Below are 253,856 nucleotides of genomic sequence, written 5' to 3'. Positions count from 1 at the left end.
TGTTTACACAGAATATTAGACCGTTTTAACGTCTTTAAGGACTCACCTTCAGACAAAGCATTGCCGTGCAATAATTACTGTAAGAGGTGATTTATTTTATTACAAATTCAATATCCTCAACAGCGGCGTCACCATAAACATGGGATGAAGACTCAAATGAATGCGGATCCTCTGGGAATCCCTCAAGAATCCCACAAGACTCCAGTGACACACAAAAGAAGAATAAAAAAACATGTCAGCCTTTACGGTGGATCTCTGGAGAGCCCAGATTATCACACGTGGAGCCTCCCTCCCACGCTCTATTTTAACATCCACCCTCAGGTGTTGGATACGGTGGGGGAAACAAAAAATGCTCTCCCAGTAGCCCCGACGCACCACGTGGCTTCCAACAAGTCTCCGCTACAGTGGGTGGTTAAGATCTTTGAACCTGGTTTCCCTAGAAACCCTCCCAGAACAAAGAGGCACATTTAAATGTTGTTTTAAAGGCAGTATTATGCACACATTACTTTCCATTGTCTGTCTTGGTCCTTTAGAAACAAACACTCTGCAATCTCACATGGTTTCAGAACAAATTCTTTTTTTTCTGCCTGAGATTATTGGCATCTACTATTGATCTGCTAGCTGCCTGCCCCTCAATACCCAGCGGAAAAGCCCTGGAGACAAAACGGGGGTCGAGCATGCAAAACAAATCCACTAGGGGGACAGGCGGAGCGCCACAATGTACCCAACCGTGTTCCAGCCAGTCACTGAGCAGATGGTTGGGGGAGGGGTGGGGTTGATGTGAGGGCAGATATGGTGAGTATCTGAGGGTAAATAGCAGGATGGCATCGTGAACTAAAACTAACGCTGCGATGAATATATGACGAGGAACAAAGGAAGACGCACATTTTCTGTGGGATCGATAAAGACGGCGAGAACTCCTCCGGCAGAAAGGCTTCCAGCCGGACAGGTTGGTAAAGTCAAGCAGCTTAGCAATGTTAGCGTAGCACAGACCCACTTTAGATTCCGATGGAAACGTCGGGGTGAAGGACGAGCTTGTAGTGTTTTGTTTGGTATTTACTTCAAACGCCAGCGGACTCAACGTCATGCAACATCGCGGAGCACGCCATTAGCATTCCTCCCACACAAACCAGACACGCGTCACCACTCTCATATCCAGAGGAGGAAGCTGCTGTGACTTGACCTCAAACATTATAATATCGTACAAAAACGATTTTTCTGGCAGCGCTTCAGCACATGAGAATATTTGGTCTTTAAAGACCGATGTCCCCCCCCCCCCCCCCCCCCCCCTGTTAACCCACAGCAGTAAATAATAATATATCATTTTGTTCCAAAAATAAAACACATACTGTACTTTCCTGGACGTGACCTTAAAGCAGCACAGCATCCTCGTCTCTTCTGCCAATAATCACTCATCACTAAATTATCGCCCTTAAGGGTCCAGCCCTGGTCTGTATGTCCAGCTAGCGCAGCGGTAAATAGAGCTCAGTTTCATTAGTTTCTGGTGTGCTAATTGCCATCAGTGAGTATAAAACCAGACTGCAGCTCCATTTAATGTAACGCAGGAGTTCATGTCTCATGTGGGTTTCTCTTCTCTCTCCAGCTTCTGAGCGAAAACTGCTGGAGGACAGAACTTGTCTCATGGGTGAGGAGAAAGTTGACATTCTCTTCTCCTTGTTTGACTAATGAGCACAGCCAGCTAACTGATTCCACCCCGGATGTCAACATGCCTTCTGCTAAGCAACTGCTTCCCCTTTATCCCCCTTTCTTCTGTCTATCGGTCACCATGGCAACTAAAAGTCTTTCTTTTCTCCTTAATGTGGGAGTGAGACACATCTTAAAGAGTTAAGATGGCGGGAGCATAAACATGTTCGGCAAATGGATGTAGACAAACATCCAGAAATAAGGGAGACAGCAAAGCTGAAGACGCCCAACAGGGGGCGCTCACACGTGAATGTTGCTCAGCTAATTGTGGTGAAAGCAATTTAGCATCATAACCCTCAATGCCAGTGGGAGTTATCAGCAGGTCAGAGGTCCAATTCCTTGTACAGTTCAAAAGAAAAACAATCATTTGGCAGCATTGAGACCACGATAATGTAGCTAGCAGCTACGGGAGGGAAAGCAACATCACCGCAAATGAAAATCACACCTTTAGACATGGAGTGTTCTGTAGTGCTCTGTAGTACCCTGAAAGCACTTGCAGCTGCCGCATTGAAAAGTATTTCCAGCACAGACCTGCACTGCTGGAAATATATCTGAACATGAGGTCTGAGATTCCAAAATTAGCAAGCCGCAAACAAAACTCGCAGTGATATTAGCTAGTGGGGTTGGTCTGTCAGTCCCAGGTTGCTGTGGAAACATGGAGGAGTAACCATGTAGCCCCCACAGAGAGGGACCATGCTAATGTTTTACGATTAATTCTACTTAATTGACCTGTAGTGAGTCTATCGCAGCTAGCCGACACAGCTGAACTTCTGGTGCTGATCCTTGGGCCTCAGTAACAGTATTGTGCCTGCCCGATCGTCCAAAGTTGCATTATTAATGCAGCTTCTGCCCGTAGCCGCGGCTCTGCAGCGCCACTCGATATTCCCCTCAGCTGATGGGTTTCTCATCATGTGCTGGCTAACGCTGTGCTTGACAGAGAACAAGGGAGCGAGAGATGTGATTTTCTTCACTTTCTTCTCTTTTTCCCAGTCAGAGCTGACTTGATGGACTGGAAAACGCGTTTTTCTCCAAATTTCTGCCAGGCGGTAGCGCTAACCGAGCTTCCCTGAAGCTCATCCTGTTAAAACCTCCTTTAAACTCTTCATTTATAATTAATAAACCGGTTCATGAGCCAAATAAAACACAAGGCTCTGGTACGTGATTGAAGCTGGAGACGGACCAGATGAGCGTCTCTGTTCCTCCAGATGTGTTATTCTTTGTTCGCCTCCGAGGAGGAAGATGGATGGAGCCCGACTAGCTGCAGGTAATCTGATTACAGCGACATTAATGAAACATCGCTCATTAAGAAGCCGCAGCAGGGACATCAAGTGCTTCGATTATTAAAGAACGGCAGCGAGAGACGGCAGAAATGAGAGCGAGCCAGATCAGCCAGAGTTTTAAAATGACTTATCTCACGTGTGTCCGTGGACCCAGGAAGCTGCTTCTGGCTCATCTTTTAAACTGTATTTTAATTGACCCACTTTCAGGACTTGCTTCTATGATTTGCGCTGTCCTTTCTCTGTGTTTGACCCCTTCCCTCCTTCCCCCCCACCCCCCACCTCTTTACTCCAGCCCTCTCATGGGGGTTGCATGGTGACTGCAGCCGCTTGGCCCCTGGATTCCACAGAGCCTCCATTATGACTGACTGTATGATGTAAAGCACTTAAAATGCCTAATTATGCCGTCTGACCGGCTCTATTCTAGTTTCTAAGTGTTGCTGCCATCTGACTGACGGTCCTCTGGGACTTTTCCGCGTTTGACATATTTTTCTTAGACTTTTTTTCCCCTCCACTTAACACAACACGGCCCTCCGACAGACTCTTGAAATGAAACAACCTCGACCGGAATCCGCGACGTCAGGTGTGGGCGACATTATGGAAGGCTGGAGGTGGATGGTGACGCAACCAAGCGAAGCAAGTAAAAATCACTTGAGATCCTTGCAGAAATTGGAAAATGTACATATGTTTTTATTGAATCTAAAAATGAAAGGATTCCTCGGTGGGCAGATGATTCAAAGCCAGTTGGTACATAATTAAAACATAGCCAGGGGTTAGAAAAATCATTTTCCATTTACATTTTTGGGAAATTGAAGCTGTTGTGAGGCTGTTTTCATTGTGATTCATGGTCGGTGACAACATAATGGAATCCGAACAGAGACGATTATATTGTCTGTATGGCATTTCCTCTGTAGAGGGAAATTTAATTGATCTCCCCCTGAGTTTCTGCTGATTGCACAGAAGCCCATTTTCAACCTGAATTATTTCTATTCCACCCAACTTTCACACTGCACTGGGTCTCCAGCAGGCTTGTGTGTGTGTGTGTGTGTGTGTGTGTGTGTGTGTGTGTGTGTGTGTGTGTGTGTGTGGGTGATAGAAAGCTGTGAAGGGTCCATCTGCTTTTGTCTGTTGGCGCGTAGGTGGAATTTCAGGCACGTGTGATGGATTTGTGTCCGATTATCTCAGGAAATTGCCATAAACTGAACAGAACAAACCCTTAATTGTCTTGGCTGCGTACACCCCCGAAGCTCCAGCGACTCGCCGCGGTCTCCCGCCGCCGAGGACGCGTCACCCCCCCCCCCACCACCACCACCAACACCCCCCTCCCCTCCCGGTCAGATGATCTGTTTCTGTGAAAAAGATGACCATCTTGTCTCCGCTCATCCAAATATGGCCTCCTCTGGGTGGTATTCTCAGCCGGGCCCTCGTCTGCTATCCGGAGCAGATGGCTCGTCGCCGACATGCGGGCGCTGTTCTGCAGCGTTACCGGCGTCGGGGGAGGGGGGGGGCTGACGCAGTTTAAAGTGAATTAGCTTCATGTTTCATGAACATTTATTGCTGCCCTGTGAGTAAACCCATCCAGACGTTCTGGTGGAGAAAAGGCCAGAGGAGTCACACATTTTATAACTTTTCCTCCATCAAACCTCACTTTACACCAGTTAAAGTCATCAACAGGTCGAAGGGTCCCGCTGCGCTTACAGAAATAAGGTTCCTGCCGTAAATCTCCGCTCGTCCGGAGCCCGCGCTGACAGGAGTCACGGTAATTGAGGTAATGTCATGCTTAAATGGAGGTTTTAATTGTCATGGGTCTGAGTAAGGTGGCGTGAAGATGGAAGAGAGCGAAGTTCCTGTGGAAATATCACCAGACTGATGGAGAACTGAGGGTCGCTGCTTGGGAACACAGCAAATGGATTTTTCCATGATGCATTCCAGTGTTTTAAACCCAGGGGGTTGATAAATCTCAACAAAGCCTCCATCTGTGTCATTTAGTTACCCAGAACCAAACCCAGAACCTTCCTGTTAAGTGCTAACCAGTTTTTTACATCTTAGCAGCTCATACTGGGTCTAACTAATCTAAAAATAGTCAGAATTTTTGGATTTTGGTCCCTACAGCTATGAAGCAAAGGCAGATTTGACCATTTGTTCTGACTGACAGCAGCTAATCCAATACGACGCGATCAGAGGGACCACGAGTGTGCGTCTCATCTTAGGTCAAACTCAAATGGAATTTCCTGCCTCTGTGCCTCTGCTCTCCATGAACAGAACAAAGTTTTCCTCCGTTATCTCTGTTAAACATTTGATGGATGATCACTTGAGCAGAGTCCTTAATTGGCTGCTTGAAGAAGAGCAGCAGCCTCTCATCCTGCCCCAACCCTTGAAGGAAAAAATAGCCGGTTGCAGACGTAGTTTGTCTCTAAAGACATTTCTAGATATTTTTAATGAAGTGAACCGTTGACACCTTGTTTACTTTTCGAACAAACCTGTGCACATTTCCTGCCCTTGTAGCTTTGTTTGGAGGGGTCAGGATGCTAACAGATGCTAAAAAGCAAAACAGCTAAATTCAAGACTCAAACTTTAAGATTTAATTTTCCCAGGTGACAACGTGGGCGTCTTCAGTCACTGGTTGCGACCAGTCGGGGGAGGAAACAGGCCTCACAGCTCCCAAACAGGCCTCACAGCTCCCAACTCACTATTTCACATACACCCCTGACGAACTCTCCCGGCGTGTCCGACACGGGCCGACGGTACAATCATACCAGGGAACAATGGCGCAGACACTGCCGGAGAGTATCGGCTGCTTCTCTCTGCTGAAAGCCCTGTCCATCTTACCTCAGCAGGCCTTATCAGGTAATTAACGCCATGAATGGAGGTTTAATGACGCTCACATCAACCTGGCTTAAAAGGAAGTCGAATTAAAGATGCTATCTGGACATGTAATAATGCGGGAGGAGCCGGGGCGGCTGGCCCGAGCATCAATGTCATCGTTGTGCTGATCAGGCAGCGAGAGCCCTGCTCCTGCATGATGAGAGCCCCTTAAGGCCCCCGGAAGCTCCCCGACTCCTCCTGACTTGCCTGTCTCGGTCTCTGTGGCTGATGAAGAGCGGTTCACTCTCAGTAATTGGGTTGTGACCCGCGCCAACGAGCCCGTGTTACAATTTGTACTCGCACCGGAGGATTGGAGTAGAAAAAGGTTGAAATAATGGGTTGGAGACGTGCCGATAACTTTTCACCTGGAAATTAAACTGCGGTGCCTCCGAAAACCCCCGGACGATTAAAACGGCCACGTCGTCGGAAAGCAATTAAGTCAAAAATGGGAGTCGGGGAAGAGTTGAAGTCAGCAGTTGAGCTGTCAGCGTCGGAGGCGAGCGGTGTCATATTTATCAGGAGACGACACCGAACCAGTAATCTTAATCTGGGACTGTCTGTCAGAGGGCCGTGTTGTGGATTTCTGAGCCGCAGAAGCACAAAGCGAAGGCTGACAAGCCTCCGACTGTTGGGGAGAAACCCGGATCAGCAACAGCAAAGGCGACGACTCGTGCTGCGTGTGGCAAACCCGCCCGGCAAACACGGAATATCTTAACCCAGCGGCTCCAGGACCAGATCTGAAGGACGCCGACATGTCAGACACGATCTCTGTAGTTTCACTTTGTTCGTGTGGAGTCTGGTGTGAGAGAAACTACAAACACATTCCAGGCCAGCAAATGCGGCGGGAAAATCTTCCTTCTAACAAGGAGAAACCCTGAGGAGGACCAGGCCAGACCGGTTTTAAACCAGTAAAACCTGCCCTCCAGTGCGCGTGGAAAACAAGCTGCAGCATCGATGAAAACATCGGCACACTTGATGCCTGCTGGAGGAAAACAGATTCCCGGTAATACGAGCGCTGTGGGCAGGGAAGGGTTGGGGGGAGGTTTAATAATGGGAAAACTCTGTGCTGGATTTCTTTCATTTTTTTGTCTTTGGTATTTATTGTCTTGAACGTGCCCTCTCCTTTCTTTTCCAATGAAAAGCCATTACTAATAGGTGGAGCGTGAAGGCCACAGGGGCCGATGGGCACAAGCGTATCTGAAGGACAGGACAGAGAAGCCAGACAGCCGCGAGCTTTTAATACTTAATTCATTGATGGCCAGATAATTCCTAAACCTAATGCTCACTAATGGACAGACGGCATTTTGCATGTATTATTCCGATCCAATCCTCCGTTTTGCTGATTTATCACAACCGTCCACTATTGACGGGGAAGCGGCCTTCAGTTATTATGGTCCCCGACTGTGGAACAGCCTGCCGGAGAACCTCAGGGCCGGAGAACCTCAGGGCCGGAGATCCTCAGGGCCGGAGAACCTCAGGGCCGGAGATCCTCAGGGCCGCAGAGACTACTGAGATTTTTAAAAAAAGGCTCAAGACACACCTTTTTAATCAGGCCTTTAATTGATTTTTTGATTTCTTTTAAACTCTAAAGCTATTAAGCTATTTTACTTGATATTTTTACTGTTTTACTCCCTCAGTTTTTTAGTTTTGTGGCGGTACCCCTGTGGTCATGGACCTTGGCCTCGCCCGGCCTGGTTGGCCCCCCCCAAAGGTGGCGTCTCCCTCGCCTCAGGTCTCGGTGCCCGGCCATGTCTCAGCTTGTTTGTATGTGTGGATGTGTGTGTTTGAGTGTGTGTATGCATGTGTGTGTGTATCTGTGTGTGAGTGTGAGTGTGTATATGAGTGTGTGTGCTTATATATCTCATGTATGCATATATGTGGGGGTGGGAGGGTCAGGTTTTTTTCTTGTCCTTCTTCTTGATTCTCTTGTTTCTTGATTTTCCTGTTTCTCTTTGTTGTTTTTATCCTTTGTGAGGCACTTTGTTCTACCCAGGGTATGAAAAGTGCCATATAAATAAAGATTGAATTGAATTGAATTGAATATTGAGGCGGGAGGTTTCGTCCCTGGACCTGGACCCTCGCCGTCCATACCTTGACATTTGCAGTTTTGCAAAGGTACATTCACCTTAGCGAAGTTTACTTCTAGCAACTCTACAGCCATGGCCTCTGATCGCTGCTTTACTGCCTCCTAAAGACACCATCTTTACATTGAAGAGGAGAACAGGCGAAGTTGTATATATAGAATGGGAAAGAGGGAGCAATCAAAAGGAGCGCAGGAAGAGAGTTATCCTTCCATTGAACACCACTTCTTTTTCTTCGGCGGCAGAGGGGAGATTTCATTGAAAGGCTGTTGCGGACTATTGATCGGCCCTCAGGGATGGATTCTGTGAAGCCAAGGATGAACAGTGAGTGAGAAAAAAGCGAGGTGGAGGGATCCATGCAGAGAGAGAAACACAAAGGCTTTCAGCGTTGTTACAGGAAGGGAAGAGCCAGAGAGAACGCCGAGCAACAAAAGGAGAGAAAGACGACTAAACGGATGGTCTGTGGATCAAGTTTCCTTCTCCGCTGGTCAACCATCTCTGAAACAGCTCGCCGGGCTCACCGCTCCTCGCTCGGGGAGGTGGAAAACGAAGGATTCCACCTAAAATTGAGCTAAAAAAGGGAATTGTTGTAGCAACTGAGGGCTGAACAGTATTGTGATCACGATACAAAAACTCCTGCTACATCTGGGCTGGGTGGGCATATGGGGGGGGGGGGGGGGGGTAGGGCCCTATGCTCTGGGGGAGGGGGTGTGGGTTTTGTAGCCTCTGGCCCTATACGCTGGTGCCTGGGGTGCCTGGATTCTGGGGGGGAGTTGGGAGTGTGACGTCCCTGATCATCTGGTGCTGACACCTTTTGCTGCAGGGGCCCTTTCAGTGGTCCTTTGCTGTTCTGGCTCGGGGTCGGGATCGTGGGCGTCGGGACGTCTTTCGGTTTCTTCTACCCCGGGGTGGGGTCACTGGGCGGGCTGTGTCCTGGTGTAATGTGGCTATGTTTATACGAATGTCTGTAAAAGTCTGTCGTACTGGCCTTTTTTCTTTTTCAATTCTTCCTCTTTTCTATTCTTTCTTCCTAGTTTTTCTTTGTTTGTGTTATTTATTTGCACACAAAACAATACAAAAACACTGGCCTTGAACTGTGTGTGTGTGTGTGTGTGTGTGTGTGTGTGTGTGTACATATATAGAAAGTAATGCGCGATTTTTTGTTTTACGAAAGCACAGCTGAAAACACAACATTAACATGACATAAACATTAGTCAGGACATACTGTATGTTTGTGTGTGTGTGTGTGTGTGTGTGTGTGTGTGTGCGTGTGTTGTGCGTGTGCGTGTGTGTGTGTGTGTGTGTGTGTGTGTGTAGCCCAGACGTGTCCATTTTGCTCACGTGCTCCGAACATTGTCATCATCAACCTTGGAAAATGACAGCAGCGTCCTAAGGTGTCAACATGGTCTCACAGCTATGACAAAGTTAGCGGTCGACATCAGTGACACGAAGGTGTCTCGTAGGACCGGACTTGGACCGAGCTGAAGGGTGGGGTCCCCAGAGTCCCCCACCCTTCAGCGTCTAATGAGTCCTGTAACTCTACCGGCTCCCCGAGGACAGCAGCAGAACCTTGGACCCGTCCTGGGTGAGCGTGTACACCGCCGGACCGCAGCCGTCCTCCAGGGTCACACCCAGCTCTGATGGATCACGTCTCAGATAGGGGACGGCCGGGCCCTTCCCCTGTCTTCGGGTGGATCTTCAGCGGAAAAAAACACACATGCACCTAAAAAAAAATCCTGGCACACATGAAGTTGGACAGTGACCTTGTCCATGACCACACGAGCTGTCTCCCACTGGGAGCCTGTAAAAAGAGAAAGGGGCTGATGATGAAATGCACCGATTGTCCCCTGATAGATTGGGGACAAGGCCCCTAATCGTTCTTGATGTCATGTGGATGACCTCCCAGGATGGAGAATACAGATTCATCACCAGCAGCTATACTATCATTCACCATCCACTAAATCATGCTCGTGATGTAGTGCACAGCTTTGCCATAAATACCTGATGAAATTCCCCATCAAGCGCTATTCTCTGTAACCCGGATCTCCGCTGACGCCGCCACCCCGTTATTTATCATTCCTGACAGAACGTCTTCCGGGGCGCGGCGCCTTTTTAAAGAACACGGATGCTTAGTCAGATTTGCCGAGGAACTGCGGGGGAGGAGGGGGATAAAGGAGTAAACAAAAAGATTAGATTAGATTAGGTGTGTGTTTGTGCGATGAAAAGGGAAGCAAGTCGTCGCTGGGCGCTATCACGTCCCGTGGGCTCATTCTTCAGAGATAAATCGGCCCCCCGAGGACTGATGCCATCCCGCGGTGCAAACGCAGGCGGGAAAAAGATCTGACTTTCCAACCAGATTAATCGTTATCTCGGAAATTACCCATCCGGCCCGCGCTCGGGTCGGGTTACACGTGAGGAACGTCTCCCCTCAAATTCACAGATTTCCGACTTTAATTTTCACTGGCGGAGGACGACCCAATCGGGTCACACTGACACTTGCACGTTGTGACAGAACACCGTGTCTCAAAAGGAAAACCGGAGTCGGACGTGTTTTTTTTTTAATGCTAATAGGCAGCAACCCTTGGTGTTCGGTAGCCAGGTAATCGGGATCGCGCGCTGCACTCTCCGGCTGTTAGCATATCTGAGGGCCAACGCTGTGTGCTCGACCTTGTGTTCCCTCTGATTCCACACCTGCAGAGTTCATCTGCATGCATCCGGTGCGGTCGTGCACGGCCGTGCCGATGCTCCGTGTAACGTGACGGCGCCCTCTGCGTGGGCTGTTACGCTGCTGCATAACCTCACTTTAAAAATCACATTCCGGTAAATCCAAATTCAATTTCTGGAATCCTGAGAGGAAATATCCCGATGACACGCCGCCCCGGGATTCCACCGGCCGCCCCGGTGCCCGACGCGTCGCCTCCTGCGCTCATTTCTCCTTCTCATTTCCATCGTTGGCAGGAAGGTCACGCAGCAGAACCCAAATGGTTCCTGCAACCGTCCGTCAGGTTTAGAAAATCCTCGATGTGCTTTAACGCTGAGGCTAACGCGGAATCATCGTCTCCTCTCCTGCACGTGGCCCCAGATTCCATCAGGAGACTCGGTGACTTTCACAATGTTCTCCTCTGCACTGTGATAGAGCTTCTTTTATTCTGGAGTTCATCCATTGCCGGGCAGCGAGAAAAGAGAGCGTTTGTGCACATTTGAGTCGGGTTTTGCTGCTCAGTGTAGGAGGAACGCTCCCTAATGATCTGCTTCTAACTTTGACTGCTCCGTCCTTGTGCTTTTAGATTCGAGTGTCGTGTTTGACACCGTCGATCAGCCCGTCCTCCTGCAACTTTGAAGCGCTTTCCAAGGTGCCATCCTTTGTCAGAAAGAAAAACATCTTTTTTTATTTCAGGGTTTTGATGAAAATATTCTGATAGCTGGAGATTTTCTCTGGCAGCAGATGGGTAAACGATGCAAATGTTGCACCTGCTAACGGAGGCCTGCAGTGGTTAGCATGCGCTAAACTGGGAGGGGCTTATGGACCACCACCTTCCGCCGGTCCAGGGAGAATCAGAGGATCCCTAATTAGTAACTGTGCTGAGCAGGAACACGAGCACGACATTGATCATGAGGGTCCCGCTCGGTCTTCCCTGACCTCTGCATCGTGTCACGGCGCCGCCCACCAAAGCACGGCGCCTAATTTCTGCTCCACGTATCGCTGACCTCTGAAATATGAAGTCTCTGGTGTCGGCCGGTTCGTTAACAGCAACGCTCGCTTTTCCTCTTATTGGAAAACTGTTGCTTTTTCCGCGCTCCCTCACTCGGATCGATAAGGTCTAATGCATTGACTTGCAAAGAACTGTTGCCTGTTGCAGATCCGGAGAGGTCTGGTGCCCTGTTTATTGATCCGCGGGGTGATTTACAACTCCACAGTCCTACAATGGACTTTTTTCATTAAGATTAAGCATTTCCATCATGTGGCAATGACGTCTGGATGAATATGGTGAACTACACCTCCTCTTTCGGAGATGGAAGCCATATATCCTGGTTCCTGAAACTGGAGCAGTGGAGCCACAGCTCACTGGCTCGGAGCTTTAACACCTGACCTGGTGTTTCTGTGCAGACGTTCCAGCAGGATCAGGCGCTGTTGTGAGCTCCGTTTCCAGGCGCACGGGTCCGCTCTGCCGCATAAACAACCCGGCTGGTGCATAAAGAAGGAAGGTGGCAGGAGGTGCAGCGGTGTGGATCGCTCTGTGTTGTAGGAGTTATTGACTGATCTGAGTTCCAGAGGATTTTCCTGCAGTTCTTTTCTTGTTTAAAATATTTCTTCTTGTTCTTACGGATCCAGTGGCAGAACGCTGCTTTGAAGCCACGTGGCCCCCCACCCCACGGTCATGTGCTGTGGGGGGGTGCTAATGCAAAGCAGCTATAGTACCAACTGCTAATGCATGATTCCAATAATCAGTTCATTAGAAACATTTGACATGGCTTTCCTTTAGAACTGTTGTTCTCCTCTGGGTCCCAGAAGCGTCCCAGTTCTGGCCTCCAGGCGTTGTGTGAGTTCTCCTCCTGCCTGCGTGGGTTTCACCTGCAGCCAGGTCGGGCAGATTGGAGACTCTAAATTAGCCCTGCTGGAAATGAATGAAATGAATGGAAAAGGGTTTGAATCCAACCAAGATCCTCAACATTCGCTGTGATGTGAGACTCGTGTAACTCATTCTGACCCTGTTTGTCCTGATAAGTCCTGCTGAACCCTCCACAGTCCTGCAGCGCCCACAAGTCATCACAGGAGCGGTAAATCAGAGAGCGGCCTTGCAGGAGGGTTGGTTGGGTGAAACCTGCCCGGTTGCCTCTTGTTTGCAATTCAGATCCCAGTTTTTGCTTCACTGGATGAAAATGACATTCTGTACACATGCACCGCATCGGCTTCTCTCTGTTTCTGTAATAAATACAGACAGGAACCACTTTCCTTGTATATGACACCAGAAAACACAAGTAAAAGACTCCAGCGCTGCATATTTAAGGAATTTATGGTAGCCAGCGGCTTTAGATATGCACACAGCATTAAATACTGAGACAAGGGACCATTAAAGTATAGGTTTTTGGTATTCAAACCATCACTCTGACATGGAGGGTCTGTGTGTGTGTGTGTGTGTGTGTGTGTGTGTGGGGGGGGGGGGGGGTCTTACCTGCACGGCTGCTTCAGTCCGAGGGAATGCAGGAGGAAGACTGTCTGCTGGCCGTGTTAATTTGATTTGGTATGCTCAAAATCAATACCGGCACGAACAAATACGCTGTCATTCGCTGCCTCTGAGTGGTGCCGCCATTAGAGCGATTATCTTTACAACCGAGCAGCCTGTCAAACAGACATAAAGAGCAATCAGCTGCAGACATTACTTTTAATTATCCCTCTCCATCCTTTAAAAAAAAAAAAACAGAGCCAGGATTTGGCTGCACTCACAAGAATCTATCTGGCGAGGTGCTTTAGCAGGATCCCCGCTCAAACCCCGAGGACAGGACGCGTTCGCTGGACAATGTGTAGGTACAGAGTGAAGGTAAATAAATAATAAAGGGATGAAGGGAAGCCTAAGCAGACGGCTGATGAAGCTGATCAGAGGGAGGGAGCCAGGCTGGTCCTCTCTGATGCTGTCAGCAGGGTGCAGGGGTTAGCGGTGATTAAAACTGCTTTCCTTTTAGCTGTCAGCAAACAGGAACACACACATGCACGTGCGCACGCACGCACGCACGCACGCATGCACGCAGCTATCTCTGAACTGCCTTGCAAATAAACAGCTTAAGCTCTTGTGATGTGCAAAAAAAAAGATGATTTCTTTTCCCTCACTCAGCTGAGATCGACCTTTTTTGACTGGCTCTGCGTTTCTGTGTGTTGGAGTTGGAGTTGACCGCTTCCTGAGGAGGTGGAGAGGGAGTTTTAAAGTGGGGGGGGGGCGGGGGGTGCTCCCCTCAGATGGCCGCTGCTGCCTCCGTTTCACCGGTGGGAGAGGAAACGCCACAGTGGAAGGCTTCCACCCTTCCTGCCATATTTCCCCCCATGTCGCCACCTTATTGCTTCCCATCCACATCCCACATCCCAAGGTCTGACTGCCATGGGTGGGCTATCGTTTTGCCTCTGGAGCAGAATCACAGTGCAGTTCTATTAGGATTCCGTTACACCTGAGAATGAGGAGAACCCAACTTTAAATTCATAAAACTGCATCCTGAGACCGGCTGCAAACAGACTTCAGCTCTGCAGGTTTTTAAAATCCGTATTTTATGCAGAAAAGCAGCCTTTAGTCCAGGAGTCAGATAACTAATCGTGTTCACTCTGCTGCGGCTGCCAGCGTGCTCCCGGGCAGAGGGGTAGAATGACGAGGGGTGGAATGATGATGTCGACGCGAGGGTCTCTGGGGAGGAGACGAGATGACTGAGAAGAGCTGCTGAGTGATATGATCAGGCTCTGGCTGCCGAAGCTTCTCCAGCTCCCCCTCCTCCGTCTGCACGCTCAGCATCTCCTCCTGTTGGTTGTGATCTCGGTGTGTCTACGAGGGCCCTCGTTACGCGTCATCTGCATGTACGTCCTCATGGGGGGGGGGGGGGGGGGGGGGGTGGGGGGTCTGCTACACACAGGAACAAAGTAGGAATATATTGATCTGGAAAAACAACAGCATTCGCTGTATTCCCACGTGCACGGTGCAAATTCAGGGTCATAATGCTGAAAACAGCTGCAGCTAAGTTAAAGATTCCCTCTGCACAAATTACCCGTCCGAATATTTAAAATTAACCGTCCGAATATTTAAAATTACCCGTCCGAATATTTAAAACATATAACACGGGGTGTTTGAATGGGCTTGACTGGAGCGGAAAAAAGATGTTAATATATTCAATGAGATATTACCGGAGAAGTTAATAGAACTAAACTGTGCGAATTGTCACCCCTGGAAAGAAAGAAAGCCAGCACACTTAATTAAAGGAAAACTAAGGGAACGCGTTCAGATGGCAGCGTGAGATGTGCTACTGACGACCGCTGAGACGAATCCTCCGACGTTTGCAGCTACGATGGCTGGAAGTCGGCCTCCTGTTTTGCTAACGAGCGGTTGAGGAAAGACAAAAATGCTGATAAACTGCAGAATTGGGAAGGAAATGAAAGGTTGTGGAAGTGAGAAACGGGCGTGAACGAGCCCTCGGAGAGCAGGTGGAGAGAAGAGGAGGAGGAAAACAAAGATAAAGATTTTGATAAGGGTTTATTGCCCTGCCGCCCCCTCCGCTCCGTCTTCCATCACTCCTCGTCTGGAGATAAAAACCAAAATGAATTAGCTTTCAGTCGTCGGCAGAGAAAGGTGCCGTTTCTGTAATAAAGCCGCGACGTCGGTGCCGTCGGGGCAGCAGCGGGTCGTATTTCAGGAGATCGCCAGTGAAATATCAGGCCACAGAGGAGCACTGCGATCCAAAAGAGCCTCACCGGCACCGCTAACCTGCAGCATCAACAGGTTGTCAGATCAGAAAACACGCTAGCACCACAGAGAAGAGCAGCAAAGGAACACACACGCACATATGCTCCCACATCCCTTCAGGGACATATGTATGCCCCCCCCCTCCCGTGGCTGCACCAAGCTCAGCTCCACATATGGTCATTGTTCATACCCCCCCCCCCCCCCCCCCCCCACTACACCCCTCCACTCAGCGTGGAGCGTTCGCTTCAGCTTTAAATCCAGGAGGAGACTCGGGGGATGGCTGTGGATCCAGGGGGCCGTCGGACCACAGCCAAAAGTTGGAGTGGGCCCCCGTTGTGACCCCCCTGCCTGGAGGAAATGACACAGGTTTTGGGCTTAGGCAGCTTGCACCTTGGAGTAATTACCTTTTATGTCCAGATTTGACTGAAATGGTCTTCCTGACTCATGCCCCCCCCCCCCCCCCCCCATCATCTCCAGGTAATTGAGCTGCCGATAACGCTCAGCGGACTCCGTTCAAACACTCATTCCACCAGTTAAAGTCAAATAATCAATTAAAGCCATGATCAGAACCTGAAATATTAATCTCCGTGTTTCCAGGGGCCGTATTCGGCTAACTACAGGATAATGATATATTGCAGGCAATATTACAGCCCCCACGGGAGCTCTTCAACCCCCCCCCCCCCCTCCCCGCCTTTGACTCCAGCGCTGTGGTGTTTATGGCACAATCTGCTAAACAGTATTACAACGCTCACATTTGAAATGATCTCCACTACAAACATTAGAACCTATAAACAGGTTTTACGACGCCGTTAGCTACTCTGCTGATATCCTGATGCCGGGCAAGCGAGAGAGATAAAAGCAGGCCTGTAAAAGAAGGAGGAGGGGGGGGGGCTGGAAGAATCCCCCAGCCTGTGCTACAGTGGTGATTAGATGGCCGTGTTCCTCTGTATCAGGATCGACAGGACACATCTGTAGAGGGGAGCTGGGAGTGAGAGAGGACCGCGTGTGAATATTTAAGCAGGTACACGGAACATCTGGTCACCTGGACGGACGTCCTGGTGAATAAACAGTCGGCTGAGGTTGTTGTAACTTAGGAGAGGACGATAATCAAACCAGGCCTCTTAGATAAAATAACAGTCTTGAAGGAGTCGGTGAGGATCTGACTGATTGATGTTAGCTCATCGCTGCATTGCTTTGCTAGCGCCTATGCTAATTTTACCGCATTCCTCGCGTCCCTGACGGCTGAGCGACCTGATGCTCGGAGCGCACGTGGCGCTCCGCAGCGGGCGACCGTGTTTATCTGGCCGGGGTTTTTCTCGCGAGCGCTGATGCGTTCAATCACCGCATGAAATCAGCCGCAGCGTTCCTCGTCATTAACCTCCAGCTGCTCCTTCACACACGTGCCGAGAAGAAAAAAAAAAACAAGTTGTGTGGCCCCCTCCCGTCCACACACCACCTTCCCTGCCTCCCTTTTCAGACCAACACACCTCTGTCCTTGAGCGGCCTTAATTATCTGGTGTTTGATGTCTCTCTCATCCGCCCGAGCCTTCCCAGGTTCTTTAGCCGCCCCGCGCTGTCTTGACCACGATGCTGCGCCGCTGCTCCGGCTGTGATGAGGCAGTAATGCTCATTAAAAGGAGACTCTGGAGGAACTGGCCCCCGGTGCCTGTCTCATGCCCTATATTTCCCCCCAGTGCTGAAAGAGTTGAAAATTCCCTTTATCGGCACTGTGTGTGGGGGGCAATGTGCCGCTACCTCCCTTTGATTTTCACTCTCCATGTTTTTGTTCTGCGCTTCTCCTCATTCAGAGTAACAAAGCTACTGTTAGCGCGGTGATCAGCCAGTCAGCACTTTGGCCAAACTTTTAGCACTCTGGATTGGACTGGCTGGATTGGCGCTTTTAGCCGAGCACAACAAAAGTAGACAAGTGCCCACGAGGCAGAAATCCACACCCCCCATCTTAGATATTCAACGTTAGCGGTCGGGTTTCCGGAGCTTTTGGACGAGATCATTTACCACCATCCTTTGTGTTTTAGCAACTCTAGATCCGCCCTGACCTGTCTCATCCAATTAGCTTAATTGGAGGAATAATCCAGTTATCCGTCGAGCACGGCGCTCTCCCACCTGCAGGGGTCACGCCGGTGTTAACCTTCACCTTGACGGGAAGACGCCAAGAAGGAGGAAGAATCCAAATGCGAAATAAAGTTTTGATTAAAGTGTATTTCTGCGTAATGGCACGACAGAGGAGTCGGCTCACGTGGTCGTCTCATCCCCGGGGGGGAGTAGAAACGTTCCCATTCGCCTCCTGAACTGTTTGGATGACACCGCACTGAATCCTGTTTCCTGTAATACTTGGGCAGCCGATGGCGTGGGTGTGCCTGGCCATGAATTATAGATCTGTTGTTGGCCCAGAGTGTGTGGATATGAACCCAGCATGCCGGGGCCAGATAAGGCCAGATTTATACCTTTAGCTGCCAGGCACACGCTCAGGGAGCCAGCTCGCAAATTAAATGGAAATCAAGTACGAGGGAGCTAATAAAACAGCAGAAGCCGCCTCGCAGCTCACTGAGACCTCTCAGCGTTGGGTGCACGTGAGACGGGAAGCAGGCTAGAGGAACGCTGTTGCTCCCCATCCACAATATCATCTTTGCGTGACTCCACCGCAGAGAGACAAAATTAGAGAAACTCTCATTAATCTCCATCGTGTTCTGACCGACCCGTCATGGTTCCTTCTGGGATATTTAAAAAGTTCACCTGTGACGGCTGATAAATGTTCTACATCTCCCCATTAGCGTCTGCGTTAAAATGTGGTTCTGACCCTGGAAATAATGACTTCTGCTGAGGTCTGGCCGCAGAAACAGGCCGGAACAAGTATGTCTGGATTTATGGGTTTGACCTATGACCTCTGCTTCCTTGAGTGGTTTGGGGTGATGAGGACAAAAAAAAAAAAGAATTCATTTATAAGTAATCTGCTAAACTGGCAGAGATTTAACATTTCCTTTTAAAAATACTGGGGAAAAAACTTGGAAACCAGAGAAAAAGGTCAGGAAACCACAGGTGGAGAGGCTGGAGCGCAGGTCGCCAGGGTCGTCCACTGCACGCCTGATGAAAAAGCCCCTGCTAATATTCATCTTACAGTAATATTAGCACAACATCCCTCTCGTGTGAATCGTCTGAACGGACCAACGGTTCTTTTAACGAGACGCTGATTATGTAAGAACCTCGCAGAATTTATCTTCGGGCCTGGAAGAATTTTTTAAGAAGCTTCAGTCTGGATGGATCCTCGCCCCACATAAGCCTGGCTCAGCCTTCCAGTTCCTGGACGGAGATCTGAGGGAAGCGTGGTGTGCCCCCGGAGGTCCTGGCACGGGCATATTTGTTGCTGTTGTTGTTAATTAATTACCTCCCTGAAGTCTGACTGGGCAGCCCGCTCTGAAATAGCACCCAACGCCGCGTGTTCCCGTTTTCTGCTACACTCTGCTCCCCACGTCCGGCCCCGAGGAGCAGCATCGGTTTCACCGCGTCATGAATCATGTGTGCTTCTGGAGCCCGTTTCTTCTGGAGTTAATAATAAAACGACGGTCGAACGCCTCATCGAGATGCGTTAAAATATTGAAGGGAGGTAACCGCCGTCTCGGGAGCGGAAGAAGTGGGGAAGACAGCATGAATTATTCATAAATCCGAGCCTGTGTATAAAATTAACTGACTCCAGAGGGTTCAGAGGACTTTTTTTAAAGAGGTTTTGACCAAAATCTGAAAAGTTCACATTTGAGTCTCTCTCACCGTGAAAATAAGTCGCCGCTTTGATTAGGCAACAGTTTGTTTATAGGAAAAATGACAGGATGAAGCTAACAAAGCAGGGTTTTATTTGTTCTTTAATCCTGTGAGCAACAGATGATGCCACATACGGAGGCCAGCGGGTTCAGCGCGTCCAGCTGGCTGCTAATTAACGCAGGTTAATCAGAAGGTTCGTTTGAAACCGCAGAAACGGAGAGTGGATGACGAATGGTGTGAAGTTGGACATTTAATGACGTCTCCACACGAGGAACTTGAAAAGTTCTATAACGCGCAAGCTGTGGAGTTCTGAGCTACAATAGAAGGACGGCGGGAACAACAGCTGCAGGAAGGAAAGAGGCAACAGCTGGAGGACGTCAAAAGTTCTTTAACAAGGAGCAGAGCTGGGGGAGTGCGAGAGGGGGCAATAAAGCGAGAGAAATACGAGGCGAAGGGTAAAGAGCTGAAACAGAGGAATGACTGATGGTTTGGACATGAAAGGAGATGTTTAAGGCAAAGAGCTTCAGAAGAACCCATCAATTCATCAGGGGCTGCCCTGCGTCCTTGGAAGTCTCTACTTCAGGACAGGAAAGGGAGGCCTCACGTCTCTGCTCCCTTTCCTGATTGTCCTGATGTTCCTCACCTGTTCCTCCTCACCTGAGGCTCGTTATGAAAGCTCTTCCTTCCTGGTGGAGCTGCAGATGCTGGGTGGTTCCTGGGGGCGCTCGTGCTTGCAGCCTTGTTTGTTGGTATTGACTTCCCAGTATCTTGAACCCCCGATGGTGACCCTTCAGCTGGTCACTTTTGAATTCGGCACCTTGATTTGTGAATCAAATCGCTGATCTCAACCTGCTTCTGGGGCCATTTGGGCTGAGATCTCATGTCCATTACGGATCTTAACAGTCTCATGAGCATTTGGAGGACTGGTGGCAGCTGTTGCTTCTCTTGGATTCTAGTTTAAGACGGATTTCGTCAAAAAGTTGTAGAAAAGTAAATAAATGGAGGGGATCTGACCAAACGACTCCAGGTCAGACGTCACCATGGGGAGATTTAACGGTTCCGTATCTGGACCAAGCAGTGGTTGTGACACCACTGTGGTGTTTTATTCACCAGTCTGACAGGTGGAAGAGCTCCTGCATGAGCGGCCAGGATGGGACGGACTCTTACACACATGAGGCCAACGAGCCGCTCGTACCATCTCATTAGTCTTTCAATGGCGCCGCTGAAAGCTCATCTGCGTTATCGTCCTTGGCGGAGGAGAGATTCCCTACCTCCACTTCACACTTATAAACCAAGATGTGGACGTGGAGTGTTCTTAAAAGATATTTTCACAGTTGTGCTTTTATTTCTTTCTGTTGAGTACCATAGAAATACCTCCTGTTCACACCTCCGTCAGCGTTTATCCAGGTCCATTTGGCAGCAGGACAGATGTTCTTTGGGACAGAAAACATTGTTGTGGGGGAATAAATCAATGAATGAGTCAACACGCTTTGTCAAAATAGGCTGTAGGAGCTAGGAACTGTCCTTAAAACCGTCGCTCCGACCGGCTCAAACGGGCGTCACAGCCTGGAGATGGTGGCTCGCCTTCGCTCCCGCCTCGTCTCAACCTTGCTTTGTTTTTCCCAGGTTAACCACGATCATCAGCAAACACTCTGGCTTTGACATCAAATGAAAAAAGACAGATCAGAGTTTGCATCTTCAGCTTTTCTGTCTGATTCGGCCGTCTCGGCGTGTGACTTTCCCGCCAAAAATACCTCCGCAACGCCCTGTCAATAACCGTGAGTTCACCCGAGTTGAGGGCCTTTAAATGTGTTCATTATTTAAAAAGATATTGCGTACAAAATGACCTCATTCCAGGTTCAAAGGCAGAGCAGGGTGATTTAAATGCTGGATTGTGATTGCTGAAGTGGGTAATAACGCACCTGGTCAAGTGATTGACATGGGGTCGTCCGTAGATACAAGGTGAGTGGGCGGGTCAGGGTAACGACTGAACCTTGACATCAACACTCCGGCACGAATCCCCGCTTTTCTCCCATCGCAGCCGCGGGTGTGTTGGCTAATGTGCTGCAGCATCATGTCAGCGCGAGGGTGTGGGAGTGAACAATGGCTGCGGGTCATTTCAGCTTTCACGAGACAAAATAACGAAGCGAGCCTTTTTGTTTTTTGACCCTCAGATGACGATTTTGATAAGAGCCGTTCTGTGGAGGTACGATAACGGCGGCGAGCAATTAATTGAACCTAAAGCGTTCTGCTCTGCCCTCGTCGGTGGTGGAAATAACTTCACCGATATTGATGTGAACAGTTCTCACCTTTCGTTGCATTTTCTGTTCCTTTTCCTTCGTTATTCCACTTGACGAGATGACGCGCTGAACTCCAGCCTGTTTCTGTGATCCGCAAAGGTCCGAGAGAGAAGAAAGAAGCAGGAAGACACCCCTGTGTGTGTGTGTGTGCGTGTGTGTCTGTGCGTGTGTGTGTGTGTGTGTGTGTGTGTGTGTGTGGTTCTGAGTAAACTCGCTCATTAATGAAATATTCTCTTTGCTGATGGGACTTCAGAGGCCTTTTCAATTAGCATTTTCCTCTAAAATGGGAAAATGACAACTTCCACCAAGGTTGCTGCGCGGTAGAGTGCGAGAAGCAAGCTTCGTGGGAAAAAAGCCAAACTTTTTTTCTTTTTTTTTACAGTCTGTGGGCGGTAAAGCGGATCCGTTCATCAGAAGGATCACAATTGCAAACCTAAAACTGCCTGTATGCAGCCCACGACGCCACTGACTCATCCCATGTGGGATGAACCGAACATCAAATGGCGGCGTAGATCAGAAGAGGTAAGCAACGGCTCCAGGTCCTGCGCGGGGAGTTTTTAATGCGCCGCATTTAACACAATGCGACAAACGAAGTGCAAGTCGAAGATTTTAATTTAAAGAGTGCGCAGAATGGCGGCAACAGCGCGGCGCTCGTTATTTATGTGTCCGAGGCGGCTTCGGCGGCGCTGACGGCGGGGATTCAGGATAGGGCCCGCGGTTCCACGTGAGATGGGGAGAGACTGATGAGGGAGGGACCAAGCCGGGCAATTAATGGGTCCTGATTCAGAGGCATTGGGAGGAATCTACCAGAGAGCCAGCTGGAGGGCCTGCAGCGCTTAGGAAAATAACGACTTCAGTGATTACCGTCGCACTGATGTTGCTCTCTCAGCGACCAGGACGGACTGGTCAGGCTAGCTCTGCAGCTAACGGGAACACCGAAGCTCCTTTCGTGTTCCGCCTTCTCTGTTAATGGGCTGCGTCAAGCTGATGGGTTTTAAAGAAAGGACGGAAATGAGCTAAATGGCTCGACTTTCCACTTATCGAAGATGGACGTTGAAGAGGAGCTGATCCACAGTCGCTGTTTCTGTGAGGGTTCCTTTGCGTCCCGGTAACCGCCAATCATTCCTGATCCAGGGGGTCAGACACCACACACACTCACAAGGGGCAATTTAGGGTCTCAAGTCAACCTCAAGTGGGTGTTTGATGTTTCAACATCCGAGGATGAGAGTTGATGTCTGAACCTGAAAGGTTTACATGAGAACCGGACGCCTTAGCGAGCGCGTCAATCTTAGCATTAGCATAAACGCAGGCATCTGAACATTGTAATTATTGATGGCACGGAGGGAAGACAAAAACAACCTTTGTTACATTTACCGAGAAAAATCGATCCTTCAGTCTCTTCAAAAATGTCCTCTGAAGATCAGACAAAGTTCAAAAAGCCCGGATTTCTTTTGGACGTGTGCTGGGTGGGACCACGGGGCGTCGCGGAATCAAAAGGCCAGATGAAAAAAACACCTTACAGCAAACATGAAATCCACTTCTGGGACTCTTATATTTCTTCTGCTGCACTTTCGGAATGTGTTTGGAAAGCAATTCGCCCAAATAAATAATTCACGGGCACTCCAATATGATGTATGTTATCAATAGTTTAGTTGAGGAGATACGCACTCGGCTCACAAAGAAATGGTCGATTTTTAAAAGGGGAAAAAAAACATTTTCAGCAGCAGATTAAAAAGAAGTGTTTGTCCTTGCAAATTTCTATAAGCTTTAATTGCGTTAGCAATATAGGCGTCTGCCTAGCTAGATATTATTGCAGTGTTTCTACAATTCTTTACTACACCTGGGAGACTCCAGTTGATCACGGAGGAGCAGAGCTGGGGGGTAAGTATGGTTAATTATGGATGGTGACGCCGGCGTTTTTAAGGACTCATGATGGCCCAGGGGCTCCCAATGACATCATCAGCCCCGCCCACTGTCATACGTGCTAGGATACACATAAAGAAGAAGGCAAGTGGCATTCACTCACGGTCATGGTCATCCATTTAAGTGCAACTCCCTTTTTCCTGTTATTTTAAAAGAAAACAAGGACGAGCCACTTTAGACGGCTATGTTCAACTTCAAAACGGTTTCCTTGACAACCATTAGTCGCGCTGCTTTGGGCTTTGCTTGAGTTTTTCTCTTTTGTCAGTTTTGTTTGGGGGAAAGCGGGGTTTTTTGGAGCGTTGCGCGGAGAGCATGGCCGTGGTTGTGGGGTAGGTGCCACCATAACCGGCACCTTTGTCATGCCAGTGGCCGTTAAGCGCAATAAATACCCACCGCGATTAGCGGTTAGGGATGTGTTGGGAGGATGAGCAAAAAGTTTCCCTTCCTGATTAAGCAGCTGTGAGTCCGTCAGTGTGTGAACAATGGATTGACCCTTTGAGCAACAAAAGGAAATATTAATCACACAGTTAAAAGACGATGAACGTAATTAAGTAGCCGAGATCGACGAACGATTAATGGCTGAGAGGTTTGAGAAGGAGCAGCGGATGAAAAGTGAAAAGCTCGCATCGGACTCTTCTGTGGGGCTCGAAGGATTTTTGGTCCTTTCGGTTCTTCCTGGTCGTGTGGAAGAAGAGTTTGATGTTGGGTCCATTTGCCGGCTGCTGCCTAAATTTAATGAGCGCCATCCGGAACATTTTTTCCTCTTTGTTTTGAGCTGAGAAGAGGACAACGGCCGGAGACGGCGAGCGTGTTAATTTTGCGTGTGCATTAGCGGGCAGAGCGGCAGGAAGCCCGACCGGCGCTCTTTTACCAACAGCCAAAGCTGGAGAGTTCGTTAGTTAGTTTAGGGAGAAAGCTGTTCAGAAGGTTTAGGAGTTTGTCCCGAAGGCTTTCATTTCTGGACCTGGAGAAAGCTGAGCAGCCAGATGGAATTTGCTCAGGTCCTGACCCAGCACTTTATACGCTGGTGTTCCTCGTTGATGTAAATAGCTGTCAGGGCTCGTGATGGACTCTACAGCGGACAGTAATAGCTACCCACATCGCCGAGCAGAAGGCACGAGGGTGCGTCCGGTGGAAGATGTTGCATGTTTCTCCCATGCAACGAGGAGGAGGAGGAGGCGATGCCATTTGTCTTGGGCTAGTGGTTCAGTCCGGAGGTTTTGTAGAAATTTCTCCGGTGAACCAATTTAAGGTCAAAAGAAAAACAAGGACATGTCACGCATGTTTCAACTCAAATGGTTTCCTTGACGACCATTAGTTGTTCTTTTTAGCTGTTTGTTTACTGGCACCGCCAGGAAGAGAAGTCGAACAACATACTCCGCGCTGGGCGACACTGGCTAGAAGGCGAAATTCGCTCTGAATTGGCCCTGATCTCTGCACCATTGGGTTAAATCTCTGAAGCTGCCGTCATGTGAGGTCCTCTCCCGACGGGTGGATCCGCCAGACAAGTGGCCTCTCGGTGCACCAAATGCTCAGCAAACATGCACTTCTGCTGCCAAATTTCTCTTCTTTGACACCTCATTTCACAGGATAAAGACACCTGATGGAGCTCAATGTCTTCATACGCGAGGTGGCGCCCCTCTGACTACATCGCTGTCTTTCTTTTATGCCACTCTTGAAGGACAGTTTAGGAAATCTAATATCTAATGGTAAAAAGAAGAACTGGTCCAGATATTATTGCCCCTGTGAGCGCAGCGGAACCAGCTGAGAGCGATTTTCAGCTCAGGATTTTAGAAATCCAACACAGATGCACCCACCAGCGTGTTTCCATTAACTTGTCCACCCTCCGCTTTTGACATGAGGAATGATGGGCAATAGGTTACGGAGAGAAACAGACAGCAGGAGAAAGGAACAAGATCAGGATCCAGCTCGGGTTCCTTTCGCTTCACAAACTACAGGAATTAAGGTCAGGCGCTGTTCCGTGGCTGCCGTGATTAATGTCAACGCGCCTCATAATTCACTGCTGTCAGGTGGCTGTTTTGAAAGAAGACGATAAAGCGAGCGGTTTCCACTGATCTCACCGTGTTCCGAATGTTCTGCATTTGAAAAGGCCTCCATTACCACTCAGGGACTGGTTTCTTCCTGCAATAAGCTGCGTTTTTTTTAAAGAAAAGTGAAGAAAATTGCTCCGCATATATTTGCAAACCAGTGAACTGAGGCAAGTTTGTGGAAACTGGCAGTTTCCAGCATCAATATAATCCAAACAACAAAAAATAGCAACTATGTCGAAAGCATCAACCCAACAAAACCACCTGGCCTGTAGTACCCCGCAGTGCCTCAAGAGGCAGCATCTACCATCACCAAATTTGAAGACCCGCTGGGCTTTGCACGTGAGTTGAAGGTGAAACAAGATGTAGACATTTTTATTTTTTTTAATTTAAACGTATTCTGAAGACAAAATTAAAGGTTTCGGAAGCCAATGCAGCAGGTCGCTACTGGAAAACCTCAGGTGTATCTCCGGAAAGTTCTGGGAGTTTCATGTTGGTTCACAAAGGTTTTTTTTTTTTTAGTATATCTGGTCGGATGAACAATGTGGGGAAATTTTGATCGAGGAAAACTGAATATATTATAAACTGAGGAGATGAGTAACGGCAACATGTGAGAGTGGATCTTGTTAAACTCTTGCTTGACTGGAAAGTCAGTTACCTCGTTACTGAGGTAGACGCTGCCGTGTGTTGCCTACAGCTCTTCATTAGAGAGTTACTTCCACTTGCTTTTGTTCGCCTTTGCAAAAAACTTAACAGTCAGAAATTACGGAAGTCTTCGCTGCGAGGTATAAAGGTGTTCGCTGGATTATGCATCATTTACTGCGAATCCCCGGTGCCTCGTTAGCCAACCTGGCTCTGTGGTGGAGCAGGACAGCTGGCTGGCTAACCGAGGAGCAACCGCAGCACAAAACTATTGAGTTTCTATTGAATTTTTAAAGCTAGCTGAGCTGTTATTACGTTGTTGCTTCCAGGTATGGTCGTACGTGTCGCTCTAGCTCCAGATCAATGACCTTTTTCAGCGGCGCCCACGCTTCCCTGGATCTTGCTAATGCTAACTGTCCGGCGTGTCCGGACATCGTACATCACACGTAACATCAGACTGTTTATTTGCACGCACCTTAAGGTCATCACTCTCCGAGCGCTAAGGTGACAAACATCTGGGCCGAGCGGAGGCAAAAGGTTAATGTGACAGACGTTCAAAGGTTTTAGGGAGAAAGTTAAATGTCAGATGAAGTGTTACATCTCCCGTGACGGGCCGCGTCAGGCCCAGGCTGAGCTATTAAAAATATGCAGATGTGACAGGGCCCCTCATGGGGGTGGGGCGGGGGTGGGGGTGGGGGTGGGTGGTCACTCAGTCCAACCCATAAATAAATGAACACATCAATGAACGAATGAAGGGAAATCAGAGGAGACGTGCTTCGTGATTTCGGAACGAAAAGCAACCTCAGACGGGATTATTTATTTAAACCGCCCACGTTTCCCCTTTGCTTTGCAGGGGGTGGGAAGGGGGGGGGGTCCCTGACTGCACGGCATCAACCCGGACAAAATCAGCCTGACAGCAGTCTCGTCCATGAGAACGTCTCGATGTCACTGTGATAAGTAGCCGCTGAGACAGGCCGTCCTCCGTGTGCACGCGCACCCTCACAGACGTGGAGTTTTCCACCCGGGGGGGGGTCGACGTATCAAAGGCTCCTCAAGGATGTCGGCGCGAAAGCCTTGAATTATTCAACGTAAACTGGCTGGAGAGTGTAGACGAGTGATCGACACATTGGAAACTCTTTTAAAAGATCTGCATTCTCAAACATTTCCACACAAATAACATGACAGCAAGTCCAGGCTAGCAACCACTCCCAGACCAACAGGCGGGGGAACAGACGACAAGAATCCACGCTGACTTCCAGGAAATTAGAAATGGATGTGTTAGATTGTCCAGAGGCTCCAAACTGCTTCCTGATATAGATAAGGAGAACCTGTGAATGTGCTGTCAGACTGACCATCAGCAGGAACGGAACGAGCACCAATATGTGCTGATGCGTTATAAAGCCGGAAAATCAGCGTTTACTTCCTGTAATAGCTTTTGACAAGACCACACCTCGGGTTTCCTGTGCATGTGCGTGTGTGTGACACGGCGCCTGTGTGAAACTCACTTCACGCAAGCCTGCTTCAGTTTAAGAAACGATGGCAGCTTTTCACTCCGTTCAAAGGGAAGCCGAACCAGTTCTAATGAACAATAAGCTAAAGCTATTAGCGGCTGGAGCTGACAGGACAAAAGTGGGTCTAATTGGAGCCGGACTGTGTTGCCGTGTGCTCCAGTATGCACAATTAAGCTATCCTCAGAATCTGAGCGTGACTGCCAGAGTGTGTGTGCGCGAGCAGCTGGAGATATTTGCTGCGTTACGCCGGAAATATATAAATAAATCATAATATTGACAAACCCACACACTTGCAAATTAGATGCGAAAAATCACACCGACGGGGGAAAAATCAATTTGATGGCAGCCGGTTTGATTATTTACTTTGCTCCGCAGTGTCATTAGGAGGCTAATTCACTCATACAAATGCAGTCATTTGATGACAATGTTTGCTGTTGGTCCATCTTTGGAGCCGGAATACCGATATTCTGCCACTCCAGTTACAAGATCTCGACTTTACTCTATGTGTCACAGCCCCATTCCCCCAGTTCCCTCCTGTCCCGGTAATTTTCCACTCCACCTGCCAGCCACGCCCACCCCGTCAGCTCAACGCCACTCACCTGCCAGCACAGCTGCAGCCGATTCCCAATCAGCCCGGTTTATCAGCCTCCCCTGCACTGTCCGTCTTTGCCAGATAGTTCTTCTGCGTCGATGCGAGACTTTCCAGCGTTGTATCCCTGCCTGTTACCGACCCTGCCTGTCTTCTTTCTGCCTGCCTTGCCTGTTCCCTGGACAACCTACCTGCTTTCTGCCCCTGACCACGACTTGTGCCCCAGCGTTTCTGGTTCCTGCCCGCTCGCCTGGTCCTGAGTTCTCCGCCTGGCCCTGACTTTGCTGCTGCTCGTCCCCAGTCTGCTCCGCTACATCACCGGCCTCAACTCTGTAAGCCCCATTCTGTCACTCCTGCCCGCTGTAAACAGAACTGCACGGTTCCGAGGGTTCACGTCCTTCCCCCTCGGTTCCACACTCTGCTTGACCCACTCCCCGAGCCTGAAACCCATAGACTTTGTCTGGGCCCTGGGCCTGAGGAACAGACTGTTTCCTGTGCTTCCTTGTCTGCCTGGTTGCTGTTTGCCCGTGTGCTAATAAAGGTCATTACCACGGTCCAGTTTTCCAGAGTGCTGCTTTTGGGTCCTAATTGCACCTGTCACATTATGAATATATTTGCACATCAGCAGCCGCTTTGGCGAACGTCCACATACTTGGTGGAAAATTGGTGTCCTAAACAGCCATTTCACAGTGTGTGTTGTCTCGGTACCAGTGATCCAGACTGGGAGACTCGTGTCGCCCAGCAGAAATCAGGTTAAACAAGCCTCTGGACAGGAGTTGCCCAAATTTCCCCGCTCGGTAATCTCATCCACTCCTCCCAGACAGCGCCAGTGGCTTCTGCTAATCTCAAATAACATCCAGTTTCTCTGAGAGGGCAGACCTTCCTCCACCCCCCCACATCTGTTCTGCTGAGAGGAATCCTGTCCTGGGGAGGGCATCCAAAGCGGACCTCTTCCTGCCTCACGTGACAGGAAGAGCGCAGGAGCTTACCTTTGTCTTTAATATTCATTATAGTCTGATGTATGCTAACCAAAAGTGGTGGCAGTCAAATTCAGGTTAATTTACTTCCTCGACTTCACCAATTTAAGGTGACCGATATGAGAACATCTCTCCGTGGTTACGGTGGTTATGGTCTGGACGGCTGTATCCTCACCTGGCCCCGAGAGCATCTGATCCAGGCTGGACTTTAGAGTCAAGTGTTGAATATAAATATCGTAAACCCTCAACGAAAGCAAGATGGAAACCTGCACTAAAGGACCGGCGACACGTTGAGACGGCAGAGAAAAGATAAATTAGCTCAGGTGTTTTGAAGCGGGTCGCCTCCACCGAACGAGGCCCGGTCTTACCTGTGTATTCATGGGAGATGCTGCAAAATATCTCCTTTCTTCTCCACAGAGGGGGAGAAAAAAGAATGAAACTAGTATAACTGTTGCACTTTGATCCAGGCTCATTATGGGAACCATCCTCTCGGTCCTCATCTGAGCTCCAGGACGGTAATACGCTACAGCGCTACTAATCTAGCTAGCAGGCTAATGATTAGGCCGGTCCTTTGAGCTGTCTGCTCGGATCAGAGATTCAGCACATTCCTTCTGACCACACTGATGTGGAGATCAAGGATGATAGATTTGCATTCGAGCTCGGATGAGAATTAGCTGGAAGGAAAAACCCGAATCTGTCAGAGTAAAAGTGTAACTGAAGGTTTAATGCGGTAATACGAGCGTGCGGGACATGTCTACCCGAGCGTGGTGACGAAGACGAGTTTATTCTGACACATGGACACAAATAAAACTGCTGATTAAAGGCTGTTGCAGCCTCCCACGAGTATCTGAGTCTCCTCTCTCCTTCATTGATCCAGAGACGGCTTCACTTCACTTTTTTTGCAGAATCAGAATCAGAATCAGAAGAAGGTTTATTGCCATTGTTCATGTGATACACAGTATTACACAAACTAGGAATTTGTCATGGTGTGCCGCTGCGACATTCAACATAACACTAGACATCAACACCACACTAGAATAAGATAAATAAAATAAAATAAGACTTATATACAGTATATACATAATATGCATAATATGCACTTTTATTCCCTAAACAAAAAACATCTCCTCCGGCTCTGTAAAAGATGTTCTTTAGTAAACAGGCTCCAAGGTCCGGGACAAAAACACCGCGATTCATGATCAGACCTTCCGGAACAGTTCAGGTTGATGCATCAACCAACCTTTTTGATGTTCAAACATTCAGCCAGAATCGCCTCCTGTAGGGAAGCGTGTCCCAGTAACAGCCGTTCATGCTCAGCCAATCCGCCCCCCCCACACACACGCACGTGGTCAATCACTGGTGCACTTCCAGCACTGTCACATCCGACTCTGGCTCTGCATCCAGGTGTGTCAATCAGGCGGATTGGGGGTTGATGTGGCTTCATCTGCTCGGTATTCATGCAGCCGCCTCTCCAGACAGCAGAGGATCTGATTGCCAGACATCCCTCACAGCTGAAAGCCGGCAGCGGATTCGGCATCGCGGCCCGACTGTCTGCCAGCTCTCAACATTCCATCTATCGCTACTTCAACGCCTGATTTTCCCCGAGCTCGGTTCCAGCTTACACGTGTAGCGCCTTCGCCGCTATCCTGGCTGAAGACAGCGAGCTAATCTTTCGTTCAATCATCATGGAGACAAAAAACGGAGACAGACGGTGCAGGTGACCGGGGGGGGGGATTCTGTAAACCCCCCCCCCCCCCCCCCCCCCCATCGCCACCACCAAAAAAGGACCTGGCAGAACATCAGTCGCCATTATTGTTATTACACACAAATCCATCTGTTGTTCCACGTCTCTACCTGCTCAGTTAAGCCGCAGGAGATGCTCGGGAGCGTTGGGCGTTATTCCGCTGCTTTGTTTGGGGTTTTCCTAGCGCCACATCGGCATTCATGCGGATATTTGTTGGAGCACCATCCAGCACCTATGCGGGGAGGTCTGAGTAGCGGGACGTTCAAGACACCAGTCCGGGACAGTAGCCGCTGTGTGTCCCGGTTGCCTCCGTGTAGTTGAGCTCTGTCATCAAGACGTCTGCTGTCAGGAGAGTCGGAATGCCTTCGCGGGAATCAGTGCGCTCCTCTCCCACCTCTCCGGGCCGCTCCGATAAGGAGGAGAAACGCCCTGTCATATTTATTCATGACCAGCTTTTCAATTCTTCTCCCATCAGTCGGCCACAGATGCTCAGCATGTACCGTCCACGTCCCCGTCCCCGTCCCCGTCCCCGTCCACGTCCATGTCCACCCTTAACATGTCTTCCTCTTATTCTTCCCTGTCTGTGTGTGTGTGTTGTTGCATTTGCTTCGTATTTAGCACCAAGATACTCACTGCAGCAGCGAAGTGAGGACACGTTGGCCCCACGTGGCGTGTGTGTGTGTGTGCGTGTGTGTGTGTGTGTGTGTGTGTGTGTGATAGAGGTTGATAGTCCCCTCAGTCCAATCATTTTATCTTTTTTGTAGGACAAAATGAGGGAAGATGAGGCAAACTGAAAAAGTGCACGAAACAGGGAGGAATTAGGAAACAGAAAAATGTTGGGAAATTGAAAACAAAGTGATTGAAAGTAGAGGGTGACCAGACGAGAGGCCGCGGAGCAGCCCTGGAGAGGTCATGTTCTAAAACACAGCTGGACCTTCTGGGCCGGCGGAGGAAGCACAAACACGTGGACGGTTCTGGTGTTACGTCACTCACGGGTAACCACCAAACAGTTAGCTTAACTAGCTCGTACATGGAAACAGCAAAGATTTGTTTTTACTGGCAGTTTATTATTGCAAAATTAGAATTATTTAAGGCATTAATGAGCTTCAGCATTAGCGGTTCTTGAGGAACCACGTAAAACTGGATGGATCCTCATTATAATACGATAAATTCCCGTCATTCAGGCTAATTCCCTGCAAAATTTGCACCCTCTTCCACCCCTGCAGTCACATTATTTTCAAAGTTCGTCCTTGGCCGATGGTCACTTACCTTCGGGGGTGGGGGGGGGGGTCTATTTATTTCATGGCAGAACTCTGCAGCCAGATTGGAGTGTGTGTCAGGAGCACTTGAATAATGTAATCCCAAACTGCTGCGCTAAAGTGCTGCACTCACAATGATTAGCGGAACGTGCTGAAACGGCTCCGTGTGATTATACACAGCAAACAGCCTTTTTTCAGCCGCCGTGCTTGTAAATCTTGGCGCCGTGGCGAGCGCGGGCCTCGCGACCTGCCGCCACGACAGCTGGACAGAGCTGACGTCACATTCCGACTCCTCCAACGTGGCGTTTTGCTCCTCTCGGCCGCAGTGGGGGCTGATTCTCCCGCTCTTTAACCCCCCCCCCCTCCCCTGGAGTTTGAATTGGATGCGCTCTCTTTCTGGGGCCACTGTTTAATTTCCTGTAACGTAATAAACAGCCAATTTATTACAGCCGGCAGAGCGCGGCCTTCCTCGGAGAGCCCTCCTCGCGCTAAGCTGCTCCAGCCTCCTGCCTTCTGCTCATTTCCCAGCAGCCATTGCAGGATGGCTGTTATCAGCACGCTCGGAGAATATTTTAAATACGTGTTTATTTAGTTGTATAACAGTCCCGTTTTATTTACTTTATTCCCCCCTTCCGCTGATATCCCAGAAACTCCTGTGTGATGAGGAATAAGTCGTCCGGTTGCTCGAGGAAAGAAGAGTCATTTTTCATCCGTTGCGTCTCCGTCGGGCTTATCAAGCGGAGCAGGGAACAGGTAATATTCACGTCCTAAAAGTGACCACGGAACCATACATCAAACAGGCTGCGAGGATTTACAGCCTCCTGTTTATCCGGAGAGGACGGATGATGACGGGAGCTGACGCAGGTTTTAAAACTGAGCATGCTGATTAGAAGTGAATCAATAAAACGGGAATTTCCAGCAGCTGCTTTCATATAGGAACCAGACTGGAGCCCTGACGAGAACATTTTGCATGTTTATTTACTGTGGGGTTTTTTTTTGGAATTCAGCCGTATCTCCGTCTCCTCTCCGGCCGTCTGGCAGCTAATCCCTGATGCCAGAAACACACCAGATTTCACCCAGCCTGCCAGAACGCTCCGTCTTCAGCTGCTTCCTCAGTTTCCCTGACGAAGAGGCTCCAGTCCCTTGTCCACCGACATTTCCAGGAATTCATTTTCTTGGTTAAAAAAACGGAGAATTCAGGTAATCTTTAGTTTGTGTGTCCACACACCTCAAACTTCTGGAACATGTAACTAACTCGGGCCGGTCAGCGGTGGGGGAGGGGCCAAGGATCCTAAACTTGCTTAAATGGGATAGCCTGTTCCACCAATCAGGGATCTCCAGTATGTAGCCCCACCCCTCGGGAATTCCAAGGAATCCAAAAAATTCCACGCTAGGTCAATTTGGGGTGAAGGAGAGAGACTTGCAGTGGGAACGTGCTCATCAAATCCCAGAGAAGTGATGAAACGTCCTGGAACACCTGACGTAGGTCTGATCTACTGATCCTCAGCACCACATAATCTGGGAATAATCTCAGTCGGAGGCAGCGCTCATCAGTCCTGATCGCATCAGCAAATTAGCGACTCGCACGCTTCGGAGCCGCGGTGTCACTGCGAGCTAACGAGGCTGAACGCGGCGCCTGCACGCCGGGTTATAGCGCACGTATTTACCCTCCGAGGACATTCATTAAAGCTTTGTCACCATTATTGCATTTTCTTCAGCAGACACCTCCTGGAAACTCGATTAGCATCATCCCGTTACGGCGGCGGCTGCGGAATCAACTGCTCCATTTTATCTGCTTTAATCCGGACTGTAAAGAAACGCTGTAATTATCCATTTAATACAGTTTAAACAAACACGGCTGATCTCGTTTGTAGACGTTCCTGTCAGACAGGCACATATTTAGTCAGCGACAGCGTTCCCTCTCGGGAAAACGAGAGATGAAACACACAGAACCTCGTCTCTGCGTCAGGTTTGACGCCGCCCGTCGTTACAGGTGCCATCGTTAAGCCCGTCTCTCCATTCATTTCCCAAAATATCCTAAAACCTGGAGGAGGGTTTAGGCAGTGTTCCGATGATCCTCGTGTTCGGTTTGACCGTCTGATCTTTCCGTCTGCACGTTAGCCGGGAGGAGACAAGCGGGCTGAAAAGGTCGAGGTCGTGAATTCCGGAACTACTCAACGCACACGAACGCACCGATCCGAAACTCGTGCATCGGTATTCCTTCAGTCCTCTGCAGCTCCTCTTCGGCTGTTCGTCGTGTGAAAAGTTTAACTTCAACGTGAACTGACTGTTTTTTCCTGTATGAGGAACGCTAACTCTAACGCTAAGTTCTGGTTAGCACAGGGGCTACGTAGCAGGTAACAGGTTCGGTTTTCACCCACCGCCCAAATGCACATTAGGTCGCTTGTGCCCTAAAAAGCCCCTTTATTGTCTGCGTGTGAGTTATTAGCGATGCGCTAGCGAGGTTCAGCTACCTCCCGCCACCCCAATTAAGGCTAACGTATCATTGTTTTGTTAGCATGACTACATGCTGCTTGATTCCTCGGGCAGAATATGAATATACAGGTGTACATTTTTGGAAATTGTTCTTTCAGAGTTTTTCCCATGGAGATTTTCAATGTCCTGCCAAGCAGCCGAGAAAAGCGGGTTGGCCGCCAGCTGGCCCCGACCGCGACGGGCGATATTCAGCGAGGAGTCAACATTGATGCGGTGTCACATCAGGCTGGAAGCTTGATCCTAATACGTGCGTGCTACCGCATAAGGATTTTCCTGCTCCGCAGCTTCCATTTCTCTTTTTTTTCCTCTCGCAGACAAGCAGAAAATGTCCCATTTTCCTTCGGATGTATTCCCGTTGTGCTCATCCGTCATTTTTTATCGCTCTTTGCTTCCTGTTTCTTCTGCTCACACGTCCTCCGCTCGGATGCTTTATTGTCCTAATTACATGACAATTGGGACATTTCCTGCTGTATTTACTCAACGCTTGGAGGCGTCGTGCGTTTAGCCTCGTAGTTTACGTGCGTTTCTGAGAGGGATCGAGACGCCGCCGCCCGGAAAAGGCACCAAATGATCCTGTTGGAGCGTCATCAAATCTTCCTCTTTTCCTCACTGTTCACGCTGATCCGGGGCAGATTTAGCAATTCAATAAAATGCCCCTCTGACCTCACACTTCCTGCCCCCCCAGCTGACACAGAAGGTGAAAGACACCAAGAAGCACCCCCCCCCACACACACACACACACACACCACAGAGTGTATTAAACTGAGCCATCTCTCATATTAAATGTTGGAGCCTCGCAGATTTATCCGTAATGGCGCCGTTCCTGTAATAACGCTCTTTAATCCTGCGGATTGCGCCGGTTTTTCACCCCCCCCCCCCCCCCAACACACACACACACACACACACACACACACTCATTTAAGTCCATGCTAACGCCTCTCCGGTTTGTCCCTGGAGATATCTCATTGCTGGGGAAGTTTGGAGGTAAAAAGTGTGAGCGAGTGAGCAGCAGGATTGTTCCCCCCTGATCCGTGTGGAGACGCTGCTACTTTAGCGCTGCTAAATTAATAATTAATGATCCCGGCTAATTACAAAGGAAGCGCTGTCATATTGGGCGGAACACGCCGGCAGCCGGCTGCTCCTCGCGGCCCTCCGTGTTCCAGGGTGATGCCGACCTGAAAGGGAGAATTCCAACCTGCGGAATCGGGAGAGACGTGACCGGGAGAAGTTAGCAGCCGGCTGGTAAATCGACTTCCCCGTGACTTCGGCGTGACGCTGCGATTCCGATCGTCGGGTCTTAACGGGATTCTTGGCTGACATTTCCAGGGTGAGTCGAGGGTAGCAGGAAGAGCGTGTGAGGTAAAAAAAATTCAGCTCAGACATGGGAGCGTTTAAAGCGCGTTACAAAGCTAACAGGCTTCAAAAACATATCCCAGACATCAAAGCGCCTTTGCCCACCACCCACCTGTCTCCCACACGCAGCAACTTCGCTCCGGCTGTTTTTTTTTCCCCCCTCTTGAATAAAATCAGGATAACATCCCAGCAGCCTGTTAGCAAAAGTTCCACAAACCATAAATTTAATCAAAAGCAACAGCGGGAACTGATGGAGGATGGTGAGGCGGTCGGATCGTCTGACCCCTGCAGCTAAATTAGCTTACATGCTAAGGAAATGTGTCGCTTCACTGATTAGCGAGTGCTTCCTTTTGGGATTATAAAATCCCAGATTAGAGGCTGTTGCACTTCCTTCAAACTCCAGCTAGTTTTAGCCGAGTCTTCAGGCAAACAAAGGCATCTTTACCGGCCTCACGTGAAGTGAAGCCCGGTCAAGGTGTTGCACTTCCTGTCACCGGAATCCTGTTAAAATGCAAATTTTCCCCGTCATTCTTTTGCCGCAGCTGCTGCCGCACGGAATGAGTCCATTTGCTGTTCCGAGGCCACGGTGGTTTATCCGCTGAAGTTGGATGAACTACTCCAAACTCTGAAGTGGCGTCGAGTGCGGCCGCCTGTCGGAATCACTGAGATTCCAGTCAGCCGGAATCGTGCACATTAGGTACAAAAACACTCATTTTACTAGCAAAGTGAGGACATGTTGGGGACGCGAGGGAACTCTGACCCGGTCTCATGGTTGGAGGGGGCAGAGCTGGACCCCTCGGTGACCCCCAGGGGTAGAACTCCGACTCTGAGTCTCTGATCTTCCCTCACTCTTTTTTCCTCTCCGGGACCTCAAACGCCACATGGTGATGTCACAAACCCTCCTCCTGGATTCAACGATCCCGCGTTTCTCCTTGTTGTCGGTCTTTATTGTTTTCAGCTGATTTCTCTCCATCAGGAAAGATTCTTCCCTTGGAATCTTTAACCGGATTATCCAACAACAGGCCCCTCTCTAAGCCCCTCTCGTCGGGATGTTTTCAGCTGATGTAAAGATGCTGTAAAATAATCCCGGTTTACCGACTGGCAGCCAAACAGCAAAGGCTTCATAATCATTCCAAAACTCGGAATCACTCAATAAAACTGTCGCTTTTTCCACATTAATGTTCACCAGTCCGACATTGTGGGATCACGACTTGCCATCTAATAAGGGAAACCTGTTTTTCCGAGAGGTTTAATCTACTTTCCTTGTGAAACAACCCTCGTTTTTTCCCCCCCAGTAGTTCATATTCAGGAACGTTGCAGCAGAAGGTGAAGATTCTCATTCCTGAACAATTCCTTCAATTCCGGAGTTCTCAACAGCTAAAGTTGTCTGCAATGATGGAAGAAAGATGAGGAAGATCCTTTTCTTAATCTCAGTCTACCCTCGGAATAATTATCCGGTTCTGTTTTTCCTTCTTCCCGTCCAGAAAACAAAGCGTTTAACCTTTGTGGCGCTCCGGCAGATAATCCCGGTGTAGAGCTGCGGCTCCGGAGCGCCAGGAAGGCCGTTCCTCATTCCTGCTCCACATATCAGTTAGCAAGAAAACCTTGAATAGACACTTAAGGATAAATGCTTTTTTTCATTATTCCGACTCCGCGAGGTCGGCTTTGATTTGTTGGCAGAGCGACGTGTCAAACTGTGAATTACCTCCTTTTTTCAATTTCTTCAAACGCTGCCGTGTATGTTTATTTATTTATTTATTTATTTATTTTCCTCCCACCCGGAGTCATCAAATAACGCTGCTGGAGGAGTCACATGGTCGGATGTTACACTGGAAAAGATCAGCTGCTGGTTCAGAGCATCAAGACTAGAGGATGCTGATGTCATCCATCCATCCATCCATCCATCCATCCATCCATCCATCCATCCATCCATCCATCCATCCATCCATCCATCCATCCATCCATCCATCCATCCATCATCCATCATCCATCCATCCATCCATCCTTCATCCATCCATCATCCATCCATCCATCATCCATCCATCCACCCACCCATCCATCCATCCATCCATCATCCATCCATCCATCCATCCATCCATCCATCCATCCACCCACCCATCCATCCATCAATCATCCATCATCCATCATCCATCCATCCATCCATCCATCCATCCATCCATCCATCCATCCATCCATCATCCATCATCCATCCATCCATCATCCATCCATCCATCATCCATCCATCCATCCATCCTTCATCCATCCATTTTCTTATCTTCTGGCGCCACCATTAAAGGAAGCAGATCTGAATCAGCAACAGGCCACAACACTGAACAAGCTTCACACAATTAAAGATGAAACAATCAGAGTGAAGATGGTTCTCAAGAGGAGGACAGATAACATCCACCGCCAGACATCAAATATCTTCCCTGTAACTGCAGATCAGAGATATTTCTTTCTTTCCTCGGTCGGGAGGAGATCCGAGGCTTCACTTTCAAAGCAAGTCAACACTCACTTCTGGACCTCTAACCCGTTCTTTAACCTGTATTTGTACCTGTACTGCTTTAAGTGCTCAGACATATGGAACATTCTGATTTTGGGTCACTGCAGAGTGCCTGGTTCTGTCGGCCCACTGATGCCACCTTCTCCGATCCGCACATCGGCGGAAGGAAACAGGTTCGATCTGCTGACCCGAGCTCGGCTTCCCAGGTGGGCTGACGTGCACTCGACCGGAGCTGAGGTCAAGCAGAAAGTAGCCGGAGTCGCAGACCCCAGCTGGGTTAACACTCCCCGCCGATGGTGTCGTTGACCCGCGTTCAGCCGGAGTTACAGGTGCCAGACGGGTTAATCACTGCACGAGAGCAACAAAGAGACATAATGCTGCCCTGGTGCACCTGCCCTCTCTGGATTCCACCTCACAGAGCGGCGCTGGCCGTTAGGAGCATGAGAGAATCTCTTCTGGTGCCGTAAATCCGCTTTATGTGTCCCCATTAGCGGCGCCACCTTAGTTGTGTCTCCATCTTTGGGGGGGTCATGAACAGCTCCTTTGCTGATTGTTGCCATTTGTTTTGAAATTTCTGATTTGAACTACAGCGCCCCCCTCCGCTGTGAGTTTGTTCTGAAAATGCGGCATTCACGCCCCCCCATTAGCATAATCAGTTGCTAACAATTAGCAGATGATGTTCATTGCGGCCTGTAAGAGGTAGCACCCAGTTCCTGAATATAATTGCGTCAAATCCACGTTAATATCAGTCCAAGGTCACGCGGGTCGATCCCGCGCGCTGCAGCACATCCTGCTATTTATGGAAATGCGAGTTTTTGCCCATTCAAGCGGACGGAGCTGATGAGGAAACCAGGCAGGCTTAGACGCTTCACTTTCAGCTGTCTGCTGATGACGCCCGCGTATGTATAATTCGCATGAACGGATCTGCCGGAGGTATAAATACACTCCTGCGCCCTGAGAGGAGCGGCGGGAGCTTATGGGAAGGTTCATCCATACGTCCGGCCGATGCGTTCACAGCCGAAGGTCGTAGAGGAAAGGGCACGCTTTTATGTAAAGGTGGTGAAATGGAGGAGGGGAATGAAATCCAAGTCTCCCTGAATCTTAGCCTTGAAAAGCTACCATGGTTGTAATTGTCTTCTGACCTGGAATTGATGTTTGCTCTGTTTCAGCCGCAGAAGTTCTGATGTTTTTGGGCCGAAAGCGCGTTAAACCAGAGCTGGACGAGTGTCGTTGGATTTACAGGAAACTGGCTTCGATGATGACGTGCTAAATCTCTATAGATTCACCTTTCTGGGTATTAAAAACAAGCTAAAGTCCTGCAGGTGCTAAACTGTAACCACAAACACCAGATCCTTTTATCAGACTTTATCACAGGACTTTTTGAGCATCAAATGGATTCAGACTTTAATTTAGACTCTTCTTTTAAACAGATACAATACTGATGGAGATAAAAATCAATTTCTGCTCCGTTCTTCTCCAAACTGTCCACCTCCAGAAGACAAACGAGCTGGCTGTCTCCTTCCTGAGCCGTGGGTTCGGCTGGTGGTGCTAACTTCACCTCCCCGACAGCTCGCAGGACTCTGCTGCTGCTTTGTTTTACAATCCGCCATCACAAAGACAACTCCTCTGTCTACGGCCTGACGCTACTCGAGGATGAAATTGCCTCCTTTTTTATTTTTTTATTTTTTGGGGAGGGGGTAATTTCCATTACATTTGGTCTTTGAAAAACAGCTTTTGATCTGTTGGGAGATAAAGTCTCTTATATTTCTCTCTGTGTTCCCACAATCTCTTGGATGGGCTGTCTGAGCTACCTTTTCCTAAAAATCCCTTCTTTTGTGCTCCACTTCTTCTTTGTGTGGTAAATGAAGGGTATTACGGTGAAGAAGCCTCACTCTGTGGACACCTGAGCCCCACACGGACCTAAAGAAGAGGGGCAACAACGGATGATCACCCAGGCTGCACGTCAGCATCACCAGCTAACCTGTAGCAACACTTCCTGTGACCACAGGAAGAACCCGTCTCTGATTGGACGAGTTAGTAGCATCCTGAAGAACCAAGACTGCTGTACAAACGGACGTCTGCGGAATAAATTTAGCAGCTACGCAAAATCGCTTTGAAAAGATTAAGCGCCTCCTTCCGAGATATTGCTGCTCCCGCAGTATACAAACTTTGATAATGGCTTAATCTGGGCCGGTATTTCAAACCACACGAGGGGAAACATTTGTCTAGCGCTTTTTACCAGACGTGAAGTAAATAAAGAGCAGCTTTTATCAGAGCTGTGAGGCGGGGTTGAGAGGAAGTCGCAAGCGGAGTTCTGCAGAAACAGAATTAGCACACAGACAGCGAGAATCTCATGGGAGAAAAGACGCTGCTAGCTAAGATGTTCCGGCTCTATACGACCACATCCGGGTTGGTTGAGGTCTGCCTTCATGGGGCTGGTCGGCAGGTGCACATAGGGAGGTTTGAAACCTCCCTGGGGCCAACATGGGGGCTGCCCTCCACATTTCCTCTACAGTTAAATTAGCTTTCCACCTGCTCTGTGTTGTTTCTTTTCATGGCCGCACCGTGCAAATAAATCTCTAATGTGCCAAATGTCCCAAATGTTAGACCCACTAAATCCACAAAAACACTTACAATGAACTGCACTTTTGAGGTATAAATTTTGATACTTTCAAGACCCGGAAGAGTTGGTGCTGCAGCTTATGGTCACATTCAGACCTCTGTCAGGATGCTGCCCACTAAAAACAATTCACAGTAAAGCGATTCTCCATATGTGTACTTATCCATACTTGTCAAACACAAGTGCTGTTCCAGTTGTAAGTAGGCATCTGCCAAGTACGCTCTCAGGACCTGGATGCGTACTTGTTACGCCCATTTTATCGTTAGCTAGGAATCCCACAATGCTTTTCAACAGATGCAGAAATGATGTCCAAGTACATCATCGGGTTCACAAGTCTGCATTTGTGCTCTTAGTATTGAGAGATGATACCTCAGTCTGTTGGGGGACTCCTACCTTCAGAGCACTGCCGAGGTACCCTTGAGCAAGGTACCGAACCCAGAAATTCACACATAGTGTGATGGGCGGTTCATCGCCCATATGTGCACCCTCCCCAAGACAAGATAGAGCGGTCAAGAAGACGACAACGAGTATTGAAATGACTCTAACGACTCGTGTGAGATCGTCAGAGTCATACGTTAAAAGTAGGAGGGTTGGGCTATCGGTGGGCCCTGTGCGGAGTGCTTCCTGCCACCGTGGGGCTCCGTGTAAACCCTGTAAGTCTTCCTCCTTTAAGGGAACGGGGCCTCTTTCCATGGGAATACTTTAATAATTTAGCATGGCCTTAAACTAATCTATTTCAAGCGCCCAGATGGTATTTATATTGAGCAAATGCCGGAATAATTGAATGGAATAATTTACTCAGTGCGAGTGCTCGGTGTCAGAGAATCCCCACGCTGCACCAGACCCGGAATCACATGAAGAAGACGGATCAAAATCTGGAAAGAGTCTGTAGGATTACATGTGCCTGGAAATTGAATATGGCCCCGACCAGCGTAGCGATCGGGGGCCGACCCCTCTCCACATGTGCTTGTGAGGACTTGTGTGCCCTCAGTGTGGTGGGCGGCGAGGAGCGCCACGGGCCTTCTGTCCAACGCCTCCTGCAGGCATGAGGGGAAAGTTGGAATAAACCGGAGCCTCCTGGAAACAAGAGGTCCATGGTGACCCTCGTGTGTTCCAGGGCGGAGGAGCGGAGCGGAGCCGGAGCCGGAGCGGGGCAAATGAGATTTTAAAAGAGGAAACAGACAGAGTGGTGGAGGGGGAGAACTGGGGATGGAGGAAGAGAGGGATACAAAGAGATGGAGCAGGAGCAGGCAGCTGCTGGTTTTAACAGGCGTGTCCCTCCATCTACGATCAAAGCTTCCCATCAGCCTTTGGGGCGTCTCTGCTGAGTGCTTCCTATAGCTGCTAAAAATTCCCCCCCGCCGAGGAATCATTTTCCCACCTCTCCTCTCAGAGTCCCTCCGGTTTGTGCCTGTTCGTGAGCATGTGGAAGAAGCGGACGGGTGTCCATGGAGATGTTTCCTGTGTGCCGAGACCGACGCCGGCGCCTTAAATGAAAGAGAATATCAAGCCAGTTTGGTTTTGGGTTCTCCGGCTGTATTAAAGGTAGAGCTGTGATTGACAGCTGCACTTGAAAGCCGGCGGAGGCTAAAATAACACGTCCACAGGTCCTGGTGGTGCTCAAATGTGAGTTTCCAGTCCTGCAGCAACTGAAACGTCGTATGAAATTGGATCTTTCTGGACTTTGAACACATCACTGCATCGGCTTGGTTCTAATAAAAGACCCCTCTAAACAGTCGCCCGCTCTCCTGATGCTCCCCGGAGCCGTCGCCCCACCCGCAGGGCCGACGCCCAGCTGCCTTTCTGATGTCGGGATATCAGAAGGCTCGGTGCCACCGGGGCATTCCAGCTGGAGTCTCCTCCCACCGCGTCGCCATCAAAGATCGGAAATCAAACAATAATGTTCTGTGTCACTCCGAGCCCAAAAGTTCAGCTGCTTCTGCCTGGTTCAGCGTTGCCGTGGGAGCCCTGCTGGGATGTTTATGGCGTCGACTGCTGTGTTGAAAATGTTCAAAGTCGCAGGACGCTGAGGACATCTCACTCATAAAACCAACCGTAAAATCCGGTTCGGAATCTTCATTCGTTTGAGCTTTTATTTCATTTTGACCGTTTTTGCTCTAAACTAGTTTTAATTAGTCTCCAGAGATTTGCTCATTAGGTTTTAAAAAGGTGAGTTTTTGTCTGTTTTAGTTTATTTGAAGATTTTGTTGGGTGCAATATTTCTCTAAAATGACCCAAAATGATAAAATTTAGAATAATACGTCTGAATTTTTGGAGGACATGGACCAGCCTGGCTCATGTGTTGGATCAGACCATCCGGACCAGCCGTCGTCTGTAACCGGAGTCTCAACCCGGAACAGGAACGTTCTTGAGAAGACAATGGAGAGAAGACAAAGTCCGGCATCTACGTGAACCTTTTGGCGTGTTTCCATGACAATTGTCAAGTTGACCTGAGGTCCACAAGCAGAAATGGGATGCGAACCCTGTTATCATGCTTCACCTTTGTCCATCCTCTCTGGAGATGCTTGGGGAAGTTGTTGTCCCAGACGTCTTGTTGTCCCTCCTCATCTTCGTCCATCTTCCTCCGTGTCCACTTCATTTTTGCCACTCCTGATATTTGTCATGCTCTATGCATCTATTGAATAAACTAGTCTACCAGCATCATTTTATTTGGTTGTTTAGCAACAGCGCAGTCTCCAAGCTGCTTTTCTGCTCTTCTTGATGTTGTTCTTGTTTTTTTGGAACAGCCCATTGAATTACAATCTCATCATAATTTCCTAACCACAGAGAGCGAGAGAGAGAGAGCTGGAGAGAGAGAGAGCTACAGATAGAGATGGAGAGAGAGAGCTACAGATAGAGCTGGAGAGAGAGAGAGCGAAAGAGAATTTAATTATTGAATTTATTTGATGGTCTGCCATCCAAATGCGTAATGAAAGCATGAAAATCAGGAGAGCACATTGGGCATCTAGAAGATGCTCCTTCTCTCCTCTGCTCTCCTTTACGGATGTTTTCTTGCTCTTTTCACACTTTGAGCTTAACTTTCAGTACTTTGGCGGCCGTAATGGCAGATGACATGGTGAAGTACCCTCTACGTGTCTCTGCGGGGGGGGGTTTCAAAGAGCTGCCTCTGCTCGCAGCTCCTAAACGGCTGAAAGCTTCTCAGAACTGCAGCTCGTGCGTTCTCATCGGACGGCTAAGGACTGGGGAGATGAGTCTGATCGTGATGCTCTATTACTGACCGGCTCTAAACTGCAGGGCTGAAATTAATTTAGTCATAGATGAGTGAGTCAGACAGCTGACAAATGCAGCGTTTATGGAGCCTCCGTATCTGCTGATGAGAAACTTCTCTTTTTGATACCCTAACAGCGCCAAGCACTCGTTGACCTGGTTTAGCCTCTGTTTAACTCATCCAACATCCGTTAACCTTTGCTTAGTGCTCATCCCAGTTCTAACTGGGTCTCCCCTCACAAGTTTGTGTTCGTGATCCAGAACCGTTCTCATCATGGAACAATCGCTGCCCCGCCTCACTGCCCCACTTAAAGTTGGACAAAAAAATGGGGAACAAACCCAAGCACGCAGAGCTAGCTGAGGCTAACAGGTTTGTTAGCCGCCGTGCCAGTAACATCATGCATTATTGATGCGTGTTGGTTTACAGAATCGCTTTATTCCTGCCGCACGACATCTGGAGCGCCAAACCAGAACTCTTTTATTTTCAGCAGATCAAAAATGTCATTGTGAGCGCCAACAAACGTGAGTTTCTTTAGGCAGAAGGACAAACCGCTGCTACATTAGCATCCACGAAGGAGCGCTCGGTTATATTTGGGTGTTTGAAATCTCCTGTTGGCTCACTTTGCTTCAGGGAAACTTTGGTTTTCAATTCGAAATTTCCAAAATAATGCTGAGATCATTGGCAGTCCTCCTTTGTTCACATGGTTATTTTGTACTTCTGATGAATTCGAAGTCGTATGAACGGGTCAGAGTTTCCAAAAGCAGCTGACGACTAAGCAAGTGAGCCAGAAGTGTTTCATATTTATCCAACAATGTAATTACAATGCCTTCTGCGCTGCTTTTATGGATGATAGCGATAGAGCAATTAATCCATCGGCCAATTAATTGGGACCGTGTCTGGCATTTGGAGATAATCGCATCAACCGGCGGCTGCGCTGTCGAGGCAGATAAACAGAAGACGTCTGCAGCCCGAGAAGACTTGGACGAGACGGTCCGTTTAGGAGTTGTTTCATGCTTCTGTGTCAAGTGGGCCCGTGTCGGGAGTAACAGGTTCTCTGGATATTTGTGTGTTTTCTCTGCCTCAGCGGTAATTTTGGGTGACCAGGCAATCAAATGGGCATCGGAATAGCTTTTATTTTTCAACGGGCTCCCATTATCTGCAGTAACTGTTGTCTCTAATTGTTTTTACACTGACCAAGGAGATCAATCTAAAGTGATATCGGAATAGAAGCCTATTACAGGCTCCCATTAAGGAATAATACAACAGAGCCAAATTCAGGTTCATACAATTTTTACGTTTCATTTGTTGCCAATGAGAAATAATGAGGAAAAAAAATGAACCTATCGTATTACACAGTATGTCGTGTGGCAGACAATTATAAAACTAATTTCCCAAAAGAGAAAACAAAGGTGAAGAGATATTTATCAGAATTTGGGGTTTATTTAAAGGGGAATATCGCGGGGTGAAATGCTATTTTAAATGGTTAAATGGTGAACAAGTAAAAGACACAAAGGTCTCATCCAAACCGCTGTGACGTTTCCTCGTTCACTCATCTGACCTGCGGGGGGCGCCGCTGGAGGACGCGTGGCTTCGGACCGACACCCGGGTGCATCCAGCCGAGCACATCCGAAAAACTCCTGCTCAGTGGTGGCGCACAAAGAGGCCCAGGAGTCTGTTCTTCCTGTTGTCTTCCGTTATTATTTCAAAATAAAAGCCAAGGTTAACGTGGGGGTGGAAGTCTGAGCATGTTAATAAGTAGAATCTCCTCACACACACACACACACACACACACACATACACACACACACACACACACACACGCACCTGGATCAGCGTGTTTCCTGCTTGTGGAGCTGCTGATTTCAGGACGGTGGAATGATGCAGACACTTCCAGCATCTTCTGAAACTGTAAAATCTGAGTCAACCGTAACGCCACATATAAACAAATGTGCTGGGATCATATCAGCGGTGGCCTCTGAGCAGACGCAACCCGTCTTCCTGCAAAACCTTCAGAGGATTTCTCGGTCAGGAGTCCAGCTTCCATCACCTCCAAGAGAGCCAGGTCCGGCTACTACCACCAAACCTGGCTGAGTATCAGCTCTGATAAAGGGCTGTCCTTCATGAAAATGGAGAATCGGCTTCTTTTTAAAACTGCTTTGTGTGCTCTGACATTGACTTTGGTGGATTTGCATCGTCTGATTACCTTCCTGTTGAAAGCCCAGTTTTCAAGGCTCCTGGTGACATTGCTTCTTCCGTAATCATGGCTCTTAGCGCAGGAATTCCAAGAGCTGATCACTCGTTGGGCTTAATCCTGAATGAAGATCTGCATATTTACATCAACAGAAATAATGAATCTCATGCAAATGAAGCCGCTCGTCAGCGTATCACGGTGTAAACTTCTTATTAATGAAGCACATTAGTCATGTTTGAGCAGATCAACATCACTAACTCCTCATTATCTGCCTTCCAAGAAACATTTCATCGCACACGTGCACGTGCACAAGTGAGACATTTGGACCTTCACCACAACGAGCTCAGGAAACCACAGGAATAAACTTTGCAACGTGAGCGACTACAGGCTGAGCAAAGCATTGAGAGCTGCATCTAACATGTTTCCTGTTGGATCCCGAGGTGAGCCGCGCCGACGGCGGCCGGGATTCTCTCCGTATTGACTCCAAACGGAGGTCGAGACTCTTGCGGGATCACGGGCCGGTGATTATAAACCTCTTAAATGGGCGGAAACACAAAAACACTTTTGATTCAGCAGCAGTGTGGAATCCAAATCAAAGGTGTCCTTTAAACCACCATGTTGAGGCCACAAAGGAAAAGTCAACCATTCAAGCTGTCTTCCGGTTCACACCGGTTCAAACCGGTTCACAGCGATCTAATAAAACGGCCACCTCGCCTCAGAGTTAATGAATAATCACCTAACGATGCAGTGCGCCGGATATTTTCCTCCCGAACGTCCAGGACTTTGGCTTCGTGGCCTCAGTGCTGCTACGCTGCTGCACGTCTGAACCCCTGATGTACAGACGGGGGTCCCGGGGGGGTCCGCCAGGCTGCATCTCAGACAGGAAACTGTCCAAGCAACCGCCCACTAATTCAGAGTCCCGGACTTTTCCTCAAGATTACAGCCGCTGGATCAATAAGAACACATGGAAATGAGTCTGTCAGTCAGAGGAGACAGACATTGGCCTATGGGGGGGGGTCTTCACACGGTGTTGTACCCCCAGATCACAAATGCCAGAAGAAGTTTAAACCAAAGTTGTCTTATTTCTAAATGAGACCTGCTGCTGAATATTTCAGGACTTGGTCAATAAACATCTTAACGACGGCCAGGACCTGCGAACTTGGCAAAAACCCCGAACTTGACGTTGAGAAGCAGCGAATGATTGGCTACTTAGCAACCACTAAAGACAAGAAAACAGTTCTGCACATAATGGTGCCATCGGGGTCAGAACCTCATCAATGCTGCTGCACTTTTACTGACTTGAGTCCAGTAAGGAGGTCCAGAAGAACTTCACTTTGGCTTGTTAAGCTACTCTGCACATCCGATGTTTATATAAGAGTGAAGGGACTCATTCAGCTATTGATTAGTAATTAGTAAAGGTAGATGGAATAAAGTCTTTTAATGGTGGTTTTGAATGAGTAAATCATGCCTGGCTCGATGCTGAGGGTTATCACATCGGACAAAACTGTATTTCTTTCGCTCTAAATGCCTTTTTAAGAGGGTTGTGTTATTAATCTGCGTAAGAGATTTGTGTCTCGTACACAGTGAGGACCAGAAGAAATAATTTAAATAGCAAATCAAGGATATTTTGGCTGATCCTCATAAACCTCAAAGGGGTCCAGACTTGGTTCAAGTTAGAATTAGGGTTAGGGTCAGGAGTGAGGGTCTCTGTAAGGGGCTCGTTAAGGCATAAAGTCAATTAAAGTCCTCACAAAGATGCAAAAGCTGTGTTTAGGAGATTGGGTTGGGAGCAATTCTTTGGTCCCAGTTTTGGACCGAAAAAGCAGAAAATTGGCTGGTAGCAGTACAGATGGCAGAACATTGCCGCAGGGCATTGGTGAGGCGCCCTTGAGCAAGGCACCAAACCCTCAAATGCACAGAGCTCCTGTCCTGGCAGCTTCCACACTCACTTCCTGCATGTGTTTTTTGTTGATGTGTGGTGCAGGGACAGTGTAACTGTAAAAACAGTAATTTACCCTCCGGAGACTAATAAAGTATGCTTCTCTTGTGCGTATGAGTGTGTGTGACTGTAACACAGTCTGTCAGGAGTAGCGTTCCCCGGGTGTGAGAAGTTCCAGATTCTAAATTTAGAAAGACCAAACTGAGTCCCAAACCCAACTGTGACAGCAAATGCTGGTCAAGAAATTCGGGAGAGGGAATAAAATCTCTAAACTGTCCAATCCTGCAAAGGCAACTGTTGGAAAAGCTTTACGTCCACCACCGCTGAAAATATATGATCTTTTCCCTACAACTCCCAGCCATAAATCCTGGCGACCATATTTTAGTCGGTTCAGGTTCCTCTTGAGTACTTTGTCCTCGCTGCGACCTCTCAGGTTCAGCGATTTTAGGAGGCTTTGCACACATAAACGAACACACACACACACACACACACACACACACACATTTGTTGCTGTTTCCTACAGCATCTTCAGGAGACCTTAGTGCTGCACCTTTCGTACTAAAATACATCCCAAAGATGCATTTGTCTTCATGCTTCTGGAGCCAGAACAGCCTTCAATGGAGCCACAGGTGCACCTGCCACCAATGAACCAATCAGAAGCTTAAATAGCTTTGACACTTACGGGTGGGGGGGCTGCAGGCTGCTGGGAGCCACAACATCTGCCTTTCAGTAAAAATAAAAAGAATGATAAACAATAAAACACAAGAAAATAATGTTGTGTTGGAAAAAAAATGCGATTAACAAACGCGAATGTTTAAGCTCGATGAACGACACGGGTCCGCTGACGAGTCAGTGACGAGTGTGGCTTTAAGTGTGTGTGTGTGCGTGTGCGCGCCCGGGAGGAGGGGTCGGAGACTGCGCCTTGATGCTGAGCGCAGCGCTCACCTGCAGTTGGGAGAGCCGCGGAAAGTCGGAGCAAAGCTGCAGCGCACTCACGGAGAGCGAGGAGGGAGCTACCCAGCAGCCAGACCGAGAAGACGGGAATTACAGTCCAACCCGGGGGAAGAATCCCGAGCCTGCCCTGCTCCTGCCTCTGCCCTCGGCCCCCCTGGCTCGCCCGCCACCATGAGAGCTGACTTCGCGCTGGTCCTGACCGCGGTCCTCCTGCTGGACGCGTTCTGGGTACGTTTTCGCCTTTTTCTCCGCGCAGAGTTGCGAGTGCGAGGCGCATCCTCCTGAATCTGCAGGCGTCGGAGGAAAAAGCTGAAAGCTGAATAAAGTGGCTGTCGGACGCGCTCCGCCGTCGACTGCGGACAGCTTTGGTATTCTACGTCCAAGTGCGTTAATTGGTCCCGTAACGTCTTTAACAGAACCGGTGAAGGAGCCATCCTTGCCCGTTCTGATCCCGTTTTTGTGGATCGGGTTCATCAGAGGGCTGAAATGTTCTCCATAAGTTCAAAATGTCTGCACATTCACCTCGAAGGTGGATGTCTTTGTGTTTTTTACTTTAGTTTACGGATAATGATGCCGAGATTAACCATAACTTTAGTGTTTTTTTTTATCTAAACCACTTGTGAGACAGCGCGTTTCCTCTCTTTACTTTGGCTTTTGCTGATTTATGTAACAGACTGCGACGTTATTCGCTGTTTTGCTGCGTTATTTCGGTTTGAGGAGAGGACTTGGGGCGTTAAAAAACGGGCAGCTCTGGCAACCACTCGGCTCTGCGTGCGCGTACACCCGCAAGTGCCGGACTGGCGTTATTCAGATCTTCCCCTAAACGTCGTGACAGGAGATGATTCTCCTGTCTTCGTGCGGACATTTGCGGCAATAATGTGATCAGCGCTTCAGAACTCACTTCAGCGGCGCCTCGGAGCCGCAGATTCAGACATTCTCAGATGTCATGTTTCCACGTCAGTGGAGAAAGTTCTGCTCCTGCTGATTCCTCTCTTCTCTCCAAGGCTCGGTGCCAAAGAGAAGCGAGGAATCGATGGGATCTATGTTTATTGATGTCCTCCACTGTCTTCTCTTTCTTCCAGAAGAGTAATGGGGCACATGCCTCCCAAGGTCCCTGCCAAGCTGGCTTCTCACAAAGCTTCTACTCTCTGCTCGTTTCCAGGGATGTACTGAAAGGCGGGGGCGTGCGTAAAGGTGAGTGGCGCCGCCATCGGCCCGGTTTGTGTTCCCAGGCTGAGCTTATCGACGGTTCACCCACCATCGGGGGTGTGGTGTCCACGTAGGGGTTGCTGAAGTGACTTCAGGTATCCTGGACGTGACCCTGATGTCTGCTGCTGCTGTCCTGGAATCTGAGCTCGCACATCCTGGAATGTTTTGAAATGTTTTGGAATTTGCCAAAACCTGCATCTACAGCTCCGTCACCGTCACGCCATCAGGTCGCCCCGGGTTATGCGGCGCTCCTGGTTTGAGGGCCCCGATAGTGCAGGAAATGGGATCGACATCCTGCGTCTAATCTGACACCGCTCCTGCCAATGTGGGCTAATTGCGCTCCGCTATTGATCCCGATGGTTTTCCCCCCTCGTGGCTCGGCTGAGCAGCATTGTTTTGCTGCGGGCGCACAATAGCCCTTTTGTGGGGCAGCTGCGCAGCGTATATTTCTCACTCTCCTTAGCCAGAAGAGACCTGGCGGGGATGCAGCTGTCTAGACTCGCACCTAGGAACACGTGTGCGGGCTTTTTGGTAGGCAGGGCAACGCAGCATTCTGTGGTTCTGAGCTTGTTTTATCTCCTGTGGCGTTTTATTTTGCTTGTTCTGTGTTGTAAAACTAGGTGAAAATGACCGCTGAGTGTTAGTTGTTATTTCTTATTTTTTTTAGCATCAGTGTTTTAACCTGTTTGGAGGTTGGAGCTGGAGGCGAGGCGGCCTCCTGCGTGGTAGTGGCGTCCTCTGCCCAGCAGGGGGTGTTGACACAATCAGAAACCTGGGGAGCGACGGCGGACGGCGCAGGAGCCGCTTATTTCAGAGAGCATTATTTATCCGCTCCGGTCTCGGAGACGGAATCGTCCGCGTCTCCGTGCAGGCAGGAACTAATCTTTAGTGGAATAAGATGCATGTTTTTGTCTCATCAACACGTCTCTCAGGTTTCCACCCAGTGCCTCATTTGCTCGTTTCCTCCTGATTTTCTCCGTTTGCATCATTGAACCCTCATTTGTGGTGTTGATGATGAAGGTGCCTGGTGTCCAGATACCAGTGTGTCACAGGGAGGATCATTTGGGGGGGGGGGGTGGACGGATGCTGGATGTTACCATGCAACAGAACCTCGGTTCTGCCGGGGAACCGCCTCTCGTTGGAACCGACAGCAGTTTTGGTGCGTTTAGCAGCGGATGATGGGACAGTGTTTAGTGTGTTCTGTACCGCACAGATGACGGTGCGCGAGCTGGGCCACAGCCAGGCGAGCGCCGACACACAGAGCCAGCTAACATAACCTCCTCCCACGTGCCCCCCCCCCCCCCCCGTCCCTCCGTTCAGACTCTTCCTGCTAATGAAAGTCAGGGTTGGTGGTTTCAGCCCAGTGAGCCCACTCTGCTGACCTTGGGGTGTGTTTGTGTTACTGGTGGATTTGGAGAGACATCACTTCACTTAAAAAATATCTATCTGTCTCACTGTCTTTCTATCTGTCTGTCTGTCTGTCTATCTGTCTTCATCTCTATTTTTTGGTCTTTTATGCTGCTGCTGTTGGTTTAAGACAAAACCCTCCCGTCCTTGTGCCATTTTGTTTTCATCCTTTTTGGTTCTGGTTGCTAAGTAGAAAAGGAAATTAGGGCTAAAAAGGCCTTCTTGCATGAGGAGAAGAGCAGAGAGCTGCAGTTTTTCTGGGGGTTTAATATTTCCCAGCCTCTCCTCCAGCAGGCCACCAGAAGGTTCTGGGTGATGGGTTTCGCTCGCCTCCGTTTGTGGAGTTCTTCAGAAGCCAGCAGCCGGGCTGGTTCTTTGCTCCAGGCTCCATATTCTGATTCTCATTCTGGGCCTTAAACAGCTGCAGTTGGTACTGTGAGTCTACGTTCTGACCCAACTGGGAAAAAAAAACAAACCCAAAAGTCTCGACACTGTATAAAAAGTCCAAACATTCTTTTCTTCTTCACCCCCCCCCCCCCCCCCTCCCTCCCTCCCTCTCCGTCTCTCGCTACCATCTGTTCAAAACATTAAATAGTTTATGGCAGATTTTTTTGTGAGGAGACACTGACGCGTCCGTTTTTCCAGGGTTATTAATTACAGCACAGCAGGGGGGGTGAAATCCACCTCCAGTCTTGCGGAGCGGCGGAGACGGCGCAGACGCCGCGGTGCTGGTTTACGCTCCTCGTGCTAAAGGCTAATCTGGCCGCGGGGAGCTGTTAGCAAAGGCCAGTTGACACATTTACTGAACGCTGAGATCCTCGTCTGCGCCGCGGAAAATTAAACCACATGTTTCTCTTTTTCTTTGGTGTTTGTGGCCTGATGACGCACCTGCAGCCGCCCGCCTGCGGACACACGTGCTCGAAGTTTCACGGTCCGAATCCCGGGCCAGATCTGAATCCAAATCGGAAAAACACTTCATTTAATTCTCCGTCCACATGCGTGAGGACCAAATGAGTATTTAAAATAAGTCATTATATACGAATGGAAAATCTGGCTGAAACGTGACCATATACATCAGCGTTGCCGGTTTTCCGTCCAGGCCGGCATCAAACGGGAAGCTGCAGCCTTTGATGCCTCGTGTATCCGCAACTCTGGTCCAGGTTTTTCCAAAGCCGGTCATTAAAAAGACAAGCAGGAGCAAAAGAGAAGAGAGAGGAAGCAGGTGGAGGCCATTCTTTTTTTTTTAATGAGTTTCCTGACACATCCTTTTGTTTAGAGAGCCAGGGACAAGAGAGGGAGGGAGGAGGAACCTAGGCGGGGGGGGGGGGGGGGGGGGGGGGGAAGAGTGCTGCGATCCTGTCGTCTGCTCTGTGCACGAGCAGGAGTCCTGCGTCGGCGTTGACGGGCCTTCTGGGGTCGTTCAGGACCAAGGTCGCGGCCCTCCTGGAGACACTAAACCTGTTTAAGTACTTCGCTCTTTTTGATTCACAGATGGTCTGAGAAGAGGGGGGGGCAGTGGTTCCTGACTGCACGATACTCTTACACACACACACGCACACACACACACACACACACACACACACACACACACACACACACACACACACACATACACACACACACTGGTGCTCACAGTGTTGCCCTTATGCTTGGATGTAGTAGCAGCAGGTATTTTGGCGTCAGCGTTTTGTCTTTGCAGAGTGAAAGCAGCCGTGCCCTCAGCTCCAGGCTGCCGATGGGGGGGCCGAGGCTGCAGCCAAACAGAGGAGCTGTGAGGTTAAAGTAGCTGCAGTCCCCCCCCCCCCACCTCAGGCAGCGCAGATATGGGTATAAACACACCACCGACTGGAATAAACTCCCTCCTGCTCCAGAGGAGCGCCGGCCTTGGCCCAGGCGTCCTCCTGCCCACTCACTCCTCCGCCGCTCCTCTTTGTCTACACCAGCGTTTTAATTACAGCCTAATTGATTAAGCTGCAGATGAAGTCGCGGCTGAAGTGATGACTCGGCGATGTTGTCTTTTTTGGCGGCGTCGCGCCGCCAGGAGTGGGAGCGCGGGGAGGGGAGGGGGGGGGGGGGAATATCGGTGACACCATCCTGCAGCTTTTCCCTCCCTAATTTAACTTTCATTTTCCATTACAGCCGGGAGATGCATGATCTCCGTTTGGGTAACTTTTTCAATGAAACTCCGTGAAACCGACGCCGGATCTGCCGCAATTATTTCAAAACTCTGGAAGTTTTATATCCAAGCCAGCGGGGGGAACATTCTCTTGTCTTCACCTTATACTGCCATCAGATTGTTATTGTTAATTAAAGAGTCCATTTCTCACACTTTCCTAATCAACCAGCCGAAGCGTATGATCTCTGAGAATGTGAGCAGGACAAATCCGAGAGCATTACCGCCTCATATGCTATTCCGTTTGCTCCGCGATTCCTCGCCTTTGTTAGGGGAGGATGAAACGGAGGAGATGGAAGCCCCCAGAAGACGTGGCTGTCTGGTAATCGCTAATTGTGTCCTGAACTCCCCATTAAGTTCTCAAGTTCAGCACACAGGCGAACCTTCGTCTCTGAAGAAGGAGAGCACGGCGAAGCGCAGGGGAGGGAACAAGGAAAGGGGCGAGGAATCAAGGGTCGACAAACAGACCGCGCTGTTAATTAATCTGAAGACAATGATGAGTCCCGGGGCATCCTGGCCTACGCTTCTCAACATGCTAAATGCTAATGTTGGACGAACAAAGGCGCCTCTTTATTGATTTTCCCGGTGGAGGGATCCTCGTGTGTTATTTGAGTCCGACTCCGACGGCAACTCCTGCCCTCGGAGATCTCGGTTCAATATGGAATTGTTCATCGGGATCACGTCGGCGGGGTCTGACGAGGCCTGACGTGGGTTTTTTTGTTTTTTTTGATCAATTTAAATGGACTTTATCTTTTACGCGGCGCCAGTCATGCTAATCCAGAAACCCACCCACCGATGCGCTGACAGAACTGTGTCACAGCGGCGGAGGAACGAGCAACATCTCCACACTTTGATCTCCCTGGAGCTCGTCTCAGCGCTCAGTCAGTATCCACAAATGTCTGCATGTGCCAACGCACCAGAGCCTCCGTGCGGTTCTGACGCTGCGTTTGCCGACGGATCACTGGACGCCACTGGCGCCGTCGTCGTGGAAACTTCACAGGGGAGGAGGGTTTGATCACAGTGTAACGATCAGGCTTCGAATCTGTCAGTTTAATTACTTAAAAAGTGGAAAAAGAAGCTTAAAAAAGACAAATAGGTTTTTATGTCCTCTCATGTATTTGTGTTTCCTTCTAAAGTCCAAACACGAGCATTTCGGGCTGATTGGAGCCTTTGAACGGCCCAACGCCTGAACTGCAGCTACGGTGGCTGCTGGGAAACGAAAAGGTATTTTCCCACAAACGTACCCTCCAACATTTTCATTCCGGGCTCCTGTTTACAGACAGACCTGCTGCTCTGTGGGACTGTGATTGGTTGGTACTGATGTTCTCCACAATAGACGGGCAGGTTTGTGACATCGCAGCATTTTTCTATTTGCAAGGCAAAAAAACCCCCGAAGCCCTTTTGATGCTTTTGGTCAGTGACTAAATGTAGGCTGGAAAGTCAGCCATTTTAAGCCCTGGGAAAAGAGCACTTTTAAAAACACGACCCCCCCCCTCCCCAGCCTCCCATCGCTGCCTCCCTATTGTCTTTTCCAGCACATCACAGGAAGCGGCGAGGAGCGAGGGTAATAAAAGGCCCCGCTTTCCCTCCTCTGGGCCGGGGAGAATGTAGAGGAGTAGATAAGTTGTCGGGCTCTGAATCCCAGAATGATCAAAAACAAAGTGAATCCTGTGGCCTCTGAGGGAGCGCGATCCTGCGAGGCAAGAGGGGGGAGAAGAGAGCGGTGGGGGTGGTGTGTGGGGGGGTGGAGGAGAAGCCACACTCAGAAGATAAGACGGTGTTTGCTCGTCTCTGGGGAAGAAAGAGGATGCAGAGCTGCAGACAGGTTGGCAGGCCGGCTAAATTGGACCTGTTTGAACAGAATGATGGGCTCACTGATACCATTCAGCAGCTTATGAACTATGGAACGCAGCGGCTGTGTGTGTGTGTGTGTGTGTGTGTGTGTGTGTGTGTGTGTGTGTGTGTGTGTGTGTGTGTGTGTGTGTGTGTGTGTGTGTGTGACTGACATTCTTTTGGCATTGGGAGCATGATGCCTGTTTTGTTACCAGGGGTTACGAAGGGTTACCAAAGCAAAATTAAGTATCTGCAAGGAGGCAGACTTCTGTCTGGGATGTTGTCCGTTCGTGCGTGCGTGTGCACGTGCGTGCGTGCGTGTGTAGGTGCGTGCCAGATAATAATCCCAAACCTGAATGTAAAAATGAAAGGATTACAAAGTCAGGGTCTAATCCAGCCGTCCATCAAGGCTTATTAGCAAACATAGTTTCCTGAATGCAGCAGTGAAGGAGTGATTGGCTGGGTGGGGTGTGTGTGTGTGTGTGTGTGTGTGTGTGTGTGTGTGTGTGTGGTGGGGGGGTGGGTCAGGTTGAAATGAAAAAGGCACAAGAGCTGAATTAAAAGAAGACTGAGGAGGGAGAGGCAACAGCTCTGAAGTTTCTGCAGAGTTCTTTCATCTGCCTTCTACTCCCAACTTTGCCAACCAACTTGCCCCCCCCCCCCCCCACACACACACACCCACCCACCAGCACAGGCTCCACCAATGATGCTGGAGCTCCCAGGTTAATTATGAGCGGTGATTTTGTTCACTTCATTGTATCATCATAGGTGTTTTGGTGCCTTGTTGACCCCCCCCCCCCAGCACCAGCACCCCCCACCCCCCCCCATTCCAGCTTTCTCCTGCCGCTCGCTCCCCTTCATCCTCTCAGGTGTCGAATTTGCCTTGAAGCTTCGAGGAGGTGGAATAAAGATGTTCAGATGGGTTATTAAGAATTGATTCACCAGGGTGGTACAGCAAGACTGAAGGGAGCCTCCCAGGCCGACTCCCCCCCCCCCCCCCCCAGTGCACGTGGCAGGTCAGCCACGTGCACGGTCGTCATGCAGATGTGCTCCGGACAGCACGTAGATGAGGGATCACAATCGCACGAGGCTTCAATGCTCAGTGGTGAACGGGCACAAGAGTGACGGAGGAGGCGCGGCGTCTTATCTCCAGCAGCATGTGCCCCCCCCCCCCCCCCCCCCCCACTGAATTCATGTCAGCTGCAGCATCTTTGACAGTGGGAGTGTGACATCATACTGGAATAAAAATGTTCCGCCACGGGACTGAAGGATTCCAGAAAGGTGCAGTTTTTGCTGTGTGTTTCCGTCAGGTCACCATGGCGATCAGCCCCACCCCCCCCCTTAATTTATGTGATTTATTCATAGTTTGGCGAATCACAAAGTTTAGTGGTGGCATTTTGACACTTCCTGCTGCGTTTGAACAAACTCGCAACACAAAGTTTGATGTCACAAGATCAGAAGTAGATTTCCTCGCATCACTTCAGCCACCGGGAGCGCCGCTCGCCGTCGGGAAAGTTCTGTTTTCTCTTCTGCCAAATGAAAATGAACCGGACAAATGGAGGCGGAGCAGATGCGGAATAAAGAGGCTCAGTAGGACGTGGATAAAAGACGTCCTATAGCATCGCACAACAACAACAAGGGCGACGTCTGTGGGATGAAAACGATGCAGGGAGCAGTCGGAGCCCGACAGCAGCGTCTCCGCCCCGTGACGCCGGATATTATCTTGGATTTGCTGTCAGCTCCAGGAGCTTTATTTAGCTTCACACGGCTCCTTCGCCGCTAATCACGGCCACCTTTTTACATCCAAACATTTATTTCAGTATCAGTTCAGTGTTTTCCTGCTGGTTTGTGTAGAATCACCAGTTAAGTTGCTTATCTCCAGTAAAACTAGTTTTCCGCTTCCATCCCAGTGACTGGGAACGTCGACTGTAATCGTATCCGTGTCTCTCCGGGCAGAAAAGCCCCCAAATAGGGCTTGTGTTTTCAGAGGAGGGGTGTGTGGAAATGCTGAGCTGGTTGTGGGACCCGATGGGCGGAGAAAATGGAGATAAATGATCCGGCGTTGAAGGGCAGGGCCCCGTCGTGCTACCGCCGCCGCCGGCGAATATTCCCTGGAAGTGCTCGGGCCTTCTGCGGAGAGGGTGGAGACGTCTTTCGTCCTCCGTCTGTTTTCCTTCTCTGCTAAAGGAGAGGCGGGATGAAGCAAGGCCGGGTGGGGAGAACCTGTTCTGATGGGTGGGATGGGGGGGCGGAGCCTCGCATCACCGCCAAATGACAGCTGAACGCCTGGCGTCGACGCCAGCGTGCGGATATTTCCGCCCTTGCTCGTCTCCCGTCGGGTCAGGTGGTGGAGGAGCGATCTCGTTTGTTGCTCTTGTGTGTCAGCACAGCAGCTATTTGTCCTCCAGATGCAGACTAATGAATCAGGCGCGGCGCTGGTGGGCCCGTATTAGTCTGGGTGGAAGTTTCTTTGATGTGATTAGCGCCGCGCGCGCCGCTGACAAATCGCGCCGTCCTCTCCTCACGGCCGCGGCACCGATCTCTGCCAGAAAACAAAGGAGCTCCTTTCGCTGAAGGTGACGCGTCGCCGTCGGCTCTGGACTGGATCGGTGCTCGGGAACGGGACTCGGATGCAGCCGCGGCCGGAGCGCTGCCTCTCCAGGCAGACCTTTAATCCATGACGCCCCCGTTGGTGAGGCGTTAGCCTTTAACGGCCCTGGAAGCAGCTGCCTTTAAGAGTCACTGCGTCTCCAGAATCCAGCTGGTCGGACTGTTCCTGGTCCAGTCCGAGTAGTTGGACCGCCGACATATTCCCCTTCTCTAAAACCCTGACAGGAAGCAGTTTAGCCTTCAGGATGAAGCGTTTGATCGTAAACATGTGCCACCGGGCGTCACGTCCCGACCACGCTGGACCCGGATCAGCGCCGGAGTTCAGACAGGCTGAATTATTTCCTCCTCCTGTGTTTGCAGTGGGATTTATCCGGGGAGCGAACAGATGCGGCGTCCAGTCGTATCAATCGGGCAGATTTAGGGAGATTTTCCAGGTATTGAATTTTAATTTGGCCGCTGTGCTCAGAGGGATGTGTGCCGCTGGACTTGGTTCTGAAACTTTTTGAATAATGGAAGTCCAGCAGTTCAGCTAATTATAATAAGGCCTGATGAATTAAACAAGAGGGGCCCGGGTGGAAGACAAAGAGGTTGTATATATTCCACCTATCTGATGGGACGTCTGTACGTCAGGTTGAAGGATTCCTCTTCGGGACATCGGCTCATCATCCAGCCTGAGGGAGGGGCTGATGGGAAACCTGCCCAAAAACAGGCGGGAATGCTGGAATCCTCCATTTTCTGCAGCGGCGAAGCACGCCAGACGCCACACCGGCACCCCTCCACCGAGCACCAACCCGATCGGCCCGTGTCCCCCCCCCCCAGCCCCCCGTCGGTCTTTTACTCCGGCGAGTGGAGACTCTTATCATCGATTTTCTCTTTTCTCTCACTTTCCTGCCTCCGTTGGCTGCAGTGCCTCCTAACTTATCTGGGCCTGACAGGACAGAACGGTGCTGCAGTAGGAGGGCACTCAAGGACAGATTAGATTGTTTAGGCCTCCTTCCTTATTTTTCATACTTCCTGCTCTGTGTTCTGCCACCCATGTGATGTTTGTTGGTTCTTTTCCTTCTGGGGCTGTATTTACCTCGTTACTCCGCTCCTATAGGGCCGCTTTCTCGGAGTTAAAAAGAGGATAAATTAGCATATTTGACAGGCTGTTTGTGCGCCTCCACCGGCTGGAGCGGAGTGGTGGTGCTGGTAGCGCCTCCCCTGCCTGAGCCGCGGTTATTACCGAGCCTCACTGCCTCTGCAGGAGTCAATGAAGCTGAACTCATTGTCTCTCTACATGGAAGTCAACAATTGTGCGAATTCCCTCGCGACATCACAACCACGGCTAGACCGACTGCCTGCATTTTTCATCAGCCTCGGTGTTTCTCGCTCCGTCCTTTGTCTCACTTTTCTCTCCCTCTGCCTCCGTGTGTGTGTGTGTGTGTGTGTGTGTGTGTGTGTGTGTGTGTGTGTGTGTGTGTTGCTTCCACATCCCATTGAGTTCTACAAGGGGTAATTGAGCTTAAGAGTGTTGTTATTTAATTTCCTTGTATGTATTGCTAAATTTAATTTGAATTGTGCGGTCTGTTTAAAATTGCAAATTATGGCTTAATCTGTTTTGCACACCCAAACAGCTCGAAGGCGTCTCGGTGATGTTCACACATTTTAATGGATTTTTGACTTTCACGTCTGCACCTCTGGGTCCAGACCCCCTCCGGGTGAGTGAAAACGTGACCCGGTGCTGCCCACGACTGTGCTGGGGTTAAAACTGGCACTGAACCGTGTTCATGGTGGGGGGGGGACGCGGAGTGCAAGGGAGGGCGTGTGGTGGGCATGCAGGAATGGGATCCAAACCCATGTTGGATGCGACTGGCTTGGAGGTGCAGGATGAAGCGGCTGCTGAGAAATGTTGAGGGAAACAACATGTTGCCATGGGAACACAAAAACATTAATTGTCCGAGCTTTTCTTTTTGGCGGTATTGTGGGAACTCGGCCAGCGTATGTTCCCGAGAGATAAGCGTCGTTAAGGGGAGATGTTTGGCTATTTCAGGCCGACTCCGTGCGCTCGTCCGTGCACATGTGAGGTTGCGCGGTACGGACCCGTGCAGGAGGACAATACCGATGTCATTAATGCAGCCCCATTGTCCAACAGATTGGCCGGAGGGTTCTTAAGCAGGCTAAAGTGAGGGACGTGCAATTAGCGCACAGACAAAGAGGGAGGCAGCGGGCCGTTTGCTAGCTGCCTGCCGGGTTCGTCGTTTGGCACCAGTTAACTTTAGCTGAGAGGTTCTAATTTAGTCTGCAGTCATGTGCTGTCTCACAAGCTCCCACCGTCATTAGTTTTCCTGTTTATGTCTCCTTAATAGGCATCACATCTTGGTAAAGAAAATATTCAAACCAGTTGAAGTGAAGCGTTTAACCTCGGGCTCGCGAAAACGTGGCCTTTCAGTCGTTAATGGACGTGAACCGATCTCAGATGGTAAAAGCACGAATCCTCAGCTGATTTAGTCATCTGGAAGAATCGCGGGGGGGGGGGGGGGTTTGAAAACAGATCTGTGGGGGAGAGAGTCATCATTTTACCGAGGAAGGAGCGTTCGCACTTCCTGAGGAGACCCGCGTGTTTGCATTGGCCTTTACCGGCAAATGTCGCGCGAAGCAATCAGGCATCAAGGCCGCTCCGAGGGTGAGGCCCCCGGCAGCGTCGGGCTGGACAAACATCCTGGAAATATAGAATAAGACCCCGGCTGGTTTCAGAGCTTCCCTCCCAATGTCAGGTGGGGTTTTTCCAGCTGCCATGATGAGGTCATCGAGGTTTTCTTTCTTTTTGCTCGGAGCAACCTGCACAGTCTCAGAAATTTGGAAAAGTTGAGGATAAGCAAACTTGCTGGATGTTATTGCGGATGGTATTTGGCTTTTTTGTGTTTTCCGGGGGTGACATTTAGACTCAAAGGCTAATGGGATGCCTGTATCCGTCCTGCACTCGCGAGCTCTTTGGCGAGATCAGGGCTGCCTAACCCGCCCGCCTCAGCCGGACCGCCGGGAGCCTTGATGCGAGCTCTCTTCAGACACGGAGGGGGGCTTTGAAAGCGGTCGCCTTTTTTCATCCGGTCCGAATATTCGGATGGCGGTAGATTAGCACAGCGTTGGTCTCTAGCGGCTTGTCCGACTCATCTCACAGAAAGAGGGCTGCGGGGAGGCCGCGGCCAGAATTGTCTGTTTTAATGGAGGCGGGGGACTCGTGGAATTCTGCCCTTCCAGTGCCGAAACGAGGCCTTCCTCAGACCAGTCATTTATTCAGTCTAAAGGCTCATTTATTCTGGCCCAAGGCTCTGTTGTGAAAAACATCTCTAATGATGATAGTGATACCCAGTGGGGTAAGACATTTGAGCAATCCTTCATCTCCCATGAGATCTTTTATTGTGACCCGTTCTCTGACCCTCGGGGAGATTGCTGCCCACTTGAGCCAGAATCCCCGTTTGACAGAGCTCAAAGGCCGTCTCATCCCCTCTGCTGGAGTCATACATCACAATTCCACGTCCCTGGCATGTTTTATTTTCCCGTGCACTTTTGTGCTGCAGACATTTGGTGGAATTCGGGTAATGGATACTTGTTTCAAAGAGGGCTGCAAATATAAGGCAGTCCTACATTTGGAAATGGTTATGGAATCGTGAGCTCCTCCAGGTTTTTAGAGAGCTGCATGAAAGGAGGACGGCTTCCTTTCATTTTTGCACATTTGAACATTTTCCCGGCTCCGTGAGAACAAGCCGTCGTATGTTTTACTACTCAGATCAGACTTCGGTGCGCCTGATATCCAGACACGGTTTTGTTTTACGGTGTTGAGCTTCTGGATCTTTATTAATAGAGACATTTGTTAACAACAACTGATCAGATTTCCAGGATGTGAAAGGAAACATTTTTTTTGGGATGGGGGTTGAATGTGGATGAAGATCAGAAGACTCCACAGCCTCGAGAGCGGCTGCAGCTCTCCACAAAGAGCAAGAAGCCTACACCAGGCTACCATGTGGAATTAATCCTCAAATAAGTGTTCTACAATGTGCCTTAGTAAACAAAGCTACAAAGCTAACATGTCTGCTTCTATAACTGAGTCTGGGTCTGAGATGTTTGAAGTGGGTCACTGGGCTCCTTTACAAGAACCCATTCGTTACCAGATAATGGAAGCTATATGGATTGAAGAATCATGCTTGTATATTCAGATTTATATGAGGTTAGAGGTCGACAGTGGACTACAAATATGGCGGACAACCGAAGGCAGCTAACGCTAGCATTGAACAAGACGAGAGCCACGGTTTGGCTCACGTAAATGTGTCACATCTGATTATTCCAACGATCGGATTATTTCCGGTCATGTAAACAGGCCAAGTGTCCGATGTAATGTTTCTTACATACGATGACATCATAATAGTGAAGCTCCGAAGCTAATCACGATAGCCAGATCTCAACCGCTGGAGGCAGCGTTTGTTTGATTTTAGCATCCAAAGCCAACAAATGAAATGCGTTGTACTGAAATGTCAAAATTAAGGAAAAGATCAATATCGGGACCAGAGCTCTGTCTCTGCCTCTCCCGCTTTCTAAATGTCAATTGCTCTTTTTCCAAAAAGGCACTAAAATCAGCATCAAGTAGATGTTTAGGAGACGGCGAGCAAAAGCGAGGAGTTGGTTCTTATCTTGAAAATATCAAGGCAATTAGAAGCAGGCTATCATTTACAAATTAAGCCTGACATTTTAGGTGGCGGATGATAACCAATTGAACGGCGTTTTGATCATATTTGCGAGTTTTCCTCCCTGATTGGACAAGAGTGCCATTTCCTGTTCTCTCCGTTCACAAAGCAACGAGGTTGTGTGGTAAAGAGAAAAGCTGTGAATTAAGCTTCCAGCCTTGTTGATCCTAATGAAGCTTTTCATCATTTGTGCTGAGAATAATGACGAGAGCGAATTGCTTTGTACTCACCTCGTTGGAACCCGACAGGTATAAACAGACATAATTAAGCTCCGAAATACTCTGTGTTTGTATGGAAGTGAGTTAAATCTTTAACTTAACAAGTTTTCAACTTTTCAGGAGGCTTAATTACGTCCTTGTAATTACTTTCTGAAAACAACGGTTCTGCCTAAGAGGCTAGCGGAGAACACGGCAACTGATTAAACCAAACCTTCTGCTTCTGAAGCCCCAGTTGGCCTCTATAGAATATATACCATTAAAACAGCCTCCAGCGGTTCACGCCTGTAACCTTCAGACATTCAAGTCTTCCTCGGGATGGCTGGACGATAACGAGTCAACCTAGAACCATCTGTTCCGATCATAGCACTTTATCTGTGATCCGGTTGGGCTGTGACATGTTAGTAAGAGATTCATCCCAGATAGAGGAGGAAACATCAACCGACGCGATGAGGCAGAGCCGAGCCGACGGGCACTCCTGAACGCCGGCTCGGCTCACGCCGTCCCGCAGGAGAAGGCCGGCAGCTCCAGAACCTGGATGTGAGGTCATCTCCAGGAAGGAGAAGCCTTCCTTTACGCTCAGATACCGAATGTATGCAGAGGGGGAGCTGTGGTGCAGATAGAGCGGATCTGGACCCACTGGAACCTCGGAGATGCATCTCTCCCATAATGAGATAATGCATGCATTAATCCTGCAGGGTGTCAGTAATAAATACCCCGCACGTACAGTTGCTCTGTGCTTCTGACCCCTGGGGGGGAGTAGTTTCAGTTCAGTACAGATCTGCTCTGTTTTGCTGTCGGTGATGGATGTTCTTTGATGGTTTGTTTGGGAAATTTTGATTCTCCGCAAGTTAAAAGTGAATATAAAGTAGCGGAGCAATTAAAGGAATGGCAGCGAGAGTGTTGGTGATTACGCAAACAGCAGCAGGCGGCCGTCAGACATTTAGAGTTTTCATTTCAATATGCGCACGTGCCAATTGGTGTTTGACGGTTGTACAAAGGAAAAAATGGTTTGAGGCCAGACTCAACTCTGATCCCGGGAGGAGTTCCGGGGTTTAGGTGCTGTGTGGATCGCAGCCATGACTCACTCTTCCCACATTAGCCAACTCCTGTGTATGTTAGCCTAGACCTTCGGGATTGACATTTCCTGGACTTCGCTCGGCACATGGCAGCGAGGTGTGATGGGTAATTTCTGAGGACGTGGCCTGAGGACGTGGTCGCTCCCTGCTCCACAAAGACAAGGGGAAAAGTGTGGACAGGAGGTGAGAGTGGTTCATTATCTGTCCCCTACAGCCTGGTCCTGGTACTACAACCAACCATGGCGGTACGTGATTGGAGTTCCCAGCAGGAGGTCACCTCACATCTACTCATCTACTCAGTAGGGACAGGCCGATATAACAAATCTTCTTATAGAGTCCATCCTCAGAGCCAGATGAGGCTTTTCTTTGGTTGGTGTGGGGTTCGGAGGTAAATATCAGCAGTTCGGAGACGCAGACGGAAAGTTTAAGGTTTGAAGAACAAAAGTCAGTTCAAAGTTGCTTCAATACCAGAGAGGAGAAGACAGCCCAATGAGTGTAATCTTCATCAGTCTGGGGACAGATTCCTTATAGACTTGATGCTGGAGATTCAGGTCGGCGGTGGCGGAGTGCGTGTGTGTGTGTGTGTGAGTGCGTGTGTGCGTGTGTGTGCGTGGTAGAGAGAGACCTCGACAGATTAGATATTTTCTGTTTGTGTCGATGCTCCGCTTACCATATTTCCTCAAAACTCCCCTCCAGACTGAACGTCTGGCCTCGCTCTTCCTCCTTCCTGTCTGAGGTATCTGACGAGCTGCAGCTCAGACGACAGCAGCAGAGGGAAGAGGAAGAGAAGAGTGGTCATTAATACTAAAGGAATTGATCCGCTGGGGTCTCGGCGGGCTCGCCTGTCTGCCTGTGATTGTAGCGTGCTCATTATCCATCTCTGCTCCAGGTAATTACTGGCTTGTTTTGATTGGAAAGCTTTTAATTAGCTGCTCATTAGCATTGTTTAATTAAACTCACCCCGTGCCTTTTATAAAGCTGGAGTGTTCTTTCCCCACCTCATTAAATGTTATTAGTCATATTGGGACTGTGGGGGAACTGGTGGACATGTATGCATCTGCCTGTTCTAATAAAAGCCATATTTTCATCATATTGAATTATTAAAACTGCTTAAATAACAGGAGGAGGAAGAGGAGGAGGAAGTGAGGGGAACTATCGGCACTGCCGGCATCGTTGGGACCTTTGGAGCCGGATTAAGTGGAGCGGCGGGTGAGGAGGTGAGGAGCGTGAGATGAAGTGTTGGAGGACAGTGAGAAGGAGAAGCTTTAGAAGAGGCAGCCGGAAGAGACGCAGAGGAATCCCGTTCTCCGTCCACGCTTCCGGATTCCTGCTCTTTCCCATGATGTCGTGCTCGTGAGCCCTTCTCCTCGCTGCCTCCTCTTTTGCCTCACTCTCTCACTCTGACACGGGATCCTGTGTCCTCAGCCGGACACTTTTCCCTGCGTGACTTTGTCCTCTTACGCAAGAGTGCACGTACGGTGCGCATCTGTCCGCGCGGGGGCTGCATGGCGACCAGACAGCCCCCGGTTTTGTGTTCTCTGCACGTCCAGTTCGAGCCTGACAGCGAACAAAGTGTCAGTGTCCGAGGGCGGAACGAGATCAGGCCCCGCGCGTCACCGTGTACCCCAGATCTGCCGCTCCGGAGCCCCGCCGGCGAGGACGGGCCGGCCGGCTGCACGGCGTGAAAACGAGCCGTGCGTTTGGAAGCGCGGAACCGGAGGAGAGTCAGCAGAGACCTGAGCGCAGTCGGAGCGAGCGTAGATTCAGCCTGCAGGCGTGGAGGAGTGTCTGGACGTCACATGGCTGACCGAGCTCGCCCCCCCCCCCCCCCCCTCGAGCGACCACAGGGGGAGTAAAATCAATCTCGGTTTAAATCCAAACCAACAAGGCTTCAAAATCCAGACGGAGGAGTAGAATTATTCCAAACGTCTCCAGTCGATTCATCTGTTTCTGCTTATGTACCAGCGCCTGTTTTGAGTTTGCAACATTAATCGGAATAAAGGAATTCATCCTCCTCTTATTTCCTCCCGGGCCCTCCGTGACCCCCACAGCCCCCCACGGCCCCCCCACAGGGAGCGAACACCGAGCATCTGCCATTTAAGCTTTAGGGACGCAGATTTATACGAGGCTACGGATATATGGAATTATCCTCTATCACATCTCTACTCTTGCTCATCTCTAGCTTGGAAACAGCCATGATGATACTCCGTGCTCCCCCCCCCCGACCCCCCCCCCCCCTTCCTCACAGTGCATTTATATACATTAGGCCTCCGTCTCCTCGGAGGTGAATTAAATCTCTGCAGCTCCGGCGTTCTGCTCCATCTTCCTGCAGCTCAATTCCCCAGCGGTGGTTCCCACTTCCGCAGCAGTTTGTCTCCGTGGGGGGAAGAAGCGGCGTGCCATCAGGACCCCCCCATTCCAGATCAGGCCCCTGAACGTTCCTGGAGAGCTATGGGACGCTCCTTTGACACAGGTGCACGGAGACGGGCGGGGTGATTTTTTTATTTTTTTCACATACGGTCTGGAGGCCCTATGAAGCCATTAGGGAATCTGGGGAATGCACGGAATTGTGGGGGAGTGCAGGCTGCTCTCGAGCACGCTCCTGTGCGTGTGCATGTGTCTGCTGACGTGTTAAAGACACACATGCAGAAAACAGAAGAAAAGCGTGTGTTTGGGGATTTCGAGTCTACGGTGAGTGACCCAAAAGAGGGGCGCGTGCACGACGGCCGACCCAGCAGCTTCTCCCGGTACTTCCTGGATGATCCCACGGAAGCGTCGAGGAGCCGAGCGCCGGAGAGCAGCGTTCCCAGGGTCCAGACGAGATCCGCCGCCATCAGCAGTCCGCTCGGATGGAGTTGGACGCGCGGCGATACTTCAATTCATCCCTCTCACTCTCAAGCCTCCTCTCTCATCTCCTGGTCACTTCATCAACCCCTGGCAGAGGCGGAGGGAGCGGATCAGGAGGGGGGGTCGGGGGGGGTCCTGCAGCATCAGCTCTGCTGGCTGAGACGTCTCAGCAGTTCCTGCTACATAAAGAGTTAACATGTCCGAGCTCCTGACTCCTGCTAATCCTATTACTTGGGAGTGCTGCTCTTAGAGGGCTCCAACCTCGCTTTTATTGGAAATCCTTTGCCGTTATAAAGCCTTTTAGCCTCTGGCTGGGCGATTGCTCTCATAAATCAAGTTATTGGGCTTTTGGCAATTCTCTCATGTTTGTATTATTGCGGCGTTGCGTTCAGATATTTGACACAGCCCGCCGCTCTGTCACCGGCGTCGTAACACAAACTAATTCACCTCTCCGTCTTCATACACCTGTTTCTTTTATGTTTCAGTCGTTTCCTGGTTTCATCGGTGCCCATCAGACTAAAAAAAAAAAAAAAAAAAACCCAATTCAGACAGAGCGAACGCTCACCGGCGCTTCTAATTTCCTCCTTAGCTGGTCTCTAAACGTTTGTGCTTTGTCACTGCCACCACGTCGCAGAATAAATTTACTCCTTCACCTCCCCGCTCCTCTTCCTTCCCGCTCCGTAACTCATCTCATTTCCACCTCGCGGTGGCTGCGGCGTTCCCCGCCTCTCTATTCGGGAGCGGGCCCGGCGGCCTGCGCCGCCGGCTGCTCCGCATTCCGGGGGCGGCGCCGTCTCTCGGAGCGATTGCGGCGGTGGCGGATAGGTCAATTGGAAGAAATTGCGTTTCAGCCACCGTGGAGCCGAGGCGAGAAGGAACAAACTGGATATTAGCCCAGCCCGTGTAGGCTGACGTTGTTTACAAGATCTATCTGCCCCCCACCCCCCGCCTTCCACCTTGGTGTTCCACTCTGGTCAGCTGGAGGAATGAGGAATTAAACAACTACGTACACCTGTCACTCATCCGTAAACTCAAACTAAGAGGGACTAGTTAATGGATCCGGGCGTATGCGCGCCAGGCGGTGCCGCGGCCCGTCTGATCTGACGACGCTATCTGTAAAATTCATGCGCCCGCTAATGGAAGCTGGCATCGGCAATTTCCGCCTGAGACCTTTTGTTGTTGCGATGAGTAATTAACAATAGCCGAGCGAGATGTGGGCGTGAATCTTTAATGGCGACAAAGCGAGCAGACGGCGTTAAACTACCGCTCCTGGATAATTCATGGTCTTTGACAGTGATTGGTCGGCTCCCTCCCCACCGCCAGCGCACGCTCCTCCCTACATTTCCCAGGGTTCACCAGGAGAATACTCGGCGCGTAGCTTCGCCTCGTGTTGCATTTATGGTAACAAAGGGTTTCGTTGTGTTCGCATGTGCTCGCTGCCGGAGCTGTTGCACGAGCGGTAACCTCTGACCCCTCTGTCAGAGCTTCTACAGACCTCCACAGCTGGAGAAATCTTGGTCCAAAGCATTTATTTTTTTATTTCCTACTACAATTTAGTAGTTGTTTTTTTTAAAACTTGGTCAAACATGCAAGCAGCAACAGGCTCCACCATCAGATCACTTCCCAGCTTCAAGCAGGTCCAGAAACTGATCGTCTCGATCTGAAAGGAGCGATTATCAAGGAACATGCTTTGACTTTTACTACTCGCTTTTCACTTCTCCCTTTTTCCCCATTTCCTTTGCACCTCTGAGTTATTTTGTTACATCTGAAATTGATTGCCTCATTACTCAGCATTTTCTTTTGCTTGCGTCCCCCTGTTTTCTCCTTTCATCAGCCTGTTGGAGGAGTAAATAACTATTGATTCAGCTCAGCTGAAGCTCACCACCTAGCTTACATTGAATTCTCCCGCGCTTGTTAAACGTTATCTGCCGCCACCTGGTCCAAGTACGCTGACGTGTAATCATCATCGGTGGCTGGTGTGGCCCCCTGTTGGGTATCCCACAGTGCATTTCACCTCAGCCAGCGACAGAAGCGGCAATGACGGGACATATGTACGAGAATGCTCTCCAAATGTTCCTCATTGTTAAGCTTTGTCTTCTAGCATAATGCTAATATCACACGAGCCGTAACAGTGCTGATATAACTTCTTTAACCCTAAATATATTCGTGAAAATGCTCTCTTTTTTGTTCTTGTATCTTCATTCAGGGCAATGCTCTGTTGCTAACCAGGTTAGCGCCTCTTGCCTTCGGATACTGTGACCCAGTGATTGACATGCTCATCCTGCCTGTGGTCAAACCAGAACCTGTGGATTTTCGCGGGGGCAGGAACAACTTTAGTCTTTTTTAAATTCAGCAGTAGATTCCAGTGAGTCTGACGTGACAGGCGTTTGTTTAAGAGCGGTCTTTATTATGACAGCGCGCAGATATCGCCGCAGATGCTTCACGGTGACTGTGCTGATGTGTTTAATGTGCTCATTAAATCAGCGACGGCGGCGCATGTGTTCCTGCTCGGCGCGCCCGCATGTGGGAAAGTCATAATTCAATCTGCAGCCTCTCTGGTTAGCCACATGTTCTGATGCCTGCAGCAGGCCTTGATGTAGCCTGACACCGCACCGGAGCCGCAATCTGGAGGAAAGCCGCGGCTGCCAGGAGCCGCTGGTGGCACGGCGAGGCTCCGGACCGGCTGCGTGGCGTTCAGGGAGGTTAGGGGCAGGCCGCGGTTTGGCATGCTTAGCACACGGGGGAAATTTGGTTTGCCAGAGAGGGCAGCATCATCCCAGTTTACCTTTGAATTTCAATCAGGCGCTCCGTAGAGGTTAGCGAGCTAAAACAATCCCGCCCATCAGGACGGAGACGTCTTGCGGCTGCGCCCAAAAGAAAAGAGGCGACATTTTTATGAAGATATGTTATCAGGCGAAATAAATGAACCTGAGGCCCGGAGAATGGAAGTGGCCGATGTTTTCGTGCCCATCTTAAAGGGACGACTCACTGTTGACATGGTGTCAGCCCTGTCACCTCGGTTTTAGAGAAGGCATCAAGCACGTGCGCGCGAGCGCTGACCCGTTTAGCTGACCCGGCACTGGCCTCAGACTTGAGCTGCTGATTGAGACAAACAGACAGCCAGATCATCGGGTCGCCTGCGTGGTCTAAGTGAGATTCGGGGGAATTAGCGTTGCGTCATTACAAGCTGTGTCATATTTGAGTCGACGGAAGAAGAAATTTAAAAAACAAACCTGAACGACGGCTCTTCGGGGTGAAAAATGGAGGGAAAGCTAAGCTAACGCAGTTAGCTAACGCTGTTGGACTAATGTCTTGTACGGACTTGCGTCCTCCGTATTGAGAAACCACTAAAGAGCTTAAAAAAAATAGCACTGAAGTCTCGTTAATCCTCTGTAAATCAGATTAAAGTGAAAATGTTCCTCGCAGGCAGAAGCGTTGGAATAAGACGGAGTGGAGCGACGAGACACTTGTGATGACGCGGCAGTTTGGTTTTCGGACCTAATTAATCACTTTCAGGCAAATTTCTGTTTTCACAGAATTTCTTTGCCGATTTAATGATTTTCGCTGCCCAACATAAACCTGAAAAAAACCCCAAAATGAAGCAATAGCGCGACTGGAGTTAACTGAATTGTAAATTGCTTGACTGTTACTTGACTTTTACATCCACGCGGGCGTTCGTCTGGGCCCGGCGGGGGTGGGGGGACGGATTGCTGTTGCCGGGGAACAATTGAATCTGCGGGGGTCCCAGCGGCCGGCGTGCGGCTGCATTTCCAGGGCGCCAACAGGAGCATTTTTCACCGCCCGAGCCTCCGTGGCACCTCGGTTCAGCGGTATTAATAAACTCCAAATATTGGTTTTCTCCCTAGTTAGTGAGCTGGGAGCCCCCCCGACCCACGGCCGTCCGTGAAGATTGAGTCAGCAGCGTGCACGGTTTTGGGCTCTTATTAAGCCAATTACAGCCTGCGGCCGCCTCTGGTGTCATCTTGTTTGGGGCAGAAGCGTCTGCCTGTTGTTCCTGGGAACGCGCAGCGGCCGTAGCGTCGGAATTCCTCGGGTCGCGCCGGAATGCTGCACTTGTTTATGCGCCAGAATATGGATGTGTGTAAACAGGAAGCGTGACAGTGGCACCAAGGGGTTTCAGCGCCTAAGTGGGTGAACGGTAAATAGAGAGAGAGGGAAGCTGTGCATTGTGAAATCCCCATCTGCTGTAAAGTGGGACGCTGACACTTTCAATCTGTTCGGATTTGCGTTTGCCCCCCCCCTCACCCCCCACCCTCCACCCCCGAGCCCTCCACGCTCTCCCTTCCCTCTCCTGGATCCAGCCCCTGGATCCAGGAGTGATCACAGATCAGGTTTCCGGGGTTCAGTCGGCTAACGTTAACCAAACATACGTCTCAGGCTCTGATGGGAGCGGGGGCCACATGACCACTTCCTGTTGGGACGGACAGACTAGCGGCGGAGTCACAACTCTCCAGATATTTTATTTCTACTGTGAAGAACAGTGGGGGGCGCACGGGTCCGAAGCGCTAAAGGATTAAATATGTCACGACAGATGCGGCTGAAGTCGGTGTCTGTTTGGATTTACAGTGGTTGCAGACGTTGAGGGGAAGGTTGGAACGCCGGGAGCAGCGCGAGTTATCCGTCTTTCAGAGAAAAATGTCCCCCCTGAGCCGGCGCGAGCAGCGCGTCTGCTAAATTCATCCAATTGTCAGCTTTTTCTCCAGCTCGCTCGGGTCAAGAAAACTGTTTTATTGGATTGAAGGTGAAGTTTTACCCGATATTCCGGCCTTAATGCGATTTCCACGTTTGCAGAGTTCCATCACGTCCTTGTGGTTTTCACATTTACCCTAAAGAGGTTTTTTAATACAGGATATCAAGTGTGGACTCGAAATACAAGCAGGCCAAGACTGGTTCAATTATTTCATGTTTCCACTGCCACGTATGCTCTGGAACACTCTCTCTCTCACGCACACACACACACGCACACACACACACACACACACTGAATCACATCTGAATCTCAGGCTGCGTTAAAGAGCTCCCAAACTCTTTTCCTCTGTCATAATTACAGCGCAGGTGAGCAGCCAAACTTCCCGTCTCGGCCTTTTGTTCTTTACACTTGCAGAAACGCGGCGTTGCAAAAATGTCAAAGCCATTACTGCATCACTGGCGCCGCCTGCACTCAGCGCTGCTCCCTTCCACTCCTTCAAACACACCTGTCTTCTTAAGTGCTCACATAATCACACGTGCACTTTAAAGTCACGCGTGTGGCCGTGGCTGTTTTTTTTTTTTTGCTGTGACGCGTCGCGCCTCAACCCCCCCCACCCCCCCACCCCGGTACGACCACTTAAGCAGCAAGAGAGCTCATTTAGCTGACGACCCATCACATTTGTCTGCTCCGAGGCTAATCGATGAATCATTATTCGCCTACTCGGGCTGAGAAGGCATCGGAAATATTCGGAAAATGACCTTCCCAAAGCGTGAGAATGCGTTACCCCCCCCCCCCCCCCCCCCAACACCTTGGGAGTATTTGGGGTTTGGGACCAGTGTTTCTGAGCGGTTGGCAGGAGAGGATATTATCTTACAGCTCCAGTACTTATCATATTAGCCGTATTAGCATTCTGAGATCCGACATCCGCCTCCACAGCTCAGAGCTGCGTGAGCCGCTAATGCAAATGTTGTTTGTTTTATCTCGGCACAAGTCATAAATCAGGCAGATTCACACATGCCCCCAAAGAGCAGAAGGAAAGATTCCGATTCCGAAAGAAAAGGGTCCGCCAGCCTGCCGGATAAACCTTGAATTTCTTTAAATTCACCTTTACAGACCGGTTTGATTCATTCCATTTAATCAAATAAAAGCTGATGTAGCTCAGATAGTCTCCATACAAGCCAGAGTTAATCTTTATTTATGTGTGCTCGACTTTCAGGCACCATTATAAACTAGTTGACGGCAGCGATCAGAACCCTATAAGAACTCCGACGTCCCGCCGTGTTTTGCATGCGTGTGCGGATGTGTTAATGTAGCCTGACAGCGGTGGAGGTTAGAAGCTTTAAGGAACGACGCCTGCGGCATCAGCGTGGCTCCTCGCCAGACAGCGGGACAAATAATTCTCTAATGGGGACAAACATCCCACTGAGGATGTGGGACAAACATCAAACAGCCCGTCACACTTTGAGCTGGATCCAGGTTCTCCCCGGCCGCTCGCCGGCGCTGAAAAATTGAAGTTGCTCGCATTATTTAGAAATTAAAAACCAACAGGAAATGGGAATAAAACACCCCCGCGTTGCCAAATTTGAGCCCAAACAGCCGCCTTTGAACAGTGGCTTTGGCCCGATGGAGCCGCTCCGCCAGAGACAGTGAAGGACGCCTTCAGGTGTGACTGACGGCAGCAGGACCGGTTCTGCGGTCCAGTAATCGCTTTAACAGGCGCCGTGTTTTCAGCAGGAAAACAGGATCAACGTGCCCGTTAAAGACGCTAACTAAGAGCTCAGTAGCCTGTTTTTACTCTGCTACTTATTAAACTGCACTTAATCTGTATTCTGGCCCCTTTTCCTCACTTTTCTGCTGCTTTCATTTCTGTTTACAGGTGTGTGTGTGTGTGTGTGTGTGTGTGTGTGTGTGTGTGTGTGTGTGTGTGTGTATGCAAGCTCAGGACTAGGCCCAGGGAGAGATAATGAAAATATAAGTCTTATCAAACCACTGCAGACTGAGAGGAGCTCTCTGTTTTGCTCTTCCTCTTCGCTCCTCGTGCAGCCGTTGCTTCTCGTCTCTCTGCCTCAGCACTTGATGCTTTGACTGATTCTCGCTGCCACTCAGATGTCTCCCCGCCGCCGCTGAAGCGTGGAGCGCTGGGGCGGCTTTACCACCCAGAGAACGCCCGCCGCTCCTCATCCCGGCGCCGAGCTGCGCCGCGGAGCCTCCGTCAGGTCGCGCCGTCGCGCTGAAACTTTTATTTTTGCGATTTTTATTACCAGATAAGGGGTCTTTCAGACAGTGCGAGATGAAAGCGTTCCAAACACCGGCCCCCGCCTCATTACGGATCCGGAGCTGCTCTTCGTGCTAGGAATCAATTATTCACAACGTGGCCCAAATGAATAATATTCTTCTCACCCTTTCCCTTCATCCTCTCTCTCCACTCCAACCTGACTCGCCCACGGTGGCGAGGGTGGGGAAGGGGACCACGGCGAGCGTCGGGTGACAGAACCTTGAGTCAGGAACAGTTTGGTGCAGCCCCGCTAATGAACACTGAGCCTTTTATTACGGCGGCTTCAATCGGCTTCCTCTGGTTCCTGCACATCTAATTTGTGTTTCAGCTCCGTTGAATGTGGCAGAGTGAGACGTCGCTCCGTCTTATTAGTCGTCTCTTTTCTCTGTGGCCTGATCTCGGAGCCGCCAACAAAACAGTTTCGTGTGAGTGAACTTTTCCCGCACCTCCGCACGCAGCCCGTCATCTTTCATGTTGTTCACCCCCTCCTCCGCGCCGCCCCATTGTCTGCTGCCATTTCCCACCTCTCTATCTCCGCCCGCCCGTCCTTCCGTCCGTCTGTCCGACCGTTCCGTCGAGCCGCGAGGGTTTGAAAAGAACATTGAAAGGAGATGGAGGCGATAAAGCAAGAAAGGCGGTATTGAAAAAGAGAGACAGAGGGAGCGCGAGGGAGGCGGGAGTGAAGGTGAAGGAGAGGAGGAAGGGAGGGAGGGAGGAGGAGGGGGGAGGGAGGGGCTGACGTGTGAGGCGGGAGCAGCCGAGGCACTAAGTGATGCTGACAGGGACACATTTCCTCCAGAGCTTTGGAATTGTGTTGTGTGAAATTGAAACGGCGACGCATCAGGAGGAGTTATTTGAAATAAATTTAAAGTGCTTCAGCACTTTGAAGGCACCCCTCGTACCCCCCCCCCCCCATGATGCCGTCGCCTCCAGCGAAAGGATGTTTCCTCTTTGTCTCTTCCGCCTGTCCGTTTCATATCTCCCTGCTCCTCCTGCTGTCTCGGCGTTCCTCCCCACCGCAGGTCTCTTCACCCCCTTCGTCACGGCGGTGGAAGGCGGAGGAGCAGCCAGCCAGAGAGCAGAATTAATTAGTTTAATTTCATACCTTTTCATTAAGTCGCCACCCGGCAAGGACGCGACTGTCAGCGCATCCAGTAAATTCTGCTTTTGACTTTTTTTCCCCCTGACGGTCTGAAGAGGAATGCCACCAACGGGGGGAGAAGGAGGCAGAGCAGTTAATGTATTTAGATCAGCACGTAATGGAGCGTTTCATATAATAAAAGTCAATTCCCAAAATCATTCCCGCCGGCTGATAATGCGTTTTCATTGAGGCGTGAGCACCCCCTTCCCCTGTGATGACGTTCCTCAAAGACCTGTTGCGGGCGGAATGGGAAGTGACACAGAAGCGGCGTGACCAGAATCTGACCGGATCAGGTGGCACATTGGGAACGCTCATTATCCCGAATCACCGCTTTCATCAAGGCGGGAGCAGGTGTGAGCTCAGGAACGACCTCCACGGCGCTCCGGAGCACCCTTCCCAAAGCAAAATCCGATAAGTTTTTGTTGAGACGCATTTTCACCACATTTGGTGGGGGGGGTGTCAACGCTCGGGAATCGGACCATTTCCAATTCCTCCTCCCTCAAGTGCGGCTGATCGCAGCAAATAAAACAGTTTTAAAACATGGACGCACTTCCTGTTTCCCGCTGGAGCGTGCGAGAGTTTCAACTGTTGTGAGAACTCGTGCACTTGGGATCCTTGGGATTGGGGGGTGGGATAAAAAGCCAATCATTCCGTTAATTAAGGGGTGACTTATATGGGCAGACGTGTGTTGATAACGATGTGTCCATTTCAGCGCTTGAAAGATGCCTGAAACATAAAATGAATCCGTTGCTTATTAACTGTGTCCATTCCTCCGTCATAATTCCCAAAAGTCTGCATTCTCCTTTGGAATGCCGCGTTTTCCTGACCAAGCCTCTGTTGTTATTGGTGTTATTAACTCTTTAGGTGCCGACTTAATGAGGCAATTAGCTTCCTTTCCTGCAGAAGCCTCTGATTTTCGGTGGTTTCATGAAGACGCGCCGAGGAGCAGGACCGGGGGGGGAGCCTCCCTGGCCGGCTGGCGCGAGCGTCTCTCTTTAAGCGGCGCTCCCGCTCGATGCGGCGAGCTAATGCGTTTGACCCCTCGCTCCCAGAGGAAGTGCTTTCAGATGAATGAATCGGCCTGTTTATAAGGCCTCTTCATCAGTCACACCGTCTGCTTCCTCTCTTTTTCCCCCGCCTTTTGTCTTAACCGGGGTGTCGGCGGCCCCCGCAGTCATTAGCTGAACTCTATATCGTCGAGGGGGCCCGGGTGGGAGCGCTAACGTTCTTTTGATTTTAAAAGAGGAAGCCATACTGCGGCAGGTGAAGGAAGCAGAGAGTCCCTGCTGGGTTTGCGGCGCGTGTTTTATTCAGGCTCAGACAGGAACTCTTCATTCATCTGCTCGTTCTCTCTTTGCAACAGGCATCAGAAGACTGTTTTAATATTTCTCTCTGATATGGATCTTACCTCGGATTCCTACAAAAGGCCCGTCTATTCTTAGCTCCTGCGCGTGCGGTGACACGAGTTTACCAAGGTTACGATCAAACCCTCACGCGCGACGCCGCCCTCTGATCTCGCGCTATACTTTTACTCTTTTGTCATCCTTTCTGTTCGACTCATTTTCATACATATTGGCTGTTCAACGCTCTCATTTCCTTCTTCAGATGTGCTGCGGCTCCTTTTCTCTCTGCAGGAAATGGGTTTTATGCTACGGCTCCTGAGTTTTATGCCGGCGCGGAGGGGGCGCGTCGCTGTTTGGCGTGTTGTTTGATGCATTAAGGATGGCGTGCCGGATTCCAGGGGGTCAAATTAAAGAAACGTTTTCCGTCACTGTCTCGTTGTCTTTAAGACGTCCTTTATTTGACAGATTACAACAGCCTGGAAGCGAATTGGATCTCAAGGAACTCAGGTGTCAATAATGTAGATGAGCGTAACTCCTCCAGATTAATAGTTTATTGGCCTTTTTTTGCTGCATTTGGAGCAGCTGAAGTCAAGCAAACATTTGGTGCCTTGCGCAGTGCAGGAATCTGGAGCATGGAGGAACATATTGAATATATTTTCAGGCCAGCGTCTACTGTGCTAGCTAAAATGCTGAGTTCCGCCTTGAGGCTGCGCAACTTATCGTGAAAATTCAGGATGCAAGATTCAAATAACAGGTCCATCACTTTTGTGGCCAATAGTTGTAGAAGAAGCTTTGTTTTTGCTGTTTGCCACAAATGTATGCGAAGGCAACATTCATATGCAGAGGTAAAAAAAAAACCCAACTTATTTTGGCAAATAAAGGTCCTGGAGAACACGTTCAGACCAGAGGTTCTGTCTGCTGCGCCCTCCTTCCTCGCTGCAGTCATGAGTGATGAGGGGCAGCGCTCAGGCTAAATGACCGGGCTGAAAACGTCACCGTGCGGACAACCGCAGCGGGTCCGCCACAAGCAAAGCTCGAGCACGGCCCACCAAATCCCCCAACATTAACGGCCACCCAGAAGCCATGTTGCACATGCAGCTGGTCAGGTAGTGAAGAACAAAGTCAGACTGAGATGGATTGAAGGAGATGGGGGCACCCATCCAGGGCGGGTAAGGGAGGTTTCCCCCTGCAGTGGTGGCTGAGAGGCTGCTCAGCGATCAGTGAAATGGAGCTCAGTCTGAGCTTTATTCTCTGGGAGCCACATCCGGCACCGCAGATATCCTCATCCTCATGGGTGAGCAGCTCCAGCTGATCCTGCAGGTTACCGCTGCTGGAAATGACAAGAGTCTTTATTTTTCACTGCCTTTCTCCGTTTTTGAGGCGTGGACGGGCTTTTAATGCATCCAAACATTTTTATGGATCCCAGCAACTAGAGAGTACGGCTCAATATTTTTTATCCTGTATTCTCGAAGATGGTAGATGGTGGTAGATGATGGTGGTAGATGGTGGTGGATAGGGGTAGATGATGGTAGATGGTGGTAGATGATGGTGGTAGATGGTGGTGGATAGGGGTAGATGATGGTAGATGGTGGTAGATGATGGTGGTAGATGGTGGTGGATAGGGGTAGATGATGGTAGATGGTGGTAGATGATGGTGGTAGATGGTGGTGGATAGGGGTAGATGATGGTAGATGGTGGTAGATGATGGTGGTAGATGGTGGTGGATAGGGGTAGATGATGGTAGATGGTGGTGGTAGATGGTGGTAGATGGTGGTGGTAGATGGTGGTAGATGGGGGAGATGATGGTAGATGGTGGTAGATGGTGGTAGATGGTGGTAGATGATGGTGGTAGATGGTGGTAGATGGGGGAGATGATGGTAGATGGTGGTAGATGGTGGTAGATGGGGGTAGATGATGGTACATGGGGGTAGATGTTGGTAGATGGTGGTGGAAGGTGGTAGATGGTGGTGGATGGCGGTAGATGGTGGTAGATATGCCCACACCTGCAGATATCCGTGTCTTCACTCCTTTTTTGTGGCCAAGATTTTTGGGACCTCGCGTTTACCAGCTCTTGTTTACTTACAGCAGCCTGTGTGTGTGTGTGTGTGTGAGTGTGTGTGTGTGTGTGTGTGTGTGTGTGTGTGTGTGTGTGCGTGCGTGCGTGCGTGTGTGTGTGCGCGCGCGGTAGCGTCAGTATGTATTTCAGTTTGGACTGTAGCAGAGGGCGGTGTCAGTTCTAATCGGGGACAAAGCAGGGATGGAAAGGTCAACTCTGTGGTGGAACACAGAGACACACAGACACTGGAAATAGACAGAGACGAGTACACCTGTAGACACTGAACACACACACACACGCACACACACACACACACATGCACGTACTCTCAGGAAACCAAAAAAGATGTGACTGATGTGGAAAGGTCAAGATTCACACAGGGGATTGGCAGGTGTGGGCCACTGACCTGCACCGAGGAAAAGCAGCTCGACAGGAAGCGAGCCGATTGTGGGTTTCCTTCCGACGCTCCGACTGGTGGGTTGTGATTTCCGCCGAGGTCACGGAGAGCGCTCGGTTCCCCGACGGACCCCCTCCCCGCTCCTTGCTGCTCCGGTTCCTTTCCTCCGAGGACCACCGGTGCTGTCACATTTAGGTTCAAGCCCACATAATAATAAAGAGCAGATTTTAGTTTCATATTCACGACATTTCTAATAAAACCATACCCCCCCCCCCCCCCCCCCCCCCCCCCCCCCCCCATTCAGTGAGGACTGCTGAACTTCTGATCGATTAAATCTGTGAATTCACAAAGATTGCTCAGGCACATCTGCATCTGTTGCCGTGGCGACGGCGTCCCCTCGGCCGCGGCCATACCATCAGCTCAGTGTGATGAACAGGAACACGGGGAGAACAAACCCTCCTGTCACTACAAATAAACATCCGTGGGGGCGCCTGAAGGCCAGCCCAGGCTTTCTCTACACAGAAACACACTCCATAACACAGATGCAGGAGCCCGCACAGACGCGCACACACCTCCTCCCACCCATTCATCTGCTCGGAAGGTTACTCTCCCCGTCCCGCGAATTATTTTGATCTGCGGAAACAAACGCCTTCGCTCCCTCTGGATTCTCCAGATAAGCAGATTGGTTTGTCTTTTCGGGGGAGACAAAAGCAGCTCAGTCCACACAAAGGTTTATAAAATGGCACCGGCAGAGCGGTGGCGAGGAGCTGGAACCCACAAAGCCTACATATAATTCCAGGAAATGTCACTTCCCGTATCAGCTATAAATACACGCAGATTCCTACCTCCATACTTGTGTCAGGGGTTCGACTCTGGCTCCTCTTCTCCTCCAGCTCCTCAGTGGCTCCTCATTGTTGGCTGAAATTCTTCATTGAGATTCTAAATCTCAGCACTGTCGCGTCCGTTCTGTCCAATAATATGAAGACATTAGCGTCTCTCTGTGCTCGCTCTTTGTCAGGCAGAACAAGAGAGGTTCAGCAGACAATGCGGCGCCGCCGAACGCCTGAAATGCTAATCAGGATTGATCTGGACGTGGATATTTGAAAAAAAAAAAGTTTAAAAAATGGGACGATTGCTGTCACGGCGCTCAGCAAGGGGCTGATTCAGAGCGGCATAAATATTAATGGTGGGTGCCCATCAGAGACGGCACGCCACCGTCAGCCCCGCGATCGCCCGCCAAGTGTTTCACCACAACCTTTAGAGCTGATTGGTGCACACACACACACACACACACACACACACATACACACACACATGGAGGCTCAATTGATGAGAAAAAAAACCTGGTGTGGCTAAAGTGTGTAGCGACAGGGCTGATTAGGCAACACGTCCCTACCTGGATGAGGTTTATTAGGGATCTAATGGAAGATGTCCAGACTGTCAGCGCCCCAGCTGGAGGTCCTAAAACACGCCACAGTGGGAAAGAATCTCTCCACAACAAGCTGCTGTGGCGTTTCTGTGATTGTACTTGGCCACAGTCTGCGCCACCATCAGGGCCGGAGTGGAATAACATGATTTCTGAGGTCGTTTCATCGTCCGTGCGTCTTAAGTGAATGAATGAGGTCACAGTGTGAGTGAAAGTTCCGTTATTTGGCTCGTTTCTTTACTCGGTGCATTAAAGTTTCGGTGACCTAAAAAAGCGCCGTATTTTAGGTCAGCCAGTTAAGAGCGCTGTTCCATATCTGATGGACCAAACAGCCGTGAGAACCGAGCAGAAATGTGCGGGCGTCGGCGCCGATGGCGTCATAAGCACATCAAGTGTGTTATTACTCACCCAGCTAGAAGAGGGAGATGAAGGTTGGGCGCTGCGTGTGCGATCCAACATGAGAAGGTCGATGACATGACCCCTTAATTATTACAGCCCATTTCCAACCTGAAACTGAAACCCAAATAGTACCGAATAAAGAGGAACGCGCGCTTTAGCTTTTGCATAATAGCATGAGAAAAAGATAGCTTCTTCATTCAAAATAAACAGTATGTTTGTTTTCCCTGCACGTAGCAGTGGTACTTATAGCGACACACTCACGCGTCGGGGTCTCGCTGAGCTTCATTATTCCAGGACCTGAGGGTGAGAACCGGCTCTGTTCGTGCGCGACGGTGTAGCGTAAGTAAAGATCCTGCTCGGTCCAGCAGGTAAAGTATCAGCTTTGCTTTTAATCACGCCATTACTGGTGGTGGAACGCATCAGCGCACGCGTGCCCATAAGCCCAGAGTCACCAGTCCATCATGGGCTGAAAAACCAACGCCAGGAATGTATGAGATGACTCCGGGACACAAACAGGCTCCCTCCTGTGTGCGCCTTTTGATGGGTGCCATTGCTTAAGCAAGGCACGTCTGTATTGATGCACGTAGTTGGCAGTCTGCAGACAACATCCACAGAACATCCCGGGCCATGGAGAAAATCAATGGTTCCCATCTCTTCCTGCTCCTAACGGATCCGAGGGCAATGGATGGATCTTGTTTATGACTTTATTATCGACTCCAGGCGAATTATTCATAAAAGTACGCCATCATAATCCACTGCCTTGCCGGGTCAGGCCCGGTTGTTCGCAGTTCATTTTCCTTTAAACTGCGAAACGATAACATGGTCTTTTGGCCCGCTTCAGTGGGTCAGATCGGCCCATTCCAGTAGAAAAACTTCGGAATACTTGCAGCAACTGTGCGATTCTGTCGGAAATCTGTGAGAGAAAAAAACAACCCTGGGATCTGACATCTGTTTGATCCGGCGAGTCGGGCCGGGACTTGAGGGGAAGTTGATCCTCAGATAATTTGACGTGCGGCGCAGAGAGATAACTTTAATGCGACTGATGACACGTTTGGGGGTTTGTCGGCGCTCTGGCCAAGGCTTATTTGTCCTGTCAGGTTGTAATTCAATCAGCGCTGCAGCGAACAGACCTGCGGAGACGGTGCGAGCGCACGACACGCGTCCTCCTGCTGTAAAGAGGACGCGTGTCCTCGTCTCCTGCCGTCAGCAGAAGTCTGAGGGCAACCATCCCAACTGAATTTGAATCTTTACTTTACCTTCTAGGTCGCCATTACCTTTGTGCTGTTTTTCTGGGATGGCAGGAACAGGTTTGGTTGATGAGCAGATGTTTGCCTTTACCCTCGAAGCTCCGGCTGGACGTAGGCCTGAGGTGTTTCAGCCGAATGAACGGCCCTGTGACGAGAACCCGACGCCGTGTGCGCTCCTGCAGAAGCTCTCCTGCTCGTCGGTCCACTTCCCCCTCATTCAGAGACGAGCTCCAAATGCGAACAGGACTGCATCGTCAGCAAAAAGACGGAGCGCCACCCTAAAACCTTTGAATCATAAACGAGGGGTTCGTGCTGGAACGTAGGAACTTTGTGTCTTGTGTGCGGAGGGTCAATTTTTCTGCAGTGAGTGACGAGCCGAGGCTCTGCCCCGTCCCCTCTCGCTGCGCCGGCTGATTTAAATGGCCTCTGATGCTCCGTTGGACAGAAGCATGTCCGTGGATAAATCATTCAAAGGTCATCTGCGCAGCTGTCACTCAGCCGCTCTGACGGCCGCCTGTCTAGTGCCTCTCCAATTCTCTGCTACATTTTCCTACTCAGAGTCCATCCTTCCGCCTCCCCGTCCCCTCACGTCTTCTCCAATCTGCGTCTCTTGGCTGCGGTATTGTCCGCTGCGCCTGTCTCCGAGCCCCGCTTCAAAAGGCATTGATGTCAGACATAATGGGAACATTTAATTTTATTAAACACACTCTCCGCTCCGTCCGCCGAGACAGCGTTTGTTGTTTTGATATACAGCAGGAGGATTAATTATTAACGGACGGCGTTCTGCTGGTTGTAGGCTGAAGGGCTGATGAATACATGGACGGACGCAGAGTTGTGCACACGCAGGGTTCATGATGAACACATCCTGTGAAATGGATTTCTTGTAATTACCAGTGTCGCCGTATATTCGTTTTGGCCTTATTTTCTCCTGGCGGATGCAGGTCGGCCGCTCTGCCCAACAAGACAAGCGGCGCTCCGTAATGAAGTGTTTAATATTTGATGCCGCTGGATTTTCCGCGCCTCCATTAACCCTCCGTCCAGGCTGAGAACCGGCTGCACAATGTAAATCATGATCTGCCCACCGCCGGGTAATGTGGCAACCCCAAAATCTGTCATGATAGCGAGCAGCGGCGTACGCCAGGCTGGAGCCTCACAATCACGTAGCATAAATAATTCATCGCCGCGCTGCCTGCTGTCTTGGTGCCGTTTGTGCCAGGAGGATATTTTATCGGAGGAGAGCCTCGGCGGAGCGGAGCTGTTGGGGAACGTTGGAGAGGTGCGAGGCCGCTCCTGCTTCCTTCTGGGTGCTTGTATGTGAGCGTGGAGCTACAGAGGGGAAAACGTGCATAAGAGACCTGACAACATCTCCTGCAGAGTCGATGCTGCGGACGTCCCGTTGAAGAAGAACCTAAACACAATCATGTTTACAGCTGCATGGGCGATTATGTGCATTTGTAATGTGCGTTTCCTGACAAATGTACTTTTTTTTTAACATGCTTTTCGTTCTCACGGAAACCAGGTAAGCGAAAAACTCCTGCGTTTCTTCCCACCGTTACCGTCTTGAAGTGACAAAAAAGGGCCATTATGTGCTAAAAGGTTGTTTTTCTACTGTAGCTGCATGAGCTGACTGGTTCTAAAGTATGTTTGCTGTGAGAGGTGTGCCAGAGGTCTGACGGTGGGTTTCCCAGGATCCTTTTCAATCTTAACATAAACCAGACACAGACTTTCCTCTTCCCGGTTCCATCGGAAAATATTCCAAACAAGGCAAGTGCCAGAGATGTGAATTTCAGGATTTTTGAAATGAAAATAAAAATGTGTCTTTCCGGAGACGCCTGGTTTCAATTTAATTTAAGAACACTGGCAATAATAATAGATATTCCCTGTTTAGGAAATTGAACTCCCGCTGCAATTATATTTAGATTACAGAGCTGGAACTAGCTCACATTAGCGCTATTATTTAGCAAGGAGTCGAGGTTGGGAAGGCTCCCTGGAGTAACTACATTTCACAAAGTCATTAGCCAGGGAACTGTGGGGACATTACGGTGTACGTTTATTTTAATTTTCCTGCTCTCGCTCACTCTCTCTCACCCGAACAGTCTGGAAATCACCATTAAACAGCCGCTAATACAGCAGCTTCAACAGCACGGCTATATTTTCTGACGAAGACAAAATATAAACACTGCCTTTTATAACAGTCGAGATTTTATCAAGATAAACGTATACTGTAGAGGGGTGATAAAATGCTGGCACGTGGAGGACGGGGGGGTTCTGAAGCCACGGAGCCGTCAGTAAACAGGCAGAGGGTGTGTGTGAGGGTCCTGCCAACGTGGTTATTGAGACTGAAACACTCCTCTCTCTCCCTCGGCGTCCCGCAGGTGAAAAGGATGCTTCTATCCACGGAGTTTTGGTATAGAGTCAGGCGTATATACAATCAGGCGTGTCCACATATATAATGAGCGACCCGCCACGCCCCCTCTGTCCTATAGAGTCAGGCATGTCCACATATATAATGAGCCACCCGCCACGCCCCCTCTGTCCTATAGAGTCAGGCATGTCCACATATATAATGAGCGACCCGCCACGCCCCCTCTGTCCTATAGAGTCAGGCATGTCCACATATATAATGAGCCACCCGCCACGACCCCTCTGTCCTATAGAGTCAGGCATGTCCACATATATAATGAGCCACCCGCCACGCCCCCTCTATCCTATAGAGTCAGGCATGTCCACATATATAATGAGCGACCCGCCACGCCCCCTCTATCCTATAGAGTCAGGCGTGTCCACATATATAATGAGCGACCCGCCGCGCCCCCTCTGTCCTATAGAGTCAGGCGTGTCCACATATATAATGAGCCACCTGCCAGGCCCCCTCTATCCTATAGAGTCAGGCGTGTCCACATATATAATGAGCGACCCGCCGCGCCCCCTCTATCCTATAGAGTCAGGCGTGTCCACATATATAATGAGCCACCCGCCACGCCCCCTCTATCCTATAGAGTCAGGCATGTCCACATATATAATGAGCGACCCGCCGCTCCCCCTCTATCCTATAGAGTCAGGCGTGTCCACATATATAATGAGCGACCCGCCGCGCCCCCTCCGTCCTATAGAGTCAGGCGTGTCCACATATATAATGAGCCACCCGCCACGCCCCCTCTATCCTATAGAGTCAGGCATGTCCACATATATAATGAGCGACCCGCCGCTCCCCCTCTATCCTATAGAGTCAGGCGTGTCCACATATATAATGAGCCACCCGCCACGCCCCCTCTATCCTATAGAGTCAGGCGTGTCCACATATATAATGAGCGACCTGCCGCGCCCCCTGTCCTATAGAGTCAGGCGTGTCCACATATATAATGAGCTGGGAGTCTCTCCGCAGCAGCAGCAGAGAATCCCGTTGTCATTAGAATTTAAAGTTCCAAACTCTCACTGTTCTTTATGAATAAAGGCGGGTTGAGGGACGCCTGATTTATGGAGGAGCTTCCTGTCCTGCTTTCACTCCGGCGGCTGCTGAGCATCGTTTTCTCTCCCCACTTTATTTACATTGATTGGAAATGGCTAAAATTCTGCTCAAGAGAAGTTTCTCTTCCAGTAGGACAGCTTGACACGTCTCCTGTAGGTTAATCTTTAATAGTGCAGCTCGGCTCCTGCACAGCGGCGCAGGTAAGCCGCTAATATAATGTTAGCGCCGCACCGGTTATTCAGCGAAACGGCTCCCGGGGGAGCGACGAGCGGGAGACGGAATGAGGAATAAGAAGAGGGGGGAAAAAAGGGGGAAGCGTGCTCTGCATCTCAGCACGTTCCTTTGTTTTATTTCAGGGGGTTTTACACGCGTTAAAAAATAACAGAGAAAAGCACACGTGGTTAATCCAAAGACGATCCGGGGGGGGGGGGGGGGGGGGCAGCGGAGAGGGAATAACACGCAGAGGGAGAAACGGAATGCTTTCGAATTAAGTCCCAAACAAGTGGTTGTTCGCAGATCCGACGTCGGATTAAACATCTCAAAAGTAAACGCCTGAAGGTGCGACGAGACAAAAACGAGGGCGAAACATTTAAGACCACTTTGATTGATCAAAGCTCTCAGTCAGAACCGCGCATGTAGCGTGTGTCATGCTGGGGGGGTGGGTGGGGGGGCGCTGCTGAGACTTTTGTTAAAGCAAGAAAGTAACGCAGCTCCAAATATAATTAGCCGGTAAAGCCAAGACAGCAGCTGTGAATAATTCAAGATGGCAGTTTATGCAAATGGTCCAAATCTGGGACGTGCGGGAGGTGTTAGCTTTTTACTGCTGACAGGATGAAAGCGAGCCGAGCGCTATAGGATGTGTACGGTCTGTTCACGGCCAAAAACACTGCCAGCGTCACTCCATTAATTCCGCGTTTCGCCGGGATGGACTGTGGATCTTTTTTTACGGGGATTTGGCTCATGAGCGCACAGCGACACCAATGATTTGTTCAAATGATGCATTCAAAGGGCCAAGAAAGCCTTTTTGGGGGGTGCAGCTTGAGGTCCTGCGATCACCAGCAGCCGTTACGGCTGCATATATCTCAGTGAAATGGAGGATGTCTGTCAGGAACGCTGAGGTTGTGTCCTCGTTTAGCTCCCCGAGCAGACGGCTACAAGGTTTCCTTACAGAAAGAACAGAACAAAAAAAGAAAAGGATCTTAGAACCAAGCGGCCCAGAGCCTCCGGTCTGCTCTGAGGTGAGCCCTGGTCACCTTGGAAACCAACGCGAGCACCTGCTCCTCTTCCTGCGGGGCCTTACGGGAGGAAGAAGTTTTACTTCTGCTTACTTTCCCAGACTCTACTACCTCTCTAATTAGGCTCCAATTACGCAGGTTTAATATGCATTATTACACGCAGTCCTCGCCACACATCACCAGCCGCTGAATTAATTAGCTGATGTTTAGCTGTGCTCAGAGCGCTGATGGAGTGAAATTCAAAACAGGAGTCCAAGTGCGTGGAACTTCCACGTGCGCGCCAGCTGAATCCAGCGTTTCTGGTGGTTTAGACGCGAGGCCGGACAGAACCGGAGTCTCTCGCGTGCTGTGGTCGAATCCCCGCAGCAACGGCAACCGTTAGCTTTAGCGGACGTTGAAGGGAGCATCGATCAGCATGAATCAGGCCGCAATCTCCCGATCTTTCCTCTCGTCTTCCTCTTGTCTCGGGTGTTTTCTCAGGTTGGCATCCTCCACGTCTTCTCTCTGGCGTGTCAGCAGAACGGCGCCACAGCCATCGATACCCACAAATCCCTGATGGTTGAATATGGATAAAAGATAAGGTTAGCAACAACTTTTGCCTGGAAACAGGGCGGCGTTGAGCCGCAGGGCTTAAAAATCCAAAGATCTTCAGAAAACTGTTGATTAATTCCCCCCCCCCCCCAGTTTATCGATAGTTCGGAGAGTTCAGGTGTGGACATAAAGGTCAAGGTCAGGGTCAACCTGCTCTTTTCTTCCAGGCTGCCATGTTTTCGCTCCGTCCCGCCCACCTGGGAACGCTCCACGCTCACCACAGGGAGACGCCTTGTTTCCCCGCTTGGATTTGCTTCTCTGTGGGTATCAGAGGAAACGGGAACGCAGTGACAGAATGAGCAAACCCTGGACACGGGATTCGAACTGGCACACGCGGGCTGCCTGGCTCTGGAAGAGCGGGTGCAGCTCTGTTGGATCCCGGGGACGGCGAGACAGCCATAAATCACGTGGCTCCCTCCTGGAAACGCCTCACTTTTACCCATATTTCACCTCTGCGTCGCTATTCCGTCCCTGTTTGATTTATAACAGCTTTATAAGCGCGTTTAATCGGAACGAGCGACACAAAACCATCAATTCCGTCTCCCGGCTGCTGCCGTCAGACGCTTCCTGTTTGCAGGATTTACGTGCACGTGTCTCCCGTCTCGGTAAACACGCGCTTCCCCCGAGGTTCCCAAACTTCTGCAGCGGGTGTGCTCAGATCTGAGCGTTGACCCGGTCCGCGGGGGGGCCCGGAGGAGCTGTGGGCCGACTCACGCTGGGAGCCTGAGATGAGACGTGCGGCTTTAAAGAGGAGGAAAATCTCGGGGGGGGGGGGGGGGGGGGCGTCTTTACCATAACGCAGGAAGCTGCGTTATTGATTTTAAACGTGTCGCTACTGGCTTTGCTAAACAAACGCCGGGTTGGAGGCGCTGAGTCACAGCGACTTGGTTTGGCACAACAAAGGAACAAGTGAGCGAGATGAACCAGTCGGGGGCGACCTGTCGGACCTGATTGGGTTTTCCCGCTAAATTGCCCAGAGGGGGGGGGGGGGGGGGGGGGGGCGGCGGCCGGCGGGGGACTAATCCGGTCCGAGCCGATTTAAACGGTGCGCCTGATTAACCGCGGCTGACGAGCTTTGATTGGGAGGCGTCCATTAGCTTTTCCGTACCACTGGCCCGTCTCAGAAAGCCAACTTTTCCCAAACATTGCAGCTGTTCTCCGAAGCAACAGGGAGGGGGGGTCGGAGGGGGGCGGGAGAGAGATAAAAGAGGCTGGAGGGTCCGTCGGGACGCTGCTGCGCCGGCTCGTGTGACGCTCTGTTCATCTCCGTTTATGATCGATCTGAGGGGTTAAAACGACTGGAAAAATGGCTGCTTTCCCACAGAGGTCAAAGGTCACAGTGATGCGGAACCTCCCCGGACTTATTTAGATGCCCGAGGAGTGAAAGGCTGTTGGAAAAAGAGCGGTTAAGCTAACTCCCAACTCCCTCTCATGATTTTGATTAGATTAATTGTGCAGATCTGTTGTAGCTACACATGCGTGTGTGTGTGTGTGTGTGTGTGAGTGTTTGCCCTCACTAAAGGGGGCAGGTTTTTAATGAATAATTTAAAAAAGAAGTTCGCTTAATGAGGCAAATTTATGTTCATCTGAGTCACTTTTAATTAGCTCATCCCTCAGTCCACTAATTTAGCCTCCATTAAGGGGTCACACGCTGACCCCAGTGGTGACCTCTGCTGACACCCAGCAGCCCTCTCATCCCGCAGCCGCCTGCTGTCTGTCCTCTGCCTTGGTTTTTTTATGACATTTCTCTTTTTCACCCTTTTCTGATCATTTAAATGGACAAAAATGTAAATAATTAGGAATTGCAAGTTCAGGATTCAATGATCAATATTTAATACATAAATCCCTTGTTTCTTAAAGGTGTTTTGATAATTACTGAAGTATGAATAATTCAGTGTATTTTAATTGTTGTTTAACGTGTAGATTAGAATAATTTAGTCAAGGCTTTGGGTTAGAATATGTTTTTTCTTATTTGAATAATTAATTAAACTTGCTAAGATGGAAATGCTTGAGATCAAAACAATGCTAAAGGAAGCTAACTGTGTGTTAGCCGGTAGCACCGATGCTTTCATCTTCCTTAAGTTATACTGATTCAGGGGTGCTGCAGGATTTAAGGTCCAAAGATGACATGGTAAGGACACTTTCTTCACCTGGGCCTGTCGGCACCAATGAATGAATGAACATCCAGGACTTTGGTGGGAATTCTCTCGCTTCAGACACGTCTCTGACTGGCGTGGAGACGGAAAACAAAAGACGGGGGAGTCTCGCCGGATTGAGTCTTACACCGCGTGTCGCTCCCCGAGACGATATCTCCGCGTGCCGCTCCAATTCATGTCTTCCTCCAGCTGGATTTGCAGGAAGATTTCACAGTGTGGCATCTGTTAAAAAAGGAGCTGCGGCATCGGAGTGAGAGCGGGATGTGATGAGACGTCGGCTGCAGCTGCCCAGAAGAGAGTTGTGGCGAGGTCGTCGTTTCCTAAAACATGCTAATCTTGATAGCTGCTCATTGTCTTCACTGCTGGATCCCAGCACGTGCGCTCGGTGCTGGGGAAAACGTCGTTCCAGTAAAGGAAGGGGCGGGTTTATGGCTGCGGGTGGAACCCCGCACGGTCTGCATCACCATTACGTGTCGCTGTGTTGCCGGGGAAGGGTCAGAGGTCACGCGTGGGGCTGACTTTGATGCGGAATGTTGCGCGTCAGCTCCGAGGAGAGGAATAACGCCCTTCACCCAGCAGCAGAGTTCTTAGCTCTTGTTTGGTTTAATGGTTTTAAAACCAAATGCAGTTGGCTAACTTTGGCTAAGGGAGCCGAAATCTGCATAGATTTACATCCCTGGAATGTCATATCTGATTTAAAGCAGTTTAACATCCAAGCTAGCTTCCACCCGTTAGCTCGTGGGGGAATTCTTATCGAAGAATATCTGCTTGATGCTGACGGGTTTTCCACGCAAAGTCCTGGATCGGCGAATTCGACGTGTGATGTATATGATGACGTACAGTATATATTCTGTCCTGCCGTTGCACCTCTGGCCTGTTGTCTTTAAACGTTCCACCAAACTCTTCTGAATCTTTCTATTGTAATTAGCTCCCCCGCGCCGCGGCGGCGCTCAGGTATTCAACGCCGCGGCGTCCTAATCGTGTCTCTTTACAGTAATCCAGCCGGTCTAGAGGATTAACCACATCCGGAGCTTCCACGCCTCCAACCAACCGACGCCAGTTGTTTGGCAGCTTATCCTGGTTTAGTTGCTCGTTCCGCGTTCAGACGAGTCCGCGGGCGCGCCAGGGTGTGAAGCCCCGCCCCCTGGAGCAGGGCCCGCGGGTCGCCGCAGCAAAGGGAATAGTTCACCCCTCGTGAGAGGCGGGTGGAGAGCGGAGCGCACGTGCACGTGACATTCATGACAGCGATTTCTGAGCTACAAGTGACGTTTTCTTAATCCAGGGGAAGTAGACACACACACACTCACACACTCACACACACACACACACACACACACTCACACACACTCACACACACACACACACTCACTCTCTCCCACACACACACACACACACTCACACACACTCACACACACACACACTCACGCACACACACACTCACACACACACACAAACACACACTCACACACACTCACACACACTCACTCACTCACACACACACAAACACACACACACACTCACACACACACACACACTCACTCACTCACTCACTCACTCACTCACACACACACACACACACACACACACTCACTCAGTCACTCACTCACTCACTCACTCACTCACACACACACACACACATTTACTCACTCACTCTCACACACACACACTCACTCACTCACTTACTCACTCACACACACACTCACTCACTCACTCACTCACTCACTCACACACTTACACACACACACAGACCTTTACAATGGTTTGCTGAAGCTGATGTATTTTTTTTTGACATTTTCCTACACATACATTTAAGTCATCTTTTCCCATCATCTTGAAACTGAACACAGACCCACACCCCCCCTACACACAGACCCACACACACCCTACACACAGACCCACACACACCCTACACACAGACCCCCCCCCTACACACAGACACACCCCCCCCCTACACACAGACCCACACACACCCTACACACAGACCCCCCCCCCCCCTACACACAGACCCACACAGACACACACTTTTTGCTTCATCTCCTCCCTGCTCTCACTTCCCCGGAGGGTTCAGTTTAGATGAAATGTCACTTTTAATGGAAATGGGAAATGGAATAACAAAAGGAATGTTTTCTCCTATTGCGTGTGGGTGAAGAGGGAGGAGGCGTTCCCGCCAGACGGCAGCACGCCGCTCCTGCGCCGCGTGGCGTCCACTCCTGCCCGGGGTGGAGCACGTTGCCTTTATAGCCGTCATTAGAGCGAGCGGAGGCCATTCCTTTGAGGGGCACTAAATTATGGAGAAATGGAGAGAAAGGTTAAAGTTTTTCCCAGAACACAGTTGGCTCCGCCCAACCACGGCGCCGGGCAGCAGAGAGCGCCGCCGTGTTTGAAGGTGAAAGATCAAGGATTGAGAGCGCTCCGGCGGCGTGTCAGTCCTCACAGATCAGTCGTGATAGCGCGACGCGGGCCCTCCGGCCCGATAAGGGGGTCCAATCTCCCCCGTGCCGGTGTTATCGCCCCGCACACATCGCCACTCTTCAGAAGAACGCCGTATCGCCGCATCTTCAGAAACACGCTCTCCTTCAAGAGCGGATATCTCAGGAAGCAGCATTATCATCGTTCCCCCGCTCATCATCGGCGGAGACTGAAGGGTGGTGGTGGGGGTGGGGGGGGGGGAGTCGGTACAGCGCCGCTCCTCGCTATGATGATTCCTCTAATTAAAGTCCATTTATTTGCCCGTTTTCAAGTCAATCACTTGACTCAGCCGTCTCATCTCTGTATTATCGGGGCAGCTGGTGCCGCGGCGTCGCTCAGGGTGTGTTTGTGTGTTTTGTTTTTGCTCCATTAACTCTGTTTTCCCGTCTTTAGCTCTGTTTGGATTGGTGTCGTGGCCCCCAAAGCCCTCGCCGCATTAAACCGGACCCGCTTTCCCTCCCCCATCGACTCCCCTCTGCCCCGCTTTGCTCTTCTTTCCCTCCCATCTTGTCTAAATTTATCTGCGTGTTTAAAAAGAAGCAACGCTGCTTTGATTTCAGTTCAAAAAACCAACAAAAAAAACAGGAATTCCAGCTCCTGCAGATCCTTGTTTCCCAGGCGGGTTTGATGGAAACAGGAATGGTGGATTTGGAAATCCATGTGAGATTGTTGTCTCTTGTCTTCCCTCTCCTTTGTTCATCTTTCCGTTCGGCTCGACGGTTTACGCCGAGCCACTTCCTGCTCTGGCCGGACGGCGTCCTCGGAGCTTCCCTCTCCACTCTGACCTCCTCCTTCTGTTTATTCCAGCTTTCAATTTCTAATTTCCTGCAGCCGCTTCCACAGAAACACACACAGCCGGCGACTGGGGCGCCTGCAGATCCGCGCGTGTGTGTTTTTCCTGTCTGTCCCTGTTTTGTTTTTCATCGCTCGCCGTCACCGCAGAGATTTGGCAGGAATCCCCCAGTCATCACCAGTCAGGCTGTCCCAGTGCCACCCAAGGTGACTGTATTTAGAACGCTCCTCTGGAGATGGAGAGCACCTGCTGCCTCTACACACACACACACACACACACACACACACACACACACACACACACGTGTGCCGCCTGTTCCCTGTCACAGTAAACTTGCTCCTACATTTATGTGCAAAGCGGTTTCTAAGCAGTTTAGCGAGGCGTCCACGAAGGTCCGGCTCAGATATCATCCGGCTCTTTGTTCCGTCCCTCTCGCTCGACCACTTTGAGCGGCCTCGGTTTTCATCTGCGCGCACTCTGCAGTTCATTGATAAGGCCGATGCGGCTATGATAACCAGTTTATAGAACATTGATTTGCTATCGAGTCTGTTTGTGGCCAGACGGCGCCCAGCAGGTGGCCTTGAGGCCTAATCAATTTATCAGGGACTTGAATCGACGAGGACCTTTGCAATGAAGACAGACGGCGTGTCCTCGGCTAATTCAATAGAGCCAGACTCTGTGTGTGTGTGTGTGTGTGTGTGTGTGTGTGTGTGTGTGTGTGTTCGACTAAAGTGGCTCTTTTTCTTGTGCGTCCCTATTTTTCCTTTCATACGTCTCCCTGGGCTGCAGGAAACTGCATATTCACACTCATTCAACGGAGGGCGGCGGCGCTCGACCTCTTCACAATCTCTCCTCCCCCCCCCCCCTTCCTTCCCTCCCACCCCCTCTCCCTCTTCACCCCCACCGTCGCCCTCCATATCTTGTGTAGGTGAAGATGAGTTATATTGGTCACAGCGATGCCGCTGATAGATGAAGGTGAACCCGACTCTGGTCGGCACCGGGAGACCGTAGAGGACGCCGAGGCTCCATCCATCCTCCGAGCCACCTACCTACAGCTGAGCTACGCCCAAGCGTTCCCCTCGCAGCCCTCTCGGTAATCTGTCCCAAATCATGTGCGAGCGACCTCAGAAGACTCGTCCCTCGTTCACTTTCACTCGCCGGTTAATTGAATGCCGCCGCCGGTGTTGGGGAGTTTCATCTGGTCACGGTTTAAAGGACGCCGCTCCCTCTGCTGCTGTCGGCGGTCCGCTTCTCTGCCACGCCCTCTCCTTTATGAGCCGCCCGATAGCGGCGGATGGTGAGCGGAGCCCACGGGAGCGCCAGGAGTCCACGTCCTTATCCTGCGCACCCGCGTGTGGCCCTCTCTCGTTGGCTATCGGCAGGGAATTACACGCACCTTAAGTCCATTAGCACTTCAAAAGGAAGTGGCGGCGGGAAGTGGAGTGGAGTCCTCCCATTAGTGCCCCGCGGCATGCTGTTTTCCCGCTCACACTCCCGGGGAATAATTGATAATGGCAATTTCATTAGGTGGGGAAGAGGCAGCATATAGGTCACATGGGGGCGGGTCACGGGAGGTCCTGCACGTTAATATCAATGTTTCGTAGCGAGTTCAGCGGGTGGGGTTGTAAATCTGTTCAAACCTGAGCAAGTGTGTGGGAAAAATCCACTCTGGGATTTATTGCTTCCCTTGCAAAAGCTGCAGATTACAGTTATTTATTGCTGTGCACGCTGGGGTTTTTCCGACTCGCGAGCCGACTGCGTTTTTCCGACACCTGCACTTTTGATGCCGAAAAGCCGCCTGATTTCGCTCCTGCCTGCAAATATTTTACTGCCAGCATCCGTCAGGATGTTTCCATGTAAATGAGCGGCGGGATCTGAGAGTTATCGCCGCCGCCGCCGCCTCGCCTCGCCTCGGGATCCGTCGCCCCCCCGCAAGAAAACTTCTGCCACGGTCGCTATGGAAACGGGAACCAGGAAGTAGAACCCGAACCCGAAGTAGAAAGAGCAGCAGCGGGGACGCACGCAAAATTGAAATTTCTTTCAAGTGAAAAGAAAAGAAATAGAAAAAGAGATGGAAAGATATGCTTGGTCGGACAAGCAATGCGATGCTTGACAGAGATGATTAAATTGGAACTGGCATCTCAGTGCTGTGTGTATCTGTGTGTGTGTATCTGTGTGTGTGTGTGTTGGCATGAACGGCGCTCATGCTTCTGCATCGGAGTGTTGATATTCCGCGTGTCAGCGCAGAGATGGGAGCGACTTTGGATGCCACGACGCCATAAAACATTAAAATCTCGCACCAACTCGGCTCGGAAGGCAACGCGCCTGCTGACGCCACCGAAATCCCTCCGAAGAGGCAACTTTCATCCCTGTTTATCTTCATTTTTATCACTTGTGTGACGATCGGGGTTGTCTCTGGGTGCGACCCAAATCCTGGCAGGAAGAAACCTCGAGCAGAACCCGGCTCATATGAGGGGCCCTCCTGTTGTTGGCTGGGGTCAGAGTTGACGGTGCGATGGAGTCTTCACATAAAGACCAGGTCTGTGCGTGCAGCTCGGTTCCAACAGAAAGTGACACTTGAGGCGACTTTCCCCGCTGCTTGTCAGCCATCTTATTTCAGTGTTTAATGTGCGTGAAGACAGAAGCGGCGCCGGCGTCACCGCTCTCTGCAGCACCTTAACAATGATGGAAAACACCTCTGTGCGTCTAACCCTGGCTGGCCGACTCGCTCTTATATCCGTCATGAGTCGGGCGGGGAGGGGGAGCTCACGTGAATTCAAGGGAGAAAATTCCCAGCCTGGGCTGTAAACTTGCCACCGCCTGGGTGTGGATTTTGCCGCGGGGCTGTCAGAAAGTTGATTACCTCGGCAACGATTTTCTGACAGTGGCTGATCTGCCGCAGGTTAATGGATTATTGATAACTGGGCTGCGTGTTTGCATGTGTTGATGGATGGTTGGTGCAGACCAGCCACATGGATTTTTCCAGTCATCACTGGTGTAAGTGCTGAAAATAATAATGATTTTAATTGGGAGAAAATCCGATTTTTTGACTTTGCTTTTCTTTAAAAGATTGAACCTTTTCTTCTCTATATTGGCCATCATGTTATAGTATAAAATAAAACGTTCATTGGTCTCTAATGACTGATATTAGCACGTTATCCTAATCAAACCAGTAGCTCTTATTGCCTTATTGCTCCTCACATCCCGGTATTGTCCTGCCGTCCATCAGCGATGCTCCAAACAGGGTCTCGGTTCTGTTTTGCTTCAGAGGGAGATAAGTGGCGCATGGCTGCCGTCACACTTTGGATTTGGCCCCATGTGCTTGGAAACGCGGGTCTGGTTGCCTTGTTGTCATCCTGGGCCGTCGAATCGCAGGCTTGTATCCAGACGCTGGACGTCTGGGAGAAGAAGGATGGATTCATTCAGGCACAAATGAAAGAAGACAAGCAGGCAGATCCGTCTGCAGCGGGACGTCTGTCAGAATTCATTTCCCACTTCATTCCCAAAGCCTTTGTTCAGAATTCCATATTAAAAATATTGGGTGAAACTGCACCAACGAGGTGCCACGACTCCCCAGTCCGGCCGGCTGTTCAGACTCGCCGCTGAATCCAGCACCTCCGTCTCCTCCATTTTGGCTTCCACATTGCAGGTTGTGAGCACTCTGCTCAGGGGACTGTGTGTTCCACTTGTGCGAAGCCCATTCCGGTAATGGAACTGCCTCTTCGTCCCTCTCCAAAATGAGGCATCAGCATCTTAAGGCTGGCCAGCGGGGCTCATCCCGAAAGCTTCAGGCAGGAGATGCTTTTCCTCTCCGCAGGCCGAGCGTCCCTGCTGGTAATCATCCCGCAGGCCTCCACGCGACGGTTCAGTGGGTAATAGGTGACGTTGTTCCTCCTTCCTGGGCGTGAGTGGGATTAGCGACAGCCCGCAGGGGGCGGAAGTGTGGAGGAAGCCGATGCCCCCCAAAAAACGCTAACAGCCTCGTACATTTCTGCAAAAACGGGGAGAAAGACTCGTGGTTCCTGGTTCCACAGCCTTTAGAACAACAGCAGAGCTCTGCCCGCGTTCCTTTGTGTGCAGTGAGGGCAGAGTTTGGGGGAGCTGATTAAATCTGCTTTTGTTTCCTCCTGCTAATTGTCTGTGTAATTCATTCTCCCCGGCACCCGTCGCTCTCCGTATGTAGGTGTTGTGCTGAGAACATCAGCATTATCCAGTCATTATGCGCCGTTTTCTTTCTTCTTATTTGCAGAATCAAAGGTCGGCGTTGGCATTTGGTCTTTTGAGCTCCCTCCAACAGGCAGTATTTGTTCCATGTCACATCTCTGCACCGCCGGTTCCCCCCGGGGGGCTTCGGTGGCAGCTCTTTAATAAAGAGCGAGGCTCCAGGAGTGTTCGTTATGTCTCAGCCGAGGACAGCGGCTGGGACGTGCGCGGTTCGCTCCGTGCGCTCGGTGGGGGCGGAGCGCTGATGGATCGGGCAGGAGTGTCTGCAGGTTGATGGCAGGTCCAGAGCAGCCCGAGGAGCTGGTTTTAATCAGATTAGCCTCCTCATTACCCTCCATCCTGCTCCCAAAAGCTTCACACCAAAGATTTTACCAGGACATTAAATAAAGAGCATTGTTGCCACCAAGAGGTGCAGTGTTACAAATTACAGCCAACAAGGCTTTTGTGATGTTTTTTGTGAGGCTTTGTTGAACTGTCTTTTAAATTCGAGCCCCTCACACTGCAGGTTTTTCTCCATTTCTCGTCCTTAAGTCACTCAAACGCTCCCTCGAGTTTATCAGGAGTAGAAAATCAAACACCGGTGGCGTTGGGCTAATTATGTTGCTGCTTTTGCCAGACAGTTAATGAAACAAAGCGTGTTTGCAGAGGGTAAATGCCAGGCCGGACCACGCTGATCCGCCTCCGTTTTGCTCTCCTTCCCAAATCACGTCGGCTCACGTGAGTTTCTGCGAGATCTCGTGCTGAGTCGCCTCTATAAATACCACTAACGTGCGGTTTTACTGTCTCGTACGATCCGTCTTCACGTCGGTGGTCTTCCCAGCCCGGGGTGACATCGTCGCAGCGTGACGGAACGTAGCAGCTCGCGTATTCACCGGAAGTTCTGGCCCCCTGAAAGGATTTATAAAAATAGGAACTTGAACGGCGCCGAGTCCTCCCTGAGCGGCGAGTCCTCTTTTTCCTCTTCTGACGGATACCACGGGGACGCTCACGAGTGATGAGTCTTTCAGCCAATCAGCGGTGTTCTGTGTCTGGCTCCGCCCACAGAGGCGTTGTTCGGTTCCCCTCCCAGCCGGCGTTCTGTGCCGAACCCGTCCCGCTCGCTGGAAAAGCAGCTTATCTCCACCGCCGCCTCGTAATCGACCCAGGATAGATTTAAAAGTTGTTTTTACACTTTCATAAATAGTGTGAACGAAGCGCCGTGGCGAACGTGTAATCCATACTCTCTACACACGCTAAGCACGCTGTATAAATCTGAATTATTACCGCCTCTTCAGACCCGCACGGTGTTTTCTTGTGTGGGGTTTGTAGAAACGCGCTCCGTTTTCCAGCTGTATATCCAGTTTTTCTCCCCTGTCCTGTCTTGTTTTTTTGTTTTTTTTTAGAAATACCTCCACGTTTTTGTTGTGAGCACCGTAAGAGGGGCTAATTGCTATTCCAGCAACCTTGTTAATGACAGCGATGTGAGAGCTTTCAGCTTCTGAATTGACTTTCTGCACTGCCATTTTAGTTTGCACAACTGCCATTTGCTTAAAAGCCTTGCCTGTGTGATCCCGGACAAGCTGGCGTGGGTTATTATGTTCATAGCAGGTTTAATGCTGTGAATAAAAAAAAAAGAGAAAAGAGGCTCTGCAGGGCAGATTTTTCAAGTGTGATTTGGCACTGGAGCAGAGAATATTCTTTTTTTGAACAGTGCAGGTGTTTCTGTCTAAACAGGCTGAAGCTCTGTTTAAAGAGCTTTCTGTTTATTCCTCCATCTCTGTTTAATGCATTTGAACGCATCACGGAGCCAGTTTGGGACTGTTTTCGCCAGGTAGCGCAGCGTCAAACTGGGTGATGTGACAGAACTCGCACAGGTGACGCCGTTTCCCCGCCTCCGACGAGCTGAGACGTAAATCCAATTAGTGCAGACATCCCATAATCGCTGCATAATTAATGCCACAATCAGGGATGACGCTCTCAGGACGCAGCATGTGGCCGCGGTGGCCACCACGACCTCCAGGAATTGCTGGTAGAGCATCCAGAAATTAGTCAGCAGGCGACGATAATTAAGGTCACGGAAGTCGTCAGATGCGTCACATGTTAAGATGATGTAACCCGAGAATCCGTGCAGCTGTTTTTACTGCCAGCGGATGGATGCGAAAGACACGACGCGGTTTTAAGTGGATTAATATTCCTGGGGTCAAAGGTCAATGTCGCCGTGACATCAGTGTTCTGTGTAGGGCCGTTATTCATCTCCATAATTGACAAATCCAAGAAGAGACTGTGTGTTTTCACCCTCGGGCACTGTGTGTGTGTGTGTGTGTGTGTGCGCCCCCCCCCCCCCATCTCATCAGATTACGTGATGTGACGTGATGGTGCATTTAATCCGTTCTGTTCCTCCCTCTGTTCTCTTTTCCTTTGAGGCGTTTGCAGACCTGGACTCAAAACGAGTCGGATTACCGAATTGTGCCCAAAGTGCAGCAGTTGAGCTGAAATAGCTTCGGCTTTGACCCCCTGACCCCTGAGCGGTGCTGTGAGATTGATCTGAACGGCCCTCCGCTGCGCCGTTTCTCCTTCCTGCAGCCGTCAGGAACAAAAAAGAGCGACCGTAGACGTGCGAACCGTAAATACGTTCTCCATTTTCCTCTCACGTCTGGAAAATAAAAGACTTTTTGTTCTTTTCTCCTGCTGTAGCCCACTTTAGCAGCAGGAATGTGCTTGAAAACAGAATCGTGTGTGTGTGTGTGTGTGTGTGTGTGACTGACAGTGGTGCCTTTTGGGCGTGACAGTGTGACAGAGTGTGCTAATCCCTCGGTCCGTCCTGCATCCCCACATGTCCCACTCTTCTCTCACTTCATCCTCAGCTCGGTATTTATCTTACTTTTCATTCCACTGAGCAAATACGTCTTGGTTGTCTCAGCTCTGCCTGTCTGTTTTCCTCAAAGTGTTACATCGCTGTCGGCCATCTCGCGCTAATCCCTCTCACTCATTGCTCGTCAGCATCGGGGTGCCACATGTTTCCATCACTGATACAGTAGGTGGTCCCAATAAAGCCGCAGCTTCGCTCTTTTGTCCATCGGCAACAGAATGTTGGTCCTGATATATTATATACTGATATATTTTCATGCCCTAAAATTAGTTTCTAGTCCCCGTGACCTCATCAGTGTCTGCATTTCCACTAATCGCCTGGTAGCGTAACCACGGGCGTAGCAATGACATGTAATGTGAGACAAGTAAATGATGCCAGGGGTAAATTTAATAACGGACGTCCAGAGTTTGAATCGTCTCCACAAATGATGGAATAACTGTGTAAACAGACGTTCTGGTGGTTCTGTTCTGCTTCCCCTCTGCTGTCGTGGTTCCCTGACTGGCTGAGCGGTCATCACTGAGTCCTGATCTAACCGGTGCTGGTGATGAGCTCAGGCTTCCATCTGGGTGTTTCCTTACTGACCTCTGGAGTCGTCCACGAGTGGAAGCTCGGGTTGAAAATCACGACGCTAACGCCGACGCGAGCCTCCTCCCGTTAGCGGAGCTGTCCGTGGTGCTGAATTAAACATGCCCGCATATCTGTCAGGCCTGTCCGTCACAGGTTTTTATGACCTTTTCATGTACAAGCAGCAGAGAAAAGGCTGTCTGAGTGTTACCTGTGCACTGTTGTGCAGGTAAACTGGGCCAAACCACCTTCTGAGCAGCAGAACATCTCCAGCCTTTTTCTCGCTGAGCGAGTTGATATTTGACTCCATCCTGTCTGTCAGCCTGCACGCTGAAAACGAGCTGTAAGTGAAATCAGCGCCCTCCCGTTAAATTATTCACCAGAGTCATGTGAATTATTTCTGAAAATATTTAAGGACGCTGCTCCTCTAACCCTCCCTCGTACGCCTCTGTACGCCTCACAGCGCGCTTTATTTAGCCTTTTGTCTCTTTAGCAACATCAAAAAAAGCCTCTTATTTTAACAGGGTGTTCATTTTCAGTGTTTAACACAAAGTTCACGCTGTCCTGAAGCTAATTATTATATCTGTTTTGATTGAGCACATAGGTTATGGATGCACGTCGTAGCCCGAGGCTTCGGCAATTATTACCGGCCTACTCGCATAATACTCATAGTCCTCCTTAAATGTGCACCGATGGTTTAACTGTGTGTGTGTGTGTGTGTGTGTGTGTGTGGGGGGGGGTTGGGTGAAAGCGTGAGCGACAAAACATTACCTCAAAAAGAGTGTTCCGTGTTGCATCTGATTCCGAGATGACTGCAACCAGCATCATTTACTGCAGCTATAAAATGGGGTTTACAAAATGGAGACGCGGCAGTCTCGAACCTGCACGCATCACCTGTCGACGTTTCTGCTCCCCCTCTTATGTTTATGGCCTCGCAACGCAATAACGAGGTGGCGTTTAAGCGCTCGCAGCTGTCCGCCACCAACCGGAGCCTGTTTTCCCGCTCCGCTCAAGTACTTCCAGCCTTTTCTCAACCTTTAAAAGTCCAAAATTATGTCCTGCGATTCCCAATTTGGATGGAAATAATAATCTAAACCGTCCATACAGCCCCTGTCAGATGCTGCTCATTCAAATTAATCAGCACTCTGATTGACTGCAAGTGTGTGTGTGTGTGACGTAAGTGCAGTATGGATCGTATGTGTACATCTGTGCAGAGCCTAATTCAATCAAGCTCTTTATTGAATAAGGGAGCATACGTATCCTGATTATGTTTGCTAATGAATGCATCGAATTATCATATATTTGAGGATTTTTGGAATTATTGATCATGAAGAAGGGAAAATTATCATATCTTATTTCTGGCAAAGTGGCTTGTTCAGCCACTGGGTCCAGGTCTTCCTGGGGACAATGGTCCCTTTGCCAGTAGTATAATATAGTCAGAGTCAGATGTCGCTCCCATAGAGCATCTGTGGGACACTCTGAACCATCAACCTCAAAAAGATGGAATTCCTGGATGTCGGCTTACATCATGTCGCTACCACAGCGCACCTTCGGGGGTCCAGAACAGTCCAGGTCCAGGTCTGGACGATGATAATGCTCTACCTGATTTGTGTTTTACCTGTTAGAAGGGAGAGACTCTTGTCCCCAACATATCTTTGACGGAGGACAGATGATTTGCCGAAGCCGCAGCGAGGGGGCGGGCGTTCAGCAGCATTAGGTTGTCTACCTACATTATGAATAATCGCTATCCTCAACTCTAATGTCTTTTTGAACGGCGTAATCAGAGCTGACACGGCTTAGCTTTTCATCATGGCTGCCTCGCTTCCTCAGTCATGGAAAATAATAACGTTGCGTTTATAGTTTAACGTTATCAGACGACGTGTCAGCGCTTCCGATAACACGATGACAAGCTGACGATGAGGGATGATGCGGTAGATAATGGCTAAAAAAGAATAAATCTGTGGCTCGGGGGCTGTTTATGCTGCGATATTCCAGCCGTGGACGCTGAGCCGACAGCTTTTCCCCGTTTCTGCTGCAAAAAATGAAAAGAGTGTAATTGGAGGTGGGCGGGGCTTAGGTGGGATTAATTCTATCAGATTAGCCTGCATGAAAATAAATATTTAAAGAAAGACGCTGGGGGTGTCGTGAACATCTGCAGAAACAAAGATGGGTCAAGGGTAGGAGGAGGAACTAAAATAGAAAAAAATCTGCTGTTGGGCAGCTGTGGGCGGGCCGGGGGGGGGGACACACCACTACATCCAGAGCCTGATCTGTGGGTGGCAGAGATGACTGATGGGGGACCACTCCAACTGAAGGTCATATCCGAAAAAAAACCCTGCCATTTTAGCCCGCCACTGTCACGGGGGAGGATAAATAAAGCCCGGGCTGTCGTATTTATTCACCGGGCTCTCTCTGCGGCGGCGGCGTCAATGACGGCGGGGAGAGGAGGGAAGATGGAGCGGGACATTAAAAATAGAAATACCGATAGATTCATTCATCTGAGTGGGGTTTATCTGATCAGGCTTTTCTCTTTAGTTGTCAGAACTCCGGTTTTACCAAGTCTGCCGCTGTTGCTGGCGGTTTTCCTCTTAGCCGGACGCAATCAAAGCAGCGATGAGGCGGGCTGCGTTAGCATTTTAGCGATTAGCCTGAAGATCCAAATGATTTCCTCATGAGGCCAAGTGACAGCGGCCTGCACAGCTCCGGCGTTCCTGCCAGGACACTTTCTGCCTGGCTGTGGAACCGGAGCCGGACGTTCAGATGCGGTTCTCGTCCCCAGGGCCAGGCAGAATTCCCGTGTCCAGACGGGTGACCTGGCTGCCCAGACTCAAATATCTGATCAAGGACCATCTGTCAGAGGGTTGGATTTCTGCGCCCTGGACCTCTTCAAGGGGAATCGAGTGGGACTGGGAGCCATTAATGGCTGTTAGGAGCATTTAGACCATCATTTGGATGCAGAACAACAAAGAAGTTCTTTATTATCATCGCAGGAACCCCATTCTCAGGCCCCGTTTCCTGCTGACATCCGAGGCCCGTTTACAGCAGCCCAATTATGACCTGTCTATCTCCATTTGGCTCGTAAAATGGCACAACCTGAGCGCAAATTAGCCTAAAAACTAGAAAGGGGACGCAATTACCCCTTCATTATTTAAAGGTGCGCTGGAAAAGAGGTCGATGCTGGTAGGAATTAATCCAGAGCGACATCTCTCATTAGTTTTAAAAGCCAGGTGGTCCGATCGGAGCGGAGCAATTTTAGTTCAGATTGACTTCTTTCAAGTCTTCTTCTCGCCTTCCTGCCACGAAGACACCATCCGAATTGAGAGTGTCCAGACAAGCTGGGTCTTAGCGCCCTGAAAGGGCCCGGCTCCCGGCGCCGTGTCGCCGCGCTTAGATAACGGCTGCTTAATGGGAAATGTGCCACATAAGAGCGATGCCACACTCGGTGTTTTCATTTGGCGGCGCTCGTGCGGTAATTAATTCAGCCGAACCTTTTGTGCTGGCAAAATAAATGCTTTCCCTTTTCATTAATAGACAACTCATTAGGACATAATGAGCGAGAAGGCAGCGCTCCCCGTGCTCGGCGCGCCTGAGCATGCGCCGCGCTCAGCTAATTAAACGTTAGCATTGTGTGGAGTCTTCCTGTTTCCTTCTGTGGAAGGAGCTCAGGCCGATGCTTTTAAGCCCTTAGCGTCACCAGTCGTGCTGCATGAGGCTTTCAGGTGCCGCAGGACAGAGCGGTTAACACACATGCGCGTGTTGAGGTGTGTAACAACCCCCCACACACACACAGATCACAAAAGTAAGATCACGTGGAAATGACTTGATCCATCTAAAACGAGGGTGGGATTAGGCCGGCGTGACCCTTCTATCGTCCAAGGTCACCCGCTCGCGTGACCTTTGTGGTGTGTTGTTCTGCAAAGGTTGTTGGGTCCTTGCAGGTCCTGTTCATGATTGTGCCGATGCTCCTCCACCTGTGGCTCCTTCCTGCTCAGCTGCCTTCAATTATCCTCTCAGATCACGTGGGGCTTTTTCCGTGTTTTTTCTCCATTTTCATCCATTATTTCCCGACTGATGCTTCTGGCTCATCTCTCCTGATCAATAATGATCAAACGGATCCTTTTGTCATTTAGCTACAAACATATAAGTGTTATTTCCGTCAGGCATGATCCAGAATGATGTTTTCTACCTCACATGGCCACGCCCAATCTCCTCAACCCTGCTGGAAACATGGCCGTCCAGGTCAATGGTGGCAATTAACTAGTGATGGGACGATGATACCTCAAGGAGTGTACAGTCGGCACTGTATTGATACTGTGTTGGTCACCTGATAGTGACCCCTGCAGTAGTTATAAAATGATTGCAGGTAAAGGAATTCCTTGTTTGCTAAACTGAGTTGGTATGTAAAATATAGCAAATTTGAGTTACAATTTTTTACTTATGTACACACATTTTTTGTTAACTTAACTGTTAAATCATATCAAATAATACAAAAAAGTGATTAGTTTATGAATTTTTATTGGGGAACAAAAGTTTTTGGAGGCGATTTCTCCTCTTAGACAGCAGCTCCCCAGCCTCAGAAAATACTCTTTCACACGGTGCAGATGACGATGGTGAGCAGAGAGTTTTAAGTGCAAGTTGATGCAGATGTGGAGATGTTTTCTGGTTCTGTCACGAGTATCTGCCAAAACTTCTTAGAACGATCCAGAATTGCGCAACTGCAAAACTCCATCCAACAAACCCACGACAGGTCGATACAGTTTGTTTCCTTATAAACACACTTTGGCGCGGCACATCCAAACGATACGATTCCTGTATCGGTCACGTGATTCTTTCTTAAAGCGATACACGCACCGATACGGGGTTTCACTCGGCACAGTGCTGACGCACCAGTGTCGCTCGTCCCATCACTGCAATTAACCGGAGCCTCCATCACTCACTTAGTCGCTTCTTTAGTTCCTAACCTGGACTGATGGACTGTCACCGTCTCCCCGCCAGTGTGTAATTAACAAAACCGCTCCGGCGCTGGAATTTATCCCAATTAGATTCCAGGGATGATTTATCAATGGTGGTAAATCATTAGAGGACGCTGCGTTTGTTTCCGCTGTGGCGTAATTGAGTGAACCGCACACTTGATTACGGAAGCGCCGCGTCCGTCCAGCTCTTCTCCTCGTCTTCAGCCACCTACAGTCGGACGCAGCTGCTGTGGCGACGGCTGAGGAGCTGTTTCTGGCTCTAATCAGTAAACAAGGGTTAGCAGATATCCGGGTAACGTGTTGCTATACGTTAGATAGATGATAAAAAATGCATTAAGAAGTAAATCCTGAACTGATCTCGCTCCATGGATCCATCAGGGTCCATGAGAGTCCACGTTTTTGATCCCAGAACCCCTGAATGAAGCTAGGCTAAACGAAACAGCTATCCAGGAATCCAATGACCTCTGCTTTAATCACCCTGTTAAGGGGATCTGATGATCACATCAACTTTTATTGATTATTTTTTGACCAGAGACTCTTGGAAAAAGCCACTTCCCTGCTCCCAGCGCGTGAACGCGGCCCCCTGCTCCCGCCGCCTGCATATTCTATTCAGTGTATTAAAAATGCAGATAATTCCGGGTGACTTTATGGCCTCTGCGGATACCAGGAAGGTCTTAAATATGCTGAGAGTTTGTAAGCCTTTGGTGTGAAGGGCAGAATCCTGGATTTTCTCGGGGTGATGAGGTTGGCTGCGCCGCGCTGCCAGAGTGCCTGACTGGCTAATTATTTGAAGCCTCCTCTCTGATAAGGCCTGACACGCAGAAGCTTCTGGACAGTCACACAGCGGCCAATCAGACCGTGTAATAAGCAGAGAGCTAATATTTGCTCAAATCCACTGTAACACCTCACAAAACAAAAGTGCTGAAAGCCCCGAAGCTGAGTCCAATCCCACGCCACGATAAACACCCACGCCGCCCCTCCCGCAGCGGACGCCATCTTTACTCTGGCAATTAGGCAGAGCTTCGGATTATCACTCCCCGGCACACAAATCCGTTCGGATTCAATTATTCCCGTCCCGCGTCTGCGGCCGTTTGGGGGTTTGGGCGCTCGGCCAGCGCAGAAACGTTCCGACGGATCCCGACTGCTGAAAGGACAAAGTAAAAGCAGGCAGGTTTGACGAGTCTATTAAATAAAAGTGACACCTCGGGAGCCGGCGGGCGGCGTCCTGGTAAATATTTCATGAGGACAATAAGCTGAATTCACCGGATTTTCCTCCTCCGCAAACACACCTGATGCACTCCACGTCGATAGTCCGCGAAAAACAAGAGGCGCTCCGTCCTTCCCTCCCAGCGCCGCGGTTTGATCCTGAACACGTGGACGGGGAGCCCCTCTCGGGGGCCGCCGGCCCGAGCAGAACTGGCTGAGAGGATCCGATTTGCTGGTGTTGCTCTGAAGGTTCAGCCCAGCCTCGTGGTTGAGAGCTCTGTTAAAAGACGGAGGGGCTTCCGGGGGTCTGGAGACCCTCGTCTTTGCACCCGACGTGCCTTTTTCCAGTGTTTGTTTTTATTTTTCGTCGCTCTGTGTTCACGTGCGCTGCAAAGCTTCATGAAATGGATGTTCCAGACGGGTCCCAGGTCTCCTCCTGGTTCACTTGTTTTGCTCCTGCTGCTGCATTTTATGCTCCTAACGCCTCCGCTTGTGTCCCCTCTCTCTCCACCCTGCAGGTTCTACCGTGTCATCGCAGAAAGGTAAGACAGAACACACAGACCCCCCCCCACACACACACACACACACACACACACAGCTGTGCATGCCTGTGCATTTTCTGCTGCGTCTGCTTCCTGTTTCTGCTAATGAGGTGGGGGAAAAAAAGCAACACCTTGTTGTTGATTTTGATTTGAAATTAAGTGGCTGCGTGTTTTCCTTTACAGAACAGTCTGTTTGATTACCGACTCAATCACTCACACCCACTGACACCTAGCTTAAACGATCCCGCTATCCTGCGCCGACAGACGGCCCACACGCCATGTTTATGCATCGCTTTCTTCCAGTCTGGCGTTAAGAATAATCACAGTTCCGATTAGACTCCTCCGCACTCTCCCGTCGATGCTAATTTGAGGCTGGAGGACGGGATTGTTCGCAGTCAAAATGCATTCTGGGAGGAGACTCAGCAAGGTGGTGGTGGGGGGGGGGGTACGATGGCATCTGGAGGCTGTTTTGATCGTGTAAGATTACAGGAAACTGTCAGAGCAGCTCCGGGGCGGAGAGTCTCCTCCCAGTATTCCCAGTGCTCTACCTTCCTTGTTGGTGGCCGATGTTGTGACACGCTCTTGTGATTCAGTCAGCGGAAATATGCCCCCCCCCCCGCCGTCGCCGCCGCGGTTGTGCGAACCTATAGATTGTTTGTATTTGAGCCGGAACGTGGGAGAGTGATCACGCCGCCTGATACGATCCGCCCCGCACGTTTAAACCACATCCCCGCTCCCGTCTGTCGCCGCGCGCCACTTCAGATGAAGCCACTCGTAGATACAGCGAGAGCGGCGCTGATAGCGCCGACCTATGACAGGTCACACACACTCGCACACACACACACTCTCACACACACACACACACACACACAGCGCAGACATACATTACTCTGAACCCCGTGTGATGACTGTGCTGAGCGCCATTGTCAGACGGGCGATAAAGGTAAGTGATGTGGCTCAGCGGGGGCCTGATGAATGTGGGTGGAGCTCTGGGAGCCACGCGTGCAGGAGGGAGATGAAGAGGCCACGCAACCCTGACAGTAAACAAATGCCGGCCGTGCACGTCTGACACGTGGGCGCTGATGGTTCTCGTTTGTAATCTGCTCCTCCGGAGCGCTGCGGCGGTCCATAAACCGGGCGCGGGGCCTTGAGGTATAGAGGGATAATGGTAGAAAAGTGACACGCTTGCACTGGGAACAGAAGCCCGCGGAGCGGCGTGAGGTGCGTGACGTTTCCGCCCCTGCAGCCATTCAAGTGGCACAATGGCGCCGTATACAGGTGCATATGCATCCGTCAGAGCAGCAAGCTGTACACACGCTGCACGACTGCATTGTCATTTCTTCTTATTCTTCAGCCCCCCCCCCACCCGTCCAACACGTGTCCACCCCCCCCTTCTGCCGCCCCCCTCCTCCCTCTTGTATATATTGCACCTGTGCTGCATCAGCAGTCTCCTGGAGACATCTTTCTGCTTCCATCCCCAAAATGGCAGCCGTACATTTATCAGAAGGCCTGAATCAACGTCCCCGTCCCCAGAGGGAGGAGGAGGAGGGGGGGGGGGGGGGGGGGGGTTTCGCTTGAGCCGTTCACTGATGTATGGAGCTGAAGGGGGGGGGGGTTCTGAGAAGGCTGCATATCTCCTTTTGTTTGCACACTAGTGTCAGTTCAGCGCTAATTCTTGAGCACGCCGCAGCCCCACGCCGCAGCCCCACGCCCCAGCCCCACGCCCACGGCCCATGCCCCAGCCCCAGCCCCACGCCGCAGCCTCACGCCCCAGCCTCACGCCCCAGCCCCACGCCGCAGCCCCACGCCGCAGCCTCACGCCCCAGCCCCACGCCGCAGCCTCACGCCCCAGCCTCACGCCGCAGCCCCATGCCCCAGCCTCACGGCCACGCCCCATGCCCCAGCCTCACGCCCCAGCCCCACGCCGCAGCCTCACGCCCCAGCCTCACGCCCCAGCCCCACGCCGCAGCCCCACGCCGCAGCCTCACGCCCCAGCCCCACGCCGCAGCCTCACGCCCCAGCCTCACGCCGCAGCCCCATGCCCCAGCCTCACGCCCACGCCCCATGCCCCAGCCTCACGCCCACGCCCCATGCCCCAGCCTCACGCCGCAGCCTCACGCCGCACTCGAGCACTCGAGCTGTCGATGCACGAGCCGCCTAATTGATTCGTTGCGAGGCGGTTTAATTGATTGATTTTATTTTGCATTTGCGAACCCCTCTCACTTCAAACGCCACTTTGAGCCCCGTCTCTCCTGGCGCCTTTGAAACTTTCGCTCACACGTCCTCCCCCTTGCTGCTCTCACCTCCGCACCTTTCCCTCTTCTTCTAAACGCCTTTTGTCTCTCTCTCTCACCCTTGCAGCGTTTTTGTCACCACGCAGGTTAAGCCAGGTGTGAGCGAGAGTAAAGCAGCTCAGTGCTAACAGGGCTAATGAAGTCAGGGCCAGTATTCCTCTGACGGGGATGAGTAGCTCTGCTCGGTGAAGCCTGTCAGCGTTTAATGATTAGATGAAACGTTCAGGCGACCGCAGCGTGGAGACGGCAGCGCCGATATAGGCTCACACCCACACCCAACCGTGGCGGCTCGTGTGCAAAGGTCTGCAGGTGAACATGTGCAAAGGTCTGCCAACATTTATGCATGCGCACACGTGCACACCCGTGCTCCCACGCTGCAAATGTGTTGATTAATGGGTGAGGCTGGGCTACAGGGCTGCGCACAGCAGCACAATTGGAAGCAAAGCGAACGACAGAGGTTCTCAGGTGACTATTGATTCCTCCTGTGTGTGTGGGGGGGGGGGCACGCGGCACTCGCCTCGGCGAGCAGATTCCCAACAAGTTCATGTGCTCCGCTCAGGAGACCAGCTGCGATCCCTCTTTTCACACTTGCCTTAGAATCCTGCAGAGGGCCCGCTTGATCAATCACAGGAGCTCAAAGGCATCGCTATGGTTGGGAAATTTGTTTATTCTTCCCTGAAAGAGCCTCGTCCTTGTCTGCATGTGCACTTGGGAGCGTGATCCGTCTTCGGCGGGGGGGCTGCACGCTGTCTGTGGGACGCGGAGTGACAGAAGCAATATTTGGGTCACCGAGCTGCCTGTTTGTCAAAGTGAAAGGGTGCCTGGGAGGGCTCGGCTGCTGTTTGCCCCATTAGCCTCACATGCTAATTTACCTGTCAGCCTACATCCTCACCAGTACACGCCATGCTACTTCTCTCTACGCGAGCCTTTCTCTTCATCCCGCCCCCTCCTCTCTAAACCTCCAACCCCCCCCCCCCCCCCCCACTCCTTTTCAAGCACATTTCTGGCTGTGCTGAAATGCTAACGCACTAATGTATGTTCAGTCAGCAGTAATTTAACACTTGACTGAATCCGTGTCTCTCGTCTCACGTCCATCTGAAGACAAAGGATTTGGATTAAACCTACATGCCGGCGCGGCGCCGCCGCTTCCTGGCTCCCGGGTGTCGGGAAGCCGCCATTAAAATACTTGGCGGGAGAGCTCTCGAATGTACAGCGATTCAAGGAAGGACCTCACTTCATAAGCAAGGAAATGAATTACAGCAAATCTACCATGAAGAGGAGCAGAATAGGCTATTATGTAAATGAATAACAGTTAACGCCAGAGACGTTCTGCTCAATATACTGTAATGTTTAGTGCAACACTCTCCACGCCGTCATGGGTCTCCTGATCGTTTGTGATGCTAATATCTTTTTATTCTTAAAACCAAATGACCCACCGAGAGGCCAATAGAAAGTCGGGAGCTTCATTTAGCCTTTTCCAGCCATTTGTTAATCGATAAACACGACACAAGTATCGTCACGCAAACTTTCCGGCCATTTACAGCCGACTCGTAAACCCAGACTGAGACCCGGCAGGTAGAAACGCTCCCTAATAACATGGTTGCTAGTTTCATGAGGGCCTTGCAAACCCTCCGTGGGGATGAGGTGACGCTGAGAGACCGAGATTGCAGCTAAAAGGAAATTTTATCAAAGCACTTTTCAAGCCCTTTTGAGGAAAAGCTCCCGATAAACTCGTATTTCCTGGTGCTAATGGACCAAAGGAGCTGCTTGAGTTTGTTATTATTAATTAGCCACTCCATTTGTTTCAGACGCTGACATTTAAATGGGCGGCTTCTTGTTTTTTATGTTTGAGTCAATGAAAGATTATTAGCTCGACCTTCGCAGCTGCGTCCATGTCCGTCAGATCGATCTGTTGCTTTCCGGACGTCTCGTCTCGCCTTTGGGAGGTTTTTTTACCCTTCGTGATGATTCACGCCCATCTGAGGTGACGCCGTTCAGGAGTTTGAAAGCAGCTCCTCGAATGAGCCTTGGAATGTTCCTCAGTGATTAGATTTTCCATCCCTCCGTATAGAACGCCGGTCGGGGGTCCGACCTTCCTAAACCTGCTCAGGGGGAAACCCGCCATTCAGAACTGGAATGGCGTGCACGCACATACCAAACAGAAATCAATACTAAGCATTTTGCCCTGCGGTATGTGTGCATCGGCGCTCCACAGAGACGCCTCCGCCCGGGCAGAACCCTCCTCTAGACCCCCTCAGTTAGGTATGAGAACAGTTTGGTCTAATGGATCAGATTAGGGTGATCTCTGGTGCGCAGGGAGGATTCACGCTGATCCGGCCCAGTTTTCTCTTTGTCTATAAATGCTAAACAGAATTGCGGGACAGGAGCTCGCCGTCCCTGTTTTTCAGCGACCCGCTGCTGCGCCGGGCCCAGATTGCTCGGAGCCACCCGATAACAGAGCCGCGGAGATCCCGCGGAGCTCCTAACGCTTTGTTGTGATTCAGGAACACGCTTTTGTCCCGAGACTGCCTGCGACGACGCGCCCAGGTGATGGTGCGTACGGCTCTGTCTGTTCGCTGACAAAGGGGCCGCGGTGGCGCCTGAAGCCCCGTGGCGGGCGGAACCAGGAAGGCAGGTGGCATATTGGACACAGCGGGGCGGCGTGTACGTGGGCCTCCCCGGCAGAGGGATTTGGCCAGGTTGGATTAACCCAGCAGGGTGGAAAAACAATGACGTGGATCCGTGTCCCAGCGCGGAGGCCTCGTGCACGGCACCAACCACAGCTCATGGCTTCCCTTTTTGGGGGGCGGGGGCGCTCACCTGCTGCATATATGAACCAGGAACAATGAGAACATTCCCTTTTTCCCACAACTTCCTGCCTTTCCTACAAAAGGCTGCGATTTGAAGATGCCTTTACCTCATAGTAATGGGATAAACACATCACACCGACTCCTCGGTTGCACTAATTAAGCAGAGTTTTTGCTCCGCCGGTGTTGCGCCCTCAGACCCCATCAGCTGCTCACAGGCACGCCGCCGCCGCGGCAGACAGGTTCGCTCAAGCCCAGAAGATGAAACGTCAAAGCAAACGGAATAAAACAGAGGGGAGGGGAAAAAATCCCTTTATTTTTTATTTTTTGCTCCACATGGTTAATTTCTTTATCCATTCCAAGAGTATATGACAAAACTTCACAGGAAAAGCTGTTTTATTTCTGACACCAAAGATGGCCAAGAAAATAAATCAGGGTCTGGAAAAATTGGCGTTCCGAACAGGAACACGGGGGTGGGGGGGGGGTGGGGGGGATTCTCCCATGCAGAAGTCAAGCCTGCTGCCTCAGTCCGCTTTTCATTTCAGGACAAAACTTTTGTTTTTCTCAATCGAATCATGTTTAACCGAGACACAGATGAACAGAACGAAGACCACTCGCTTTTGAAAGTGTGTTTATGACACACACGAGCCAGGTAGGCCCGGATGGATCCTCCCAGGTCCAGTTCCAAGAACAAGCCAACTCACATCCATCAATAATTCATGTGAAAGTCTTTGAAATGTAAACACAGCTTAGCCCATTAGGAACCCCAATCGGCACGGGGCCAAAGTGCCAAGAATCCTGTCAACATGGAGCGCACGGGGGCCGCTTCCACTCAAAGGAAGCCATGTTCTGTATGGAAATGCAGCGCTCGTTAGTGGGAGAAGAATCAGCGCCATCACCTCGCGCAGCATTAGCATGGAAGTGGCGCTGAGGACGGCAGCAGCGAGGAGCAATTAGAACGGCAGCTGGTTTCCAGGGCGCGCTGAATTTTGTGGATTGATCTTCTCCGTCAGCCCGAGACCACAGAAGGAACGCGTGGAGCGTAAACCCAAAGAGGCCTTTCTCCATTTCCGCTGGCACCCTGGCTCCCGTTAACCCCCCACCCCGTCCGATTTCCTTTGTCTTTCCCGACACACTTTCAAGGTCTGTTTGTGACATCATGCAGCTTTTAGCAGCTCCGCGAGCTCAGCACCAGGTTCCTCCGCGGGGAGCCATGAAAGACGCAGAGTGATCCCTCATACGCACAATTACATAAAGAGGTTTGTGGACTGTTTCCACCTGATGGGACCTTTTACAGGCTGTTTGCATATCCTCCTCTCTGCTCTGCTTATTCTAGGTTTTTTTCCCCTCCCAATGCTCCAGAGATGTTCCGCCCGGAACAAACAGCATCTGTTCAGAGACCAACATTTGCGGTCATTTTCCAGTAGAGATAACAGTTATTAGCTGCGCTCCCTCAAGGCTATTTCACGTTTGCCCATATGTGATGTATAATATCAAAGTCTTAAGACGATCGGATCTCGTGCTCGTCACCCCTAAAGGATGATTTCCCCTGCAGGTGAGGGTTCACGGCCCCTCAGAGTGCAGGCGTACAGGACGTGCCCACTCCCCTCTGTGAGAGGCATCATTCCCTCCATTACTGGAGACGGATCCTGGCGCTCTGCTCCACACCAGCAGAGGCCAATTAAAGCCATCAGGCAGCCTCCTGGGATCTCAGCGTCTTCTGCTGCTCGACCTGCAGACGGGAGACGGGAGACGGGAGAGCGTTCCGCCTTCTCTCCGTCTCTTTTGTTGCATTTCCCTCTCTTGTTTGCATTAATGGGCCGGTTCTGGAGCCGTAATCGTCCATTTATTTTCAGAAACTGTTGCAAAGGTTGCAGCTGAAACAAGAACTTGTTAATTAGCTTGGAACGTTGGCGAGCGTCGCTTATTCCTGGGTTCTTTTTTCTCCGGGTGCGAGGCTGATTACTTAAATGTGTGTGTGACACACTGTGATTTCAGGAGGATAAAACCAGCTCCTCTTGAAGGCTGTTTACACCCCCCTCCCCCTCGCTCGTTTATGACGACGATTCTTTTCCCCCCCACCCTCTGCAAATTAAAAGATCTTTTTTCTTCTCCATGGATTTTCATATTATTTGTTTGACGGCGCCTTGATGTGTTGTCATTGTAATTATTACACGCTTGGACAGCTGGAATTTGAATACGCGAGCGAATATATTACGTTGATTGAAGTAATTAAATAAAATGTCATTCATATCAACTCATGCATGATCTCCATCATAAAATACAGGCTCAGTCTAGCGTGAGTGTGCGCTGATATGGATTATTTAAAACTTTCATTGCTTTAATAATGCAGAAATCATTCAACCCTGGTCAAGGGCGTATTTGCGAGATTTCTTTCTTTATAAAGACACTTTATTTCTTTGCCGAGTTTCTATATTTCTTTTTTTTTTTTGAGCCGGTTCTTCTACTTTAAAGGAGAACTTTTCTTTACTTTGAGGACACTCACTTAAATACATTTAAACATCCGTGTCTTCCTAATAGAAGCAGGGAGCGCGGCGGTCCGGGCTCTTCCCAGCGGGTGTTATTATTGTGTCTCTGTTTTTCGCTCTCTCCTCGCTGATGCTCCGCGGCGCTCCGGGGCTTTGTTATAAAACGGGAGCTGGGGATGTCGTACCCTCTTACAAAATGGGGCTCTGAAATTGCGCTGCCTCCTCCCTCTGCCTCACCCAACCTGGGGGGGTCAGTGCTGTGGTGATACAGGCTGTTCCGTAGCGTCTGCTCGGGAGGTAATGACATGGTCATTATCTGTTGTATCCCACCTGCACACCTCTTCCTAGCTTTCATCTCCATGGATCTCCATCCCCGGTTCCTCTCAGTCTACATCATAGACTGTGAGGACAAGTGTGTGATAAAGGACGGTGAGACGGGAGGGGACGGTGGACGGTCCGAAAGCCCGTAAATTGATTTCACCGGTCATTACGGGAGCGAAGAAGCGGAACCTCTGCTGATCTTCCCTTCCTCTCGTCCCTGTGCTGCTCACGTCTCTCCTGTCGGTCCGCTCACACTGATCAGCTCACGTGACTCCAGTGTTACACCAGCTAGGCAGCAGGATAAACCCCTGCACCGGCCCCTTTGGATCCGGTTGGAGAGTCCGAGTCAGAAGGAGGGAAAAGTACGACTTTTTGCTGTTAGTCCTAAAACGGGAGAGCCAGAGTTAGCATTTCTGTTGCTAACCCTGGCTATACAGAAACAAACAGCGCAGTTCCAGCCCGTTCCTCTACACGTTTGGCAATGAAGTCCTCCCGTTCTCCCTCCGGTACCTGAAGCGAAAGCGGTGCGTGCTAATGGGCGAGACCAGCAGAGGTTCTACTCCATAAACTGAAATGAATGGTGATTGGCTGGCTGACACACACCATTTGACCTGGCACGCTAGGGCAAACAATGAAGTGGGAGACGAGAAGCTTCGCTCATCAATCACGGCGGCGGACGGCCGCGCGCTCGTCTCGTAGCCGCTGCGTTCGGTGAGTTGATTACGGAATGATGAGGCGGTGGAAACTGTCTGGCGCGTCTGAGGACCACGAGGAGGTTCGCACAGATGCTAAGGTTCCCGCTGAACGCCTGCAGCTTCGTGCACCTTCAGTTTGGAAAGCAGACAGTGATGAGTTAGAGAAGGAGAGATAAAATGGTGATACGAGAAGGTTCTGCCGAGTGGGTTTTCCACTCCACCGGTACAGAAATGATGCATAACCCACCAGTATGGCTTTTAATTGCTGCTATTAATATCAGTTAAAGTTTTTAATACCTATTTATTAAGAGCCAACTCCTTTCTCAGCGCTAATGTGAACAGAATTATGAATCTCAAAGGCCAGGCGCTATAAAAAGGCTCCGGCATAAATTATTCACAGTCTACCACTTCGTTTTGCAAGATCTCAGTCTTTAAGATTTGTTGAAAAGGAAATAGCCCAAAGGTCTAATTTTAGGAGGACTTTTCACTACTAAAGACATCTGAGCTCTACCTTTTCCCGTCTGCTAGCTCTCGCCGTTCGCCTTCCCGCCCGTCGTCCACGGGCGCGGTCACGTGACCCGCCTCCAGAACAAACCCAGCGCTTTGCGGCCGCGGAGCGGAAGAGGATGTTTGGGATTTCAGCCACATCCGCGTGAGGGCTGCGAGAGATGAGCTTCCCATTAAAGCGCTCAAACACTAAATGTAAACAGACCGAGGCGGCCGACGGAGCCGGGTTCCAATGTACACAGAGGCCTAATTTGTCTGTTTGTATCATTAAAGTGCAGCGTGTGATGTGAAAGGCTGCGGTGCTTCTGCTGACAAATAGCAGCAAAACAGACAGAGGAGCGTTTTTGGAAGAGGCAGATCCAGCCCCTTCCCCCCGTTATTGGAATTAATTGGCTCTCGGAGATTAGAGACTCCCGCGAACATCGGTCGTCTCGTTGTTTGAAGTCCACCAAAGGTTTTTGAAACGCAGCGGTTTATTTGCTGAGAGGAGGAGAACACAGGCGGCCAGTGACGTCAGGCGGCGAGCGACGTCAGGCGGCGAGCGACGTCAGGCGGCGAGCGACGTCAGCCGGCCAGTGACGTCAGGCGGCCAGTGATGTCAGGCGGCCATTGATGTCAGGCGGCGAGCGACGTCAGCCGGCCAGCGACGTCAGGCGGCGAGCAACGTCAGGCGGCGAGCGACGTCAGGCAGCGAGCGGCCAGTGATGTCAGGCGGCCAACGACGTCAGGCGGCGAGCGACGTCAGCCGGCCAGTGACGTCAGGCGGCGAGTGACGTCAGGCGGCGAGTGACGTCAGGCGGCGAGTCGGAGACGCCACCTCAGAGGACACAGCAAAAAAAGCGGCAGCTAGCTCAGGTGCATACAAGCATGTGTACTAGCCACACTGTGCATGTTTATGATCCATAGGGTGGGACGATGAGTGGCAGCATAGAAACATGCAAACAGTGTGTTATTACACTCTTATTACTGCATTAATGTCTTTAGTATATAGTAGTAGTCTTTAGTATGGTATAAGTATAACCAGCCATCAGGCTGTTTCTTCCTGCTGCTCCGTCCCAGTTTTAATCAGGAGATGCTGAAGCTATTCACCTGATTCTCTGCGTTGCTCTCCCTGCAGATGACAGACAGGGGGCGCTGTTTGAGTTTTAACTTCTTACCTCGCCACACACCTCATGGCTCCTGCTGCACAGAATGAAATGAAGCTTGTACAGTTAAATATTAACCAGGCTGCTGATCAGGGGATTGTGAGGCAGGCTGGAGAGAGGCGCTGCACCAAATTCTCTGCCCTACTTCTTACCGTCGACACCCTCCTGGGAATTATTCATGTGTCGGCTAACCTGCATTGGCACCCCAGGAGGCCCTGGAGTAGCCGGGGTGGTTCTGGGGAAGCCAGGGTCAATTAGCATTAATAGAAATCCTGTCGGGGGAAGAGAATCCACGGCAACAGGGAAGACTTCATTATTAATTAGCCTGTCATTCGCTCTTCTTATCTGGGTGAACAAGGCTGGTCAGTATATATATATACATACATACACGTGTATGCTCATCATGCAGATTGTAATTGTCAGTGCGTCTCCAGAGAGGGATGAACTTATTTTTTTGCATAATCCTCCGCAGGGCAGCTGTGGAAACTCTCTTCTGTACCCACAATCCAATGCTTGGCATCAAGAGTAATGACTTTTAATGGGCAAATGTTAATTTTATTCCCCTCGTTATTATCATATTTGTCTCGAACCGACTCGCAGATTATGGCGTGCTAAAGGCAGGGAAGGATGCCTAAATCCTCCCGAAGGACCCGCCGTGTTCCAGTTTTGGTGTTTGTCGAGGTATTAGCACCAGAACTCCTCCTAATCTGAACAATTAGAATTGATTAAACTGAGCTTTATTCAGGATCTGAGCAGTCGGCGGTTCGGCGTGACGGCCGCCCTGTTTAGTTCCGCATCATCAATCGGTGCAACAGAGGCGAATCTTTTTTAAGATCCAGCGACTTGGGATCCTGAACCCTGTGTGGCCTTTTGGGGAATCGAACCGAGCGCTTTTATCATCAAAAATTTAAACATATCTGATATTTACTGTCCAGGCTGCAGTGGTGTTGGAGGTAGGGTAAGTGGTTTCTGTGCTGTGTAGCGTGCTTAGAATCTCCTCATTCTGGTCCACCCAGGCTCCCTAATTACACCTCCAGTGTATATGTGTTTGTGTGTGTGTGTGTGTGTGTGTGTGTGTGTGTGTGTGTGTGTCAGTGAGCTTGTATTCAGCAGTGGATGAGAGCATTGTTCCCTGCAACTGCCCCTTAATTTTCCTACGTGAGGATATCCGTGTTCAGAGCGAAAGCGTGACACGGCTCAGGGAGGCCATTACTGCCCCCCGCCAACACACACACACACACACACACACACACACACACCCGTCTCCGCCTCTGGCATGTCAGCTCCGGTAAATAAAGCCCCCCGCGGCCGCCAGCGAGCTCTAGCTGGAGACGACTTCAACTCGTGCTGCTCCAGAGATTCAAAGGGCTGAAAAAACACCAACGTTTCACATCACAGGGGCATGTGGGGTTTTTTAGTGTGTGTGTGTGTGTGGGGGGGGGGGGGGGGGGGGGGCGCTGCGGTTTCTGTCAAGTATAACTTTATTCTTCTGGATATTTCCTGCTAAAGTTTTTGACCTTGTTGGGCTTAAACACATCAAGACTTGATTAATTTAACTAAACTAATCAGCGATCCGTCCGTTTCAGTTGATTATCAGTCAGCTGTGCGGACGCTCACGTGCACACGCACACGTGCACGCGCTCATTGTGCCGCATTGTGATTTTTCTAAACGGCCACAAAACTCGCAACAGAGCGCTGACGGCTGCGTTAATCCTGCCCCTCGTTGGAGTTTTAAATCAAAAATCTCTTTGTCACTTGTTTTATAAAGCCACCCCCCCCAGCTCCGACCCTCAAAGGGGGGATTTTGGGCTATTATTTTATTATGGACGAAGGGAAAACCAATACAAAAGGGGGGGAAATGGCAGCACACTGAAGAGTCACTGATTTCCCCTGCTGCCGCTCTACCTTTAAAAAGTAAACATAATAATGATGCTCTCCTATTGTGGGGGGGGGGGGCAGTGTTACATCTGAGTGAGGGGAAGGTTCTTGACAGGTTCACAAGGAGAAGAAAGTCTCCATCATGCCAGTCTTAAAGACATTATTCCCATCACCATTACTGGTCTGCCTCCAGAGCTTAGCAATGAGCAAAAAATTACATAAAAGTTGACTTCGACGACTATTAAGTAAAGACGGGTCCATGAATGTTTGTTTGTAAAAAGGAGCTTCTAAAGAAAATACTGACTGAGCCTGAACTCATCGGAAAAGGTCGTTCCAAAAACAGAAATTCCAGAACGGCTCAATAATCCCTTGATTTAATCCCATCGGGGAATAAACAAAGCGCCGAAGCTGTCACGCGCGTCTCCTTCCTTTAATGGCTGCCGGGGGTGTGAAGCGAGGACGTCAGAAGCGCTCCGCCCGCGTCCTTTAGCGACGTGACTTTGTTGTTGTTGACGGTGTGTTTTTGCTAATGGACGCTGATAATTGCAGTGGGAGGGAGAGCGGGGCGGCCCGGGCGCTGCTGAGCTGGTCAAAGAATGGCTGAACATGCACCTGCCATCTCCAGAGGCGCTCATTAAAGAGGAGAGGGGCCAGGTCCCAGATGCACACGTGAACGTGCACACACACAGGCGTGCATCCTTATTTATCAAAACGGGGTTTTCTGTAAGGTTTGAACAGTCTCCTCCAAGCAAGCGGTCCAGGCAGCCCAACGCGGCCCTTTTTTTGGTCGTTAGCTATTTTTCAGGAATCTTCCCCGAATGGGGAATGATTGGACACGTAGAGATGAAGGAGAAGTGTCCCGGAGAGACGGGGAGCGCCGTCCTGCCCTCCTGTAGAGGCCGGCTGGAATGGGCAGATCAAAGGATGCCGAGATTCCAGAGCGGAGGACTGTGCACACGTTTTGTGCACGCGGATGCTAACAGCATAGCACCGGCATTTCTCCATTATGTCATCATATTATCTACTTAGAGAACGTCACCAGTTTATCATTTAGGCTGAATTCTTTGCAATCACAACATTTCATGAGACTGTGACCTACTTAGACCTGAAAAAGGCCTCGGAGACCACTGATCACCGTCTGGTCTGGACCGACCCAGCCAGTACAGCCCCAGCACAGCTCCAGCATAGCCCCAGCACAGCCCCAGCACAGCCCCAGTACAGTCCCAGTACAGCTCCAGCATAGCCCCAGCACAGTCCCAGCACAGCCCCAGTACAGCCCCAGCACAGCCCCAGCACAGCTCCAGCACAGCCCCAGTACAGCCCCAGTACAGCCCCAGTACAGTCCCAGCACAGCCCCAGCACAGCTCCAGTACAGCCCCAGCACAGCCCCAGTACAGCCCCAGTACAGTCCCAGTACAGCTCCAGCACAGCCCCAGTACAGTCCCAGCACAGCCCCAGTACAGCCCCAGCACAGCCCCAGCACAGCTCCAGTACAGCCCCAGTACAGTCCCAGTACAGCCCCAGTACAGTCCCAGCACAGCCCCAGTACAGCCCCAGCACAGCCCCAGCACAGCTCCAGTACAGTCCCAGCACAGCCCCAGCACAGCCCCAGCACAGCTCCAGCACAGCCCCAGTACAGCCCCAGTACAGCCCCAGCACAGCTCCAGTACAGTCCCAGTACAGCCCCAGTAGGTCTCTGAGCTGACGGCTGGTCAGAACCAGGACGTCCCCCAGCCTGGTCCATCAGCCTGGATGAATAAACCCATCAACTCCGTGTGTCTTCCTGTGATTTTAATCGGCTCCGTATTCCCTGTCCCATTATTCTTCCAGCCTCGTCCTCCTCCGGCTCCTCTCTTCTCCCTCTTCCCACTCCCTTTATGCCCCCACAGGATCATTACTTCCGTGTCTTTGATGTCCTGCCTGGATCCAGGAAATGAAAGGTTGAGGTGCTGGATTGTTAGCCGCTTGCTTCCGGGGCATCCCGCTCTAGGCCTGTTAAATGACCTCTTCAAAGGTTTAACGGGAAGATGAAGAGACGCGGATGAAAGGGCGGCAGATCGGTATTAACACTTTTCCTACGTTTAACTGTCTTCCGCGTCACGCTCGCTTGACAAGTTTTCCCTTCTTCCCCATCTTCAAACGCTGAAACAAATCAGTCTTTAGCTTGACTGTGTGCGTCTCATTTCATGGTTCCCGGCTTAAAATATTGCGTTTACATTCCTCGCGTTCCTTAAAGAAAAGAAACTATCAAGGGAAGCTTTTTCTCTTTTTTTCCCTCCTCGCTGCTGAATTTCCCTCACATTGGGAGAACAGATGGATCCCAGTCACGGCTCGTCTTTGTGATCAGGAACGCGTCGGAGCCGAGGAAAAAGGCGATATGAAAGGAAGGAGACGCTGGGCGGAGGTTAACAACGTAAGGAAAGAGTGAATTAGCGTCGGAAAACACCGTTTGAACGGCCCGGCGGTGGACAACAAGGAATTTAAAGCTGGCTAAACTGTGATTCCACAGGTGGCTTCCTGTTTGATCTCTCCCTACCAGAGGTGGTCGTCAAGGCCGCCATGGCAACGGGCACATCTGACCCCGCCACCTTTTCTGATGAAACGTTCAGGGATGAAAGCGCTTCCTGGTTTCACGCGATCCCGGCTTCACATTAATCCGCGTCCACGTTTGCTCTTAATGTGAAGCTCCTCTTCTCTTCCGTCCGTCCTCCTGCCTCTGCACGTCTGCTCATCCTACATCACTCCCAGTTTATTCCCAGGATGTGGAGAATTAGAAAGGGAGCGGCAGGCGGCGGGTCCTGATGTCGCGCGGAGGGAAAACATCACCCAAATAAGATTATAAAATTACCTGCTGACATCTGCGGGCATTAAAAACGGAGCGTTTTTCCTGAAAATCCTGCGGAGATTCGGTGCAGATCAATCTCAGATATCCTAGTTGGAGACACGTTGACGGATCACACGGCGAGCAGATTCCCTGATAGCGCCGGTGATGGAGTTTATTTGGGATTACTTTTGGTCTTTAACCCTGACAGTGGGGGGGCTGTTGGGTTCCCCTCGTTTCTGCAGGGTAATTACAGTTCGCTGATCTCCACCACTCTCTTATCTGTTCTCCTGGGACAAGAGCCTCATGAAGGGACCTTTCTGTTCCACATTCTCCAGCACTTCGCTATCACTTCCAGATTTGCCCCATCTTCCTGTGTGTGTGTGTGTGTGTGTGTGTGTGTGTGTGTGTGTGTGTGTGTGTGTGTGTGTGTGTCCTATGTGCAACATATTGAGTACCAAAGTGAGGGTTGAGGGTTTAAAAGTTGAGGGTAGGGGTTTAGGTAGGGGGGTGGGAAATGTGTTATGTCTCTAAATGTCCCCACAAATACGAGGATGTGTGTGTGTGTGTGTGTGTGTAACTAGGACTGAAACATGAGAGAAATAGACGTGTTTGTCTATATTATCCCTCCTTCTCAGAGTGTACAGGTGCCCCCATGCGTGGGCATGCACGTGCCATGTCACTGTGACTGTCTGTGTTCACCAGGAAGCAGACGCGTCACTTTCTGCTGAGGGCGGCGGCGACCGTCAAACCGCGGCTGACGGTCGCCGTCCCGGCGGAGCCAGAGTCCGAGGCCAGAGGCTGTCAGGCGGCTCTCGGCGTTATCTGGATCCGCATGCTACGGCAGCGAGTCTGTCAGTCAGAGCTCGACGGAGGAAGCGAGGCCGGCTTTGTCTCTTACCTGACGGGTAATCTGTGCTCGTCACAAACTTTTTTGCAACCTCGTCCGACCATTTTTTCCCGTTTCGCATCACGAGATGCACAGTGAGACGGAGCAACCGGCCTCCAGGCCCGACGCGAGGGCGCAGACGGATGCACGGATTGTGTTGGCGAGCGTGAAACTGTTAATTAAACTGGTTTTGTGGCGTCTGGGGGAGCAAATAGTCCGTTTGCTGATAACGTAATAACACGGCCGAACAAAAGGTCCGCTTCAAACACACAACAGGAAACAGATGCAGAGACGGGAGCAGCGGTGGCGCCTTTCATCCCGTTTTTCCTGGCTCCGCGGTTTGTGTCAACATTTATTTTGGACGAATTAGAAAACAATCTTTATTTTTTTCACTCCTCGACTGAAGAGAAGCTCCACGTTTGACAGTTAAATATACATTAATGCTAAAGTCGACCCATTGTAGTTATTTACAAAACCGCGCCGCCGCTGTACATGTTTATGGGGGGGGGGGGGGGGGGCTTTAGTGTTTGGAAATATTTAGTTGGTTTTCTTCCTTTTAAGGTTTTAAAATGTTTAAATTACAAACAAAGTACATCAGAGAATTATTATTGGGATTAAAACAACAGGAAACTAAAGACGCCAAATGTCTGCTGTGTAAATCCGTCCAGAGCTTTAGGATGACGGAGGTCCGCCGCTAACGAGATTAATGGCGTTCCATACTCTTCCCTAATCCCATTCAGTTGCTCCCCTGGCAGGAATTCATTAGTAGCCGTGAACATCACTTTGGAAATAATCTTATTTCATATTAAATAGAGCTTTCTTTCACACTCTGCTCTTTCTTTCTCTACCTACGTTAGTTCAGGCTGGAGCGTAAAAACTTCCCGTTTTGGGATTCATTGGACCGAACGTTGATGGCTTCACCACCAGGACGTGTCCAACGCTGCACCGACGTGGCGCTAAAATCACGCCGTTGATATTCTCAGGAGGCCGGAGGTCGATGGCGAGCACACACACACGCACGCACGCACACACACACACACACACACACACACACACACGCACGCACGCACGCACACACACACACACACACAACCCTTGTCCATCACAGAGGTGTCATGTTTCTGGACATCAGCATTTATCAGGCCAGGGGCCAGACATCAGGATCATCGAGGATCGGCCGCCGGCCTGTCAGCACAGTCGGATCAGCCGGTATCGATCGGAGCGCCGCCCGAGCCAGACTGAACTTTTGACCCACTGGCTTCTGTAACTGGAAGAACTGGGACAATAGAAACAGGACAGTTGTCAGAGACAGAAATGGCGTTGTTCCCCCGCCAGGTCATGCTGTATGGAGAGCATCCAGAATGAAAATACAGAACGCTCTGAATGGGAAGAATACATAATCCAGTTACATGCCGGTTTATTCCTGATCCGTGCGCACTGGTGCGAGGCTGAAACCGGAACAGTCATCTCAGGGAACGAGCGAAGAGAAGAGGAATCCGTATGAGGCCGCGTCCGTCAGGCAAACGGAGACAATGACAGTAATAACATAAGGAAGCTAATGGTCATGAAGGCAATAAAGGAGTGTGTGAACCAGCCTTCCCAGCAGATGAGAGGAGGGGGGGGCGGGAAAGGTGACATTAAGTCTAACTGCTCCGGGATGGTTATGGCGGTCGTTAGGACGCCTCTGCGTCTCTAACAAGGACTCTCGCGTAGAAAAGGATGACCCGGGAGACAATTAAGGTGTGTATGTGTGTGGGGGTGTAACTCGAAGGCGCCGTTTGATTGCCGCTGATGTCACAGGAGGCACCGCGATGGGGGCCCGGGCCGGAGCGTTCCGTTCCGCTCGGTCGGCTGGACGAGCTGTCAGGAATCACTCAGCAGTCAGCCAGAGTGACATTTCTCATTCTCTGAACCGGGCTTGTGGCGTGCCAGACCGCTAATCTGGCAGGAAGAGTTTGGACACGGCGGACAGGGCTGATGGCGCCCGTCTCGGCGCTGCCGCTGTGCACGTGCGTCCTCCTCGTGCACGCCTCGCAGGCAACGGAAGAGCCGGAGGACTGATTGAAACATACAGATAGAAGCTGGGAACAAATGGTCAGGCAGCAAACCTGTGTGTGTGTGTGTGGTGTGTGTGTGTGTGTGTGGTGTGTGTGTGTGTGTGTGTGTGTGTGTGTGTGTGTTGTGTGTGTGTGTGTGTGTGTGTGTGTGTGTGTGTGTTGTGTGTGATGTTTCTGATTAAAAAGGTGCCCATTAAGCTCTTTTTCCCTCTCCGAGAGCGATAAAAACATAAAATCTTCCAGGTTCAGCCTGAGAGCATGAACCAGCTTTTATCGGAGCGCCGCCCTGCTGCCGGGTCGCGTCCGGCCCGTTCTGGTGTCGGCTCCGGTGGACTTTAGGGCTGCTCCGTGATGGAGGAGTCCGGGATTCTCCTGCTCTCCTCCATCATCTGTTCAGCTCTCCGCTGCTCCACAACAAGGAGGCGGCGCTGATGGACCGGCCCGGCCCGGCTCTAACCAGCGCCGCTCGCGTCTCTCTGGGTCCAGAACACACAGGAACCTCTTTAATCCAAACACACTGTCTCTGGGATGTGGGTCCATCTCGCCACAATTCCGAACTGCTTCTGTTTCTCAGCCCTCTTTGATTTCGCATGAAAGGATCTGATTAGTTTTTACGCCCACGTCTCCGCCCACCTGGGGGGGGGGATTACCTTCCCAGAGTGCATTATGGGACACGGCTGCGGTGGATGTTTTAGGGGAGACGTGGAGGAAGACGGAATAAAGATGCCAGCAGAGCAGGTGGCAAACACTGGCAGCGTCGGACGGGCCTCCTCCTCCTCCTCCTCCCCCTCCTCCTCTTCCCTCTCCTCCTCTTCCCCTCCTCCTCCTTCTCCTCCTCCTCCTCTTCCTCCTCCTCCTCTTCCCCCTCCTCCTCCTCCTCCTCCTCTTCCCCCTCCTTCTCCTCCTCCTTCGCCCCCTCCTCTTCCTACTCCTCCTCCTTCCCCCTCCTCCTCCTCCTCCTCCTCCTCTTCCCCCTCCTTCTCCTCCTCCTTCGCCCCCTCCTCTTCCTCCTCCTCCTCTTCACCCTCCTCCCCCTCCCCTACTCATCTTCCCCCTCCTCCTCCTCCTTCTCCTCCCCCTACTCCCCTTCCTCCTCCTCCTCCTCCCCCTCCTCCTCTTCCCTCTCCTCCTCTTCCCCCTCCTCCTCCTTCTCCCCCTCCTCTTCCTCCTCTTCCCCCTCCTCCTCCTCCTCTTCCCCCTCCTTCTCCTCCTCCTTCGCCCCCTCCTCTTCCTACTCCTCCTCTTCCCCCTCCTCCTCCTCTTCCTCCTCCTCTTCACCCTCCTCCCCCTCCCCTACTCATCTTCCCCCTCCTCCTCCTCCTTCTCCTCCCCCTACTCCCCTTCCTCCTCCTCATCCTCCTCGCAGCATCCCCCCCCCCCCCCCCCCCCCAGATATTAGCAGTGTTTCCTTTTCCCATCTGATGTTCGTGTTGTCATGCGACTCGTTAAATCCCCCTTGGTGGCGTCACAAACGGCGAGCAGGCGAGGCCGAAGCGCTCCGAGTTCAGCTCGGCTGTGTTCGGGTGTCGGGAGCCTGCGGCCCGAGGTGGTGCTCCGACAGGGCCCGGGGTGGTGCTCCGACAGGGCCCGAGGGTGTCGGAACCAAAGAGCAGGTCATTACATCCACACTAGTCAGTAAATAGAGGAGAAGTGGTGGATCTCGCTGACCCGGAGCTCTCGGACTCACAGATGAAAAATGACTCAAAGGGCCACAGAGGGTGTTTGAATATACAGCCGGAGCCCTAACGAGGAGCCTAACGAGGAGCCTAACGAGGCAGCGACGGGGCTCCTGTCTCCCACTGGGCTGTTGTTCCGGCTCTGATTGGCTGCGACAGCGACGCGGACGACCCGGCGGCGCGAGGACGGGCCTGCCAGAAGCCATTTATCCAGAGGAGACTTCTCTTAATCCCGCCGCTGTTGGCGGGACGTGACTCCGGTACCATCCGTGACTCTCCCGAACATTCCAGACGGTCGCAGGTCCAAGGCAAACATTCCAGATCACACAGGATTTAAACAAATTAGACGGACTCACCCGCGGAGGACGCGTCGGCTCCGTGTGCCTGACGTTCCACAGCCATGATTTGGATCAATCCTTGTTTTGTTGGTCTTATTTGCTAGTTTTCCCCCCACAAACAGGAGCAGTTTTTCCTGCTCCGTGCAGATCGAGGTCACCCCAGCGGGTAAACATGAATGAGATTATCTCCTGGTTCGGATGCTTATTAAAACCAAGCCTTTCTGTTATTGCCCCCCCCCCCCGTCCACGAGCGGCAGCCTGGTTGGAGCCCGCTGACTCTCTGTCCACCGTGTGACAGCTCTCTGCCTGTTAGCCGCCTTTGAACTCATCAAATGGGTCCCCGTCTGATCTACGTCAGGCACCTGCAGACCCGAGGACGGAGTGTCGGGCAGCTCACAGCCTCGCTCCCGCCCCCCTGCCTCCTCCTCCATGTGGCGGGCTTCGGGCCGGGGCAGACAAAAGAGCATCATTATCTTAATGTTAGCGCCTGCCTCCACTCTGCCGCTCATTCATTTCACAGCTAGCCCCCTGCCCCCAGAGGCAGAGGTAGATAATGTGGGCGAGAAAGCAACGGGCGCCCTCCTCATCTGTCACTGCACTATGTTTTTACCCCCCCCCCCCCTTCTCCATCCACTACATCCTCATGGTTTACCCAATTTTATTACAATTATTAGGGTTTCTGCTAGCTCTGAATGTAGGGGCGAGCTAAAATGAATCAACCGCGCAGTAATCGTGCCGGCCAGTTGATTCCGAAGCTCCGTTTGTTAGAATTCCCTCCAACAACGTGGACGGATGCGCTCGGCGAAGTGTCCAGCGGAGTGATCGTCACCGGAGATGCGCGGGCGTGCGGCGTGGGCGGGAGCAGAAAGGACGGCGGCCCTTTGAATCCAGCGGCGGGGGCTGAATCATTTGCTCTTTAATGGCAATCATAACTCATTGTGCAGCTGTAATGTGTTCCACATTAACAGTGTGGGAGCCGACTGTGGCTCATCTGTGCCTAATGCGCTATAGCCACGGGCTAAGAGCTCTCATCAAACACTTTTCAACTGTTCACCACTTCCTGTTAAACTCCTTTGTTTACTCTGCGCCGTCCTCGCGCCGCCGCGCCGCGGCCCAACTTTAAAACTGCGCTCGCAGTGAAAGGTCTCCGGGTTTCTTGACAGCGTCGGTTATATTTAGCATCAGCGGCTGTATTTTGAGAGACGGGGAATAAAGAAGTGTAACCCGTCAGGGAGCAGATCCCGGTGATGCTAATGAGGTGATCCAATGGGCATGTGCGCTCAGAGGCTGTGAAAAGTGTCACTCTGAGGGTATAAAAATGTTCTTTTTCTGTGCGGGAGGAACCACAGAGCTTTAGAAGGAGCGCTAACATTGGATTCAATTCCGATTGATGCGCCTGGAGATGCTAGCACGCTCAGATGTGGAAATTCTTGTATGCTTCTCGTCAGCAATTGTACTCAGTAAACTGAACACAACATCACTAAAACCAGCAGCAGGGTGGTTTTCATGCTGCCACCCAGCCGAAACTACCGGTGACAGCACCCTTGTTTTGATTTCTTCCCCCCTGACGTCCTTTTGCTTCATTTCCACTTTACCTGCTTTGGAATTTACACCAACCTGGATTTACTTCAGAACTTCTAGCTGGCATGCATGACGTGCAAACCCACACAAGAACACACACACACACACACAAACCTGACCACATTCCACCCGGTTCAGTCATCCCCGGGGGGGGGTTTAAAGATCCACCCCTTCACTCGTCATACTTGCTCGCCCGAAGCATGGCAGGATTAGCTAAAGCGATTATCACCAGCTTTGCACTTTTGTGAAGATGAATCATGCTAATGCTACGCAGCAAAGCACCTCGCGCTTCTCTAACCCACCCCCCCCCTTTCCCCTGCTTGGTTTGTGAGTTTCCAGAACCAAGAGTTGCCAGTTGGCTCCGTCTTCCCGAGACAGGTGCAGGTGAAACAAGCGGCGCCAAACTGGCAACTCATCCCTAGCATACGTGTTCGCGCGGCTAATGTACGCACAGATGTTTGATCACACGCGAACACGGGGACCCGAGCCTGCATCAATCACAGGACGCTCTGTCAGGACGGCGTTCAAAGTTCGGGCTTCTGTCTTATTCCCAGAACTTGAAAAGAGCTTTGCAGCGTCTCCATTAGCCGGTCGGCACCACTTCAAAGGCGGCTGTCAAACAGCCTATGGGCACGGGCGGCTTTGGGCAAATTGTGACGTGGCAGCATCAGGAAGGCACGTTTGCCCCGAGGCCGCTGCCTTGTTTGCTTCTTTAATATCAGGAGGACTTGTTCCACTTAAAACTTCCCGTTTTTTGGGTGTTTACTTTTCCCAGCCCAACATTTTCGCCACACTTTCACTAATCAGGCGTCCATAAGTGGATCGTGATCTGTCCTGAAGCAGCGTGTGGTAGCATATAAGTGGCCAGTGGGCGGGGCTTGAGCAGTTCCAGTTATTTAGGGGAACAGTGACAGCGACACGTGAAGGGGCGGGGCTAAACTTATACTAGCTTTAGCCCCCACACGCCTCACTGTCGGTCATTTACACCTCTCACATTTACATACAGATGTGCAAACAATGCGGTGAAGGATGGCGTGACGGACGGCGGAGCGGCGTACACAGCTGCTCGTGGCGCCACGTTCCTCAACGCACGATTCCGAGAAAGGAGGCCCGGCGGCTGTTTAATATGCACGATGCTTCCAGAGCTGCCAGTGTGGATTTAACAAAACGCTAGCTAGCGCTGAGGTTACCCACTAAATAATAAACACGTCAACACGGGCTAACTTGTACATGTTTGGCAAATAGGCACTAATAACTCTGACCGGGCCGGTTCTTAATGTCGCCAGGTTAACAGGAAATGAATTATTTACATTGGATTTGGCTTTTGAAGTGCAGAAACATCCAATCTGGGTTCTGTTGTTGTTGTTCGGCTCGCTGTTTATTTATTTATTTATGGAAATCGCGCGGCAGAACGAGCAAGCGGAGCTGCCCTCCGATTCGCTTTGAGCTGCTGAAGAGGAAGCGAAAACAAAACGGCAAATTGATGCAGCGGAATTTCATTTGGAAGTGGAGCTCTGCAGCCTCGGCCGTCCTTCCCCGTGTTCTCGCCGGCGCCGCCTCGGCCCGTTTGCGGAGCCCCCATGTGGATCTACCCGAAACTTGCAAATGCCACTAATTGCACGGTTCGGTCTCGGATCCCTCGGATCCCAGGGCCCGGCGGATCGCTTCCAAGAGGGGGAGAAAAGGCCGATCCGTCCTGTAACTACAGGAAAACCCGTTCTCCATCCTTCACACCCGCTGTGTAATTGTGTGCGTTTTCCGCGGACTGAAGGCTGCAGGGATTCCGGACCATTACAGTCGGGGAAAAACACAAGCGAAGCTTTTCCTTAAAGTTTTGATGGAGAGATGTTGATTAGATTTGAGGAACGCTGCCTCTCCCTCCTCCAGCGGTCGGGGAAAGCAATTTTGCTCCGGCTTCCTCGGGGAAACTGGAGAAAACAATATGAAAATGGCTTCTTCTTCTTCTTCTTCAAGTCTGGCGCTCGCAGGCAAATGCTGCAAATAAAAGCAGAGGCGGAGCCTCAGAGAGGGAGGAGGAGAGGAGGAGAGGTGAGGAGGAGAGGAGGAGAGGTGAGGAGGAGAGGAGGTGAGGAGGACAGGTGAGGAGGAGAGGAGGAGAGGTGAGGAGGAGAGGAGGAGAGGTGAGGAGGAGAGGAGGTGAGGAGGAGAGGAGGTGAGGAGGACAGGTGAGGAGGAGAGGTGGAGAGGAGGTGAGGAGGAGAGGAGGAGAGGTGAGGAGGAGAGGAGGTGAGGAGGAGAGGAAAAGGGGTGAGGAGGAGAGGTGAGGAGGAGAGGAGGTGAGGTGGAGAGGAGGTGAGGAGGAGAGGTGAGGAGGAGAGGAGGTGAGGTGGAGAGGAGGTGAGGAGGAGAGGAGGTGAGGAGGAGAGGAGAGGAGGTGAGCCGGAGAGCAGAAGAGGAGGTGAGCAGGAGAGGAGGAGGAGAGGAGGTGAGGAGAGGAGGAGGTGAGGAGGAGAGGTGAGGAGGAAGAGAGGAGGAGAGGAGGTGAGCAGGAGAGGAGGTGAGGAGAGGAGGGGAAAGCTCTCCATTCTTTTATCTTCCTGGGGAACATTCTGGCCACGTTACCACGGAAGGTTCCGGCTTCTTCTTTCATCTTCTAGAACATTTGATTTGCTGTTAATTGAAAACTTATCAGTGATTTTGATGCAGACGGTTTATTTCTGATGCGTCTTCGCTGCGAGAGCCGATTTTCCCTGTTTCTCTTCTCAGTTGGTTTTACAGCAGTCGGAAAAGGCAAATGGGACCTGGACTCCAGTCGATTCGCGGAGCTGAACCCCCTCAGGTGGAGCGCGGTTTTTTAAAAAGACGATAAAAACAAGACGGCGTGTAATTTAATTGGCTCGCCAAAGCGGCGAAATTAAGGAAAACTGACAAAAGTGACCAAATTAAAACAAATGCTCTTCAGAGGCTCCGTAGCCGAAAGGCTGCAGCGGGATGAAAAGATGGTGGAAAGTCGAACTTCAAAAAAGTCCTTGGCTTTCACGCGTGATTCGGAAGCAGAAGGGCGCCCCCTGCTGGCGCGGTGGTGTCCCGCAGGACGGCGCCCCCTGCTGGCGCGGTGGCGTCCCGCAGGACGGCGCCCCCTGCTGGCGCGGTGGTGTCTGTTCGGGGCTGATAAAATTGTCTTGCTGGTTTTAGATGAAGCATGGGAGCTAAATTCAAACCTTTAGATGGTCTCCGACCCCTGATGGGCAGATTGTCCATATACTCGCCGTCCCTTCGCATCCTGAGTCCACTTGAGGTGAACCGGGGGTTTAGTGTTTAGTCAGCACCTTCCTCGTGCCGCCTCGTTCCTCATCATCATCTCCATCGTCTCCAGGGCTCCTGCCCTCCCCCCTCCCCCCGTGTCACATTTTCCTGCCCCCATATTTCTCTCCTCTCTGCTTCCATCCATCTGTCACCGTCCCCCTGGTGACCAGGCCAATTAACCTGTTTAAACAGCCATCTGAGCGTCGTATCCGCTCCGCTGTGCCAGTTCGCCGGGCCAGGATGGAGGTGCCAGCGAGCCGCCGCCGTCCGCAGCCTCCTTCCGCCCCTTCCCGTCTCATCTCTCCCCACTTCCCTGTCATTTCTGTCCTCAACAGGCTCAATTGTAGCTAAGATTAGTTCCAATATTGTGACATCTGATGCGTTCAGCGCAGCCACTCTGAAGCGTTTACAGGGCCGCGGCTATAACCTGGAGATCTCCCTCTGGCAACTAGGAGCTTTTAGGCCTCTCTCCCCCACATCTAATGTCGTTTCTTCCATTTTGCCGTCTCTCTGATTGCCACCTCCACACACTCTCCATTTTCTCATCAATCTTACCCTCTTCCTTCCTGACTTCCCGGCGTCTTCTCACCTCCCCCCCCCCCCCATCACTCCTCTGCTAAGCCCCCCTCCCTTCTCACCGCCCTTTCAACACCTGTCACCTACTTCCTGTCAGGCCGTCCACGCAGCGCTCCAGCAAGGTCGCAGCTGATTGCGGCGCTGCTCTCCTGCTCGTCCTTGTCTGGTTGCAGAGGGAGGAACTTTAATTAGAGACGTGGAAGATGTGGAGTTAGTGTTTGATATCGCCTCACAATAGCCCGTGCGTCACCAGAACCACATTGGGGGGGGGGTTAACAACTGCCCACATTGACTTGATGGTGCAGACGTGTCAGTCTGCCTCTCTGGCCCACTGGGGCATCTGTATTATTTGGCAGATCAATGCACAACCTGGGCTCTTCGCTTTAGAGCAACTTGTTAGCGCAGCGTTGCGCTGCCGGGCTTCATCCTTCCTTCTGTTGACAATTCTGTAATGTCTCTTATGACAGTATCGACCCGGCTGAGCTACCGCAGGGTCGCGCGTGTGTGCGCTGATGAAAATTGGCGCTGTGTTTTTGCTTAATTAGTGCGAGGACACGTCCCTCCGGGATGTCTGCGACTCGTGTCTGTGCTAACTGCTCCAGCAGCCCCTGCAGACAGTCGGAGTTGTGTTTAGAACAATCGGAGCAGCGCAGAAGAAGAAGAAAACCGGTTGTTTAGTGTCAGCCAGGCCGGCGTCACGGAAAGGCTCTGGAGCTGGTTCTGAACAGTTACGGAACGCTGTCGTCTGAGGAATACACGGGGATTCGGAGCACAGAGGTCAAGACAATTTCCTCAGGCTGGTGTTTTTAGCGCTGAGCTAAGAAAAAGGCTCCTCTGTATCCCTGGGTAACGTCGGGTTCTTTTTCTGTGCCGAGACTTTGATGATTGAATAAATGATCAGTTTAATACCATCATACTGCTGCTGCAGCGGTTAGCATAGCCAGTGTGAGCTAGCTAACCTTAGAGAATCTCTGTGCTTTAGGTGGGTTCTGGGGAAGAAAATGAGTAAAAGAGAAGCAGTTTGGTAAGCAGCAGAGGACTTTCTGCCTCTCGGGTTGATGGATCTCTTGTCGTCTCCCAAAGAGCCGGGAAGAGCCGTCCCATCTGACTGAGCCCGGAGCCGCTGTGGGACATGTGGCCTCAGAAGAGCCCTGACACGATCACGGACACACTTACAACCTGAAGGACCAGGAAGGCGAAATACGGGAGAAAAAAAGGCGGCGTGGCAACGAGACTTAGTGGTCAGGGATAAAGTGCCGTCTAGACAGTGTAATCCCAGTAAAGGGAAGGCCGGGAATGCAGTGAAGGAGAAAAGGGATAAAGATGGGAGGCCATTATTTTCCACTGGCCTGTGAGTCAGCTCATTTCCTCAAGTGTGTGAGAGAGTGTAACAGATAGAACACACATTAGCTGCGTCCCAGTAGCATGGAAAGAATTACACTAAAATCCCGAGATTACCAGTGTTTAGTGGTCAGTATGAAATTCCGATGATTGGCGCAGCCTGTTATTAAACGCTGTTACGTTGTTGCGTGTTGATTCAAACATGGAGGACCAGTTCAGAAGTTCAGCTCAATGCCACTGCAATCAAACAGCATTGGAACTTATCCAGGAAGTTCTTCAGATGTGCTTCACATTCCCATTCATGACGTCTCCTGGCAGGAGAACCGGGAATTTCCGTGTACGTCGTCCACCTTTCCTCACAACAGAACGCCGTGGCGCCACAGGACTTCTATGCCTTTTACGCGTTTATGAAATTTTATGCAAAGCGGCTGACAATACCCCCCCCCCCCCCCCCCCCCCCCAGATTAATTTCTAATTATAAAATGTAGTCTTCCTTTGTGCTGTGTTGTGTTTGCTAATTAGGGTTTTATTTATGATGTAAGTGGATATTTTCCCCTCTAATAATAGCCGTTAATTACTACACATTGTGCCTGTTCCGCCTCCAAACAAAGTGAGTTGTGAGCTCTATTAACACCAGTATTTCACCCCTTCTTAATCACAGCACAGGGGCAAACAGCTCTTCCTCCTGCATCGGTGGGGCTTTTATTACTTGATTAGCAGTTGCAGTGCGTGATTGCTTTGCTGAAGGGCCCCTGTTCTCCCCTCTAAGTCTCATCTGTTTGCCTCCAGTGAAATTCGACGACTGCGCGGGGAACGACGCCGTGGTCCTCCGGAGCGGCGACCCACTCTTCGGCGTGCGGACGGACGGGTCCATTTTCGCCACGGGGGAGGCGAACCTGGACGAGCCGGTTCAGTTTAAGCTGACCGCCCAAGATTCACGCGCACGCGTCTGGGAAACGGTGGTGCAGCTGGCGCTCATTGACCCACCCCCGGTACCACAGAAGGAGAACGAGGTGAGTCCCCCCCCCCCAACAGACAGCTCCGGTTCTCCTGATTCAGGCATTTCCAGTGTGGAATGAGGTCAAAACTTCTCAGGGTTTTCAGACAGGCTAAAAGTAATGGATGCCCCCCCCCCCGGCCATAAGCTGCTATTGGAAAACATCCCATACCGCGGAAGGCTCTGGGGGCTTTGACCCCTCCTCATCCAATTAAAAGCCATCAGTGGTCTGACAGCAGCTCGATCTCTAGAGCCACAAGTGTGATCTCCTCATCTGCATAATCAGTAATCAGATTACATCGGGACACATTATTCCTCAATGTGGTCCAGCCCAGGGGGCAGAACGACCTCGTAACACTCCGAAGGCTGCGGCACTCCTGACCGCTCATACATCAAGAGAAACTCCTGGGGGGGCGTTATAGGCTCCTCCCACTGCCTAATCTTTTAACCAAGCTCAGCTGTCAATCAACAAATACAACAGTTGTGTTTTTCCACATTAACCACGCCCACTGTAAATTTCTGACCAATCACATGACGGTTGTCAGATGCCAGAGGAGAAATGTAGGGTTCTCTTTCACGATTTTTTGAAATAATAAATGAAATCGGTTCAATCAAAGTTGCCTCGGTTGCCCCCGGCGCCGTTGTTGCCTCAGCTAGTTTCCTGTTATTGGGTTTGTTGTGGTCTCAGTGGTGTCACCAGCTACGTCCCTCACAGCAGCAGGCCAAATGGACGTCTTAAAGTAGCAGAAAGATTCTAAAAAGCCAAGAACCGGAGCAGCGGTGGTTTTGGGGCTGGGGCTGGGGCTGGGGCTGGGGGTGGGGGTGGGGGTGGGGGTCGGGCAGATGCTCCATGTCAGAACAAGCGAGCGGCGAGAGCGGGAGCACTGGTGCAAAATGCGATGTTTCATTATGGAAATGGCGCTTTGTGGCGCGCTCTGTTGAATAATAACTTCCAGATGTCTGGGTAGCCAGAGGCTGGCTGATATCAAAGTATGCAAGGTTCTGGAGAGCCAGTGGCTCGGTGGGGGGGGTGGGGGTGCCGGGACCACCGCCAGCTGGCTGGTGCTGATGGCACCGGGACTGGGTGGGATGCATCCATTTCACACTCACTGGCTTCAGTGTGCAAGAACGCGTCTGATTCGTCTGCAGGAATATTTCTGCCCTTGTTCCTGGATTATGCTGAGTTTGTGTTGAGTTTCCTTTATGGGGGGGGGGGGGGGGCAGGTTTGTGTTTAGACTAGCAGCCTTTATTTTCCTTGGAAGAACCAAGCGTGTCGTTTAAAAGAAATCTAAAGCCGACTCCAGATTTCTTCTGGCTTGAGGGACTGCGCAGACTTTCCTGCCCGAACTTTTTAAATACAAATTTAAGAGAAAGTGAAGTGGGTTTGATCAGAATTGAACCAGGACGGGAGAAGAGCCCGTTAAGCCGTCTTTCTTCTCCTCCTTCCACATTCCTCCACTGGGAGCTCACCAGTACCTGTTAGCGCGGGAGATAAAAGGATCTGGAGAATAACTTATTTAGGGAATAAGGGAGGGGAGGGGCCACATCTGCTTCTGTCAACCCCCCCACCCCAAACCCCCCCACCCTGAACCCCCCCCCCCACCTCCGCTGCACTGCTGGGATTCAGTGCAGCCGTGCCCTGCAGCCCAAGCCCGCAAGCTTCCCGCTCTGCAGAAACAGAATACATTTGTTCTGACTCGGCCCGCATCTTTTTACACACGCACACACACACACACACGCACACACACACACACACACACACACACAAGGCGAACTCTTGGGGACTGGAAAACTATCCCAGGTGTCGAATGGCAGCACATTTCTACACAAGTTTGGAGTTTATGGTCTTTATTGGTTTAGTGTGGAAACGTCGCTCATCTCCGTGGCTACAGGCATGTTGCCCTCATGGTTCAGGCCTGTAGCTCCTCTAGTGGTCAAAAGCGGGAACTGCTGCACCACAACAAGCATCATCTCTCCTGCCTGTTTTATCTTGTTCCCGACCTTCATTTTTTACTAATTCCCTGTTTTACTGTGGCTTCACTGATACACAAGCAGCTGTTTATTTATTTAAGATACACTCACTTTGACGTGCACGACCCCGCCGCTCCACCCCCACCCCCCCCCCTCCCTCCACGCGCTTCTGCAACCGTTCCTCCTGTTTGCAAAGGCGCCCTGAATTCCACCGGCGTGCGCTGTTTGAAATGTAACCCTCGCTCGGTTGATGAAACCGAACATGACACCTTCGCCCGTTGCTCCTTTCATGGCGCGCGGCTCTGCCCGTCCACGCCAACACACATCCGCCCTTTTCCTTAAAAACGGGCCTTAAAAGCTTTTCTGCTGGGCGTCCGTCTAATGAGGGCGGCCTTAAAAAGCAGCAGGTACAGCCTAAACCTCTGAGGGGTCTCGCCCAAAGGGAATAAACACTGTGAGCAGAGTGAAAACACTTTCATTTAAAAGAATTCTATAGGAACCTTCATTTTAAACATGTGCCAGGAGCAATTCCCGTCATACGCGGAAGCTCGCTCGGGCGGCGTGTTTCGTTCTGTCAGCCGCCGTCAGACGGGCACGTAAGGCTACCGAGAAAATTAGAGAGGTAAAAAAGGAAAGAAAGGCTGGAGCAGAGCTAAAACACTGAGCCTTTTATATGTAAATATATGGTGATTGAAGCGCTTTTCCGTTTTGCTCCGGAATTCATGAGCCCGGATCTCATGTTCTGACGTTCACACGTGCACACTCATGCCTACATCTGCAAATATGGGCTCTGGGAGTGTGTGTGCGCGCCTGTGTGTGTTTTCCATTATCTGCTTAAGCTGCTCTTTTTGAACCTAATGGAATTGCGGTTATCTGAGTTTACTTGTTAAATTAAGAAACACCATCAGACAGCTGATCAAACACATCAGCGTCGCTCGCCGCTAAAGAACTCCGCGGTTCCGCCGCACACTCGGAACCGTCTTTGCATTATAATATGGACGCTACAGCCTCACGTAGCCGTAGAAACCGGCCATCGAGGAGGCAGAAACTACATCAATAAGAGCTCTCACCTGGACGGGTGACCAATCAGGTGTTGCCCATCCGTGAAGGAGGGCGGGGCTTAATGGCCACAGTGGTTATTATTATTATTATTAACTCCTCAGGGTCCATTTCGGCCGTGGTCTCTCCTGTAAAAGCCCCTTTTCTGAGGGATCCTGAGCCTGGATCGCATCTGCACATGCGTCGTGTCTGAGGTGGGAGCTGCCGCTGCTGCCTGCCGGTTCCCGATCGGCTCTGAAGCAGCCCGGCGCTCCAGGAACCACCGTTGCTGAGACGAGCTGTCAGGCCGGAGAATAACAATACCGCTGCAAGAGGAGGGCAGAGGGGAGCGGGAGCAGCTCGGGGGGGGTTTGGGGGGGGGTGATTGCAACTGATGCACAGCTTCAGTCGTGATATTCATGAGTGAATCCTTGACAGGTTTTTTTTCCCACTGGCTTGTAACCCTGAGATGTGTTGGTAAAGTTACTGTAGAACAACTCTCAAGGCTGTCAGTGCAGTAAAGCGGCCCCCCCCCCCCAGCCCCCCTCCCCACCAACCAGTCCACCAAGTGTGTTATATTTCAAAAGGAAATCTATAAGGAGCGCGGGTAACCTTAAGAAGCGGCAGATCTGATTATCTCCTTGCCTAAATAGCCCCCAGCTACTCCATTAAAGCGTTTCATCCCGACTTTTGTCAGGATCCGCTGTGATAAACGCAAACAAACAGACGGGAGGACGTTAACAGAAGCGAGGTGAAAACGGCTGAGAGCTGCAGCACTTGATGCAGCTCCTCTGACTTAGTGCTGATGAGGAGGATTAAAGAGAAGCTGCTTTCAAGTTCCACATTTCAGCATCTTTAACCCAAAAAAAAAGGGAAGAAAGTTGGTGGCTGTCATATCTGCGTGCCTGCAGGGAGAGCGTGATGGCGAAGGCTGCGTGATTAAAGCTCCCGTTGGTGACTCGGCTGTCTCGTCTGCGCAAACAGGCTATAAATCCGACATCAATCACGGCCTGTGTTAACTGGCTGTTTATACCTGCTGAAAATGACAATCTGTCAGCTGTCATCGCGCCACATATGCAGAAAATGAAATCTTTGATATGAGATTCCCCCCATTAGTGATGCCGGGGCCATTTTGGCCACTCCTGGAACTATTTTTTTCCAGTTCATGGTGCATATTTCCCAATTCGGTGCTTGTTGTGTGGTGTTTTGTAGTGAATTCAGCTCCTTTTTGGATGTAATTATGGTGAAATCTTTGTTTAGACAAGTTTTGGACAGACGTCACAACATTACAGTTTAATGAAGCTGGCAACAATTTAAATATTCATCAATCCGACAAAGCGTAATGATAAGTGGATCACGTCCCTGGTGTCATTCAAAGGATGCCACCATCAGAACCTACAGCTGCCACTGACGCTCTGATGACGGTGGCGTTTTTGTTTTCCTCTGCTGCCAGGGCAGCCATTGATGACGGCAACCATGGCAACCGCATCGCGGTAAATGAAGCAGAATCCAATTTTCTTCAGTTGGAGTTCCTGAGATGTTTGCGGCAGTACACGGCCAGTTAATTGAGGCTGAAGCTACGGTAGATTAAGTGTTTACGGCAGAGAGCCTTTCCCCTGTTAAAGGAAACAGCCCCCCCCCCCCCTCCTGCAGCAACCCCCAGGAAATGCTGCAGGTGAAGCGGAATTCCTGCCAATTTGGGAATGATTTCCAAGATCCTTTTGTTTAAGATGTTGATCTGCATTTTCTTGTGCATCTCGTTAAACTGACATTTTCCCCTCATGCATGTCATAAATATTTTATGTTTGTTAGCCATCGTCGTTAGCTGCCTGCTAAATTAAGCCTCCTGTTGTGTTAAAGGTCACAAAGGAGGAGGATAAAGTTTCTGGGAGACGGGAGCTGAAGGAGCCGTTCCCGGCGCCGCCTCCTGTCATCCTGTTCTCCGGCTCTGGCAGGAACAGCTCCAAAGGTCTGCGGAGGCAGAAGAGGGACTGGGTGATCCCACCCATCAACGTGGCCGAGAATTCCCGTGGACCCTTCCCTCAGATGCTCGTCAGCGTAAGTGACAGTTCTTTGGGGGTGGGGGGGGGGTCCGGGTGGTGCTCCGCCGCTGACGCTGATCGTGGTGGGATTCATTTGCACGTCTTTATCCTGCATATCCTTCCCCCGTAAGAACAGCCACAATATTCTGAGGTGTTTTAGACGGCGGCTAGTGGCTCTCCGAGGTCCTCCCCCCGGACCCGGAGCAGCTGAGCAGCTAAACTCCGAGGCCGCGTGAGGGCTGCCGGGTTCACACTATAACTAACGATTATTTCTGCTCCTTCATGCATCCTTTCTTCCCTTTATCAGGCTGTTTCAGAGGTTACCCAAAGTTCAATGCTATTTCCAAAGCTCTTTTATAACAATAAAATTTCCCACGGACCACTGAAGGCACCACGTCGGCCTCTGGTGAGCTGTAACCGTGAAAAGCTGTTGGCGAGCCCGACGGTGGGGGGGGTGGGGGGGGTAGTGACAGTCGGTTCAGGCAGTCACGGTAACGACATGATGGAAAACACACGACAGTCACAGGTAATAACACGAGGAGCCAACAATCGCACGGCACTGGAAGGCAGCAAAAACAAGATGTCCGCCGTCTCTGCACGTTTGGAATCCGCGCGGCTGCAGGATTTAACATGTGTAACCAGCCAGCAGGCGGATGTTGAGCCGACGCTGGCCAAAAACAGGGATAAAGGAGTGCGGCTCGAGATCCGGCACCAACAGCATCTGTCCCTCATCAGAGAAGCATCTCTTCGGGATCCTTCCTTCCTCCCTTCTTTATCCATCCATCAGCTCTTCCTCGCTGTTTACAAACTCACTGCTTATCTCTTTTGGCTCCTAAATTGTGCAAAAGTAGCATTTTTCCCTCCTCTCCTGCAGTTGCTCCTCTTTGTTTTTCTACTGGGTTTGGTTCAATCCCCGGGGGAAGCCTGCAGAGACGCCTGAAGGATTTTGTTTTTGTTCTCCTCGCTTTGTGAGAGTGAGACAAAAAAACACAAAGTCAAGGAGGGAGAAGTTTGTAAGCCTCTACATCTGGAGTGTGTCGCAGCAGGCCGGGTTGGCCCCGCTTTAATCTGAGCCCGCCAGTGGCGCCGCGCCACGCTGGCCCCGGACCCTTCTGCAGCCTCTGGGAGCTGGTGTGGACAGCGGCGGAACTGGGCGGAGAGGAAGAGAGCGGGGATCAAGTGGAGATTGGAAAAGTGTGGCTCAGTTTGTGGCGTAAATAGGTCCGTTAGGGGCCGCTGGGCTGCAGAAAGTGGAACGTTCGGAGCAGAGAAGCGGTTCGTTCCTGCCTCTGTCGGACTCCCTGACTCTAATGATGGCTGGGGGGGCATCCAGGGCCAGACCAGAGACTTTAACAAGGGGCCGGGCGGCCCGGGAATGTTTTTTTATTTATTTTTAAACTGTCTTTAATCCACTTTCCTAGCCTTGATGCTCTATTGGGAATCTGGTGCGAGTCTCTCAATCAACACAGAAAAACCAAATGAACGTTTGATCGATGAGGTTTTTTTTGTATTATTCTTTCTTTCTTTTCCCAAGTGTTTATTTGATGTATGCAAATTAGGGGCGCCCAGAACAAATACATTAACATTGGAGTCAAAACAATCTAAAAATCGAATCTAATTCAGTTGACATGTTGCAACCAAAGGCTTTAAAAGATTAAACATTGATGAAAAATATCTTTTTTATCATAGTAAATTGGAAGGTTCTGTCAACAGCCGCAAAATCCCATTTTCACCATGTTCCTAATGAGAAAACGTTCAAATCAGGCAGACATGTGAAATAACCCTTTTTAAATAATCTTCAGAAAGTACAAACATTTGAAGGTGGCTGAAGTGGAGATTTGGGATCCAGAATTTGAGGAAAAACCTCCTCATGACAGACAAAAACTGCTTCGTTTTGTAAAAATGAATGAATTTCCATTGCAAATGGCGATCAACCAGCAGCAAATATCCCCAATCAGCCGTCAAACACGTGCAGATCACATCAAACACTGGAACAATTCTGCACCAGGAGGCTTCAAAACACATCTCAGACCATCGTTTTCCCATGGAGGTGAAACACAGAAACGAGTCACGTGATCCATCCCAGCGAATGGGGAGGTTGGGTCCTGCCGCTCCTCCTGCCGCTCCTCCTCCTCCTGCCACTCCTCCTCCCGCCGCTCCTCCTGCTCCTGCCGCTGCTCCCGCCGCTCCTCCTCCTCCTGCCGCTGCTCCTGCCGCTCCTCCTGCCGCTGCTCCTGCCGCTCCTCCTACTGCTCCTGCTGCTCCTCCTGCCGCTCCTCCTACTGCTCCTGCTGCTCCTCCTGCCGCTCCTCCTACCGCTCCTGCCGCCCCCCTGCCACTCCTCTTCCTCCCGCCGCTCCTCCTGCCGCTCCTCCTGCCTCTCCTCCTGCTGCTCCTGCCACTCCTCCTGCTGCTCCTCCTCCTCCTGCCGCTCTTCCTGCCACTCCTCCTGCCGCTGCTCCTGCCGCTGCTCCTGCCGCTCCTCCTACCGCTCCTGCCGCCCCCCCTGCCACTCCTCCTCCTCCCCGCCACTCCTCCTGCCGCTGCTCCTGCCGCTCCTCCCGCCGCTCCTCCTCCTCCCGCCGCTCCTCCCGCCGCTGCTCCTGCCGCTCCTGCTGCCGCGCGGCTCCCAAACAGAGCCATTACTCAGTGCTCTGTCTGCCGCGGCTGTGTGATGCCGCCACTAATGGCCTGTGAAGTCAGTCCCTCTCCTAATGGGCTCTTCTGTCATCCAGCATCGCGCTGACTGACGCGCTGGCAGCAGCCTTCACCGCCGTCCCACCGCCGTCCTCTCTACGCTGACCAAGTTGCCATCAGTGGGACAGGCGGATGACAGCGTCTCTCACCTGCGTCTGCGCGGGTCCGCGGGACTGTCAGTCTGATCAGAGCGGCGCCGGATCGGCCAGGTGTCAGGAGAGAGGCCCCGCAGGCCGGCCCGACGCGGCCCGGGGGAAATGTTGGCTCAGGCCACGTCTCCGCGGTCGCCTCCCCTCCTTCCTGACACCTTATTGACCAGGTTTTAATTGCGAGCTTGAGGAACGCGGCGCCCGAGACACCTGCAGTCTCTATTAAAGTTGAGGGGGATTTTCAGATCTCACCAGCCTCCACCATCAGATAAATATTGGATTTAGTTGCCAAGGCTTTTCAGAGGGATTGAATAAAAATGTTTCCTATGCAGACGCACGGAAACGCTGTTGCAGCGCGCACGGCAGCTTTTGCATCACGCCTCTCTGATGAGAATCTCAACCGCTGTCAGGCTGATGGATGTATTTTCTTGCACCGCCGGGGTGTTTTGGGGGTTACACAACAGAGTCTCTCACAGCCACGGTGAGCATGACATGATGATGCTCCTCAGGTGAAGGGAAGAGACTCAAACCCTGAGAAAGAGTCTGTTTTTCAGGCCACAAACTAACAACCAGTGGCTGCTAAGGCGTCTTTGTGAGCCTCATATTACTTTTATTCAAGAGCCTAAAAGGCTTTATATCTTTGATTCATGTGCTTTACCTGCACAACAGTCAGCCATTAATCCTGGAGGGTCCGCAGAGCTGTTCCAGAACGCCAGCAGAAAGAGGGTCAGCACCAACCCCGCGGCGCAATGCTAATTCTTTTATACTAACCCAGGATGAAAAACAAACAAAAGAGGAGAAAACGCAAGTGGGAGAGTTCCAGAAAGGCTAAAACAAACCGGTGCGAGTGGGGTAATTTCTCCACAATAAACAGGTGTTTCTTTGTTGTTTTCCTTTCTTCTGCAGCCAGGCAGCCATCAATAGCATGTGAGGAACATTGATTTTTCACGCAGGCTTTTTGAAACCCTCCATTGATCCGCGCACTTCTCCTACAGCAGAGCGGCATCGATTGCTTTTGCCTGGGTAAATAAAGACTCAACATAACCGCTGCCACCAGCCAACTCCCCCCACTGGAACAGCCACCGGCAGAGAAATGAGCACAATCTGATGAAACAACAGTTTAGCCGCGGACTCGGGGCTGGTCTGGAGGAACGTGCGTCCTCTGAAAATACCTTTTTACCGGCCTGATCTTTGATGCTCCTCCGTTGGGGGGTGAGCAGAGGGAGCTGTCAGCAGCTCACTGGACCAAACTCCCTTTTTTTCCTCGTTCTGACTGCTCACGCTGGCACAAGAGGTGGTATTAGCTCCCATTATTGTTCTAATATCCCCCAAACCAGTGTTACCAGTTGTAGCCCCCCCGCCTCTTTTGACCTTCCTCCCCTCCTTCTGCAGGGTTAGATCAGATATTTGCTTGGAGAGAAGTTGTTTATTATGTGACCTGGAAACCAGGAAACGCAGCCTCAGCCCACCTGCTTTTTTATTGGCTAATATTTCTAGCACGGGGAAATTTCGGTCCCGTCTGCCAGCTGTCCTTGAGACCCCAGAGCCAGGTATCCCGACGTATCCTGTATCTCTCCATGATGGCAGGACATTAAACCAGGCGGCAGCCCCAGAGAAGGCTGGCTGACCGGCGCGCGTTCCCGACTGATCCGCTGGAAGTTCGTCTGGAAGAGGTTTATGTGACGTCGTGCCCTTTAATCAACCACTCGCACGTGTCGGTAATTTGCCGCAGGCGTTTATGACGCGGCAGCTTCCGAAACGCGTCTAATAAAAAGGAGCCAGAATGTTAAACAGTGCACGAAACGCCGGCGTTTGCATCCAATTTGATTTGTGCTGCAGTGCATCTGGTTGTGTTTATTACAGTCGCCGCACATCTCTCAGAGGAGCGTGTTTAGGAAAGTGTTGTGCGGGCAGAATGAGCCCCCCCATCACCCCCCCCCCCCCCCCCCCCCCCCCCCCCCCCAGGCGTCTGCCTTCTCCTCTGTGTGCGTTTACAAGTGATTAATGGCTGTTCTGCTACGCTGACGGATGCCGAGACAACAAAACAGAAAAGAGGAAAAGAGAAGATGAATCTGACAGAAAACGGAGGAAAACCAAAGGCGACACGCTGTAGGAGCGAGCTCGAGCTGGAACAGGAGTCTGGGCTAATTGCGTCGGAGATTTAGTGGGGGGGGGGGGGGGGACGGAAAAAAAGATGGCAGAGCCATATGAGAGGGGGTGCAGGGCTAGACCTGGATTAGAGGCGCGTCTGTGTTTGTGTTTAAGTCTGATAGACTTCCAGAGAAACTGTTCGCGGCCTCCTTCGAGTCTAATGAAGCCTTCTGGCATCTGCCACCCCTCCACGCCGCCAGGCCCGGCGCCGCGCCGCTCCAGCCTGCCCCCTTCATCTACCGCCACTCTCTCCTGCTGCGCCGCACGCTCCAGCGCATACAGGCGCTCAATCGGCGACATGCATGCGTGGCCGCACGCCGGGGCGGCTTGTCCTACACGCGCAGCGCCACGCTCCGCCGCCGCGGCTCTACTCGCTCATTGTTCGGGGTTCTGTTTGGTTGCATTTCTACTTTATCCCCAAACAAAGAGAAGAAGAAGCCAAGCCAGGAGAGCAGGAATCCATCTTGTTTTGGGTTGTTTTTTCCTACCCGGCCTCATAAACCTCGGGCTGGTGCGTGTTCGGGGATCACAGCCCAATCCAAGGCTCAATCAGCATAAACAGCACCGTTCCCAGGCTTTTTTATTATTAAATACAACAGTTTCCATGTAGCATAAATCAAATCAGCTTGTAAAAACACTGAAAAAATGTGTCTGAGACGCACGATGGCTGAGTCAGGGTGTAAATTCCAACATTTTTGTCTGGAGCTCTGGTTTGTGTTGCACGACTCCTCAAAGCTTTCAGAAGTGTTTCTTCTTTTTCCGACAAATGTTATCAAGCCAGGGAAGCACTAAACTGCTTTCTGGAGCTCATTTTGGGCACTTTCACCTTCCAGTTTGTCTTTTTACCAGTAAATCTTCTTTTCATTGTCCAGATCCAGCCTCTCTACTTTGGGTCAGGGCTGATCATTGAGCTGCATTTGCTCATTTTTACACGTTTCGCCCTCTAAATTTGTTCTAATACTTGCATCCAACCGTGTTCGAGCTCCAACTCGAAAGGCGAGGAATTCCGATGAAATGATCACTTACTTAAAGAATAAGGCTAGCTTTTAGCAGCTCGATGGCGGGCCCTGGGGCATAATGGCCCTGTTAAACAGCAGGAAAAGCTGAGTGCTTTACATTGTTGCTGCTAATGGAGTGGACCGAGAGAGCATAGGCGTCGTTGTGACCCGGCGAATTATAAATGAAACACACAATCATAAAAGCTACCTGACATTTCTCTAACGCTGTGTGACGTGAGCATTTAGGAGAAAAGGTAAGGACCCGAGGAACCATTAATATGTAACACAAGCAGAGCGACAAATGCACTTCTGACTTTTTATGGTTTGTCCTGCTTCCTGTTTCTTCTAAAAAACCATTTTTTTAAGAAATCCCCCCGTTGCTCAGCCATCTCGTGTCCGTCGGTAATAAATACCTTATAAAGCTAATTTCCTGTCCTCTGATGAAGTTAGACAGATCAGAGTAATTACTTTTATCAAGCACAGGAAACGGAGTCTCCCACAATCTCCTGCTATCAAGTCGGAAAATAAATTCTTCCAGTGTCGGCGGCCTTTGTTTTCCTCCACGCTCACGGAAGCGGAACTAAAATGTAATTTTCACTCTTTAATATCTCATTATTTTTCGGAATTAGCGGCACAAAGTCCCAGTAAACATGTTATTCCGACTCACGGTTTATTTTTTCCAGGCGAGTTTTTGCCGACGGCCCTCGACGTGCTCGTCCCGGCCCCGAGCTGCCGCCACTGAAGCAGGAAAACAAAGAACAACAACAAAAAAAAAAGAAAAAATCTGCCTCGGCCGCCCACGCGCTCATGACAGCCAGAAACACACACACATGCTTGAGGAGATAAACACGCTCACAAATGCCGACACTTTGCCGGCTGATATGACATCAGGCGGCAGCAGGCGGGATCCCTCCTGGGTTCAGCTGCTGTTAAATTAAACAGTAAATCATCTCGGCAAAAGACACCAGAGTGATGTGAGAGTCAAGGGCAACAGTTCTGGGCTCTTTAGGACATGAGGAGGACTTTATGAAGGAGATAAATAACAGCTTAACAAACAGCCTCCGTCTGGGCCCTTGGAGGTCGGCCCGGGAGACCCCGCGGATCGGCAGGATGAAGGCACGGCGAGAATTCCCGGGAAGACTTTGCAAAGGGGTGTGGGGGAGGAGGATTGTTGTGACATTTGACGAGGTCGGCCAGACAGGACGGGACGGTGGAAACAAGACGGAACACAGCGGCGCTAATCGACAGCGCCGAGGGGAAACATGGTAGACATGGGATGATGGTAGGAAAATCAGTCCCGGGCCCTGAGACTGAATTGAACGCCGGTCAAGAATTCTAATCTGATTTAATGGACTGTTGTTCCATTCTTTTTGTCGCTGGCTCGCTTCCCCGGAGCTAAAGCGCCAGGAAAATCCGAACCAAATGCCTCTGACCTCCTTCACTCCAGTATAACCAACTGTTTACATCGTCCCTGGATCAGGCGCACTGTGGCCACGCCCCACGTCACATGACCTCCGTGCGTAGTTCTTCCCCAAATCTCCGAAACGACTCTCAAGACAAGGAATCCGAATGAAAAGTGGTCCGTAGCAGCTCGTCCTTCTCCTCTGCCGGTTTATCGCTGCGCCGCTCCTTCAGCCGGCCCACATTTTTATTTGCTCCTCGATTCCAGGAGGAAAGGAACATTTTTCCGTAATGCTCTATAAAAGCCGAAGCGTCCCAGCGTGTACATTAACCGGTGTGGGTGTGCAGCTCCTGCACGGGGGCCCCGGCTCGCTCCGTTATGGTCCATCTGAGTCTGAGCAGAGACGGTTTCTTTATGTGAGGTGATTCCTGGCGGTTATGGTCATAATAAAGAGACTCTGGAGCGCCTCCACTCTCCCGTCAATGATTTTTCCAATGGACGTCGGGGACAAACGGGTGTTGACGACCCCTTTTCTGACCGGTACCGTCCAAAGACGCGCCATCTGCTTCCCGAAAGGGAGGGTGGCGGCACCTAGATCGGCCATCTGCGTGTCGTCCCTGGGACGTGCGCGCTGAATACACAGATGCGCGGCAGCACAAACACACACACACACACACCTCAATCTTCCAGGGTTCATTTGTCAGGATGACAGCTGGACGCCTGTTTTGCCAGACAGGATCTTCTGCTCGGTTAGCATGAGCCAGAACATCCAGGGAAACATTGTGAGGCATGTTTAGAGGCTGTAGCGAGGCCGTGTGTGTGTGTGTGTGTGTGTGTGTGTGTGTGTGTGTGTTGTGACTGAGCAGCTTCTCTAAACAGCCAGCAGCAGTATGCCGAGGTCCAGCCCCTCTTCAGCTCCCGCCTGTGTTTGGCTCCGGCAGCCTTGGCGAGGAGCTGCTCGTTCTGTCAGGCTTCCAGTCGGTGGAACGCACGTTCGGGCCCCTGCGCCGACACCTTCCCTGCTTTCGGTTTCCCTGGTGGCTGCTGGGAAAACTTACTTGCATTCCTTCAGTGGAATTGCGTGAGCGTTGGGGATGGATTCGGACCGCCGCCGCAGGGTTCCAGCAAGCTGAAGGAGGGGAAGTTTGAGTCCCCGCTGCCGGCACTCGGCAGCCTCTTTCTAGCGCTGCAGCCAGGGGTCACGCTTGGTTACAGGCTGGTGCTGATGCAGTCAAATTACACTCACTTTTATTTTCCACTTCTTACTTTCTCCCTCTCATCACGCTGGCTTGGCCTCCAGTATCCTTCCGGTCCAAATGTCCTCCCTCCCTGCTGCCACCTGCTGGACTCAAATGAACATAAGTGAAAGAAACTCAGAGAAAATGGATTTTAATAGCTCTCTCTCTCTCTCTCTCTCTCTGCCTTCCTGGGTGTGTGTGTGTGTGTGTGTGTGTGTGTGTGTCTGCACTGGGATTTGGAGCGGACTAAATGACTGGGAAAAGTGCAGCGACAGCAGTTTTAATGCCACTCCTGTCACCTCTCTCCCCCGTCTCCCTCTCTCTCTGCCAGTCTCCCTCTCTCGTCCCTCTAATTACACAGATTGGGTTTCACGGGGATGCGGGAACGAGGACTAACAGGGGGTCCTTGATATTGTCCTTGTCCAAGCCTCAGGGAGGGACTTGAGAAGTCGCCCATGCATCCATCACCCTCCTGATTTCACCATTTAATCAATCCTGTAATGAAATGTGTGCCGCCCGTGGGGGCGGGCGTGGCGAGATGGTGGCGAAGCAAAAGCTGTCTCCACCCTACAGTGGCGTGAGGACAGGTGGGACAGAGACACCTCCTGCTGCGGCACCAGGACCCCTCAGTTCTTCCCTCATAAAAGGCTTTATGGTAGTTTCATACTGTAGTAGATCTTGTGGATTACTAAATTGCCTATTAACAGAGTCATCGGCCTGTAATTGTCCACGTTTGCGGCGTCCAACGTGTCTCTTTGATGGACATGAGCAGAAGCGTGCCCATCAAAAAGGCCAAACCCATCCAGATCACCAAGGAAGCTGCTTCTACTTCCGCCTCCGCCCGTCGGCAAATGTCACCGTCTGCCCGTCTGTGGGCGCGGCTGCGCCGGCGACCGGGAACGTGGCGATGGCGGCGCTGCTGGCGTTTGTGCTTCATAGCTCGGTTTGTTGGTTTTGGTGGACACGTCTGACCCGGCCTCTTTGGCCGACTGTTTCCGCTGACCTGGTTCTCGACAGCAGCAACACACACCGACACATCAAAAAGCTGTGCGTGTGTGTGTGTGCGTGTGTGTGTGTGTGCTGGATCTCAGTCAGGTCATCTGAGATGGAACTTGCTGTACTCCACTCATGGCAGACAGCAGATTATATCCAATCAATGGTAGCAGCAGAATCATTCATGTATTCATAGAGGAGGGAGACGCGGAGCGTCGGCACAGATGCTGCGCGACAGTCGGTCAATTTTCTACCTGTTTAAGGCCGTGATTATAGATAATCTCCCAGCAGGTTGCTGCCATCACCGCACAGGCTGGATCAGTCAGAGCTCCATTTCCCTGTTTGCATAAATGCGGCGGAGACCACAGACCCGCCTGGATGAACGTGCGTCATTTTTGATCTGGGCGGGTCGACGGCGTCTGAGGGTACATGTAAACACCCGAATCATCGATCAGACGCTGCTGATTAGCAGGCAGAGCTAAGGCGTGCGCGTGTCCAGACTCCCGAAGGGAGCTTGAATGTGTGAAATCAGGCGAAGATTCAGCTAAACGGGTCGTTATTGGTGTTTTGGCGGGAGTTGGGCTGCTTTTTTGACATGATTGATGGAGGCGTGAGCAGTTGTAAATAAAGGCAGTGGCTTGTTTGGGGAGATCATCCATCCAGCCTGCATACATTTACCTCCTCATTCATCACGAATCTATCTCCTCCGTATTGGCAGCGTGACGGCGTTTCGCCTTCCCTTTATCTCCTGCTTCTCTCACGCAGCCCTTCCACAACATCACTGCATCAGCTGGCACGGCTGAATCTTGAAAATATCTCCAGACCAGGATGTTTATAAAAGATATCCACTGCAGTTAGCTTAGCATTCCTGACAGGAAAGCTAAAGATGATCAGCATAGCTTCGGCGCTAGCAGCTGCTGTGTAGTGACCCCAGACAGTCACCAAAACCTAAACTAATGAGCTGAATGTATAGTTTTCCTCTCTTAGGTCAAAGATATGCGTTGCCTTCTTATATTTATGATGTATAACTGTAGTATGGAGCCTGACCTGAGGGGGGGTAGGGCGGCCATTGTTGGGGCCTCTGGAGGCCAGATCCAGCTCTGGGGTTACGCTCAAGGTCACTGACTGGAAAATAATGACTGGAAAAGCGCCGCGCATGTTAAGGATGTTGAGGGAAAGTGGAGCGACTGGGAGGAAAACCCACGCCGCAACTGCGCGCTAATGTAAACACTCAACAAGATCCCTCCCCCCAGATGTGGCCCCACGGGTTTGGATCCACAGGGCTGTTCATGGACGTGCTGTGGGGACACACGCGGAGCTGCCACCCATGTAAGCGGTGCCAGTCAGACACCCTTTAAATCGAACATGAATTTCCTCAGTGAGAATTAATTCCTCCACACCCCAGTGGCTGTGGGAGAACGGCTCCTTCTCTGTTACACCCCCCCCCCCCCCTTTCCTCTCCACTCCTCTGTTTTCCCCAAAGACCCGGAGGCATGATAATTTCTCATTTGATTCAGTTTTGCCAGGCAGAAGAGAGCAAAGCTCACTGATAAGATCTCCTTAAGAAGCAGACAAGTTGTCAGTAATGAAGGGAATTGCTTTGATCCGTCTACAAATAGGTCATTTAGACAGTGTCTGCTTTCTGATGCGCGATGATACCGTCGCTCCCTCCCTCTCTCCCTCTCTCTCTCTGTCTCTCTATCAGGCTGAGGTTCGTCCCTTCTTCCCCCGGGTGGGTTTCCACTGTGTTATCCTGCGCTCTCTTATGTGTCTTGGGGACAGAATTGTGTCTTTATTAAAGTTAAATGTATTTATATTGGATTTACATTTTATGAGACCGCGTTACAGCGCGCACCGACGGCGCGTGCGTGTCCTTTTTCAGCGCACGGTGGCATCTGATGGTGACATGTTTTATGGAAATATTGACTGAATTCACATACATTTTGTGACGGGGGGGGGGCGCTAATTGGCTGGGATGACTGTAGCAACAAGAGTGTGGGAAAACCCAATTGGAATAAGGAAAGCTATCGCTTCCTAAACGGCGAGGACTTACACGGCCCCGCCAAGGCCGGAGGATTGAAGTCATTTCATTTTTCACGCACGGCTTCTGTCCCCCTACGAGACCTGAAGTGGCCAGAGAGGCGAGGGGGGAGAGGAGGAGCCACGATGAGAGGAGTCAAGAAGAAGACGAGGGGGGGGGCAATGAAGACGGTCGGGGCAGAGGTGGCGGCAGCTGGGTGTGGAGTAATTGTGTCTTCTAATGCGACAGGAGGGGTGGATGGAGTCAGCGCTCCTCCGCCTGGAGAGGAGTTTGATGGCGGAGCCTCAGGAGTTCGGCCACTGTTTGTCGGCTTGTTGGTGTTTAAAGGACGAGCAGCAGCAGTCGATGCCTGCAGCTCGTTAATTATCATCGCTGTCAGCAGTCATTTGCCGAGATGTGCGGCGGGCCTTCTGCCGGTACAACCCCCCCACCTCCTCCTCCGTTCCCAGTGGAAAAACACGAGGAGGCAGGAATAAATAAGATTAAGGATGTAATGACAGCCCGTTCTGATGCTAACACTGACCACAGGTGGCGCTAAAGATGCAGAAGAAGGGGGCTTCTGGAACAGAGGTCCGTCTGAAATGATCCTCACATGTTCTTATTAGCTGTTCGGGTCAGCCTGTGACAGACGGGTAGGAGTGTGTGTGTGTGGGGGGGGGGGGGGGGGGGGGGGGGGGATTGGTTCCTGAAGTTCCTGAAGATGGAGGGAACGTTGGGCAGCTGAACACCTCCAGTACACTCTATGAAGCTCTTCACTGAAATAGGCATTAATTTGAAGGTTGGCCAGTGTGTGTGTGTGTGTGTCTGTGTGTGTGTGTGTGTGTGTGTGTGTGTGTGAGACTGTGATTGAATCAGGCTGGAACGCCAGCTGACGTTCCCGACTTGTCACCTTCTTAATGGCCATAAATGGAACACTTCCAGGTGTGGACTCTATTTAGGGACTATATTTCTTAAAAAGGATCCAAATGATTCCCAATTACGCAGCACTCGGGGCCACCTAACGCACCTCCGCATTAGCCGTCCACCGCCAACGAGGGAAGCGCTCCAACATGGCGGGGTCTCTGATGCGTCTGTTCATTTTGACGCCGTTATTTTCATCCACACCTGTTTGTTGAGGCGTCTCCTGCTGTTTCTCACCAATTACGCAACCGTTTCAGCCCAATATTTCCACACTCTAATCTAACTCTCACCGGGTTTTTTTGTAATTTTATTCCTTTCTTGTTGTTGTTTTCCCCATTTCAACCCGTCTGCGATCCCAGCTTGGCTCCGGCGGCTCTTAATAAATCACTGCCCGGCTGCCAGCGCTAATGGCGAGAGCGCCGTGTGTTGATTTCATCTCTCCCAAACTGAAATATTGAATTTTAACTTCTCCTCCGAAGGTTTCTAACCCTCCCAAACAGAAGGAAAATTCTTCTCAACAGCAGCTGTGATGGAAACCGTCGATCCGTCCCGGCTAAAGAATCCGAAAGGGTTCACGTCTCTCTTCTGTCTTGCAGATCCGCTCGGACCAGGACCAGGACATCTCGATCCGATACAGCATCACCGGGGTGGGAGCAGATCAACCGCCCAACGAGGTTTTCAACATCGACCCCGTCCTCGGGAAGATGTTCGTCACCAAACCGCTCGACCGGGAACATCGTTCTTCTTACCATGTGAGTGCTGGTCTCCAGTGTTCCAGTAAATGGGTCCATTATATTTATTAAAATGTGCTGGACATTAGCGCCCCTAGTGGATGGAGATGTGTAGTGCATGAAGCTACTGGTTGTGTCTAGTGGGAAATGCTGTTTTAAGTCCAGGTTGCTCCTTGTATGTTTGGCAAAATCGGTCAAAGCTTTGATGAAGGGACGTCCTGGACAACAAGAGGAAGGATTAAACTTCCAGCTGAAATCAGTCCAGCTTTCAGTCATGTGACCAACCACAACTCATTTGAGGTTTCACGCCCTTCTGCTTAAAACAGACCTCTGAAGACAAAAATAACCCCACAAATTTATTTGTTCTATTTTCAGCGAATGTGCGACATCGCCTGCTGCTTTAGCATGTTAGCATTGAACGGAATCTTGCTGGTTTCACTAATGCAGAAAAAAAGTGCTGAAAAATCATCGAGGATTCACGCTTGGACCCCCGTTCAGGACCTCAGAGTGGGTCCAGGCTGAGTGGAGAGCATTAAGGAAATGAGAGGAGACACTGTGAGGGCAGATGTTTACGAAGCATATTTCCCATCAGTCCTGCTCCGACGGAAGCGACCCCGTCCTCTGATCCAGGCTCTCGACATCCTTCCTCCATCCCGACGTTCCGTCTGGCCCCGACATGCTCTCCTGACGTCGTGACTGAACAAACGCCGCCGCCCGTGTCGTTCGGAGCGCGTTGTGAAGAGTCTTTGTGAGGAAATCACTAAATAGTCGGCCTCAGGGACATCAGCGTTCCTAATTGAATCAGCACACTTGTGTTCTTTTTCAAAGGCATATGGAGACGCCTCGACCTCCACACGTAAGGTGGAAAAACAGATCCAGCGCTTCCATTTGAACTCGACATTTTCTCGGTAATTCAGTTCAGGGTGCATCTCTTCATTCTTATTCAGGCGGCCACCTCAACGCTTCATAATAGAAGCAGCAGCAGGGGTTGATTTTACAGCATGTCCCATCTTTGGGAGGAATCCTGGTTGGTGATTCCACTGATCTGAGGACAGCAGGGCTGAATATTAAATGGCCCGGCTCTGTCTGGGGCTGGATAACACCTTCAGGTTCCTTTAAAATATACAGTATATACACATGTTCAAACCCCGGACTTGATCCTGTCCAACCTTTTCTTCACAGCAGAGACACTCAACAAAGGGGTTTATTTTTCTTTTCAGAGTTAAATTCAAAGGAGACAGATGCAGCTTATGATTTCAGCAACCGTTATGCTGCAAGTTCTGGACCAACACCGCAGATCGTTATCAGCCCAACCCGCCGCAAATGGACCGAAATGCTAAATTTTTGCGGTGCAGAGGCGTTTTCGCTTTTCCGAGCTGCACTGAAAGCATCGTCACCTTGAAGGGTAAATAAATGTAGCTCCTTGGTGATTTATTTATGGTTTCCCCATTTCCAGAGCAGGAAGACTTTTAAATGCTGCCGAGGGCGTGAGGGCACGCTCGGATTTAGGCAGGAGAGCGGCGGCTAATGCTGAAGCTGAGGTTTGTTTTCCAGAGCGAGCGGGCTTTTTATTAACCCGCCAAATGAGGCAGGCTGCAGCCGGCCGTTCACCCGGAGAGCCACGATCCGATGCATCAGCAAATCCCAGTTATTAACTGAAATTATACTGGTTCATCTTGTAAACCTGGCAGCTCTGGGAGCCTCCATCAGTCCGTTCCACAGCTGTTGTGGGCGGATTTTTAGCAAAAATGAGACGCTCGTTACCGCGCGAGGCGCAACACGGCCTGTCACAAGAGTCTGGATTTCAGAAAATGGTCACCTTCAAGACCTTTACCATTTCTTTCTTCCCGATGTAGGCCGGAACGGAACGCTGCAGGAGTTCCATTCCTTGTCAACGTCTCCTTCGGGGAAAAGGGAAGACAGCGTGACTAATTTGTGCTCCATTGTACGCTCTAGCAGCCTTCAATTAGCAAGAAAATAACCAAGCAAATAACATATTGCAGAGAAACTGACCTTTGTGACTTTTCTGAAGTCTGAAGAAAAGAGAATTGTATGAAACGACGGTTAGTTCAAGTGAGACAGACAATTACCAGACGAGAGGGTTAAGAGTGGCTTCAATAAGACACCGCAAATACAAAACTTTAATAAAATTTTCAGTCTGACGTTCACAGAGCTGCGGTTTCTGACACCAGCAGCAGGCTTCTCTCCTGGCTCCTGGCTCGCTCTAAAGTCTCTAAAAATGTCCTCCTCCGCCTCTCGTGCTGCAGCTCCGCGCCCACGCCGTGGACATGAACGGGAACCAGGTGGAAAACCCCATCGATCTGTACATCTTCGTCATCGACATGAACGACAACAGACCCGAGTTCAAAAACCAGGTTTACAACGGCTCCGTGGACGAAGGCTCCAAACCAGGTGAGGCTCCACCGTGAGGAGGAGGAGGACCGTTAAACCGGGGCCATCTTCGCCGCCCTTGACGGAGAATCCATCTCCCGCGGCGGCTTTTCATTTATCCGACCAACGCGGCTGTAAACCGGAATGTGTTCAGGCTGCAGAGATGGGCGGTAAAATCCACCGGCCTGCAGCGGCACCGGGTCATGCACCCATGAACCGCACTTTATTGCAGCGGGTTGATCTAAATAGTTGGTTTCCATCCCTCCCTCGCCCTCGTTCCCCCTCTCCCGCCCCTCCCCCCGTCGTTCCCCCGGGTCCCAGCGGCACGGGTGACATTCAGCTGAACAATAATCACAAAAAAAGAGAGTTTTAGAATTTAGAGCTCCAGCGGTTTCAGCGCAAGGCCAATTACAGTTTGGAATTAGTTTGCAAATTAAAGAGTCATTACGGGGGCCTAATCCTGTCAAGCACAGCTTAGGCGCCCGTACAAAGGGTCCACATTAAACCCCTGAAGAGCGCAGCTTAATGAAATTACCCCCGTCGACGGGTGACACATTGTGGTTCTTCACCTCCTCCCCACCATCACGCTCAGAAGCGATAGGTTGATAGTTGAGATGGTCCCCCCCCCCCCCCCCCCCCCCGTTTCTCTGCCGTCCTCTCCCCTCCGCTGCTCCTGCCACATATTTTTCCTTTTTCACCCGGCTGAGGGGCCTTCGGGGCGCTCCCTCCGGCCGAGTCATTGACAAATGTTGCTTTGAAATGTAATGAACTTTGAAATGGGAGCTGCGGTTCCAATTATCCCCGGACAGGGCCTGTCACTGGTGTGATATCACTATCTCTGCCAATTAGATTTGGCTGTGAGGAGCCGAGCACAAGAAATGGAGCGATGGAGAGATTCAGTCACAGGAGTCTGTGAAGGCATCGTGACGCGTTCACAGCACACACGCGTGCACACGCGTGACACTGCGCGATGTTACAGAGATACAAGAAGAGACAACCTGCGCCCAGCTTTAAAGCTGCGGGTGGCAAAATCAAAGCTAACGCTAATGCTAACTGACATTAAGAACTTAATTAGACCTTTCTAGTTACCGCAGTGTGTTTGCGCGTGCGCGTTTGTCCATGGCTGTGCTCTTCTTCATCAGGTACATACGTCATGCACGTGTCGGCCTTCGACGCGGACGACAACACCACCGCTAACGGAATGGTGCGCTACCGGATCCTGTCTCAGATGCCGCACAGCCCCATCCCCAACATGTTCACCATCAACAGCGAGACGGGGGACATCGTCACCGTGGCGCCCGGGCTCGATCGAGAGGTCGGTGCATTGGTTTTTTATGAAAGGGGGAGTTCGGCCCCAAAATTAAAGCCGCCGGTTTAGTTTATTTGTTGATTCCTGCCCTGGTCAGCGGAGCTCTAAAGTTTAGACAGGATCCAAACGTGTTTATTCTCCAGACGTGGACGTGCTGGTGACAACTGGCAAAGAAATCTCCCAGACAGATCGTCCTCCCAAACTGTCAGTGGTGACAGACCTATTAACAACACATCACACTGCAGTGGGCTGCTGGCGCGTTGTTTCCCGTGCGCACATGCGTGTCTTTGTCTCTGCGCACGTGCTTGTGTAGACGGAGTGGAAATATCTGAGATAAAATGCCCTTGACACCTGTCAGAGACACACAAAAGCCTATATAATCACAGCTACGCTCGATAAAATACAGGCAATTAACATTCAAATAAAAAGAAAACTTAAAAATAAAGATGCGCGCACGTGTGTGTGTGTGTGTGTGTGTGTGTGTGTGTGTGTGTGTGTGTGTGTGTGTGTGTGTGTGTGTGTGTGTGTGTGTGTGTGTGTGTGTGTGAAGGAGAGAGAGAGAGAGTTTTTCCAGAAGAGAACGTTAGCTTGCAGGGTAGCTCGATGCTAATCCACCCAGTCAGCACCGGTGCTTCCAGTAACCAGGATGTTTGACTAGTGGAGCAGAAATCAACGTTTTTGATTTAAATGTGAAGCGTTCCGGAGGCGCTGTAGGTGAAATGCTGCTCTGCACCGCAGAAGCCGGCTCCACGGGAAGGCTAGCCATGAATCGTGATTCAGAGTAGTAAAGGGAAGGACGGGAAGACGCCCGTGCCCTGTCCTTACTGTCAGCTGCTATTAAACAGTAATGAAAGTTTCTTTCATGGGAAAATCAATACGATGCATCAGGTTTTGCTGATAACTGTCAGCAGATGATTCGATTCCGCTGCGACGGTCCTGATCTGCTGCCACCTCAAAAACATAAAAAACAGACAAAATCGGCTTTCTTTCCTGGGATTTGATACAAAATCTTAGAAAAAGATACCCAAACGTACCAAAGTTGGCCAAACTTACCAAGTTTCGGTACACCCCCCCCCTCCGTCCCTGCTGTTCCTTATCCGCTCCCCTGTTCTCTAAAGCACCCTCCTCCACTCGGTGAACTCCTCCACCGTCCCCCCCCCGCGAGAGTTTCCCGCCGGTCTGACAGCAGCAGACCCCCTTCCCGGGGTGGGGGCCGCCTGTGCACAGCTGAGAGGTTCAGAGGAGCTCTACATAATTGCTCCCTTGTCTAATTAGCGAGAGCGTTGAGCACACGCGACTGACGGGACAGTCGGACGGCGGCTGCCTCTAAACAAGATGTGGAGAAGCGGAGGTGTCGGCGTGTGTTTGTTTGTGTGTTTTCGTGCGCACGCACGGGTGTTAATGAGAGCCGGCGCGTGAGGTTGGAGTTCAGCGTCTCGATGAGAGGAGCTGTCTAATCCGCCTGTTGTGGCGTCCCGGCCTAATTGGGATATTTACTTGGTAATTAGCAGGTGAGAGAGAGACTGGGAATGTAATTGGGAATCTCGGTGATGAGGCGCATAATACAGACAGGCGGCTCCGGGGCTCAGCGCTCGATACTCTCGCAGCCCATTAACCGCTCCCTTAGCCTGACGAGGAGGCCGAGGACGGAGGGGGGAAACGAACCCCCAAAGTTCCGGAGAACTCCCCGTATTTCCTCCCCACTGCACGTCACTGCTGCAGAGTTAATCTCCGTCGCACGCTTGGCTTTTCTCTTTTTTTCCGCCATCAGTTCTACTCGATAGGAAGAATCTTTGATGAGGAACCCTGAGGGAGGCTCGACACTCCAGCCTTCAGACGATCGTAGACGTGATCCTGGGATGTTTTAAATGAGCTCATGGGTAGCAGCCGTGAAGCAGAAGGCAGACGGGCTTTTTTAGTCCTCTCTGGAGTCAGTTTTCCGGCTGTTCCCGCCGATGAATGAATGAGTGATTGAAAGAACGGATAAATATCCCACTGCTGTGTGTTTGCAGAAAGTCTCCCAGTACACCATCATCGTGCAGGCCACGGACATGGAGGGCAACCTGAACTTTGGCCTCTCCAACACCGCCACCGCCATCATCACGGTCACCGACATCAACGACAACCCCCCCATGCTGACGTCCAGGACGGTGAGTGGGCAAGAAAAAGGGATGATAGGCAAACTAGGGCCTCGCAGCTTCAGCACTGACAAACAGAACGGAAAGAAGCCGTCCATTAAATAAGAAATAAGTCCCGGTGGAGGGTTTTATCCCACAGAGGTGTGATTTTTATCTCATCCATCTTTTATGGGTGAGGTTTCGTTTAGCTGCTAAATGTTACCGCTAGAGTTTGTAACCACTAAAGTTCTCCAGTACTCCATTAAAGGTCATTTAGAGGCATCCTTTAAAAGCATGAGGTGCAGTTAAAGTAACTGGGAGGATTTACTGGTGTAAAAAGGCCACCCTGACAGTGAAATAGGCTAACGCTAGCTAACGGAGGAGCTAGCAGCACCAACTACCTCTCTACGATGATGAGCTAGCACCGACAGCCGCAGACGTCTTCAGAGCGTTGCGACATCACAGGCTGCATGTGAGCACAAAGAAGCAGCAGCCGGGGGGGGGGGGACACACAAAGGAGATGGCAAGAAGAAAGAGGACAAAGAAGGAAGAGATGAGTGGACTACCGCACCGAGTCCGGGATGAAAAATGAAGAGAGGAAAAAAAGTGATGAGGGAAGGATGGGAAGGGAGGAAAGAAAGAGGGATTATTTGCTCGGTGGAGATATTTCCTCCAGCAGCGGTGATAAAGCACACGCACGCTCCGCTGTAAATCAGAGGCCTTTCCTGACTCGGCATTCCCGCCTTTAATTTAAGATTCTGCGCTGATGGCGGCGTATTGATGATAGCGGCCGGTGATGCATTCATATTCTCTCACTGTATTCCATCATGTTTAAGTGCGTTTCCATCAGCGCCACAGAGGGAAGTTAATATTATCATGGATATTGATGATAAACTTTAGGGGATGTTTTGGAGCCAAGATAAGCTGCGCACTCTCGCACGCCGCCTCCATAAATCATCCGTTTTATTGGCGAGATAACAACAAAGCCATTTTGTTGAGAATGCGGGCTATTATGCAAATATTTAGTGTTTGCAATAAGCCCCATATAGATCTCTCAACGCGCCCCAGAAATGTAAAGTTTGGGGGATTTGTCTTTAATGTTTATGATTAATATTTCATCACGCCTATTTTTCCAGCGCGTCGGCGCACGTGTGAACTCAGACGAGCATCACGTCTCCTCCGTGACGCAGACGGATGGAACGAAAACCAAACCCAAACGAGCTACTCAGCTCCTCTGTTTGTGCATACAGTAGCAATAACGCCGAGGATTGAATTATTGCTCCGGTGCAATAAGGTTCGCCGCCACTGTCAAACAGATTCCCCCTAACGAAGTAACAGGCCTCCTCCTCCAGCCGCAGGAGCGTAAAGATTTGTTGCTTCCTCAAGTTCAGCAGTCTCGAGTGTCAGTCAGGACTCGAGGGTTTCGCACCTTCGGCGGCGTCGAGGAGGAGGAGGAAGGAGATCGGAGAATCTCCCATTCCGTAAATTCAGCCGGCGGGAGCAGAAGAAGGAACATGACCAGAATACTGACCCAGAGTTGAAGCTCGGGGTCATAAAATGTAGAAAGTAAAGGTGAATAAAGAGCAGCATTTCTGAGGGTTGGAGTTTTTAAAACGTCCCTCTGATGATTTCCAACTTTCTTTGGATACCCGCTGATATTGTGTCTGTTAAAACTTGAGTCAGATTAATATCTCTTCTGATTTACACTCTTTGTTCCGGGTCTACTTCACTGTGACCTCGCTGGCGCCTTAACTTTGCATTTTCTGGCGGTTTTAATGATTTAAAGTGTGAGGAATTGAAATAAAACCTCCGCACCACCGAGATAAGAAAAAAAGAAGCCATCTTATCCAATCAAAGGCTGGACGCCTGATGTAACCTGCTCCAGACTGAGGCCTCGCAGACGTAATGAGACCTGGAATCTTAAACCGAGGGCGTTGGTGATAAGAGCAGAACCCACCTTTTCCGGGTCGTCCATCAGATCTTGTTATCAGCGTTTGTTGCTTAAGGGCCCTCAGGAGCTCAAGAGCCATCTCTGAAGTTTGTTTTATTGAACTGGCATTGGGGAGTCCCTGAACCACGCCGCAGTAATAAAACAGTGGAGAGCAGGCACGTGCACGCGCCCAGGCCCTCAGATGAACGTGCAACAGCCCGCCTACTTATCCCAGAGCAGCCTGACCACACTGACTCGGCTGTTGTCTTAAGAATGTCACGGAGTCTCTGAACGGCTCTCCTGACGCAGCCTCCTAATCTGCCCGCTGCTGTCGGCTTGTTTGGGGGATGCGAGGGCTGCCAGGCGGGGTATTATGGTCTGTTAGAGTGTTTGGCGTGGGGGGCTCCGCTCTTTGATATCCTACAGTTGCATAAGCAGCTCAGCGGCTCCTCCACGCCTGTTATCTGTGGCAACACGGGGACGCCACCACGTTGACGAGCCTGTCACCTCCTGATGAGGGGAAGGAGCGCCCACGCGCTCACCTCCCGATCCGACGTGATTGGTTTAGAGTCAGCGGGTTGCTAATGAGGAGGCCTTTGGTTAGCGGTATGGGCGTCGTTGCTGTTGTTGCTGGTCCATCTCTGTGGGCTTCATCCCCTGAGCCTGTGCAGCTTTGATCAGTCCTCCCCCTAACAGACACATGAGTGAGAGCGGCTCGCGTCTCACCAGGCTTATCGGGACGAAGCACATGTGTTTGGACAGAACAGGACGACCGAAAGCCATTCAGACGCGCTCAAACGTCTGTTTTAAACCTCTCCTCTTGCTTCTGTCCTGGTTCGTTTTGTGGGTGTTGACAGCTCAACAGGAAGTGGAGGAAAATGGGAACGCTGCGGCTTTTTCCGATTGTCCACCTCCCTTGTTAAGGGTCGGTGTCATTCTCCACAGTTCTCCGGCGAGGTCCCCGAGAACAAGGTGGACATCGTGGTGGCTAATCTGACGGTGATAGATGCCGACCAACCGCATTCCCCTAACTGGAACGCCATCTACAGGATCATCAGTGGAGACCCATCGGGCCACTTCACCATCCGCACCGACCCTGTTAGCAACGACGGCATGGTTACCGTGGTGAAGGTAAGGTTGGCCCTTGCCCAGCTGTTCTCTCTCTTACACACACACACACACACACACACACACACACACACAGACCTAAACACGTGGTTGGCGAGACGACTGTAGCAAATGAGGTATTGATTTCTCAATTACGAAAGCCACACTTTTTATCCGCTCATAATGTTTTAGCTGCCGCGGTAAATGGCAGCAACAACATGGCTGTGGCTCGTAACGCCGCCATCCAGGTTGTCTGGAAAGTTTTATTACACTTGGAAAACGGCCCGTGGAATATTGACAGAGAGCACTCGGCTTTTATTTCCGTACAGTCTGTGTGTGTCGAGTGACCTTTAGCTGCTGCATTCCCGCCTCCTGCGAACAAGCTGCCATGTTGCTCATGTTTTGCGACGCAGAAGCTTGTTTGGTTGCCTGACCCACAACCAATAGAATTTCCTCCTTATGTACTCGGCTCCCACGAGTCGTATCTCAAGACTAGTAATAACGTGGAAAAAAAAACAGCAGTACCATCTCTGGTGTCATTCCCACAGCACCCCGAGCAGCGTACATTGGCATTTCGCTTCTCTTCATTATCTCTAGATGACTGCTTTTTATAATCCATTCCGCTCATGGCCTAATATAAAATTCAGCAGGAAGCCGGGCAGCCATAAGCTCCCATAGAGACTAGTGGGAGGTTATCAGAAAATCACGAAATAAGAGACAGGACACCCCGTGGGAAGACAAGAAATATACTGGTTTAAATGGTAAACAGAAGATCTTCGTTTTGCTCGAGAAGCCATTAGGCGGATATAGTGGCGTTCCTCTGTTTACTGAGGCGTTTGCTGTCTGCTCAGACACGACACTGCAGTGACACATACAGTAGGTACGCAGCAGCCTCCCGAGGAGACCCAAAAAAACCCACATTTATGCTGCCCCCTTAGGGAGTTTATGAGGGCCGTGTTCGTAAACTGCGTGGCAATGGAGCCGAAAACAAACATGCAAAACAGAGTCGCTCCTTTCGAAAGAGCCATCAAAGTGAGTGAGGAGCAAAGGAGATGACAGGGCGAGCGGGCAGGATCGGGGATTTTTAAAGATTAAGAAAGACCACGGAGGCTGCAGATCACAAAGAGCACGGGGGTGGGCGGGGGGGGGGGGGGGGGGGGGGGGGGGGGGGGGTGAGGGGGTGGAAGTGCAGCAGAACAAATTAAGTAAAAGGCAAAGGGTGGAAGCGAAGCGATATGTAAGAAGTAATGGCTCATGGGCGAAGGATGGAAGCCGTGTTATTGACCCCTCACCCCTCTGGCTTCCCTCAGGGTGTGTGAGCGCAAGTGCATGCATGAGTGTGTGTGCATGTGTTTTTGTTCGCCTAAAGCAACACCGCAGACCTCCCTGTGCTCAGACTACCACTGGCTGCAGATCAGAGAGTCTTGAGCGTGGTTTGCCTCTAAATGAGTTCCCAGTGCACCCCGGGGTCACGCACGGATCCACGCTGCCGTGCTCACCCTGTAACACCAACGCGCCGACTCCTCTGCCCCGTCCACCAGGTTGCTTGATTAATAATGCCTTTTCACGTCAAGGCCCCCGCTGCCACGCTGTCCGCTCGTACCCGTCTGGCACCGCAACATACAGAGGTGCTCACAGATGATTAGCGTCAGACCAGAGCGCCGTGAGGTGTCCGCCGTCTCCCTGGTTAGAAATGTGCCAGCAGTCAGTACAAGCAGCATATTTGTCCTCCGTTTTCTCTTCCAGCACTTGTTGTGTTGTCGTTTGAACCTGATGGTGTATTCTCCATTTGGAGAGCACACAACTGTCACTCTGGTTTACGCTCAATCTGCAAACCCCTAGATTACACACACGTGCACGCTCGCGGCACACAGCGGCTATGAATAGTCTGAGCTGAGGGTGTGTGTTGGCTGGTTTTGTGGTTTAGAGAGGATATGGGTCCAATTCATCAGAGGGCCACTTGATTCGACATGTGTTCATTTATCATGTCCTTTATCAACAATGGAGATTCAGCGCCGACTCCCTAGCCGTGCAGAAACAAAGAGAAATGTTGGCAGGGCCGCTAGCTCGCCACTCAACGTTATATTTACCTCCGCACACGTTCAAGGATAATGCAAAATTAACACCTTTGTGGAGCAGAGATGGGCGAGGGCAGGACATTTACAGACTATATTCAGCAAGATGGTCCCCCATATGAACCTGGTCCTGCTCTCGGTTCCTTCCTGTTGATTAAAGATTATTCTTGGGTTTTACCTTGCTATCGGCTCGTTTTGGTGGGGTCAGGCTTTCTTTGGTCAGGTCTCTAGAGGCATGCCTGATTGGACACTGTATTGATTATAGGGTTCAGTTAGTTAGAAGTTAATCCTTGATTCTCAACATCTGTCTGTCATTCCTGTCCTTCCCTCCATCCTTCCTACAGCCGGTAGACTATGAGATGAACCGCGCCTTCATGCTGACAGTGGTGGTGTCCAACCAGGCCCACTTAGCCAGCGGCATCCAGTCATCGCTGCAGTCTACGGCAGGCGTCACCATATCCGTCCAAGATGTCAACGAAGCGCCGTACTTCCCCACCAACCCGAAGCACATCCGTTTCGAGGAGGGTATCCCCGCTGGCACGACCCTGACCACCTTCTCAGCCTCGGATCCCGACCGACTTCAGATGCAGCAAACAATCAGGTATGATGCGATTACGAAAGTGTGTTTTGTATTTAGACGGTTCGGTGAACCCAGAACGGTCCCGTCTGCTGAGCCGGGACAAGCTGCTTTTCTGTTCTAGCCTGGCAGTAATCTCTCCCAATCCACCAGCAGACAAAACAAGGCCTCTTGGATAAGTTCCATGTCAGTTCTTGAAGGTCAAAGTTCAACAAGAGAACTGTATTTTGGCAGCTCCCATTGCTCAAAGTCTTACTGAGCAAGGTTTATGAGCCAGACAAGAACCCTGCGGAAGGAGGCAAAGGTTAATAGGGTGCAGAAGCCTTCAGGGTAATCAGGGATGTGCACGTTCTGTGGGCTGTGCGAGCACATACAGTACATGGAGGGAGGGAGGGGAGCTGCTGGCTCCGGCCCAGATATCTGACACAGCATAATGTCCACCTGCCTCCTCCGTTGCCTCCCTGGGTTTGAACTGTGAACCAACCTTTAAACGAGTAGCAGACCTTTTCTCAGTCCTGCAGAACGGCAGCAGAAACCAAAGAGTCCAGCAGAACCCTAAAGTGACCTCTTGACCACCCTACCACGTGGTGATGTGGCGGATCAGGATCACACCTTTTGATTGGTGCTCTCACGTCAGGTGACTTCGTAGCTTCCAGAGAATATATTGGTTTAATTTCACACTTTCTGCCGACCGTCGCGATCCACTAATCCTTTGCTTCCTAATTTCTCCTGGGAGAAGATGTAAACAAATTTCCCAGTTCGCTTCAAAGCAAATGAGGCTAAAGTTGGAATGTATTGTAATTAAGGAAGACATCAAAGTCAGCAGCCATCCTCACTCCTCCTCTGAATTCAGCTTGACCTTTGACCTTGCCTTTGACCTGCGCTGCACATCCTCCAAATCCAGTCACAGTTTCCACGATCAAAACCGGCTTCCTGCGAACTCTCCTGCGTGAGCAAACCGCCCATCTGGGTAGGATCGCAGTCAAATCCCTCTGTTTTAGCCCGCTTCCACAGGAGGCTTCTCATCTAGGCCGTTACGCAAGGACACCGACCGCAGCTGTTCTATTCTGAATTCTCGTTGCTCCAGTGGAGCTCATCCTTGTCAGTCAGTTGGAGAGTCACTATTGCTGATGATCCTGTGTAGAGGAAGAGCTTCGGATTTCCTTTGTCGGACCTGTCGCCAGAAACATAGAAGAAATCCACGGGAAGATTCTGCTGAAGCTGGGAGTGTTGAAAGGTTTAGAAACACCTGGGGGCGTTGCTGCAGCTCCAGGTCAAGGTGTGAATTTGACAGCTGCTTATCAAAGGAGGGACAAACCGCCAGCGTCCTGCTTGACATGGGGAGGAGGTGGGGGATTAGCGAGGCATCATGCATCACCTGTCAGGCCCCAGACCAGTGAGGTCGAGACATGGGACTGGAGACACTGGCATAAATGATTATCTGAACTACCTTGGCTTACTTTGAGACATGAATTTTTCATCCTCAGGGTCAGAGGTTTGAAAAATAAATGTCAGGCCTCTCCCACCGCCTGCTCAAACCCCAAACATCCACCCATCTGCACACACGGACCCATCTTGAAATTTAACATTCATTTTGGACCAGCAGGGAAGTAAACAAAAACTGTTTACCTTCCCAAGGAGACTCAAAGTTTGAATTTTACGTCATTAAAGAAGCGGCGAAGGGGGACAACCCACGATCGACATTAAATCCGACAGAAGGAACCTGAAGACAAAACACTGGGGTTTTTCACATTCCACAGCTGCACAATTATCCACTGCGAGCTCTCAGAAATGCTATTAAAGCTCACAGTTTTTCCTTTTTGTTACTTATCTGGACTTTTGCTTTAATATAGGAGTAATAATGGAGCGTGTTGTCTATTCGGTGGGTCTGAAATTGGCTGCAAAGAATGTCCATTCAAGACCGGCTTTGCTTCATGAGCTTTATTACATCTGCAGAGAGCGCTGTTGAGGAGACTTAATTAAATTGTGGTGGTGGACAGCGTGCTCCACTACAAACCATTTGCTCTCCACTTCAGTCTGACCGGGAGAGATACGATTCAGGTGTTTTTGTTAAAGGTCATTATGCAGAGAAAACTCCCATCATACCCCTTTTTCCTGCGCTCCAGACATATTATCTCATGTCTGTGTTCCGATTTTGCTGGTAGGTGCTCGGGTTTTTAGACAACTTTGCTTGAGCAGGTCAGGGTGATGGAGCTAAACGCAGCGCTTCTCTTTAAAAGAATAGCGCTGCTCGTATATGCAGCTGTCAATGTTCCACTTCTTGGAGGGGAGAAAATGCCTTGTCTTCATATGCCACAAGCCTAGCATCAAACTGGACTACACCATTTCTTGAGAGCACCCCCAAAAATGAGAGTGCAAGTCTCAGGTCAATGCAGTTGGACAAAAACCAGTCAAAGTTGTCATAACAAGCGCGTTAAAACCAGATCACATGGTCGTCCTGCTGCCCTTCTCATGTCACTCTTCCCCGTCACCGCCGCCGTCCCCCACCCACCCACTCCCTCCGTCCTGTAATCACACGTCCCACTGTGAAGGACTCACTCAGGTCCCGACGGTGATTTAACAGTCGGCCAGTTCGGCGGCGGCGGGCTGGGAAAGGCTGTGTGAAGATGTCAGCAGGAGTGTGAGAATGTCATCTCTGTGATCCCTCTGCCTGCGCGGAGCTGCTGCTGGGATCGTACCTGCTGCCTGATGGGGAAAACACCACCTCACTCACTGCAGGGACGAGTCTACTGGGTCCAGCCTTCTCTGCTGTCTTTACCATCACTGCCCCCTCTCATCACAGAAACATCAGAATGGCAGAATATCAGTAATTATCCCCAAATAACTTAAAAGATCCTATTTTTACCTGAAATTCACCCGAACTGATGTTGCTACAGGTCCATTCCACAGTACAAGCAGACACTTTCTGGATTTTATGTATGCAGCGCACGCACGCACGCACGCACACACACACACACACACACACACACACACACACACATCCTCATATTTCTACCTTTGTGAGACATTTTACATTTCCTAACCTCATTCCTCCCAACTCTAACCTTAACCTCTGAACCACATCTTTACCCTTAAGCAGTTGTTTAAAGTTTTGGGGACCAAACCAAATGGTCCCACTTTGCATAAATATGCTAAATTTTGCAGGAAAAGTAGTATTTTGGCATTCAATGTGTAGCAAATACAAGGACACACACACACACAGTCGTAGCAGTGCTTAACTAGAGAAGTAATTGACTTCTGTGGCTGGTACACAGGAGTGAAAAATGAGGTTAAATTGACTGTAGGCTGCGGGCTCTGGAAGGAAAGTCAATGAAGAATTAAACTGTGTGAAGGTCAGGCTGCTGTGAGTTTGGGAGCGTGCCGGTAATCTCTGTATGCACACCCGCTGCAGAAAACGCCACAAATATTTGTGAGTGCAAAAAAGCTCCCCCAACTCCTTCAGTCACACGCCCTTGTGTGTTTTTAGGTATTCAAAGCTGAACGACCCTGCAGACTGGTTGTCTATCAACAGAACCAACGGACAGATAATCACCACGGCGATACTCGACCGGGAGTCCGTCTACGTCAAAAACAACATATATGAAGCCACCTTCCTCGCAACAGACAACGGTAAAGAGGGACTTTTATAACTGTTGGTAAATTAATAAAGATTATCCTTCATGAAAATAACTTGATTAATTAGTTGCCGCTATTCTAATTGAAGTATTGCTACATTTATTTCTGACCTTAATGCAAGAGCAAACAAACAGTCATTTATGCAACAATGAGTAATTTAGTTAAATTATTAAAAACAAATATTGTGAGCATTAACATAATTTCACGGCATTCATTAATTTTGCTTCTTGCCTGCTATTATGAAAACGCATGAACTGTTTTTTTTATAACAAACGTTAGCAAGCTGTGCTAGTCATTCTGCATTTCCAAATGTGTTTGCTATTTCATTTTCTCTTTCTGGGCTATTTCTGAATTACGATTATAAATATAATTATGAGTTATATCACAAGGACAATGATAATGACTTCAGAAAATTGTCCTATTTTTCTTTAAAACGGTCTACAGGCCGAGGAAAACAACAAAATATGCTTTACTCTGCTGTAACAGCTTCACCCTGCAACCACAGGACTGGAGGTTAAAGCCTTAGTTAGATTCTAAACATAGTGATGAGAAAAGAAGCTGCTTCGATGAATTCTACTGTAAATCTAACTGGAAATTCCACTCTTTGATTCTCATCTGTCAAGCAGAGACAATTGAAAATGACAGAAAAAAAAAAGAAAAATTAAAACTGTTAAAACTGCAAAAAAGACATATATGAGGATTGACAAGGATATAAGGACACCAAAAAAAGCAAAAGCAGAGCAGCAAAGTTTGAGAAAATCCTGGATTCCCTAAACCAGTCACACTCTTGATCCTCTGCTTCTTGTCTTCTACCCGGCATCCTCGCTTTGCTGCATACATGTTTGTTCTGCCTTGAGCTTAAGTGAGCGCGAGTGCAATCTCTGCAAACAAATACGTTTCCTGCTTTTCAAAGAAAGTGTCTCTTTTTTCCACAGCTTTAAAGAAAAGTTGTTTTTCCTTCCCTGAGTTTACTTATCTGTGATATGCAGAGCAATGGTGTGTTTACCTGAAGTCCAGCGTTCGCGTTTGAACAGGTGAAAAATGCTGTTTTTTAGGCATTATTATATACATTGACTGGTGTTTGGGCACCAGGATACTGTCTCGCTATTAGGCAATATATGGCATTACTTTTTGAAAGTTTTAATAAACGTAGCTTTTTTTTTTTGCACAGCACTGAAAACAATTTGTAGAAAAGAAACATCATCTAAATAACGGTTCTGTTTTTCAAAACAGACGTATAATAACCAAAGTCTTTGGGGTTTAATGCAGTACAGACAGCAGCACGGAGCAGGACTGACACACAGCGTGTTCTTTTCACAAGTCGACAAGTGTTTTTGGCATCACACCTCTGAGCGCCTCATCAAATGGTTAATACAGAAATCCTTTTGAGGAGTTTACACAAACATAATAATTTATTTAGCCAGTTAAAGCCCACATAATTCTCATATCAGCAATGGCAAGCTGCTTCCACATGTCTCCATACGTGGCTGGGATTAGCAGACCAAGAAGCTCACCAACACCACCACCAGAGTGTGTGTGTGTGTGTGTGTGTGTGTGTGTGTATCAGCCTGTGTAGTTTAAATTTCCATTTAATAGTCCCCCCTGAAGCATTTATGCATATGTATGTTCAAGAATCCGAGTGATGCTGATTCAAACACGGACAATCGTGTTTTTCTTTCATAGTTTTAAGATAAGCATTGATCTTTTCTTTGTTATTTAATTGTAACAGTGTGTCATCATTCTGATTTCAAACCTTTTACTCATCTACTGATGAGTTACCTCGAGGCCGTAAGTCTCTAAACCTGATTTCAACCCAGGCTTTAAAAACCGTTTCAGCATTTCTGATTGAACTCGTGAACTCAGGGTCCTCATACAACATTGGTCCATTAATGAATCTTTGATCAACTCATTTGATCTCCTCATCAAAATATTAATCGCACCATTGCAAGTCCGACCGCGCTCTTGCCATTGACGCTGTCCCTTGCTTCATATTCCACTCTTGTGGCAGAAGTTTTGCTTTTTCACCTTATTTACTTGGCAGATCTGTCAGCTTTGCATAAACCCTTTTAAACGACTTTCCCCTTATCTGGTCCTAGAGACGGCCCAGGGTCCCTTGTGTTCTCATCCAATGGTTCCTTCAATGGGGAACGACTTGTAATCGGAGGCACCCAAGGGTCGTCACCCTCCCTGACACACACACACTCGAAAAACACCCCAGAGCAACAATCTGTTGATCCCTCTACATTTTAATGCAAACAAACATGTATCGGTCCCTCTCAGATTGCTCACAACTTTAAAATGCTGCTCTGTGTGTGTGTGTGTGTGTGTGTGTGTGTATTCATGCACAACTGGGGTCCCAACTTGTTGACTTACTTTATGAGGTCCGACTGTCTTTCACATTTACTGAGATTATATTAAGACTATAGTAAACCAATCATTAAAAGAGACATGAATTTGTGTGTTTGCAATGTAGTAAGACTGTTTTAAATGCCGGATTTTCCACAATGGCTATATTAGTAATATAAAACGGTATTATCACGTTACCACAGTGTTTGGCATTAACGTAGTTAAACGTGGTTGCAGGATGTACAGGTCTTTGTTCACGCGTCTCGGTGCTCTCTGTGTGATTCATGTTCTGGGGTCAACAGAGGTTCAGCTTTTAGTCACATCTGGGTTGTGGCCTGTCAGGGTGTGGGATTTGATCCACACTCCTTCTTGTTGCCATTTGTGGTGAAAACTGTGTAAATTCAGTGAGGCAGGCTTAATTTAGTATTGATGGTGAAAGATAGTAAGAGGATGATAGAATTGTGGTTTTTCCCCATCAAAATAACGCTACAACCCAGACAAATTCCACCTTTTCCTTTGGTTCCCCTCACACATTAGTCTAGGTTATTAAGTTGGATACATAGAGTTGTGATTCCAGTGCATTTAAACATATTTGTTGTCAACATCGGATATATAATACAGTAAAAAATCATAAATTAACCAAGCAGCAGAGATATAAAGTGCACATTCTCCAAATGGTGCATGTTCACAGTTGTAAATATTTTGAGAACTTCAAAAATGCTTTTAAAAGCGCGTAATCAGTGTAAGTATTTAAACACTTGTCATATAAGCACAAGAGAATTGTGTATTTGATTACATGAGTGTGTGTTGGAGATCGTTCAGGAGAACGAATGAATGAACAGGTGCAACACAATGAGCCTGCCTTGCTCATCATTCGTAGTTTAATTGTTAATATTTCAGGCAGAAGAGCCCTTAGCAAGAAAATCATAGACGGATTTGCGCACGCTGCCTAAATACGCACAGACAAGGACTTGTTTGATTGTGTTACAGTCATCATTATTGCACTCAAGCACTCTCTGGGTGAGTGGCTGTGGGTTTTTATTTGGTTTTTCCTTTGCCTCCATCTGGATCAGCCTGACTGGGAGCCTGAAAGATGACCTGAAAGCAGAGCTGTCAATTGAATTTCTGTCAAGGCCGCAAATTGTCCTCCAACTCTAAGCAACCTTGCCGTAAACATCACTAAAGTGCATGTTCGGTGTTGCTTCACCTCTTCCTTTTCCTTTATTTAAAACCTCTGTTTTTAATTCCCTTTCATTGTTTGCCTCTCGGCAACTGTCCTTCCTTTTCTCTGCCGTCACATTCACATCTTGTTCCTTCCTGGCCCCCCTCCTGACATTATTTTTCCATCCCTCTCTCTGCTACCAGGCTCTCCTGTAGCCAGCGGCACAGGCACGCTGCAGATCTATCTGATAGATATTAACGACAACTCCCCGGCCCTGATACCCAAGGAGTCCCAGATCTGCGAGCGGATGAGCAAAAACGTCAACGGCGTCAACATCACCGCCGCCGATGACGACACTGACCCCAACGCTGGGCCCTTCGTCTTTGAGCTGCCTAAAATTCCCGCCAGCATCCGACGCAACTGGACGATTTCTCGGATCAGTGGTGAGGACCTGCGTCACGCCACCCCACAGCAGCACCGGTTAAAAAGTGCTTGATTAGTGTTGAAAAGTGCTTAGTCATTTATTACCAGCAATAAAGGAGAAAGTTATCCACCCAAGGACATCAGAGGTTACTAATCCACGGGAGGTTCTTTTATGTTATGGAGTTGTGGTGATTGACACATATCGTTGGTCCTACTCAAATTTGGATTTTCCAATGTGTTCCTCAGCAACAACCCTGAACCTTATTCCTAGTCCTAATTTTTGACCCACACAGGAGACTATGCCCGCTTGGGTTTGCGGTACCAGGTCTATCTGGAGCCAGGCGTGTACGAGGTCCCCGTAATAGTGTTGGACTCAGGGAATCCTCCACTGTCCAACCGGTCAATCATCAAAGTGAAGGTGTGTCCCTGCGACGAACACGGCGACTGCACCACCCTCGGGGCCGTGGCGGCGGCTGGCCTGGGGACCGGCGCCATCATCTCGATCCTCATCTGCATCATCATCCTGCTCAGTGAGGAATTGTTCATGACGAATCTACTGCTGCTGTGTTTTGTGGTTCATAATTCATGTCTGGGCCGTGGGCTCCTGTCCACAATCTCTTGACGTGGTTTCTCAGAGGGCAAATATCCGCTGCCCCTGATTGGATGTCTGACAGTTCAGCGAAGGTTGCCTTTAAGTTTTTTTACGTATCCGAGCAACCAGAACCCACAGAGGTTGGAAACTTGTCTCTCAAAGAAAGATCGGACTGCACGGAGACTTGATACATACATTAATGGTCCCTGGGGAGTAAATCCAACCAAGGTTGGTGAAGCTTTTCCTCGGGAGCTAACAAAATGTCAAAGTTTTCACTACCCTGAAAAATGTTTCGACTATTACACAGATAGACTTTTGTACAAACTCTCAATAAAATCCCGCTGACCTTGGGAACTTTTTTATAGTGTGTCTGTGATTTAAGTGACATATTTTAAAGGCTAAGAGCTTATCATGACATTTGGTACATTAATTCATGGTCCCTTCAGGACATAATATAATCACATTGTTGATAGCCTGAATTTGTAAGCTAGCACTCTCATTAGGTCAAATGTCTGAATGAATAAATAATATCACCATTAGCCTCACCTTTTTTTTTTTTTAGTGCTAATCAGCAGGTGACCAAGTTAGCATGCCATTTAAAATAATGGACTCGGTTAGCTAAATACCATCAAACACTATTGTCAGGATGTTTCCCTCCAGCTTTTAGCGCGTTAATGCTGGTGCTTTTTGCAGATTATTGCAGTGATAATGGTGCTAAATGTGTGTGTTGGTACAGGCATGGTGCTGCTTTTTGTCGTGTGGATCAAGCGGAGAGAGAAGGAGCGGCAGACCAAGCAGCTGCTTATTGACCCCGAAGATGATGTCAGGGACAACATACTCAAATATGATGAAGAGGGAGGAGGCGAAGAGGATCAGGTGAGATTAACACACACACAATCCCACACTGATACACACACGCCCCCAGGTGCTAACATCACTGCTGCTGTTTAGGACTATGACCTGAGCCAGCTGCAGCAGCCCGACTCCTTGGAGCACATCATCAGCAAACCACCCGGTGTCCGCAGGGTGGACGAGCGTCCCATCATCCCGGAGTCCCAGTACCCCATCAGACCGGTGGTGCCTCATCCGGGGGACATCGGGGACTTCATCCATGAGGTGACGACACGTCACCTTCGCTTTCACCTTCAGCTGACGTGATTACTGGGTTCTTCACACTGCTCAAACCTGCTGATTTGTGATACAAGCAGGAAGTTTTATTTTACATTTTAAGCGCTCCCAACATTCCGTTTTAACACACACATACGCAGGATGTCACACACTTCCGATGTTGGCATGCTGTTGTGAGGAAATGCTGATTGACAGACTCGTGACAACACATTCACACTCGAGAGGTGTTGGCAGCTGTTCAGCTCTGATCCATCCATCCACCCACCCTCTCTCTCTCTCTCTCCATCTCTCTCCCCGTCTCACCCGTTCACTCAACCTCCCTCGCTCACACACGTGCGCTCCTGATCTCGCTCCAGCAGTCTGGCAAAACGCAAACACAAGAAACACGCGGCGTTTCTGCCTCTCGCCGTCCTCGGGGGGGTTCTGAGGCTCGGCGGTATCTCAGTGAAGTGTTTTCCGTCCGGTCTCCTTACCTGCCTCTTCTGCGAGTCTGGAAGAAATGCACGACTGAGCACAGGCGGGAGAACACCCTGCCCACATCCCGTTTTCCTTCATGAATTTGCGGCAGAATATTGACGAAATTGCCTTTGGTCCGGCATTGATGGGTCAAATTTGAATATAATATAAGTCAAGGCATCCTGTTAAATATGAATACATTTAAGTGCAGCGTGTGTGTAGGAGAGAATCCCTTTGGGATGTTGTTAGAGATGTTTCCACGGCGATCCTCCACTCATTTTCTGGGTTGCTGTTTTTCAGCTGCTCTGAGTGAGGCTGTGTGTGAATTTAAAAAAGAAAAGAATAACCCAAAGTTTGAAGGTAGTGTCACAGCGCACGGACCCTGAACGCTGCCTGCACAATGCAACATTTGTGCCACACGGCGTCTTTTTGCAGGCTGACCTTGAAGACTGAAACTTCTGCTAAAAAAATAACTTTTAAGGTTGAAGTCACCTTCAGCGATGCGTTGGAGGCAGGAGCAGAGTAGAATCATAAACTGGAGATAAAAATGGCACTAATCTTTTACGTGCAATACCGAGGACCTACTGCGCCCCCACTTCCCAAACATTCCCCATTCAAAACTGGGGACGTGTCTTTTTGTTGAGGTAGGGTGGGCCCTGTGGGTGGGCCCTTTACTCCTCCCTCTGCCCCGCCCTCATATCCAAATATGGTCACTTCAGTCTACAAATACTCGAGATTGCGACGCCCTAAGCCAAGTTTCCTAACCCCATGTGACTGATACTTAAGGGTTTGTTTAACAGGTTAAATAATAATGTGTTGATGTCAGTGAGTTTGTAAGTGAACTCTTGAAACATTAACCTCAACCTGAAGCCCAACCCCCACACAGTATGACTTGGCCTAAGCATGCAGACGCTAGGCTAGGAATAGTAGTAGGCTAGGAATAGTAGTAGGCTAGGAATAATAGTAGACTAGAAATAGTAGTAGGCTAGGAATAGTAGTAGGCTAGGAATAGTAGTAGGCTAGGAATAGTCGTAGGCTAGGAATAGGAGTAGGCTAGGAATAATAGTAGGCTAGGAATAGTAGTAGGCTAGGAATAGTAATAGGCTAGGAATAGTAGTAGGCTAGGAATAGCAGACACTAAACGTTCTTTACTCCTGGATAAACTCCCACATGGCTGAAACCCTCTTCCCCGACTCTGTTTTCAGGGGCTTCGAGCGGCTGACAACGACCCCACAGCTCCTCCCTACGACTCCCTGCTGGTGTTTGACTACGAGGGCAGCGGCTCCACCGCCGGCTCGGTCAGCTCCCTCAATTCGTCCAGCACGGGGGACCAGGACTATGACTACCTCAACGACTGGGGTCCCCGCTTCAAGAAGCTAGCTGACATGTACGGGGGAGGAGTGGAGGATTAAATCTGTCACACACATGTAGACGCACGCACACACCCACACACACACCCTCGTCCTGTCAGCAGGTCTGCCGAGCTCTCCCGCACCCTTATTGGACACGCACTCAATCAACCAACTATATTAGCCACCGCAGAGGAGCGGCACCCTGAGTCGGCTTCCTCACGACGATCTCTGAGACTGAAACAGAAGCTCCGAGTTTCAGGCTGCTCATCATTTGTTTTAGCTCTTGTCATTTGGTTCCAGTTCTATAATCAGGTCCTCTGTTTTTAAGGTTTCGGGAGTGTACATTTGCTTTTCCTTGCGTTTGTGCAGTTTGATTTGCCCCCCACTCATCCAGTTAAGCCGTTCCTGATTCCTGAGGGTTTTCACTTTTTTTCCCTCGCTGTCAGCCTGCAGAAGCTTAAGGTTGAGCAGTCTGTCCGAGGGGAAGGAAACGGAGAGAAAAAAGAGAAGAAAAGAACACAGCAGTGAAAGTCCTCCTCGCGGGGGAGGGGCCAGGTTTATTCTTTCTTGAACTTGAATTACTTAGAACAGAAGCACTGATGTTTAAAAAGTGCCTTCAGTGGTGCGTTTTTTAGCAGACTCCCGCTTACTCAGGATTGGTTACCATGTTCTGGGCGTTCACATCCCCATAACGACCCCTTCCCCCCGACCCTTTTTCTCTAAACTTCCCCCGTATCTCGAGTTGCCCTGCCGGGAGGCGGAGACGGCTGGAGATCTCAGTACGCTCTCAGAGGAGCGCAGCCTCTCGTTGCCCGACTTTCCGAGTCTGGAATCACGGCCAACATCAGCGCGATCGCGGGAAATCACAACAAAACACGAGGGGACCGTCTGGGAGGCAACACGCGTCACAAGTGTATACCGCCGCTTCGGTAGCAGCTGTGTTTGTTTTGAGCTCTCGACGAGGCTCGTTAGCTTCTGAAGATTGACGAGTCGCGGCTGCGTCGGAACTACAAACGAGGGTTATTTAAGCAGCTTTCAGAAGCATTTAAGGTTTGCATGTTTATCACTTCCGAGGGTGGAAACCAGTGCAGCACGAGGTGTCAATAAAAGGAAATTACAACAATTACCAACAGTTAAACAGGTGCAAAAACCGCTTTGATGTTTCACTACATTTGATTGCTTTGATGAGTGTCGGTACGCCAAGACTCCTCCCCCTTTGTTGTTTCTCTAAAAAACTTCGCAGATGTCTCAGCGCCTTCGTTTGGCCTCTCCTCGGGCGACTGAAATGTCCCTCCCCCCAGAATATTCTTAATTTTTCTGGCTGTGCGTTGAAGCGTTTTCTGAACAGGAAGTTAGAGAAATCTGATTTGAACTTTATGGAAGCAGACGGGCTGAACGGCAGCTGCAGTGATGCTTTTTATGGGGGGACAATTTAGTTGTGATTTGATTAAAAAGCCGAACCGTCCGCGGGGATGGTGGGGGGGGTTGTAATCACATTTCAGTCCTCTAAATGTGCGTGGAGACCAAGAAACAAGAGCTTTAGTCCTTTTTTATTATTAAATATGCAAAACATTTCAGAGCGACGTGTGAAAATGACAGAAAGGTTTAATCGTTGCTAATCTGGGAATGTCTGTTCCGAGCATGTTTCCGATCAATTATGGACACGGTGAAGGTTCCAGGAAACCTCGCTGCCTCTTCAGGTGTGATGAAGAGGGTCTTCTGTTTTCCCCCTGCTGCTTTTTGAGCGCTCCTCCCTTGCTCGCGGTCGCTCTAGCGTTCGGACGCAGCGACGAGCCATAAACTAGCTAAAGATGGAGATTTGACGAATGAGGCTTGTTGTTTAATGACAACAGGGTACGATTGTCTTAGTCTACATCCATGGGTTGATGGACACAGATTGCACCTTGAGGTGCAGGAGCTGGTAGTCTTCGGGATGGAGGTCCGCCCACGGGCAGAAAACGGGCACGGAACGGTTCGGTTCATTCCCCACCTCCGCAAAATAAACACAGCTGTTACGTTCTTTGATTTGCGACGATTCTCTGTGTACAGGGATCATTTTTATCAGCCGGTTTGCTTTTCTTTCTCTTGGGATGCGTTTGGGCTCTGTAAATACTGTACAGATCACCGCGGAAAGCCATTTGGAGGTTCTGTGCGGCTCCGTGTGAGCTTGCAGCCATATTCACTGCTGTCCCGGGTTAGCTTCACCTGTGAGAAGGTTCCTCTTCAGACCCACCTGTACAGTCCCACTAGTGCACACTCACACTCCTCTAGGCCTTACTGTACATACGCCAGTGCTCTGTTACTATACCAACCTGATCACGGAGTTCAGGCCCATGAGTGGTCGGAACCAGATTTAGGAAAGCCCCCCCCAACACTTCTCACGGACTTTAGAACTGTCTTACACAAAGGAAACTGTGCCATTATGATACTGAATGTCATCAGCGATGCAGCAGCAAACTGTCTAAACTCTCATATGACATCATTTTATAAGGGAAGTGAAGGAAACGAGATCGCTAGCGGTTAGCTATTGCTTCAGTTCAGCCCTCTTGCCCCTCCCGCTGGTATCAGTCCCGTCAGGAAGGTTCCGTGCCATGTCGGGAACGTAAAAGAAAGGCAGCAGCGTGCATCGCCGCTGCTCAAGTCCTGGTGTACATAATGTAGTATTTGCTTGAAGCTAAACAGGCCGCGTTCGGCGATGTAACTGTAAAACTGGAGCTTTTTTGCATGTCTTTTCTTTTTTTTTATAATCAACAGATCAGTTCTATAACAGTAACCACACAACATTTTAAAACGTGGCGGCCCGCATGTCCGAGGCTGCAGCCCAGAGAGGATTCTGGCGTGCTCGCGTAGATGCGAACGGAATAGAGAGAACAAAAAAAAGGAAAAGGCTGGAGGGAAAAAAAGACAAAAAACGATTGCACAGTTATCGAGTCAGAAGACTTTTTTATGTAAAGTGTCAACAGCACAAATATTTTGTATCGTTGTTTGTACCATTTTGTAAGAAAACAATGGGAGAAAAGAGGGGGAAAAAAAAAGAAACGGGGGGGAAGAGTCTGTTGTTTCCGACGTGTGTTTATAGTGCCACCGCAACCTTGGTTTCCAAATGCCGTCCAGTAAATATGCAGCCGTGCAGATCACCCTTGTAAAGATAGACGCTGAGCTGGAGACTCCCTGGCAGCATCATGTGATGTAAATAAAAATTCCCTTCCTTATACGCCTCTCTCCTCATTCCCGCCATTTCGCGCCTTGCAGTCCCCGTTCCCGCCACCAGGCGGCGACAGACTCGACACACTTGAAGTCTTCCACTGCGCAGCTGCATTAACCGGGGGAAGAAAGGAAAAAAAAACGCCCGTCTTAATGACGATCTCGGGGCTTCGGCATAATAAAACCAGGGAAACGTTTCCATTCCAGATTTTGAAACGATGATGCGCTCCGCTTGGCGCCGGCATTTCATCTGCGGCTGATTGAGTTCCATGTTTCCGATTAGTTTTATTGCCAACCTCGAACAAACACGAGCCGAAATGATCAACACAATTAAGGCTGTTCATTTGTCAGCCGCGGCTGACAGGGCAGCCTTCCAAGGTGGGAATGCAGAGTCTATTTACAGCTGCGGCACATCGGAGGCAGCCGCGCGGTCTGGAATCACAAATGATTCCACCTTTTTATTTTACTTTCACCGGGAAAAGCTAAAAATATGCCTGTTGTGCTACCAAATCTCCGCTCCCTCCCTCGTGCAAACCAGCACATTTGGCTTCTGCTCACACATGCTGTGAAAGTGTTTATGTTGATATTTATTGCAGTAAAAAAAAATCTCATTGATTTTAACGTCCGCCAAGCTAACGCGGTCTTTGACGATCCGCTCCTGCTGCGGCTCCTCAACCGTGAAACGCCGTATCGATGTTTCTGTTGAGGTCTTCATTTAGCGGCGAGCATGATGAAAACACAGAAAACGCGGGACGCTAGCGGCCGCCACAGGCGGGACTGGATGACCCTTAGCTGCTCTCGTTTAGCACAGCGGGCCTGCGAGGACACCTCCTCTTCATCGATCCGCCTGTCTGAGACCGTCATCGTGCACCCAGGCGCTCGTACGGCTAAACTGGTGTCTGCTGTTTTGCATTATGGGATAGCGCGGGTCAAGAGACACCAAGTCCAGGGCTGGTAGGCGAAGGGTGGTGGTCGTAGGCCGCGCTACGCTAAAGTTTGACCTTTTATGGACTCGGTTTGGACCTTTGGAGCCCTTCTGGTCTCCAAAAGACCCGAGAGTCTCGCGTGAGTCTGGATGAAGCCCTGAAGAGTACAGACGGTCATGTGATCAGCTGGTCCAGGTCTGTGCCGATGGAGGCAGGTGAAGAGAAGGTGTTAGCATGACGAGGTTAGCATTGCAGCTGAGCGGGTTACAGACAAATTCCGAAATGAAAACATTGAAATTATTCCAAACGTTCTCTTGTCGACGGGGAGCCGTGGCTGCATCCATCAGATGTTCCAGATGTTCCCCGTCGTTATTGCAGATTAGGAAACACTTCCTGTTGCCTCCATTTAAATCTCATTTTAAAGGGGAGAAACACAAACACGAATGTACTTAAATCCCTCCCCCTGCCCTCCCCCCCCCCGGGGAGCCCCGGCGGTCGCGGCGACCTTCCTTTCGTTCCGCCTGTGACGGCATCGGGGATCGGCCGCACCGAGAGTGCGGATCCGTCTAAATGAGCGCCTCCGGACTGGGGAGGGGCGAAGGGAGCCGGAACGTTTTCACCTGGAGGCGATTCGGCGAAACCAATAACCGTCGCTGCTCGCCTTTATTGCCGTACATCAGCGTCGATCCACCGGCGGCGGCGCCGGGTTATTGTATGCAGATTGGCCAATGCCCCTTCCCTGAACTCCTGTAATCCTCTCACAGAGCGGCTGTGGGCGGGATGGGGGAGGGAGGGGGGGTCCCGGGGGGCGGAAGAGAAGAAAGGTCCACAGAGCGGAGAAGAAGGGGGAGCAGCGACCTGCACCACCTCCGGAGGCACCTGGCCGCTGGTTCACAGGTAGGATGAGATGATGGGAGTCAACCAGGCAGGAAGTCCTCAAACCGCCCCCCCCGTCACCCCCGGAGAGAACTCCTGAAGCCTGACTGCATTACAGCCGGCGAGGGAGGAGGATAAAGGAGCAGCTCGGGGCCCCGGTGCTGCCTGCAATCAGATTTGGGTTCCTGTCTTGAGGGCAAATGGTATTAGGCAGCCAAGGTCCTGACAGAGAGGCTGTTGGCCGCACGCTCGCACGCACGCACGCTCGCACGCACGCTCGCACGCACGCACACTGTCGACGCCATCCGGACATCTGTCAGGACCCACCTGAGCAGAGCCTCCGGATCGTGGGGACGACTGTGTCCACCTTGATGCTGACGTTCTCGATGTTCTGGGGGGTTTCAGCCCCTCGGGAGCGAACGTCCTCTCAGGACCCAGAAAGGTGCTACACACAAACACACACAAACACACACACACACACACACACTCACCCAAAGGTCAGCTGCTGATTGGTGCTCTGTGTGACCGCGTAATTAAGGAGGATAGCCTCAAACATCAAATGTCATTATGTGCCATTAGGAATTATGGGTAGTCATTTTTAAAGGCGCGGCGCCGGCTTGTTTTCTCTTTTTTGTGCTTCCTGGGAATCGTGCGTGTTCATTATCCTGGTGTGTTTGAGGGAAACTGTAATAACTTCCGACCGGCTTGGCAGCGCTGCGCCTCCCCCTTTCCTGCTCAACACGCTTAAAACGGATTAAAGGGGAGCAGCGGAGAACAGGCGACACCGGCTGCGTCCGTTCCCGCGGCTGTGCTAGCATGTGCGGCTGTTCTGAGCTCGGCAGGTGGCGCCCCCGTGCCAGCCAGAGTGTTTCCATGACGACCAAAAAACCTGTTGTGCTGGTTGACCCCAGGTTGCTAAGTCGCTAGCTCGCTAGTGACCACCGTCGTGTCATAAATAACCACGACGCGTCCGCCTGTGGTCGCTAGGCGACGTGATTTGGGTCCCGCTCGCGTGCGCGTCCACTCGGGCGTCGACTGATCCAAACAGATGTTCTGACTGAATTTGTGCCCCGGCGGCGGCGCCGAACAGCCGATTCGCTCCCGTCCGCTTAAGAAAAGAGGGAATTAGTTTAATCCAGAAGAAAGAGATGGATGAGGGGCATTAGCGCCGCTCACCTGTTTGAGGACAGACTGATAGCGTCGCTGGGAAAACAATCCCAACTGATGGACGGAGACGCCGGGCGAGCTCCTCCCACAGCCTCCGGGAATATTTACATGGGATGAAAACCGGAGTTTGACGTTTTCATCTGCCGGCGCTGGCGTTTACGGGCCCTCGAACGTCTCTCCTGAGAGGACAAAACGTCCTCTGTTCGCCAAATTGTCCCCCTTTTTTCCCGCCTTTAGCGCGTCCACGACGGGCTCGGTGAAACCGCCACGATTCCGCTGTTCGCGATTGTAAAAATGACTCTGCGCTTCGCCTGATTTATGACCAGCGCACGGCGGATAAATTGGCTCGTTGGGCCGTGACGCGCCGCTCGTATTTATCACCGCGCTGAAAACGCTGACGTGCACTTCACCCAGGAAGAAAGAGAGTCAAGAAGCAGGGAGCGTTCCCGTTACAGGCTCTTTCCGTCCCAGTTCCAACGCCACTTTTCCCAGGATGCCTCACTGGGACGCTTCAACAGGACGCAGCTCATCGATGTTAGCATGATTAACATCCACGCTAGCTGGACCGTTTGCCTCCAACATAACAACCGATATTCAGGTTCGTTCCGAAGCCCAGAGCGTGACCCCAAACTGGAGCTGCCCCCCCCAACCCCCCCGCTGATGGTCGAACGGGCGGAGGAGGACGAGAAGGGTAGAAGGACCGAAAAAGGAGAAGAGCAAACACATAAATCATGCATACAAAGACATTCGGAGTAGCGCTGCGTGTGATTGTTTTGCTGAAGGGGTAGATCTGAATCTGGGGGGTGGGTGGGGGGTGGGGGGGGGGGGTCAGTGGGCTGCCATGGAGGCGGCGAGAGCCTCAGATACATACAGAGAAAAGCAAAGGACAACAGAGGAAAAGATGGTGATAATAACATCAAACACTGGCTTATAAATGAGGAGAGCAGAGACGTCCCCGCGCGGCTACCGCGGCTACCGCTAATGTCCATAAATTCTGTAATCTGCATCAATGATCTTCTGCTTTCCCACAACGTTTCCCTGTTGTTGCACTTTTAAATAAGATAAAAATCCAAACAAGGTCGGGACAAAGTCACTGACTTTAGCGTTAAAGAGGGAGAATTCCAAACGTTGTTTTCAGCGCCGCTGTTAGCGTAGCCTAAAAGTACATTTTTCTGAGGTTTATATGAACGGCAGCGTGGGAAATGGACAAAAGTAAAATTACTGAATGGTGTAAAATTCTAATAATAAAAATGTTCTAGCCATTAGCTTACATTAGCTCTAAGAAACGCGTGTGAACGTCAAGGCCCGTTGTAAAGGCTGCAGGCTGTAATTGATGGACGCTTGGCTCCAACCACGTACGGGGCAGTTTGTAGAGCCCATAAAAAGAGATGTCGGGGTAATTACGTCTGTCACCGTATATTGAAAGTGGGAATCTGCACGCCACGGACCGGCTCACAGCTGTAGCGCACAGATGCTATCAGACCTCTTGTCCGCGGTGATGAAATGAAAGCGGGCCATGCTAGCAGATAACAGCTGTTCCTAGCTAATTTGTTCAATTAGGTGCAGAGGATGCAGGTTTCTCTCTCTGGAGAGACGGACTCTCGCTGTCTCGGACGGAGCGGAGGGAAGAAGAGCAGAACCCGCCGCTCGAGGCGCGAGGTCGATGGCGTCTTTGTCTCCACGGCGGCGGCAGCGTGGAAATGTTGCCCCGTGTGTTGTCTCGCGCCGCAGCTCAGGAAGGATGGATCCGGGATACGGCCACGCTCGCTCCAGATTGCGATTCCATTGCGAGCGCCGTGAGGTCGCCCGGCTCTGGATTGATTTATCCTCGTGGGTTTTCCCTGACCGACCTTTTAGACAAAAAAAAAAAATGGATTGGAGAACCTGCGGAACGTCCGTCTTTCTCTCCCTCGTGCCGCTCGGCTGTCAGGGCAGCATTCGAGCCAACTCCTACCAGTCAATTAGTACTGGGAATAACCACTGGTATCCGGTTTTTACTGGGGAAAAATCTCTTTGACACTATAGCAGCTTCTAATCTATCATTTTTCCGCTTAAAACCATAAAAAAGATGTAGAAAAAAGCAGCACGGAGGCGCTCCAAGGGCACGCAAGTTAGCTAAATCCCTGCTAGCTTGTTTGCTAACAATAAAGGCATAAATTCACACTGTAAAGATATAAAATCAGTTGATTCCAGATCGTTGGGACCGGGATTCATCGCTCTGCATCTTTCCCCCTCGAGATTCCCGCCGCCACCGTCAGTCGAGTCGCCTGTGGAAACCTGCGAATCACTGCGGTAATTATCCAGGTGCAACGTTCTTCCCTGTTTGCTCGACTTGCGCTGACATTTACTCGTGTTCCTCTCACCCCCTCCCCAACCCCCCCCATCCCTCACCCCACCCCTCACCCCCCCGACATCGGAACAAACCGGCTCCCCTTCAAGCGCACTTTGTGAAAACTGTATTCAAAAATTTCACTGATTCTCATTAAGGCCCAGGACGAAATCATCCGATCTGACAGCGGCGCTAATGTCAACGCGGCCTTTTCTCCCCCCCCCCGACTGGCGTAATAAACGGGAAATCCGCCTGGCATTTCAGCCAGACGCCCGCGTTTCCATTTGTGCAACCAAGTCTATTTCAGATAACGTTGCGGCCCCTCTCAGTCCTTCATGCTGTCAACCCGTGTTAACAGGAATAAACGAGATTTCAATTACAGATTCAATTTTACACTTAATGAAACAACAAAGGAAAACGACAACGTTTGCCTCCCAAACGCTCCTCGCTGCTCTGACGGCGCCGTGGCTCCTCCGGCCCTGCGCAGGATCAGGCGGAGAAGAGACGGATCCGTGGCCCGATTCCGATGAACCGACCGATTTACAGGTCTGGAGTTCACACAGCTAAATGCTAACGCTAACGCTAACGGTTTTCCTCAGGCTCGGTTCCCAGAACTTGATCCCAATGAGCCAAAAACCTAAATTAGCTCGTTTAACTGTTAGCGGGTGATCCCAGCACGATGACCTCACGGTCGAGGACCAGCGACGGCTTCATTTATATCGGGCGGAGGAACAACGCGGAGCTGACCTCCGTTGTGGTCGTCCCCGGTCACTTCACAGGACGCCGGGACTCGGCGCCGGCGGGCCTTTGCGCATTTCACTCCCGGAATATTTCAAACGGTATAAAATACGCGCCGCAATTGTGGAAGGCGTCAGTCAGGGGCATTATCCCGCGAGCAGCCGGCAGCCGCTCATTATGCAAAATCAAACAAGACAGCGGAATTGAGTTTGGTGTCCCAGAGTAACAGAAGCAAATACGGGCTGACGGCTCATATTGGAGCAGAATTAGAAGATGGCCAGACGCAGGAACGGCTGCAGATACCTTTCCCACAGAGAGAACAGAGCAAACAAACTCCAAATCCACCAAATCTGAAGAAATGTGTGTGTGGGGGGGGGGGGGGGGGGGGGAGGCTTCTGTGGTCTTTAATGGAGACATCCAGATGGAGGCGGCTGTGAATGTGCAACATTTGGATTCAGAGGTTCTCCTGATTTCAACATTCAGCCGTAAAAGATGTGCAAACAGGTCACCTGAGCTGTGAGGGTGCAGCAGCTGTCACGTGACCTCTGCAGCCGCCATCCAGGGCGTGTTTGGTGGCGTTAGAGTGCCCTCCTGTGGCGGATCTGGGTACCACAGCCTCTGTGACTAATATCACTGTGGATGTTGATAAAGTAAGAAGAGGGTTTAACTTTTGAAATGTGTCACCAGGAGATGTCAGAAAGGCTTTTTAACGGGATGTAATCCCCATTTTGACGACCTAAATCGAGCGGAACCGGACGTAAGATGGTGCGTTCACGATGAGTCACGGGTGTAGGAATGGAGACACGCAAAGCTGGATAAGCCGGCGCATCCGGAAAGGACTAGTAGCACCTGTACTACTGTACCACGGAGGGTTTCATTTTTGTGTGTTACAGACTCACAAAATGGTTTCAACATATTTTTTATCTCAAAATTTTACGGACAATAATGACGTTTATCTGAAGCTTTTATTTCCCGTGAGTCACTGAAGTGAGCTCCGGTGCGTCCTGTTTCCCCTCAGGATTGGAGTCCAGCTGCGGTGAATCCCGCTGATTGTGCGTGAGGCGGGGTCACACGCACGCGTCTATATAAGGCGCCATAGCGGACAGTGCACGCGAGGGCACTGGGCAACGCCGAGGGGTTGCGTGTAGGCACAGATCTGCAACTTTAATAAACGGGACCGGTCCAGAAGGGGTGGGTCAACCTGTGGAGGGGGCAGATGGACCTCCCTGGGGTTGATGAAGGAGTCCACGACCAGGAGGAACCAAATTCTCTGGTCTGCTGAGACAAAGGCTGAACCTTTGGGGGGGTCAGGGGCGGATTCTCTAGCAGCCTGTTTGATGGTGATGCTTCACCAAACATTTGCTCACAACCTTCATTTTTAATGATTTTATAAAGAGAAATCAGTCTGACAATTAAAATATCTTTACTATAGATTTTCCTTTGAGTCCAATGTAAAATAGCATTTAAACATTTCATATTCATGTATTTACATATGAACAAAGGCTTACAATAGTAACGAGAGCATCTCCAACTTAAGCTAATTACAATCTTTTTTCATGTGATTAAAAAAACCCAACTTTTTTTTATAAAATGACAAACGGTACAAAGATCAAGGTGCTCAGATATGTGAAAAGTGACAAAGTGGTCGTATTCAAAGTGCCTCAAAGTGCACAGAACTGCGGTCGTACATGTAAAAACGTGGATCTTCAGGGTCCAAAATCACAAATTCTGGACAAACTTTGGAGGGCTGTTTGTGTTTGGCTACTTTAGTCGGAAAATGTCATTTTCTGCGTAAACTGAAGTTTAAAGTGGGCAAAGATGAATTACTGAGGACATGAAATCATCACTTAAGACCGACATTAAAGCAGAACATCAAAGGAGTAACAGACAGCCAATAATAAGAGGGTATATAAACTCGGCTCCACCCATCGTCCATATGGCTTCATCAGGGAAGAAGGCATCTCAGAACGTGACGAATGGCGACAAGTTCGCTTAAAAACGGCCACAGGTGCGATTAAAAAAAAGCTAAATGTGCATCGCAGGAACTTAAATAGAACGTTTGGTTTGAAAGAAACGTGGCGTTTCGGCCGAACCGCGTCGGAGCTTCGTTGCCACGGCGCTGGTGTCGGCGAGGGGACCCTGGCGCGCTCGCTTTGACGCTTCCTCCCGTCTTTCCTGTGCACGGGAGGGAGGCTGCGCACGACGGAAGCCGCGCTGCGCCGCCAGCGGCCTCTGAAGAGCGGGAGCGAGCGGCCGGGCTCGCCGCTGATCCGAAGGGGAGGTCCCAGCGGGGAGCGGCTATTTGAGGAAGCCTTTGTAGAGCAGCTGCGAGCGGTTGGTGCCTCTCTCGTTCTCCAGGCAGAAGAGCAGGTCCCTGACGTTGACTCTGGTGATGCGCTGTCGCATAAACTGTCTGGAGCCTGATCCGCTGGAGCCTCCAGGCTGGGGGGGGGGGCCCCACCCGGAGCCCTGAGTCATAGAACGGAGCAAACAACAAGCAACTTTTATTCAACCTCCCATTTGTTCAATTTAGAGGGGGAAAAAAAAAAAATCAATGCAGCCCTGCTGTGAAATATGGATCATATATATATGGACACAGTCAGGCAGTTCCCTCCAGAGCCCCCCCCCCCACTGAGGAGACGCCCCCACCTCTGCACTGGCGCCTCTGACGGGGGCGTCCGTCTTGCGCTTCTTCCTGGGTCCGATGGCCGCCAGCGCCGTCAGGTTGGCTTCTCTGTGGCGGATCTGCGCCAGCTCCTGCTGCTGCATCTGGGGGTGCGAGAGGGAAGTGGGCCGTTAGCCGGGGGGGGGGTCGGCGGTGTGGGCGGGGTTAGACTCATCCCGACGCACGCTCACCTCTTTGGCCTTCTGTTTCAGCCTGAGCTGCTCGGGGTCCTCCTGCCTCGACCGTGACTGCGGTGAGGTAACGGACACGTTAGCATTGCACCGGGATACCTTCTGCTCGCTCGGCTCATTTATTCATTTGCTTCCTCGCTGAACGGATCTATTCTCTCTCCTATTCTCTCCTGACGGCCGGCGGACTGAATGTGGACTACTGACCCTGACCTGAGCGGGGGGCCTCTTCCTTTATCACCTCGTTACCTTGGCAGCCTTCAGCAGGATCTCCCTCTCCTGCTCCTCCTTCCTCTGCCTCTCCAGCTGATCCAGCTGCTCGAAGAATTTGAGCTGAGCGCGCACGTCGCTGACCTGCTCGTGCCGCCCGTCCTCCTGGTGGACGAATGGAGAGTCGTCAGGGTCACAACAGGTGCGACGGGACCAGATTAATCCGCCGACCGCGTCACCTTGAGGATGTGGCTCCTCAGCTGTGCCACGTGGGACACCTTCTCCAGCAGGTCCTGCAGCCGCTGCTGAGCGGCGTGGGAGATGTAGCGGACCACATCCGCCCCCAGCTCGCCGACGCCAAACCTCTTGCCTGTCACAGCACAACGGGCGCGGGGAGACTTTTAGAGGAGGTTCAGACGCCCCCCACCCCCTTCCCCAACGCCCGCACGCCTCACCGATCTCCAGAGCTCGGTGGCCGAGCAGAGACGGGGACAGGAACGTCTCGTCCTTGCAGGAGCGCGTCACCGTGCCGACCAGCTCCGAGTTGGTGGCTAAGATGTTGGCGCTCTCCTCTGTCAGGTTGACTCCCGCCATGGAGGCCACGTCGTTGATGTCGTCGTCATCCCTGAGTGACGGGGGGGACATAAAAGAGAGGGAAGCAGCCAAGCTCCTTTTACGGAACACGGAGAAGCAACCGGATCCGGAGTGTCAGGACACAAACGAGCCGACCCAGAACAACGCGGCAGGAGCCGAGTCCTCACTCGTATCACTATTTTACGCTCACAAATTGGCTTCAGGTCATAAACCGGGCTATTAGTTACACTTGTTCAGTCTAATGTACACAGCAGCCCATAATAAATCCTCTCTACTGCCGTCTCCTGGGCCATTTGCTACAAGGTGACATTAACGCATTACTTTGTCATTGTTAGCGCAAACTGGGCAGATGTTTTTGTTAGAATAGGCGCAAAACCAAGCGGGCATCCTTCCCAGCTGGCAAAAACCCTCCCTCATTAATTATCTTAAGAGATTAATTGGCCATTAGGACGATTGCTGCAGCCATTTAAGGTGCGTCAGAGTAAACCCATTCATCATGAAACACAGGGGTGTTGAATTAGAGACGGCAGACACAAACCTGAACGTCCCCGCCGCTGCTTCCTTACTCTTCTGAGCTGCAGTAGGAGGGGGCAGACTGACTACTTGCACGCCTTTGGGCGCGGGCGCCAACGTCGGCTTCACGGCTGGATGCCATTAGAGACAGATTGAGAAAGAAAATTTCCAGCTTCAAACTTGGGAAAATTGAGTTTGTCAGCACAGATGGAAAAATGTCAGAGGAAATGCCAGAGATAATATCTACATAATTACATGTATTTTCACTATTTGCCTAAAGGGTGCACCGAGTAGCCGTGTCCGCTAGGTGGCAGCACATCCACACAAACCTGGATGAAAACGGCCCATCCCATAATGCACACAGTCAAACAAGTGATGGATAAAAGACCCCATCATACAACATTTCAAAAATCAGTGAATGAGTGAGTGTTGAGCCCACACCTGTCTGGAGCTGGCCGACAATGATGCGGCTGTGAGTGGGTCCTTGGAGGGTCATCACGGGAGGCTGGGCTAACGTCATCTGTGGCCTCGTGACCCCCCCCTTCTGCTGCGGCACCAGCTGAACCCAGAGATAATAAACAAAGAGAATTAAGAGCAACAACCCGTAAAAGCATCAGAGATGCCGAACTAGAGGTGCAGAATTACCAGCGTGGGTTTGCTGTGGGGCGCCTGACTGAGGCTGATGACTGTGGCTTTGGTCAAGGCTGTGCTGGTGCTGGTGCTGGTGCTGGTGGGGGCAGCGGTGGAGAGGGGGGGCCGGAGCACCACCGCAGCCAGGGCGGTGGACGCTGCTGCTGCCGGAGTGTTGGTCTGAGGCAGGAGGCTCTGCTGGATGAACGCCTCTGAGTCCGGGGTCATCTGACGCAGCGCCGGGAGACTCCTCTGCGAGCGCACAGACACGTTTCCATGACGACACCGAATGAGTGACTTCCATCAGTGCATGTGGGGTGGATCAAACTATTGTTGATACAGCATGATTTAGGGCCCAGATTCATTAATTGCTTTAATGAGAACTCTTGTAGTTTCTCAAGCTTTGGTGGTCTGGGGCAAAAAGGAGGGCGGGAAAGTTTGGGAAATTCCTAAATGCAACATTCCAAAGGAAAAAAGGGTCATTAGAAAGAGCTTATTGCCACGTAAGAAGCATCTTCAGAGCTTCACGTGCAAAGAGAGGGAGAGGATCAGCACAATCTCCATGCATAATCATAACAAATCAGAGCATTTGTCCATCTATATCCCATAATACCAGCACCAGAACCCGCGTACATGTAAATGGAGAGGGACCGTTACCTTTGATCCCGGCATTAAAAGCTAATGTGACCGAAGGACGGCGGGAGATGGGCTCAGGGACACTTTGGACTGTTAGCAAACATGCAAATCCAGCTTATCATTGAAGATACTGGAAACAAAGAGAACTTTTTCAAACTAGACAATTCCCCCATCTCTGTGTGTGGGAGTCAAAGGAGAGGACAAAAGACTGTTCCAGATGTACAGTCACATCTGGAAATCCTCCTCCACACAGCAGGAACCACCATGACTGAGCCCCCGCTGGATTTCCATCGCTGCCGGAGGTCACGTGACAGCCGCCGTTTGTTTGTCTTCTAAGAAACTAACTCAAAAAGTTCTGAACAAATTTTTATCTAGTTATCTATATGCCCCCCTCCCCCCACTGAGTACATATCTGTTCCCCACCCACGCACATAAATCTGATCATTAAAAAGACCAGAACCCTGAATTCAAAGGCTTATTTGGACCATTTAGAACTGACTGATATCGTTGTGAGTGGGCTTGTTCGAACCGGGAGACCTTCAAATGTAAGATTTCATGAGCTGAATTGTTACTGTTCTAAAACCGGTGTTTGTGCTGTACCTTAAGCCTCCAAAAGGGTGTATATTTTTATGTTTGTGAGACTTTCTGAGGTGCACTTCTGAGGCTTTATTGTGCAGTTTCAGAGGGGCTTTCCTGCCTCCTACACTCGAGGTCATGAGGTCTCCACACCAATGTTAAATGACAGGTAGTGAGGAAACCAGGGCAACACGGTGGTTGTGGTTTGTGGGGCAGGCTGGCTGGAGGGTAACCTGTGTGCCTCTGAATAAAGGGGGGGGGGGGCACATCCTCATGGTGCACTGTGGGTAAAGCTAAACAGGTAAAGCCAAAAATCAAACAGGTTTGCGTGTAGTTACTGATCCGAGTTGTTGACGTGCTAAACATAACAGTATTTCATTATCATAAACACTTGGGGGGTGAAACGGGTCCAAAAAGGAAATCATGCGAGGTGAAGTGAGGCCAAGACGACTGCGGGAGGACAATAACCCGCAAATGTGTCGGCGGGTGACAGATCTCACCTTTAAGAAAGGCACAAGGTACGGCTGTGGCGAGGAGCTGAGCTCCCGGTACAACCTGCTGGTGAAGTCCTCTGCTTCTATCTTTGCCTCCTGTTGAGGGATCATCACAGAGGAGGAAAGGAAACATGAGCCCAAAACACGGGGGAGCGCCGTACGATGGCGAGGCATAACGACGGGCCTGAAGGCCTACCAGCAGCTTCTTGATGAGCTCCTTGACATTCGCCGTCGTCTCAGAGGACTGCTTCCCATTGGACGTCAACTTGATGAGCGTGGACAGGAAGCTTCTGCACTTCTTCACGTTCTCCAGCGTCTCCTGCAAACACGACGTGCAAAAAGACATCAAAGGTTCCCCAAAGTAGAAAAAAAACCCCCATCAAGGTGAAGGGAAACGACGTAACTCTGCCTCCAACAGATAACTAAGAACAAACATTCAAGGTTAGAGCTCTTACAGCTGTGAAGGCTGTTGGAGTGGCAGAGGTCCCGGTGACCCTCTGTGGGACTGAGGCGCCGGGCTGCACAGTGGTGGCGGTGCCCAGCGGCTGGCCCGGGGCGGCGACGGTTCCTCCCAGCATGATGGCGTTCTAAATCAAAGGAGCAAAAGTCCTGTCAGCTTAGTGGGGAACTTGGTTTCACTCATGGAAAGAGCAGAATCTATGACAAAATCCAGGAACAAAAGCCTCAGCAATTAAACAAAATGGCAGAAATTAAAACTTTTAGCGAATGATTGTGAGGCAAGACGAAGATCGGCCAAAGGGTTAAGAATACGTAAATGTTTAATACGGAGGGAGAAGTTGTTGGAAACGTTTCAGAGGTTTGTGGACTTTAATCGGGGCTGACTGGGCCGACCCATCACCCCATCGGTGGAGCCGGTACCTGCAGGACGGGAGGCCTCTGCAGGGTCGTGGTGCCCGCCACTGTGGTGTAGACGGTGGAAACTTGCTTGATGATCGTGGCGGGAGCAACGGCGCGGTTCAGCAGCGACGCAGCAGGAGCCTGCAGAACAGAGGATGAGCGGGACCTGGGAACACCTCACTGTTCATTTACAGCGTTCATTCATTAAAAAAAACAAACGAGCCCGTTATAAAATAGACAGGGACCAAAAATAAGTGCGGATTAGTCACTTTGGGCTAATGCCAGATTAACAGCGTCGATGACGGATCGCCATTTTCTGTCAGGTACCTGAAGGGAAGCGACCTGGACAGGTGGAGTGCTGGCGGGGGCCGAAAGCCGCGGCGTGATGGCGCTCTGGGACTGCGACTGGGCCTTCATCTGAGCCAGAGTCTGCTGGTGGAACATCAGCAGCTGCCCACTCTCGCTTCGCACCAGAACCATGCCTGTGAGGGCCAAACGCTCATTAAAAGGAGTTTAATCTATCAAACCGGCGGCTGAGCCCTCAATTTAGATCTGACCCTCATTCACAGCGTTACATGCACCGTTTAACAGCTTAAATATTGCTTGGTTCTACAGTATTCTGGTCAAAATGAGCAACTCAAAGTGGCACCAGGATGCAATTTTTAGGTCTCACAAGAACTGACACAGAAGAACCTCCCTGTCCGACGGCAACAGGCTCCTGCGGAGGCTCCTGCAGCCTGTGAGGGAGGTGCAGAGCTCGGTTACCTGGAGGCAGCTGAATGTTTTGGACGCTTGTCGTGGTTTGTTGAGGCTGAGCGAGTCTGGGGGCCACCATCTGCTGACCCAGGGGTCTGACTCCTCCACCGGTACTGATAGCTATTGTAGACGGCGCTGGAGTCCTCAGGTTCTGCAGAACAGTCGGGCTCGTAATGGTGGCCGTTGCTGCCGGAGCAACAGCCTGAATGATGGGTTTTGTACCTTCCACTTTGTCGGGGACGGAGCCGGATGAGCTGCAGGCAGCTGGTGACGCCGGAGAAGAGCTGGAGGGCTTCGGTACCGGTGGCCTCACGAGCGTGACCGTCGGCACCGTTCGTTGAGCCGGTGTCACGTTATTGGGAGAGGCGGTTCGAATAATGGATGTCGCAGAAGCAGCCGCCGCACCGGGTCCGCTCGCCGGTCCGTTGTTGACAGACGCGGCGGGCTGCGCGCTGTCGCCGCCGGTGTCAACAGACGCGCCTCCCGTAAGGTGACAGTTCATCGGGACGGCGCTTCCATTCACAGTTTGGACGCCATTCGGTCCACTTTTATTCTTCGCCTCCGTCGCTACAGTTATGACACCGCCGGCTGCCCCAGTTTTGGGCTGCTCCTGGACGGCTGTCACGCTCGGTTCCGCCGCCGCCGCCGCCGCCGCGATCCCAGCTGCTCCATCATCCATGTTCGAAGCGTGGGAAGCAGCGCTGCTAGTGACACCTCATCAACTCGCCCAACAACTCTCAGAGTCTCATGAGTTTCGGGAAAGAAGCCAAGTTGGCAGCTACCATCCGACAAACGCGACCGACGCGAGCAGATGTCAGTTCCGAGCGCGGCTACCTCACCCGCCTGCGCGAGCGCTTGTTGCGAAAGTCCAATTTTCCTGCTCCGAACATCGGAATTGCGACCTACAGTTGGACTTCCGACATAGTTCGCTGCTCACTGGAGTCTCCCTGACGTCTTGACGCGCCTCGGGACTCAAAAGTCGGGCTCGGAAAGGTCCAACCCGACCGCCAACTACTTTTCTCGCCCCGCTCGTAACGCTGAAGAAAACATCAGACGACCAGCAAATCGGAACCAGCCGCCATCTTTGCCGAGCTACGCTCCCTCGTGAGACGCATGCGCCGATTGGATGCGCTCTCGTGACGCGTCCCGCCTTCGAGCAGCGATTGGTCCGCGCGAGGCGATAAATAACCGAGGAGCCAACCAGGAAGTGCAGTTCAGACCTGCCGCTGGTCTGAGCGATATCCTCGTTACACCGGTGGTCGGTAAACCGGGCGTCTCTCGTGTTTACGTCAGATTTAAATGACACCTGGACTTGAGTTTGTTTAAACTTTGTGGGTAAAAACTCTAACATGTTTAGATTTGCCACGTAGCAAATATAGACTGCAGTTCATACATGGCAGCCCCGGATGGGTAAATAATGAATCAGTGGTCCCGCTTTGCCAGGTGCGCTTTGACTTCAATGAGTGGGCGGGGTTAGGAGTCACCTGAGGGCGCTTATAAATGATTTCCAGGTATCCTGCATGCATTCCAGTGCTTCCTGTGGTTGTTGTGAGGTCCTGAAGTGAGCTGCCCAGCGCTTGATCTAGTCATGAGTTCTGCAAAGCCATACATTGGGTGTAAAATAGGCTTGATTTCCAAAGCCCAGAATCGATATGAGGGGATTTTATACACAATTGACAAAGTCAACTCCACCGTAGTGCTGGCTAAAGGTGAGTGTTGCAGGTTTGTCCACATGTTAAGGTGCAGAATGACTGACAGACTAGTAGAATCACAAATCTTTTGGATTGTATCTAACTCTTCCGACTAGTCAAATGTTTTGGGACGGAGGGGCGCCCCACCGACAGACCGACAGCGCCCAAAGATGACATTTACGAGTATATCACGTTCCGAGGAAGTGACATTAAGGATATCACGCTCTGTGAGCCTCCAAGATCTCACCACGGCTTACCCCCAGATCCTGCCATCGTACAGGTATCCGAGGTCGAAGCTACACATTTAGAGGCGGCGCAGGACAAGTGCAATAGAATGTGTCTGTTAATTTCGCTTCAAGTGTATTCAGTCATCCAGTGCAGTACCCTCAGGCATCTACCCTACTTGTGGATCATTCAGCCCCCTAAGGATGACCGGCTATAACCAGCTTGCTGCTAGTTCTCTGCTTAACCAGCAATATAATGCAGCTCTTGGTCTCGGTAAGGCGCGTTACTGAAATAAACCTGGAATCTTGGTAGAAGGTGCCATCGTAAATGCTGTTTCAGGGCCCGGGCTCCCTGGCTTTCCTATCAGAAGAGGCCCCATGGTGGAAAAAGCTGTTCAAACCCTCCATGTGGAGCAACCCAGACAGTGGGGTTCAGCTCAGGAGCAGGATCCCCGGTGGGTGCGGAGGAGGCTGCAAGGAAGCAGAGGAGCCGCTCTCCAGACCATAATGGGTGCTGGAGCCACCAGTAAGAAATTGTCCTGAAACTTTGGATTTGAAAGCGCAGAAATTTCATAACCTGGTGTGCAATAATAGAGGCGAGCTCGGTTTAATTTCAAGGAAGAGCGAGCCCGGGGATGGCCAGTGCTCAGCAGGAGAGCCGGCAGCAGAGTAATGAAAACAGACTGCCGCCCAGGAGGAGACAAGGTAAATGAAAGCCATGACGCAACCACTGTTGCAATAACTCTAACGCGGCGTGTTTTTAGGAGCACGCAGGCGCAGGAGCCGCAGACGAGGCCAGCTCATGGTGGCGAGTGTCCCCTCTGCCACCCTAAAATTCGACACGGACTTTGATTTTGATCTGTCCAACGCCCAGTTTAAGAAGGAGGAACTGGAGACGCAGGTGCACCACGGGGTCGGCCTGAAAGGTTGGCAGAAGGCTTTTTTCTACGACTCCGTCTGACTGCTGGCATGTGTGAACCGCCCGTTTGTGTTTGCAGGAAGTCACGACTCGGGTCTAAAAGAAGAATCGTCCTTGCGTGGAGAGGACGACCATTTTGGACCAAAGTTCTACTATGATAAAACAAAGTCCTTCTTTGACAACATCTCATCTGATATGAAGTATAGGTGATTTTATCTTGTATAAACTGGTTATTTTGCAGTGGAATATATTGCACTTTGGCGCCTCTTGTTATGTTGTATACGTTTTTCCTGTAGACTAACATGGGCAGAGGAGCGGAAGTGGAATTTGGAGACCTTTGGGGTCCCTGGACGCTTCCTCAGGGGTCAAGGCTTCAGAGGTGGATTAGCTGGAAGACGAGGAAGAGGCACCGTGCAGGCTGGGTTCTCTTGCAGATCCAGGAGTGGGCAGGTGTGAAGGTCAAGGTACCTTTGCCCTTCTCATGAAATATGGATTCAATGAGCCACTGCCGATGTGGTGCTTTATTATTTTTTTTGGTTTGTTTTTTTTTTCCCCTCAAGGCAGTTATCCTGGCCTGATACTGGCGGCATTTCTTTATTTTCATTAATTTAGCTCCTGGATACTTGTTTGTTTTTTGAAAATGTCTGACTTTGCCTGTTGGGAGCATTGTCCTTATTTGTACATTTAATTTTGGGTCAAATGTTTATACAAAAAAAGTGAAGTGAAAGTATTTAAAGGCTGAAGCTTGTACATTGCAAGGTAAATCTACTGTAAATAAACTTGAAACGGCTGATTATTTTACTTCATTTTTAACGTGTGTAAAAAGTCTTAAATATGTTGTGCTGAACAAGTTGGGTATTAACTCCGCTCAGTAATGGAAGCTGGGGGCTGATTGGCCCCCAGGAATCAAAGGATGGCCCGTCTCCACTGAGCAAGTGGTAGGTTACTCTGTCTGGACTGTACCAACAGCTGATGGAGGGGGGAAGCCGCTATTTATTCAGCTAATTATACCCACCAGTGTCTTATACGGTCCATCAATATTATTTAAATCGATCACAGCTGTTAACTTGGTCTAAATGAAATCCAGTTTTCTGTTTTGTCTTTTCTTTATTACACGGCCAATTTTATCCACACACCCCCATTTCTCGACAATGGCCAAACTAAGTAACCTAATAGAGGAGCTGCGCTCAATCTACTAAATATTAGAATAAAAGAGCGCTTTTATTTCCCACATGACAAAATGTCGGTGGCGTTTCCGTCGGCGCGCCCCAGGAGTAAAGGGGAGGTGACACAACAGGCGATTCAGAAGGTAAAAGAAAAAGCAAATTCCGCCTTGATGCTGCGCGTTTGCTTCGAGTGTGGATGGGAGTGTGCGTCTCCGCCACTGGCGCAGGGAAAGTAACCCCTGTGGCGAATATCAGGAGAAATGGCAACTGGTATGTTACAGTCGGCCGAAGGTGTGAGAACAAACAAAGCGACGCGTCTCCCGGCGCTACTCCGCTCCTCCAATATCGATGCGCTAATTTGTGCGTATTATTCACGAGTTTGGGATTTTTTTTACTCGCTTTGTTGTGTTCCATTAGCCGTGATTGGCTGTTGTTTGAAGTGTCTCCTCTGACCGTTAAGTCTTACTGCTAATTATAATAAGCAGAACGGAGGGAAGCTCAACTCCGGAGCGCTGCTTTCTTAAACAAACGCACCCCCTCATTCTAAAGATGATTAAAATCTTAAATGCAGATCCAGAAGCTGCAACAGACAAGTGGATTTTTTTCCCTCGAGCTGGTTGAAGTTCGGAGAATCTAGGACAAGTGTAGTGGTGTCTTTAGATCCTATTTCAGTCTGTAATTTCCCACTGTCTGACCTGAGTTACTGAAGCTATTTTTACTGTCCCCACAAAGATGCTGGATGAAAACCATCATTTAATACAGTGTATAATGGACCACCAAAGCAAAGGCAAGCTGGCTGAGTGCACGCAGTAAGTGTTAACAGTCCCTCGCTGCTTTACAAATCTCAGACGAGGTCCAGACCTGCAGAGATGCTTTTATCTTGTCGTATTTTGACTTTTTAAAAAAAACAGGTATCAGCAGATCCTGCACAGAAACCTTGTTTACTTGGCCACAATAGCAGATTCCAATCAAAACATGCAGTCACTCCTGCCTGCAGTGAGTACTTGTGATAACAAACATTTTACAGGGGATCATTTCAGCATATTAGTGCTCGTAGAAATAGAACATGGACGTTGTTGCTGTTTCTCCTCAGCCTCCCACTGCCAACATGTCCATGGGTCCTGGAGGGATCAGCCAGGGGGGGAACCTCAACGACAACGGGCCCCCCACGTCAATGATGCCGAGCCAAATGAGTAACGGTGAGCTTGTCACACGAACGTCGTCCAACTGTCCCAGATGTGGTGTTAAACATGCACCTGGACATCCCGATGTTGCTGCCTGCAGATGTGAAAGGCGGCGCCTCGTCCTCCCGCTTGCTCCTGTTGCCTGTGTGTGTCTGTGGTGCTCAGCTACCTGTGTGTCTGTGGTGCTCAGCTACCTGTGTGTGTCTGTGATGCTCGGCTACCTGTGTGTGTCTGTGGTGCTCGGCTACCTGTGTGTCTGTGGTGCTCAGCTACCTGTGTGTCTGTGATACTCGGCTACCTGTGTGTCTGTGATGCTCGGCTACCTGTGTGTCTGTGATACTCGGCTACCTGTGTGTCTGTGATGCTCGGCTACCTGTGTGTCTGTGATACTCGGCTACCTGTGTGTCTGTGGTGCTCGGCTACCTGTGTGTCTGTGATGCTCGGCTACCTGTGTGTCTGTGATGATCGGCTACCTGTGTGTGTCTGTGGTGCTCGGCTACCTGTGTGTCTGTGATACTCGGCTACCTGTGTGTCTGTGATGCTCGGCTACCTGTGTGTCTGTGATGCTCGGCTACCTGTGTGTGTCTGTGGTGCTCGGCTACCTGTGTGTCTGTGATGCTCGGCTACCTGTGTGTCTGTGATGCTCGGCTACCTGTGTGTCTGTGATGCTCGGCTACCTGTGTGTCTGTGATGCTCGGCTACCTGTGTGTCTGTGGTGCTCGGCTACCTGTGTGTGTCTGTGATGCTCGGCTACCTGTGTGTGTCTGTGATGCTCGGCTACCTGTGTGTCTGTGATGCTCGGCTACCTGTGTGTCTGTGATGCTCGGCTACCTGTGTGTGTCTGTGGTGCTCGGCTACCTGTGTGTGTCTGTGATGCTCAGCTACCTGTGTGTGTCTGTGATGCTCGGCTACCTGTGTGTCTGTGATGCTCGGCTACCTGTGTGTGTCTGTGGTGCTCGGCTACCTGTGTGTGTCTGTGATGCTCAGCTACCTGTGTGTGTCTGTGATGCTCAGCTACTGGTCTCATCCATCATCCTTGGTGATGATGGCGCCGTGGCGTGTTTGTGATTCCTGTTACACCCTATCGACACTCATCACCCTGTCGCCCGCCCAAACTTCCCGTGCAGATGAACTGAATGTGGTTTCTTGACTGACACCTCTGAGGGTGGTGTGCTGGCTGCTCTGACGGGGCGTGTGTGTCGTCAGGCGCCGGCCATGCCCACATGCAGCAGCAGCCGGCTAATCCCAACAGCAGCTTTGGTAGCTCAGCTTCGGGCTACAGCCACCCCACGCCCCTCTCCCAGGGCAGCACGCTCCAGGGCCCGGGGCCTGGCCATGGCTCCTCTTCCTCCTCTGCACCCTCCTCTTCCTCCTGCTCCCACAGTAACCACAACATGCAGTCCCACCGAGGTGAGCCAGGTACAGACGCTAATCCTGTGTGCTTTATTCCACTGTTGAAACTTGGCTTTGAGCGCTATTATTAGTATCATTAAAACCTGAAAAGATGTCGCGGTTCAGATCATCGACATGAGATAGAACACAGATAGAATCCAACTGCTCCACACACACTAAATGATATCAGAGGATTCTAGTTTTTCACCCTCTGACGGAGCTCCAGGGCCTACAGGACAGTCATCAGGGGTATCAGCTGTTGGCCTACTGATGCAAACACATTCAGTTCATCAGTGAGATGGTTTACCCCCCACCCCCCCTCCACTCGGTTCATCTCAGACTCTTCGCCCTGAGATGCAGCCCCCTCCCTGGACGTCTGTGTGTATTTACTGCACTTCTGTCTGCACACTGAGCTCTTTTGTTTGCATTTATACCCCTGAGATGCATCTTAAAAGCATCTTCTCCATCAGGCTAAATGTAAGAGCTTGTATGTTGGAGGCCCATGGCCTTAACTCCATGGAGCCCCTCCTACATTTACTTCCCAACTAAGGCTTTCTTCCAACATTCCTTTGACCTCAGTTATTTCACACCCTTACCTTTATTGAGAGTGTCGGTATTTGTAATGTCTGAGCTCTTTCCCTCCATGATCCCACCTTCATCCTAGTCTCGATGATGCACCAACAGTCTGCCACTCCTCACTATTCCTCAGCCCAGGCCGGTGGGCAACACTACCAGGGACAGTCGGCCATGGGCATGATGGGTCAGGGGGCTCCAGGAAACACTATGATGTCCCAAAGGCCCATGGGAAATTACCGCTCCTCACAGCAAGGTAGGTGGACAGCACCACCCTCCAGGTTGGCCTGGAAACCATGGACGGGATCTGGACATTGAGCATGTTGCCTTTGAGTGCTGAAATCCCAAATTTGAACTGCGAGTCGTAACATTTTCTGATTGTAAGAAAATGCTGCTTATGCCTTTGAAGCAACAGACCTTTCCTCGTGCTCTCTTGCACGTTCCATTTCGGCACCTTTTATGATTTCTGAGGTGTTTCAGTCTTGTCACATCACATTCTGTCTCTCCAGATGAAAGAAGCTGCGTCAGGACAGGCCTAATTATAGCTCCACCTTGTCCTATTATGTGTCTTCAAAGGGTGTAAACTACATACAGTTTCCAGGGCAACATGCCCATTTTCTCTGCCTATTTGCCTGGTTGGCTTGTTTTAATGACCAGCTCAGCTTTTAGAAACATTTACGGTCCACGAGGCTTATTCCCATTTAAATGCTACTTTCTTGATATAAAAGGTAAATGTGATCTCAGTGGACAGTCTTCTTTTATGTGAACTGTAAAGGACAGAGCCTGGAATCTGGAGTTTCTGCACACCGCCACCAGGCCCAGCTCAGATTAGCCCTACGCACCCCGTTGTGTTGCCTAAATCAGCCGAGCGTCCCCACCTCAGCGGCTCACTGGTCCGACCACACATGGTTTAACCAGTCGTGGTGTCACCTGTCTTGCAGGATCTGCACAGCAGTACACGGGACAAGATGAGTTCTACGGAGAGCAGTATGGACACACTCAGAGCTCCAGCGAGCCCATAAACCAGCAGTATTACCCCGATGGTAATCATGCACGTCCATTGTTTCTCATACACACAGCCCAAACACACGAATCAGCTCCTGAGAACTTGTTCCAAAAACCTGAGCAGAACCTCCGGTGGCTGCAGATCTTCATCTCACACACTTTTCCCCCCTTTGAAGCAAATCAAAGGCATTAGCAAGAAACTAATGCTGACATTAGCCTGCATTTTGTCCCTCCCCAGTGTGTCTGTGTCCATACTGTCCCCTTTGGTGTGCCGAAATTTCAGATTTTAGCGCTGGGGTTGAGGGAAAAGTGCAAACGTTCCCCTGTGTCTCTTTGTGCATCACATCTGAGCGAGAGGCTTTGAAAACGTGGTTTTGTGCTTGTCATCTTGTCAGTGCACATGTATTATGCATGTGTGTGCTTCCGTTCAAATGATATTTGCCGTTTTATGTGTAAATGGGTTGTGCCTTTGCGGAGGAATGTTTTGCACGTCTTGAATCGCGTTCTCGACAGGTCACGGGGAGTACTCGTATCAGCCGCCACCATATGGTGATCAAGGCTACGACAGGCCCTTTGAAGAATCATCACAGCACTACTATGAAGGAGGTATCTGCTTGGGATTTTGAAAGTATGACTTGTCCGTGTCGGCTTGTCAAATGGGTCCCGGCATGTCTGCAGTAAAGAAGGGGCCCGGATGAATGATCAGCAGCTGACATGTGCGTCTCCCTGTAGGTAACTCTCAGTACGGTCAGCAGCAGGCTCAGTATCAGCCGGGCTCCGGCCAACAGCCCTTCAGCCAGCAGCAGTATTCCTCTCAACAAGGCTACGGGGGGCAGCCGCAGGGATACGGTGAGAAACCTGCTTCACTGGTGCGTTCACGCAGACACGAGCACACGCTGAACCTGACCTCTCTGCTGCAGCTCCTGGCCAGGCTGCCTCCTCCCAGTACTCCCAGTTTCAGCAGGGTCAGGGCCAACAGTACGGCTCCTACCGCTCTTCCCAGGGAGGCCCTGGAGCACAGCCACAGAGGTCCTATGCTTATGAGCAGGTACATTCCAAGAAAGGATTCAACTTTATGTTGTAATGTGTTTAATTATGCCGGAACCATGAGGCACAAATGGGATGCACGAAGCCTCTCAGCTACCAACTCCATGCTGTTACACAGCAGACGGGTGCTGTTTGTCTGCATCCTGGTCTTTAAATATATAAATAAGTCATGGAAAATAACTCCCACTTTCCCCATTAGTGCATTACACTTCCACATGCACTCACCAGCGTGCGCGCATGCGTCAGTGAACCACAGGACTCTGCGAAGAGCTGACGCACAAATGCAGCTTTAAAATAATGGCTTCACTCTCTGCTCGACACAACAGGTCAACGTGCGATTGTATAATATGCTAGCGTGATTTCCTGATGCTGCCGGTCTCTGCTGTAGCTAATAGCACCCTGACATCAGCGCAGAGCTTTCACATACCGAATGTGGGATTTAATGGGATGTCGGGGTCGCTGATGAAAAGCTCCAGACTCGGGATTCCTGCAGTAAAAGCTCCAATATGAATACTTTTTTCTGCATTACCCATTTTTTTTTGCTCCCAAATCTAACTGAGATAATGCATAGAACACAATTACATGAATGAAAATGATTTTTTTCTACTCTCTCAATTTTTTTTTACAGGGTCAATATGGAAATTATCAGCAATAAGATCCTCCTGTTGTTCTCCCATTGCATGAAAATGGAAAAGGGAAGTTTGAAAATTGATACCAACGGCTCGGCTGTGGGGAAGAATATCGACCTGCATCAGCTTTGCTATCTTCTCATTAATCATCACCCTCCAGAAACAATAAGCGATCTCATCATCGTGGACGTTTATCCTCATTAGTTTCAACCGTTTCAGAGGTGAAGTGCTGCTGGTCACACTGGAGCGAGCGAGCGAGCGGGCAGCCAACGGAGGCAGCTTAAAATAAGAGATGAGCCGGAGCAAATGGCCGGTCTCGCTGTTTTCTGCACTTCCCTTTACTGCGCTTTAATATTTATTCAGTTTACTTTTTTATTCCCTCTTGGAGGAACTAAATAAGCCCTGGGGGAAATGTTCCATGATATTTCATAAATAGACTCCACTTTGACTAGCTCTGCTGCTTGTTCTCAGACCTAAACTGGTTTGGACTGGTCGGTTGTGGTGTGTTGCTGTGTGTCCTGACATTATCTTTTCATTCTCTATGTGTGTGTTATAGAAGTTAATGAGATCCTGTAGCTGACCCATGCTGCCTCTAAAGCCAGTTTCATCCTCTATCGTAACCACTCATGGAGGTATTAGCATTAGCATTATGCACAAGCATGTTGGGTTTCGAGTCAGATGGGTCTACAAGTCCGTGCCATTCAGTTTGGATTTGACATGTTGCCACTTTCTCCTGCAAGTTTTGTTGAATTTATGTCCTTGTGCAGTCCAGGCAGATTTTTCCACACAAAGCCAAAGTAATAAAGGAACAAAACAGTAGCTTGTCCTGTACCTCTGCAAGTGCAATACACCCCAATTCTCCAGGTTGGTTGTGATGGTAAATACAATTTTTTGGGATATTTTTCTGCATATATTACAGATATAATGTGTATTTATCAACTATCATCTATCTATCTTGATTGTAGGATGAGCATATGTCGTTTATTATACCACCTCTAGTCGTTTCACTTTCTTGAGCTGTAATAGGGATTATTTTTGACTGTGAAAATGAAATTTTCAGGATCTCTAACCTCAGAAGGGAGATGTAACACTAGTTTTGTCAGGTTAATGAAGATTCCATTGGACCTGGCTGTCATAACAGCTTCATAATTACTGTATGTACCTACCACTCAACAGTGACAATCAGAACTCTCTGTACCACATTTATATGAGTGCTTTGTTTTTCAGTTAAATGGAGTGTGTCATTCCTAATGTGGTTGGAAGGCCTCCACTGTGTATGTGTGTGGGGTTTTTGTAAGTGATAGAAGAGTTATGCATAATCATACTATGAATGTTATTTAATCATCTACTATAAAACGGCGTCGCTGATCTCTCCTGTCTTTTGTTACTGTTTGTTAAATAAAAAAAAACATGTTGTGTTTATATTTATGTGTTAATTTGGGAGGTATTATAAATAATACTCTATCGTTATTACATATATAAAGTATACTGTGCATAGTTTACTGTAAGTCTGTGGTCTATTTGCGCTTCATACGTTAGGGGGCGCTGTGTCGCTGTAGAACTTAGTTGAGCATTTGGCGAAGAAGACGAACGCGGTTTGTCCCTTCAGACTTTCCGTACTGTTATGCGCGTTATGCGGCTTCGGCAGAAATGTGGTTTCTTTAAAACAGCGTAGCTTATCAGCGAATTTGTAGGTCACAGTGTGTTTATCACGTTTATAACGTATCGTTTCAACACGATGAGTCCTCCTTTTCTACCGCTTTTTAACGAGGAAAGCGTGCAGACATGCTGTTGTTGTCCAAACGTGGTGGCCGAGTAATGCATGTTTCAATGTTGGCTGTGTTGGCCAAGGTTAAAAGCTCTCTGAGGCTTCATTCAGACGTGTATTCGAGACACATTTTCAGACGAGAAGTTACAAGAAACAAGCTGAGTTTGGCCCGAAATGTCACCACGTCCTCTGGGCTGTGCGCCAAACTTCGGGGAAATTCAAAGAAAACGGATCTGTCTGAAAAGAAACTGGTATAGTGTTATTAATATTTTAGAAGATTTGCTCAAACATATAGTTGCTAACATCGATACTGACCTAAATCGCTATGGTTACAAAGATCTCATGATTATAAACTAGTTTATAAACCTAGATTATAAACCTCAATAATCTTTTACTGCACCTTAATGATAAAGTCCACTAAAATGCTGCATCAGCTAGTAAATAATTTGGCCGACACAAAATAATGGAGCAGAAAAATAGGACTTAATTACTAATGTGTTTTCTGTCTTGTGTTTGTTGAAACCTAAACTAATCAAAGTTCTTGATTTGGCAACTAGACCCGGTGCTTTGTGGACCATCGCCCGGTCAAACTGGTGGCTGGTTCTGGTGGAAAAGGAGCCAGCAGCTTTCACAGTGAGCCTCGCAAAGAGTGGGGCGGCCCGGACGGAGGGAACGGAGGTGATGGCGGAAGCATCATCATCAAGGGTAGGTCTCCCCTACACCTGCAGGGAACGTGTCTCTTCAGTAGTCTTTCTAAAGTGTCACAAAGAAGATGTTTGAAAAAAAACCCCAAAAAGATGGATTCTCTTTATTTGTCCAATTACAGCGAATCGGTTGGTTAAATCATTGGCTCAAGTTGCTCCCGTCTACAAGGGAGAGGATGGGCATTCAGGGGGCAGCAAGAATTGTTATGGCAGGAATGGCAATACAACATATGTCCACGTGAGTCCACGTGTGTGTGTGTGTGTGTGTGGGGGGGGGGGGGGATGCGTTTAGGGCATGTATCAACTTTAGCCTTTTATATCCTACACTTTAAGGTACCGTTAGGCACTGTGGTCAAAGAGCAGGGAAACACTGTAATGGACCTCTCTCAGCATGGCCAAGAGTTCACGGCTGTGTTTGGGGGGTCTGGTGGGAAGGGAAACCGCTTCTTTTTAACCAACGAGAACCGCGCACCGATAACATCGACCCCGGGAGCGCAAGGCCAGGAGAGGATCCTTCACCTGGAGCTCCGCACCATGGCCCACGCTGGACTCGTGAGACAACGCTGCTCATTTTTAATAAAGAACTAAATGGCTTTGAACAGCACGGATGTGACGGATGTTTGCCCTCAGGTGGGGTTTCCCAACGCCGGGAAGTCATCATTGCTCCGAGCCATCTCCAACGCCAGGCCCGCCGTGGCTGCGTACCCTTTCACAACGCTCAAACCACACGTAGGAATCGTGGACTACAGGGATCACGTGCAAGTCGCAGGTCGTATTCGCTGCATCATTTACGCTGCAGCAGCAACAGCATATTGAATAAGTTGCTCCTCTCCTCCGTGCAGTTGCCGACATCCCAGGGATCGTCCGGGGGGCCCATCTCAACCGCGGCCTGGGCCTCTCTTTTTTGCGTCACATAGAGCGCTGCCGTTTCCTCCTCTTCGTTTTGGACATGTCCGCTCAGGACCCCTGGACCCATCTTCAGCATTTGCAATATGAACTGGACCATTACGAGCCTGGCTTGTCCCAGAGACCTCAGGCCATCATCGCGAACAAAATGGACTTACCTGAAGCCCGGAGCAATCTGGAGGCTCTGCGGAGCCTCGTCACCAAGACCATAATCCCCGTGTCAGCCATCACGGGTCAGAATATGGAGGAGCTGGTTCTTCACCTCAGAGAGTTGTATGATGGTTACCTCCAGGAAGACGGCGCCAAGGCCGGCAAAGCCACAGGAAAATATCCAAATTATGAATAAATATAACATCCAAACAAACCCTTCTTCATGTTCAGTCATGTTTTCACGATGCACAGCAAAAATAGTTCCAAGTTTCTGGTGTTAAACGCTTCAATGCTGGATAAAAGTCCCGAATCAAACCCAATAGCACAAGCAGACGTGGTTCATGCACGTGCTGGTCTTTATGGAGGGACACCGGTTTAAAAAAGTGGCCTCAGTCAAGGTACATTAGAGAACAAATTGTTTAGGTTGGACAATGATTATTCTTAAGAGGCTATGGTTTCCATGGAAACCAGCCAACGTTCTCTCTTGGCCTTCTTAAGGCCAAATAATGAGACGGTTGCTGTCCCTGAAAGCCTTGTCGCTTGTCTGGGCTGTAGGAACAACAAATAACAAATATATATGTAGCTGATCACCATTATGCCAATTTATGTCATTATGTTTATACATTTAATTAGGTCAGAAAAGTCAGATTTTGCTTGTTGCATACAAAAACAATGTAGAAATTAAATATATGTTAAACATCTGACTTAATCACTTATTAACAAAGTCCTCTGGAATGGGAGGAAGGACTTTCGGGACTCCCGGAGATCATCATGATTCTTGGCTTTTGTCTTCCTGGTGGCTGGTCTGGCCAATCCTGGAGCACCTTAACCTTTGTGGCTGTGAGGAGCTTCAGTGTGGAGGCTGAAGTGGGACCGGGAGAATTTGCCCTCTCCTGTGGTTCGGAGCGTAGTTGGCAGCCAGTTGCCCTCCATGTTACAGATCTCTACACACACCTCCACACTGGATGTAGTCCAAACCCTTTGGTTTCCTCCACAGTCTTGGCTCCAAACAGGCTCCAACAGGTCCTCTGAGGTATTTGCGAGAGTAACGATGCTGTCTGATGGATGATTGATCGGAAAAATCAACCATCTGCCACTTTCCACATCCTTTCTGTGGACCTTTGCATATGAGGCGCCATTCAATTTCCCTACGGGGATTAATAAAGTACTAATCTTAAATCTTAATCTTCCTATTGTCTTTGGTTTAATGGTGGTTTCCATGTCGCATAATCCCATAAACTCTTCTTGTTGATTCGGCACTTTATGCTTCAGTTGAAAAAGGGATCGGCCCCAGACCGTAAAAAGTAACAACCAGCATTCCTTCAAGTTTAATTGTACAGCATTTATTATTGTGAAGGCCGTTGAAATTAAAATGAATCATTTGTTGTGATTGGATTGCTGGTTGTCAAGACATTGTGAAAGAATCAAAGCAAAGGAAAAAACAATTGAGAATCCTGCGAGACTACACGTGAATGCACAGACAGAGGCAGCATCTAAGCGTGGGCCTTGGTACTAATTTGCACAAGAACAAAAATATAACTTATTCATGTGGTGCAGTTGCATATGTGGCCTGTAGGGGGCAGAAACAGTACAAACTTGTACAGTCCTTGAACGTCTCGCCTGGAAGCTCACAAAACTAAATCGTGTCATTTAAAAAAAACATTGCTTTCATTCTTGTATATATTTTCTTTTTCAACATGAGCGACTTATAAAGTGATAAACCGACTGGAAATGTGTTTAAAAATCAAGGACTCGTGACTTCCACAAGCCTCAGACTATATTTTACTCCCACTTTCAGTCCAATTGATCATCTTTCCTCCCCAAAATCAGTTTAACTGGATGAGTGACAAACCTGCCTCTGTCCTTTAGACCTGTATTTTCTATCTTTATTTTGGGCAAGGTGTCAAGGAAACCTCAGACGTTTATGTACAGTAAATACTTCCAGTGAAACAGGTTTGTGATGCATTAAGTGATGATGACAATGATGATTATTAGGCAAGATAGAGATCCTAAAGCAAGTGAGGGCCTCATTAGCCCTAAACTTTGCTTAATTATTGAAAGAATATGATCCACCACAGTGACATTTGATAAGAAGGGCATTCTGACCACAGAACCAGGCCATAATTTTCATCAAATGATTCCGATGAGCCCTGTGACTGGTACAAGTGTGTTGTTTTGAGGGAGAACATGTTTGTCATGTTTGTGCAGCATCAAACTGAATTTCCAAAAAAACACGTCTCGCATGATGGATTGTGTTTGTTTAAAAAAAAAAAAAAAACCTTCTTTGTTGTTCCAAGTAACATTTTTTATATTTACTTCCTGTTGTGTGCTACATACCATCAGGTTTAGCTCAACAACTTTCCAGCAGGCTTTAAAGCCTGCTCCTTTTATAGATTAGCCTGTCTCTGCTAACAGTTGGTGTCTCACCTTCCATAATTACACCTCTCCAGAGAAAAGAGCACATTTATACTCAGCAGTCACAGCAAACTATAGACCAATAGTTCATCTCACCCAGTGAGACATGATAGAACCTGCTTTAAACCCATTTTGGTGGGTTAATTCCGTTTGTGTTGTTCAGAGAAGAAGATAGAACAAAGAAGTCTCTTTAGTTTACTTCGTTTATTTTTTACAGCAAACATCACCACTGATCGTTAATGTCAGCACATTAATCACATTCGAGGTTTGTTCAGGTTTTGAGTGTTTGGGTCAAACAATGAGGAGATCTCTGCGGATAAGCTATTCTGCAAGATCTATTTTTTCTTATACTGTTTTTCTTTTCAATGCATATTTACAACATATTTGCAACATACTGTGCAATCTGTAAATGCCACAATTCTACTCTTATTTGCTCTTTCATTGTTCTTCATATAGTATAATATCGATATAATATATATAATAATAATATAATATCGACTATAAAAGAAGTCAAACGGGGTTATTTAACAAACACTATATCATCAGACCACCTGTCCATTATAAAAAAGAAGTCCCATAGTCCACCGAAAACAGTCAAAATATCAAATTTCTCCCGAGCCTAATAAGTAAAACATTCATGTTAGCTCCAAATGTGGAAAAAAGATCTCCCCCCCACTATCACCGTCACCATCACCATCGTCATCATCAATGTTCTCTCTCAGCAGTTTATGACGGTTTAACTTCAAAGTAGGAGAGAAGACAGGTAATCAACAGACCTCCAAACATCTCAGTGCCTTTCACAGTTTTACAGTTCTACGTCTTTCTGTTCGAGCGCCTGCTGACAGATTTGGCCCAACGTTTTGAACTTGGGCCCCAGATTGTTCAGGAAAGTCAAGTCTTCCTCTGTGGTGTTCATTGATATTCCGTCCAGCGATGGACAGCGGCTGCCCCCGCCCTCATGGGCATATATGAAGGGCCCGAACTCTGGAGAGTATGCTTTCGTCCCATCAAGAGTGTAGAGCCTCTGCAGGGTTCAAGAGTCGGGGGGGGGGGGTGGTAACCAAGCATTTTAAACTCCAATCTCATCAAAATGGACTAGTGAAGAAAGACCGAAGCTCTTACCCTGTTAAGGTGATCTGAAATGTGCTGGTCTGAGAGCAGGCTGTGCTTCAACGCCCCCCTCTGCTTGTAAAGAAGAGAGGGAGGACAGTCAGCTCCCACAGAGGGAAGGAAAGTGTTTGTCGTCAGCACAAGGAAGTAAATAAACGATAGAGAGGAGTAGAACTCAGTAGAGATTTGCCTTTACGACCCACACGCAGCCTCATCTGACAGGGCTGAAGAGAAATCAAAGCTTTTCAGAAGCTTTGATTCTGAATTCAAAGTCGATATTGTTTGATGTATTTCTTCCATGTGATTACCGGCTGCATCAAAGAAAGTTTCCTATCATTTTACTGAAGCGAGCTGGTGCGATCAAATGAATCCTAATGGTTCACATGATAAAAAAATGTGGAAATAACCTGCAAAGTAGACGTGGAAACGGTTGTTCTCGTGAAGGTCTGCGCCCCGTTTCGGCTCAGCGTGTCTCTCTGGCGCCACCCACCCAGAAGATTCATGTCATCTCCCTGCGAGAGGAGAAAAGTGAGTTTGAGGCAGAGTGAATGAGTGTAAAAGTTCAGAATCCGTGTCTCGCCCCAGCACTGCGCATAAAGGAGACACAAAAGCTCACCCACCATGCCGAGAGCTGAGCTCTTGTACCCGTACACGCCATCCATCGTGGCTGGATGATACTGAGAAGCCTGTCAAGTGCAGCGATTTTTCTCTGAGTTTAGTCGCTCACAAAGGTCATGAATAAAACGAAAACACACAACCTGTCAGAGTAGTTCCAGTTATGTGTGACAGTTGATTTTAACCACCATTTCTTTTTCTCCAGGATTAATGTGAACTATTATTCCCCTGACAGTTTTCATTATGCCACTCTTGCTTTCTTAGCAAGACCCGCCCTCTGGTTGTTGTTTTAAGTCAAGCAAAAATATGAGCCGAAGGAGGATCAGAGGAGTACCTTAAAGAAGCCTTTCTTCACACCGTCCGTCACGGCAGTGCTTCCTGTCGGGGTCAGGAGCAGGATGGGGTCTGTCTGAATGGCCAAGATGGGGAAGAAGCATGAATTAGGGCGAACCGCAGAACACGGTTCTCTCACAGACCTCTACACACCTTGCATTCGGACAGGCCTCCTTCTTGGTTGTAATTCATGAAGGTCTGGATGCCCTCTTCCTTTATTGGCTTGAAGTCCTTTTTACACTTACAGATAAAGATGAGCAGCAGCACTGCAGGCACGCACGAGAAACACGTGATGTCATTCCCGTTGGTAAAAAAAACAACTGTTCCTCTGAAGGAACTGGTGATGTTGAATTAAAAAGACCATTTAGACTGGTTTCAGTAGAGCAGAAAGGCTAAATAGTCCAGTTAAAGTGGGCCTGAGAGGCTAAATGTACAGGAAAAATATGTACAAACATGAACAGAGATGTTGATATCAGCACTGCTGTTAGGGTAGTCACAGATACTCACACAAGAAAAAGAGGAGCCCAGCAAAGGCTGCCCCAATCCCTGCTGGACCAATGCTGGCTCCGATTCTCTTTTTGGACCGGCACACGTTTTCCTCCTCGCAGTCACACACCATAACTTCCAAGGTCTCTTGTGCCAGCATGTTCTGCTGGTCCCGGATCTCCAGGGGCACCAAGTAGTTCCCAAAGTAAAGGTCCTTCTTGCTGACTAACCCGCATTCATCCCCTGACGGGTGATACAGAAGTGCTTGGCGTCTTTAGTGGTTCGATTTTTTTCCCCCAAAGACTTTATTATACTAACCAGAGCTTGGATCTAGTTTCCACAGCTTAAGAATTTTCTCATCATTTTTCAGGGAGAAGAAGAAGGGCCCGGCATAAGGGGAGATGTCCGCGTCTCTGGCCGCCACCATAACCTTGTTTCCCTTGTTGGCACAAAGAGTAACGCCCTTGTTGACTAGTTCAGGTTTGTTGTCGTTGATATCACTCAGGTGGATCTGCACCGTGCAGGTGGCTGTTGCCGGAGGCTCACCTGGGGCAGGAACAAAAGGGGAACCATTAAATACACCAGTGGGTACAATAAAGTTCTTTTTTTTTAAAAAAAAATCTTTATTCCCTGCTACCATTATCTATGGCGGCGATGAGGATGGTATAAATGCCAGTGCCATTCAGGAGCGCCAATTCTCTGTCCATCTTTTTCACTGACGTGAGCTTTCCGGTCTTTTTGTCGATGCTCACGTAATTATTTGGATCTTCCAACACCTCATACCTAATATATGCAGAAATGTGTCAACACATTTCGCCAATTGCACACCTTGAATTGCACAATATCATTATGTAATATTTAAATGTAACAATTGAAAAATCTAGCAAATAAACTGTAAGAAAATCAGAACCCCGAGACCCACCGTATTTGGGATACATCAGAATCCACATCCTTCACCTCTGGAGTGAACAGCACCTTCCCCGGGTCTTCCTCCTCCATCACGTGTAAAATTGCTGGATTCTGAGCGAACACGGGCGGATCGTTGACATCCTTCACTTTTATCTTGATGACGGCCGAGTCGTAAAAGTCTTTTTTTGTCCCACTGCTGGCTTTTTCTTTACAAACCCAGAGCGGTTCTTCATTTCTGACCCCCACCTCCAGGGTGACAAAAGACGTGCTTTCGTAATCTTTCCCCTGGAACAAACGTGTAAGTTCTTGTCAGGTGTAAATTTCAAGGTTGTCTAAAGCTGGTCGGTCCCAAAAACGCCAAATTTTACCTTGACAACACTCAGGATGCCCTCATTAGTTTTGAGGTCTGTCTCAATTTCGTAGGATCCCTCCTCATTCCCTTTGATGATAAAGTATTTGGCACGCCATCCTGGAGTATTTGGAGTGTCTTTGTCCTCCACGGCAACCCTCAACACATCCTTTATGATCTGCAACTCCATCACCTCACCTTGATACTGAACGTTTAAAATGACTTTACCTTCTAAATCATACATTTGTTTTAAAAGCAACTCAAACGTTAGCAACGATGTTAAATCAAACCTCTTTCTCCTTGAACATGGGCGGATGCGTGTTTCCATCCAGGATATTGATGGTCAGGACAGCGGTGGAGGACAGGGAGGGTTGTCCCTGATCCTTGGCTAGAAGACGCACTTCATACTTCTTTATTTTCTGGAACACATATTATGCTAGCACTCATGACATACGTAAAAAAAAAAACCAAAAGCTTTTGTGTGCAGCACCCGCCTGCAGAGACTTACATCATAGTCGAAACATCCTGACTTGAGGGTGAGTTGGGCCTGTGTGTTGTAGGGCTGCTCTAAGCTGATCTGGGGCTCTTTTGGCTCCTGTGAAATCAAACTCACGGTGATTTTGGAATTAGGGGTTCCCGCCTGATCTCTGTCGATCACATCTAGCTTTCCTGGCAAATATCCTGGAAGTAAAACACTGGCGTTAGCATGTCATGAGTTAACGTGTATTTGAATTAAAGCAAGCACACCTGCTGGTGCCTTTTCAGTCTCTTAAGGAACACCCAGGCTCGACGATAGCCTTTCTTTTTGCATTTTTTTTTAGGATAAGGACACACTCGTGGTGAACTTGTGGGTTTCTCACCTGTGGTTTTTTCGTTCACTTCAATTGTCATCTGAGAGTTTTTGAAAGCAGGTGCGTTGTCATTTAGGTCCATGACTTCAACGTCAAACGCCAGCTCCCTGTCCAGTTTCTTCTTGGTGTCTTTGTCAAGGATGTCAAACTTGATCTGTTGAGACAGGGACGCATGAGTCTTTTCTGACAGTCAACAATGTCGTTGAAACGCGTTATCAGAAAAACACGTTTGCTTACATGAAAGGGTTTTTCGTATTGTTCTCTGTCAACAGCTCGATGGGCGAAGACTTCCCCGGTGTGCGAATTGATGGTAAACACGTTAATTGGATCCTGATCCACTCCGTTTCCACTGATATGGAACTCGTGGTTCCCTGCCAGTTCATTAGACATCTGGCCCCAGCGCAGAAATCAGGTTATTGACTGTTCCAGATTTGTTGGTAATTTCTTGTGGACACCGTAATTTATTACCTTTGAAATTGATTTGGGATACGGTCCGGGATCTTCCTCTTGCAACTCAATGGTGGACAAAACCCACCTTCTTTTGGTGCGCACCAAAGGCTCCTGTTGAGACCGCTGTGAATGTCAACCAGAAGATTGTTCCCAGTCACACACGTTTCTGCCTCAACGATCACGGGGGAGTGTAAAGTTACCTGCTTTGAAGGCTCTCCATGGTCCAGGTGAGATTTTGAAATGCTGCAGAGAGCACTCTGCAATGATAAAACAATAATCTTGTGAACTTTTGGTTTTTTGTACTGTAGTCGCACTGCACGATATTTGCGATCCCTCGTCGGGATGTACAAGAAGAAATTCTCTTTCAGTCTTCTACTCCTTTTTTCTTCCCACACTTGACTATTGTTGTTTTATATACTGATTGGAAATCACCCTTACCTTCCTGTTAAGTAGTATTACCCTCCCCACCCTTTTCCTTGGAAGCCTTTAGATTGCAACATATGCTTGAATGAATTTTGAGTGCAGTTAGGTGCAGCTGGGATGTTTACTTTAAGCTCTTAAAAGCTGACCAATTGATGGCCAGTGCAGACTGGTGTATGTTCTCTAATGTTCTCTAATATAATATATAGATCATTGCGGCGCATTTAAAAAGCTAAACACAAGCACAGCTAGCAATTAGCAATATAAAAAAATAATATGAAAACAGCATTTCTCAGATATCCATCATGTAAATAAAGCAGAGGTTTGTTCTTACCAACAGAAGCAGTCCGGCTGTCCTCATATCTGCCCTTTGTCGTCCGTGGGAATGCGCCAAAGATGTGAGTGACAGCTGGAATAACCCCACACAAAAGCCAGCCCACAAGCGGCACAGGCACCAGGTTGGCTGACGTCGCTGATTTACGTGAGTCGGCTTAATTATTATATTTGCATGTGGTAGTTCCAGAGAAGAGAGAACCAGCCCTGCCTGCCCTTTTAATAGGCTCACTATTATGTTCAAGATTGTTCCTGCATTGTGGGCGTGATGAGGCAGCCACACCTCAGGTGACATCATGTTATATTTGCATGCGCTGAGTTCTGAGGAACTCTAAATCGTACAAACCAGTTTTGTGTGCTTGCGTCAACATGCTTTGATAAGGGTTTGTTATGGTAGGAATTGTTTTACTTTGCCATTCTAGGTGAAAACAGTCTGAGACAGGTGGAAATGAGTGTGAGAAGGATTATTGTTATTGTTGTTATTAGTATTATCTTTAAATGCTATTGTATGTAGACTTTGAGTGTTTGAGGAATGTTGATAGGAAAGGAAGAACATGAGAGTGTCGTAAAAGTGCTGAAGCTGCTTACTATCAAGCTCAGCACTCAGACGTATCCTGTTGGTCAGGATTAGAGAAGTTTGTAAAGATGTCAGAAGACAATGAATTATGATATCCTGTTTAGACACCCATTCTGTTTGCACCAATAAAAGAGGTGAGCGAGCAGCAGACGAACGGAGTTGACAGAGGAAGCTTGAACTGCTGCTCGGCTCCCCCTTTGCAAAGGACTCCAGTTGTTTGCGTGGTTACTCTGAGTCTAGTGAACGAACAGCGCGGGTGATCAAAACTTCATCCTCACAATGAGACGCTATTCTTTCCCGTTTTTCCAGTTTTTATTTTCAACTGTTCAAATAGAACATCAGATGATGATACGCTCAAGAATGTAAAATGGTAGTTTTGAAACCAGTGGGAGAAATTGGGACATAGTTTCGTGTTTATGTTAGATGCCCTCACAGACACGCACACATACCCATAATGTTTTACGACGACACATGTCACAGAATTTGCATTAAGTCCCAAACGGGCCCCTACGTGCTCTCACAGGTTTCTCCTACACGGGATTAAACCTGTATAGATTGACGAATGTGGAACTCACTCAAAAACTTAAAACACCTAAAGTCATTGAGGCAAACAAGCAAAAAATATCTGTACAAGGTTTTTGCACTTCCACTTTTAGTTTACGGAATTACAGCAGCTGATTTCTTTTATTATTATTTTGAGGATGTTTTGATCTCCACTCTCATATATACCTTTGTATTTTTTTACAATTGCTTGCAGCCAAGCTGTCGGGAACAGACTTTACAAACTGTGCATTAAACAGTAGCTGTCTGTGGTTTGATGTCACAGTCATCGTGGAATTTGCAGAGGTAACTTCGTAACTCCACCTGCCGTAAACCTTGGCGAGTTAATCCACCCTATGCTGAGTGAAAACGACAAAGTTCTGTTGGTAGATTTGACTGTCAAGACTAAATCTGTATGTAAACTTAGAAATGTCTCGAGGTTGTTGTCCTCATAATGGAAACTGTGTCAAAATACTTGCGCAAGTGGTTGCACGAAGAGCCAATACTAGTCAGGCTAGCAGTCAGAGGCAGCTGAATGGATCAGGTTGACCAAAATAAACCACATTTTATGCAATCGCTGTCTGCATAACAAGATTTCTTAATCAGGCATAGGCACAAAAATAAGGTTACATATAGTACATATTAGTGGTGTTTATTACTATTATGAATTACTTTTATATCTCTGGATTTTTAGAATAATTTGATCTTGTCTTGTCTACTCTCCTGTTTGACTGTGATGAGATTGGATCTTCTGTACAATCCGGCAGATTTTTACTTGGTGTCATCTCTGACTGGGATTTCCTTTCATCCATGCAACTGCATTTGTTCTCACATTACCCACAAACCACCTCTTTCCTCATTCATATTCTGGCAGAAAGTATCTGATTGTTTGACACACAGAGGTATTTAAGTAATGAGGTGAGAGAAATTTTTGCCAGATGTGGGCAAAGTGCAGGCCAGTACATGTGAGGGGCTTGGCAAGAAGAAAATGGACTCGGGGAAGATTCAAAAGACACGACAATTTACAACCAAATGGATCACGTTAGTGGTTTTTGGGTTCTTTTTCCAAAAGAACACAGAAAGGTAGAGAGAGAACCCACAACTCTAAACTCAGTCTTAAGATTTAGTCACAAGGCATCTTTCTTCCTCCTCTTCCTCCTCTGTTTCTTCATCCCTCGTGCGAGGAACGGAGGTGAGCAGCAGGGTGTCGGCGTGCACTTCTTCATCGTCCGACTGGATCACAGGCGTGTCAGCTCCACCCACGCTGGTGTCACTTGAAGTGGAACACGTGGAGGAGCTCCGTGACTTGGAGCCGCAGTGGACCTCGTTTTGCCGCCTCAGAGGGGCGCGCTCCCTGTAGAGCACCTCTGCATCTTCATACTCCTCCCCTTCGTCCTCTTCTTCATCCTCAAGCTCTGTGGGCAGAACGGTGTCATTTTTCAATCTTTCAATCAAACCGTGAATCGGTTCCTGTGAAAAATACCAGAAGCACGCTACTGCTCAAGGTACAAGATCAAAAACTGCACACAGCTGCAATCACATTCTACACAGACAGATTGCGCTACTTTGTTAGTCATGAGGTTAAACACACACCTGAGCCAACATTTTGTAATTATAAGTCGCTTCGATAGCTGAGGTGTGGTCAAACACGTTTGGAATGAACCGGGCCGTTGGGTGCACGATGAAAGATGGTTCCCATATGTGTGGAAACAGCCCGACAAACTCATAACAAAATCAAAAATGCAGGGGTTACGTCCAACAGCGCTTCATCTCTATTTACTCTATTCTATTCACTAAAATGTCAAAGTAAATGCCAGGACTAAAAACCAGTCTCTGCGCAGTCTCACTGGTTAGTTGTTGATGGTTCAGGTGCCAAGTTTCGTTGTTTCATCTAAAGATGTTTTCATTTTTCCGAAGTCTATAACCACCCATTGTAGAAACTGCACAATCCAATTTGCCTGTATTGTCAGTCTTGGTATCTAATCTAAACATCAACCTAACATGCCTCATTAAGCCCTAGGCTCATTTGGAAAAAAAATGTTTTCTTCACAATATATGTACATATATATATATATATATATATATATATATAGACAAAATCTGTAGCGTGGTGACCTGAAAACACTAACCCTATGTATTCCTACATTTTTTCAGACTCACCTGGTATTGGAGAGGTCAGGGCCCCATCATCTGCCCCAGAGCCCGAGTTTAGGAAAACATCCAGGGCTTCCTGGTCGGAGATGTCCATTAGGTCCATTTGCTCCAGGACGTCCACGTTAACCTCCATCGAGGAGATGCTCCCCATCGGAGCTGCCGGTGACAAGTGAAGATGAAAGAAGGTCACTATTTCTGTTCACATTGGGTTCGCATTTGGGAGAATTCGACGCCACTCACGTTTTTTGCAGTCAATTTGAAGGTGCGCAGAGGGCGGGTAGTTGTCCATGTCGTGCTGGTAGACCTCTTCGTGGAAGCGCTGTCTCTCCTTCAGCCTAAGGTGCTGTGCCGAATCATTGTCCAGCGCTGTCTCGGAGTTGTCCGCTTCCGCTGATCATCCAAATAGGACACATTTAGCTATAATATGTAAACTTGGACAGGTTCTAGTTATTGTTTTTCTGGAAGTGACCATTCTGCGTGACAATACAAAAGGGTGTTAACAAATATGAGAGCATGTGAGGCTGAATCTGACTGAGGCCTGTATGGCTGATCTGGTTGTGTAACTGTGCTGCGTCCCTCTCAGTACAAACTGCGCCTTCTCCCGCTGGGCTCCATGAACTGACACATTGACTCATGTCACAGCTCCCTCACCCTCTTCCTCTCTCTCCCTCTCTCATTCCCATCATTCTCTTGTGCCACTGGACAAGCCTGACCTGAAGCGCACACAGCTGCATCCACGTGTCTCCGTCTGTCTTCGTGAGAGAACGGCATATATGTAAATCAGTGAGTCGTCTGCATAACCTGTGAGTTGTCTAGATGTAGAGGGGGGTCTCCATAAAATAATACAGCACTTGTTGAGTTTAGTTCAGGCTATTTGAAACATGACCAATCCTTTTTCCTGGGTCAGCAGGAATCATCTGTTCTGCCCCTCTACCATCACCATCAATGCAAAGCACCTGTCCGGTGGCTCATTTACCACATTCCGGGGACGTATTCAAGCATGAAAGTCTGATTGAATTAACTCACCAACAGGTGTAAAAGGTCTGCACATGTAGGTGCAGCTGCCACAAACTGTGTTACGTTTCAGAAGACCAAACGAGCTGTTCTTTAGAATTCTGTGACATTTACGGTCTGTGACAGGACCTCTGCCCCCACCGAGTAATCCCTGCTCCATCTCAGCCCACGCTGGAATGTAATTACCTAGGGCTCACTGTTATATAAGAAGGGTCCAGTCCTTCATCCCGGCTGCAGCCGCTCTGTAGCGCGTGTGGTTTACCCACATATGTGATAGGAGGTAAGAAAAAATACAGAAGGAAAAAGGTGACAGAAGGGTGAACCTTCTGTTTGTTGTTTTATGGGTAGTGGAGATGACGTAATCTGCTTTTGTGCATGTGCGTGTCTCAGCCAACTACAACAATCCGTTGCTCAGGGTTTGCGGAGGTGTCCAGGAATAACATTTCACTCAAATCGAACCTGAAGTCATTTGCTGGATGTTCCGCCGTCTTAGTTTGGGTGACAATCAGTCAGTTGACCTTTTGGATTTGGGCCACGGTTAAGGTTAGAGTCAGGATATGGTCAAACAATGCTCCAATCACCTCACACTCCATTTTGACTTCATCACTTCTGTGTCTCTGTCTTCCGCGTGAAAGCGCCTCATGACTGTGTGCAGTTCAGGGTTAAGAGGTACGACTCGAGCTCAAGCACATGATTTCTTCATCCTTCTGATCCTTTCTCCTCTGCTCCCGATAATCCACACAGCAATTCCACCTTCTTTCATCGTCCAATTTAAGACACCTCTCAGAGCGTTTGCCCCGGTTCACTAGCTAACATCAGCTTTGGGTTTCGATGTGATTTTGCATGATTTGGTAAGAAAACACTGCTCTTCTGCCTGAGGAGTCGAAGTCAATCATCAGTCAGAAACTGTCCGATTTACAAAGAAAGAAAGGAAGAACTGTTGTTGTTGACCCAAGCGGTCACATGGCTGAGCACCCCGTGCCCTTGCGGCAACAGTGGAGACATCCCATGATCACCTCTGGGTGTTTTTCTGCAGAAACAGAGGCTGCATGTTTTCATGTGAATGAAAGCGGCAGTAAATTAGTCGTGCTGCACGGCCACTCACCCTCGACAGGCCATCTATTGTAAACTCCACCCCCTTCTTGCCTGCAGCCCCCAACTCCCAGTGATGGTGTCAACGAGCTTTTAGCAGAGCGCTCCCACATCGTTTTCCCGCAGAAGCCTTCATTATTTACAGAACCAATCACTCACCTCCCCCCCGACCCATGGTGATCCATCAAGAGGGAGTCATTTATGAGTGACATCACTGCACTGCAACAGGAACCCCCCCCCCCCCCCCCCACCCCCACCTGCCGTGCTTTCCCTTCTCCCACCACACACAGCCATGTAAAGGGAGGTAAATCCAGAATCTAAAGCAAGAGGATTAGCCCCATGCTTAGAGTAGGTTTAGTCACTCCGCTCTCACTTTATGGTTTCTTGGCAACCCATTCTGAGCAGAGCATTTCCTGGACAGTCCCACTGCTGGTGCCATTAGAGACATCACTCAGGGTTAAATACAGAGATGACCCCCAGGCGTGTCCATTACTCCTTGTTTAGATCAATCAAAACAGAGCTTTCAGTAGCTTCCACTCACAGACTTCCTCTCCCCTCTCCGTGCAACATACCATAACCCAAACAGTGAAACGGCCTGAAGGGTCAGAAATACTTAATTTGTTCAATTACGAAGACATGCAATGTTCCTCTGGCTAGCAGGTAGCACTTAACATGTCTCCTCCTGTTCTATGTAAAGGCTGCAGTCAGAGTTGTCTCATCACTGTGATTAAAGATCAACATTGTGGCTCCCGTCATGGCTGTTGGAGGTTAAAGAAAAAGAAAGGATGGTGTCAGGCTGCAATTTGCACGCAAGGACATGTCGATGGTTACACAGTTATTTTATAAAAGTTGCATTAGGATGAATCTACTCTATCCCAACAAAGTTTCCCACGGGGTATTTTTCCCTGAGCGGCTGCAGCCTGGACATGAATTAAATAAACACACGAGCAGAATTTAGATGGAGGTCAAAGCCATCTGAATCGGGTTCAGACCCTCCGGAACCGTCCGCCTCTGTGCAGTCATGCAGCGGTTACTTACACGCCAGACGCCTGCTGTGGTTGGCCGACCCAGAGGAAGACATGATCCAAGGGAGGAGGATCTGTTTTTAGGTTCTTTATTTTCCTGCCTTATGAGTGTGTGCTGGAGCGTCTCCCCCCTTCAGGGCTCCGGGGCAGGAAGCTGGTGTGTGTGCCGGCTGGTCATCTGGTCATGGCATCCACCGACTTTGGCACCACGACTGCCACAGACGCCACACTCACACCACACTTCGCCCAGCGTTTCTCTCTCTCTCTCTCTCTCTTTCGCTCTCCCTCCTCTTCTTTCTTGCTCTGGTCTGCTCTGCCTTTTCGCTGCGTTCAACGACCACCCCCCGCACCCCCCCCCCTCCGCCACACACACACACACACACACACACCACCACCACCACCACCCCCCACTTTCAGCTAGCCTTGGCTATTCTTTCAAGGTTTCCTTTCACACTCTCCTCTCGGCTGCCTCACACACACACACACACACACACACATGTGCTGGGTTCCTTCATACAGGCTCAGCAGGGTTGTAAGGGCTTAGTGATGGGGGAGGGATGGGGGCTACGGCAGTGTGGCCTGTACCAACTGATGACACTGAAGGGGTCTGCAGAAATGTTCAAGGAAGGAGGCTGATTAAATGAAATGTTTTGCTTGGATTCCTAAAGGATACGAACAAAAAAAAAGTCCTAAATGTGTTTTCTCACCCTTGAAATGTGAGGGAAATGATGCAGCTCGGGAGGTCACATGGTGCAAATTAAAGATAGAAGCAAGTTTTCACCAATAAAGGAAGATGTTGGGAGAGCGACTGTTACACAACTGGAACTGACTCACATGTTTATTTTTTAGACAGTGTGTGTGTTGACTGCATAGATTTGAAGGAATAAGTGAGGATCGCACACGATAAAAACTGGCTTGTTTCCCGAGCAGGTGCCGAGACGCTGCTTGGTGGTTTATGAATTCCCGAGCGCTCGTTCCTCTGATGAAACACTGTTGCTGTTTTGTATTGTACGTATTGTTTTCCCAAGCAGGCCTTGTTTCCAACCCGTGTCACAGCCGTGCAAAATTAATTACAGCAAATTATTTCAGCGACACACTTGCTATCAAAACATTGGACTTTGCTGGGATTTAATCCGTGTGGTTTTGGATACATTTTATTGGATATTTAATTATTATTATTAGTGTGCAATATATCATTAATGCCTTTGAATTAAATGGAAAAAAATAATTAAATGGTCTGTCTGTTGGATTTTGTTTCCATTACAGTTTTTCTCAATCACTTTGGTACATTTTTCCAATCATTCTTGCAATTTGCAGAAGATCAAGTGCATTTCTCAAAACAGTTTGAACAAATAGCAAAACGCCGTGGATCACCTGCAAAAGCCAGTCTCTTGCTCAAAATCCTTAGTCCATCCCTCAAAAGCAAGTTTTTGTGTCAATATACTTGTCAGTGCCATCAGAATGTTTAATCATTGTGTCATTGTGTACGGATAAGACAGTCAAATTCATTAGTCATGTTGGCAATTGAATAGTGCACTTTGAAGGGACATGTTGATGTAAAATGTGGTTTAGGTGTGATGACAAGTGTATGCGCTAAATACAGAAGACAAAATGTTATTTTTGGAATTACTGCATTACATGAATTTGCAAAAGAAGTTAGATCAAACGTATATGACATATTGCATCTTCTTTTCTACAGCCATAGCATATGTGCAAATGCCACACTTACAGTAGTGTAGTGTACATCTTTACATTACATTGCATTTGGCAGACACCTTTTACTGTAAACCCAAAGCGACTTACAAACGAGGACATATCTATATATGGTTTTGGAATAAAAGTTGTACCTGGACAAAGTGGTAGCGCAGCTCCTTCACCCTCTCACCATTTCTTTCAAATGGGACAGTGTATAGCTGTTTCATGCGCATGTGTTGTTTTTTTAGCACTCTATCAATGGTAGAGATACTGACTGTTTGGATGTTTGCAAATGTGTCGTTGTCCTGCAAAATAGTAGTCTGTATCTCTCTTAGTGTAATGGCGTTGTTTTCCACAACAATGTTGCAGATAGCCATCTCCTGCTGTGGTGTGAAAATCCGCCCTCTACCACCCCTGTGTACTTGTCTTGCAGTCCTATGTGGGAAATAGAAATGTCAACCAAAACAAATTTGAGGAAGACACAATGGCATTGTATAGAGCATCAGTGGAATAGGCTACTGTAATTTTGTATGGGGCATTACTGTATTGACATGTAAATACAGTAAACTCCATGTAATTCAGCACATACTGTTAGATTACACACCTGTTCTCTCTGCGGAAAGTTTGAATAATTGAGGACACAGTTGTTCTGCCAACATTTGGCTGCACCCTTCTCCCCGCTTCAGCCATAGTCAGCCCATGATTCAAAACATGGTCTACAAGTGTTGCTCTGATTTCATCAGGAACACGCATGTGTCCGCCTCTTCTGCCTCTTCCTCTTCCTACTCCTCCACCACGCAGCCTCACCCCTCTTCCTCTCCTTCTTCTTGGCTGTTGTCCTTCCATTGTCAGACATTGTAACTTTCTATTGTGCTCTGGTTACCTATATACTCCCCAGTAGATTGTTCATGAGATGCTCCCTTGAGCTCATTCAGAAAACTGTCGATCATTGGTTGATCAACTCTTTTCATTAGAGAAAGTCTAGATTCACCTGGGAGGAATTTACCAATTTAGATCATATTTACAGACAAATGTCTTATGGAAATGTATATATGCTTGACATGTTATGATGGCTTGGTAAATCATTTTGCATGTGAAGACTTATATGATGAACTATAGCCTAAATGTTTTGGGGAAAGAGACTATTTGATAGATTCCTATAACAAAGCATTTTGATTAGCATGACAAAAGCAATTGATAATGTACGAAAAAACTGAGAATTGTACACAATCATTTGCATGGATGGACAAAAGCATTTGCAATTTGTTCAATGCAATGAGAAACTGCCTTTTTCATCTGCACAAATGGCATGATGATGTGACAATTGAACAAGAACTTTTGAGAATTTCAATTCTGATGTGAGAAATGTACCAAACCAATTGAGAAAAACTGTAATAACAGGAAATAATAGTAGGAAAAACTATTGATATTGCTTTAGGTAACGCAGCTTACCTGAACACACAGCAGCAAAACAAAAGGTCAGAAACACTTTTCACAAACTAATTGGGATTGATGGAAGAGAGTAAGGTATTAAAATAAATAAATATTGATGTTGAAACCAAGCAACAATCTTAAGTGGAAGCCTACAGATATACACATTACTGCACCTGACCAGCATGGGGGTTAACAAGCACTTAGACCTCACTCCCCCTTCCCTAATAAAAGGCTTCTAACGGCCAATTGCATAACACTTGCCAGAGCCTGCTCTATTTTAACCTCTAATGTCACGGAGGAGAGCGATGCAGACTTAAAAGAATTAGGTGTGATGTGGTTCTCGGCTGGCCCTGGTCTCTAGTCACCTCCGAGGCAATTAGTGATGCTTTCACAGGCAATCGGACAACGCAGCACTCACGCATCTCCGCAGAAGCGCCTCTGCTCGTCCTCATAAGTGTGTTAACGTCGGCACCTGCTGGTCAACCATGGGCATTACACCTGTCCCTCTTCCAGGGACTTCCTTTACCATTATAATGCTGTTTTGCCCATTAAACCCTTCCCCGTGCTCATTATGGGGTGCAACAACTCAAACCATCATCATTTGAAGGTTTTTCTTGTCTTATTTCAACACCGGATCTGGTTGTTCCACGTGTTGTCAGCCATCAGACCGGGTGTAGCTCCGAGCTGCGCAGCAGGTTCCAAACACAGACTGGTTTCATTCAAATAGATATACAGCAGGGAAATTCCAATGACTGTTACACCCTGTTATTGTGTGTGAGCATTATTGTGTGTGCACGCATGTGTGTGTGCGTGTGTGTGTTGGGGTGGGTTGTTGCTCTGTCAGCTCTGTCAGCGTTGGCTTCCTCTTTGAAACAGTGTTGTCTCATTTTTTTTAGCATCATCTCTGATGTGGCTTGTGAGTCAGGCTGTGGTAAACTGGTACAAACTCAAACACACACACACTCACTCACCCGCGTGCGCGGTGACACGTGTTAACATCCACACACTGCGCTCATGACCATAATTCATTCTGCTGTCCCACCAGCTTTGAGGAAGCAACAAACACTCATGCAGCACTCAGCCTCAGCAACATGGCGAATACATGTTGTTTTAAAAAAAATGAATGAATGAAAACTTCCACTTCCTCACAGCCGCACCAGACGGTAAATTTATAACTTTATTAGAAAATATCACATTGTGCTGTGTGGGGATATTCTGGAGGGGGGAGGTCACCATGGCAACAGACATCTGAGCGCTAAAAGCACAGACTTGCACAGCTGCCTGCTGATGCTGGAGCTCCTGCTTCTGGAGCCCAGCCGGTCTCCTGTCGACTGAAGGTGGCAGGACGGAGCAGCAGCAGCAGAGCAGCAACAGAGCAGCAGCAACAGAGCAGCAGCAGCAGAGCAGCAGCAGCAGAGCAGCTGCAACAGAGCAGCAGCAGAGCAGCAGCAGCAGAGCAGCAGCAGCAGAGCAGCAGCAGCAGAGCAGCTGCAACAGAGCAGCAGCAGCAGCAGAGCAGCAGCAGCAGAGCAGCTGCAGAGCAGCAGCAGCAGAGCAGCAGCAACATAGCAGCAGCAGAGCAGCAGCGACAGAGCAGCAGCAGCAGAGCAGCAACATAGCAGCAGCAGAGCAGCAGCAACAGAGCAGCTACAGAGCAGCAGCAACAGAGCAGCAGCAGCAGAGCAGCAGCAGAGCAGCTGCAGAGCAGCAGCAACATAGCAGTAGCAGAGCAGCTGCAGAGCAGCAGCAACAGAGCAGCAGCAGCAGAGCAGCAGCAACAGAGCAGTAGCAGCAGAGCAGCAGCAGAGAAGCAGCAACAGAGCAGCAGCAGCAGAGCAGCAACATAGCAGCAGCAGCAGAGCAGCAACATAGCAGCAGCAGCAGAGCAGCAACAGCAGAGCAGCAGCAGCAGCAGAGCAGCAGCAACAGAGCAGCAGCAACAGAGCAGCAACAGAGCAGCAGCAGAGCAGCAGCAACAGAGCAGCAGCAGCAGCAGAGCAGCAGCAACAGAGCAGCAACAGAGCAGCAGCAGAGCAGCAGCAACAGAGCAGCAGCAACAGAGCAGCAGCAGCAGAGCAGCAGCAACAGAGCAGCAGCAGCAGCAGAGCAGCAGCAACAGAGCAGCAGCAGAGCAGCAGCAACAGAGCAGCAGCAGCAGCAGAGCAGCAGCAACAGAGCAGCAGCAGAGCAGCAGCAACAGAGCAGCAGCAGAGCAGCATCTGTGCTGTGTACACCCATCAGAGGTGTTAATCAGGCTTTGTGAGACCAGAAAGTTGCCAGTATCCCACTTTTCCCTGGGCTGTTGGAGCTTTTGTGTAAAGCTGAGCTTTGTCTCGCCAGAGCTGATGAGGAACTCTGTGCTGACTGACAGCCTCTTTCAAACAAGCGATGAATGCAACCACCGACGTGGAATATTGAAATATGACATTCTGCCTTCCTGTTGCGCTCTCTCTCTCTCTCCCTCTCTCTCTCTCCCTCTCTCTCTCTCTCTCTCTTTCTCTCCATGTTGCAATCTGTTGTTTACTCCTCAAGGTCTCAAATTTAAAGGTTCTTTGGTTCTTAGCCCGTGCCGGTCGCCCAGGCTCTGGCCGACCACTCCTGGGGTTACCGTGGCGGCCTGTGATGTCGAGCGAGTGTTTTTCTAAATGAGATCCAGTGAGTCATGAGGAGAAAACAGCCTGCCTGCTCCGGGTGACTGACAGTATCGCTTTGACTCGCCGAGCCTGGAGATGCTGCAGACGTGAAGCAGCCACTGGGCTTCTTCTTCGAAGATGATTTCCTTAGTGGGGCGAAACAGCCCACAACAGGGGCATAAAGGGCATAATAAAGGGCAGCTGCAATAAGGTGCGTCCTGCCCATAATAGGAAGACAAACAAGGAAGCCGCTATAAGAAGCCATTTGTTTCTACTTTATGTCTCCTTGACGGTGGAATGTATAATGTTTCATGCCTGGCAGTGAGCTCAGATTTGAATATCCGCGTACGTGCGTGCACGTATGTGCTGCATGTGGGAATATATGCATGAGTATGTGAGTCACGCACCGCTATCCAGGCCCCTGGGAGTGGAGCTCTGATGCCCGTCTTTCAGCTCCTCTCCTGCACACTGAACCCAGTGAACCTTCTGCTGTTTACACTCGCCTGCTCCTCCTATTCACTCGTCTCTATTTATCTCTCTCTCTCACTCTCGTGCTCTACTCTTCTCTCTCTCCATCCCCCTGCAGTACATCTCCCCTTCTCACGCACTCGCCGAACTCCTGTGTTCTTCCACCATCCCTCTTTATGCGCATCCACCTCTGCAGAGCCACTCTGGCTCGGCACAGACAGCGTCTCAGACGCTCGGCTCGCCACTGCGCGGCCATAGGCCTTTGTTCCGCCACGCTGCTGTCGGCCTCCGCCATCGCGTCCGTTCACCCCCCTCTGGTGACGCAGCTCCGTCAGGTTGCACAAAGTTGAATCACAGCAGCAACTTTGTCTCTGCTCTGTTTGGGCTTCACAGCTCCTGGATGTGTGCCTGTGCTCCAGCCTTTAGGGATGGAACACCTCTGAGAACACCATCCGCGGCTCCTCACGTCCGAGTTCGTTTGGAAGTGGAGCGCGCTGTTAATATTTGTTGGCGGACTCCGGCGGAGCGGGCAGCCAGTGTGTGAGGTGCGGTGTGTAGCATGTGAAACCATGCGTGCGCGTGTGAAGATGCCTAAGGAGTGCGAGCTGCTATAATGGGCATTATAAGTCACAGGGTTCGTTTCCACGCAGCTCGACCCTCTTAGGCCGGAATCGTGCGGTGAAACGAGGCGCTTTCCCGCTCCGGCGCACACGAGTCAAGGAGGGGATTTCAATTTCCCTTCCTGTTGTTCCTGCGGGAGCAGCGACTTCTCTCCAACTGGTACGTGCTGCGAACGCCTGTCCTGGTCACAGATGGCTCGGGCAGACTGTAAAAAAGAAAGAAAGAAAAGCTAATCGGGTATCAAACCAGCAGAAACGGAAAAAGCGCCTCCGCTCTGTGTCTCATTCATTATTCACTGCCAGCAAATGAAGTTGGTACAGTGGGAGCAATCAATTATAGATGAGAGAAGGTAGGTGGAGGAGAGCGGCTGAAGAGGATTCAGAAAAGGCCTACCTTGCATGCAGTAGCACTCTAGCATGTCCGAGAACCTGCATGCACACTCAGGCAATGGGCCAAGAAGGCCTCCCGGGATGTTGCGCAAGTGTGAACGTGCTTCCGCCATGCAATGCTAGCATTTGCTTGATAGCATTTCAGCGTTATATCTCTGCTGGCCCCTGGGTGGCTTGTGCGCGCCTTCGTGTTGCGGCTCGATGCACCGCCATAGTCAAAGCGAAACTGTTTTGGGTCTTTTTAGAAGAGTCGAGCAACAATCATCATGTCCCCGCAGAAGGTTACAGCTTGCACTGAAACCAGGATATACGATCGGTCCAGATGCAGAGTTGTAAACGTTTTCACGCCGTAATTATTCCATAACGGTGTTTTTTTTCAGCCTGCATCAGTACCGTCAGCTCGACTTATTTAATCAGTGATTTTAATCTATCGTCTTGTTTTCAAAGAGGCTCCAATCATCTCATTTCATTTCGGGGACTTTCCTGGGCAACCTTAGAGGCAAAAAGATGGTATTCTTGTGTGCCATAGAGCTGGTTTCACAACTCCAACCTGATGCACACAGTGGGGCTGTCCCGTAACGCACACACCCACACACACTTTTCAGATAACACGCCACCACTACGATTGACATTTTTACCCATTTTCTCAGTTCTGTTTTCTCCAAATCCTCCAAAGTTGCACACGGGGCCTCCGAAGAGGCCCGGGTGATTGTGACTGGGCAAAAAAAAAAAAAGAATTAGAGAAACTGTTGTTGAGTCTGCTAATATGTCAGTCAGCTTGTGTGTCGTTAAATGTCAGATATAAGCTTCTGCTCTAATTGTGCTATCTGCAATGTGTTTATGTTGCCGTGTATTTCTGCGTGTGTGTGAGTGTGTGTGTGTGGGTAGGGAGGCTGTTTGATGTGAGTCATATCAGAACCCAGGCCGGTTTCTCTCACATGTGTGTGGGACGCATCCAGATGGCTCCACAGGACGGCACAAATGTCACTCTGATAATGAGACAACAGGATCTGTTGAGATACAGGTAGCAGAGCTGTGATGGCAGCTCTCTCTCTCTCTCTCTCTCTCACACACACACACACACACACACGCGCGCGCGCGCACTCACACACAGAGGGAAGAAAGAAGAAATAATGATAGTTGTGGCGTTCTAAGGCACACCAGAGAAGAAGAACCTCTACATTGTTAGCTTCCGCTAGCCTGCTCTAAACAACAACTTCCCCTCCCCCCGGGCCCTGGTCCTGCAGCTGGGCCGGACACGTGGAGGGAGAGTCTCCCGAGCGACGGCGTCTCACCGACAGTTACACATGCAAGTGTGAAATCAGCAGTGTTGCTTATTCATTTCCCCCCCCCCGGGAGCCTCCGACTGCCCCGTCGAGCCCGCTTGGTTCGCACTTCTTCTACCTCCTGCATTTAAAAAAGAAGAACCCATTTTCGCGTGCACACCCTGCGGACTCTTGCTCACACGTATCGACTTTGTCTCTGTCCTCGTCCGACCTCTCCAGGGCATTTGGTCGCCGCTGTCAGAACCTCCAGCGGCTGGGTCGCTGCGCCCGCTCACACCGACCCACAGATTCTCGTCGCGTCCGTCCGCCGTGTTTGTTGCTACCAAACACTCCGCTGCTGGCAGCAGATCGCCTCTGCGGCGATTTGTTATAGTGACAGGAGGTATTTTTAGCCCGAGAGGAGAGACTAATAATGAGGCAGGAAAGACAGAGGGAGATAAAAAGGAGACGAGTACTGAAGAGGGAGGAAATCGGAGGAGTGAAATCCGACGGTAAACCAAAACCCAACTGGATGTTGCTGACTTGCAACTCCCGTTTAGAAGTCAGGCGATATGCGCGGCGTTACGCGCTCGCACACCCAGTCAGGCCACCTCGGGTCAGGCAGACGCCCGTAGAAACGGAGGCCGGGCGGTCGCTACGCTCGCGGTATCTCCAAAAGAGAGGAGGAATTTCAATCGATATTTGAAAAGCAAGGCAGAGGTCAGAGTTGCCTCGGAAAGTTTTTGCTGTAAACAGCACGTAGGAGTCCGACACTTTAGAACAAACCTATGTCCTGATTTTCTTTGTTCCATTCATTCTGAAGGCCAGACTAATTGTCTTTCTTTGGCGTTGACGAGCCTTAATCTCTGAAGCAGTTCTAATAATTTCCTATGTAAATATAGAGGCGGAGGCCCCTCCTCCACCTCCAGATAAGAGTCTGACAGCTTCACTCAGTAAAAAGTTCACCCTAAAGCTCGCTGGCTTCTCACACAAGGCTCCCCGATAAGGCCACAGATGGAGAACAGGCTGGGTTCTGCCAACTCTGACAGTTTTTGGACCTTTCGAAGTTCTAAACAGTCAACTCGGAGGACGGCCGGAGGAACGGATTCGGACATAAGGTGGAGCGAGTGAAGCGCTGAGAGTTGTAGACAATCTGCTTTGGCAAATGGAAGTGACGGGACCTCTGTGTAGCACGATTGCCCCCCCACCCCCACCCCTCTGCCTCTTTTCTCTGGTTTGCTCCCTGAGTCAGCACTCTGCCTCGGCTCCAGTTTCCCCACCCCGGCCTGCCTTCAGGACACGGTTAGGACATCACCGCCTGTGTGTGTGTGCATGCGTGCGCGCGCACGTGACCCATTCGTGAGTGGCTCCGTGCGTGCCTCTGTCGGCGAGAGCGACTGACGCGTTTTACGCACGTGGTCCGATGCAATAGGATATTTTTCACTTTGCGATTAACCCCGGGTATTTTGGTCTGCCCCGGCGTATCGGCCATCGTGCCGGCGCATCATAAAAGATGCACGTTTCCTCTGGCTCTTTCAGAACGGCGTTTGCGTGTTGTAGCGTGCGCGCTTGTGTGCGAGGGAGCCGCGGTTCTACTAACATGGCCCCCGAAATAGCAAAGTGGAGAGGTGTGAGGTAAAAAAAGGAAAGGACACTTTAGCAGAGGAGTAACTGACACGGGGTGACTCACACTCCTCTCTCTCGCTCTGACACACACACACGCACACACACACACACTCACATACTGTATAAAGTGTACACAAATACACAACACACAGAATTTTCTTTTACACGTTATCACTTCGGCTCGCTTCCACATCGCAACAATGCCAGCAAATTCTGTCAGATGTGATCAGCGTCAGGTTTAATTGGCTCTCGCCGCACTTTTATAGCGGTTTTAGCGACCTTTGACTCAGTATAATGGCGACCTTTGAGCACGTGTATTCCTCTTCCTCACGACGGAGGCCTGCTGTTATACTTCCAGCTGGAACTAGCGTTCAAACAGCCATGTGAAACACGCGGTGGACCGTTTTTGTTCAATCAGACCTGTCACGGTTGATGACAGCCTGAATTTGTAGCTCTGTTCCTGTTATTGCTATAAGGAGGAAGAGCAGGTGACGTCTGTGTGTGTTGGGGGGGGGGGGATCACGAGGTTCTCCTATTCTCACTTTCATTCTGCGTTCATCCGTGGAACACGTTGTGATTTACTCTCTGCTGTCCATCGTTGGCCCCTCCGGAACCGTGAATTCCAGCCTTCTGTCCCACCAGTCTGAGATTGTGACGCTCCTGCTGCGTTTATGTGACTTTGAAAATGCCTGGTTTGCCCCAGCGCCGGTTCATTTCTACCCTTTCTGTTTCAGTCGCCCTCGGCCGGTGGCGTTTGGTGCAAAACCTCCCGCTCAGCAGAGAGCAGAGCGTCTCTGTCCCGGCTCCGTGTGACCTGATGTTTACAGGAGGCTGCCGCGCGAATGCAGAAGTGAGACCAGGAGAGAGAGAAGGAGAGAGGAATTGATACCGGGCCGTTCGCTCGCCCTGCCCGGCAGTCACATGCGTGCGGGAGCACGGCCGCACCGTGTGACCGGTGGATAAATGATCACAACCTCCACGTTTGCAACAGTCAAACCACAACTCTGCGATGATAACGAGAGTTTGACCCGCGTTCAGGTTTCACAGCGGAGCTTTTCTCACAAAGTCTTTGCTGACACCAGTAGGATGCCGTCTCATTATACCTCCGGGCTCCTTAAGATGTAAAGCGCCTTTATGCGGGTATCTTACGATCTGCAGCCGAAGAGCAGCGAGGAATCACAACGTGTGGTCAAAGGTCGCGAGTTCTCCACCACCAGTGAACTTTATTTCTTAATTGGGCTTTTTATGGCTGCCGTGGTGCTTTCACTGCCCTCCAGGCCTGGTTAATGTCACATATCTATCTGTCTGTATGTACCTTCGAAGGGGCCAAGAGGTGATAATCTTGACCATGAGGCAATCAACGTCTCACTTCACATTCAGCTCAGCAGGAGCCGGTTGTGGATCCCAAGTCCGTTACCTAACTGCGCAGTGATCCGAGCCGTGTAAGCCGCTCACGTGACCCAGCCTGGCTCCACACGTTCAGCCCTGAACCTTCTGTAGGTCAAACTGCTTCAATTCTTTTCAAACACTGATAAAGCCACCCCCTTCCCACCTTCCTTTAAATTCTTACATCTGAGAAATAAATCTGGCATTTTAAAGGAGGGGAGAGAGGTTGTTCTATGTTAGGATGAGTAAACTGTAATAACCTGTGTAGTTCCGCACACACTTTCCTCCAACTTTCATTTCTCACAAGCGGCGTGAGTTAAAGGAAGAGTCCCCAGAGGGTTTATGTGAGATCATATGCTATGGGAACTGGGGCAGTATAGTAAAACACACACACACACACACACACACACACACACACACACACACACACACAGAGCACATGATTCTGCAGGACATTCCCAAACCTCACAGCGGTTTCACAATAGAACGCTCGAGTGGCGTTTTGTTGAGTCACACTTGAGAGGAAAGCACATGATGCCACAAATCACGACCAAGTGATTATGCAAAAAATAAAGGGGGGGGGGGGGGGGGGGTGGCTGGATTATTGTGACAGTGAAGAAATGCGTCACGCACGACCGCTCAGGCGCCAGCCTCACCTGTCAGGCCCCTCGTCGTGATGCCTTCACTTACCGCTGAATACCTTTACACATTGCCCCCCCCGACACCCCTGTGGGATGCGATTGGCTGAGGCGCAGCAGCGAGTGGTACGAGCCATGGGCTGGCCCATTCCTCCGCTCGAGGGAGGTTAATGAGTGAAGCTGCTGGGCTATCAGCCAAGCATGAGCAGCAATGCTCAGGCTCCCACAATGAGCCTGACTGTATTACCACTGAACTCCATCTAATTATACACTCCCAGGGAGAGAGAGAGCGGTGGGGGGGTATCAAGAGTCATGGTGTGTCACAGATAGAAAGATCCTTACTAAGAAGGATGAGGGTTGAGTGAAGTTGTAAGGATGAGACAGGAGGTGTGTCTCCGAAGGTGAGAGAAGGAGGCTGGTGGAACAATCAAGTGAGACAGGGAGGGGGGGAGAGAGAGAGAGAGAGAGAGAGAGAGCACTCACAGAGAGAGAGAGAGAGAGTAAAGAGGCGTTTAGAGGGTGAGAAGCAGGAGAGGCAGGAGGAGGATGAAGGGAGGGAAGGCAGAACAGTAGCGAGGAGGAGAAGAGCGGCAGTGTCAGAGCTGGATATTCCTCTGCTGCGTGATCCAATGAGAGAAGTCTCTGCCGCGCCGAGGCACCCGGAGAGGTATGTGACCACATCACTTCCTCTCACGCTCCTCCATGTGCATGTGTGTGTGTCTGCGTGTGTGTGTGTGTGTGTGTGTGTGTGTGTGTGTGTGTGAAGGGCAGGTGTGAAAGTAACTTTGAATGACAACAAGCAAGAGTGTGTTTCATTTGTCAGGGTAGATTTAATAGGTTGTGCCCGCATGTGTGTGTGTGTGTGTGTGTGTTCGTGTGTATGTGTGCGTGTGTGTGTGTATATGTGTGTGTGAGTAACCATGCCTTCCCTGACTGTCAGACACTCATGTAAGTCGGCACCTGTATGTGGGAGTGTTTGCGTGCAAAGGGAGAAAATGACAGAGTTGGTGTGAAGGAGAGTGTGACTGATTAGCAGATAAATGTATCAGACAGACAGACAGACAGACAGACAGACAGACAGACAGACAGACAGACAGACAGACAGACAGACAGACAGACAGACAGACAGACAGACAGACAGACAGACAGACAGACAGACAGACAGACAGACAGACAGACAGACAGACAGAGAGAGAGAGGTCCATCACTCACAGATCAGGACTTTCAGAATTAGAGCAGCGGGTTTAAATAGCCCTGGTCCAGAGATAGCCAGATGCCCCGGAGGAGCCTGCTTAAACTGGAAGGGACAGATATGAGGTTTGGTTTTGAAGGGGGGGGGCTTTTTTTTATTAAATGAGGAACAAGAAGAAAAATAAAAAGTGAGAATAGTCTGGTGCATCTGGTGGGGAGGAGGTGGTGATGCAGGTGTGCCTGACGCGTGTAACGCAACTTCACGCCGCCCGCGTGGAGCCAGCCAGCAACACCTTTAATTCTTAATTACAACTTTACAACACATCGCAGCCGCGGGCTTAACTGTTTACAGAGCCGCCGTATCCTCCTGGAGATGCAGGGGGGGTGTTGGGTTTCACATCCCTCCTCATTTCTCGCCTCTCTCCGTGGGAAAAATGGCATGGCTGCGTGAGTGATTGTGATTATGTGTATTCCTGCCGCAGCCTGCTGCGCTCGTACCCTATACGCTGCATATGGGGCGACGCTGCACATTCAAACGCATCTCAGCTGTAGAACATTCATCAACAAACGCCGTTATTAGTCATAAAGTAGATCCGCCTGTCTGCAGTGGAAATATCGCAGCCCGTCACAGAAATATTCTATCTTGAGGTTGTTTCGCCGGTGCCTTCATGTACCAGCGGCCTGTTGCCGCTTACGCTCTCCATCCGCAGAGACGAGGGGGAAAGAATCTCTCGGTGAGGCCCGATAGAGTCGATCAAAAGGAATCGAATGGGAGAATAGCGCAGCATGTTCCCTCCATCCTGTGTTTCTGCGAGGGCTGTCACCCTGAAGAGCAGAAAAGGCCTCTTGAGAGGGAAGGTTGAGTGGCTGCTGGCCCTTTAAGAGGTCTATTTTTACAGGGGCACGCTCAAGCACGGAGCGAGGCAGTGGCACACAGAGCCTCCATTGGCGCCGCCACACTTGTGTGACTCCGCACAACCGGGCTGGGACTCGGTCCCTTAAAACTTGGCCGGACCCACTGAAGGTGTGCGCCTCCTTTCGCATGCTAGCGGGGGGGGGGGATCTCTCTGAAGGCTCAGTGCAATAATGAGTGGGAGCCTGTAATAAAGACACCCTTACACACACGACACACATGTGCCAAGATTCCCACATACTTGTTTTGATATGCAGATAGCTATGAAAGAAATCTGAAAACATCCGTGCCCCCTTCTTACAACCACATGATGCACTTTAGTTCACTCGCACCCCCGCGCTCCTCGAAAGAAAAGCACATTCCAGAACAATTTTACACAATCCGCGCACTCCCGAGTGTGCGCGGCGCTGTGCACCCACGTAAAAGAAATTACTTATACATCCTCAATATCTGGACCCAAAATAATCTTCTCCTTATGCAATCTGGACGTTATATAATGCGCGGCCTGTCATTATCACAGCGCTCCTTCACGCCCTGCTGTGCCTCTCCACCTACAGCAGCACACACACACACACACACAGACACACACACAGACCCTACACCTTGTGTTGACAGTCATATACTCTACTCTAGCACTCTCACCCACGTCGAGTGTGTGCTCTCAAATCGCCAGCCAGACGAATGAAAGGGGAAGACAAAGAGGGAGAGTAGGTGGGGAGACGGAAAGTGAAAGCTGGAGAGCACATTCATGCGTTCAGGTGATTATGGTAAACGCGTGAGCAGTTTAGGGTCGGCGAGTTGAGTAAATTCCCCGTCTTTCTCCTCTGATTCAGACCAGCAGGTGTTGGAGGTTATCTGCGGCACCGATGAGGCTCGTTTGTGACCTTGCTTTCATTTTCATCCTTTTCTCGTCTTCCTGGAAAGCCTGAGTCACGGTAAACGCGCGATTTAGAAGTGGTTTGAAGGTAGCTAGCATGTCGCGTGTTTTTTGCGAGATATTAGGCAATTTCGAGCGGACAGGGGGGAAAAAAGAGTGCAAACGCACGCCACCTTCACAAGTCACAGCACACACGAGCGTTTCGACTTCTTAAAACGTTTATCTGATGACTGGCCGGCTCCGACCGTTCACTACCAGGATTTAGACTAAGCTAATTAAAGGGCACAGTAGGTGATCTTGGTGCACGATCAGCTAATGCAACAGTAACTTCAGAAAGATGCCGTAAAATGGCCTCAAAGTAGCGGAGTTTGCATCACGGCTGCTCCGACAAGACGTGCAGGTGGGAACCCGATGGGGAAGTTTGCCTCGAGACGGCGGGACGCCGGTTCGGTTGACGTCGCTCTGGTCTCCATATCAGGAGCTGCAGCGTGTTTATCTGTTCCGCCGCTCCGGGGAGAGGAATCATCCCAAACAGAGGCAGGTGTGTGAATACGGTCCGTAACAGACGCACCTGCCGGCTGAGGTGCGCCGCGGGGACCGCCGTATTTCAAACGAGGCGTTTAGGGTCTCCTCATCACGTGGGGGCAGACGCCGCGGCCTATCAGAAGGCATTTCTTCACTCTCTACCTTGGCTCCGTGACCCCCCCCCCCCCGCCGCCTTTCATGCCTCCTCCTTGTCCTCCTCCACACTTCATCCACAACAGGGGTCGGCGACTTTTTGACCTCCCCGCCCACCGCTAACGCCCACGCGTCTTCAACCGGGCCCGCCTGGCGAAAGCACAAGGTTTAGGTTTCACTCTGCGCGGAAAGAGGAACATTCGAGACGTCTGCTCGGCTTCACCGGTGTCCCGGAGTCACCTGCCCCCCCCCCCCCCCCCTCTAAAATCATGGATATTAGAACCAGTGAGCGGTGTCAAGTCATAAACCACGCACTGAGTAAACGGCCGCGTGGGCACGGGCGGCGGATGCGGCGCAGGAGCCGCGACAGTGAGGGCTGAGTATAGAAACCTCGCCTTGAATAGCAGCAGGATAAAGGTATTCTAGACAGTAGCTATGAAGAGTCTAGACAGCCTTTGAAAATGAATGGCACTCGAGCGAGCGACGGGAGGCCCGGCCATGCTCTCTCCATGGAGATGTCGTCGCCGCACTTAAAGCCTGCTGATGTTTCTCTGGCAGACAAAAGCAAATAAACCCAGTCACACCGACAATCACCAGGCTGGAACCCACAGATCCTTGAACTGAGAAGTCAACTAGACCTCGGCGCATAAATCTTCTCTCTTTCAAGCTTCTCCATCACCCGTCAAGTTCTGCTGGCAAGTCTCTCCGTTATTTATCTGTATTTATTTATTTATTTATTTCGATTTTGCACGTGGCCCCCTCAGGTACTGATCTCACAGCATGAGCGAGGAGCTGCTTCCTGCGCCGCGATCTCGCCGGCGGCGGGGCCGCTTGTCCGCCGGGGTGTTTTTTCGTCGTGGCTCGGAGAGGCCTCGCTCACACCGGGAGGTAGTCGCCACAAAAGAGGTGTTATCAGATGCAAGCGGGGGGGGGGGGGTTGATATAGAAAAATGAAACCGCCATCAGTGAATATCTAAATGTCAATGAATGACACCAGCATAACACCCGCCTAAGAAAATGTCAGCCACAAGGTTTGCTGACTGTCTGCACTTGCATGTGCAACTGGCTGTGCAGGGTTACTGTGATGGGGGGGCGGGGGGTTGGGGGGGGATTTCTGCTTCTGCTGACTGTACCACCCGCGTGTCATTAGCTCAGTCATATTTTTAACTCATATTGCGTAAAAGCCAGCTTAAGGAGTCGCAGCTGGACTATTTATACACGCGGGGGGTGAGGGGGTGGTGGCTTCACTCTAGGGGGTGGAGGGGGGGGTGGGGGGGGACTTCCTCTCAGAACTATACTGAGCCTGCCTGAGGCTGTACCAGTTAGGATTCGCAGGGATTAACCCAGCGCTACATTACAGGCGGCATGTCATCCCCGTCTGCAGCGCTCCCTCTAACCGCTCCACGCCGCTCCTGCCGCAGCCTCAGTGCCCCCCCCCCCCCCCACTCTGCTCTGGCCCCCACGGCCCCCGCTGACACGCCGTTCATGGTGTTTTTAGATGAGCGCTTGTCAATTAAAACAAAACAAAAAGTCCCGAAGGACTGTCACCAATCAGCACAACAGCGTGATTTTCTGTCTGTGCAGCAATGCTGTTTGCCAAACACCTGTGTGTGTGTGTGTGTGTGTGTGTGTGTGTTTATAGTCATTCCTGAGCCTTAAGTCCATCCTCATTGAGGCTGAGCCTGTGCAGGGCTGCTGGCTCATCCTGCTGCAGAATGGGTCACAGGCCTGCAGGCTGACCTGGTGTGTTGCCCGTATCACCCTGTTATCAGCTTAACCCAGCTCATCTGCTGGTAGTACTCCCTGCTCTCCCTCTATCTATCTATCTATCTATCTATCTATCTATCTATCTATCTATCTATCTATCTATCTATCTATCTATCTATCTATCTATCTATCTATCTATCTATCTCGTTTCTCTGTCCTCTTCTCCTTCCTCTGTTCAGATCTTTTACATTCAGCAACAAATTTCTGCTGCATCAAACAATTTCCATAGACTGACCTCCACTACCACCCACCCCAGTCTGAAATATGATCAGCCCCTCCACACACACACACACAAACACACACACAAACACACACACACAAACACACACACAAACACACACACACACACAAACACACACACAAACACACACACACACGAGGAGACAGCAGGATGTGTTCTCCGGTGCCTTAAACAGACTCTACAAACAAATTTGTTACTCACTTGTAGAATAGTTTGACTTCCCTCCAGAGATTCTGTTGGGTGTACTCTGACTCATCTGACCTTTCTGTTTTTAGGGTTGTGTGTGTGTGTGTGTGTGTGAGTGTGTGTGTGTGTGAGAGAGAGAGAGAATAATTATGGAGGTCCAACTATGCTAATATTGCTCTGTGCAAGTCATTTCTCTATTTGTGTGCTCTCATAAATGCATCTGTTTCACTATGACTTCAATATTATGACTGAGTTTACTGTTTGTGTAACATTAGAAAGAAATGCTTTATATTTCATATCAATATCAGTATATATATATATATATATATATACTGTATATATATATAAAAACAAAAAGTCCCGAGCAGACTTTATATATATATATATATATACATATACACACACATATATATATATATTATATATTATATTATATATATTTGTAATGTACTTACACCACTTAACATAGAATATTCAGTGTAATCTGCAATAATATTAATAGAAAAATTATAAAGCAGACTCAGTTAAATAAACGCAAATTAAGGCAGCTATTGATGCCACTGATGGCCATTTTAATTCAGTACTAAATCATTATTATATTCCAAATTAAACCAGTGTGTTTCTTTAACAATAACTGTAAAAAAAAACCAAGGTCCTTCTTCTGTCTTGACTCTCTTCCACTTCCACTAGCATTCACATTTTCATATAAAAGCAGTCATTTTCTTAAATGTCAGAGTACTTTTTCTTTGCAAATTGTTGCCTGTCTGGGAGAATTCTTCAGCGTGGCCTTCAGTCTGATGTGTCTGCACACACCTCCAAGTCTGATTAACTTTTTCTTCGCTCAGCTTGAGACATCAGACAAGGTCAAACTGTGCTGCTGTCGGAAGATGCGAGTCTGCATTTTCCTCTTTCATGAGCAGCATTCAGAAATTATATAACTTTATTTTAAACAATGAGCTGCCAAAAGCGGCTTTTTCCCCTCCTCTCTCATTTGCATCCTCCCTCCTGGGCTGCGTGTGATGATTTACGTCGACTTGACACGACCCATCTCACACTTTCAGAGTATTCATCAGTAATGAAGATAATAAGATCTCTGCCCGGTTGCCCCCGCACGACCCCCGCCGCTGCCGCGACACGTTTCGCCGTGAATCACCGGCGGCTCTCGACAGTCCACGAACCTGCATGCACGCTCGTGCACAGCAGCAAATCAAATTTAGTGCCTTTTAACAAATAACCGAGGGATGCAGATGCATGAGCCAGAGAGTGTGTGTGTGTGTGTGTGTGTGTTTGTGTGTGTGTGTGTACGTGAGTGTGTGTACTGAGGTTTAGATTTGAGTCAGAGGCAGCAACAAATGTCTGAGAGAGTGTAGGACGAACCTCCTACCATGTCCCTTCTCATCAACTGCCTCTCTCTCTCTCCCTCCCTCTCTTTAACGTGTCCGTCAGCTCTATAGAATAATGCTCTCACATTTATGAATTCATTCTTTTTTCAGCGTTATATCAGCATATACCTGCATGTACTGTGGGGACAAACACAACACAAGAGGGAGCATATAGCTGAGCTATAGCGTGCAGTATATAATCTTCTGGTTGTGTACATGTTTGTTGTGTAATCCTGTGAGTGTGTGTGTGTGTGTGTGTGTGTGTATCACTATCACTGATTAAAGCAAGTGGGCGGCAGCAGCAACTGGTCTGCCTGTGTGGCTCTGCATAGCAGACATGTTTCTCACTGCTAGATATTACTCATTTCCTCAGCCCTTTGCACACAAAAGCACACACCACACACACTACATACACGCACACACACACCAACAGAAGCACACACAGCAGAGACACACAGACGGATAGAAGGCTCGCAGCTCTTTCCCTCACTTTGGTGGGCCGGCTGATGTTATTTCATGCGTGTGGAGATCAGAGGCAGCGTCGCCGGCGGTGGCCGTGAGCTGGTGGTGGTGCCGTGGAGGAGTGCGGGGAGGAACTGGAGAAAGGTCCGACCCTCTGGGAGGACTGGGAAATGAATGACTGCCGACACCGGGACGTCTGCTCGGTGAGGTCAGTCTCATATTTCATCAGCGGCTGCTAACTGCAGCCGCCCGTCTGCCTGCGACACCCACGTCCTCAAACCGCTCCGCAGAATTAGAGAACCGGCGTCTCTTTTTCTGCAATCAGCAGATTTTGCTTTGGTGCACAATCAGTGACGACCTGAGCCAAAGTTGAAGCGGCTGATTTAGTCTGCGCGTGTGCTTCTCTGTTTGAAATCACTCCTGTCGAGTTAGCAAAGAAAAGAGGCGAGGTGAGATGGAGGCGCCGTCAAGCAACATGAACTGGTCTTTGGCGTGTTCTTTTCTTTTGTTGCTGTTGAATAAATGCTGTAGTTTGAGCTGAATTCCAGCCCTGCATGTCTGCACAGTGTAGGAGTGTTTCTTTTACAAGACTTTTCATCACAAACTCCTCCACATGCGCGACGGTGGACCGTTTCTGTGCACTCTTTTTGGTGGTGTGAGGTCTTTAAAATAGGAGGTCTGCGGAGAATATTGCATTTTTCATCGAGAGGAGATGCAATTTTGCTTTTTTTTTTTAATCAATTCAAAACCTTTCAGGGTCTGATGGATAGAAAAATAAAAAATGATTATCACAGCTAAACATTTAGTTTCTTATTTAAGAGAAAATAGGAAATATTTTGTAACTGTTTTTGCTTCGATGATTCACCCCATCCTTCAAATATTGATTGTGTTTAATGAATTGTTGTCATATTTAATACCTACATGGAACATAAAACTGCCTGAATTGAACTAAAATACTGAGAGAAAGTAGTACTTTAATAGGTTCCTGTGTTATGTGGAGAAAAATTCAGATTTACTTCTGCTACAAGCGTTTATGATTCTGTTATTAGTGCGTATGAACGTCAGAGGAAAGCAGTGCTTCCAGAACTTATTTAATATCAAAAACCTGTTCAGAAGATCATTTTTAAAAAATAGAAAATCTTAAATAGATTGATTTTTTTTTTCTTTGATACTTTCTGATAGATCTTTAATTCTGCTGATTTTGTGGCCTGAGGTTGAGCTGATTCCTGGATTTTCAGATCCAGAGTTTCCAGGTTGAAATGCCAAAATTGGCTTCGAACGACGTGGAGTTGAGCGACAAGATGCACGGTTACGGCTCCGGTGGTACAGCTGTACTCAAGGTTGTTGGTTTGACCCCTCAGCAAGAGCCCCCCCACTTCAACCTCTTTTCAAGCTCTCCAGTCAATACTTCAATATCCACTTACAGTATCAACATTCCAGCTACTGTGGCTCTCAAGGTGGGCTCCACGTGGCAGGTAAATGACAATCGTTACGTAACATTGCTTAAATTTAGACTCGTCGGGATTCTGGACGAGCTCTGTCTCATCTCTCTCCCTCCCGCCGGTGCTCAGTTGTCAGTTTTCCACTCGCGGGCACGAACAGCTTGCTGCACTGTAACACTTTATTTTGTTTCTGGCCCGAGACTCTTTGGGCAGCAGTTCACACGGTTCTCCACGGAGTATCCCCACATAACCCCCGCAGCCGACCGAATGCGTGCGCGGGCACTGTTGCCATGGTGACAGCGGGTTTGACGGAGAGTCGGCGGGGAGGTTGGTAGGCTGTCGAGGGAGACGCGGAGGGCGAGTGGAGGGGCTGGTGGAGGGAACAGCTGGTGCGGCAGCCACCACTTCAAAAGAGCTCATTTAATAGATTTGGAGAAGATTTAGTGGAGCTCCTCCGCACTTCTCGCTGAATGAAGCAAGGCTGCAAACGCTCCGACACGTTGGAGGACTAAAACAAACACATAAGGACCTAAACAAACAAACACATTCACACATTCTCACAGAGGGGAAAAAAAAAAGAGAGAGAAAGTTGCGCAGACACACACAGTCGCACATATTTCCCTACACGCCTGCTGTAACGCCTAATTAATATGCAGAGATGCATATCCTGCATGGGTAATATCACCGGTGGCGTTGCCAGCCGTTGGGTGGGTGGTGACCAGCTTTGCCTATCGCTGGGGGACTGAGTACCGCCGCCCGAGGGTGCATTTGTGTGTCTGTTCTCTCCGTGTGTCTTTAAGAGAAGGGGAGATAGAGGTGTTGCTAGTACTCCACTTACGCAGAATAAAGAGAACACCCAGGGGTGTCGTGGGGGTGGTTCATCAAAGAGGTACCAAAGCACATCTACAGATTTCAATCATCCCCCTCGAGAGTCCGAGATGAAAACTCCTGTGTGTGTCTGTGTGTGTGTGTGTGTGTGCGTGCTACACTGCCTGTGAACTTGGCTGAGGGTGTATTTTAGGTCTGGTAGGAGTGATGAAATGCCTTTGAATGAAAATGAGAAAGTCGGGTAGTTTCAGTGGCGCCCTGATGTGCACAGGTAATGACTAATAAGCCATGGCTACTTACAAAGACTTACAAAGCTCAAACCTGTTTCAAAGAAGGTTACGTAAGGACAGATTTGGATGGTTTGGGGTCACATGTCTTTGCTCGGTTTGGGCTTCCCTCACATTTGGTTCTGTTCTTGTCTCTCTTTAGGTGAACGGTGCTTCAGTTCAACACAATCAACAGGAACCCAACAGGGATGCTGTGTAGTAGTCTCTCCCTCTGTCTCCACCCCTCGTTCTCCCGTGAGGCCCATGTGACCTAGCCTTGACCCACTCGTAGGGGGCCCCCACTGCCGCCGGAGCCCACCCATGAATCCCAGCCCCGACCGCGGCAAAGAGTGCCTGCCTCCCAAGAAGAGGGAATCTCGGCAAGGATCGACAGAGCACCACGTTACTTTGGAGTTTAAGCCACCTGTGCCACTCCGCAGTCGGTCCGGTGCGGGGGGAGGGGAGGGAGGCAGGAGACCCAGTGACAAGGAGAGAAGTCCTCTTAACCCAAGCCCCCAGCTCTTACATACCCCTCCACCCCTTCCTGTTGCATCACCGGGCCTCCATTTGCCCCTGCCATGGCACCTGAGCTACTCTCCCTCTGTCTCTCTCCCCCTTTTCCAAGGTCCGCTCGGCGAGAGGAGGGGGTCGGGCTCACCTGTGTGGAGAGATGATCCACTCCTCTCCCCCCTCACCCACCACTCCCAATGGTTTAGAGGGGAGGCGGCTCTCTCATTACCACCCTCCCCATCTTCCTCTTCCTCCTTTAAGACTCCCTTTCCAGCAGACTGTAGGGAGATGGGGTCCTACATTAACAGTGGCCGCCATGACAACAGCTCCTCCCTCTTCTCCCCCTCATACACATTTAGTCATAACCCGTTCTGCTCTCAAGACCCCAGCTTACTTGACGTGAGACATCGGTACTTGGTCAAGAGGCCCAACGGTCTGGACGGGCCGGGCAGCAGGACTGCCTCAGCCTCCAGAACTCTGATCAGCGGAGAATATGGGAACGACAGCAGCAGAACCAGACTGGACGCGAGTCCCCACGGCTCACAGAGCAACGGTGGGCGGAGACAGCAGGAAGATCCGACATCTCGTCTTCATTCTGGAGGGGTGTTCTTCTCAGACTGTCAGGCTCTAGAAGGCCCTGAGCCACATTCCTCACAGCAGGACAGACAGATTCACGGGATCAGTAAGAGCAGCTCCAGTTTAATACCCACTCGTCCCCATCCCATAGGTCTTGTCCCAAGGGCAGGTAGAGGGTCACTACTGGACCCACTGGGGGTCACACCAGCTGAAGCCCAGATCTATTACTCACTGGGATCGGTATGCCAGCCCTCTCCTCAGGCCCAGGCCTACCCTCTCTTCAACCCCTCAGGAACTCCTCTTTACAACCTGCACAGGGAACAGGGTCCCAGGCTGCACAGTCAGAGAAACTCGCCAAACTCCCCCCTGGGTTTGCCTAACAATCACGACAGGTTGCAAAGAGACAAAGACAGAGACAAAGTCCCGCAAAGGGACGAGGAGCGAGACGCAGACAAACGCAGCAACCTCCTCGAGCATAAAGACCAAGACCAACACAGTGACCAGCACAGACGGCAGGAGAGAGAAAGAGACAGAGGGAGAGAGCTATCTCCTTCCCACACCTCACCCCTGGGCCTTCATCCACCTCCTCCACCGCTCCTACCTCACTTCACCAAGGGTTCTCTCATTGAGCTGGCCAGTGGGAGGTTGAAACGCGTGGAGGAGTTGCAGACCGAGGACTTCCTGAGGAGCGCAGACACTTCCCCGGAGTTTCACCTCAGCTCCTGCACTGTGTTGCTGATTTACCCCAGTGTTGTCCAAGGTTTCAGCCACCTGCAGGTCCACCTGACAGACCTCAACACTCAGGTCAGGGTTCTCTCCTTCACCAGCATGCCAAACCCAAAGTATATGGGCTAATATATCAAAGAATATCTGATCACTGATTTGTGCTGTGATGACGTGTGAAATGAAATTGAAGTTCTTGCTTCAGTTCTGTTCAGGTCTAATTCAGAAATGAGTCAGTAGTCACACGTTTTTATTGTGTGCAGGAGTATTTGAAGGTCTTGGTGGAGTACCCGTTCTTCGTGCAGGACCGAGGCTGGTCGTCTTGTTGTCCCCAGCGAACGTTACAACTATACGGCCTGCCCTGCCGCCAACTCACGGAGGGGGACGTCTGTCTGGCTCTCACGCCCACGCCCACCCAAACCCACCGGACACAAACTCGCCCCAGTTCTAGGGCCCACCGCACTCAGCTCTCATCTAGAGGGTCCAGCAGCTCGCACCGAGAAGAAATGCCGCCTCCGCCTCCTCCTCCTCCACTCCCTCATCACACGCCCGCTACCGTGCCGGCCCCACCGCCGACCACCGAGCCCCCCGTTCGGCGGGAGCCGCGTCCCCGCAAGCGACGCTGGTCCGCCCCAGACGGTCTTTCTCCAACCAGAACTGATGCGCTTGGCCTCCTGGACTTACCTCATGGCTCAAAGCTGACGAAGTGGCAGTAAAACAAACAAAAAAAAAAAAACGTGGAAAATGCAAAGTCAGTATGAACATGCACATTCACGCAGGCACATGCGAGCATACACACACACACACACACACACACACACACACACCCTCCTTGTCTCTATTGCACCCACCAAGAAAACCAATGGTGAGACCTCAAGGGAGGGTTGCAGGGACGGAAAGAAACCCAACAAAATGCAATTTATGGGTGTCTGAACCTACCCCAGATTTGATCCCCAATCATGGAGATGAACCTCTTTCCTTTCCTTTCCTTTCCTTTCCTTTCCTTTCCTTTCCTCTCTTCTCTTCTCTTCTCTTCTCTTCTCTTCTCTTCTCTTCTCTTCTCTTCTCTTCTCTCCTCTCCTCTCCTCTCCTCTCCTCTCCTCTCCTCTCCTCTCCTCTCCTCTCCTCTCCTCCCTCTCCTCTCCTCTCCTCTGCTCTCTCCTCTCCTCTCCTCTCCTCCCCTCCCTCTCCTCTCCTCTCCTCTCCTCTCCTCTCCTCTCCTCTCCTCTCCTCTCCTCTCCTCCAGATGTCTCCTTCCTGACACCGAAGACGTGTAGTCAGACAATCAAGCACTTGTCTGTGTTCTCTCTGTTTCGGGGGGGTCACGACCTCCTGCCGACAGTGTTTTTCTGCAGGGTACAGCCACTCAACCAGTGTCAGGACAGAAATGCAGTCATGTATGAACAAAAGTTGACTATATATATTACATTACAGATGTTATATACAGTAAATATGCTAAACGGATTAAATGCAACTTCTCTGTCAATTTTGCAACGCATCTTTTTTTCATTTTTCTCGCTTACAAGCCGACGTCCGCGGACAGGCAAGGTGAATGTACGAGCAACTCTTTGCCTTTTTTTAAACTCTCATCACTGGGAGTCATTAAAAAAACCATGCTTGTCAAGGCATTACCTTCCAATATGTTCTTAACATTATGTCTGAGAGGGAGAACACTAAAGAAACCTGCGTAACAGACAATCCCGCCCACGCAGACAGGTCTGCGCCACATCGCCTCAACACTCAGTGTTTTTCCATTAAATTTGAATGTTGGAGGGTAAAAAAAAGTGCAGAATGGCAAAAAAAAAAAGAAGTAATGGTGCTAATAACACGTTGGAACCTGATGCTTTGTGAATGCTCTTGACCCCCGTGTACTGTACGCTTGTGTCCCCATCTCATTTTTTGTATGTACTGTATTTGTTTGAAGGCAGGGAAAAACGAGGAACGTATTTTAAACTCAGATACGGGTATCTTCTCTGATTCAGCACACTCTCTCACTTTAGTTTTGTGTCTTTTTTTTATTGTTTTCAAGAAGGAAAAAAAAAAACTTACTTGTTGATTTTCTTTTTAAATGTTATAGCTACAAAAATGTATATTTTTAAAAAAAAATGGTGACTCTGTTAAATGATGTTCAATAGAAATAAAGAGAGAAAAGCTTTATAGATTTCATTCACGTGTCCATCATTCTCTGCAATTCCCCTTTTTTTTCACATTGAAATAATAAAGCTGCCGTGTTTATTGACTTAATCAGAATAATTACTGAGGATTTGTTGGGGGGGGGGCAAGATTTAGAGAAAAATCGTTTTTATCCAATTTAACAAACAGCAACTTCTCCCTTGTGCTGTACCAAACATGTCCGCTGATGGGGGCTCTTGTTTCTATACTTCCTCCAGCTTCCCTGCATCTGTGGCCGGAGGGACAGCCGACCTGTCCGCGCTCCCTCCCAGGCTGAACCTCTGCAGCAACTCCAGCGCAAACGACGGGATCACCTGCGTTTAAAAGAGGGCGGGCGTCAATAGTGCGCATGTGGCGACACCTGTCGGCCGATGTGATTATGACAGCCGGAAATTTAGACGAGCCAACTTCCGCGTGGGAGAACCTCCACCGAGTCCTGCGATTTCAGAATTACTTGCTGAGCTTAAATTATTTATTTACTGTAATTTTAGATGATCTAAATTTGATTTTGGTTTTTTTAGGATTCTGTTTCCTGGAGCGGCCCAAATCCTCATCTATGGGAGGGACACGTATGAATATATCTCTGCCTGAAGCCTAATATTTGACTCAAACCTCTCTTTTCCCCGTCCCCTTCATTAATAAGAATTCTCCAGTCTTGGTTTACCCCCCTCCGAAGGGTATCCAGACTCAGCAACCCCTCCCTCTTTTGCACCTACCTGAGCTACAATCAGCTTCCTGTTTTTTGGAAGTTTGGGGTCTGGAAACTCTTCTCCAAAGCAGAGCTCCACCTCAATGGAAGGTTTGGATCCCTTCCCTCTTAAGTAGCTCTGAAGCTCTGAAAGTAAATATGTTGTGTTATAACCCCCGGGTTTATGCGTTTTACCCCAGGGTGGAGACAAATTAGACTTAAAGTGTGTTTCTCTGCTGCGCATGACGACTCACCGGTGAAAAATGTGTTGACATCGAAGAGTTTGAAGGTCTTCTCCCGCTCCAGTTTGTTGGGTTGGTCAGTGTTCCGGGCCAGGGGCCCGCTCCAGTACACTCTGCCCTGGCAGAAGCGCTTGATAAAAAGTCCTTCTGGGGCCATCCACAACAGCACGCCCCTCTCCAGGTGACAGAGGAGGCGGCTCATGGCCTCGGCCAGGTGCGACGGGAGGGAGACGGCGGCGGGAGAAGGGAAGCAAATCAGCTGGGCGCTGCAGGGGCCGTAGATGCGTTCATTCCCCAGGGGGACCTGGCCCTGCAGGATGAAGCACCCGTCCGGGGACTTGGTGGTCACCTTTAACACCTGCTGGCCGTGGTACAGCAGCACCACCTGGAGGCGGAAGTCTGCACACACACACACACACACACACACACACACACACAAAAGGCAGCTCGTGACGGAGGGCGGGCGCTGCAGCGACGTGTTTTCCCCCTCTCTCACCTGAACTCGCCAGACCCGCACGGAAGAAGGTCGGGGGGGCGGGAAGCTGTTTTGGCAACGTTAGCGCTGATGACCCACAGTACATGTGCTCCTTCATTAGCGTCTCTGAGGAAGAGGGGAAAGAATCGTCATCTGAGCCCTGATTAGGTTTCAATCCTCTCCCCTGATTCCACCACTCACCGTTAATCTCCTTTAATTCTTCGCCTGATGAGGTCGATTCCTTTAAGAAGAAAAACCACAGAGGAAAAACACAACTGAAGGAATCTGGAAACCTTTATATCAACACAGAAACCTACATATGAAGACATTAGCCACATTTTGGGGACGCTAATGCTAAATGGTAACAGCTGAACCGGTTTAAGAGGCTAATGCTACATTATTGTATTTCCTGGGATGTCCGATGTATCTGCAGGAGGCCTCAACTCATGTTTCACACACGTTGTTCATTTTGTTAGCGTATAAAATCACTTTAAAGCTGATTAGCCTGGGTTGCTAGTGCTGTCTGTAAGCAAACTCCCCCCCCCAAAAAAAAACGAGATCACCTGGGTTACACCTTAAAAACACCAAATTTTACAAGATTTCCCAGAGGCGTCTGATGGAGCCTTGATAAAGACACACGTGGATGATATGAAATCTCAGCTGACGGCTAAGATCCGTCTTTTGATACTAATGTCTGGAGGACAGCCCAGACATTGCTGCTAAGCTAGTTTAACCTAACAAACACCCAATCCGCGCGTCATGAAGCTTCACAATACAACCGCGATGGTTCAGGATTCTCCAGAACACCTCCATTCGCATATGCTAATCTAGCAAGCGAAGCTAACAAACCGTTTTGGATCTCTGAATCCGCTGGGTTTCGTTTTCACTCCAGTTGTTTGTCAAAACTTCGCCACTTATCCCCATTTTTAAGAATGTGTTTGGTTTATTTAGAGCCGATTAGATCTTGCTTCGGTTTTACCTGCTTGACCGGGGCGACAGGGTTCTCTGGAGACTTCCTGGCCCGGCTCTCCGCTTCTGGTTCTGAGGGGGACGTAAAAACAGCATTAATGAGACGTCACCTTCTCAGGATCAGCGCAGAAGCGTTTCAACCTCCTTTCTCTGGTCGCACCTGCAGGCCTGGGCGGCTCGCCGCTGCTGCTGACCCGGTACACCTTGTAGGGCTCTGTGATGTCCAGCTGGTTCCGCTCCGGGACCTCCTCGAAGTCGGTGCTTTTGTTGAGCGCGCATCTGAGCCGGGTCTTCCACATGGTGGGGTCGGCCTTGTCCCTCCCCTCCCTGTACTTGCCTTTATACACAGCCCAGGCCTGAGTGGGGGTGGGGGGGGGGGGGGGGGGGGGGGGGTCTGTTAATGCTAATTTATCACTGAAACGATTTCAATTTACGGAATATTTGATCGAATCTGTGCGAAGTGAAAATGATTCTATTTAATAACACTTCAGTGGGGTAAACATAAAAAATGTGAAATGGTGATATGAACATATAACAGAAGCTGTAATGTCAACCAAAAAGTGTTAAATCCCAATATGTGACGTTTATGTAAAGTTCAGTCTACATCACCTTTGTAATTAAGTTCTATTTTAGGATTGAATTTAATGACTTTGAAAATAATGAATTGAAAATGATAATAACTTTCATTCAGGCTTTAGGTCGTTTCCTTAATCCTGAAGCGCAGTATGGAGACCAAACAGCTCCTGCTCCATAGATAATCCGCAACAGACGCCGAATTTGCTCGCAAAATGACTTCATCAGAACCGGATTGCGATCCGAATTCAGTGGGAACGTTCTGACCTTGAAGAGAGCCGCGTCCGCCGTCTGGCTGTAGTCCTTCTTCGCCGCGTGCTTCCAGGGGATCCGGAACATGGTTTTCTCCTCGTTTTCCCAGCTCAGTCCTGCATATTTGCCGCTCTCGATCTGGGCTATCAGCCACTCTTTCATGTGCATCTTTGTTTCCATCTTCGACACCAACGTCTCCGGTCACGAACACATGTCCCAGCTCGCTCGGTGCGTTTTACCGTCTAAAAAACCCCATGCTCGAATGGCCAAACGCGACATTAAAAGTGTAGATTTGCCCGAAATCTGCCAATTCTGAAGCTGTTAGACCGAGTTTGTAGAAGTTTCCGCAGTGAATGCAGAAGTTCATTACTGTGCGCTCGGAAGATCGAAAGTGAAACTTATGAGCTGTTGTGATACTTTCGGTTTCCCCACTTGGTTCGGGCCGTGAATGATTGACGGCTGGGGGCCCAAACAAACAGCTTTGGCCTATAAAGCCTATAAGGGGAACATTTTAAACAAATAAAATAAATCGACTTTGATTTCAAGCTTGGCTCTCGAGCACGTGACGATGATGTCAGAGGTCAGTTCCAGAATTTTCTCTCTCTATCTCTCACACGCACACGCACACACGCACACACACCCCTAATAATAACGATACTTTCGCGCTTAAATGAAACCGTGTGGGCGAGCGGGATCTTTCTCCTTTTCACCCTTCGCTCAGGGTAAATTATGCTGACTGAAGCAGTTAAGAACGTCACACAACAGTGACCATGGCGGACCAGACATAAAACGACATACACACACACACACACACACACACACACACACACACACACATAAAACTCATTTTAAAATAATCCGAAATGATTCGTCGCGGGGCGGGTGCACTTCTAGTCTTTGCCGCCAGACGGCAGCATATTCACGCAGATATTTCTAACTACCCTAGTTGTGGCAACCTGGATAAAATAAAGGCCCTTAAAAACCCCACTTCGCTTAAACCTGCATTCATTGCTCCACTCGTCTTAACGTGAAGTAAAGAAACTGATATTGGACCCATCTAATTCTGCGTGGTCTGTTCTGGCCCCACTTCTGCAGATGTTTTGGTCTACAGGAGAGCTGCCAGATGCAAATCTGATACAGGCCACACTTAATAGTGTTAAATGCTGGAACATCTGGATGTCTGTGGATGCTGAAGAAAGAAAAAAAAATACTTCAGCTTCATCGCCTGAACCATCTTGAAAATGTTATTTAATATTTTCCATAATGTTTTATAAAGGAGCCACGTTTCTGGGGAGTCCAGATGATTTCTGTCATTTCAGTGGAGTTCCAGGCAAGAATAAAGCTGAAGAAGAGGTGGAGCGCTGCCCAGCTGTTCATAAACAAGCACATTACCTTCAGCTAAGCAGCCACTGCACCGTCCTGCCATCCAATCTGAGAACAATAACCGAGGTGATGAAGGTTTTATGAGGAAATGTGTTCCATATCAGCCGGTTCTGTTCGTCCATCTGGCGCATTTAATGCTCGTCCGCTCAAACAAGCCGGTGATTCTCTTTGATTCCTACATCTGGCGCCTCGTTCGCTCAAGTACGCGCTCTCCCAACGACGGCATCGTGCCGGAGGAAGAATTTAAAAGCTTTTAAATAAATACTCATGCGTGCGTGCGTGCAGACCCCAAATCAACGTGATCTTCGTATCCATGTAGCAAATTTCATTACGCTCCGACTCAACCCAACGTGCCTGGACGTCGACCAGAGAGGGGGTCCAGGCAGTGCACGGACACGCACGCACGCACGCACGCACACACACACAGAGGGTGACCGATCAGAGCAGGATGCGTCCCGACCCAACATTCCCACCACAGTAAACACAAAACGAGGAGGTTCTGTTGCTTTTCTCCCAGTTTATTGTTGTACCGGTTCAGCAGTCAAACTTTGAGATGTCAGAGCAACTTGTAGAACGTCTCTCAATAAATAGAGTTATTAAATATGACAGATCGTGTTACAGCAGAGGAAACCTGAAAATACTGAGCCCACCTGTAGGGACGGCGCTCGCAGCGCCCTCCTCTTAGTTTACCAAGTTTTTGGGTTTGTTTTTTTGTTTTTTTATACATATTTTCAGGAAAAGCCTGCGAGAACGTCTCCCCGTGACCTTCGACCTCCCGCCTCACTGCGTCCCTCGGAGGTGGTGTGTGCTGTCAGGCGGAAGAAACCAGGCAGCTTTACAGGAGAAAACACAAGTGACATTACAGGAAATAAATACACTTCTGGCTTTGTTTGGGAAACAATATTTACACAGTATCACACAGAAGACGTCACACTCACATATATATGAACAGAAAACCTAAAGATAAATGATCCACTACAATAACGCGTTAAAAAAAGGATTGCTGACCGAACGCACGTACAGTACGACCTGCTTTCATTGTCTCGTATGCACAGTAGAAAGCACAAACGTGTGTGTGCGTGTGTGTCCGTGTGTGTGCACGATAAGAAGCCTGAAATTCCTCCTGCAGCCCCCACCTCAGGGGCAGCGTGTCGCAGGGGAGGCAAAGTCTCTGTGGCGTTCCCCCCCGGCTCGGCGCTCGGATTCTGCGTTCAGGCGGCTCTTGCGTGTCGGCGCCGCCCCCTAGTGGCAGCCGCAGGCTCGGACCACCATGTTGCGGTACTTTTTGAGGATGACGTTGGAGCTGTC

The 253,856-nt window shown here is 50.0% G+C and overlaps 10 protein-coding genes and 2 long non-coding RNA genes across 31 annotated transcripts in view; 5 read left to right on the top strand and 7 right to left on the bottom strand.

Annotated features, from left to right (window-relative positions):
• Positions 1-45,707: 45,707 nt before the first annotated feature.
• Positions 45,708-47,555, bottom strand: LOC115249143 (uncharacterized). The gene is made up of 4 exons (XR_003887829.1): positions 47,259-47,555; positions 46,535-46,654; positions 46,156-46,237; positions 45,708-46,019 (listed from the first exon to the last, which is right to left on the bottom strand). It is a non-coding gene; the product is annotated as an uncharacterized lncRNA (long non-coding RNA).
• Positions 47,556-49,324: 1,769 nt separating this feature from the next.
• LOC101069589 (cadherin-4-like) lies at positions 49,325-179,420 on the top strand. Its single transcript, XM_029833641.1, has 17 exons — positions 49,325-49,643; positions 50,498-50,609; positions 107,551-107,574; positions 135,046-135,269; positions 140,124-140,321; positions 153,471-153,626; positions 155,873-156,017; positions 157,139-157,311; positions 159,318-159,455; positions 162,298-162,483; positions 164,879-165,135; positions 168,599-168,741; positions 172,459-172,698; positions 172,972-173,208; positions 174,007-174,146; positions 174,222-174,386; positions 176,060-179,420. The coding sequence occupies exons 1-17, from the start codon at positions 49,587-49,589 to the stop codon at positions 176,264-176,266; spliced, it is 2,802 nt and encodes a 933-aa protein (XP_029689501.1). The 5' UTR covers positions 49,325-49,586; the 3' UTR covers positions 176,267-179,420.
• A 7,432-nt stretch (positions 179,421-186,852) lies between these two features.
• On the bottom strand, positions 186,853-194,659 carry LOC101061826 (transcription initiation factor TFIID subunit 4). 5 transcript variants are annotated; one of them, XM_029833645.1, is made up of 16 exons: positions 193,789-193,930; positions 193,576-193,717; positions 193,138-193,292; positions 192,832-192,951; positions 192,408-192,539; positions 192,149-192,271; positions 191,959-192,048; positions 190,262-190,498; positions 190,058-190,175; positions 189,642-189,747; positions 188,965-189,134; positions 188,749-188,879; positions 188,549-188,674; positions 188,303-188,359; positions 188,096-188,215; positions 186,853-187,915 (listed from the first exon to the last, which is right to left on the bottom strand). In XM_029833645.1, exons 2-16 carry the CDS (start codon positions 193,643-193,645, stop codon positions 187,745-187,747), a joined length of 1,926 nt encoding a protein of 641 aa, XP_029689505.1. In that variant the 5' UTR covers positions 193,646-193,717; positions 193,789-193,930; the 3' UTR covers positions 186,853-187,744. The 5 variants fall into 5 exon arrangements, with proteins under 5 accessions (XP_029689505.1, XP_011616636.2, XP_029689506.1 ...); XM_011618334.2 differs by having other exon boundaries at positions 193,576-194,658; XM_029833646.1 differs by lacking the exons at positions 193,576-193,717; positions 193,789-193,930 and having other exon boundaries at positions 192,832-192,990; positions 193,138-193,278.
• Positions 194,660-194,881: 222 nt separating this feature from the next.
• On the top strand, positions 194,882-197,194 carry lsm14b (LSM family member 14B). The gene is made up of 9 exons (XM_011618336.2): positions 194,882-195,009; positions 195,098-195,275; positions 195,374-195,537; positions 195,617-195,755; positions 195,822-196,007; positions 196,100-196,186; positions 196,246-196,407; positions 196,480-196,606; positions 196,697-197,194. The coding sequence occupies exons 2-9, from the start codon at positions 195,155-195,157 to the stop codon at positions 196,854-196,856; spliced, it is 1,146 nt and encodes a 381-aa protein (XP_011616638.1). The 5' UTR covers positions 194,882-195,009; positions 195,098-195,154; the 3' UTR covers positions 196,857-197,194.
• Positions 197,195-197,390: 196 nt separating this feature from the next.
• LOC105419156 (calcium-responsive transactivator) lies at positions 197,391-204,815 on the top strand. Of its 11 annotated transcripts, none has more exons than XM_029833653.1 (11): positions 197,394-197,709; positions 198,299-198,375; positions 198,478-198,562; positions 198,660-198,765; positions 199,957-200,160; positions 200,852-200,971; positions 201,657-201,758; positions 202,234-202,326; positions 202,453-202,569; positions 202,641-202,768; positions 203,396-204,815. In XM_029833653.1, the coding sequence occupies exons 1-11, from the start codon at positions 197,641-197,643 to the stop codon at positions 203,420-203,422; spliced, it is 1,128 nt and encodes a 375-aa protein (XP_029689513.1). In that variant the 5' UTR covers positions 197,394-197,640; the 3' UTR covers positions 203,423-204,815. The 11 variants fall into 11 exon arrangements, with proteins under 11 accessions (XP_029689519.1, XP_029689513.1, XP_029689512.1 ...); XM_029833652.1 differs by having other exon boundaries at positions 199,957-200,169; XM_029833650.1 differs by having other exon boundaries at positions 199,957-200,169; positions 200,807-200,971.
• Positions 204,816-204,988: 173 nt separating this feature from the next.
• On the top strand, positions 204,989-207,139 carry mtg2 (mitochondrial ribosome-associated GTPase 2). Its single transcript, XM_003977201.3, has 6 exons — positions 204,989-205,415; positions 205,722-205,869; positions 205,991-206,106; positions 206,202-206,420; positions 206,499-206,637; positions 206,711-207,139. Exons 1-6 carry the CDS (start codon positions 205,182-205,184, stop codon positions 207,118-207,120), a joined length of 1,266 nt encoding a protein of 421 aa, XP_003977250.2. The 5' UTR covers positions 204,989-205,181; the 3' UTR covers positions 207,121-207,139.
• A 2,385-nt stretch (positions 207,140-209,524) lies between these two features.
• Positions 209,525-215,431, bottom strand: cdh26.1 (cadherin 26, tandem duplicate 1). Of its 2 annotated transcripts, none has more exons than XM_029833643.1 (18): positions 215,197-215,431; positions 214,643-214,699; positions 214,461-214,553; positions 214,230-214,382; positions 214,002-214,146; positions 213,650-213,822; positions 213,432-213,560; positions 213,161-213,346; positions 212,806-213,077; positions 212,521-212,666; positions 212,202-212,429; positions 211,905-212,126; positions 211,551-211,663; positions 211,399-211,473; positions 211,070-211,135; positions 210,857-210,961; positions 210,462-210,521; positions 209,525-210,363 (listed from the first exon to the last, which is right to left on the bottom strand). In XM_029833643.1, exons 1-18 carry the CDS (start codon positions 215,221-215,223, stop codon positions 210,145-210,147), a joined length of 2,469 nt encoding a protein of 822 aa, XP_029689503.1. In that variant the 5' UTR covers positions 215,224-215,431; the 3' UTR covers positions 209,525-210,144. The 2 variants fall into 2 exon arrangements, with proteins under 2 accessions (XP_029689503.1, XP_029689502.1); XM_029833642.1 differs by having other exon boundaries at positions 214,461-214,565; positions 215,197-215,430.
• On the top strand, positions 215,229-246,539 carry LOC105416276 (uncharacterized). 4 transcript variants are annotated; one of them, XM_029833649.1, is made up of 4 exons: positions 215,229-215,343; positions 218,467-218,651; positions 244,149-245,875; positions 246,058-246,539. In XM_029833649.1, the coding sequence occupies exons 3-4, from the start codon at positions 244,307-244,309 to the stop codon at positions 246,508-246,510; spliced, it is 2,022 nt and encodes a 673-aa protein (XP_029689509.1). In that variant the 5' UTR covers positions 215,229-215,343; positions 218,467-218,651; positions 244,149-244,306; the 3' UTR covers positions 246,511-246,539. The 4 variants fall into 4 exon arrangements, with proteins under 4 accessions (XP_029689509.1, XP_011600855.2, XP_011600856.2 ...); XM_011602553.2 differs by lacking the exons at positions 215,229-215,343; positions 218,467-218,651 and adding an exon at positions 234,239-234,419; XM_011602554.2 differs by lacking the exons at positions 215,229-215,343; positions 218,467-218,651 and adding an exon at positions 240,244-241,652.
• Positions 216,066-221,938, bottom strand: LOC101062947 (dysbindin-like). The gene is made up of 4 exons (XM_003977203.3): positions 221,611-221,938; positions 218,707-218,856; positions 218,473-218,622; positions 216,066-217,727 (listed from the first exon to the last, which is right to left on the bottom strand). Exons 1-4 carry the CDS (start codon positions 221,651-221,653, stop codon positions 217,429-217,431), a joined length of 642 nt encoding a protein of 213 aa, XP_003977252.1. The 5' UTR covers positions 221,654-221,938; the 3' UTR covers positions 216,066-217,428.
• LOC115249144 (uncharacterized) lies at positions 226,869-230,445 on the bottom strand. Its single transcript, XR_003887830.1, has 4 exons — positions 230,303-230,445; positions 229,776-229,847; positions 229,476-229,552; positions 226,869-228,653 (listed from the first exon to the last, which is right to left on the bottom strand). It is a non-coding gene; the product is annotated as an uncharacterized lncRNA (long non-coding RNA).
• Positions 246,540-247,789: 1,250 nt separating the features above from the next.
• Positions 247,790-251,554, bottom strand: irf10 (interferon regulatory factor 10). Its single transcript, XM_003963400.3, has 8 exons — positions 251,181-251,554; positions 250,501-250,696; positions 250,351-250,412; positions 249,573-249,612; positions 249,393-249,497; positions 248,909-249,295; positions 248,683-248,801; positions 247,790-248,280 (listed from the first exon to the last, which is right to left on the bottom strand). The coding sequence occupies exons 1-8, from the start codon at positions 251,343-251,345 to the stop codon at positions 248,170-248,172; spliced, it is 1,185 nt and encodes a 394-aa protein (XP_003963449.2). The 5' UTR covers positions 251,346-251,554; the 3' UTR covers positions 247,790-248,169.
• Positions 251,555-253,045: 1,491 nt separating this feature from the next.
• Positions 253,046-253,856, bottom strand: part of LOC101077548 (bone morphogenetic protein 7) — a 15,874-nt gene continuing 15,063 nt past the window's right edge. The window contains exons 7-8 of one of the 2 annotated variants that reach the window (XR_964463.2): positions 253,685-253,856; positions 253,046-253,381 (exon numbers count right to left, since the gene is read on the bottom strand). The exon at positions 253,685-253,856 is cut by the window's right edge and continues 84 nt beyond it. Coding sequence is in view for 1 of the 2 variants with exons in the window: in XM_003963388.3 (XP_003963437.1) it covers positions 253,791-253,856 (66 nt within the window). In the remaining variant the exon portion in view is untranslated. The other variant, XM_003963388.3, reaches the window with a different exon arrangement.

This window comes from Takifugu rubripes, chromosome 3 (assembly GCF_901000725.2).
Source record: "Takifugu rubripes chromosome 3, fTakRub1.2, whole genome shotgun sequence".
In the NCBI taxonomy this organism is placed as follows: Eukaryota; Metazoa; Chordata; class Actinopteri; order Tetraodontiformes; family Tetraodontidae; genus Takifugu; species Takifugu rubripes.
The sequence above is the reverse complement of the archived record's forward strand: the minus strand, read 5'-3'. Positions and strand labels throughout refer to the sequence as shown.

Excerpts from the sequence above, each read along its gene's own strand:
- mtg2 (XM_003977201.3), top strand. The coding sequence starts at position 205,182 with ATGCTGTTGTTGTCCAAACGTGGTGGCCGAGTAATGCATGTTTCAATG. Across the intron at positions 206,421-206,498 it reads CCATGGCCCACGCTGGACTC|GTGGGGTTTCCCAACGCCGG; the intron begins GTGAGACAACGC and ends GTTTGCCCTCAG. Across the intron at positions 206,638-206,710 it reads GGATCACGTGCAAGTCGCAG|TTGCCGACATCCCAGGGATC; the intron begins GTCGTATTCGCT and ends TCCTCCGTGCAG.
- LOC101062947 (XM_003977203.3), bottom strand. The coding sequence starts at position 221,653 with ATGTCTTCCTCTGGGTCGGCCAACCACAGCAGGCGTCTGGCGT. Across the intron at positions 218,857-221,610 it reads CCACAGCAGGCGTCTGGCGT|CGGAAGCGGACAACTCCGAG; the intron begins GTAAGTAACCGC and ends TTGGATGATCAG. Across the intron at positions 218,623-218,706 it reads TCAAATTGACTGCAAAAAAC|CTCCGATGGGGAGCATCTCC; the intron begins GTGAGTGGCGTC and ends TGTCACCGGCAG.
- cdh26.1 (XM_029833642.1), bottom strand. The coding sequence starts at position 215,223 with ATGAGGACAGCCGGACTGCTTCTGTTG. Across the intron at positions 212,430-212,520 it reads CATCGCCGCCATAGATAATG|GTGAGCCTCCGGCAACAGCC; the intron begins GTAGCAGGGAAT and ends TTCCTGCCCCAG. Across the intron at positions 210,962-211,069 it reads AGAGCTCAGCTCTCGGCATG|GGAGATGACATGAATCTTCT; the intron begins GTGGGTGAGCTT and ends CTCCTCTCGCAG.
- irf10 (XM_003963400.3), bottom strand. The coding sequence starts at position 251,345 with ATGGAAACAAAGATGCACATGAAAGAGTGGCTGATAGCCCAGATCGAG. Across the intron at positions 249,498-249,572 it reads AGAATTAAAGGAGATTAACG|AGACGCTAATGAAGGAGCAC; the intron begins GTGAGTGGTGGA and ends CCTCTTCCTCAG. Across the intron at positions 248,281-248,682 it reads GGAAGCTGATTGTAGCTCAG|GTGATCCCGTCGTTTGCGCT; the intron begins GTAGGTGCAAAA and ends TTTTAAACGCAG.
- LOC101069589 (XM_029833641.1), top strand. The coding sequence starts at position 49,587 with ATGAGAGCTGACTTCGCGCTGGTCCTGACCGCGGTCCTCCTGCTGGAC. Across the intron at positions 159,456-162,297 it reads CCATGCTGACGTCCAGGACG|TTCTCCGGCGAGGTCCCCGA; the intron begins GTGAGTGGGCAA and ends CATTCTCCACAG. Across the intron at positions 168,742-172,458 it reads CTTCCTCGCAACAGACAACG|GCTCTCCTGTAGCCAGCGGC; the intron begins GTAAAGAGGGAC and ends CTCTGCTACCAG.
- LOC101061826 (XM_011618334.2), bottom strand. The coding sequence starts at position 194,245 with ATGGATGATGGAGCAGCTGGGATCGCGGCGGCGGCGGCGGCGGCGGAA. Across the intron at positions 190,499-191,958 it reads ACCTTGTGCCTTTCTTAAAG|AGGAGTCTCCCGGCGCTGCG; the intron begins GTGAGATCTGTC and ends GTGCGCTCGCAG. Across the intron at positions 189,748-190,057 it reads TGTCGGCCAGCTCCAGACAG|CCGTGAAGCCGACGTTGGCG; the intron begins GTGTGGGCTCAA and ends AATGGCATCCAG.
- LOC105419156 (XM_029833650.1), top strand. The coding sequence starts at position 197,641 with ATGTCGGTGGCGTTTCCGTCGGCGCGCCCCAGGAGTAAAGGGGAGGTG. Across the intron at positions 197,710-198,298 it reads CACAACAGGCGATTCAGAAG|ATGCTGGATGAAAACCATCA; the intron begins GTAAAAGAAAAA and ends GTCCCCACAAAG. Across the intron at positions 200,170-200,806 it reads GTCCCACCGAGGTGAGCCAG|TCTCGATGATGCACCAACAG; the intron begins GTACAGACGCTA and ends CCTTCATCCTAG.
- LOC105416276 (XM_029833649.1), top strand. The coding sequence starts at position 244,307 with ATGAATCCCAGCCCCGACCGCGGCAAAGAGTGCCTGCCTCCCAAGAAG. Across the intron at positions 245,876-246,057 it reads TGACAGACCTCAACACTCAG|GAGTATTTGAAGGTCTTGGT; the intron begins GTCAGGGTTCTC and ends TATTGTGTGCAG.
- lsm14b (XM_011618336.2), top strand. The coding sequence starts at position 195,155 with ATGAGTTCTGCAAAGCCATACATTGGGTGTAAAATAGGCTTGATTTCC. Across the intron at positions 195,538-195,616 it reads CAGATCCTGCCATCGTACAG|TGTATTCAGTCATCCAGTGC; the intron begins GTATCCGAGGTC and ends TTTCGCTTCAAG. Across the intron at positions 196,187-196,245 it reads GCCGCCCAGGAGGAGACAAG|GAGCACGCAGGCGCAGGAGC; the intron begins GTAAATGAAAGC and ends GCGTGTTTTTAG.